Below are 243,793 nucleotides of genomic sequence, written 5' to 3' on the forward strand. Positions count from 1 at the left end.
TCTCTGCCCCCCCAGCAGTGCTCAAAACGGAGCCTCGCCTCTCCCCCAGCGCGAAGCTTCTGCCGGTTGGAGAGACCGTCCGCTTGACCCTGTTCTTCGTGGGTAACATGGGGAGATTGGGGGGGGGACACTTGTGTTTTCCAAAGCCCGATTCACCCCCGAGACACAATGTGCCACGTAGGCCAGGAAGCGGGGGTTCTCTGCAAAGAGCCCCTTCCCTTCTTGGAGGGGGTGCCGAAAACGAAAGGAAGGCACCCATGGCGTCACCTAGGGCAAGAAGGACCCGATCCTCCCGGCGCAGGACCCCCCTCCCAGGGCAGCTACAGACCCCCAGCCCCTGCCTCCCCAGTGCTTTTAAGAGCCGCGCAACAGTCAGGCATTCAACTGGTGCAGCCTCCAAAAGCCAGGAGACACACTGACGGGGAAACAGCTGCTCAGTGCCTGCCGGTCACACCCCAGCTAAAAGTTGAGGAGGCCCCACCCTGGAGCAAGAAAGAAAAGTGGCGGAAGAGGCTGCCAGGGCTTGGGCCTCTGCTTGTGAGCTGCTGGTCCTTCGCGGGCACTCCACAAGCAGGTGGCAGGGAGTCCCGCAGGCCATAACAGCAAGCCCTGAAGCCTAGAGAGGGGCAGAGGTCTTGCCACGGGGGGGGGGGGTTGAACCTGGGTCGTTCTGCATGCCAAGCAGACACTCTGCCACTCAGCTACTTCCCTCCCCTTATTTGTGGCCCTTACAAGAGCTGGTCAAGCCCAGAGGCAGGCAGAGGGCCTGTTACTGATGCAAAAGGGCTCCATGCAGCCAGGCAAAGCTGGCCCTGGGAGCAGAGGAGCCCACTCCACTGGAAGAAGGTGGCACCCACAGCTCCCCCCACCCACAGCCCCCATTGTGCTACCTACAGGCTTCCTGAAGCAGCAGCAGCAGCAGCAGGAAGAGAACGCCAGGCAGCGGCGGGTGAAGGTCGGCTGCATGTGAGCCCCCAGGATGGAGCCGGGGCCCCCAAGTGGCACTTCGTGGGCAGCGTGGGTCTTGCCGAACGCAGCAAGCGGCCCAGGCTTAAATGGCAGGGGGCGGGGGGGTGGAGGAGGAGCAGAGGAAAGGCCTCTTCCTGCCCACCACCCGCGTGGTGCCTTGTTGATCTGAAACAGAGAACAAGGCCAGGCTGTCCGGAGCCACAGCAGCCCCACCCAAGGCCCCGGGGCAGGCGCTCAGCAAGGCTTCCTGGCGGACAGAGTAGAGCTGGACGGGACCCCCGGCGGTCATCTAGTCCAGCCCCCTGCAAGACAGGAATCGCAATGGAAGCCTCCCTGATGGAGGGCCACCCAAACTCTGCTAAAAAGGAGGTTCCCCAGAGCAGGGGAACGGCAGGCAGAAGGTCCCGAGTTCAGTCCCCAACAGCCTCTCACCTACATACTTGGGGTTGGACTAGATGCCCCTCGGGTCCCTTCCACCTACGGTTCTGTGGTTCTATTGTCTCCGAGTCGGGCTGGGAATGTCCCCTGCCTCAGACCCCAGAGAGCCATTTCTGCAGACAAAACGGAGCAAGGCGGACCAATGGCAGCTTTCAGGCCCCCTGCCTGAAACCCTGGACTAGACAGACCAGTGGCCTGACTCTGTGTAAGGCACCTTCTTCCTACGCTCCAGGGACAGAGACGGAGAAGGGCAGTTGGGAAATGGCAGCACCCACAGACGAATCCATGAAAGGATGAGTCCTAAGCAGGCGTCATCCTGCGGCACTCACTGCCACAAGGTGGCTCCAGGGACTCAGCTACATTAGTAAGGAAACAACAATTCAGATGCGCTATAAACATGCAACACCAGATGTCGCCAGAGAGCAGGAAATTTTTATACACATTTTTATATAGGGGTTTGTTGTTATAACCATCTAATTTCTGACTTACTTATAGTGGGGGTTTTCCCCTGTGTGTAGATCCACATCAGGAACTGTGCACATTGACCTATAGAGTTTCACAACTGGCCAAACAGCCCCAGCCCAGAGGAAGGGGTCAAAGTGTTCAGGCTCCACTGCCAAACCCCCATGGCTTGCGCATGGGACAATTGTGTTGGGTCCGCCTGGAGAGACTCCTTAGGGAGCCGGGAGCATCGGTGCTCACCATCAGCCCCCCTCTGATAACAAGCCTCTGCATGCCTGTCTCTCAGAGGCGGGAGTGAGGTAGAAGAAGGAGCCTTTGCAGGATCTGGGCCTCTTGGGTCCCCTCTTCTCCTCCCTGGGATGCCCCGGGTCCTCAATGTGGCGCATGTGGGCACCTGGCGCCTTCAAACATCCTTCTTGGCATCTGCCAAGCCACTCTGTCCTTCCCAGGTGGGTGTTTTTTTATTATTATTATTATTATTATTATTATTATTATTATTATTATTATAGAAGGTGGCTTTCACATTCTTCACATTTATTTGTTTGGTTAGGGGGAGATGCCTGCTTCGTTTGTTTGCTTTGAGTTGTGTTTTATTCGTTAGAGAATATTAGGAGACATTTTGCCTGTTGTGCTTTTCTGGAGGGGAATTCTGAGCACCAGATTCTCTTCTTTGAAATGAGAATTTTGCAGAATCCGTGACAGTTGCGTAGCTTTCCAAATATGTCCAGAAAATTTTGGGGACCCCTCTGGTTTGCTCTGGTGCCCAGTTCTCCCCCCCCCCGGCCTCTTGCCTCTCCAGGGATCCCTGGGAGAAACGGGGTGGCCTCCCTCTACCTTGGCACAGGTTGGAAAAGTGCTGCATGCATCCTTCACCCTCCGGCCATTGATTGATTGATTGATTGATTGATTGATTGCATTTGTTTATTTTGCCCAGAAGCTCAAGGTGGCATATACATGGTTCTCGCCCTCCTCATTGAATCTGGACAACAACAACCCTGTGAGGTAGAGCAAGCCGAGAAGCAGTGACTGGTCCAGGATGGGCTTCACAGCTGAGTGGGGAGGACTTGAACCCAGGTCTCTCCCAGCCCAACATGCCAACCATCGCCCCGCCACTGGCTCTCAAACTGGGTTTTGGAAGGGCTCATCCTGCAAGCCTTTCCCATCACACGCCTCATCTTCAGAGCTTTAATATTTTGCAATAGGAAGGCCAGTGGGAGAGGCCTCTTCTGCCCCTGAGCTACTTTTGCAACCCAAACCTTTGCATCCCAAATGTTCAAAGCGGTTTGCATATAACATTCAGCAATAAGTAACATATCCACCCACAATAAGCCCTTGAGCTGGATCAACATAAAACACACCTCTTCCTTCTCCTCCTGGGAAAGAAGCAAGTCGAGGAGGAAGGAAGCTGAGCAGAAACTCTCCACCTGCCCCCCGGAGGGCCCACGGCTCCCAGGTGCCCCCCCCGAGAAGCCCCCTCAGGAGTTCATGGGGGTGGCGGCAACAGCAGCAGAGCCTCCTCAGAGTTGCCAACCAGCACCTCCCATGCCAGGTGCAAGGCGGGTGGCACGGGGTGAGGGGCAGCTGAGCTGGGCCTGAGCAGCAGGTGCAAAGCGGGGAGAGGCACCCTCTGGGCTTCCACCTAGCCGGGCACACCCTGATCTTCCTCACCTGCTGCTTTGTTGCTGCCAGGGGCACAGAGTCCGGCCCAGAGGATGTTGCCTGCTCCTTCCTCTGACTGGGTGGCGCCTTTCCCTTGGCACTCTTCTTCCGGCGCTTCTGGAGGTGGCAGACAAAAAGAGGGGGGTCTGGGGACCTGCAAGCAGCCCTGAGACACAGGCCCCCCCCGCCCTCCAGTGCCCCCAGGGGGCAGAGGCTGGAAGGGGCGCAGGGTGGCTGCGTGCCAGCCGGCCGTGGACGTCTCTCTCTTCCCTCTCCTCCTCCTCCTCCTTCCGCAACCAAGAGCCTTCTGTTCTCGCTGGCATGGTGAGGAGGCGAAGTGAGTGCCCTTGTCAAGTGCCCAGACAATGGGGGCCTTGAGGGCTCCCTGCCTGCCCCCTATCACGTGAAGGAGGACCCTCCCCTGCCCCGCCTGCAGCCCCCACAGCAGGGCAGCAGCAGGCTCCGAGATGGGAAGGTTTGGGGCTGGCAGGGAAAAGGAGAGGCCACTAGCCAACAGGGCCAGTGTTATGCTTATGCCCCCGTCCATCTGGCTGGGTAAGGTGTGGGGCCCAGGGGTCTGCATGAGAGGCGGCAAAGCCTGGGGGTCAGGGGAGCCCCTGCAGGAAGCTCTAGGGTGGGCTGGGGGAGCGAAAAACAGACCCAGGCCTGGACTCACCTCGGAGGTTGTCTGGGACTTGCTTCCTCCCAGCTGCTGACCTGGGGGGAGAGAGTGGGGGGCAGAGAGTTAGGCCAGCAGTGGAGAGAGAAGAGAACTGCCCCACTCCAAGCCAGAGGGCAGGATGGAAGCCAGAGCCGGCTGGATCAGGCCCGTGGCCCAGCAAGCCCAGCATCCTGTTCCCACAGTGGCTGTGCAGTTGCCCGTTATGGGAAGCAGGGCAAGCAGGATTGGAACCCAGACCCCGCCGTTTCCAGCAACTGAGATTCAGAAGCAATGCTTCCTCCAGATGTGAAGAAAGAGGAGGGGGCTCAGGACACTTTCAGGGGGGCCTTTCCTTGGCTCCTTGTCTTGGCTTCGTGGCTGTTGCCCTGCGCCCAGTTCCCAGGAGGCCCAAATAGCAGACACAGAAAAAGGAGAGGGACAAGGTGCTACCTGATTATCCACCGGACAAAGCAGCCTGTGGAACAGAAGGCCACAGGAAATCAGCTGCCACCTCAGGAAGGCCTCAGAAATGGGGCCAAGGCGGTTGCTCTTCTGGATTCTGCTCCAGAATGCTTTCTCCGAAACCGACACAACCTCGTTTGCTCCTGTGCTTCGCCATAAACCACCCCAGACATCTTTAATAAAGGGCAGTAGAAATTGTCTAGAGGGCCCATCTAGTCCGGCATCCTGTTCCCACAGTGGCCAACAGGCAGCGGGGGATGGTGGCACCCTCAATATTGGTGGGGTCTCAGCCCCCTGCCCCGAAATATTGAAGGGACTGAAGTCCCTTCTGCCCCCATCACCAGCACCCCGCTAGTAGCCTTCAATAGCCCTCTCCTCCATGAATTTGTCTCATAATGCTTTAGCGCAGTTAAACTATGGAACTCTCTCCCACTTGAGCGCTTGTGCTTGAATCCTGCTTGCATCTGTGAGAACAGGAGGCTGAACAAGATGGGACATTGGCCTGATCCAGCCGGCTCTTGTGATGTTCTTACAGGTCCATAGGGCTATTCCCCACGACCCCAAGGTCTCGTTCCTGGTCGATCACCCCCTTCAGAGCCCGTGAGAGTATTTGGGAAGTGAATTCTCACGTGCCTCGCTTTACACTTTCTTGCATGGACTCACATTTGCCGTTTGGACGGCCATTCTGTCTCTGTGTTGCTCTGCATCAACATCGAGTTTTGACCTTGGATGAACTAACCCCAAATTCCTTCCAAATTGCAATATTGGGGGGGGGGGGCAGGAGGCGGAGAGGAACTAAGACAAACCCTTCCTCATCCGGGCCAGAGGTCCATTGGGCGCAGCCTCGAGTTCCCACAGGGCCCTCCTCTGCCTCTCGCTCATCAGAAATCATCTTAAACCGGCTGCTTGCTTTAAGCCAGCAAATAATGGGAATAATAATAATAATAATGAGCCACAGCCCTTATTTTCCTGAAGGAGAGACACTGGCGAAAGGTCAAAGGAGGGAGAAGATCACTGCATTAGCTGGGGCATTATGGGATGGCAGCGTGGTCCAGTGAGGTGAGCTCTGTCTCACTGAAAGGCTGTGGCTTCGACACGTCTGTGAAATGGGCGCAAGAGCGATGCTACCAGTGCAGGAGTCAAGCCGCCCTTAGAAGGACTGGAGGAGAACCTTGCTGCTCACAGGAACTGCCTTGCAGGGGGAGAGGGAGTGTGCCCCATATTGCTCAGCCCCCAGTTCACTTTGAAGGGAGATAAATAAATGCATCGCATCCAAGTATTATGATAAATAATCCCCCCTCCAAAGCTGCAACAGACACCCCAAGAAATGGGCTCAAGGCCCCGCAGCCCTCTGCCTCCACCTGCCCCCTGCAAGCGAGAGGAGGGGGTCAGGCCCAGAGCATCTCCCTCCCTCCTGCAGCCCATTGGAAGGGCTCCCCTGCCTGGCAAGGATGCCCTGCTTGCCCACGGGGGCTGGATGGGCGCCCCCGGCACCTACCTGCCCAGAGGCTGGGGGGCTGGCGTCCCCGCAGGGAGCAGAGCAGGAAGAGAGCCCAGACTCCCAGGGAGCCCAGCACCAGGGAAGCTACCCAGGCCACGCGCAGCCAGGCAGGATCGCTCAGTGCCCACGGGCTCAGGGAGGCCATACTCAGCCCGCCGTGCCACGCCAGCCGCTGCCTTTGGTGCGAGAGGGAGGGAGGGAGGGAGGAGGGTGTGCCGGCAGCAGCAGCAGCAGCGGCCCCGTTAACCCTCGCCGGCCTGTCCGCGGCCCAGATGGGTTCCAGATGTGCACAGCCCCGTCCGCCGCCTCCCTCCCCACAGCTGGGCCGCTCCTGGTGAGTCAGACGGGCAGGGCGGGCTCTTAACCCTCAGTGGGAACACAGGCCCTGCCAGGGCTGACGGGGCCAGAGGAGTCCTGAGGGGGCACAGAGGACCCCCTTCTCCTCCCCACACCCCTGGAAGTGGAGGACAACAACTTCAGGGCTTTGTGCTGTCAATCAAAGGGCTTTTGAGGACGAGGAAATGGGTCTCTGGCCCCAGGCCTGGCTCATATGCAAGCGTGCCTTAGTGCCCCCTTCCCTGCCTACTCCAATGCCCCACACCCCCAGCGGGGGGGGGGCTCTGCCGAGAAGGGCCTGGGAGTGTCAGAGCCCCCTCCGGGGCAAGACTTTCAGCCTCCAGTTGAGGGCCAAGGAGGCATTTTGCGCTCCTTTTGAGGTGGAGAGGCCACCTTTCAGGGATGCTTTAGTTGCGGTTCCTGCATTGCTGCGGGTTGGGCTAGATGACCCCTGGATCCCTTCCAGCTCTACAGTTCTGTGATTCTATGATTTATTCTGCTTGTTGCCACCGTCCTCCCCCCTTTCTTTTCAGCTGCCTCTAGATTCAACTTTTTAAACTAAAGCAAGATGTATTTTTGGAGACGAAGGGTGGGCGGACTCATGTTTCCTCTGACGCTCCGTTCTGCCTTCACCCAGAAAGAGGGGCAGCCCCAGTCCTGGAAGCAAGTCCCGGAGGCAGGAGGGGCTGTGGGGCCACCCCCCAAGGGAAGGGCAGCACACACGGACACCAGAAGAGACTACTGGATCAGGCCAAATGGGCCCCACCGAGTGGCCAGCCAGAAGCACCAACGGGAACTCATGCGCAGGATCCGAGCACAAGAGCAGCCGCAGCTGGGATTCAGAAGCAGGGCTGCCTCCAGCCGTGGAAGCGGAGCAGAGCCATCAGGGCCGGCAGCCGTCCTTGGTAGCCCCCCCCCCCGACAGGAGAATGGGGCGTTTGGGGATCCTTCCTCTGCAGAGCAACACAGCCTCTCTGCAGGGAGAAAAACAGCCTGTCAAGGAAAATGCTCAGCTCAAGTTCCCTTCTGGACATTTCTGCATGCAGGATTCGCCAACCGCCTTTGGAGGGCTCCAACTTGCCAGTGCAAACTGGGCCCCTGGATTCTGGATTATTATTATTATTATTATTATTATTATTATTATTATTATTATTATTATCTTGTACCCCACCTAGCCTCTCCAAACAGGTTATATCTATTTGCTTCACAAGGAGCAGAGGGGCCCCATAGTGGGCCCAGAAGAAAAGGCTTCCCTGTTTAGGGAAGTTTTTAACGTTTGAAGTTTTATTCTGTTTTTAGTCCTCTGTTGGGAGGTGTCCAGAGTGGCTGGGGAAACCCATCCTGATGGGCGGGGTATAAATATTATTATTATTATTATTATTATTATTATTATTATTATTATTATTATTATTATTATCTCCTCCCCCACCCTTCCATGAACCACTTCCCAGTTCACCAAAGACATTGGACCCCTGAGCCAGGACTCCTGGTGGGCAACTGAGGCCGGCCAAGGTCTCTAGCTGGAGGGCAGCATCCCCTCCCCTGGCTGGAAGCAGCTGCCCTGGGGGGAAGGAGACCAGCAGCAGCAAGCAGGCAGCCCAGTTTCCCCCCAGAAGCCGCCAGTGCTACCTACCCTGCGAGAAAGAGGAGTCGAGATGCAGGGCAGTCTTCTTGGAGTGTTCTAGCACCCAGATTTGACCTGTGAGGTGCCTCACAGCAGGAGACTCGCCTGCTTGAGAGTGGGAGTCATTGTGTGCCTTCTCCTCCCTCCCCACCCCTTTTCCTTTTGTGCTGTGTCTTTTAGACTGTAGGCATAAAGGGGGGCAGGACTGCCTTTTTACCGATTTCTGGGGGCTGCTCTGGGAGCCTTTTTCTTTTGCTGAAAAGTGGGATGCAAATTGCTTCAACAAATAAGATTTCAAAAATACCTTCAGCTGAGGATGTCACAACGTGAAAAACAGCACCAGAGGCTGTTATGCAAGCTCTCTGGTGACGCAGAAGTCTTTGGGGGGAAATTAGGAAGGAGAATGGAAGAGGCCTTGCTCTGCTGAGTGCCTCTCTCTTCCGCCTGGAGAGAACCTCCAGAGCTTTGTTGGATGCAGGGATGGCCTGGCCAGGATCCAGAGTGAGCGGACAGGCTCAGGCAGCACATGCGAAGTGTGGGGAGGGCAGAGGGGCCCCCATTCCCTCTCGGCTCACCAGCCCCTGCCCTCTGCTGCAGGACAGGCAGGCCTGAGGGGGGGCACAGTTGTGTTGGTGTCTCTACATGGACTGGGGGGCGGGGCTTTGCCTCTGTTAATGGAGAAATCTGAGGGCTCCCCTGGACAAAAAACAAGGACCCCAGCCAGGAAGACCAGAGCACAACAGCAGCCAGTCGGCTTGGTCTTGATTGAAGACTGTCGCCACAGGACTCCCACCTGCCACCAGGTGGAACAAGGTGGAAGCCCCGAAGGAAAGAAGACCCCAACTTTTATTAGCTTATTAGCTGCTAATCCCCATGTTACACCCCCCCAACTACATCACTCATGCATCACGGTTACACCATGAAAGGGGAGTTCTGGGGGCAGTAATCTGAGCATCCTGGACCTGCCCCATGGTTCCCCTTGCCCTCCACCAAACACCCATCAAGTGGAACAAAAGAGATCTTTACATTTCCCTGTTTCCCAGCCAAGTTAACCCTTTTGTCTTCATCTGGGTTTATTTCTGGAAGGGCTACCTGTCTGGCACTCAGGTATCAGGATGCCAGGGATTATCGCTCAGGCAGAGGGGCTGCTGAGGAGCTGAGCTCACATGTCTATAGGAATTTCTGAAGTTTTCCCAGTGAGATACATAGATACATTGATCAGTGAATTCTTACATTTGGTATTGTGCAGCAGAGGCCCTTTGAATAGATAGGAAGAAACTGTGATGAAGTGTTTTGTGGGGACTGATTTTGGTAGTGGGCTGCATGTGCATGATATCTGCTGGAGGGGCACCCCCCCCAACCTATACATAAATTCCTGCAACAACTCCAAAGGTCTTCTTCCAAAGTGGGCCCAGCTAGCGCGGCCTCTTCTGGAAAGCTCCAAGCAGAACCTGCGTGCAACAGGTCAACCTGTCCTTGTGATTCCCAGGATCCAGTATTCATTGGCCTCCTGCAACTGCCCTTGTGGCCCTTGGCTAGGGACAGCCTCATCATCCCTTAATTTAGGACATGCTGGCACCAGCCCTGTTGGCAGCCCCATTCTGTGCTCCAAAGATGTCTGCAAAGGTGGCATGAAGGCTGGCAACGTCCACCCCACTGTGTGGGAACCCCTTCCAGATGACCACAGCGCCTCGTCAGGTCTTGCATCCACAGCAGTGACCAAAGGAGGAATGGCTGCTGGGGGGAGCGCAGAGAGAAGAAAGGTCCCCTGGTCTCTGCAGCAGCACAACTGGATGCCCTTGTCTGCCCCGGCTGCAACAGAACATGGCTCTCCTGCATCGGTCTCTACAGCCCCAGCAACGATCCAGCAGTCTGACTTCACCTCCAAAGGCGCCTCCTCCGCTGTTTCCCAAGACAGACAGATACAACCAACTTTTTAAATGCCACCCAAGTCAGTGGCCATCTCTGCCTCCTTCCTGCAGGAGCAAGAAGTCCTCTTCTTTGATCTGTCCAACAGATGTCCCCACGAAGTTCTAGCGCTGTGAGAGAGGGAGAAAAACTTGTCTCCCTCCACTTTCTCCACGCCAGGCGTAGTTTGAAACTTCTGCCCCTAAGACCTCTTTCCTCTAAACTGAAAAGCCTCAAGTGCTGCAACTTTCTTCAAGCGGAGCTGCTCCCAAACCCTGGGGCATTTTGGCTGCCCTTTGCAGAACCTTTTCCAATTCTTCAATATCCTTTTTGAGGTGAGGCGCCCAGAACGGGACGCAGTGTTCCAAATGCGCTCTAGACTTGTATAGCAGCATTACCATGCGGGCAGTTTTGTTTTCGGATCCTTGCAAAGAATTCGCCTTTCCTTTGAGGTCCGCCCACTCCTGGTGCTCAGCCCTGGCGAGCTGGGGCAGCCGGCTGCGTGGCGAGAGAAGCCCCCACCCTGCTGGGCTCCCAAGGAGGGGGGGAGAAAGGCTGGAGGGCACGGGGAGGGAGAGGCTGGGGGGCGTGCAAGATCTCCTGGTGGGCACTGCAGCTGCCTAGCAGCTTCTGAAAACAGCCGGAGTACCAAACTGAGGGAGGGGCTGATTCTATTCCCCCGTGACGCAGTGATTGGCAGGGCCGGCTGTGGGCAGGCTCCCTGCATTGCCCGGGGTTGGACTAGATGACCCGCGGGGTCCCTTCCAACCCTCCAGTCCTCCGAGTCTCGGATTCTTGGCTACTTTCCCCAAAGAGGCTCCCCCCCCCCGCCCTTCTCCCCCGGGTGGGCGGGGCTGCCGGGAAAGTGCGGGGGGGAGGGGCGCGCCCGATTCGGAAAGCGAAAGTGATCCTGGCCTCCCGCGGCGCGGCTGCTGCTGCCCCCTAGAGGCCGAGCCAGGAAGCGCAGCCGCCGCCAGGAGGAGCCGCCTCCGGCCCCGGGGTGGCCCGCCTGGCCCCCGCCTGGCTCCCAGGGCGGGGAGGGGGCAAAAGGGAGCAACTGGAGGAGGACTGGGGGGCGCTTTCTGGGGTGGGAGGGGCCTTGGGGTGCCCCGCAGCCTGGTGCCCGCTGGTGGTGCCCCAGGGCGCCCACCCTGGACGGGCAAGCCTGGGGCGACGTGGGCCGAGGAGCCTCGCAGCGGGAGGAAGGGATCGCGCGCAAGCAGCGAGGGGAGGCGGAGCGGGGCTTCGAGGGCGCCCCGGAGCTGCCTGCCAGAGCCAGGCGCTTTGGAAAGAGAGTCCAGGAGCCCCCCGCCAAACGCGGCTTTGCAGCGCAGCCCCTTCTCGCCACGGATGGGGGGCTGCCTGTCTTGGGGGGAGCGTGGACCGCGTGGGAGGTGAGAGAGACCCCCCCCCTTCATGCGTTAGAGCCCTCCCATTTTGGTCCAGTCTCTTGCACCCTTGGGGAGTGGGTGGGCTGCGCTGCCTGGGCACCTCCGTGAGTTTCTTGGGTGGAAAGTGAGATAAAGATGTACAGTACATGTAATAAAAGCATTCCTTTGTGGTAAACATGTATGTTTCCTAATTTGTAAATAATTTTTTTTAAAAAAATATAATTAAAAAAAAAGGCATCTTAAAAAGCAGAGACATCACCATCAAGAAGGCTGATCGCTGAAGAATTGGTGTTTTTGAATTCTGGTGCTGGAGGAGACTCTTGAGAGTCCCATGGACTGCAAGAAGATCAAACCTCTCCATTCTGAAGGAAATCAGCCCTGAGTGCTCACTGGAAGGACAGATCCTGAAACCTTTGGCCACCTCATGAGAAGAGAAGACTCCCTGGAGAAGACCTTGGTGTTGGGAAAGATGGAGGGCACAAGGAGAAGGGGACGACAGAGGATGAGATGGTTGGACAGTGTTCTCGAAGCTGCCAGCATGAGTTTGACCAAACTGCGGGAGGCAGCGGAAGACAGGAGGGCCTGGCGTGCTCTGGTCCAGGGGGTCACGAAGAGTCGGACACAACTAAACGACTAAACAACAACAACAACATAATAAAGCCGTCCACAAGCTTCAGCCACGGACAGGTGTGGCTTGCTGCAAAGGCATCGCCCCTCTTTGCATCTTCTCCCCGTTCGCCTCCGGTTGAGAAGCCTTCGCCCCGTCCACGACGGCTGGACTGCAAGTCCCATGACCCCAGACCATTGGGCATGCTGGCTGCGGGAGTCCAGGAACATCTGGAGGACCCCACCCCACTTGGAAGTTTTCCGGGGGTCTGGTGTCTCTGGGCTCTCTTTCTGCCCCTCCACATCCAGGGCCCCAAAACCAGCAGAGGCAAAAGGGCTTCGCTCAGGCAGCCCCTCCTGAGAAAGTCCCCTCCCCTTTTCAGAAAAAGAAAACAAAAGAGGGGTTTTTTTAATGGCAGAATGCCTTCAGCTTACTGGAATCAAATGGAGGCAATTCTTAAATTTCTTTACTGGCCCTTACACTGCAAGGCTTTGCAGATTATTGTCATTGATTTATATTTTGACTGCAGATGAAGAAGGCTGGAATTGGACGTTTCCACAGTAGCAAAGGCCTGATGTCCCTGCAGAAGAAGCTCTCCCTGGAGGGAGATGTGGAAGCCGAGAAGCAGCTGGGCATGGACTGGAAGCGTGGTCACCCAAGGGGGGGCTCTCCTCCCAAACTGTGCTGCCTCCACAGGGCTTTGTTGTGCTCCCCACCTTCTGTTCCCTCCTGCTTGGAGTAAGTTGGCAGCCACTAAGTTTGTGGGTAGCAGTGCCCCCCACTCAGAGGTGCACCCAGGGGCTGGCATGGTTTGCCAAGGGAACAAGAGAGCCGACGTACGTCTATGCCTAAGGTTGAGGCGCCTCTCCTGGACCCCGTCCTTTCAGGCTCAGAACCCGGGGGGGGGGGTTTCACAGAGACTCCTGGAGACAACCACTCACCCCCTTTTGGGTGTTCCATTGGGGGGGGGGATTTCAGAGCAGCAGAGGCGCTGGGAGCCAAGTTCATCTGGGGCGAAGAATGAGCACAGCTCCCCCTGCACCCCCCCCCCCGTTTCGGACATGCTGTGCTTGGGGGGTGGGGAGAGGCCTTTGCACCCAAGACTTGGGGCACCATCAGAGGCCAAGTTGTTAACAAGGTCCCATTGTCCTTTCTTGCTAGAAGAAGTTGGCCTGTGGAGCTGCCTGGCAAGAAAGTGAAACCACATTGGCTTAGGTGCCCCTTCCCCCCAGTGCCCAGCCGCTGCCAGTTGGCTCAGGAGGGAGCTTGGCCTCTGGGGCCCTGAGCAAGTGGCCCCCTCGTGGGCTCTGCAAGGCCGCAGCAGAACAGACCGGCCAGCCCCAAAGCCCAAGCCTGGCTGGACACTGTCCCAACTGGTTTGGTACCTTATTCTGTGTATACTCAAGGGCAAAATAGTGGTTGGCGGCATCAGGTGTCAGTTGCAAAATCCTGGGGCTGAATATTCAGCCACAGAAGTGGGCATTTTTGCAAAGCTCTGCTTTTCGCCTCCTATGAAGGCTCCCACCGCCCAGTGACCTGGCGTGAGCATGAGGCATCGGGAGCACCGTTGAGCCAGGGCCACCCCTGATCTTGCCTGGCACAACTTCTGCTACAGCACAGGGTGGGGGGCACACTCCTTGCCCCCCCCAGTAGCAGCGCCACCAGCCCTGGCTGGCTGAGGAAGGGCTGCAGCATGCAAAGGGTTAAGCGCCAGGCTCCCGGCCGCTCCCTCCTCTGCCATGGAAAAACTGCCTCAAACAAACCCTTTTCATTACATGAAAAGCAGCTTCTGCTCCCAAACCGCAGCCCTGGCACCGCCCCATAGCGGCCCCTTTGATCTGGTGGGGCTGCAGCTTCCAGGGAACAGGACCCCCCAGGGAGGGAGAAAGGGCCCTTATCCGCATCCCATGTGCATTGAATTGGAGGGAGGCAGCTGAAAGATTTTTTGCAGGGGGAGCGTTGCACCCAGGCTGAAGTGCCCCCCCAAGAGGCCTTTGGCCCACCGTCATGGGTCTCCCCCAACCCCAAAGTTTGTGATGCCCCCTGCCCGCCTGGGGTGGCCCCCTCCTCTCCCCACAGCAGTCATAAAAAGCCACAGGGGGTCTCCATAAAAGGCGGATCTACACGGATCCTCATGGATCCTCCACTTTTTAAAAAATAATTCCAACAAATGCAGTGTCAAATCACACCTAGAAGGCACGCCTACAAACTGGACTATAAAAAACGTGGATCCAACACTTTGCCGCGCTGCAGCACCACAAAAACATGGATCCGAGGCACGGATCCTCATGAATTCATATGATTTTTATATTGAAACAAAATGAAAACACCATGCTACTGTAGACCACATCTTAATCTGTAGGAGGAACCAAAGAAATCACGCATCCACTGTTTCGTGGTGCCGCAATGGTGCAAAAACATGGTTAAAAAACACGGATCCTCATGAATCCTAATGATTTTTGCACTAGATCAGCCCAAACTCACTGTCAAATTACACATCATGGCCAGGGGCACAGCATCCACCACAGAAATCACAGGTCCACGGCTTCCTGGCCATACCGTGGCCCAAAAACGTGGTTTTCAAGCACGGATCCTCATGGATCCTCACAGTTTTTGCATTGGGCAAACCCAAAGTCACTGTCAAATCACACATCATAGCCAGGGGCAGAGCCTACACCACAGAAAACTCGGATCCACTCCTGCCTGGCCATACTGTGGCCCAAAAACGTGGTTCCGAAGCACAGATCCTAATGGATCCTCATGATTTTTGCACTATATCAGCCCAAAGTCACCATCAGATCAAACATCATGGCCAGGAGCACAGCATCCACCACAAAAAACTGAGATCCACGGTTATCTGGCAACGGCATGGCCCAAAAACGTGGTTTCGAAGCATGGATCCTCATGGATCCTCATGATTTTTGCATTGGGCCAATCCAAACTCACCGTCAAATCACACATGATTTCCAGGGGCACAGCCTGCACCACAAAAATCACGGATCCACGGCTTCCTGGCCACTCCATGGCCCAAAAACGTGGTTTTCAAGCACGGATCCTCATGGATCCTCACGCTTTTTGCATTGGGGCAACCCAAACTCACTGTCAAATCACACATCATGTCCAGGGGCACAGCCTGCACCACAAAAATCACGGATCCACGGCTTCCTGACCACTCCGTGGCCCAAAAACGTGGTTTTCAAGCACGGATCCTCATGGATCCTCACGCTTTTTGCATTGGGCCAACCCAAACTCACCGTCAAATCACACATCATGTCCAGGGGCACAGCATCCACCACAAAAATCACGGATCCACGGCTTCCTGGCCACTCCATGGCCCAAAAACGTGGTTTTCAAGCACGGATCCTCATGGATCCTCACGCTTTTTGCATTGGGCCAACCCAAACTCACCGTCAAATCACACATCATGTCCAGGGGCACAGCATCCACCACAAGAATCACGGATCCACGGCTTCCTGGCCACTCCATGGCCCAAAAACGTGGTTTTCAAGCACAGATCCTCATGGATCCTCACGCTTTTTGCATTGGGCCAACCCAAACTCACCGTCAAATCACACATCATGTCCAGGGGCACAGCATCCACCACAAAAAACTCGGAGCCACGGCTTCCTGGCCACTCCATGGCCCAAAAACGTGGTTTTCAAGCACGGATCCTCATGGATCCTCACGCTTTTTGCATTGGGCCAACCCAAACTCACCGTCAAATCACACATCATGTCCAGGGGCACAGCCTGCACCACAAAAATCACGGATCCATGGCTTCCTGACCACTCCGTGGCCCAAAAACGTGGTTTTCAAGCACGGATCCTCATGGATCCTCACGCTTTTTGCATTGGGCCAACCCAAACTCACCGTCAAATCACACATCATGTCCAGGGGCACAGCATCCACCACAAAAATCACGGATCCACGGCTTCCTGACCACTCCGTGGCCCAAAAACGTGGTTTTCAAGCACGGATCCTCATGGATCCTCACGCTTTTTGCATTGGGCCAACCCAAACTCACCGTCAAATCACACATCATGTCCAGGGGCACAGCATCCACCACAAAAATCACGGATCCACGGCTTCCTGGCCACTCCATGGCCCAAAAATGTGGTTTTGAAGCACGGATCCTCATGGATCCTCACGCTTTTTGCACTAGATCAGCCCAAATTCACCGTCAAATCACACATCATGGCCAGGGGCACAGCCCGGACCACAACAACTGACATCCACGGCTTCCTGGCCATACCGTGGCCCAAAAACGTTGTTTTCAAGCACGGATCCTCATGGATCCTTACGCTTTTCGCATTGGGCCAGGCCAAACTCACTGTCAAATCACACATCATGTCCAGGGGCACAGCCTGCACCACAAAAAACTTGGATCCACGGCTTCCTGGCAACTCCATAGCCCAAAAACATGGTTTTGAAGCACGCATCCTCATGGATCCTCATGCTTTTGGAGCATCTCCACGCCCATTGTTCTGCCCAGACACTGATGTCCAGCACCAAGGGCCTTTTGGTGGTTCCCTCACTGTGAGAAGCAAAGCGACAAGGAACCAGGCAGAGGGCCTTCTTGGTAGTGGCGCCTGCCCTGTGGAATGTCCTCCCATTAGATGTCAAAGAGATAAACAACTACCTGACATTTAGAAGACATCTGACAGCAGCCCTGTTTAGGGACGTTTTTAATGTGTGACTTTTTAATGTATTTTTATTTCTTATTTCTTTTTTTTTGGGAAGCCACCCAGAGTGGCTGGGGAAACCCAGCCAGATGGGCAGGGTACAAATATATTAGTAGTAGTAGTAGTAGTACTTTGTAGGATTTGACAATCTTTATAGGTCTTTTAAATTTCTAATCTATCTATATATCTATCCCCTCCCCCTTTCTGTACTTCCCTATCCTTATAAAATTGAATATATATATATATATTTTTAAAATTTACGGCTCCACAGTTTTCTTGGTCGCCCCATATTCATTACCCGACCACCTATGCTGCTCATGGCCAGATCACTTTGGGGCACTGCCATGCTGTAAAAAGATTCTCATGAAGCACAGATCCCCATGGATCCTTAGGTTTTTTATGTTTGGTCACCCTGAAATCACTATCAAATCACACATGATGTATATGACCACAGAATGAACCACAAAAACCACAGAGCACAGCCAAGGAACAAACACTATATTAAATACTTTAATCCTCATGGATTGGCATGATTGTTAAATGGACTCCACCAAATTATATTGTAAGATCGCACCAATGTCCATGGAATGACCGAAATACAAACACTATCTGAAATGGTTCTGCATTAGCAAGAACATTGAATTAAAATGACATTCATATTCATAGCTTCCACTGTGAAGAATAGCACCTGGAAATTTTTGACGCTGCTAAACCTCAAGAATATCCAAGGCAGAGATTGTGATGATCTTACCTGTGAATGTAAATTATCAAACCAACTAGATGGAGACCACCAAAGTAACCATGAAAAACAATCACCTGTCTTGCGTCAATTCAGCTACAAATGGTTCTGGGACAAAAGTTGGTTGCTTTGTGGGGGTGGTAATTATAAATGGAGGTTTAACTGCAAGTTTTCTTGCCAACAGATTTTGTCAGTGCAAACTTTGAAATAGGGGGTTTCCAACGTGGTGCCCATGGGCATCATGGTGCCTGCTGACAGCTTTCCTGGAGTCCACCACATGTTTTTAGAAAAAGAACAGGATTAGTGGTGAATTGTGCCCAGCATGACTTCAGATTGTTCATAGTACATTTGATTGACTGCAGGGACATATGAAGGGGCAGCGGGGTGATGGTGCCCCGGGGTGCCATGCTGGGGGGAGAGTGACAGTACGGTCGCTGTACCGGCTGCCGCTTGTGTGGCATCCATGTGGGCTGCCGCTCTTGCGGCAACTGTGCAGGCAGCCCCTCTCGCAGCAACCGTATGGGCCATATGGGCAGCTGCTCTCGCGGTGACTGTACAGGCTGCTGCTCGCGTAGCGTCCATACAGGCAGCCCCTCTCACGGCGGTCGTATAGGCTGTATGGGCAGCCGCTCTCCTGGCGACTATACGGGCTGCCACACGCACAGCGGCCATACGGGCTGCCATGCATGCACAGTCCGTACAGGACATTGTGTGCGCACCCATCAGCCAGGACTTGTTACCATATTATAGCTGCCACAAAATCTATCAGCATGCCACCAGAACCAGGGAAGCCTTGCCAGTTGCAGCTCACACAGTTGAAGTGAAATAAAAGACAGAAGAGTAGATCGGGAAGAAAGTTCCCCAGGCTGCAGGAAAAGATAACAGTAGCTCCAGCAGCTGACTCAGTGCAGGCTGCTGAGGGGTTTGACTCCTTAAGATCACCAACTGACTATGAGACGCCTGGAAAGCACTCAGCCTCAGATGACCTCCACTCCAAAAAGTGGGAAAGAGGATTTAACAGTGACCAATATTGATTCTTTTGATAGCAGCCCCATATTCTCAACACAAAGTGAGAAGTGTTTGGACAAATCACTGATTTGTACATCAGTTTCCCCATGGCACAACTGTACCTTCCCCACACTCAGTCTACAAACCATGGGACTTGTGGGTTCAGTTGGCAACATCCGTGTGTATGACTATGACATAACCACACTGAAAGGATCAAACTGGATAAATGATTGCATAATAGATGCCTTTCTTGCCTCCAGGGTGATCATGGCCAAAGAGCTAGGTCATGATGGAACAATTTTCCCACTTACCATACTTGCCACTTCATGCAGATATGTCAAAGATTGCCAGTGTAAGCTCTGAAGAACTGTTTGAGATTTGGAGTGCTAAAGAAAGATGTTTTGATTATTCCAGTAAATGACAGAGAAGTCCACTGGATACTGATAGTAATCATTTTTAAAAGGAAGACCATGTTCTATCTAGATTCCAAACATGGATTGACCCACTCTGTGATTGATGCAATAACATCCAATTACAGTTCATACAAAAGGATATGGCTGCCATTAGACCCTGGATTGCAAAAGAAATAATACAGTACTGTGGGGAAACCTTTTTTTTAAAAAAGTAATATTTATTAATAATTTCAAAATTACAAAAAAAAGAAAATAGAGAACAACTACAGTACATGAAAAGATAAAAAAAGAGAGAAAAACACAAAAACATAAAAACCAATACAACAATACGGCAAAAAAGGAAATAAAACAAAAAACACAAATCCCGGGTTACATATCTCCAACTTCCATTTGCTTGTTTCATTGACCTCCTCACACCTCCCTTTTTGTATTCTAGTTTAGTTAATTATTTCAGCAAATTCTTTCCATCTTTCTCAATTTTTGATAAATAATTTATCTTATCAATTTAACCTCTTATTTAACTCAACAGATCCTTTCCATCTTTCCCCATATTCTGTTATTCAAATTACCTTAATTTATTTAACCTTGTCTTACCATAAAACGCCTTAAGGCTTAAAACTTAATGCTTAGTTATCCATAATTCCTGATATATTCTGCTAGAGTCATATAGTTTCCTTCCAACATTTTCCCTAATATTCATTCATTTTAGGCTAATTCCCCCAATAAAAAGTTTTCTTTATAAATTTTCTTCCAATCTTCATCCAGCGTCTCTTCTTCCTGGTCCCGGGTCGTGTCAGTCCTTACTGTCCATTCCATCTAGTCCATCAACCTGGAAGTCTTATGTCCGAGGCTCTTAAGTCTCTTCCATGCCCCTTCTGCAAATCTTCTTCTTTTTGTTTATACTTGCCCTTTTCCTTGTCGATTGTTGATCTCTTTCTTAATTTCTTCCCTTTCTCATTGGGGAGCAGATCTCTGGGGGATTCAAATCCAAAATTGTCTCCATCTCCCTTCATCAAAGCCGCCCATTCCCCACAGTTCCACTCTCCACAGTCATCAGTGTACTCCAAAAGATATTTAAAAGCATATTTCAAAGTCTCTCCAAAGTTAAGAACCTCCTCAGCTCCAGACTCCCCCTGGCCCACTCCAACTTCAATCTTCAATGACAGCGGTTTATGCTCCTGTAGGGCCTCGGGTCTCTCCATTTGTAATGTTTGAGATGCGGCCACATCCTCCTCCATTATCTTCTGCACTTGCCCAGTCAATACAGGTTCATAGGTTGGTCCTTGAATGGTTTCTGTCTCAATATTCCCTGCTTGTCCACAGTTATTAACCACAACAGTCACCAAGTCCATTTTCTCATTCATCAAATCCATCTTTTCATGCATCTGTTCCAGTAAGGCATTTGTCTTGCATAAAGCAAGCACCCAAACTTCCTTCCTGCTCATACTTTATCAAGGTCAAACAAGTCTGGTCCCACGATCTTAATCTGACAGTTGTTGAGTCCTCAAGTAGACTGTAGCAACAATTTAACAGGCTCCCTCTAGAGGAAGCAATTTCTATTTGTATCCATTTCTTTAAGGCAAGTCCAGCAAAGGAAAATTATTTTCATTTTTCAGATATTTTGTTTCATTACAACGCAAAAGGCAACATTGGAATCAGTTTATTTCTCTTCTTTAGTTATCTGTCAAAATATTCCATTCACAGTCAATGAACCTCTCCCATTATTTCTGTCTCTGACACCCCGTTCCTGTGGGAAAACCTATTTCGAAAGACAAGACAAATATTTTCAAGTGGAAATTGATGCTGTTCCTCCCAAAGAGACAAATCTTGAACGAGAGTTACATTACTGTGTCTTGATCATGCCCAGAGGGATGGAAGGATACACTAACCTATTGCTCAGATATTTTACCTTCCTTGTTTGAAGGCTGCTGGTCACTATGTTTCTTGAAGGAAGGGTGCAGGAGGCCCAGTGGTGACCTAACTATGGTTTACTGTGAAGGAAACTGCAAGGACTGGTACCACTGCTTTCGCATGGGCATTGATTCAAAAGATCTTCCAGAGGTTTTCGTGTGTCCAGACTGTCAATCCACTGTGGCCAAATAGATTTTGAAACTGCGAACTGTCATATTCCACAGGTTGGTATAATACAGCAAAATCCAAACATATAGTTTTCATCATCATGGCAGGGATGGTCCTTTTCCATAGAATTCTTATTTATGGAGTTAGTTTTTATATCCTGCTTTTCTCTACTTGAAGAAGTCTCAAAGTGGCTAAAAATCTCCTTTCCCTTCCACCCGCACAACAGACACCTTGTGAGGTAGGTGGGGCTGAGAGAGTTCAGAGAGAAGTGTGACTGGCCCAAGGTCACCCAGCAGCTGTATGTGGAGGAGCAGGGAAGCGAACCCAGCTCACCAGATTGGAGTCCACCCCTCTTAACCACTACACCACAGAAACGTATCTCTTAAAACTCTGGAGCAAGCTGTTCAGTTCAGCCTCGTAGTGATACTGATTTGTGGAGGGAAGGTTGGTGATGAGCAAGATCTGTTCCCATTTCCCAACACAGAGACCATAGAGCAGTTTCTTTTGGGGGCTGATCCTGCAGAGTGTTTCTGTTCAGAATTTCTGTGGCAGAAATTGGCTAAGTGCCTTTATAAACATTCAGCTTCTCAAATCGAACTCCATCATGAATCTTTCAGGTGTAGCTGTTGGAGGTGGAGGGCAGAGAAGTTGCTAGTCCTTACCTCCCTCCTCCCAGCCCCATGATCCGTTGCCCAATGGGCTGAATTTCAGGGCTTTTGCATGTAAAGGGCAAGCTTGTTCTTTACTTGTTTAGATCTTTAAACTTGGGAACAGATATTTGGCTCCATGACCACAATGACCAAAAGGGTCAGCTTCTAGAGGACTGTAAAGATCATGATTGTACTTCCCCTACCCTCAGCCCTAACTCCGTTGAGTATTTTTTGTTATGAGACTGAGTGTTTGGGGCTGATGCCGTAGCATTCTTGTCTGGGGGCTTGATGGAAAAACAGAAAAGTGACCCTCACCTAACTCTCCAATGCCCTTCAACAAGAATGCTGTAGGAAATATTGCTAAGCCCAAAGGGAGGCAATAATTTGCTTCAGCTCACCTTGTTAATGGCAGAGCAAAAGCTATGAGTGTGTCATTCTCAATCAGTCTACTTTCAGGACTGATTTTAGAACCCTCTTATATCAGGCCACAGCGGGACGCGGGTGGCACTGTGGGTAAAAGCCTCAGCGCCTAGGGCTTGCTGATTGAAAGGTCAGCGGTTCGAATCCCCGCAACGGGGTGCGCTTCCGTTGCTCGGTCCCAGCGCCTGCCAACCTAGCAGTTCGAAAGCACATCAAAGTGCAAGTAGATAAATAGGGACCGCTTACCGGCGGGAAGGTAAACGGCGTTTCCGTGTGCAGCTCTGGCTTGCCAGAGCAGCGATGTCACGCTGGCCACGTGACCCGGAAGTGTCTCCGGACAGCGCTGGCCCCCGGCCTCTTGAGTGAGATGGGCGCACAACCCTAGAGTCTGTCAAGACTGGCCCGTACGGGCAGGGGTACCTTTACCTTTTTATATCAGGCCACATGGTCACTGGAGGTGGCCCCACCATGCAAACATGACTATCCACACAGGGACCATCTATTTTTGTTTTTTTCTGATACTGGATTTTAAGTTACAGATACATCTTTTAAAACAGCTGTCAGTATATCACACTGTATTCCACTTGCCTTCCAAAGGAACATGTGGCTCTCCCCACATAGCGGGTTAGATTGAGACTGCTGATCAGTAATTTTTACGGTAATTACAATCCTGCTTTCCCTTGTACCAGCTTACCTTGACTTTGGTAAGGCCTTTGAAAAGGTCCCCCATGATATTATTGCAAAACAACTAGTAAAATGTGGGCCAGACAAAGCTACTGTTAGGTGGATTTGTAATTGGTTGACGGGCTGAACCCAAATATTGCTCATCAGTGGCTCACCTTCATCCTGGAAAAAAATGACTATTGGGGTTCCACAAGGTTCTGTCCTGGGCCTGGTGCTATTCAATATTTTTATAAATGATTTGGATGATGGAATAGAGGGCGTGCTAATCAAATTTGCAAATGACTGCAAACTGGGAGGAGTTGCTAATACACCAGAGGACAGGGTCAGAATGACCTGAATAGCCTAGAGAGCTGGGCCAAAACCAACAATATGGAGTTCAATAGGGAGAAATGTAAGGTACTACACCTGGATAGAAAAAATGAAATTCACAGGTGGGGGACACTTGGCTTGACAACAGTACCAGTGAAAGGGATCTGGGAGTCTTAGTCGACCACAAGCTGAATATGAGTCAACAGTGTGATGTGGCAGCTAAGAACGCCAATGCAATTCTGGGCTGCATCAATAGGAGTATAGTGTCTAGATCAAGTGAAGGAATGCTACCACACTATTCTGGTTGGTCAGACCACACCTGAAATACTGTGTCCAGTTGAAGAAGGATATTGTCAAGCTGGAACATGTCCAGAGGAGGGTGACCAAAATGTAAAAGGTCTGGAATCCAAGCCCTATGAGGAGAGAATTAGGGAGCTGGATTTGTTTAATCTAGAGAAGAGAAGATTAAGGAGTGACATGATAGCCATGTTTAAATATTTGAAGGGATGTCATGTTGAAGAGGGAGCAAGCTTGTTTTCTGCTGTTCTAGAGACTAGGATGCAGAATAATGGATTCAAACTATGGGAAAAGAGATTCCACCTGGGCGCGGTAATCCAGTCAGGGAAAAAGGGAGGCATACTATGTTTAGGGCACTGTTTCCAGCCCCTTCCCCTTTTCGGGGTGAGCATAGTGGATCCTAAAAGGGGCTGCTCAGTCATGGATACAGCTGCTGAGCTGCTCAACTGCCTCATTCCTTGAGTCAGAACGACTGAACGCCCATGTGTCGGTTCATGGCTAGGGGCTTCACATTCCTGCCCCCGTAGCCATTTAGTGATCGCCATGGGGGGAGGGTTTGGGGGGGTTGGGTTGGGTTTTTGGAAGATGCCTGTGCGTGAATTTGTTTTATGTGTGTAGATCAGTGCACGCTGACCAACGCACAGTCTTCGCAGTAGGGCTCTGTTCTGATGGCATGAGTAGTCACGACGAACTGGTGGATCCTATCTGCTGCAGCCTTCATCTGCCTTCACAGCCGTTGTAACACACTGCTTGTTATCACCCGTCTGTTCTGCCGTTGAGGACTTCTTGGATCATTCTTTGTCTAGCTCCTTCCCTGTTATGTACTAAGCTTGGATCCTAGAACAATAGGCAAGTAGGATCCTAGAATGCAAGAACTGATTGGCTTGCAGGAAAAGACCAATCAGGCTCCAGGAGGGAAGCAGAATCAGCCAGTCAGACGGGACTCATTGTGTAAATAATGTATATAAAAGCCTGAGGTTTTGGGGGAAATTCAGTCACTGTTTTACAAGCTGCAATAAAGAGCATGAAATCACTACAGGACTCTGAGCATATTTAATTTTCTTTGACCTTACCACCTTGGGTGACTGGGAGTACGAGATTCCCAACGGCTTCGCTCACAAGGGTCATAGGAATGTGCAAGCCCACTCACCATGACAAGTGAGAGAACTGAGATAGATTGCACTGAGCCCTGGTCTCATTAGACAAAGTGTTCCACCAAAAAGGCTCTGGCTCTGGTTGAGGACAGCTGGATATGTTTTGGGCCAGGGACCACCAGTAGGTTGTTGTTAGATGAGCGTCACACTCATGGGGGTGTATTGGAAGATAATTCCCACAGATAAGAAAGGTCACAGACTGTTTAGGGCTTTAAAGATTAGCACCAAAACATTGAACCTGATTTGATACTCCACCTGGAGCCAATCCAGCTGATGAACAACCAACTGAATGTGGGCTCTCCACAAAGTCCAAGTAAGAACTCATGCATCTGCATTTTAGACCATTTGGAGTTTCTGGAGCAGTCTCAAGGGTAGCCCTGCATCTCTATCTCTCTCTATCACACTCACTCTCTCTCTCTCTATCACATTTATACCCTGCACTCCCCGGCTCAGGTGTACAGCAAGTTAAAGTAGTCTAGTAGAGTGGTGCCTCGCAAGATGAAATTAATTTGTTCCGCGAGTTTTGTTGTCTTGCGATTTTTTTCGTCTTGCGAAGCACGGTGTCGGAAAAGTTTTGGAAAAGCTTCAAAAATCACCAAAGTCTTCAAAAACCTCAAAAAAGGCTACCACACTGCGTGCTACGAGTTGCTCCTCGAAGTCAAGTCGCAACTGTATTAACGGTGTTAAGAAAAAGGAAACAAACTTGCAAGACGTTTCCGTCTTGCGAAGCAAGCCCATAGGGAAAATTGTCTTGCGAAGCAGCTCAAAAAACCAAAAACCCTTTCGTCTTCCGAGTTTTCCGTCTTGCGAGGCATTCGTCTTGCGAGGTACCACTGTATGCAGGTGACTACTGCATGGATCACCATGGCTAGGTTGGAAAGGGACAGGTACGGTACCGATTGCCTAACCTGACATAGATTCAAAAATTCCAGTTTGGCTACATTTGTGACCAATGCCTCCATAGAGACAGAAGCATCCAGGATCACACAGGGACTCCTGATGGCAGCTACAGGTGACTATTGCGCCCCATGAAGAGCTGGGAGCTGGCAAACCAAACTGAAATTATTCTGGCCCAGCCATTGGACGCCCATCTTTAAAGGATAGAGATTCAGCCGACTATGTTTCCTCCATCCCAGCACACCCACCTAAAAATTGGCCAATATATCCAGGGTAGCATCTGGCCAGGGCCATGAAGCAGTAGATCCATGATGTTTGTGGTCAGATCTGTGGTTATGTACAAGATATGTGAATAAAGGGTGAATTTGGGGTTCCCCAATGCAAAAAGTGTGATGATCCATGAGGATCCGTGCTTCAAAACCATGTTTTTGAGCCATGGAGTGGCCAGGAAGCCATGGATCCGTGATTTTTGTGGTGCAGGCTGTGCCCTTGGCCATGATGTGTGATTTGATGGTGAGTTTGGGCTGATCTAGTGCAAAAAGCGTGAGGATCCATGAGGATCCGTGCTTCAAAACCACCTTTTTTGGTCCACGATATGGCCAGGAAGCCGTGGATCTGAGTTTTTTTTTGTGCAGGCTGTGCCCCTGGACATGATATGTCATTTGACAGTGAGTTTGGGTTGGCCCAAAGCAAAAAGCATGAGGATCCAAGAGCACCCGTGCTTCAAAACCACGTTTTTGGGCCACGGTGTGGCCAGGAAGCCGTGGATCCGTGATTTTTGTGGTGGATGTTGTGCCCCTGGCCATGATGTTTGATCTGATGGTGACTTTGGGCTGATCTAGTGCAAAAAGCATGAGGATCCATGAGGATCCGTGCTTCGAAACCATGTTTTTGGTCCATGGCGTTGCCAGATAACCGTGGATCCGAGTTTTTTGTTGTTTAGGCTGTGCCCCTGGATATGATGTATGATTTGCCGTTGAGTTTTGGTTGGCCCAATGAAAAAAGCGTTAGGATCTGTGAGGATCCGACCTTCAAAAACACGTTTTTTGGCCATGGCGTTGCCAGATAACCGTGGATCCTAGTCTTTTGTGGTGCAGACTGTACCCCTGGACATGATGTGTGATTTGATGGTGAGTTTGGGGTGGCCCAATGCAAAAAGCGTTAGGATCCATGAGGATTCGTCCTTCAAAACCATGTTTTTGGGCCCTGGTGTTGCCAGGAAGCCGTGGATCTGAGTTTTTTTGGGGTGCAGGCTGTGCCCCTGGACATGATGTGTGATCTGACGGTGAGTTTGGGTTGGCCCAATGTGAAAAGCATGAGGATCGGTCCTTCAAAACCACGTTTTTGGGCTATGGTGTTGCCAGGAAGCCGTGGATCCGAGTTTTTGTGGTGCAGGCTGTGCCCCTGGCCATGACATGTGATTTGACAGTGAGTTTGGGTTGGCCCAATGTGAAAAGTATAAGGATCCATGAGGATCCGTGCTTCAAAACCACGTTTTTGGGCCACAATATGGCCAGGAAGCCGTGGATCCGAGTTTTTCGTGGTGCAGGCTGTGCCCATGGCCATGATGTGTGATTTGACAGTGAGTTTGAGTTGTCCCAATGCAAAAAGTGTGAGGATCCGTGAGGATCCGTGCTTCTAAACCACGTTTTTGGGCCATGGTGTGGCCAGGAAGCCGTGGATCTCAGTTTTTTGTAGTGCAGGCTGTGCCCCTGGCCATGATGTGTGATTTGACAGTGAATTTGGGCTGATCTAGTGCAAAAAGCGTGAGGATCCGTGAGGATCCGTGCTTCAAAACCACGTTTTTGGTCCATGGTGTTGCCAGGAAGCGATGGATCTGAGTTTTCTGTGGTGCAGGCTGTGCCCCTGGACATGTTGTGTGATTTGACAGCGGGTTTGGGTTGGCCCAATACGAAAAGTGTGAGGATCCATGAGGATCCATGCTTCAAAACCACGTTTTTGGGCCGTGGTATGACCAGGAAGCCGTGGATCCGTGTTTTTTGTGGTGGATGTTGTGCCCCTGGCCATGATGTTTGATCTGATGGTGACTTTGGGCTGATCTAGTGCAAAAATAATGAGGATCCATGAGGATCCATGCTTCAAAACCACGTTTTTGGGCCATGCCGTTGCCAGATGACCGTGGATCTGAGTTTTCTGTGGTGCAGGCTGTGCCCCTGGACATGATGTGTGATTTGACAGTGAGTTTGGCCTGGCCCAATGCGAAAAGCGTAAGGATCCATGAGGATCCGTGCTTCAAAACCACGTTTTCGGGCCATGGATTTACCAGGAAGTCGTGGGTCCATGATTTTTGTGGTGCAGGCTGTGCTCCTGGCTATGATGTGTGATTTGACAGTGAGTTTGGGGTGGCCCAATGCAAGAACTGTGAGGATCCGTGAGGATCCATGCTTCGAAACCACGTTTTTCGGCCATGGTATGGCCAAGAAGCCATGGATCCGTGATTTTTGTGGTGGATGCTGTGCCCCTGGCCATGATGTTTGATCTGATGGTGACTTTGGGCTGGTCTTGTGCAAAAATCATGAGGATCCATGAGGATCCATACATCGGAACCACATTTTTGGGCCACGGTATGGCCAGGCAGGCGTGGATCCGTGATTTTTGTGGTGTAGGCTGTGCCCCTGGACATGATATGTGATTTGACAGTGGGTTTGGGTTGGCCCAATGCAAAAATCATGAGGATCCATGAGGATCCGTGCTTGAAAACCACGTTTTTGGGCCATGCCACTGCCAGATAACCGTGGATGTTAGTTTTTTGTGGTGGATGCTGTGCCCCTGGACATGATGTGTGATTTGACGGTGAGTTTGGGTTGGCCCAATGCAAAAAGCGTGAGGATCCATGAGGATCCGTGCTTGAAAACCACGTTTTTGAGCCATGGAGTGGCCAGGAAGCCGTGGATCCGTGATTTTTGTGGTGCAAGCTGTGCCCCTGCAAATCATGTGTCATTTGACGGTGACTTTGGGCTGATATAGTGCAAAAAGCGTGAGGATCCATGAGGATCCGTGCTTGAAAACCACATTTTTGGGCCATGGAGTGGCCAGGAAGCCGTGGATCCGTGATTTTTGTGGTGGATGATGTGCCCCTGGACATGATGTGTGATTTGACGGTGAGTTTGGGTTGGCCCAATGCAAAAAGCGTGAGGATCCATGAGGATCCGTGCTTGAAAACCACGTTTTTGGGCCATGGAGTGGCCAGGAAGCCGTGGATCCGTGATTTTTGTGGTGGATGATGTGCCCCTGGACATGATGTGTGATTTGACGGTGAGTTTGGGTTGGCCCAATGCAAAAAGCGTGAGGATCCATGAGGATCCGTGCTTGAAAACCACGTTTTTGGGCCATGGAGTGGCCAGGAAGCCGTGGATCCGTGATTCTTGTGGTGGATGCTGTGCCCCTGGACATGATGTGTGATTTGACGGTGAGTTTGGGTTGGCCCAATGCAAAAAGCGTGAGGATCCATGAGGATCCGTGCTTGAAAACCACGTTTTTGGGCCACGGAGTGGTCAGGAAGCCATGGATCCGTGATTTTTGTGGTGCAGGCTGTGCCCCTGGACATGATGTGTGATTTGACGGTGAGTTTGGGTTGGCCCAATGCAAAAAGCGTGAGGATCCCTGAGGATCCGTGCTTGAAAACCACGTTTTTGGGCCATGGAGTGGCCAGGAAGCCGTGGATCCGTGTTTTTTGTGGTGCAGGCTGTGCCTCCGGACATCATGTGTGATTTGCCGGTGAGTTTGGGTTGGCCCAATGCAAAAAGTGTGAGGATCCATGAGGATCCGTGCTTCAAAACCACGTTTTTGAGCCATGGAGTGGCCAGGAAGCCGAGGATCCGTAATTTTTGTGGTGCAGGTTGTGCCACTGGGAATGATGTGTGATTTGACGGTGAGTTTGGGTTGGCCCGATGCAAAAAGCGTGTGGATCCATGAAGATCCGTGCTTCAAAACCACGTTTTTGGGCCACGGTTTCGCCAGGAAGCCGTGGATCCGTGATTTTTGTGGTGGATGCTGTGCCCATGGCCATGATCTTTGATCTGATGGTGAGTTTGGGCTGATCTAGTGGAAAAATCATGAGGATCCATGAGGATCCGTGTTTTTTAACCATGTTTTTGCGCCCCTGCGCCCCCCCGAAACAGTGGATGCATGATTTTTTTGATGCTTTCTACAGAGTAAGACATGGTCTACAGTGGTTTTATTTAATTTGAATGAAAAAATCATATGAATTCACGAGGATCCGTGTAGATCCGCCTTTTACGTTTTTCCAGCCACAGGTCACCCTGTGAGCCCATCACTAAGCTGGGGGGGTCCCCTGCCTCATAAACAGCTGGGAAATGCTTCCTTTGCACTGGGGCCACAGGGCCCCGTCACCCCCCCCCCGGCTTTCTCCTCCCATTACCTCCAAGGCTCAGATCCATTTTCTCGTGGAGAAAAAAGACCTCAAAACATCTGATCTGTCAGAGCAAACACACACACAATACACACAGACTTTCACCACCAACACAGTTGTTTTTCTCCTGCTTGGAACATTCTGCCCCCCCCCCGCCCCGCCTTGTTCCCCAAGTAATGAGCAATCGTGGAAGAATGGGCCCCAGGGAGCTGGCGCTTCCTGAAGCAGCCACACAAAGGGCCGGAAGTGCCTCTTGTGCAGGAACTGCCAGCTTCCCTGCCGCCACCCCCCAGCCCTGCCCCAAAACAGCCAGCTTCCTCACACACACACCCCTCTCTGGCATCAACCTGCCAAGGTGGGCGCGACAAGAGCACCCCCTTGTGGTGCACGGAGGAACGGGAAACTCCTACTAGGCAGAGGGTGCTGCGTGGAAGGTGCCCAGTTCAGCTCTGCAGTGCCAGGAGGGAGAAGCCCCCAGCCCCACGGCTTAAACAAGTGCTGCCCCAGGCCCAGGAGGAAGTGCCTGCTGGATCAGGCCCACAGCCCATCCAGTCCAGCCACCTCTTCTCACAGGGGCCAAGCAGGTGCCCATGACGGGGAGCCTGCAAGCAGGATTCGAACACAGAGCCCCCTCTCATCCTGTGGCTTCCTAAATTGGCAGCCACCACTCGTCTCCTTGGAGGGAAAGTTCCCTGGTTTGAGTTCTTCTGTTCCCACTCTGTAGTAACGGAAAAAGCTTTCTCTCTGTCCGAGGCCAAGCAGAGCCAGGAGGACCCCTTCCCTGGTCAGATTATGATCCCGGAAAACCAAAACTGATGAGGAACAGCTGAGAGGGTTGGGGGTGTTTAGCCTGAAGAAGAGGAGGAGGAGGGTGAGGAGGAGATGACGGAGCCAGCTTGTTTTCTTTGGTTCTGGAGCCTTACGGAAATTACGGGGGGGGGCACATCTTTAAATTTGTTAAATGTTACAAATATTATGCATAAATGACTTGACAGCTCAGGGAAGTTACCTAGCTTTAAAAATCACAGAAAACCAACTCCTTTGCCAGTTTCCTTCATTCCACCAATTTGCTTCGTCGGCCAAGGACTTGGAAACCGCTCTGTCCCGCCATAATTCCTCAAGCGGGAGGTCACCTACTCACAGGAAGGACTCCCAGGAGGTGGCAGACTATGGAAACCCAAGTGCTATTGTCCTTTGTAGCAGGTGCTTAGAATGTACTTCCCAATCCATATCCTGTATCCCCAACACATTCCTCCTATGTTCACCATGTATGACCCTCCCCTTTTCTGATGTATCAGTGATGCTGTATGCACTGTATTCTGGGATATGGTGGGAAAGATTTACAAGTCCTTGTCACCCCATCCTCGGGGTTCAAAATTCCTCTTTGAACCCGTTACGCGATAAACTTTGCTCTGGTCGGTGGCTGGACTCCTCCTTCCTTTATTCCGCAGGGACCTGCAATGAGCTGGGTAACTGAGCAGCCTCACACCTAGATTTTTCCCTAACAGGAGGGAAGGACTCGAACCCATGGCTTCAAATTACAAGAAAGGAGATCTTGACTGAACGTTTGAAAGGACTTTTCTGAGGACAAGAGCTGTTCAGCAGTGGAGACTCTCCTTCCTTGGAGGTTTCTAAATAGAGATGGGCTGGCCATCCGTCAGCGAGAATCGAGCTGCAATTCCTGCATTGCATGGGGTTGGACTAGATGGCCCTTGGGGTCCCTTCGAGCTCCACAGTTCTCCGATTCCTCTCCCCTCCAGGCTACTCTCAGGCTGCAGGAGGGAGGGAAGCCAGAGTCAAAGGCTGGAACAAGAATCGAAGAAGAGAGACCATGCGCCAATGTGCCGAAGTTGCCTGCAGGGCGCTGGGCTCCTTGGGGGAGAGGCAGCCTGGGGCAAAGGCACAGAGGCAGCCCATCTCCCCTGCCCCCCAGCCCCACCCAACCGGCCCTTGTCTGGCCAGACTCTCCCAGCCAGGCTGGTCTCTGCTGCTCTTGCCAAGCCAAGGAGCAAAGGAAGGGGTGTGTGGAGGAGAAACCCCCCAACCCCCCCCCAAGCAAGACAGGCCCTGCTTCGACTTTTCCATGTGTGCCTTTTAATGCATGGCTTCTCCATCCTTCAAACCACCCCCAAAGTGATGCCCCAAGTAGGAGCAGCAGAATCAGCAGCCCCCCTCCCCCCCCCAAAAGAGGTAATATGTTGAAAGCAGGGTCCGTAGCAGATCCAGTCTGAACCAAGGCTGGTGCCCAGTGGCTCTGCCCCTCAGGAAGGCCCAAATCAGACAGTCTGGCCAAGGGCATCCTTGCCCACCCCCTTGCTCAGTTTCGCCTGGCAGCCCTGGGGGAGAGGGGAACAGCAGCCCCCCTTGCCCCCCTCAGGGCTGCTTGGACCAGCGGCAGGTGATGAGGTGCTGAGGATACGCCTGAGTGTCGTTGAAGATGACAAAGACGCCTGGGTTGCGGAGGTTGTCCACGGTGCTGTCGTAGCGCCACGGCACGGCGTCCCCTTCCCGCAGGGGCGGTGCCCGCATGCTCGGGTTGCCCAGCGCATAGTCCCCGGTCAGCGTCCGCGTCACAAAGATGTACTTGTTGCCGTCGCTGCTGGAGGGGGAGTACATCTCCTGCACGGAGACGACGGCCTTGACGGCAAAGTAGACCCCGTGGCCATAGCGTGTGGCTGGAGGGACAAAGAGGAAGGGAGAGGGAGCTGGGGTCAGGGCCGGCTGGGGAGGAACTTGGAGGACCCTGGCTCTTCCTGAGGTCTCCCCCAGCCCCAAAGCACCTCCTGCAAGCCTGCCTAACCCCTGCGAGGCTTGGGGAGTTCCAGAGCAGTTGGCAAAGGACCTGCAGTTCCCCATGTGTCCACCTGCGGGCTCTGCTCAGAACAGTTCTCCAAGGAGGGACAAGCCTTGCTGTCTTCCAAAGCATGGCTGGTGAAGAAACCTCACCTGATGGGTCAGTCCAAGAGTCACCAGGACAGTAGTGTTCTCACAGGGGCCCATCAGATGCCCTTTATAAGGAACCTTCCAGCAGGACCTCAGCCCAAGAGGAACTTTCCCCTCCTGCAGTTCCCAGCAAGCATTGCTGCCTCCAGCCGTGGACACAGAGCATGTCCATCCTGGCTAGCAGCCATTGCAAGCCCCTCCTCCGTGAATCTGTCAAACCCTCTTGCAATGCCAAACTTTAGAAGCTAAACCTTCCCTCTGTTTATTATATACCATATTTTTCACTCTATAAGATGCACTTTTCCCCTCCTAAAAAGTAAGGGGAAATGTGTGTGCGTCTTGTGGAGTGAATGCAGGCAGGAGGCTCCACTCAGCGCTCCCTTTAAAGAGCCGCGTGGAGCTCTTGTGGGAGCCTTAGCCGCGCGCAGGCTCTCCTGGGCAGGGATGAAGGCTCCCCTTGCCTGAGAGAGGCTGCGTGCGGCTATCCCATAAGCCAGGACAGCCAGCTGGATTTTCCCCCCTTGTTTTTCTTAGTTTATTTCTTACATTTATAGTCCATGCTTTTTTCAACCAAGGATTTGAATGTTTCCTCTTCTCCTCCCCATCTCATCCTGGGGCCCAAACCCTCAGATCTGGAAGCTGCTAGATCTGGGCTGGGGCCCTTGTGGTAGCCCTCCTGGGTGCTCCAGGCACCCCAAATACAGCCCCTTCCCACCCCATGGCTCACCGTTCTTTCCGCAGAAGCTGCGGTTGAAGCCGTGCAGGCAGATCTCCCGGCTGGACTCCTCCGTGGTGCCGTGGAAGAGGAGGCGCTCCACGTCCCGGCGCCCGCAAACGTTCAGCAGGGCCACCTTCTTCAGCTGGTACTGCTGGTAGAGAAGAGGGTGCAGCAGCTTCTCCACCTGCCGGGCATGGAAGGAAAAAGAGGGACCATGAAGGCAGCGGTGGTGCAGTGGTTAGAGTGTGGGACGAGGACCTGGCCCAGACCTCAGCCACAAAGCTCACTCTTTGTGCCAGGCTGTGGAGAAACACAGCCATTCTCGTAGCGCAGGCGCTCCCAGTTAAGCTTCCCTCCTACTCCTACCCCCCCAATTATCTCCATCACTTCCCCCTTCTTGCAGTCTGATCTTGCAACCACTGAGCCTTCTGCATAGCAGCCTTATCAGCACTCCTTGGAGAGAGAGGCTGGACACTTTCTAGCGAAGGGGAATCAGTTCTCTCTCTTCCTCTTCTGCTTCTCCTGGCTGTTCCCCACTCAGTTCTGCCCAGCTGTTGTTTTCCGAGCTATGCCCCTCTGCAAACCAGTTCTCCAAATCTATGCTGCTCCACTGTTCCTGGGCAGCGTCAGGATCCTGGTCAGGAGCAGGAAGAAGGGGAGGTTCCCACCGTTCCGCATCAGAGCTGTAATCCTCAGTTGGGTCTCCGACAATTTGTGACCCTGCACCAACTCACTGCTGCCCAGTCTGCTTGCTAGTTAAGCCATCATGAACACCCCCCAAAATATTGAAAGGTGGGTCAAACAACCGTGCCAGCCCCCACCGAGGTACCCATTTATGGGTACCGAATTTTAAGTAGGACGTTGACAAGCTGGAACATGTGCAGAGGAGGGCAACCAAGATGATCAGGGATCTGGGAACTAGGCCTGATGAGGAACGGTTGAAGGAGCTGGGGATGTTTAGCCCAGAAAAGAGGAGACTTTGAGGAGACAGGAGAGCCGTCTTCAAATGTCTCAGGGGCTGTCACAGGGAAGAGGGAACATGCTTATCTTTGCCTGCTCTGGATGGTAGGACTCGAACCCATGGCATAAATTGACAAGAGATTCCCACTAAACATACAGAAAAACTTTCTCACAGTAAGAGCTGTTCAGCAGAGGAACAGAACAAGGGATGGTGGACTCTCCTTCCTAGGAGGTTTCAAAGCAGAGGATGGACGGCCATTTATTTGTCGGGTCCAGCTTCTTGCCAGTCTAATTCCAGCAGGGGCACATGAGTGCCCACGGGCGCCACGCTGGCTCCCCTTGCTCCGCAGCATCGTGTCCCCGGCTGCCCCAGACCAGCGCCCCCCCCAATACCTTGACGATGCGGATCTTGTTGTGCATCTCCTCCAGGGTGTCGTAGAAATGGCGCACCGTCTCCCGGAACTCCTCTGTTCCCTCCACAAGCTGCACCAGCCTCGCCTCCCCGTCGTCCAGCCCCACAGGGGCAGAAGGACCTGCAGAGGGGGCACTGCCCGTCAGGAGGAGGGCGTGGGCTCAGAGGGGCTCTCCTCCCATGCCACGGCCGCTCTTGGGCCAAGAGGCGGCCCATTCAGCCCTGGAGGGGAAGACCACGCCTGAAGGGGGTGGCAGAGCCTACCTGGGAGGCGGCCAATGGGCACAGTGCGGGCACTGCCCAGGTCGTACTCTTCCATGCGCTCGAAGTCGATGGCGAAGGGGCGCCCGTCAAAGAAGACGTCCAGGCGCTTCAGCCCCCGACCCCACGCCTGCTCCAGAAGGGCGCTGGCCTGCGCCGAGTATGGGGTGGAAGACCCCTGGGGGTCCCAGTGCACCCAGCAGGCGTCGCTAGGGTCCCCCACGGCCTCCGTGCGCAGCAGCCGGGTGAGGAGCAGCGCCAGGTCCCGCGTGGCGGCCACGGGGTAGTCGGCAAAGCCTCGCACCACGGCCACCTCCCCGTCCAGCGAGATGCGCACAGCGTGCTTGCGCTCCAGGTGGGCCAGGTAGGCCAGGCAGGGCGGCGCCAGGGAGCGCAGGGCAGTGTGGGGCACCCTCTCCTCCCGCAGCTGGGCCCGCAAGGCGGCCTGCAGCTCCCACGCCAGGGGGGCTGCGTCCTCCTCCGCCCCCAGGAAGACGGCCACCTGGGCCGAGTCGGCCGCCTGCCTGGCGTCCTCCAAGGAGATGTGGAGGGCCGAGAGGAGGGTGGCGTCGGCGCTGGGCGCCTGCTCCTGCGCCCAGCTGGTGAGGGAGAGCTCCATGGCACGGCGCAGCTCCTCCTCCTCGCTCCGGGCGCTGTCCATAGACTGCTGGATGGCCAGCAGCAGCTGAGCCTCCTCTTCCTCCTCGGCCGCGCTGCTCCGCAGGGCCAGCGGTCCTTCCTCCAGCGCCCCCTCCTCCTCCTCCGCCGTGGCATCAGTGCCCTCTGCCCTGGCAGCTGCAGGGGCCGTCTCTGCCCCCTGCGAGGGCTGCTCAGGGGCCGTGTACAGGTCCTCCTGCTCTTCCTCCTCCACCTTGACGTTCTCCAAGGACCAGGACCCCCGTCCGGTGGCTGGGGAAGCCCCCCTGGGAGGCTGGAGGGCAGCCAGCAGGCCCTTGATCTCTTCTGTGGAGGGAGAGAAGGCTGTCAGGGGGCAGAACGGGGGCGGGGAGGGGGGCTCGCTGCCCTCACAGCCCCACAAGCACACCCTCATTCCTCCCCCCCCCAGCTAGAGGGGCTTCCCAAGCCGGCATCTCTGAACAGGGGCCTTCGCGGGAGGAGGCACGGAGGAGACCCCCGCCATCTTAGAATCGTAATTATAATAATAAATTTTTATTTATACCCCGCCCTTCCCGGTTCGAAAACCGGGCTCAGGGCGGCTATCAACATATCTAAAACACTTCAAAACACTTAGTTATAAAAGCAGCATAATACACAGTATAAAAACATGAATAACAATAAAATTCAAAAATTAATTAGATAATCCCCAGGGCTAGCTGGCTGAATTGGTCCTACTTGGGCCAGTGAGGAGGCCAGGGGAGAATTAGCTGTGGGATCCCAGAGCGGGTGATCTTCATAAAAGGGGGAGGGGGAGGGAAGGAAGGGGAATAAAAAATCAGGCTGAATTCAAATCAAAGGCCAGGCAGAATAGTTCTGTCTTACAGGCCCTGCGGAAGGAGGTTAAATCTTGCAGGGCCCTGGTCTCGTGGGACACAGCATTCCACCAGGTCGGAGCCATCACTGAAAAGGCCCTGGCCCTGGTGGAGGATAGTCTGCCTTCCTTAGGGCCCGGGACCTCTAAACTATGATTATTCATGGACCTTAAGGTCCTCTGCGGGGCAAGACCAGGAGAGGCGGTCCCGTAAATACGAGTTGAAAGTAGAGTTGGAATGGGTCCTCAGGGCCAGTCCAACCCCCTGCAAAGCAGGAATCCAAATAGTGATTTTATGATTTATTCCTCTGGGTCTCTGGCAAGGTGGATAAAAATCAATGATTTAAAATAAGAATAATAATTGGATTTTTAAAAATTTAAATCAGATTCTTTAAATTTAAATTGGATTTTTAAAACAAAATGCTTTCGGAGGAAAAATCTTTCTAAAGACAGTTTTCTATTTAAGTTACATTATAGTCCAAAGGCTGTTCATCAGGAAATAAGGGTTTGTTTTAAGTTTTTCATGTGTGCTAAAACTCAGTCTAAGTTTTCTGTTTAAAAAATTGTTTAACCACATCAGTTAACAAACATGGATACGTATGCTAGAACGTTATTGCTTTAGTTAAATAAATGGTTTAAATTGTTATTAAGGAAATGATTATTTTTCTCCTTCCAATAAAGTACAGCAGGCAAGTTGTCCAAATATAAACAGTTAACTTATTAAACCTCACAACGATTTCATAATTATCTGTCTTTGTATTTCTAATAGTATAACCAAATCAGAAATTTTTGATATAACTGTAAGAACTACAGTGGTGTCCCGCAAGACGAAATTAATTCGTTCCGCGAGTTTTTTCGTCTTGCGGTTTTTTCGTCTTGCGAGACACGGTTTCCGACGAAGGTTTTGAAAAGCTGCAAAAAGCAACAAAGTGCTTCAAAAACCTCAAAAAAGGCTACCGCACCGCGCGCTAAGAGTTGCTCCTCGAATTACAGTTTTGTAACGTTTTTAAGTAAAAGGAAACAAACTTGCAAGACGTTTTCGTTCCGTCTTGCAAAGCAAGCCCATAGGGAAATGCGTCTTGCGAAGCGGCTAAAAAACCGAAAAACTCTTTCGTCTAGCGAGTTTTTCGTTTTCCGAGGCGTTCGTCTTGCGAGGTACCACTGTACTCTGAAAATTTATTATTCCAAAAATGAAACCTTCATCTGGTTGTAAATATTAAGATTATACCAGCAAGAATGAGTCTTTCTGTAAAAAAGTGATTTAAATCAAGTCTTACTGGGGGGGGGGGGAATCTCCAGAGCCCCTCCCAGGGACAAGAAAGGGCAGGAAGCTCAACCTCCCTCCATCGCGCCAGCCCCACAGCGCCTCTCTCCTCTCCGTCCCCTGAAGAGCAGGCAGGCAGGAGAAGGGTGCAGGCTCTTACCCAGGTTGGCGTCACCCGGCTCACCAGCTGCGCCCACTGGGGCTCCCAGCCGCTCCTGCCCACGGGGGGCATCACGCGGGCAGCTCACCGCCAGCGGCTCCTGAGACGTCTCCAGTTCATGCTGGGGAGGAATTGGGAGAAGGAAAGTCAGAGGCATTTGCAGAGCCAAGCAAAGAGTCCAGTCTGGTTTCGGGGGGGGGGCACATGTTGAATCATAGAATCATAGAATCATAGAGTTGGAAGAGACCCCAAGGGCCATCCAGTCCAACCCCCTGCCAAGCAAGAAACACCATCAGAGCACTCCTGACATATGGTTGTCAAGCCTCTGCTTAAAGACCTCCAAAGAAGGAGACTCCACCACACTCCTTGGCAGCAAATTCCACTGTCAAACAGCTCTTACTGTCAGGAAGTTCTTCCTAATGTTTAGGTGGAATCTTCTTTCCTGCAGTTTGGAACCATTGCTCCGTGTCCGCTTCTCTGGAGCAGCAGAAAACAACCTTTCTCCCTCCTCTATGTGACATCCTTTTATATATTTGAACATGGCTATCATATCACCCCTTAACCTCCTCTTCTCCAGGCTAAACATGCCCAGCTCCCTAAGCCGTTCCTCATAAGGCATCGTTTCCAGGCCTTTGACCATTTTGGTTGCCCTCCTCTGGACAGGTTCCAGTTGGTCAGTGTCCTTCTTGAACTGTGGTGCCCAGAACTGGACACAGTACTCCAGGTGAGGTCTGACCAGAGCAGAATACAGTGGCACTATTACTTCCCTTGATCTAGATGCTATACTCCTATTGATGCAGCCCAGAATTGCATTGGCTTTTTTAGCTGCCGCGTCACACTGTTGGCTCATGTCAAGTTTGTGGTCAACCAAGACTCCTAGATCCTTTTCACATGTAGTGCTCTCAAGCCAGGTGTCACCCATCTTGTATTTGTGCCTCTCATTTTTTTTGCCCAAGTGCAATACTTTACATTTCTCCCTGTTAAAATTCATCTTGTTTGTTTTGGCCCAGTTCTCTAATCTGTCAAGGTCGTTTTGAAGTGTGATCCTGTCCTCTGGGATTCCTGCATTGCAGGGGGCTGGACGACATGATGCACAGGAACCCTTCCAACTGTACAATTCTATGATTGCATGCACCATACCAGAAAATAAAAGGCACATAGCATATAATAATAAAAATAAGAATTTTATTATTTCTACCCCAGTCATGAAAGATAATAATAATAATAATAATAATAATAATAATAATAATAATAATAAATTATTTATACCCCGCCCTCTCCAGCCAAGACCAGGCTCAGGGCGGCTAACAACCGATAATAAAAACAAGTTGTTTGAAATACAACTTAAAAAACAAGATTAAAATACAACATTAAAACATTAAAATGCAGCCTCATCACAGGCGGAGAAAGGAAAAAAGGAAGAGGGGGAGGGAATCGAATTGATTCCAAGCCAAAGGCCAGGCGGAATAGTTCTGTCTTGCAGGCCCTGCGGAAAGAAATCAGGCCCTGAGGAAAGTAAACCATGAAAGTATAAAGGGAAAAGGGAGATGTGCTGGAAACCCCCCTTCATCTGGAATATGGTTTCACCCCCAGGGAAAATTATTGTTGTTGTTTGTTAAATATATACACCACCTTATATCCAAAATTCACAAGGCGGTTTAAGACACAAGAACATAAAGTGAAGAATGTAATAATAATAATAAAAATTCTGCCCCCCCTCCCAAGGTGCGTTTAGAAGACCACAGACTGTTTTTAACAACCGAAGGCCTGGGAAAAGAGGGAGAGTTTTGTCTGGCACCTGGTGGAGGCAGCAGGTCAGCCTCCCCAGGGAGTCCCATCAAAGGGGAGCCACTGCAGAAAAGGCCCCGCCACTAAGCCGCTTGGCCCTCACATTCATGGGGGGGGGGTCTCCTTCCTGCTTTCCTCCTGAGCTCCCCTTTTCCAGGGCATCCTCCCCCCCCCAAAAAAGTGCACCTGAACCCACCTGCGTCTCTGGGGGGCTCCAGCGGACCCTCTCCAGGCCGATGGTGCACCGAAAGCGCCTCTCCAGTTCCTGCAGCGTCTCCTGGCCCCGTTTCTCCAGCAGGAAGCGGCTGACGCCCGGCAGCTCCAGCGTCACTGTCTGGGTGTGGATGGCGCTGAGCAGGCTCTGCAGGAGCTCAGCTGCCGCCTGGCAGGCTCCGGCCTCCCCACTCAGCTGCACAGCAGGAGGAGAGCAGAGGCAAATGAGACACTGGAACTCCACAAAGGTCCAGCTCAAAGCAGATTGCGAGAATCACAGCAGCGCCACAGAACAAGAAGCGTGGCAATCGCCAGGCAGTTCAGTCGCATCTTGCACAGGGCCCATGTTCCGGGAGGGGCGCACATATGGAAAAACACACACAGTGGAACCTTGGTTCTCGAACTCAATCCATTCCGGAAGTCAGTTCGACTCCCAAAACCATTCGAAAATCAAGGCGCAACTTCCGATTGGCTGCAGGAGTTCCTGCACTGAAGTGGAAGCTGTGTCAGATGTTTGGCTTCTGAAAAACGTTCGAAAACCGGAACACTTACTTCCAAGTTTTTGGCATTCGAGAACCAAGGTACAACTGTACTCAAATTGCATCCTTGGGGAAAAAACAAAAGCCATGCATGAGTTGCAAAAAAGAGCTTTAAATCTCTGTCTTGCTGGCCGCTCAACACATTGGCTCTGGAAAACTAGGGGAGCTCCTGATGCGGGAGCGCAGAAGCCCTGCCAGATCTTGCGAGGGCAGCTCAGAATGGGGGTGCCCCAGACAGCCTGGCCCCCTCCCCAAGCAAGGCAGGGAGAGCTTAGAAGCCGTTTCTGCACCAGGTTTTTCCAGTGCGAAAAGAGCTTCTAAGCTCTCTGTCTTTCTCACAGTTTACTTGCAGGATCTCAACCAGGTGCGTTTGAAATCACACAGGTTAGGATGCAATGGCACTGGAGTCTCAAAAGTCAGCAAATTTTTTTAGCAAAAACGTTAATACAATTCAGGAGGCACAGTAATTCAAAATAATTGGAAAGGGCTTCTGAGTGCCAGACGACATGGGAGGGGGTGGGAATTGAAAAAAGTGGGGGCATGGAGGCAGCATGACGTGGCAGCTGCATTTCCCTTTTGGGGGTCCCTCCCCACTCTGCCGTTCTATGGCTCTGGGGGTCCACCTGGCTGCCTTGCTGGGGACATCATCATCATCATCATCATTTTTCATCATTTTTCAATTTGTATACCGTCTTTCTATCTTACAATACTCAAGGCGGTTTACAAGCTGAAGAAACAAAAAATGTACCTCTTATAACAATCTAATGCATTACAAAAATGTGATAGTAAAACTTTAAAATAGGCAACCTACATCCAAAAAGTAACATTCAACAATCATTACAATAATATTAAATAATACTAATAATAACACATAAAACATATACCATATTTTTCACTCCATAAGATGCACCTGACCATAAGGCGCACCTAGTTTTTAAAGGGGGAATGCAAGAAAAAAGAATATTCTTTAAAGGGAGCGCTGAGCAGAGCCTGTATGCATCCCAGGCTCTGCTCAGCGCTCGCTTTAAAGAGCCACGCGGAGCGTGTGTGCGGCGCTTGCAGGCTTTTCCCCGAGGAGGGAGAAGGGCAGCAAGGGCCGCACACACGCTCCACGCGGCTCTTTAAAGGGAGCGCTGAGCAGAGCCTCCCGCCTGCATTTGCTCCACAAGAAGCACACACATTTCCCCTTACTTTTTAGGAGGGGAAAAGTGCGTCTTATTGAGCAAAAAATACGGTAATAACATATAAAAGTTAAACAGAAATCCACTCAACAGTTACAATAAATAATTTCTAAACGATAATCAATAAAACAACGGCAAGCCACACTACATAAAATAATACAATACAAACTGAGAAGCAGGAGGCCGGCAGGCCCCGGCAGCGGCAGCCCCTCTCTTACCCGCAAGCCTGTGACGTCGTCTCCTTCCAGGGGCAGGAGGGTGACGCTGCCCATGCCCGCCAGCACCTCCTGGTAGTACCTCTGCAGGTAGCGCAGGGCGCCCGGCTCCATGGCCACCAGGGCCTCGTCCGGCATGCTCTCCTGCAGGTAGGCCGCCAGCCGCACCCGGTTCTCAGCCTCCATCCCGGCCAGGGTCAGGCCCTCCAGCCGCTCCCCGCCCTCCTCCAGGCGCACCAGGCAGCAGGGGAGCGTCTCCTGCAGCTGGGCCCAGCGGGGGGAGGCCAGGGCCAGCAGCTGCCTCTCTGACAAGGGCAGGGCAAAGTGGCCCAGGGAGGCGCCCAGCAGCTCGGTGGCCAGCCGGGCCGTCTCGGGCCTCAGGGCCGCCACCAGCACCTCGTCCGCAGCGGGGAGGAAGCAGGCGCCCAGCCCCCGCTCGGCCAGCCGCTCCGCCAGGCGACGCCGCACATCCTCCTGCCGAAGGAAGTCCAGGACCCAGGCGGAGAAGGGCAGGCGCTCGGGGGTCACGTTCTGCAGGGCCCCCTGGATGTGCTCCAAGAGCCACTTTTGGCGCAGCGGGTCGCCCCCTGAGACGCGCAGGCCGGCTTCGTCCAGGGCGATCACGCATTCCGGGGCACGGGCGTTCAGCTCCCCAAGAACCAGGTCCACCTGCAGCAGCTGCCGGGGGAAGGCTTCCGGGAGGGGCAGGAGGGCAAAGGGGGTCCCTGAGTCCCCCGGAGGGGCTCCGTCCACCTCAGCCCCTTCTTGCTCTGGGGGCTCCAGGAAGTCGTAGTGGGGGGAGACAGCCAAGCTGGCGTCCTGGAGGCGGTGGGTCTTCTGCAGCACGTTCTCCACCACTGCAAGGGAAGAGGGAGAGGAGACAGAGTGAAGTGCCATCACCGCGACTCCAAATTCTGAGCCACAGAATCACCAAACGGTAGAGTTGGAAGGGGTCCGAGGGTCATCCAGCTCCACACCCTGAAATGCAGGACTCTAAAGCACCAGGCAGATGGCCGTGGAGGTTGGAAAGAAAAGGATCTGGAGATGCAAAGAGGTTAAGGATATGTTTTATCATATGTGGTGGACTTGTAAAAGGGTTTTGGGAAATGATATATAATGAATTGGGGGGGGGGACAGTATCCTTTTTGTTGGGGATAAGTCAGAGGGAAATTCCCAGTTATCAAAAAAGACTTTTTATGTACCGTATTTTTCGCCCTATAGGACGCACTTTTTCCCCTCCAAAAATGAAGGGGAAATCTGGGTGCGCCCTATGGGGCGAATGCAGGCTTTCGCTGAAGCTTGGAGAGTGAGAGGGGTCGGTGCGCACTGACCCCTCTCGCTCTCCAGGCTTTGGGAACACATCCGCAGCCTAAGCAGCCCTGCAGGATAGCAGCCTGCTTCCCGGAGCGCCGGGCGCTCTGCTTTCAGAGAACTTTTCCTTTATTTCCCCCCAAAAAAACTAGGTGCGTCCTATGGGACGAAAAATACGGTATACTACAACTGCAGCCCATATTCTGTTAGCCCAAAAATGGAAAAGGAGCAAGGTCTCAACCAAAGAAGAACAGCAACTTAAGTTGACAGAATAGGCTGGTAGCATGAAGATAAATTCAACAGTGTAAATAAGTTTTGATGGATGTAACAATGGATTACTGAATGGTTTAGTTCATGTAAAATATGCCTGGATGTGTGGTATGTAAAATGAAGCATGGAACGAGAAGGGAAGTCACTGATTTAAGATTGTTCAAATGAATATTTTAAAATGTAAATCAGAAAATTTAATAAAAATTATATATATCTGAAAAAAGAACAAAAAAGAAAGGGGTCTGGTCATTGCAAACAATGGACCAAACGGTAGCAATGTTGACGAACCCCCCTGCCGTGCGTGAAGCCTGGGGGGCAGCTGCCCCCACTGCTCTCCCTCAAAAGAGTCCGTCCCAAGAGGCACTCAAAGGCCACCCTGGACTCACTTTCTGGAGTTCAGCAAATGGGCACACATGAGGGGTGTGTGGCTCATCTCTCTGCGGCCTTAAGCCAGCCTAAGAACATCCGCAACAGGATCAGGCCAAAGGGGCCCCCCTGGGGCAGCACCCTGTTCCCCAACCAAGCGGATGTCCGCCAGCAGGACCAGAGAGATGGGGTAGCAGCTCTCCCCAGAAAGTGCCATTCAGAGGCCCAGCCAGTCGCTGAGCGTGGAGATCAGACAGAGGACCAGCCCCCACCTCTTGTGGTCAAGGTCAGCCGTCTCCTGCAGGAAGCCAGGGCAGGAGGGACACCAGAAGGACTAGGCTGACTTGACTCGGACTACTGCAGTGCGCTCTTCGTGGGGCTCCCTTTGAAGGTGACCCGGAAACTACAACTAATCCAGAATGCGGCAGCTAGACAGGGGACTGGGAGCGGCCGCTGAGACCATATAACACCTGTCCTGAAAGATCTGCACTGGCTCCCAGTATGTTTCCAAGCACAATTCAAAGTGTTAGTGCTGACCTTTAAAGCCCTAAACGGCCTTGGCCCAGTAGACCTGAAGGAGCGTCTCCACCCCCATCATTCTACCCAGATACTGAGGTCCAGCGCCGAGGGCCTTCTGGCCGTTCCATCGCTGCGAGAAGCCAAGTTACAGGGAACCAGGCACTTTCTCAGTAGTGGCACCCGCCCTGAGGAACACCCTCCCACCAGATGTCAAAGAGAAAAATAACTACCAAACTTTTAGAAGACATCTGAAAGCAGCCCTGTTTAGGGAAGCTTTTAAAGTTTGATGCATTACAGTATTTTAATATTTTGTTGGAAGCCACCCAGAGTGGCTGGGGAAATATATTATTATTATTATTATTATTATTATTATTATTATTATTATTATTATTGAGTCTCATCAGGTCTGGCAGCCTGAATTTTTAACACTGCCCCCCCTCGGGTTCACAGAGGATGCCAGCAACACCCCCTGGCCTTCCCAGAGGAAGTGAGTCTGCGGAGAGTTCCAGGCTCAGCCCTTACCTGCCGGGTTCTGGAAGGAGACGACAGCCACTGTGGCCCCCGCAAGCAGCCTGATGGCCCGCACTGGCCCCCCACCGCTGCGCTTGCTCTCAAAGTACAGCTCCAGCAGGTCCTGGCTGAGGGGGCTGGGGTGGGGGCCCTCCCCCCACTGCACCAGCACGCCGTCCGTCTGCTCCAGCCAGTCCAGCGCCAGGCGGGCTCCGTCCAGCGGCCGACTCTCCACATGCTCCGCCAAGGCCAGGAACTCTGCCAGGACGAGAGGGAGAGAGAGGAGACTGAGTGAGGAGAAAGAAGCTCAGAGGAAGGAAGAAGCCCCCCCCCCCCGAGGAAGACAGGAGGGAAGCAGGAGACACCCCCGTACTTGCGCTGCTGAGCGGACTGGGCAGCTGCACCAGGGCCTGATCCCCTCTGGGGCTGCGGAAGACGGAGCAGACGCCACTCTCGCAGTTCAACATCCTCTCCACATAAAGCTCCACCAGGTCCCGGCTGGTCTGGGGGTTCAGGCCTTGCAGGACCACCTTCCCATAATCCCGAGGAGCGGCTGGGTGCACCGTCAGGAGGGCGTCCTGCAGCTGGTGCTCCGTTCTGGAGAGGACCCTCTGGGCGTCTGGATGGAGAGAGCAGGAGGCCAGAAGGTCACCTTGCAGAAGAGAAAGCGCCAAGCCAGCAGCCCAGGAGCTCCATCCTTGGGAGGCCCAGAGGCTGGAGCGGCAGCAGCAGGCAGGTGCCACGGGACCCCCTTCACCCTAGGCAGCACGGCCAACGGTCAGGGTGGGTGGGAGTTGCATCGGCGCCTGGAGGGCACCACAGGTTGCCCACTCACTCTGGGCTACGGCAACACCAGCGCAGCAAAGCACCCCTGGATGATCTGAACTTCCAGGTGAGATGCCAAGGGCCAGGCACCCCTGCTTCCCATAAAGACATCCGCGGGGCCACCGTGGGAACAGCAGGCTGGACTAGATGGGCCTGATCCAGCTGCAGGGCTCTTCTGGTGAGTAAAGGCTCGCTTCTAGCTCCCCTTCCGGAAGGGGAGCTGCCCTCCTGCTTCCCCCTTCCCTCCCCATTGCCGCTGTGAGTCCTCCCCCGAGGGCCTTCTGGCGGTTCCCTCCCTGTGACAAGTGAGCTTACAGGGAACCAGGCAGAGGGCCTTCTCGGTGGTGGCGCCCGCCCTGTGGAATGCCCTCCCATCAGATGTCAAGGAATAATAATAATAATTTATTATTTATACCCCGCCCATCTGCTGGCTTCCCCAGCCACTCTGGGCGGCTTCCAACAAAATATTAAAATACCGTAATACATCCAACATTAAAAGCTTCCCTAAAGAGGGCTGCCTTCAGATGTCTTCTAAAAACCTGGTAGTTGCTGTTCTCTTTGACATCTGGTGGGAGGGTGTTCCACAGGACAGGTGCCACTACCGAGAAGGCCCTCTGCCTGGTTCCCTGTAACTTGGCTTCTCACAGTGAGGGAACCGCCAGGAGGCCCTTGGAGCTGGACCTCAGTGTCTGCGTAGAACAATGGGGGTGGAGGCACTCCTTCAAATATACTGGAAATAAACAACTATCTGACTTTTAGAAGACATCTGAAGGCAGCCCTCTTTAGGGAAGCTTTTAATGTTTTAATTTTAATTTTGTTTTTAGTGTTCTGTTGGGAGCCAGCCAGAGTGGCTGGGGAAACCCAGCCAGATGGGCGGGGTATAAATAATAAATTGATGATGATGATGATGAGAGTTGCATTTCTCCCACAGTAATGCTGACAACAAGCGCTCCCCCTGCCTCTTTTGTGCAATACAATTTTTATTCCCTGTTTGCAGACCAAAAGAATTTCTCTGGCATGGCTGCGGGAAACAAGCACGGTCTACCAAACGGGAGCAGCAGTCTCCAAGGAGAGGAACCGCAAAGGATGGCAGGAGTCTCCTGCCAGCCAGCCAAGCCACCGCACCCCGGGGTTCCCTTGTTAATGGAGAAATCTGAGGGCTCCCTTGGACAAAAAACAAGGACCCCAGCCAGGAAGACCAGAGCAAAACAGCAGCCAGTAGGCTTGGTCTTGATTGAAGACTGTCGCCACAGGACTCCCACCTGCCACCAGGTGGAACAAGGTGGAAGTCCTGAACAAAAGGAGACCCCAAACTTTTATTAGCTGATAATCCCCATGTTATAGGGACGCGGGTGGCGCTGTGGGTTAAACCACAGAGCCTAGGACTTGCCGATCAGAAGGTCAGCGGGTTGAATCCCCGCGACGGGGTGAGCTCCCGTTGCTCGGTCCCAGCTCCTGCCAACCTAGCAGTTCGAACGCACGTCGAACTGCAAGTAGATAAATAGGTACTGCTCCGGCGGGAAGGTAAACGGCGTTTCCGTTCGCTGCTCTGGTTCACCAGAAGCGGCTTAGTCCTGCTGGCCACATGACCCGGAAGCTGTACGCCGGCTCCCTCGGCCAGTAAAGCGAGATGAGCGCCGCAACCCCAGAGTCGGCCACGACTGGACCTAATGGTCAGGGGTCCCTTTACCTTTAATCCCCATGTTAAAAAGGTAAAGGTAGGCGACTTCCGGGTTAGCGCCATCGGCTAATGGCGGGTTCCCTCCGAGCTCCGGAGGGAATCGGCTCCGTAGGAGTTGGGTCTTGCCGCCGCGGCGACGTGGGGACCCTCAGAAATCACAGGCAGTGAAGCCTGTGAACTTGGTGACTCGGCGGGCACCATTAGCACCCCCCGACCCGCGAAGGAGCCTTTTTCAAGGCTACGGAACGGGGGACGGGGTGAGTGGCGCGGTGCGGAGAGTTGATTGCTTCTCCTGCGGAGTGAAGCCGCGCTGCCATGGCCGGAGAGCGCTGACTTTTTCTTGTGAATTGGACCTCAAAACAACAACCCGTGAGTAGTACGGAATTTGGATTTGTAAAGAAAATCTTTTTTGAATTAGGCACGATCGGGGAAGGCGTAACCAGGAAGCCCGTCTCCCCGTCCTGTAAACAACCTAAAACAAGGACCTGCTAACTAAGGTTGTGAGAATTCTTTCTCTTTTACTGGGCAAAAGACATTAATTTCACGATTTGGCACTATAAGTAATTGTACTGGAGGATAAGAGTTAATTTTGAGCTGAGGTACCACCCCCCCTCAGACCCGGGAGTGATCCGCGAGAAAGCCTGTTGGAAAGGTACTGAAGAATTTGACAGCTGTCAAACTAGCTGTCAAGACGGAAAAAGGGAACTTTGTTTCTACTGCTTCTGCTGGCTATATTTGTGACAATTTGATTATACTTTGTTGAAAATAAGGAAGAACTGATACAAACTAATTTGACTTTTGGATTTGAACTGGAAGGAACACTAAGTAACCAAAATCCCTCTAGAGGGGGTTTTGGGACATTACAAGAATGGCTGAAGGAAGGGAAATTCAAGCTAAGTTGGACAGAGTTTTTGTTCTCTTGGGAAAGCTACAAGGCCAAGTGGATGTTTTGACTACAAATGTTGCAACTCTGGACTTAACAGTAAACAAATTCATTGAATTTGATAAGGATTTGACCCAGGAAGCCTATGCAGCTGGCCAAGAAGAGAAACTCGAGAGATTTGAGAGTGAGGGGAAAGAGGTATATGTTGTTCCTGAGGAAAAGGAAGGAGGAGCTGCAATGTTGTCAAAGATAAAGGAAGGCCAGAGGCCTGACATGATGGCTACAAAGGAAAATAAGAACTTGATGAAGAAAATCTGGTTTGAATCGGAAACTGAAAAATGGAGGGATCTCCTTATGTGGAGATCTGAAGACCTAAGGATTACAAATCTGATTAAGGTGGAAGGTGGAGCTTTGGGGACATTTGGACTTGAAAGGATTAAGAAACAAGATTCAGGCTCCACTTTTAAGTATGGAGGTCTGGCTGGAAGAAACATGGACCCTATTGGACTAGAGCTTCTCCGAGATTTGGTGTTTAATATCAAGGACTATCAAAAAAACCGGCAGGGAGGAATGGAGAGAGAATTAAGAGCCTCGGACGTGAGGTCTCCAGGCTGATAGTAGATGGACTGATGGACGTTTGTTGGGGATTGAAACCGGGAAAGGGGGAGGTGGAGTTTGTGAATCCAAAGGGTGTATAATTTAACTTGTTCTGTTTTTATCTTGTTTGGATATTTGTATGAAAATTATGGAAATCGTGGAAGGGAATTTAGGCCGACTTTAGAAAAAGGTTTAAAGAATAAGCAATGATGTATGAATATGAAGTCTATAAGGCAAAATTGGTTTTTTTTTAAAAAGAACTAAATATAAAAAGGTTTAAAAATAGGGATAAGAGCTTGTTGAACCAACAATCTGACCTGGAATACAAGAGGGAGAGGTGTGGGGAAGTCAGGGAAATATGTTATAGAAAATAAGGATTGTGAACCGTATGTGTTTTTAAACTTTTTTTTGTTTTTGTTTTTTCTTCTCTTTTTTGATTTTTTTATTGTATTACGGTGGAAAATCTTAATAAATATCATTTTTTTTAAAAAAAAAAAAGGTAAAGGTACCCCTGACCACTAGGTCCAGTCACGGACGACTCTGGGGTTCTTCTGATTGGCAAGCCCTAGGCTCTGTGGTTTAACCCACAGTGCCACCCGCATCCTAATCCCCATGTTACACCCCCCCCAACTACACCACTCATACATCATGGTTACATCATGAAAGGGGAGGTCTGGGGGCAGTAATCTGAGCATCCTGGACCTGCCCCATGGTTCCCCTTGCCCTCCACCAAACCCCCATCAAGTGTAACCAAAGAGATCTTTACATTTCCCTGTTTCCCAGCCAAGTTCATCACACCCTTTTGTCTTCATCTGGGTTTGTTATTTCTGGAATGGCTACCTGTCTGGCACTCAGGTATCAGGAGGCCAGGAATTATCACTCAGGCAGAGGGGCTGCTGAGGAGCTGAGCTCACATGTCTATAGGAATTTCTGAAGTTTTCCCAGTGAGATACATAGATACATTGATCAGTGAATTCTTACATTTGGTATTGTGCAGCAGAGGCCCTTTGAATAGATAGGAAGAAACTGATGAAGTGTTTTGTGGGGACAAGTCACAAAAGTGATTGTGCTGGTTTTGGTAGTGGGCTGCATGTGCATAATATCTGCTGGAGGGTCCGTATGGTCAACCCCTCCCAACCTATACATAAATTCCTGCAACCCCTTTCCATTTCCGGGGAGCATTTGGGCAAAAGCAGGCAGCCCCGCCCCACTCTGCCAGGCCACCCCAGGGGGCGCGGGGGGCGCCCTCTCACCCCCTTGATGTGCCAGGGGCTCCTCCTTTCACGTGTAAGGGGGAGGGGCGGGGAAGCTGCAAAACAGCCCAGACCTTTTCTTTCCCGAAGTGGAAAGTTGTTTGGGTGCCCTTGGCTCTGTTTGCCCCTTGAAAAGCAGAGCTCTTCTTGCCCGCGGCTCCCCTGCCCGGCGCTGCCCCCGCCTGCCCGCCCGGCCGCCGACTCACCCTCTTCCCTCTCGAAGGTGAGCGTGGCCCGGGCGCCCCTCCGCCGGCAGCTCTGCACGGCGCCCCCGCCCGAGCGGCGCCGGTTCTCGAAGTAGAGCACCAGCAGCTCGTCCGCCACGTCGCCGGGGACCCCGCGCACCTCCACCGCCGCCGCCATCCCGCGAAGCGAAAGCGAAAGCGGCGCGGCGGGCGCAGGAAGGGGCGGGGAGAGAGAGAGAGAGAGAGAGAGCGCCAGCCCCGGAGCCCCGACGCCCCGCCGGACTCGGCGCCCGGGACCCCCGGGACCCCCGCGCAGGGCAAGAGCTTCTCCGGCCGAGCTGAGCGCCGCGGGCAGCCCGGCAGCTGTCGGGGGCGGCGGACTACAAGGCCCACAAGCCTCTGCGGCACCTTCCGCCCTCGTTGCCTCCGGGATGCCGCTTGGAGGGCGGACCCCGAAGCAGGCGGGAGGGCAGGGCGCCCCGGCTCCCCGTCTAGGCGCAAGACCCTCGCCGCGGGGCTGGAAGGGCCCTGCCCGGCTCTTCTCCGGCGCCGACGCTCAGGATCCCTCTGCGCCCCCTTGAAAGATGCTGGGGACCCACAGCCCTGCCCTAGTGCGGGGACTGAAGGCAGGGGGACTAGGCGGGGGGCGCCGTCAAGAGGGGGTCCCCTGGATTAATTTCATTTCCATACGACCTTTATCTGCCAGGGAGCTCCAGGTGGTCTGCCTGGTTCTCCTGCGGCCCACTTCATCCTCACAACCACCTGCGAGGCAGGTGAGGCCAAGAGATAGTGACTGGTCAGCCACTGAGCTGCAGGGCGGAGCCGGGTTTCGAACCCTCAACCTAGGCTGGCTGTCCAGGCGGGAAAAGCTTCCACACTAGAACTTAGAATCATAGTGAAGGGCCATTACAATATTGTTCTCTATATGATCTCAAAAACTCTTTTCCGCATTTTCTCCTCTCTCAGATGTTATCCCAAAAACCCCTTCCTCTAAAGCCTGGAGGTTTTTATAACCAGCCCAAAGAGGAAGGCCTTTTCTCCTCTCTCAGATGTTACTGTGAAAATGGGCCTCTCTCTCTGGAATGTCTGGCTTGGGCGGGTGGAGATAAGACCAAGGTCGAATGGGTGCCATTGCAATTCCAGACAGGGGGAGGCTGAAAAGGAGGAGGGTAACACAAGAAACAAAGCTATATCTTATTGCTATTAGTGTAAATCACATGTTTTACATGTGAACATGCGTCTATGCATTCTAAGGGGTATAAAAAGTGAGCTTACTGGGGCGTGCAGGTTGCGAGCGTATCGCTCTGTACCTTTGTTCTGCATATGCATTTCAAATAAAACCTTGTTAATAACCTGCAAGGACGTTTTGCCGCTTTGTGTGAATCTGTGCTCTGGGGACCCAATAGCAGAGATGGAACAGGTCCAACAACAGCATCACAGAATTGTAAGGTTGGAAAGGGACACCGACGGTCATCTAGTTCAAATGTATTGGTAAGCAACAGAAATAAAAACCAGGAGTCTGCTTTTATAAAAAGGTGGCTAGCCAAAGATGCCCCCCAATCCATCTCTCTGCCTCCCCACAACAGGCAGGTTGTACAAGCAAGCTTCCGGGGACTCCTGCTCTGCGGCACTCCCCTCTCTTTCCCCTCCGTCTCTTAGTTGTGGGTCTCCTCTCATGGCCAAAGAGGGAGTCACTCGAACTCAGGACGCAAGGGGGAAATGTGCTAAGAGGAAGGCACGCTTGGCAAACCCTCACCGGGATCAACTCCCACCCGGAAACCTGTGTCCCCACTGTGGAAGGACGTGTGGATCCAGAACTGGCCTCCACAGTCACTTAAGGACTCACTGTTAAGACCGTGTTTATGGAAGACGATCTTACTCAGCCATGAGGGATCACAGAAGAAGAAGACAAAGCTACCATTCGGCCTCTGTGGCCTGCACCTCATTCCCTGCCACCCAGATTTCATAAAGGATTTGTCTCTGTCCTGACAACATGGCGGCCCCCCTGCTTCCTTCTGGATACCAGACCAGCGGCTCCCTCTCAGGCCAGGCCTGTGGCAATGCAGTGGGAACCTCTGTGGTCCGGAGGGGATTGCTTTACCTGCGACAGGTGGGCTTCCTGCTTCCCTTGGTCTGGCCCTTGGGACTCTTCCCAGACCTTGCCCATCACAGTCCTCCTCTGCACCTCCTTGGGGTCCTGGAGCTGGGCTGCTGCTGCTGCTGCAGGAGGATGGAGAAACCTCTGGCTGTTGCAGGGCTGGGCGGCAACTGGCTGTACAAAGTCTAGCAAGGGCTGCAGCAGGCAAATGTCCAAGAGAGAGTTAAGTCCTTGAAGCAACAACGCACAGCCTGGTCAGACGTTTACTGCCTGTAGTTGTTTAGTCGTGTCTGACTCTTCCTGACCCCATGGACCAGGATCTCCCTTTTAAGGTTTGATGAATGTGCCTTTGTGAAGTCTTGAGCCAATTAGGCAAGAACAAGGGACCCCTCCCTTTCTGAAGGCAGTGCAGTTTACAGAAGTTTTTAATGACTGATGTTTTATTGCGTGTTTAATATTCTGTTGGGAGCTGCCCAGAGTGGCTGGGGAAACCCAGCCAGATGGGTGGGATATAAATAATAAATAATAATAATAATTATTATTATTATTATTATTATTATTATTATATTATTATTATTATTATTATTATTATTATTATTATTATTATTATTTTCCAAAAGTGTGCTTACGACATCCCTGAACTGGACCAGAGAGGCATCACTTGGGGTCTATGAAGGAACAAGGTGGGCCATGAGAGACTTGCCCAGTCCAGTCGGGGGGGTGTGTCCCGGAAGCTACTCCCAGGGCTACAAAATGTGGCAACGAAAGGGCCTGGGTCTCCATCCCATACGTGAATTGGAAGTGCCACCTGGCTTGGCTTTCTTTAGAAGCTCAGCCTACTCCTAGGCTTACCATAAATGATGTACAGGGTGAGTCCTTTAAAAGAGGCCCCATGGATACAGAGCACACATGTTCCACAGGGCCTCTTTTAAAAGACTCACCCTGTATAAAGGGGAGAAATTCACCTCCAGCCAGAGAAAGTGCTCTGCCAACAGGACCGTATTTTGAGGCCCCACTCGCTGGATCAACACCTTGTCATGGTGAGTGGGCTTGCATGTTCCTATGACCCTTGTGAGCGAAGCCGTTGGGAATCTCGTACTCCCAGCAGGGTCACCCAAGACGGTAAGGTCAAAGGGAAGGAGCTAGAGAAAGAATGATCCAAGAAGTCCTCAGCGGCAGAACAGGGGGATGATAACAAGCAGTACGTTACAACGGCTGTGAAGGCGGATGAAGGCTGCAGCAGATAGGAATCTACCGGTTTGTCGTGACTGCTTCATGCCATCAAAACAGAGCCCTACTGCGAAGAGTGTGCGTTGGTCAGTGTGCACTGATCTACACACATAAAACAAATTCACACACAGGTGTCCCATGGCGATCAGCAAATGGTAATGGGGGCAGGATCGTGAAATCTGGAAGCCCCTAGTCATGAACCGGCACATGGGCGGTGGATACAGATTCAGTTATTCTGACTCAAGGAACGAGGCAGTTGAGCAGCTTGGCAGCTGTATCCATGACTGAGCAGCCCTTTTTAGGATCCATTCTGCTACCCCGAAAAGGGGAAGGGACTAGAAAAGGTGCCCTAAACATAGTCTGCCTCCCTTTTTCCCTGACTGGATTACCACGCCCAGTGGGGTCACCACCTAGCGGTTGTAAAAGACAAATTAACTTTGGAACATGGAATATACAGACTTTGTCAGAAAACACAGACAGTGATTGTCCTGAACGCAGAACTGCCATCATTGCAAGAGAGCTGTGACGTTTTGTTAGCCGCCCTGAGCCCAGCTTCGGCTGGGGAGGGCGGGATATAAATAAAATTTATTATTATTATTATTATTATTAACATCAATATTGCAGCACTTCAAGAGACTCGAAGAGCAGGCAAGGGACAACTGAAGGAAGAAAAAGGAGGCTACAGATTCTTCTGGAAAGGTCTACCTGAACAAGAACATCGAATACATGGGTAGGCTTCGCTATGAAAAACGACCCTGTGAAGCTCCTGTCAGAAGTCCCTACCGGCATTAATGAGCGACTCTCAACCCTTCAAATAAAGCTCACCAAAAACCAACAGGCTACTATTAACACTGGGTGCTGATGAAGACATTAAAGAAAAATTTTACTCTCAGCTGGATACCATCCTATCAGAGACGCCTAAGGAAGAAAAAATTATCCTCCTGGGTGATTTTAATGCAAGAGTTGGGTGAGATTTCGATCTGTGGCCTGGGACTATTGGGAAAGAAGGAGTTGGCAACAGCAACCAGAATGGAATCTTACTTTTGACGATATGTGCAGCTCACAACCTTGCTATTACCAACACACTCTTTCAACAGAAAATAAATTTAAAACTTCATGGAGGCATCATCGGTCAAACCACTGGCCCCTCTTAGACTATGTTATTGTCCGTGCTAAAGATCAACGTGATGTGCTCCTTACCAGAGCTATGACAAGCGCTGATGACTGCTGAACAGATTGCCAACTTATACACCCCACGATGGCTGACAAGATTATATCTCAACGCAGGCTTCAAGGAAGGAAACCAAGGCGCAAAATGAACACTCAAGCCCTTCAAGATCCCATTAAGCGAGATTGCTTCCAAACGACTCTTAAGGACCATCTGCTTTCAGAATTCCCTGATAACATCAAGGAACACTGGACCAAGCTAAAAACATCCATTATTGCAGCCTGTGAACAAACTATTGGATACCAAACCAAGAAACACCAGGACTGGTTTGATGAGAATGACAGTGAGATTGAACGCATGATTGACAAGAAAAGGAAGGCCTTTCAGATCTGGCAAAGAGATAGAAACTGCCACTAAGGAAAAAACCTATGCCAGCACTAAGGCTGAGGTTCAAAGAAGAACCAGAGAACTAAGAAACAACTGGTGGATTAAAAAACCTCAAGAGATCCAGCACTTAGCCGGCACTCATGATGAACAGAGTTTCTTTAAAGCCACAAAGACCATCTATGGGCCAATAAATCATGGCATATGCCCCCTAAGCTCAGCAGATAGTACCACACTTCTAAAAGATAAAGAAGCTTTCGCACTGTGCTGGAAAGAACATTACCAGCATCTCCTAAACCGCAACTCCCCCATAGCTGCTGAGGTCCTCTCACAAATCCCACAAAAACAAGTTAGAGATGAGCTTGCAGTATCTCCAAGTCTGGGAGAGTTGTGCACAGCTATTAACCAAATGAAAAACAACAAAGCCAGTGGACCTGATGAGATACCTGCTGAAGTCTTCAAAGTGGGCGGAATTGAACTTACACAACAACTTCACAAGCTCATTGAAATAATATGGGAAAGAGAAGAAATCCCAGCAGGCTTTAGAGATGCCAAAATTAAGGTGACAGAACTGATTGCGGAAACTATCAAGGCATCTCTCTATTAGCTGCGGCCGGCAAAATTCTTGCAAGGATCTTAGCAAACTGTCTCGTAACAATATTCAAGGTGACCCTTCCTGAATCCCAAAATGGTTTTCGGCCTTCTAGGGGGACAGTGGACATGATTTTCACTGCTCAACAGCTTCAAAAAAAATGCAGAGCAAAACCAACCCCTGTCTATGGCGTTTATTGACCGACTAAGGCTTTCAACACTGTAAATCGTAATGCCCTGTGAAGTGTTCTTCTGAAAATTGGCTGCCCAGATAAATTTGTGAACATCATTCGGCTCCTCCATGATAATATGACAACAACAATCGCAGATAACAATGGCTCTCAAAGTGAACCATTCACTGTGGGATCAGGTGTTAAACAGGGTTGTGTTATTGCCCCAACTCTATTCATTATTTTCATTGCCATGATCCTACACTTTGTCGAAGGGAAAGTCCCCCCGGAGTAGAAATCATATATTGAACAGATGGAAAGCTCTTCCATCATAGAGCTTCAGTATGCTGATGACAACGTAGTGTGCGCACGCTCAGAGGATGACCTCCAAACCATCCTAAATTTCTTTGCAGAAGCTTACGAAAAGCTTGGCCTATCACTCAACATCCAAAAAACTAAAGTGCTGCACCAACAAGTACAAAATAACCCCTCTGCAGCGCCACAAATCCAACTCAATGGTGTAACGTTGGAAAATGTTGATCGCTTCTCATACCTAGACAGTTATCTTTCCACAAGGGCCAACATTGATGCCGAAATCCAGCATCGCCTGAGCTCTGTGAGTGCAACTTTCTCCCGATTGAAGTGTAGAGTGTTTGAGGACCAGGACATTCGCAGGGAAACCAAAATGCTTGTTTACAAAGCTATTGTACTACCAACCTTACTGTATGCTTGTGAAACATGGACCACTTATAAACACCATCTCCAGCTCCTCGAAAGATTCCATCAACAGTGTCTCCGAAAAATTTTACACATCACTTGGGAAGACAGGCGAACTAATATCAGTGTACTGGAAGAAGCAAAGATCACCAGTGTTGAAGCAATGATTCTTCAACATGAACTCTTTGGACTGGTCGTGTTGTGCAGATGCCTGATTATCGTCTTCCAAAGCAACTATTCCGAACTTAAAAATGGAAAGCATAATGCTGGTGGTCAACAAAAGAGGTTTAAAGACTGTCTCAAGGCAATTCTTAAACAATGTAGTATAAACACCAATTGGGAAACACTGGTCTGCGAGCGCTCCAGTTGGAGAACAGCCTTGACCAAAGGTGTCATGGGCTTTGAAGACACTCAAACTCAGGATGCAAGGGAGAAACGTGCTAAGAGGAAGGCAAATCCACAGCGTGATCAGCTCCCACCCAGAAACCAATGTCCCCACTGTGGAAGGACGTGTGGATCCAGAATTGGCCTCCACAGTCACTTACAGACTCAATGTTAAAACCGTGTTTAAGGAAAACAATCTTACTCAGACTATGCAGAACTTGATAAACTGACAGGGAAGATCAGATATTTACGAGATCAAAAGTTTATTGAGGACTGGGGAAAGCTAGTGGAGTATTGGGAATGTATAAGTGATAAGGAAATAACGTTAGTGGCATTTAAAGAAGCTCTGTAAAAACCTAAGAAATATTGTAAGAAAGAAAAACAGGTGTGGAAGGGTATGTTAAAAGGCAATAGCAAATTTAGGAAATGTGTAATTAAAAAGTTTAATTCGGATGATTGTCAGAGAGGCTGAAGGAAGTCCAAAAACGAGAAAATTTGTTAAAGTTGTAATGTGGTGCGATATGTATTTTTCTTGATGAAAATTAATAAAAAATATCATTAAAAAAACAATCTTACTCAGCTACGAGTGATTGCCAAAGAAGAAGAAGATTTTGAGGCCCAACCTCGGAAGTTACCAACTTCCTTTTCCGCTGCAAGTAAAGCCCCCCATTCCAGATCATCCTGTTATACAAATTGGGGTCACCTTGGTTCAGCCCTACTCAAGGGACTTGCCACCCCTCAAGATTCATTCCTCGGTCAGAGTAAAAGGAAATAATAGCCAAGTCAGATAAAGAGCAAAACGGCTAGAAAGTCTGATCCTTTATTCTGTTGTTGCAGGAGGGTTCCTGGGTTACCAGAAAATGGGGGGGAGGGGCTTTTGATGGCCCAAGTTTGTTACCAGTGCTGGATTTACGTATAAACTAAACAAGCTATAGCTTAGGGCCCCACTCTCTTGGGGGCCCCCCAAAAAATCAAAGAAAAAAACTGGATGTACATTTCCAAAATATAAGATAGAAAACAAATAAAATATGCAGCAACAGTGTTTTGTGTTGTGTGGGCTTCTGTGATGTAAGTCATGGGCCCTGCCTGCTAGCCTGCTCCCTCAAATATCCCTGGTTTGCTCCTTTCTATATATAGGGTGCCTACATTCTGCATGTGCAAATGGCTTGAGATACCTGCTACATTACCATCTAGCATATATTCAACACAAAAAATAGAGACAATTTGTTGTTGACAAAGGACAGCTGGACATAGAAGGGGCCCCATTACCTTCAGTAGCTGAGGGCCTCATCAAACCTCAATCCGGCCCTGGTCGGTACCAAAGACAAAAGGAAAAGGCAACATCATGTGCAACATCTTTTTAAAGGTCAGGTTTTGTCCAGCCCCAGAACAGAAAACCCATCCTGAAACAGAACTGACTCCTAAGAAATCTGAGTACATGTTTTTGCAACCTGTCCATCAAGATCCCTGGTCCTGTCCCTCCCGGGCCTGCCTGCTCCGTTCTTTACAAATGAGAAATACTCAGGTCCCCGATCTTCCCCGATTCCCACACACAGCTGCTCTGTTTGGCCGGCTGCTCCCCTCTTGCTCTGAAGGGCTTCAGGAATCGCATGTTTTGTTTTGGATAACCAAATTATTATTAATAATAATAATGATTTTTTAAAAAAAAAATAATACCCCGCCCACCTGGCTGGGTTTCCCCAGGGCTTCCAACAGAATATTAAAATATACAATAACCTATTAAACATTAATAGTGGCTGCGGAAACCCAGCCAGATGGGCGGGGTACAAATAATAAATTATTATTATTATTATTATTATTATTATTATTATTATTATTAATTATTATTATTCAAAGCTTCCCTAAACAGGAAAGAAATGAGAAGCTTCTCTTTGAAAGCCGGAGGTTCAGGGACTTCGAAACTGCTGGTTTTAACCTTTAAAGCCCTATACGGCCTAGGACCCTCGTACCTACGGGACCGCCTCTCCTGGTATGTCCCGCGGAGGACCTTAAGGTCCACAAATGACAATATTTTGGAGGTCCCAGGTCATAAGGTGGTTAGATTGGTCTCAACTAGGGCCAGGGCCTTTTCAGCACTGGCCCCGACTTGGTGGAATGCTCTGTCCCAAGAGACTAGGGCCCTGCGGGACTTGACATCTTTCCGCAGGGCCTGCAAGACAGAGCTGTTCCGCCAGGCCTTTGGCCAGGGCACAGCCTGACTCCCTCCCTCGGCAATCTTCGCGGAGCTCTGGCCCAATGGTGGCCAGTGGCTTGAATTTAATTAATTTTATAATGAATGATTTTAGAGTGTTGTTTGTGTTGTACTTTTGTATTGTTTTATTGTTGTTAGCTGCCCTGAGCCCGGCTTCGGCTGGGGAGGGCGGGATATAAATAAAATTTATTATTATTATTATTATTATTATTATAAATCATTACTCCAACTTGCGAGCCACCCGCGCCTTGGAACTCCAGCCCCGGCTGCGCGCGCAGCCAGCAGGCTCCCTCCGCCTCATTCACGTCGACCAGCTTTTCCCACGCATCCCTTTGCGGATTGGTGACTCTAGCTGTCAGTCCGAGCCCCAGAATCTGATTGGTCCGGCCGCCCCCCTTCTTCCCTCCCTCCCATTGGTTGCCTCCGCCGCTTCAGGCGCTCTAATCCCTCCCCAACATTGACTTTATTTCGGCCTCGTTGGGAGCGGCTGATTCGCCGGACGCCGCGTCCCTCAAACCTGCCCGGTCCAATCAGCGCCCATGTTTATTGTTCGGGACCATGTTTTTCCCACGGAGGTGATTCCGCGCTCCGAGCCGCGCGCCCCCTGGCGGCGGAAAGGGCTCCGGATGGGAAGCGGCTCGGGGCAGAGACCAGCTTGGGGGGCCGACTCCCCCCGAGGACGACGATGGGCGGGAGGGGGCTGGGACCCCCCTGGGCTTGCAATGGGGCAGGACTCCTGATCCAGCCGCCCCTCGGGCGCCGCGCAGGGAGAGCGCTGCTGCTGCGCTCGGGTCCCGCGGACGGAGGGGCGTCCCTTGGGGCGCTTGGGTGCCCCCCCTGGAGCGCAGCTTAGGCTGCCCGAGGAGCCCCCTGCGCTGCCCTGGGGCCGGATCCGGAGGCCGCCGGGCTGGTGGCGCAACCTGCCTCCAAGGTGCGCTTCTTCTTGCCCGGAATCCGGAGCTGCAGCCCGCCTCTCCGAGGGGGGGGGGGGCGGGCGGGCGCGTGGGGGTCTCTTTCTGGTCCGGCGGCGCTGCTGCGCCTCCCCCTCCCTTTGGACTCCTGGCCACGCCCCTCCTCCTGACACTCCGCCCCCGCCCGGGAGGAAAGCCCCCCGCCCCCTCCCGCGCAGCGCCGCCGCCGCCGCCGCCGCCATCCCTCGACGCCGAGCTGCGCCAGGCGAGCCGCGGAGCTGCGCCCAAGCCCGTCAGGTGAGCCCGGCGGAGGCGGAGCGGGGGGGGGCAGCGAGGGGCTCCCGGGACAGCGGCCCGGGTCCCAGCAGCGCTGCGGCGGGGGCTGCGCGGCCCTAGCGGGATCCTAAGCCCCCCCGGGGGGGGAGAGAGGGGATGCTACGCATGCAAACTGCCGCCGGGGGAGAGATGAGAGCTGCCTTGGTGCGCCACACGAGCGGGGGCCCCGTCGCGTCACCTGGCCACCCCCCCGTCCCTGCAATGGGGTCCTGGTCGTGGGGTTTCGTCGAGCTGCCCCGCGGCGTCCGGGGCTGGAAGGCGAGGCCGGAGCCGAGCCCCTCTGGCTGTCCCCGGAGGCCTGCAATGCGGTGGGGCGGGAGGGGGGTCCGGGCCGGGCGTGCCCCCCCCCCTTCCCAGCGTAGGTGACCCTGGAGGGGCTCCGTCGAAGGATGGATGGAGCCGGGGAGAAAGGAGGAAGGGGCGACGGAGATTTTATCCCCTCCTCCTATTAAAACCAATTCCAGCCTCACCTGCCTTTCCTTGAGCCCCCGAAGGCAGCCTCGGACAGGCGGGGCGGAAAAACCCAGCGCGGCTGAGCAGCATCAGAGCAGAGGCAGCGCCCCCCCCCCGAAAACACGGGATTAAATCGTAAATGAAACCTGGCCCAGATGAAATGCAGGCGGGCAGGGCAGGTTTGCTGCCTTCAGTATTGAAGACTTTCTGGCGTAGGAGCCAATTCCTGGGGGCCGGGTCCCTTGCCCCCCCCTAAAATATTTGAGAAGCTTCCCCCCAGTTGATGGGCATTGGCAGGCAAAGGGTGTGCATGAACCCTGCCTTGTGATCGATTACGTGGGCCTGGGCTTACCTGCCCCTCCCAGGTATTTTATTCAAGTTGACACCCCTGCTCTCTGGTTTTCGTTTTCCTTTCGTTTGTTCCGAGGGGAATGATTTCTCAATTTCCTTGATATCTTTGGGAAGAGGCCTTTCTAGAAGGCGGGTGGAGGGAAGGAGGGTCCTGGCACCTGGTGGGTGTTCAGGGAATAAAGCCCAGGCTGTGGGTGAGGGAGGAAGAGGCCAGGAGGAAAAAGAAGGCGTGTGGTTCCTGTTGTTGGTTCTTACCGCTATATCCTTGATTTGTGCCTCTGGGCAGCTGGCAGCTTTGAAGAAGGCAGGACGCAGGCAGGCAAGAGGGTCTGGTTCAGATGGGGTAGTGAATCTCCCCCCCCCCCGGCTGACCCCCTCCTGTGGTTTTGCACCTGGCTTGGCCTTGCGGGAGTCACACTCAGCCTTGCTGTGAGAGAGGAGAGTTGGCTGGCATGGGGGCCTTCAGGTGTGCAAGACCACAACTCCCATTTACCCCAGGGAACTTGGCCTCAGGGGGGAGGGCAGGTGTCATTCACAACATCTGCTGGAGAGCACCAGTGTGCTAGGATGTGGGTGGCGCTGTGGGTTAAACCACAGAGACTAGGACTTGCCGATCAGGTGGTCGGCGGTTCGAATCCCCGTGACGGGGTGAGCTCCCGTTGCTCGGTCCCTGCTCCTGCCAACCTAGCTGTTTGAAAGCACATCAAAGTGCAAGTAGATAAATAGGTACCGCTCTGGTGGGGAGGTAAACTGCGTTTCCATGCGCTGCTCTGGTTCGCCTGCTGGCCACATGACCCGGAAAAACTGTCTGCAAACAAATGCCGGCTCCCTCAAACAGTAAAGCAAGATGAGCGCCGCAACCCCAGAGTCGTTCGCGACTGGACCTAACAGTCAGGGCTCCCTTTACCTTTACCAGTGTGCTACGATCATGGTGGGTGATTGGACCCAGCCCAGTTCCTCCTTGGTGCAGGGCGCTGAGGTCCCACAAGTGGGCGGGCAGGATCAGAGCCCCTGTGCTCAGTGCCTGGGCCTTGGCGCATGTCCCCCCTGTTGGGGGAGCCAGATGTGTGTCCCAAATGCAGCAGCTGCCTCTGGTCAGCGCTGGCTGGGTGGGAGCAAAGGGTCTTGGCTTGCCACGTTGGCTAGTGGGGAAGTGGCGCAGAATCAGAATGCGCCGCGAGGGGCTGCAAGCCCCACGGTTCAGCAGTGAGCTGGGGGCTGCGAAATGCTTTGGCCCTTCCAGTCTCCTTTGCAGCTGGCTGAAATCAGCTCCAGCCCAGCCCAGCCCTCAACGCTGGCCCAGGGCCCAGATGACGTGGGTCCGTGTGGTGGTGGCCCCTGGGTGCCCTGGTGGGGCAGGGAGGACAGTGCTGCCCCCTCCCAGCTCCCGGGCCTTCCCCCAGGAGGAGGAAGGGGCTCCCGTGCTGCGGCTGGGGGGTGGCAGACCAGCCCACCCAGGACTGGGGTCCCTGATGGAAGCTGAGTGTGGCGCTAAGTCTGCCTTTCAAAGAGTTGGAAGGGACCCCAAGTTTCACCCAGAGCAGCTAAAGGTCCCTGGCAAGTTTGTTGGTCCCACAGAGCAAAGGACCCCGAGGGAGCGAGGCCACGTTTTAGGGGGTCCGCCTGTGTTTCTGAAGCTGGGAGGGAGGTTTCAGACCACACTGAACTCTTCAAGTGTTCAAGGCACAATTGAGGGTTGGAACTTCTACATTGGACCATTTTCTGTCTGCCTTGCATCACCCAGGTGTGCAGAGGATGGGGGGGGGGGAGAATCTCCTTGCCAGGTAGAGCAACCGTTTCAGCAATGAGAGTGCAGCATCCTACCCTTGGCTCAGACTTCTCAAGAAATGAGACAAGAGGCAGCCTTTTGCTCCAGATTCCGCTGCATTTCTGGAGTCTCTGTAAAAAGGGGGGGGCTGACCAGGATGGTGAGATAGAAAGGAGATGGGGCGGCATTGGGATCCAGATGGGCAGAGTGTCTGGTGGAAGGAGGGATTGGGGCCTTGTGCTTGGCTCCCTGAAGCCTCAGCGTCTGGGACAAAGGGAATCTTGCGGAGAAACAGGTGCCTTGGGGGGCCAATTTATTTAATGGCCCCTTGGAGCCATTTGGAGCGATTGACACTTGGAAGCTGCTTTGCGTGTGTGCTTGATTTTTAAAAAAGAAAACAAGCAGAATATGAACAGAGCACATTCCTTGCCAGCGCAATGCTCTCCGCCACAGATCAAGCGAGGGGCTGTTGCTCTCCAGATGGCAGAAGAGAATTCTGGGATGTTCTCCTGTGACGAAACTGAACATGCTGCTCGCTCAAGGGGGGGGGTATCTTCTTGTGCATGGATCACTCTGTGAGGGAAGAGCGCAGTCACACGCTCCGTGTGCTAAATGGGGCTGCTTTTCATGCACGGCGTCAATGCACAACCCCGCAAAATGCGCAGAGAGAGGCACATTGCCATATATTATAGCGCGCATAAAACGTTCCATCTCAGGGGAGGGAGGGAAGTGAGGGCCGGAGAATCTATTGTGTTGGATGCGGAGGTGCTTCTAAGGCAGGCATCCCAACCTTCGACCCTCCAGATGTTTTGGACTACAATTCCCATCATCCCTGACCACTGGTCCTGGTAGCTGGGGATCATGGGAGTTGTAGGCCAAAACATCTGGAGGGCCGCCCACCCGCCCGGCCTGTGTTCTGGTTTGGTTTCTTTCTAGGTGATTAGGCTGGATTTTGGGTTTAGGTGCTGGTCGGTGCCCTGAAGTCTCTTGGCTGGTTCCCACAATGCTGGACATCACGTAACGCATTTCTGAATTGGCTCTCGGCGTCTGTCATCTTGGTCTGCAAGCGCAGTTTCTAGAGTGCAAGACACTGAGAGTTGTCAGGTGAAATCATGGCTAGATGCACTCAGGAGAAGGGTTCTCCAGAACCCTGCACTTGAAGAGGGGCTTCTGGGGCCACAGAAAGGGGGTCTCCCCCCCCCACTGGTATGACTTGAGCCTTCAGCCGCTGTGTGCCCCTTGGAGCTTCTCTGTGTGGGTCATCCTGTCCTGCAGAAGAGCTGCTTTGGCCTTGGTCCCTCCGTGGCTCTGAGCTTGCGGGTTTTGTTGTGCGTTGCCAGGCCTCTCTCCCAGACTGGCCCTGAGTCTCCCCCGGCCAGGCTGCTGCTTTCTCAGGCTGCAGGTGGCACACCCCAAGAATTGGTCTTTCACTGCCAGTCTCTTCAATGCCCTTTAATCCCAGTCCATAATGGGAAGCAGGAGGACTGGGCTGGGCTTGGAGGCTGCTCTCGGTGGGCCCAGCAGAGGAGGCGGCCCGCTCTAGCCCCTGGCAGGGATGCCAGGCAGGACCCAAGAGCCATCGCGGGGGCGCTGGGCGGCAGGGGGACCCGGGAACTTTGCCGCTAGAGCTTCCCTTGGTGCCTTTATCCACCTTTGCGGAAAGGACCCCCGCTCCCAGAATCACCCCCCTGCCGCAAGCCTCATCTTTAAAAAGAGGGGGCAGCTGATGTTGCTTTTGCTCTTTGCAGGTGGGGGGGGGGTCCCTTGGGGTTTCTGTGGTTTTGGTGAGGCGGAAAGATCCAAGCTCCCTGGTCTTGGCTGCCCTCCGCTCCTGGTGGCTGATTCGGCCGGGGGCATCTCAGTGCCCTCTCCCCGTGGTGGTGGGCCGAGCGAAGGGATTAGGGTTGCGAGGCCAGAAATAGGCCCGGCCGGGAATTAGGGCGCCTTAAGCTCAAAGCGGATTATGAGCCGGGGGGGAGGGGACGCCGTAGCCCCCCCCCGTCCTCGGCTGGCGCTGCCACCCGTAGGGGTCTCTGTGCGCCTTGCGTGGACACGGAGACTGGTGACGCAGCGGCAGCAACGGCGACAGGTGCAGCCTTGGCCTGCTGGGATGTTGCTGGGATGCTTGGCCCTTGGGAGGGGGCGCCTCTCCCTCCACAGCCTCCCTGGAGGGGGGTCTTTGGCCAGCCTCCTTTCAGGCAACCCCCACCCTGTTGCTTCCGCTCTGCTGCCCTGTTTGGGCTTGGCGTCTCTGCTGGAGGGGCTTCTTGGCTGGCTGGCGCTGCAAGTGGCACCAGCAAGGGCTCCTTCCTCCCCCCCCCCGCAGTTCCCAGTCTGCCGTCATCCATTCTCAGTGAGCCTGGAGCAGCACCCTCTCTGGGCATGGGGAAAGGAAACCCCTTTGGGTGCCCAGGGGGCTGCTTTGGGGTCCCTCTTGGGCCAGAGAGCAGGGGCATAATTCTTTTTTTTTTTTATAATATTTTTATTAAACAATTTTTTATATTAACAGAAACAAGACGTACATAAACAAACAACAAACAATAATAGAACAAAAAACAAGTACCATTTCATGACCCAATTTCTAAACCTTACTTCCTCGACTTCCTCTTGCTTCCCGTTTCTGTATTCCAAATTCTTACAATTATTCAGCGAATCTTGCCTTGTTTTACTATAAATTTATGCTAGTCACCTTATTCTCTTTGTCTTAACCATTACTAATAGTAACCATTTATTTTAATCCAACATCATTCTAACTGTCATTAATTTTATAGTATTTCTTTAAATAGTCCTTGAACTTTTTCCATTCTTCTTCCGCCGCTTCTCTTCCCTGGTTTCGGATTCTGCTCGTCATTTCTGCCAAACTCATGTAGTCCATCACCTTCATCTGCCATTCTTCCAGTGTGGGTAGATCCTGTGTCTTCCAGTACTTTGCAATAAGTATTCTAGCTGCTGTTGTAGCATACATGAAAAAAGTTATATCTGTCTTTAACACCCCCTGGCCGACAATACCCAAGAGAAAGGCCTCTGGTTTCTTGGGGAAAGTATATTTAAATACCTTTTTCAGTTCATTATAGATCATTTCCCAGAAAGCCTTAATCTTCGGGCACGTCCACCAGAGATGAAAGAATGTACCTTCCTTTTCTTTACATTTCCAACATTTATTATCAGGCAAATGGTAGATCTTTGCAAGCTTGACTGGGGTTATGTACCACCTATAAATCATTTTCATTATATTTTCTCTTAAGGCGTTACACGCCGTAAACTTCAACCCGGTGGTCCACAACTTTTCCCAATCAGCAAACATAATGTTATGACCAATGTCCTGAGCCCATTTAATCATACTTGATTTTACCATTTCATCTTGTGTATTCCATTTCAGCAGCAGATTATACATTTTTGACAAATTCTTAGTACTGGATTCTAATAGTTCAGTCTCTAATTTTGATTTTTCCACCTGGAAGCCTATTTTACTGTCTAATTTAAACACTTCATTTATTTGATGATAATGTAACCAATCTCTCACCTTCCCTTTTAATTTTTCAAAACTCTGCAATCTCAGTTTGTCCCCCTCCTTTTCCAAAATTTCCCAATATCTTGGCCATTTCGACTCCATATTTAGCTTTTTAACTGCCTTAGCTTCCATTGGTGATAACCATCTTGGAGTCTTATTTTCCAGCAAGTCCTTATATCTAACCCAGACATTTAATAGTGCTTTCCTGACAATATGATTTTTGAAACTTTTATGCGCTTTAACCTTGTCATACCACAAATATGCATGCCACCCAAAAATATTATTAAATCCTTCCAAATCCAAAATGTCTGTGTTTTCAAGAAGCAGCCATTCTTTTAGCCAGCAGAAAGCTGCCGCTTCATAGTACAATTTAAAGTCTGGCAGGGCAAACCCCCCTCTTTCCTTTGAATCTGTTAATATCTTAAATTTTATTCTGGGCTTCTTGCCCTGCCAGACAAATTTAGATATATCTTTCTGCCACTTCTTGAAACAATCCATTTTGTCCATTATTTGTAATGCTTGGAACAAAAACAACATTCTTGGCAATACATTCATTTTTATAACTGCAATTCGACCTAACAAGGATAGCTTCAGATTTGACCAGATCTCCAGATCTTTTTTCACTTCTGTCCAAGTTTTTTCGTAATTGTCTTTGAATAGATTCACATTCTTAGCTGTCATATTCACACCCAGATATTTCACTTTTTTAACCACAATCAACCCCGTCTCATTCTGAAACCTTTCTTTTTCGATCTGTGTTAAATTTTTCTCCAATACCTTAGTCTTTGACTTATTTAACTTAAATCCTGCCAATTGGCCAAACTCTTGAATTATTTCCAAAACTCTTTTCGTGCTAGCTTCTGGCTCTTGCAATGTAAGTACTAGGTCATCTGCAAATGCTCTCAGTTTGTATTGTTTGACTCCGACCTGAATCCCTTTAACCAACTGGTCCCTCCTAATCATATTAAGCAAAACCTCCAGGACCGATATAAAAAGTAATGGGGAGATAGGGCACCCCTGTCGTGTCCCTTTTTCTATCTTGAACTCTTCTGTGACCACATTATTTACAATTAATTTTGCTTTCTGTTCAGAATATATTGCACCTATACCATTTTCAAACCCTTGGCCTACCCCCATCCCCCGGAGGTTCTTCAACATGAAGCTCCATGAGCAGGGGCATAATTCTTGGCCAGCTGCAGCCCCCCCCCAGCCTCCCCCCTCCCCCAGTGCAGCCAGCCAACCTGCACCACCCTGGCCTTGTCTCAGTTCCCTGGGAAAGTGCTGGAGCCCGAGTTTCCTTTTCTACAAACAGCTGCCTGGTCCCCTCCTGGCTGCTGACAGAAGCGAACAAGTGCTAGGAATGGGCACTAAGGAGAGGGGGCCCGGGGGGGGGGGGCGGTGTGTGCAAAATGCTGCCCTCCTTCCTCCCTTCCGTCTTGCAGCTCCTGGCAAAGTGGCACAACCAAGTTATGCCAGTAGCTGTGGGCCGCAAAAGTGGAATAACATGTCCCTTGCTGCTGGCACAGCCTGGCATCTTCTCTGTGCACCCTCACCAGCCCCCCTGCTTGGTCTGAAGGGGGGAGGGAGAAACACCCCCCCCCCAGTTTGCTATGGGGTTATCATGGACTGATGCTGCTGCGATCTGGGGTCCTTGAGCAGGAGATTCCATGCAGAATTCCTCCTTAGCTACGTTTGCCCTTCCTGCTTATTTGGGGTCTGCCGGGCCTTGCGTCTTGTTTCTGGGAAGGTGTCTCCCGCTTTCATTTCCTTAAATCCCTGCTCCAGGGCCGGCTTCCCTGCCAAGGCTCAGGCTGCTTCCTTCAGCTGCCCAATCATTGCTGCTCCATTGCCAGCTGCGAGGAGGAGGAGTGCTGCAGTGGCCTTTTCATACTGCGGGGAGTGCTGGGCTCTGTTCACACAAGCAGGCAAGCTGCGTCTGCTGCACGGGGGGGGGGGGCTTTGCACCTCAGCACACGTTCACCAGAACCCCGGTGGGGGTTCATTTTACAACCCTGTTTTAATTTTTAAAATAAAGCTTTTAATCATAATTAACGTTCCCCCCCCCGCATTTTTTTTAATGAAAGAGAGGTGTAGCACTGTTGAATCAAAAGAACAAAAATGGAATTATAGGAGGTGCCCCCCCCCAATGCTGCAATGGGCCTGTCCTGAGCTGCGGTGGGTTCAGTCCGCCGACACTTCGCTATCTGCATCAAAGCCGTGCCTTTTTTAAAAAGACAGAAGGCACTGCTATGGAACTCCTCTTTGGGGACTTCCCTGGCTTTTTTCTGGCCATGTAGGACCAGTCTGGAAAGTTAGCCTTGGTGAAGACTTGATGTTTTCATCCCCAAAAAAGTTTTTGATTTGAGTTTCCATTGAAATGAGGCTGCATTTTAATGTTGAATTTTAATCTTGTTTTTACGTTGTATTTCAATCAATTTGTTTTTATATCGGGTGTTAGCCGCCCTGAGCCCGGACTTGGCTGGGGAGAGCGGGGTATAAATAAATTTTATTATTATTATTATTATTATTATTATTATTATTATTATTATTATTGACATCTGCCCTGGCAGATCTGTGCTCCTCATCTGTTCTTCCGACATGTTCCTGTCATCTGGGAAAGTCCAAAATGGGGAAAGCACAACTTTAGCATGACAGTGTTAAGTGGATATCCCATGAAAAGTGAGCGAACAGGGTCACACTCAATGCTGGTTGTGAAAGAGCCCTTGAAGTGTCACATGGTGGGTGCAATTTGCCCTTTCATAACAGCTGTCTTGGTCTTGCAAAACAACAGTCAAGGCCCAAGAGACAATCTGGCCCCTGTCAGTCTGTCCAGGGAAACCGCCTTCTCCTCTAATCTGAACAACTTCAATTACTCAAGCACTTGATATTTACTGTTTGGGGCCAGTAAACCATTTCATCGGCTTGTTCTTGTTGTGTATACAGTAGTTCAGATTGTGCTCATCAAAGGCAGAAGAGCGCTGCCTCCTCAAAGGACACACAACCCGGACTGTGTGACACACACACCCCTTTCCCTCTTTGCACACTGTGCGCTCTCAGCCAGGCCTGGCCGTGTTTGCACATTGCAAGGAGCCAGCATGGCTGGCACAGCTGTGTCCACTTGGGAGCAAGCAGGGGGGAGTCCTTTCTGCCTGGCCACTCTTCCCCAGTGAGGGGAAGAAGCAAAGCACAAGACCACAATTTATTTAATTTATATGCCAGCTTTCCTTGCCCCTTTTATTTTCACAACCCTGTGAGGCTGAGAGACTAGACTGACTCACGTTCACCCAGTCCATCCACTTCGCGGCCGAGTGGTGATTTGAACCTTGCTCTCCCCAGTTCTTGCCATTGACACTTTTGTAAAACGACTCCTGCCATTGCACCACTACTTGGAGAACTGACTGTCTCTTCCTGTGACGCCCAAATCAGGGATCCCGGCTGGCATCTCCCTCACAATCCAGGGCTTACAAGGCAGCAACAAGACACTGCCTGAGGCCAGCTAGTGATTCAGACTTTCTGGGGAGAACGAAAGTGCAACCCTGGGTTCAGATGTCACAGGAAGCCAAGGTTCGTTGCACTTTCTGGTTTGTTGCTCAGAAGCAGGAGGGCGGCAGCAGGTGTCCCTGTGTTCTCCTCTTTCCTGGTAAGGTGGCAACCCCGGCAGCTTTTCTCATTTGCTGGAAGAAGAGGCTGAACCTGCACACGCTGCTTGCAAATTGTGCACCTTGAATCCGCGGTGTCCTTGGGATTATTTGACGTCCCCCCTTTCTCTGCAGACAGAGCACAAACCAGAGTGAGCTTTGCTTCCTGATCCTGGGCATCGTTACTAAGAGGGAAGTCCTGTTGACTGAAGGAGGACTTTGCTCCAAGGAGGTGGACATGAGGCGGAGCTCAGGGCCTGTTTCCGGGAATGGCAGATTGAGCAGCTGCTTAAAGCAGGCTCTAGACCAGTGGTGGCCAAACTCGGCCCTCCAGCTGTTTTGCGACTACAGCTCCCATCATCCCTAGCTAACAGGACCAGTGGTCAGGGATGATGGGAATTCTCAACCTGTGGGTCCCCAGATGTTGTTGGACTACAACTCCCACCATCCCTGCGCTCTGGCCTTGCTAGCTAGGGGCGATGGGAGTTGTAGTTCAACAACATCTGGGGACCCACAGGTTGAGAAAGGCTGCTCTAGACTTTGTGCCGGTTGGGCTGCCAGGGTCCTGCAAGAGCATCTGCAAGTGGCTATTTGGGCAAGGCGTTGAGGCCCAAGCACAAAGAGGGTGCCCACTCTTGGTCTGTCACTGCCAGTAAGGGATGGGGTCCTGCTGCTGCTTTGGCAAGAGGGTCACCCCCCTCCATTGCATCTTGAGGGAAGTAGATGCAGGATCCCCTGAGGAGATGGAGGTGCTGACAGCAGCAAGCCCTTCATGGCAGCAGGAGGAGAGCAGCTTCCCTGGAGAGGAGGAGGCTTTGCCGGGCTCAGCTGGGATTCTGCAGAGGACTGTTGTGGCTGTCATTGGGCCCCCCAGGGGAAAGGGAGAGGCCCATGTTGTTGATCCAGGCTGGCTGGTGAAGAAGAGAAGGACTCATGTGAGCAGCTGTGCTGAAGCACAGGGCTCCACCTTGGGCTGCGTGTGGCAGAGGCTGGTGTGGCCTCTGAGGCTGGTGGGGGGCTCAGTTTGGAGGTCCAGGGCAGGCATGTGCTGGTCCCCAGAAGCGAGAACTTCCTGGCAGGGATGTGGGAAGATGCTCCCCCCTTTCCAGCATTGCTTTCAAAGTTACAAGTGGGGAAGCAGGAGTGTTTTTGCAGCTTCTGCCCCCGCAGGAATGTCCGGCCTGCTACACACGGGGCTGGTGGTGTTGCTTGCCCTTTGAGAGTGTGGCACAACACATTTGCCAGCTGGGCAGGACAGGCAAGTCCCGGAGAAATCGAGGGAGGGAAGGGAGCAGGTGCCAGCCCAGTGGTGGGTCCAGTGGGAGGGAAAGAGGGGTCTAGTTCCGGGAATTGGAGGGGGGGGAATGCCCAGCCACCCTTTGCTCCTTGTTTTCTGCAGGTAGACAGGCTTCCCTCTGGATCTGCCTTGAGCTTCCCCCAAGGGGTGGGATGGGAACTGGGAGCAGATGGGGGTTCTTCTTCCCCAGGAGGATCATGCTGGCAGCTAAGGAGGCTGCTGTCGTGCTCCCAAGGTGAGGGCTGGTCTCAGAGGCCTCTTGTGTCACGAGGAGCCGTCCAGGCATTGAGGCTGCCAGAGGACAGTGGTCAGAGGACAGCAGTCAGATTATTAACTGGAGAGAGCTGATGGGGCTCTCACTTGTGAGCCAGTGTGGTGTAGTGGTTAAGAGCGGTAGTCTCATAATCTGGTGAACCGGGTTCGCGTCTCTGCTCCTCCACATGCAGCTGCTGGGTGACCTTGGGCCAGTCACCCTTCTCTGGAGTCTCTCAGCCCCACTCACCTAAGAGAGTGTTGGTTGTGGGGACGAAGGGAAAGGAGAATGTTAGCCGCTTTGAGACTCCTTCGGGTAGATAAAGCAGGATATCAAATCCAAACTCTTCTTCTTCTACTTGTCAGCATAAAACAAATGTGGAGCAGCTTCTGGTGCATTCGCAGGCTCAGGCTGAGAGGATGGTTTTGGCCCATGAAGCCCTCTGCAGCTTGAGAACAGGAGGACCCCTTGCACCCCCCCCAGATCCCACCCCAGTCTTTAATCTGTTCATCAGAAGGCCCTCTCCAGGCTCTTCCTACTCCCAGTCAACATCCCTTCAGAAGTGAGGAAGGCAGTGCTTGAAAATAGTGGTCCCTTGGTTCAGATATCTTAGTACGTGGGGGGGGGGGGAATAGGGGTGCCTTGGAAGGGAAGGGCCCTAATACTGCCTTGGGGGGCTCTTCCCACTGGGGCTCAGCTGGTGCCCAGACTGGACCTGAGGCACAAGGCTAACATGTTGTTTGTCCTCTTGTGAGCCTTTAATTAGCTCACTCCGTGATCTTTGCTCCTGGGCTGCTCTCTTCCAGCTGCGTTTCATGGCTTGCCTGCCTGCTTTTGCTGCTGCTTTTGCTGACTGCCTTCTCCTCTGGTTCACACATAGTGCCAAGCCACGGTTTAGCAGACCAAGAACCTGCCACTGCAAGTTGCTTCTTTCCCCCCAGTTTGTTCTGTTTACAGCTGCTCTTGGAAGAGTGTTGGGCTTGCACATGACATCAAGCCACAGTTGAGAGAAACCATGGTTGTGAGCTGACAACAAACCATGGTTAAGCCGCTGGGCAGGATTTGGGTGACCAAGCAAACCATAGGTGAAATGAACCATGGCTTGGCATCATCTGCAAGCAAGGCTTGTTTTGAATCTGTCATGGTTTGTCACCTTGAAAATTCCTTAAGAGCTGGAGGATGGGGTGCACATTTTAGCATACATTTAGGACCGTCCTCAACCTGATTGGGGGGGAATCTTCATACTAGACTGTGCGGCACTCAGGCAGCCGCCAAGACACGGTAGAGTCCTTGTTTTCTTCACTTACATAGGGACCCGGAAGTATCTGATGAAAGATTGCGTTAGGTTCCAGTTAAACAGCTCAGATTTCCTCCAATGCCCTGCCTTAGCAAGAGCTGAGTAACACACCCGGTGTGGGGAGAGGCAGGAGGACATTTGACCCCTGGGACCACCAGCAGGATTAGGCCAGCCTTGCCTGGTGGCCTTGAGCTGTTCCAGTGTCCCTCCTGGGTGTCACTGCGCCACCTGGGCCCTGGCATCCCTGTGGGCAAAAGGCCAACTCAGAGCTGAGCAGAAAGCAGCCCTGCCCTGCCCTTTGAACTGGGCACCTGGCCCTGGACTGAATCCAGGCTGTTCCCATTCCCTCCGTCTCTGATCCAAGGTGGACGAGATGTGAGCTGCCTGGCACCTGAGTCTGGAAAGTCAGAATGGGGCATAGAAAACGGGCTGGGGGCACTTAACCCTCCCTTCTGTGTCCCTGGCTGGAAATCACCTGAGGGAAGTGTTCCTTCTGACAGAGGGGGATGTAGGCATTTTCTGATAGGGAGTGGCTTTCTTTGGGAGGAAATGTTAAAGTCTAGTGGCCTCAATCCTGATTCCTTCTCTCCTGCTCCACATTATTTTAAACACCCAAACTAAGCTTGCTGATTGAATGCCAGTCCCAGCCTGGCTATCTATGTGTGTGGAGGAGCTGATCTTTCTGCCATGACTCTGATGCTCTTATGAGTCACCTGCTGCTCTGGAGTAACTAAAACTATTAGTACTAATCAGTAGCTCAGCTCTCTCTCTCTCTCTCTCTCTCTCTCTCTCTCTCTCCTTCCTTCTCTTTCCCCTCTCTTCCATTTGGCACCATGAAGAGTTTTCTGGTGGCGGCGTCAGGGAAGGAGGGGCTGGTCACTTCTGTCTCTCCCCACCCCTTAGGGTGCTGCCCTTCTGCAGTTCCTATGGGAGCCCATCTCTAGGGAGAGACAATAGCCTTGTGGGGAAGAGGGGATGGCCGAGTGACCGGGCAGCCTTGGGAGTGGCTGGTGCCCAGGCAGGCTTGCAACAGTCCAGAGGGGCCCAGAATGACAGCTTGGGGGGGGCATTGCTGCAGGATGCAGAGGACTGTCCAGACTTTATCTCTCAAGGAGGAGATGAGGAACTGCCCAGGGGATCTGTTTGGGGTACTGTGGAGGCATGAGGATAGGTCCTTCGGGACCCCTGGATTGCCACCTGGCCAAGCTCATTTTGGGAAAGCCAACAGGACTTTAATTCAGAAAGTACGTTGGGAAGAGTTTAGAACAGGGTTCAGCGACCTAAGGCCCATGGGCCACAAGCGGCCCACGGGGGTCGTTTAACCGGCCCCCGAACCGCACCTCCCGCTCGGCGAGTCCCCCCGCGCTGCGGTAAACCAGTTCAGCATGGCACGGGGACTCGCTTCCGCAACGCCGGAAAGCGTGTCTGTGCAGACGCAGATGCCGGAAATCGCGGGCGTGGGCGCAGTCTGGCCCACAGAGGGATCTCTGCTGGAGTGAACCAGCCCAGGTGAGGTAAACCTTGCCAACCCCCGGTTTAGAAGAAAAAGGGCTACAGGGGAGGAGCATCTGATAGGCTTCAGCCCCCTCTCTTCCCAGCTGGATGTTGGGGACGTTTGACTTTTAGCTGCTACCCTCTGAAACAGGATGTGTGCCGTGGTGGAACAGGAGGAGAGGGCCTCTCGTGGATCAAGGAGCAGGAATACATGGACAGGCCTCCAAATAGGGAGGTGTAGCAAGTGGAGTCTCCCAAGGATCAGTCCTGGGACCTCTGATTTTTTACTGTTCATGGACAGTTAGTGGGGAGCAGTGGGGTTGCTAGAACAAAAAGAGACGGTGGAGAAAGCACTTCAAAAGGAACCCCCTCTCCAAACGGAGTGAATGGGTGGCAAATGGCAAATACAGTCTGGTGTCAGCAAGTGTGAACTGATGCACATCAGGGCAAAAAATAAATAAATCTGAATTCCACATAAATGTCCCTGGGGTCTGAACTGGCAGGGATCGTTGAAACTGCAAGGAAAACTGCCAATATTGTAATGCCGATATACAAATCTATGGTGCAACTGCATATGGAATACTTTGTACAGTTTGGATTGCAAGGAAAACTGCCAATATTGTAATGCCTCCCGTCCGAAGGGATATCGCAGAGTCGGAAAAGGTTCAGGAAAGTCCAGTCAAAGGGGATGGAGTCCCATGGAGAAAAGCTGCAGCTTTACTATGCATGGCTTCCAGAAAGTGGGTAGAGAAATGTTCTTCCCCTCTCTCACCCAATACCAGAATTCAAGGACGTCCAATGAAACTGAATGTTGGAAAATTGAGGACCAATACAATAAAGTCCTTCTTCATGCAGAGCATAATTAAATGATGGCACTTGATCAGTGTTAGAAACTCAGATATATAAGCTAGGTGCCAAGATGGTTCTTTAAACCAAGGTTAGGGTCGCCAAAACAGAATTTTGCCATTTTGGGGCAAGACCAAAGTCTTATTTTTGAACGGATAGACTGATTCTGATTGATTCTCAGTTAAACATCTGGCTAGTTCCAATGACAACCGTGAGCTCAGTTAAGAACTTTGAGAACTTAAAGAAGAAAAGTCACTTGGCCCAGGGACAGTCAATTTATACACTGGCCGAGTACTACCTCTTTTTCTTAATGGTGACAAGGACCATACATAACATAAGAATATTATTCACAACTGTGAGCAGGGGGGTGGGGTAACTGAAGACAAATGACAATAATTAGCTATAACTTTGTTCACTGCTCCTGCTCAGGCTGCACAGAAAAAGCATTTTGATTCCTGAAATTCATTCTGATTCTGCAGATAAAATATAATGGATAGAATTCTACAGGATAGAGTATTAGTGTGTGAAAACAGTCGAGATCCAAGGATCCCCAGGCACGCACCTCCAGATGGTGGAGATGTCAGGTGCCACAACACAAAAGAAAAAATGTGGAGGGAAGAGGGAAGCAAGAAAACTCAGGACACTTCCTTCTTACTGCTAGAATGTTCTTAAGGCCTCCGCAATTCCCAGGAAAACCAATGCCCCTCCCTTGCTGGAAATGACTCATGTGGCTGTAAGCCGTTGACGTAGAATGTGGGGTCGTTGTCTTCTGTGACCAGGCTGGGCTCTCTAGGTTCACAGGCCTGCAGCTGACAGCACTGCTGAATTGAATTTGATGGGGGCCTCTTTGTGGGCCAAGAGGAGCCCCGTCCAACTGGGGAGGGGCAGCTGCTCACTATCTGCTGCCGCAGCTGCTGCTATTCCTCCAACTTAGACAAGGACATGGTCCTACCAAACTTGGAACGTGTGCAAAAAGAAAGTAAAATCTGGTCACATTTAACCTCAAAAGAAGAGACTAAAATGAGGAGATCAGTTGCAAAGAGTTATTCTTCTTCCTGCTGCCAATTATAGCAAGGTGTCTGCAAGTTATTCCAGTTCTATGGCTGTTCTCCTCCGGTCGGCCACTGCAGGCCGGGAACAGGAAGTGTGCCGGACTTCCCTTGCTTCCTTGCTCAGCCTCCCCCAACCTGCTCCCCTCCAGATGTGGGGCTGCAATTCCCGTCACCCCCCAGCCAGCATGGCTGAAGGGAGCTGGGAGTGGCCAAAGTGCTCCACGTAATACGTTTCCTCTGCAGCCTCTCCAGATGGTTCAGCGACTGCAGGCGCTTCCAGAGACAGGAGGCGTGTGAAGGCAAGACATCAGTAGCCAGCGATGTTGCTGGCCAGCCAGGTGTAGGCAAGAGATGTTGAAGTTCAGCTGTGCTGGGATGGGGTGTCCTCTGAGGAACTGCTGGGAGCCCCATGAGGTGCCTGAAGAATATGCTTGAATTGCCCATGACAACTCCTTAGAAGGCAGGTCTGCACCAGCTGCTAATCTCCAGGAACAATTACTCTGTGGTTACTTGTTCTTGTGAATGTGTGGGGAAGACAGATGGTTGTGTAAAGTCTTTGCACTGGAAGCAAGTGGGGCATTTCCCCTTGACAGCCACCTGAGGAGGCAGCGGAAGATGTTCTAAAGAGTCCAGAAGCAGCCTGCAAAAAGGAGGACAGGGTCCAACCCCACACCCCACTCCTGGAAAGAACCTTTGGGCAATCGCAGGTCCACTAGGAAGAGGCCCCAGCTTCCTTTTTCGCAAGGCATAAAGATCTGGACCCCTCACCAATTGCATGGAGTCTGGACTTGAATGAGCGAAGGAGAAGATGCCCCAGGCTGGAGAGCTTGGTGTTTGGGGATTCTTCTTTGGCGCTGAACTGCAGGCGCCAGTTGCTGTGATTCTGAGGGTCTCAGACAGGGAGAAGTGTGTGAAAGCAGAGCATCTTGGCGGAGGAGAGTCTCCAGGTGTCATAAGAGCAGAAGACACCCTGAACCCAGAGCCAAAGGAGGGCGCCTGGAGTAGTTGTGCACAGGGATGCCAAGAAAAGACAATGGAGAGATCTGGTCTCCTGTTTTATTAAAGAAAGTTTCCCAGCCTTTGCAGACGCAGGATGGACACCACAGCAAGGAGACTTCTTTGTACACAAAGCAGCATCCGTCCCTCTGCCCAGGACTCCCTCTTGCTTCACCTGCCCACCAGAGGGCAGAGGCGGCAATAGCCAAACCTTACCATCAGCTCCCCTTTCTGGGCTCAGAGCCGAGCACCGCAAAGCCCACAGATAAGGAGAACATCCAAGCCAGTCAATTAGCCTGTATCAAAGCAAGCAAATATAAGCATATATGATCTCACTGCTACAACCACTACCAGTCAATTGTGGGAACAAAAATTTTTTTTTCCTTCCAGTAGCACCTTAAAGACCAACTAAGTTAGTTCTTGGTATGAGCTTTCGTGTGCATGCACACTTCTTCAGATACACTGAAACAGAAGTTGCCAGATCCTTCTATATAGTGAGAAGGTGGGGAGGGGTATTACTCAGAAGGGTGGTGGGAATGGGTGATTGGCAGATAGCTGTGATGAGCCTGTTGATGACTCTTAATGACTGCAATAGGTCTTACAGGAAAAAGCAAGGGGTGAGAAGGTGAAAAATGGCTTTGTCATGTTGTGGGGTTATCTTGACTACCAACATGGCGTTAGGGAAGCTTTCAGACCAGCTCAGCTTTGGTTCAACACACTGGATGAGGCCCACCTTGTCCAGCCTCCTGTTCTCACACTGGCCAAACAGATGCCTGTGGGAAACGCACAGGTCAGATTCGAACACAAGCCCTCTCCCCTCTTGCGGCTTCCAGGAGCTGCTATTTGGAAGCATGTACTGTTCCCAAGTGCGGAGACAGAGCAGAGCTGTCCTGGCTAGCGGTCATTGAAAGCCATCTCACTTGGAGGCCATCCCTGCCTCCTGGGGGCGGGAGTTCCACAGGTGAACTCTGCACTGTATGAAGAAGGACTTTCTTTGGTCTGTCCAGAATCTTCCCAGATGCCACAGCTAGTTCAGGACACAGACCCTGATTTAAGGAGCCCAGAAGTGTTTCCTGCAGCCGTCTTGCGCTGATGACTTCAACACACCCTGTTTTGATGAGCTTCACATCCTCCCCTTTGTCTGCCCTTCCTGTGCTCCTTGTGAGAGTGCCCCCCCAAGGAGGCAGAGCGGGTGGTTGGTGGGGGTCCGGAGCCTGCAAGAGCGCTTTGGCCCCCAGCCACCAGGAAGGAACAAAGGGGGGTGGCTGTTGGTGGCTGCTATGGCAACAGAGGCAGGAAGAGAACCCGGCCTCCTTGGCAGCAGTTGGGTGCTGCTCCTGCCTGCAGCCGGGGAGGGTGTGGCCGCCTTGGTCCTGGCCTGCTGGGCGCTCTCTGCATGTGCCAGGCGGGCAGCAGGAGGGCCTGGCTGCCGGAGAAAGCTGCTGCCGGGTGGGGTGAGAAGGGCCTTTGTGAAGTGGGGGGTGGGCCAACGTGGCAGAAGAGCCCCTCCCTCCAATTGCCTTCCGCTTGGTGGTTAAGAGCATGGGCACAGAGCCCAAAGACCCTCTTGGCCTCAGGTTGCAAACACCCAGCTGTGGAGCTGGGCAGGGCAAGGGGGTCTTGGATGCCCCTCTCGGCCAGGTAGCCCAGAGGGAGGCAGGATGGTTATGCTGCCAAGGGTTTGTGTGTGTGCCCAGAGAGTCTCTGGTGTGGAGACCCAGCCCCTCGCGTGCTTGGCCAGGAGAAAGCTGCTCCCCAGGGAGCTGAGCAGGGCCAGGCGGGGGCAGCGCCATCTCCTGCCGCTTGGCATCTTGAGAGCCTCCTGGAGGGCAGGTGGGCACACGGGCTGAGACGGCTAGCTGGGGCTGGCCTGGGGGATCACTTTAGAGTTCACCTCTCCCCTTGGCGTCCTGCTTTTCTTCCAGGGAGCTCCAAGCAGCCTGCGTGGTCTCCCCTCCCCAAGTTCCCCTCTCAACAACCCTGCAAGGTAGGTGAGCGTGACCTGGGCCTTGCCAGCCCTGCTCCTGCGCTCTGACCCCGAGCCAGTTGCTTCACTTCAATGGGCTGCTCTCTGCTTTTCAGCAGATTCTGAGGGCTGCCTTGGGAGACCAGCCCCTCCCTGGAGACCCTCTTCCTCCTCCTCCCCTGGCAAGGAGATCTGGGAGCAGAGCAGCAGCAGCAGCAGGAGGAGGAGGAGGACCCCCGGCTCCTGCCAGGCCAGGCCTTGCTTGAACCACCACTTGCTTGTAACTTGGGGAGACCAAACTCCAGAGGGCGGATGAAGACCCAAGTGTGGGTCACACCGGCACCCGTTTTATTCTTGTCTTGGGGAAGGGTTTGTTAAAAAGAGGACAGCGGAGAAGCGGGTGGGAGCCAGGTGTGAACTGGGAGGCAGTTCTGCTGCTCATGGCTTTTCAATCTTCCTCCCATGGCAGGGTGGGGGTCCTGCAAGGTGTTCTGCTGCCTTGGGTCCCGGGGGGGGGGCTGTGTGTTTTTGTGGCTGCTGCATAGTTGCCAGTGCCACCCTCCCCATTTACTTATAAGCTACGAAGAAGGAAGAGGGAAAAGTTATTTATTTATTTATTGCATCTCACCTTTTATCCAAGGAGCTCAAGGTGGGATACACAGTTCTCTTCCTTTAATCCCCACAGCAACCCTGTGGGGCATGGTTGGGTGGAGAGGCAGAGCCTGGCCTAAGTTCACTCGGTGAGATTCATGGCTGAGTGGGAGGACTTGAACCCGGGTCTCTCCCAGGCGCTAGCCTGATGGTCTAACCCCTAAACCACACTGGGTCGACTTTGGAATGGGGCAAACCTTCCCATGCTTTTATGGAAGACATCTGAAGGCGCCACTGCACAGAGAAGTCTTAAATGTTTGAGGTTTTTACTGGGTTTTTAATATTTTGTTGGGAGCCGCCCAGAGTGGCTGGGAAAACCCAGTCAGATGTGTAGCATATAAAGAACAAAATTATCCTCATGATTATTACTCTTCTACTTCCAACTGGGAAATGGGATTGCCTCCAGCTGCCTACTCACCTGTTTTTTTCTTCCTGATAGATACTTCCACTTCCTTAATTCTCCCTTGAGTGTGTAGCGCTTGTGCTTCTCCCTCCCAGCTGGGGGGGGGCCTGGAAGGGTTGCTTCATGTTTGGCCCTTTCCCAAAGGGGTCTCTTGGACCTCCCTCTTCCCTCCCTCGGACTTCACTTTCCTGCAGCTCCCCGGAGAAGTTTCCTCCTCATCCTCCAATGATTCCCATTCAGTTTGTGAACAGTTCTTACCTGAAGCCCAGTCCCCAAATGGCCAGCTGTTTGCAGCACAGTTTGGGAATTGCTTTTCTTCTACATATTGAAACGTGTCCCCTCTGCCCCCGGCACTTTACAGCACACACACACTCCCCTCAAATAATCTATTTAAAAAGGAGCATATGAAAAAGTTAGGACAGCGGATAGAAAGTTAGCAGGGAGGCATGTAATGAAATCAAAACTGCCAGGCCAAAGGACTGCTTGAGTAAAATGGTCTAATGGATGACTCAACATCCCTGAGAAGGCTCAGCAGATTTCTTGGGGCAGGCAGTTCCCCAGGTGCAGTGCTGAAAATGCCACTGTGCGCCTTCTCGGCCAGAGCATCTCAGGTGGGCATGTGGTGGCGAAGGCGCCAGTCGTATCTCGTTGCATCGCTGAAGGCTCCCTTGGGAGGAGAGTCTGGACGCTTCAGGTAGTGCAGAATTCTGCCACCAGGATGTTGGCCTGAGCTGGGTCTGAAGAGCTGGCGACTTCCTTGCTGCTCTGTCCCCAACCGTGCCAGATTCGCCTTTGGCAGGGATGCTGGGCAGGCTTTGGAGCTGCCTCCTTCTGGCCTGCCCAGTTGACAAGCTGCTCCCTGCTCCTTCGGGGGCTTTTCCAAGGGTGCTGAGGCTGCTGGGTTGCTTCCCATCTCCCTGATCTCTGTAAGTGCTTTTTCATTGCTTTGTGATGCTTTGCAGGTTGTTTGTTAGCCATCCTGGGGAGAAGAGAGTTTGAAATAGAAACAAATCCGATCTGAGCAGACAGGATCTTGTGGGAGAGTTATGTCCCCTGCTTCTGTGCAGCCAGCACTTTGAACTGGGCCCAGAAATGAACTGGGTGCCAGTGAAGCCGATACTTGGAGAGGAAAGCGCTGCATGCTCCAAAAATCTGTATGACGTGCAAATGTAGGTTTGATGCCAGGGGTGGAGGCTTCTAGGTCCCTGAGCATCTTGCACATTTCTGGCCCTTCATTATCCCTGTTCCAAGTGCTGGTGCTGAGTGCCAGGTGATCAGAACATCTGCCTCCACACCACCCAACCCACATGCTCAGATCAGTGCTGGAAGCCCTGCTTGTCGTCCCCCCAATGACGTGCATTAGAGACAGGGCCTTCTCCGCAGTGGCCTCTCGCTTAAGATGTTGTTTTCCCCTTCAGTTGTGGTGGTTTAGGTGGGATAGAAACCCCGCCTGTGTTGTGTGGCTTTTAATGGTTGTACTTGATGAACTATGTCGTTCTGGAAATGTTCCTTATAGGGCTGGACTGTATTTCACTGGATTGATGGGCTGGTGGGGTTTTGTATTTCACAGCTGTAGTTAACCGATATTATTTCTGATGGTCAGAGCCGTTTGGCTCCAGAACAGACTCCCTGGGAAGGTGGTGGACTCTCTTTTCTTGGAGGCTTTGAGCGGAGGCTGGATGGCCACCTGCCAAGGGTGTTTTAGTTGAGATTCCTGCATGGCAGGGGGTTGGACTAGATGACCCTCGGGGTCCCATCCAGCTCTACAATTAAATGATTCTGTGATAGAGACAAAGCTTTCTTCACCTCCTTGAGAAGCCTTGATCCAGAGAGGCAGTTTTTCCGTCTATACAGTGGTTCCTCTGGATGTGAACGGGATCCGTTCCGGAGCCCCGTTTGCATCCAGAAGCGAACACAACCCGTGTCCGCACGTCTGCGGGTCGTGATTCGCCGCTTCTGCACATGACATCATTTTGACCGTCTGCACATGCGCGAGCGGCGAAACCCAGAAGTAACATGCTCTGTTACTTCCGGGTTGCTGCAGCGCAACCCGAAAATACTTATCCCAAAGCTACTTAAACCCGAGGTATGACTGTAAGTAGCAATAGCAGCCGCCTGCAGGCTTCAGAAAGGACGGGTGGTGTCTGGTCACATGTCAAAGTCCTGAGCTGGATTTTGTGGTCAGGGGCTGCATCTTGGAAGGGGGTGGGCTCTGCTCAGAACCCCTGGCTTTAATTTCCCTAGGTCTTTTCCGCCTTCTCCATTCTGCCCTCCTTCCTCTCTCACCCGCCCTTGTAAAGAAATTGCACCAAATTATGTGGAAAACTGGCTCTTCAATTGTAGGAATGTATGTGAGCGTACTGTTTGGTTTGCACAGGGTGAGACTTCTGGGCGGAAGGGGAGGGCGTTCCCCCGGACCCCCGCTCAGTCTCGGGTGGGCTGCTGAGGGTGGTCTCCCTCTGGACTGCTTGAAGTGGCCAACCTCCTCTCTCTCCCCTCTGCAGCCGCGAAGCCGTGGGAGACCCGGCCGAGATGTCGCATGAGAAGAGCTTCCTGGTGTCTGGAGACCCCTTCCCTGGGCAGCAGCCGCCGGCCCCACCTGGCTATGCCCAGCAGCCCTACCCTGTGGCCCCCTACCCGCAGCCCCAGCCCGTGGCATACGGCCAGCCCGGATACCCGCAGGGCGCCTACCCGGTGGCGGCACCCTACCCACAAGCGGCACCCTACCCGGTGGCGGCACCCTACCCCCAGGCGCCCTACCCGCAAGGACCCTACCCGCAGGCGCCCTACCCACAGGGGCCCTACCCACAGGGGCCCTATGCCCAGCCGCATCCCGGAGTCGCCGTGGACCCAGACTGTAAGTAGCCCGCTTGCCCGCCCTGCTGCAATGGTGGGGGGCAGGAAGGGGGGCTGTGGGGTCTCTGCTGGGGTGGCAGAAGAGCTGCTCCTGTGAGCCAGGGGCGAGGCCACCTGGCCCTTGCAGGCGGGGAGCACTCTCCCGCCTTGCGGCTGCCCCCGAGGAGCCTGAGCAGCATTCCCTGGGGGGCGCTGCTCTGTGGCCCCCTCCTCAGTCTCCTCTCCTCTTCTCTTGCTGCACTTGTGCCCCCCCAGCTGGAGCCAGGCGCCCTGTTTATGTGGTATGGAGAGGAGGCACCGCAGACTCTAGGATTGGTGAGCGCCCTCATCACCCCTGCCATGGGCTGGGTGAGGGGGCAGGAGGAGGAGGAGCTGCTGCTCCCCCCTCTTGAATCTGTAGGGAGAGCCGCCGGGTGGGAGCCCCTGCCTGACTGGCTGCGCTGCTTCTCGTCCCCAGCGCCCGTGCACAGCAACTACCATGAGGACGGGCCGCCCTCCTACTATGACAACCCGGATTTCCCCCCCACCAACTGGGAGGACAAGACCATCCGCCAGGCCTTCATTCGCAAGGTGAGTCGGGCTGTGGGTGTGCATGGGCTGTGGGGCTCCTGCCCTTCTCCCTCCTTCTGCCTCTGGCCCTGGCAATGGGGTGCAATCAGTGTGGTGGTTAAGAGCGGTGGACTCGTAATCTGGGGAACCGGGTTCGATTCCCCCCTCCTCCACATGCAGCTGCTGGGTGACCTTGGGCCAGTCACACTTCTCTGAAGTCTCTCAGCTCCACTCACCTCACAGAGTGTTTGTTGTGAACGAGGAAGGGAAAGAAGAGGAGGAGTTTGGATTTGATATCCCGCTTTATCACTACCTGAAGGAGTCTCAAAGCGGCTAACATCTCCTTTCCTGTTAGCCGCTTTGAGACTCCTTCGGGTAGGAATAAAGCAGGATATCAAATCCAAACTCTTCTTCTTCAGTCCAGTCCAAGTGTGGCAGGAAGCCCTAGAAGTGCTGTGGCTGCTGGTGGAGGAGGAGGAGGAAGAGAGGGGCTGGCAGGGCGCAGACCCTCGTTGGCAGGGAAGGGTCAGAGCCCCGAGAAGCTGGATGCGATAATGGTGGGGGTTTCTTTGCATGCCACTTTCCCCTAGTTAAGACTGCGATCAAGGCAGCTCACAACATGAAGAGAGTCACATAATTCCAAAAACAGAATAATAGGCAATGAATAGAAGCATATCACAACATACACAGCCAAACTAAGTCATTACTGTTGACATCCATCCGTCTCGGGAGACAATGGAGGAGCACACCTTTGGGGGTGATGTCACTCTGTTGGAGACCGATACGGGAGGGACATGTTTTGCTGCATCTGGGGCAGAGGGAGGGGTCTGGTTGTGCTGCTGCAGATGCCAGGGGGCCTGCCTTCTCTGCCCTCCCCCAGCGGCCATTCCTCCTCTGGTCACTGCTGTGGATGCAGGACCTGGCTGCCTCCAGGCACTGCGCTCGTCTGCAAAGGATTCTCACAGGGCAGAGCTGATGGTATCGCCAGCCGTCATTTAAGACACACGCTCTAAAACTAATACCAAAAATGGAAAACAACCAAAGAAGAATGGCAACTTGAGTTGACAGAATATGCACAACTTCCAGGCTTAACATATAGAATAAGAGAACAAGAAGAACACACGTTTAAAGAAGATTGGGAAACATTTGTTGAATATATGGGAAATAATTCTGTACAGCTGAAAATGCCAGCAGCATTAAGATAAATTCAACAGTGTAAATAAGTTTTGATGGATGCAATAATGGAATACTGAATGGTGTAGTTTTCGTAAAATATGCAGGGATTTATGATATGTAAAATGAACCGTGGAAAGAGAAGAAGTCATTGATATCTCAAGGGTGTAAAATTAGTATTTTAAATTGTAAAACAGAAAATTTAATTTAAAATACACACACACACACACGGCCTAGGACCCACGTACCTACAGGACCGCCTCTCCTGCTATGTCCCGTGGAGGACCTTAAGGTCCACAAATGACAACACTTTGGAGGTCCCAGGTTGCAAGGTGGTTAGATTGGTCTCAACTAGGGCCAGGGCCTTTTCAGTACTGGCCCTGACTAGGTGGAATGCTCTGTCACAAGGGACCAGGGCCCTGTAAGACTTGACATCTTTCCGCAAGGCCTGCAAGACAGCGCAGTTCCGGCTGGCCGTTGGTTTGGACTCAGTCTGACCCTTATGTTTCCCTCCCCTTATGGTCTTGATCTATGGGCTACTATTAAAATAAGGCTGCATTTTAAATTGTATTTTAACCTGTATTTTAAATTGGTTCCCCCCCAATTATGTTTTTATTGTAATTTTACTGGTGTGTGCCGCCCTGAGCCCGGCTCTGGCTGGGGAGGGCAGAGTATAAATAAAATTTTATTATTATTATTAATCTATCTAATACCAGAAATCAGTATCAATAACAGCAAAATTAGCATCTCCAATATTAAATCTCGACGCCAGCAGAAGCCCCTGAGCAATGACCGCAGGTGGTCCCTGCCTCCCGCAAGGGGCAGGAGGCATCTGAGGCAGCTGCTGCCGGGGGGGGGCACTCACCATGTTTTGTGCGCTGCCTGCTCTGCCCCCCCTGAGTGGCTCTGGCTGGCATGACGGAGGCTGCCTTTGTCCCCCTGCAGGTGTTCCTGGTGCTGACCATCCAGCTGTCCGTGACCTTTGCCTTTGTGGCCATCTTCACCTTCGTGAAGGGCGTGAAGGGCTTCGTGCGGAAGAATGTCTGGACCTACTACGTCTCCTACGTCTTCTTCTTCATCTCCCTCATCGTCCTCAGCTGCTGTGGGGAGTTCCGGCGCAAGCACCCCTGGAACCTCGTGGCCATGGTGAGCGGGGCAGCAGGCAGGGGGCGCGTGGCCTGGGGGGGCGGCGGCTGCTGCTGCCACTGATTGAATTCTGAGTTTAAAAAGTCTTAGAAGCCTGCCGTGGCCTAGCTAGGCAGGCAGGCAGCAGAGATGGCTGCCCCTGGACTCAGATATGGGGGGATGTGGGGCCTGGACTGAGGCTCACTGCTGAAGGCACCTGCCTCTCCTCCTCCTCAGTCCATCCTGACCCTGAGCCTCTCCTACATGGTGGGCATGATTGCCAGCTTCTACGACACGGACGCCGTCATCATGGCTGTGGGCATCACGACCGTCGTCTGCTTCACTGTCGTCATCTTCTCCCTGCAGGTTGGTGTGTCTGCTCTGCCCCCCTTCCCTTGGGGGGGACGACAAGAGGCACTGTTTCTCCCAGTGTGAGCACCTGGGTTGCCCAGAAGTGCACCTTGGGCTGTTGGGTTGCCATCCAGGGGGGCTGGGAAGCCAAAGAGGCCTTTGCTCTTCTGGATTGTGGGTGGGTGGGGATGGCAGAATTGGCACCCAAGAGATTCCAGGCAGCGATGGCTGCGCAGGGACGCCTTCCTGGGGCTCTGCGTTGCTCCCTACATCTTTTGTTCCAATGGCTGCTTGATGCAGAATAAGACAAAGCAGGCTGAAGTGCCACAGGTCAGGCAGCTGGTCTCTGGCAGAGTGTGCTGGTTCCCCTGCTTGCTATCCTTGCCCAGGCTGCCATGTCCTGCACTGGCCCCTTGAGGCAAAGGGGCCCATGAAGAGATGGCGTTGGGGGCCCTGGCATGTGGGGCAGGGGGCCTGGGGTGCTGCTTGACCTCTGTCCGGGGCTCCTCTCCTCGTCTGCAGACCAAGTACGACTTCACCTCGTGCCGAGGGGTGCTGATCGTCTGCCTGGTGGTCCTCTTCATCTTCGCCATCCTCTGCATCTTCATCCGGAACCGCATCCTGCAGATTGTCTATGCCTCCCTGGGCGCCCTCCTCTTCACCTGCGTGAGTTTCCCCGCGGGCGCGGGCCCCCAGATCCACCGCTGAGAATTAAGGGGAAGGAAGGTGCCTCTGAGCCCCCTCCCTGTTCAGCCCAGGGATCAATTGCCAATCTCTGTTGGCACAAAAGACAGCTCCTGGTTATCCCCCCAGATTTAGAGGAGAGCTTGTTAGCTGTTGCAGTTGTCAGGTAGCAGGTAGTCGGAGCCTGTTGTTGATCTGCTGCTGGCCACCCACCCACAGAGATCTGCCAGCAGATCCCGATCTCCCCAGCCCTCAGTTAGAGTCCCTGCGGAGCCCCTCCCTCTCCACCCACCTGTGCTGGTGGAAAGAACACCTGCCCGGCCCCCTCCTCTCTTCCGAGGACACTGAGGGTCTGAAGGCAGCTGAGACACCATCCCAGGCCCAGCAGTGGAGCGGGCAGGGGTTCCAGAAGAAGCAGGCTGGGGGGCGTGGTGGGGCGCAGGCCCCTTTGGCTCTCCTGGGGCTTCTTGTGACCCACGTGACCTGCTTTCTCCTTCCAGTTCCTGGCCATGGACACCCAGATGATAATAGGGAACAAGCAGCTGGCCATCAGCCCGGAGGAATACATCTTTGCGGCCCTCAACCTTTACACGGACATTATCAACATCTTCCTCTACATCCTGGCCATCATTGGGCGTGCCAAGGAGTAGGCCGCCCTCTGACCCCTTCAGGGGCTCGTTCCTTCCAAGCCCTGTCTTTTGTCGTGGTTCTCCCCCTTTTTATTCCCACCCCGTGGGGTCTCCCCTGCCCCTCCGCCCCGGTTTTTGTTGTGTTCCTGCCCATCCCTTGAGTTTCAGTTCTTTGCCTCTTCCCCCTCCCTGTCTTGTGCTTTTCTGGGGAAGGATACCTGAAAAGAAGGGGGAGTCCAAGGTAGCCAACGGGCCCCCCCCCGACCGGGGAGGCAGCGCTCACCTCCAGCCTGCCGTACGCTGGTGTCAGTTTTTGGAAAGGAAAGGAAGGGCTCCTCTGACCTGTGTCTCCCTTGGGCTGTGCAGAGTTCGGATGTAAATATGCTGTGCTTGTCTCTTTTGTATTTTGGTCTAGAAATGCTAATTTAATTTTGAGGAATGTCCTTGTCTTGGGCGTGCCACTCACAGCCGCTTCTTCCCGTGGGTACAGGGCTGTTCTGGGGCTCTGGACACACGCAAACCGCCCCCTGCCTCTTGCCTGGGAGCGAGGTTCCCCACCCCTCCTTGCCACCTTCCACCCCACTCCTGAATGATACTGATACGGGTGCCGCTTCCTGTCCTGCCCAGGCTGGCTTCCCACTTTGCTGGGCTCTCCTGCTCCAGCCACTGTGGGGGCTGAGTGCCTGGATGATGCCCATGTCCCGTTTTTACAAATATCGTCCAGAAAAGTAGGGGTGGTTTCTCCCCTCTAGCTTGGGGGGCAGAGACTGCTCAGCTGCCTTTTCGCAGGCTCCCCTTGGGGCATGCAGGGAAGACGCCTTCCTTGCTCCCGGCCCTCATACACTTTGCTTTTCTACAGAGCTGTGAAGTCTCCTGACCCTTTTTGCCTGGGGACCCTGTACCCCCTCCTTCCTTCCTTCTCCCCCCTCCCTGCCCCCCGCAATCTGGCTGGCTTTAGGGGGGCCCTGCACTACTGCATGCTGAGCAGCCACTACCGTGCCCCAGGGCCAGCCTCTGCACTAAACTGTAAAAATAGGATGTCCTAATAAAAGTGAGAATGTACCAGATATCGATAGTCCTCGGTTCTGTCTTTGGGGCTGGAGGGGAAAGGTTCTTTTCAGTGCTGGGGGGGGGGATGCTGCAGGGCCAACATCCCTGCAAAGAGGCTGCAAGGCAGGACGCAAAGACCAGGGGCCTCTAGAGTCCTGGGCCTGGATAGGGACTAAATCTCTGGGGCTGCAATGAGCACAGGAATGCACACATCCTGCAGCTGTTGGCATGTTGACAGGCACCGGCGGCTGCTTAGGGAAGCCAGCTCAGAGTAACTTGATTTGCCCGAGGTGTAATGTGGCGCGTCCAGGTTAATACAGCAAGTTTCGAAGCTGCAGCTCCGTAAAACAGCTGTGCTATTGCAGTACCAAAGGGCTGCAACTCCAGCGCTCCTTGGAGGAAGCAGTGGCAGTTCAAGTTGAGGCCCCTGCAAAGAGGCTGCCTTTCTCAAGTTCCCCTTCCCCATCTCAGCTTGGAATGCTTGCGCTGCCCCCACCCTGCCCATTTCCTTGGGTGGTCTATCACTGGCACCATCTGAGAAGAAGCGAAGACTGTCATCCTCAAATACCAGCAAAAGATTTCTCGGTAGTTGGGCATACAGACCTATAGTTTTACTTCAGTTTTTAACCCCTGGTCTAGTATTGGCTAAACATATATATTAAGAACATATATATTCAGGGCAATTAGGCAGGATTTATGAAAAACCACAGGTTTAACATCAAATATCCAGAAACCTTTCAAAAATAATTCTCTAAAGTTAGAAGCCAGAAAGCATTTGATAGAATGGAACAGACATACTTATTTCGAGTACTGCAAAATCTAGAACTAGTGTCAAATCTGATTACATTTGAAGGGAGGAAATGGCCATTTAACAATTAACTTGGGCGCAGGCGATATAGCATTGGTATTTTAAAAAATCCAAGTGGTTGACACAAATAAGGAACTTTGAAATTATCCAAGATTGCAAAGAGTTAATCATACACTACCATTCTAAATAATAAAATATCTGCCTAGGTTGGAAAATTAGAATTTCTTCTGGGCTGGAAGGCCAGTTATAAGAATGAACAAAATGCCACAGAACTTCCTTGTATTATTAAATATTGCACTTCGTCAGCAATTTCTTACTTAAGAAATTGTCATTTTATTTACTTTCGGGGGGGAGCATAGGGTAACCTAAAAGATCCTTTACCCTACAGTGATTAGTAGGCAGGTTTGCATTCCCAAATGTAAAGTGTTAAATTACCACTCTTTGTTAAATTACTACACATTGGGGCATTATAAGAACATAGTTTGAGAACTCTTGCTACACAAAACAAATAGGTTTATCAACTAAAATTGTCTGACATAATAGTAGGAAAGATCTTGCAATAATTAAATTCAAATCCCATTACTAGTCATTTGTAAGATTTGGAGAAAATTTAGGAACAAGTTAATCCCAGGCTACCTGCTTCTTGCAGCAATCTTTTAGAATATGGAATGTGAGGGGAAAGACCAGTTAGTTGAAATGAAATTCTGGGAAAGAGATATGACTAAATTAAGGTCTGTGATGGAAGAAGAGTTAACATATTGAAAACATATTTAGTAGATTTAAATACCGCCCTGCACCCGGAGGTCTCGGGGCGGTTCACCAGCTGAAATGTGAGTTTGATTGGAAATAACTGACTTTTTATGAAAAACTTACAGATAAGGCATAACACATCTAGATTTCAGAGATGGCATGAGTTCTTGAGTTCTTGGTCTCAAATATTTATTGATTTATCCACCCTTTCCCCTCAAGTCCTTGACTGGGTTACAACCATTTAAAATACACCAGTGAAACAGTTTTGAAAACCTTGCGGATACAAAACAAAAACAAAAAGCTGCAATCACAAAAAATTGGGTTGGTTAATTATGTGAATAATCAGAGAATTAATCCTCATTACATAATTAAAAACTAAAATGGGAAATAATCCAATTTATTGTATACCGACAGAAAAATGGAGAAATTCACTGCACAACTCTGGCAGTGAATTTGAAAGTTGTGTTGTGTTGTGTTTTTTTAAAAAACAAAGCTTTAACCCAATGGTATCTGACACGACTTGGCTTAAGTTATAGCCAATACTCCATGATCAATCGCAGAAAGGAAGGCATCTGAAACTATTTCATGTCATGTGAGACTGCCCAGTGCTTCAAGAACGTTTTTGAGAGTCTGTATCGACAGAGAAAGGGAATATTCACTGACAGAAACTACTCAGAGGTCTAGTTATTTATTTGATAGTACACATTTAATGTAAAGGTGTATATTTCTATTTTTTATAACACAAGTGTTAACCTTGAGTCCCTGTGGGCTCACCACAAACTCTATTTATTATTGATTGCTCATGTTTACTTATTCTAAAATATATTAGCTCACTGGAAATCAATATACTTCTATTTATGTCTATGTAAAATACCAAGTCACTGTAAAATACTAATAAAATTGCTGGCACACGTGTGAGTGTTGGCGAAGGATGCTGAGCGTGGTCCTGACTTGGTTGGGGTGGCAGTTGCTGTTCCCCATGGAGGCCACACGGGGGCAGCTGGTGCCACATTCCCTGGGAGTTCGGTCTGTTCAGCAAAGGGGTTGGAGCTAAACTGACCGTCCAGTTTGTATCTACATTTGGAATGTAGTGCACCCGCCATATATTGTAGAGCTGGAAATGTGCAGAAAAAGACAATGAAAATGGACAAGTGGCTTTGTTTATTTTATTTCACATTTATACACACACTGATTGCAAAAAACCCAAAAAAACCCCTCAAAGTGTTTGTTGTTGTTGTTAACTTATACCCTGCCCAAGACACTCTGGGCGGTTTTCAACAGAATATAACGAGTACGGCAAGAAGTCAAACATTAAAAGCTTCCTGAAACATAGCTGCCTTCAGATGTCTACGAAAAGTCATATGATTGTTTATCTGTTTTGACTTCATCTGGGAGGGCGTTCCACAGGGCGGGCGCCACCACCGAGAAGGCCCTCTGGCTGGTTCCCTGTAACCTCACTTCTCGCAATGAGGGAACTGCCAGAAGGCCCTCGGAGCTGGACATCAGGGTCTGGGCTGGACAATGGAGGTGACCTCCAGGTATACAGGGCCAAAGCCGGTCAACAGGGCGCAGGGAATTTCCTGGGTGATGGCGATGCCCGCCCTGCTTTTCTATTGCAGCTTGCCTGCCCGCCTCTCTTCCCCTCCCCCACAGGGCTCCTAAGAGCTCCAGCACACTCAGGGCTGCTTGCATCACAATCGCCGCCCGTGTCATCCCTAGCGCCAGGCTACCTGGGCTGCCTGCTTGTCTCCCTGGCTAGCAGTGGCAAGGAGAGGGGATCCTATGGCAGCTTGAACACCTGGATGGCACCCTGACACCCTTCTGGGGCACTCCCAGGCAGCTCACTATCCCTGCACCAAGACATCTTGCAGGGGATGGCCATCTTCGCTCGCTATGACGACTTAAAAAAGGAGATTGATGCCCTCGTGGCAGAAAATGACGAGCTGAAGCACCTCATACAGATGCTCAAGGAGAACCAAGAGCTCAAGTCTATCCTACGGAACCAGTACAATGAAACCAACTTGATCCCCAAGTTCGAATCTACCCGGATTGATTCCACAAGTAAGTGCTACAGTTGATGGGGGGGCTCCTGTGAGGCAGGCTGGTCCCCCAGGCAAGATCTTACTCTGGAGAGCAAGTGGGGGGGTGGGTTCAGGCCTTAGGGGACAAGGAGGAGCCCCAGAAGGTGGTCTGCGGAGGGGCACAATCCAAGGAGCAGGACTGTTCCTGGGATGCGGAAGAGGGGAGAGCACGAAATGTTTTCCCAAAACAAGGGTTAGCACCCCATCCCAAACAATCAGTGAAAGTTGTTAAAAACAAACAGAAGTTTATGTGGGAATATTGGCAGCTAGAGGGATTGTGAGTTTGGGGAAATGTATTTATAAATTTTATTTCTAGTCTGTTCTTCCCCCTGGGGAAAGCCAAGAAAACAATTAACAATAAAAATGTAAAGCGAAGTGAATTAATCACCACCATAAAACAATAATCAAATAAAACAGGCACTGGAAGCAAAAATGAAGTATCCATCAGGCACTCCACCCCTTCCCCAAAGGTGGAATGTAGGAGAAGGCTGCACCCCAGAAGGGAGACGACTCCACAGCCGGGGCGCTGCTGGGGAAGTTCCTGCTACACCGAACCCCCTTCCTAGGAGAGCTTCATCTGCAGATCTTAACTCACATTTCAGAAATGTGGGTCCCAAATTGCTAAGGGCTTCACAGGCTTGCGGCTGGGGACTCTGACTCATCTTAACCTGCCTGTTCAACTCCACAGATCCAATCCTCAACAACGCCTTCCAGGAAAGCCACAGCTGGGAGCAAGCCCGCTTCGCCCCCAACACCAACTTCAGGGTGACTGTACGCCGAAGGCTTCCAAGCGATAACACTCCTTCAACCATTTCTTCACCCATTTCTCCGGGGGGTGGAACGATGATAAGAAGATCCCCTCCTGGCCCACGGGTGTCCACGCCCCTCAACCTGACGGACAGAGCAGCAGGACTGCAGGTCGTCCGGTTTGCTCCTGACACCACGACAGGTGAGAGCCCGTCTCGTCTCCAGGAACATGGCTAGTGGGTGGAGGCAGGGCTGGTGGCACGGGGCGAGTTGGTGTGTGTGCCAGGATGGGCCCTCTGCATGGCACCAGCAGCTCAAGTGGCTACTTGAGGTGGGGATCTTTTTAGGGGCACCAATGAAGCAGCATGCAATGCAAGACTCTCTTGCTGGGTTGCCATTCTGGTACTGAGCAGGGTCCACGGGGTCCTGGGTCTCAGCTGTGCAGGTCATCATCAAAATAAGCTTTACTGGACTAGCCAAAGGCCACAACGAAACCATACAAATACTATGAGGAAAAGAAATATCTATATAACTATACATAGAAAGCAGAGCCACTGCCTGAACCATCAAGATCATAACATGCAGATGCTCGTTTTGATTGGGGACTCCACAAAGCATAGAAGAGTTTCCTATTTAGGCCTCTGAATCTTACAGTTCACTGCAATTTTGTCCAGGTTCTTCCTGATCTTTTTTGTCCCCAGCACAAAGAGGGCCACATTATAAGTAACTGGAGCATTAGCATCCCTGAGCAGCCAGAGACCCCTCTCTGCCAGGGAGAGACAGCTTTCCTGGACAAAGGATTTAGAAAGCGTCTCCCAGGTTCTGAGTATAGTGGGCAGTGGAATAAATCATGCTAGATGTTCTCCACCTGCGGTTGCCCAAATACAACATCTATCTGCGTATGGAACCCTATTATAACACCTGTCCAGGACAGCAGAGGACATTCCTTGGAAACGCAACTCGGTAAAGGCATATCCTCATGAATCTGGCGGACGTTTAGACAGGGAGTTGGCTCTAAAACACACTGTTTTTAAGAATGAAAACCATGGGGAGCACTGGGAAGATTCCGTTGAGATTCTGTCCAGTAACACCCGTCCCTTCAGCTGCGCAGATCAAGGGAAGCGGGTGGCCATGAAGCAACTGGGCATTTTCTTGGGCATGCCCACATCTCCGCATGAAGCAGTGTTACAAGATGTGTGTTCAGCGCTCATGTGCATTCCTACACTCACCACGAAGAGGTTTAGGACCTTTTGTAGAACTATAACGTGTGTTTGTTATGAATATGCACTCACCCTTACCCTCATGCCCGCTGACAAGAGGAATGAAGCAAGGTTGGTTTGTTACATGAAATGAGAGCTTACGAATGCTGCTTCAGGCAGCCAAGTCACCATATAAGCAGGCGCAGCTCCTACAGTACATGCACACCTTGGTCTAAGAGTGAAAGAAGGATCCCTATTCAAAGCCTAAAGAGGGCAGGGCATTTGTCACACTAGAAGTGAAGCAGGAAAGCGAAGGAAGCAACGCACAGGGTGCGGCTGGTCCCTGAGAGCACGGAGTGACAAGGGGATCCATGCTGGAGCTTGTGAGAACTAACCAAGCCTTGAAAACCTGGGGTTTAAGTATGATTTCCAGCCACGTTTAGGTTATGGAGAGGGGAGGAGGTCTTTGGGATGAGTAATTCCTACAATACCTATATTCTATTGTTCTGTTGCTCGCTTCTTATTAAGTTCCGGCCTGATTCCTAATTTGTTTACTTAATTGGGTGTAGAAGGGCTATGGCCCGAGTGAAAAATAACTAACTGGCTACCTTTGTTTCTTGAACTCTAACTTTATGTATCATTGTCTACATGGAACCTTTTCACAGGTGATGAAAATGAAATTTTTGCTGGTAACACCAGATTGCTGTGCTGATCTTTACATAAAATCTTAAGAGATCTGAAAGCCTTCCGAGGCATCAGAGATAAGAACTAGATCAGCATCAGGAAAGTTCGCTGAGGGGTATTTTCTATTAAGAATATTAAGAATCAAGTTTATGCCAACTGTGCTGGTATCATGGTCTACATGAATAAACCATAGGAGAAGTTCAGACTGGCTCACACCATTTCAGCAGCACCTGGGAGAAGGTGCAGGAGCAGATAGGAACTCCTTCTCTAGAGAAGTTAGACTGGCTCCCTCCTTGTCCTGCTGGCAAAAAACTCTTGCACCTTTGAGCTCCAACAGTTTCTGAGAACTGACTTCTTTTAACAAGAGGGATGATGCTATGCTGCTTTCATTGTGATTGTCTGTATGGTTTTTAATGGATCGTTTTGATTGTCTGTATGTTTTTAATGGGAATAATTTGGCAGGGATGTAATGACACTTGTAATGTGGAATTATTTATGGTAATTATGGTTATATAATAGATGGATAATGGTAAAAGATGCAGCAAATGAAAACTTAAACATGGAACTCATGGAGGCGGGGAAGGAGATCTGAAGGTTCAAAAGAAATTTGCATTTTAATGTTTGATATTGTTGTTTTATATGTATAAACTTATCAAAAACCCAATAAAAATAGTTACCACTATCTTGGAATAATTCCATGTTGATCTGTAAGCGTAAATAGGTTGGCAAGTGGTAATGCACACCATTCTGTATGCTTTTTCAAAATCTCAAACAGAAATCCCGCCAGAGCCGGGGACCTTGGCAAGTTTTAGTTCTGTGATTAGTTCTATAATTTCATCTGAGCTTACCAATGGCCAGTTGGGTATATTTGAAGGAACAAGCTTGTCAGCATTAGATAGAAGACAAGGTGAATCATTAAATATTTTAATTTTTTAAATAAAGGAATTCACCTAGGTTTGAGGGGGAATAGCATATACATTTAGAAGGGAATTGGTGTTCCGATGGCCAGAATTTATTTGCCAGGATTTATGATTGTTCATTTTTATTGCATTTATTAAATGTGTCCATTTATTCTGATAGTATATTTTCTTTTTCTTAGCAATAAGATCATTATATAGCTTCCTACATATAAAATAGTTTTTAAAAACTGTTATATCTCCTTTTTGGTGAAGGTCCCTAAACAAAGTTCTGAGTAATATTTTCTCTGTATAGCATTCCTAGTCAAACCAAGGAGAAGGATTAGGGAGGGCCACTGATGCAGGCTTAGCTATCGTACTGCAGTGGTCTATTAATTGAGAATAAGATTATACTGCTACCTTATTAGTGTGAATTGATAAGGGTTGCCCTCAGATGTAACATTCTATCCGAGTCCAAGAATTTGGCAATCACGCCTTCAGACTGCACTGACCACCTAATCCTTTTCAAAACGCCGTGGTCACCACCCAGTGCCGCTGCCCCCACATCTTGTTGCGGAAGGCAGATAACGGACAATCTGTGGGTGGCGCAGTGCAGCCCCCCCTACCAGGGGGGGCAGCAGGGCTAATTACCCACATGTTGTTGTTTAGTCGTTTAGTCGTGTCCGACTCTTCGTGACCCCATGGACCAGAGCACCACATATTAACCCTGAATTACTGGCATGACTGGGGGTCCGATCTCTTGGGAGGCAGCCATATCTCATAGCAGGAAACCAGAAGTCGACCACCTAATCTTTTCCAAAACACTATAGATGGTTTGTTCTGAACAACCAGGCTTTGAGATTTTGTTTGCTGGTCTGCACTGCAAAGTCGAAAGTAAATGGGAATTGCCACTTTTCTGTACGAGATCCAATAGAGATACTGGAACATAAATATAAAGAACATAGGATGCGGGTGGCCCTGTGGTCCAAACCACAGAGCCTCTTGAGCTTGCAGATAGTAAAGTTGGCGGTTTGAATCCCCGTGACGGAGTGAACTCCCGTTGCTCTGTCCCAGCTCCTGCCAACGTAACAGTTCAAAAGCATGCCAGTGCAAGTAGATGAATAGGTACTGCTGCGGAGGGAAGGTAAACAGTGTTTCATCTCATCATCTGAGGGAGGGAGGTAAACATTTATCAAAATTACCTATTTGTTACCCATATTTATTAGGAAAGTTTGGGATAGAGGAGGATGTGCCAATAAGAATTGTTTCATATGGCAGACCGAATTTGATTAATATTAAAAGGCCAGCTTGCGGCGATCTTTAGAGAATTGTCTGTGGGCAGGTAGTTTGAATAAAGAGAACCCAGCAGTGTTTACCTCAGTCACTAACCAAATTTCTTGGAATAAAATACAGTTGAAACCATTGAGATATTCAATGAGCCAATAAAGGCTGAATGCATGCATGCATGAAAGACTATTGGGAAAATTGTAATTAGCTATTGGTTATTGTTAAAGTTCTAAATGCGTGGGGAATATTAGAACAGTCTGTAATACCATATGACAACTGAGCTACTTGTCCTGTATGATGTGATATACACAGATATACGCAGATACACATACACACATACTCACACATAAGCCATGAAAGTCAGTGGATGAAATACAGTTCTTTTTCTGTAGGTGAAATCACTTTCCATGCTTCTGTGAGTACATTCTATTACTCACCTTTTATAGGACAAAGAGTGAGAATTCCACACGGGGAAACACCTACTGTGGAAGGGCCCAGAAGGTATGACAACAGCCCTCTCCTCTCACTGCAATAAGCCACTTCTACCCATTTGGACTGGTTGCAACATTAAGTGGGGTCAGGGCCGGCCCACCCATGAGGCAAGTTGAGACAACCGCCTCAGGTGGCAGGATCCACTGGGACAGCAGATCACAATCTTTCTTCCCTGTTGTTTTTGATGTAGATCTTCCCTTTCTCTCTGCTATAAAACCTTAAATGGCTCAGGACCGCAATATCTCAAGGACCGCCTCTTCCCATAGGAACCTACCCGGACCCTGAGATCATCTTCTGAGGCCCTCCATTGTGTGCCTCCTCCTCAATAGGTCAGGAGGGTGGCAACACAAGAATGGGTCTTGTGGCTCCCTGTCTATGGGATGCTCTCCCCAGGGAAGTTCGCCTGGCACCTTGATTATACACCTTTTAAAAGGTAAAGGTACCCCTGCCCGTACGGGCCAGTCTTGACAGACTGTGGGGTTGTGCGCCCATCTCACTCAAGAGGCCGGGGGCCAGCGCTGTCCGGAGACACTTCCGGGTCACGTGGCCAGCGTGACATCGCTGCTCTGGCGAGCCAGAGCCGCACACGGAAACGCCGTTTACCTTCCCGCTAGTAAGCGGTCCCTATTCATCTACTTGCACCCGGGGGTGCTTTCGAACTGCTAGGTTGGCAGGCGCTGGGACCCAACAACGGGAGCGCACCCCGCCGCGGGGATTCGAACCGCCGACCTGACGATCGGCAAGCCCTAGGCGCTGAGGCTTTTACCCACAGCGCCACCCGCGTCCCTTATACACCTTTAGGTGCCAGGCAAAAACTATAGGAGTGCAAATATCCAGAGTGTGGGGTCAGGTGGGATTACTATGAGGAATTATGAAATATGCATCAAGCCATTGTGTCCACAATGAATGCATTGTGTTGAATGGGTTTGATACATTGGCAATAATTTCTGATCAAATCCCACAACCCTCTGCATCTCTGGCCATTTCCTCTACTGTCCATTTCTCTTTCTTGACAAGTCAAGTACGCAGCCCAGTTGTCACCAGGCAGGCATCCTGGGCCATAAAGATAGTGGGCAAGTTTCTTTGATGTAGCTTTTCTGATATGTTAATCTTAGGATGTTAATCTTAGGGCCAGGAAACAGATCTCACATGAAGGTGATAATGATCGCTGTCCTCCTGGCCATCCTTCTTATCAAGTGTATTGATTGTTTACAACCTCCGGGGTTGCTGAATGCACTCCTTTGTAGTTTTCATTCATTTACCCAAATATATGCACGCTTAACTAGTGTTTGTAGTTTAACATTGTCCCCACGTGGGGTTTGTTGAAATGCTCAGAAGAAATCTGATTGGTTCTTACGAACACTCTGTAAAAAGCTCTTTTGTGAATAAAACTGTTGGGATACTGCCAGGGAGATAAAGTCCACCTGAGCCCCCAAGCTCGGTGCCGGACGATCCATCGACTTTCGTTGTCAGGCAATATCAGCAATCAGCGGCACGAAGCCTCAAGAAAAGATAGCCACATTCCTGGACTTGTGCACACTCTATCAGCAGAATTCACACAGCAAAAGATGCACAGCAGGAGAGCATATTTACAGTTTATTCAGCGTTGGTCAGAACAAAGAAATCCATGACCGTCTGCTTCGGCTGCTCAGGCAAACAGGAAAGAAAACGAAAGGAACTTAAAAACATAAACATCCTGTGAACAGGAAATACGCAGGCTGTGACACAAACATCCTGCTCCCTCTTAAGGTGGAACGGAAATATCCTAACATCCTCCCCCTTTCCGTGTAACCTGTAGTACCTGTGGTTCAACCCAATTGCAACCTTTGTACGTAAACCTTAAGTTGTTCTCTGTTAACAACCTTAGACAACAGATCAGCAGGAATTTCATTTCCTGGCATGTAGGACACCTGAATGAGTCCTTTCTGAATACACTCTCTTGCACGATGTAGCTTAATCTGCAAGTACTTGGTTCTTTGCTTGCAACTCTCCGAGTTCAGCAAAGCCAAACAAGATCTATTGTCTTGATACACTTGTATAGGACATTTCACAGAAACCCCAATGTCCTTAAACAGTTGCATCAACCATTCACAATCCATGAGTGAAAATGACAGAGCATTGAGTTCTGCTTCACAGGAACTTAGGCTAACTGTCGTCTGCTTTTTGCACAACCAGTCAAACAGGCAGTGGTTGTACATGTAGCATACTCCAGAAGTGCTTGTACCATCCGTGGTGTCACTTCCAAAACTCGCATCTGCAAAGATTTCAAGACCTCCAGTCTTCTGACTGGTGAACCTCAGCCTGTAGTGCATAGTCCCTTTCAAATACCGGGCTATGCGCTTCAGAGCTTTCTAATCCTGAACAGTAGGATTGTTAGCATGTCTGCTAAGCAGGTTAGTGCTTACAGCAATGTCAGGTCTTGAGCATCTAGCAATGAAATTCAACTTGCCTAGAATGCATCTGTACAGCGTAGTGTCAGAAAACGCTTCAGCAGTACTATCTACCTGGTAACCTGTCACCATCGGTGTGTCTGCTGGGTTTGCATCAACCAAATTCAACCTGGTTAATACATCAGCAATTTTCTGTGTTTGGTGTACCAGAAAATTACCTGCTTGGTCCCTCTCCACCTACAGAGAAAGATAGTTGGATACCTCACCAAGATCCTTCATGTCAAAGTGCTCCTTCAGCTGAGTTAGGGTGCTTTGGTAAAAAGCCTGATTCTTCCAAAACATCAGAAGATCATCAGCAAAACATAAACAATACTGTTTGTTTTGCCCCTCCTCCTTGACAAACACACACGGATCAGCTTTGCCCTGGTGAAAACCTAGAGAAAGCAACGTTTCAGTGAGTTTTGTGTTCCAACACCTGGCACTCTGCTTGAGACCATATAAGGATTTCCGCAGTTTACAGACCATTCCCTTCTGTATCTGCATCCCGTCAGGTGGAAGCATATACAGCTCCTCCCCCAAAATCCCATACAAAAAAGCTGTATTAATGTCATGATGGGAAACATGCAGTTTCTCCTCCGCAGCGATCTTGAGCATCAGCCGAATGCTCTCATATTTGACCGTGGGCGAGTAGGTCTCGTGGTAATCCTGTCCTGGTACCTGTGAAAAACCTCTGGCAACCAATCTGGCTTTGTGTCTGACAACCTGGCCATTCTGGTCTGTCTTGGCCTTGAAGACCCATTTGCTGCCAACCAGTCTCATCCCTGGGACTACCGGTACCAGCTCCCAAGTTTGGTTCCTGTTCAAGGAATCAACTTCACCCTTCATGGCTTTTAGCCAAGGCTCAGCATCTTTAGAGGTTAACTCCTGAACCTCTTTGAAGCTTGAAGGTTCCCACACCTTCTCTGAGCTACTAAGAACAGCAGTTGCCGTCTTAGCAAACTCATCAGCAAATCTCTTTGGAGGTTTGCCTTTTGTCGCCCTTTCAGACCTGCGAACCAGACGCATGTCTTCTGGACTCATCTCCTCTTTCTTAGGAGAAAAGTGACCAATGGTGAACAGTGGTTCTTCCAGTTCATTGTCAGACTCAACAGATGGTCTGACTGAGGCCTTTGCGCTCTTGTAGTCTGCTGTGTCATCACTGTCACTGACACCAGCAGCAGCGCCGCCCACTGAACTGGAATCCGAACTCTGATCATCATCATCATCCTCAGTTTCCTCAGCTTTCTCAGCATGATCTGCTTTCTTCACATCACCTTCATCCTCCTCTGGGTAACACTGGAAAATTCCCACATTTCCCCCCCACTTAGGATTGTACTCAACACTCCTTGTGAACTTAATGGATTTAGAGTTAGTCATCCATACCCTGTATGCACCTTTTTCGTACCCCATTAACAAACCATGTGCCCCATGCTTCCCAAGCTTGTTGCTTTGTGGGGTGTGTACCCACATGTCAGAACCAAAGATTCTCATGTGCTTGACGTTAGGTTTGTTACCAAACATCTTCTCGTAGGGAGTGCAACCAATAGGTGATGAGTCTCCTGTTAAAAGAATAAACAAAATTCGCCAAAGCCTCCCCCCAGAACTTCTCAGGGAGGTTGGCATCATGCAACAAGGTTTTCATTCCTTGCAGCAACGTTTGATTTGCTCTCTCCGCAAGCCCATTCATCCATGGCGATCTAGGCGTTGACATGTCATGCTGGATTCCCTTCTCAGTCAGGAAAGCTTCAAACTGCTGAGAAGTGAACTCCCCGCCTCGATCAGTAAACAGACAGCCGATACGTTTACCGTGAGCATTCTCCAACCAATCACAGAATGCCTTGAACCTAGGAAATGCTTGTGATTTCTGCTCGAGCATAAACACATGAATGTACCTGGAAAAAGAATCAATTAGAACCATGAAGTACCTTGCTCCTCCCAAAGAGGGCGCAAGAGGACCTACCAGGTCTGCGTGCACTAGCTGGTAGGGTTTGGAAGCCTGCCTGCTAGACTCCTTGCCTTTTGGAGCAACCTTCACCTTGTTCTCTGCACAAGATACACATTTCATGTGAAATTTACAGGGTTTGATGTCCAAACCTTCAACCAACCCAGGCATCTTGGCCAGCGCTTGCCAAGACAGGTGACCAAATCTTCAATGTGCATCGTGAATGCATCCTGCATGAAGAACCTTGTTAGTTTGTGCAACCTAAGAAGTATCAGCATTAGACACATTAACAGCACTGTCATCATAAGTTATACAGAATAAGCCATGCATAAACTTTGCATGCAAAATGTCCTCTTTGCCTTTCCTGATGACACAGACAGTCCTCTTGAAGGATACCTCAAAACCACGCCCAGTCAGCTGTGGGACACTAAGCAAATTGTCCGCAGCTCCTGGAACAAAGAGTACATCTCTTATGGTAGTATGCAGACTTGCAAGTTTCACAGTCCCAGCTCCTGCAATTTGCAAAGTCCTTCCATCAGCCAGGTGGATCTCACCATCTTGAGGCTTGAAGGAGATAAACAGATGGCGGTCCTTTGAAACATGGCGACTGGCTCCAGAGTCCATAACAAACCTGGCCTTGGCCTTTGGAGCAGCTTTTGCAGCAAGCAAAACCTTGTTTTCCACCGGCGTGGGCTTTTGGAGCTTGCCCCCCTGCTCCTGGCCATCAGGCGTGCCTTTTGCCTTTGGTGAAGCTGTGCCAGCAAACAAAGCCTTGTTTTCCACTCCACCCCCCTTCTGCTTCGGGCCATCTGCAGGCATCTTGCTCTGTTTACCTCTGGCCTTCCGGCGATGACCTTGGTTCTCACGAGAAACAGAGCTCTCAGCTGCCGACTCCTTGGCTCCCCCTGGAGGCTGGAATGCTGCCTGGGATGACGTTACAGTCTGCTCCCCCTGCAGCTTGCAACCGGTGCCCTCAGCATCCCTGCATTCACTCGCATTCTGGGAAACAGCCAGGACCTCTGATGCATTCAAACTCTGGGCTGGGATGATTGGCAGATGGGCAGCTTTCAAAGCATCCCACATGTCACGTGCCGTGAGATTTCCAGCAAGCGTTTTTATATCCTCCAGAGAGACGGATAAGACTATTACGTCTATGGCCCTCGAATTCTGGGCCTCCCATTTCTCTGTCCGAGGAACTGGAGTGGCTTCAGACACAGTATGCCAGACTCCAAACTGACGCAGCAAACTCTCACACCATTTTGCCCAGGTCTGATAATTGTGCCGATTTAACTTCGGGCACTCAGTGGCCTCAGAAGCTTGGAAAATCTCCATTCCAGCTTTTTACGTGAGCCTTTATGCCTTCAAAGACCTCTTATCTTGGCAGCTCATAAATCACGATGCCTCTGGCTCGGCTCCCAGGCCAATTAGACTTGCCGGACATCAAAGACCTTTTCCGCGGCATTCAGAAAAGCCTCTGCTTTCGCTTTTCCAACACATACCTCAGCAGTCTGTCGCTGTCTTACTCTCCTGTAAGTGCCGTGAATCTGGGCCCGAAACCAGTTGTTGGGATACTGCCAGGGAGATAAAGTCCACCTGAGCCCCCAAGCTCGGTGCCGGACGATCCATCGACTTTCGTAGTCAGGCAATATCAGCAATCAGCGGCACGAAGCCTCAAGAAAAGATAGCCACATTCCTGGACTTGTGCACACTCTATCAGCAGAATTCACACAGCAAAAGATGCACAGCAGGAGAGCATATTTACAGTTTATTCAGCGTTGGTCAGAACAAAGAAATCCATGACCGTCTGCTTCGGCTGCTCAGGCAAACAGGAAAGAAAACGAAAGGAACTTAAAAACATAAACATCCTGTGAACAGGAAATACGCAGGCTGTGACACAAACATCCTGCTCCCTCTTAAGGTGGAACGGAAATATCCTAACAAAAACTACCTGGGCCAGGGGCTGGAGGCACGCAGAGATTATTATACGCACCCTTCCCAGAGTCTTGCTGGTTCAAGCCTCTGTGTGTATTCTTATTAATCAGAGTTCAATCCTTCCTTTACTTTGTGAACGCCTCAAGAAAAACCCCTTCCAATCTACTCCCCATCCCAAGGGACAAGGGCAGGGCGAGCAGGGATTACCCACCTCCGTCATTAGTGCTGTGCAATGCCAGGTCCATAGGCAATAAAACCACCAACACGCGTGACTTTTTTGTATTGCAGGGGATTGACCTGGCTTGCGTGACGGAGACCTGGGTACTTTAAGGTGAAGTAGTCTCCCTACATGAGATAACATCCCCAGGTTTCTCTGTCCTCCATCAATCGCGGACTGCGGGTCGGGGGAGGAGGAATAGCGTTGTTAATCCGGGAGAATTGCTCTTTCAGAGCTCTGCCAGCACCGGCGATCTCCGGCATTGAATGTGTTGGTCTTGTGTGGGGCACCAAGGAGAGCTTGGCTGTCTGGCCAAGTGTACCGACCATCCACCGCACCGGCTGCCACCCTGTCAGACCTGCTGGAGGTGGCGGCGGGCTGGGCCTTGGAGTTCCCAAGCCTATTGGTTTTGGGAGACTTCAACATCCATGCCGATGCCACCCCCTCCTCACAGGCTCTGGACCTAATGACTTCCATGGCAACACTAGGCTCTTTCAGTTTGTTTTGGGCCCCACTCATCAAGCGGGCCACACACTAGATTTGATCTTTGGTGCTGGCATAGATGAGATCATGCTCCCCTCTGTGGAAGTGCCATGGTCTGATCACTATGCTCTGAAAGCCAAGATTGACTTCCCGCTCCTCCCCTGCTCCAGTGGCGAGCCTATTTGGGCTTGTCCAAGAAGGTTGATGGATCCTGATAGATTCCGTCAGGCCTTGCGGGACCCTGCTCCTCCTGGAGACTCATTAGATGACCTTGTCTAGAACTGGAATAACCAGCTCTTGGCAGCTATCAATGATATCACGCCTAAGCGCCGTCTGCGACCCTGTCAAAACCGGGCCCCTTGGTTTACCGAGGAGCTCCGGAAAATGAAGCAGGATCTCAGACGGCTAGAGCGAGCATGGCGACGGACTCGTGACAGAGCTTCACGAACATCTTATAGGACACTTATGAAAGCTTATGAGATGGCTATGAAAGCTGCTAAGAAATCTTACTTCACAGCTTCCATTGCATCCGCTAGCTCTCGCTCGGCACAACTTTTTAGAATAATTAGGTCGATAACGTCCTTAGAAGGACAACCAAATATAAGCACAAATTTGACTCACAGCTGTGAGGCATTCATGAGCTTTTTTGCGGAAAGTCCTGTTGCTCCGCCGTGACCTCCATGCAGATACAGTGACAGAACTGGAGGCCCCTCAATTGTGTTGGACCATTTTGATCGGATACTCCCTGCTGATGTGGACAGATTCCTCCAAGCTGGTAGGCCCACCACCTGCCTCCTCGATCTGTGCCCATCTTGGCTGATTAGGGCGTGCCCAGATGTCGTGCAGACCCCCCTGGTTGAAATTATCAATTTGTCCTTTGGCATGGGGATATTCCCAGGGGAGCTGAAGGGAGCAGTGGTGTGTCCACTCTTAAAGAAAACTTCACTAGATCCTTTAGATGTATCCAATTACCGCCCAGTTTCAAATCTTTCATATCTGGGTAAGGTAATTGAGAGAGCGGTTGCTGAACAGCTTGGTAGGTTTCTGGAGGAAACATTGGCTTTAGATTCATTTCAGTCCAGGGTCCGTCCTGGTTTCGGGACCGAGACGGCTCTAGTCGCCCTTACAGATTATCTCCGTAGACAACTGGATCTAGGCAGGCCAGGACTGCTGATTCTTTTAGATTTATCAGCAGCCTTTGACATGGTTGATCATGATCTTCTGGACCACCGCCTCGCCGATGTGGGGATACAGGGCATAGCCCGTAAATGGCTGTGCTCTTTTATCTCTGGTCAGGTACAGAGGGTGGCGCTAGGGAGGGATATGTCATCGCGCCACTCCTTGGTGTGTGGAGTGCTGCAGGGCGCAATCCTCTCCCCGATGCTTTTTAACATCTTCATGCGCTCCCTTGCCCAGATTATCCGGAGCTTTGGGCTGGGTTGTCACCAATATGCTGAGCTCTATCTGCTGATGGATGGCCACACCAACTCGACCTGGACACACTGACCAGATGCTTGGAAGCTGTGGCTGGATGGTTTTGTGGGAGCCGATTGAAACTAAATCCTTCGAAGACAGAGGTCCTCTGGCTGGGTCAAGATGGTATGGGGATGAGGGACCAACTCCCTTCTCTTGCGGGGGCCCAATTAGTGCCACTGCCTTCTGGTAAGAGTTTGGGTGTAATCCTTGACGTCTCCCTTTCCATAGAGGCTCAGGTTACAGCAACAGCCAAGGCAACATTTTTCCACTTTCGCCGTATCAAGCAGTTGGTCCCTTACCTTTCCCACCCTGACCTGGCCACAGTGATCCATGCGACGGTCACCTCCAGGTTTGACTACTGTAATTCGCTCTACGGGGGCTGCCCTTGAAGCTGTCCCAGAAACTCCAGCAGATGCAGAATGCTGCAGCGAGGCTCCTCACAAGGTTTCTGCCACGGGAGCATATTCACCCAGTGCTTTTCCAGCTGCACTGGCTCCCGGTGGAGTACAGAGTCAGATTTAAGGGCTGGTTTTGACCTTTAAAGCCCTTTACAGCCTAGGACCCTTGTACCTACGGGACAACCTCACCTGGTATGCCCCACGAAGGACCTTAAGGTCCATAAATAGCAACACCCTAGAGGTCCTGGGCCCTAAGGAAGTTAGATTAGCCTCAGGGCACTGGAGGATCTGATTTCTTTCCGCAGGGCCTGTAAGACAGTGTTGTTCCGCCTGGCCTTTGACTTGGAATCAATTTGATTCCCTCCCCCTCTTTCTTTTTTCCTTTCTCCTCCTATGATGAGGCTGCATTTTAATGTTTTAATGTTGTATTTTAAACTTGTTTTTTAAGTTGTATTTCGATCAACTTTTTATTATTGGTTGTTAGCCACCCTGAGCCCGGTCTTGGCTGGGGAGGGCGGGGTATAAATAACATTTATTTATTATTATTATTCCTTTTTAAACAGGTCTTTAGTTGACCCTTTAAAATGTGGCTTTTTGGGGAGGGGGTGTTACTGGATTATTGTTGCACATTCAGGTGATGAACAAACCCTCCATCATGGGTAGGCAAACTAAGGCCCGGGGGCCGGATCTGGCCCAATCACCTTCTAAATCCAGACCGCAGATGGTCCGGGAATCAGCATGTTTTTACATGAGTAGAATGTGTCCTTTTATTTAAAATGCATCTCTGGGTTATTTGTGGGGCATAAGAATTTGTTCATTCCCCCCAAATATATATATATATATATATATATATATATATATATATATATATATATATATATAGTCTGAGGGACAGTGGACCAGCCCCCTGCTGAAAAAGTTTGCTGACCCCTGCCAATGTTCCAGGGTGTAGCAAATATGATGCAGATCATTGGATTCCTCCCTGAAGCTGCCTTCAGTCTCAGCATTTGGCATTGACATTTTACTAAAGAGGACCATGAGCCAGACTTCCTCCACCAGGTGTCCTCCAGATGTTTTTGATTGCAATTCTCACCTGCCACTAGCCAGCATCAGTCGTGCGATGCTGGGGCAGATTGTAGAGATGGTCCACAACAGCTGGGGTACAGAGGTAACTGAAACATCTTTAACTTCAAAAAGCGCCAGAATTGCTGTCATCCAGCCACCATAAATACCTTTAAAGAGAACAAACCAAAGAGAAAACTAGAGCCAGAACCTTCCAAAAAAATGCAGACCATCTCTATGACCATAGAACTCAGGGCTTCCCTTGTTGTGATGCCACTAGTAGCTTCTGAGTGTTAGGGATGTGATGCCCTGTGAGGTCAGTGTGACCCCGACGCTCAGCGGAGCCTCTCTCTCTTCTTTGCAGCTAATGCCGCTTTATATCCAGCCCATCAGACTCTTGCCACGTCCTCCTCTCAAAGTCCCAAAGGCTATTGCTATGAGTGCTCCTCTCCGGTGCATCCACACCATCCACAGACTTCCTCCTCCCAAAGTCCCAAAGGCTATTGCTATGAGTGCTCCTCTCCGGTGCATCCACACCATCCACAGACCTCCGCAACAACTTCCTCTGACCCCAGTAACACAAATCTTGAGGGTGGCACAGTGTACCCAGTGGGAGTCCCCCCACTCTGGTCCTTGCCCAGCTCCATGTCCCCTGGGGTTGATACAGTCGTCTTACCTCCAGGCCGCCCCAAAGTTGCCAGGACACAAACAGTAGACATCACCACCCTCCAGCCCAGCTCTGGGGGCTCCTATTCTCCAAATGCCAACCAAACAAGAGAAATTGAATCATATTGGTCCTGGCCCAGCTCCATGTCCCCTGGGGATGATACAGTCTTCTTACCTCCAGGTCGCCCCAAAGTTGCCAGGACACAAACAGTAGACATCACCACTCTCCAGCCCAGCTCTGGGGGCTCCTATTCTATGAATCCGAACCAAACAAGAGAAATTGAATCATATTGGCCCTGGCCCAGCTCCATGCCCCCTGGGGATTATTCAGTCTTCCCTCCTCCAGGACGCCCCAAAGTTGCCAGGACACAAACAGTAGACATCACCACTCTCCAGCCCAGCTCTGGGGTCTCCTTTTCTCCAAATGCCAACCAAACAAGAGAACTTGAATCAACTTGGTCCTGGCCCAGCTCCATGTCCCCTGGGGATGATACAGTCTTCTTACCTCCAGGCCGCCCCAAAGTTGCCAGGACACAAACAGTAGACATCACCACTCTCCAGCCCAGCTCTGGGGGCTCCTATTCTACGAATCCGAACCAAACAAGAGAAATTGAATCATATTGGTCCTGGCCCAGCTCCATGTCCCCTGGGGATGATACAGTCTTCTTACCTCCAGGCCGCCCCAAAGTTGCCAGAACACAAACAGTAGACATCACCACTCTCCAGCCAAGCTCTGGGGTCTCCTATTCTCCAAATGCCAACCAAACAAGAGAACTTGAATCATATTGGTCCCTGCCCAGCTCCATGTCCCCTGGGGTTGATTTAGTCGTCTTACCTCCAGGCCGCCCCAAAGTTGCCAGGACACAAACAGTAGACATCACCACTCTCCAGCCCAGCTCTGGGGGCTCCTATTCTCCAAATGCCAACCAAACAAGAGAAATTGAATCATATTGGTCCTTGCCCAGCTCCATGTTCCCTGGGGATGATACAGTCTTCTTACCTCCAGGCCGCCCCAAATTTGCCAGGACACAAACAGTAGACATCACCACTCTCCAGCCCAGCTCTGGGGGCTCCTATTCTCCAAATGCCAACCAAACAAGAGAACTTGAATCAACTTGGTCCTGGCCCAGCTCCATGTCCCCTGGGGATGATACAGTCTTCTTACCTCCAGGCCGCCCCAAATTTGCCAGGACACAAACAGTAGACATCACCACTCTCCAGCCCAGCTCTGGGGGCTCCTATTCTCCAAATGCCAACCAAACAAGAGAACTTGAATCAACTTGGTCCTGGCCCAGCTCCATGTCCCCTGGGGATGATACAGTCTTCTTACCTCCAGGCCGCCCCAAAGTTGCCAGGACACAAACAGTAGACATCACCACTCTCCAGCCCAGCTCTGGGGGCTCCTATTCTACGAATCCAAACCAAACAAGAGAAATTGAATCATATTGGCCCTGGCCCAGCTCCATGCCCCCTGGGGATTATTCAGTCTTCCCTCCTCCAGGACGCCCCAAAGTTGCCAGGACACAAACAGTAGACATCACCACTCTCCAGCCCAGCTCTAGGGTCTCCTTTTCTCCAAATGCCAACCAAACAAGAGAACTTGAATCAACCTGGTCTTGGCCCAGCTCAATGTCCCCTGGGGATGATACCGTCTTTTTACCTCCAGGCCGCCCCAAAGTTGCCAGGACACAAACAGTAGACATCACCACTCTCCAGCCCAGCTCTGGGGGCTCCTATTCTACGAATCCGAACCAAACAAGAGAAATTGAATCATATTGGCCCTGGCCCAGCTCCATGTCCCCTGGGGATTATTCAATCTTCCCTCCTCCAGGACGCCCCAAAGTTGCCAGGACACAAACAGTAGACATCACCACTCTCCAGCCCAGCTCTGGGGTCTCCTTTTCTCCAAATGCCAACCAAACAAGAGAACTTGAATCAACTTGGTCTTGGCCCAGCTCCATGTCCCCTGGGGATGATACAGTCTTCTTACCTCCAGGCCGCCCCAAAGTTGCCAGGACACAAACAGTAGACATTACCACTCTGCAGCCCAGCCCTGGGGTCCCCAACTCTCAGGATACCACCCAGAATGCCTCCCTCAATGTTACCCGGGATGCTTCTCAAACTGCCTCTCCAAATGCCTCACAGAATGGTCCTGTCTCAGTGCTAAATCTCTCTGGCCCTCTAAACAGTGCTGATGTTGCTCAGCACTGGTGGGAGTCTCGGCCTTTCACCCCTCCAAGTGCAGCACTCAATGCCTATGTATGCCAAGCATGGCCTGCCATGAGCATGCCAGCACTGCAGCAGGCATTGGCGCTGGGGCAAGCAATGCAGCAGGCACAAATCCTGACTCCACGGAATGAGAAGCTATTGGGAGGGGTAAAGGAACTAAGGCACACCCAAGCAATGACACAGCGACAGGCAATGGAGCGGGAGCAGATGCAGCCTAGGGCGTGGGCGCAGGCACCCGTAGTGACCCAGGCACCAAGACTGACACAGCAGCAGGCATTCGAGAGAGCACAGGCACAGCAATGGGTGAAGACCTGGGCAGAGATGGAGCAAACAGCACGACGACAGGAAATGGAGCGGGCACACTGGGCCCAGGCCCAGGCCCAGGCCCGGGCCCAGGCCCAGGTAATGACCCAAGCACAAGCCCAGGCACTTGCACAGCCTATAATCCTGAGAAGCCCTGCCCCTTTCATACTGCAATCCCCACTTGTTGGTAGGGAAGCCATGCCACCCCCTTTCCAACTACCCTCTCCCGAAGCCATGCCACCAACCCACCTTCCTGCTAATCCACTCCAAGCCCCACAGAAATATCCCGATGTGAAGCCAAAGGAGCGCAGAGCCTCCACTAAGCAAGAGACTGACATGAAGACCAGCAGCGATGCCAAAGGAAAAGGTGAGAGGGACCAGAACGGAGCTGGGGCAGGCAGGCAGGGTGGAGTGGAGCAGAGCTATGTGGTGGGGGTATAATTCACAAGGAACTGCCACTAGCCCTAGAGCCAGCAACAAGCAGCAGCATGGGCAGCCCAGGCCAGCACCATGAGTGCTGCTATTTGCAACCCCAAAGAGCTTATGAGGACAGTGCCCTGCCCTGGAGGAGATCCAGAAGCCCAAGGGACAGGGGGAAATCCTCTGTGGTCAGAGGCAAGCCATGATCTGCCCCTAGATGGCTGAGGGATGCCCAGGAAAGTCTGGTGTAAGCTGGCTATATGTGGGCACTAGTCAGGGCCCATTTGCCAGAAGCTGAAGTTATCATGGGATCGTGAATAAATCACAGTGGGAAACTGAAGGTCAACATCAGCAACTCTTTTTCTTTGAGATTTTTTTTAAAGTTTTTCATAATAAAATAAAATAGTGTCTACAAAAAATACAAATAGAGTCCTCTCCTAAAAGTAATTCTTAGCCCTTACCACACACAGAGGATAGTAGCTCCTCCCAGCTCTCACTTCCCACTCTAGGAGACCAACAGTTCCCTGTTTCTCACCCAAGGCCCTCCATCAAGCATCTACCACTCCCATTCATATACAATCTCTGGACCTTAATAAAGGCCCCAGACATAGGACTCCAAGGAAAAAACAAAAAGAAGAAAAACAAAAAAGAGAGACAAAAAAGAAAGGAAGGAAGGAAGGAACAATAAGAGAGAAAAGAGAGAGAGATAAAAAAAGACAAAAGAAAAATAAACGCTAGAGAAAGATACAAACAAAAAAGTTCCTTCTGATTTTCCATCTGCCGATAACATAAAAAAAGGAAAAGGGATTACCATACTTTACCGTGTACAACACGCCTCCATGTATAAGACATCCCCTATTTTGGAGAAATCAAAATTAAGAAAATTGGAGGGAGAGATTGTTGAGCTTTTTTGGGATTGCCCACAGTTGTTGAGCTTTATTCGGGGGGGTGGCCCACAGTTGTTGTGCACACATCGCAAAAGTCACCTATCCTCTGTCCCATCGCCAACAAAAGCAGCAAACAGGCTGCCCAATTGCCGCATCAACAGCCAATCAACACCAGCCCTTGCCGCAGCCACCAATAACAATCTCCGACTCACAGCAGCAACAGCAACCAATCCCATGCCCCCACAATGCACTACCCATATATAAGACAACATGATTTTTGATTAAAAAAACAGTCTTATACACGGAAAAGTATGGTATTTAAGACATTTAGCCAATGCTAAAATCCATCTTCTGCACTTTCTGTTAAACAATATTTCTTTTAAGTTAAGGTGTCTCAGAAGCATTCATTTTGTTTTCCCACTAAAAGTACAAGAGGAGTTCCCTAATTGTTATTATTGGCTAATGTCAACCATATTTTTTCTTTTCTATTAACTTTACTTCCATTAATTTCCACCACAGTTACTCCATATTGAGTGACAGCAAATTCTTTCTATCCATGTCCATTTTAAAATCTCTCCATTGTTATCACATATTGGAATAATATTCCTTTTTCTTCTTATTATATATCCTTTAGTTCATGTCCATTTCCATATGATCAAATTCCACTTCCTGTTGCATTTCCATTTCCTGTTGTATTTACAGTACTATCCTGATCTCCTCTCCTCTAGAAACTTCCATTTTCATTTTTCCCAGTCTTTTCCCAGAGAGAATACCATAAATTTGGCAGCATCATTCTCTGAATTTGCTCCAAATCATATACAAAATACTTTCTCTCTGCTAGAACTGAAGAATGGCCAGGACTGAAGTTTTCCCTAAAGCTTTCCCTACCTCAACTCCATCAATGCCAAATCCAGGTAATTCCCCATTTGTGATTGTATCTCCTCCTCCTCCAAATCCTTGTATGGAATGCATTTCATTTCAGCATCTGCTTTCTTCATCCAGTCCTGCCAGCTTTTCATTGATTTGGTCCGAAGCTTCTAGGTATTCTTCATTTCCATTTTCCATTTCAGATCTCTTTGATTCATTTTCTCTCCACCTTTCTTTTCCACTGATTGATTCCAATCATTTTTAATTGTTCAGCCATCAACTGCTGAACAATGCCAACAGTCACTGGGAGATCTAAAGGTACCTTTGCCATACTGGATGCTTTTGATGATTTGAATATTATTAGCAACTCTACGTTAATATTTCCACCTTAAAACCACAGCCACAACGTGTCTTATAGGAAATTCTTTTCCACAACTGGAAATGGCCGCTTTACTTTCAGCAACAAGAAACAGAAAAAGGGTTAGATTTTTCACACAAGGGTTTCCCTTGTCTGTCTAATCTTTATTGTTAACCATAAATCAGGCTTTTAGCTTTGCCTTGAGACACTTTAACAACCAGTTTTCCTTTCTGTTCTTCATAACAACAGAAAGAGGTACTTACAATTTTTCAGATTGTAAATTTTCACCAGCAGCATAGAGAGATCTATTTCAGGTCCCCCAGATCACCCTTATTCTCCTGAGTGATTACTGTAATGGCCCGAATATAAGCCGCACCCGCAAATATATTCAATGGCTATAATTCCGCAGGCACTCACATCCAAAAATGGCAAATGTATAAGAAAATCCTACGGGTACTAGAGATTACCCGTAAGCTTGCAAATCGGCAATAAAACATTTCTTTGTTCCGTTTTACTATATGTCTGTTTCAGCAGCAAGATCATAAAAGTCTATTTTTGTAAGGTCACGTATTTAAGCTGCACTTTTTCACGGTCGGAATTTGCGGGGAAAGTGTGGCTTATTTTTGGGCCAATACGGTAATAGTCAGTCTGACTACTATCAATCACCACATAATTATCTTCTGTCAGCAGAGAGCTAACAGAGAGGCAGCCAAACTGCCATTCCTCTCCCCGGAAGTTATCAGCAGCTGGCCAGTCTTCAAATAATGGCCTGGCCACAGACAGGCTTTATACAGACCTATAAGTGCCTAGTAACAACTGTAAATATTGCACCCTATGCCTGAAAGCTGCCTTAATGACCTTCCTTTGCCACATAATGTGTGCCACTGGGGGCCAGCTGACACATCATTTTTTTTAAAAAATGCTTCAATTAGCCAGTTTGAAGAAGGAACCACCCATGCAACTCCAATCCAGAATGGACTCACACCGTGGTTGCCTGATTTCTTCCCCTCTCCTGTGTCCTGTTAGCTCCCAAAGGTGGCTGCAGACAGCCCCATGATCCTGCCTAAAATGAACAGCTGTCCTTCTGAGCACCGTTAGCTTACAGACTTCTTTTCTCTCTCACCTTTTGCATCGAATGTGCTGCACTTGGGCAAAATAATAATAATAGCAGAATGATAAAAGCTGCTCACCTTTGTATTTTATTTATTTATTTAGAAGGATGTATACAATTCTAAGCATAGTGCAGGACAAGGCCCTTAACTTATATTCACAGGAGGGGTGTCGGTGCAGAGTTTACAAAGAGACAAGACAGGCTGGCTTTAGTACATGGAGCAGTGCAAACAGGGGGGAAGGTGGGGAACTCCACTCTGGTCAGCAAAATGTGGCCTGGGCTGCTAGCTGTGAGGCAATAGGCTGGCAGGGGAGGATGGACAGCTTGACCAAGGGGAGTGGGCACTTTGTGGATGGTGGAGGGCCAGGGAGACCTCCTCTCTGACAGGAAATGTCTTTGCAGAAACCAGCAAGCAAGAGCGCATCGTGGGCGAAATTGCATTCCAACTGGACCGCAGGATTCTCTCCAGCATCTTTCCTGACCGCGCGCGCCTCTACGGTTTCACCGTCCGCAACATCCCTGAGAAAGTCGCACAGGTGAGGGGAAACTCCACTTACTGCCTCTGGCCCTAGCCCTGGCATGGCAGCTTAGAGAGAGAGAGAGAGAGAGAGAGAGAGCGTGCAAGTAGAGCCTTTCCACATGAATTTGTGGAACCCAAACTGGGGGTTTCCCCCAAGGAACTGTCAAAAGGGACCAGTCATTTCAGGCCAACTAGGAATGGATGTCAGTGGGTCAGTTCAAGCATACAGTGGTACCTTGGTTCCCAAACTTAATCCGTTCTAGAAGTCTGTTCCAAAACCAAAGCGTTCTAAAACCAAGGTGTGCTTTCCCATAGAAAGTAATGCAAAATGGATTAATCCATTCCAGACTTTTAAAAACAAGCCCTAAAACAGCAATTTAACATGAAATTTACTATCTAGTGAGACTATTGATTCATAAAATTAAGCAATAATCAATGTACTGTACTATAAAATAAATAAGACAGTATTGTAGATGATAAAAATAAAAATTACTTTTTTTTCTTACGTGTACTAATGATAGTCAATATTTGGATGGGAGGCTTTTATCCATTTCTGCAGTCACACAACCAATCAATCAGTAGCTGAACTCGGTTCCACACAGTCACAAAAACGAAGTTACAAACCAGTCACAAGGCAGTCCCATAAAATGAAGAACAAGTCACAGTCAAAAAATGAAAAAGCCACACAAACAAAAACGCAAAAAACAAAAGCTCCAAATATCACCTCTGTGTTGTGTGGGAGCTCAAGACTCAACACGAAGCCTCTGATTAGCAGCGGGGGACTCAATTTACAAACGGAACACACTCAACAGGAAGTGGAACATGTTTCGCTTCCAAGGCAAAGTTGACAAACTGGAACACCTACTTCCAGGTTTGCAGCGTTCTATTTCCAAGTTGTTCATAAACTAAGCTTGTCCCACATAGAGATTTCTCAGGAGGCAGATAAGGTGATCAGGCACTCCCATTTCTTTAAGAACTTGCCATAGTTTGCTGTGGTCGACACAGTCAAAGGCTTTTGCATAGTCAATGAAGCAGAAGTAGATGTTTTTCTGGAACTCTCTAGCTTTCTCCATAATCCAGCGCATGTTTGCAATTTGGTCTCTGGTTCCTCTGCCCCTTCGAAATCCAGCTTGCACTTCTGGGAGTTCTCGGTCCACATACTGCTTAAGCCTGCCTTGTAGAATTTTAAGCATAACCTTGCTAGTGTGAGAAATGAGTGCAATTGTGCGGTAGTTGGAGCATTCTTTGGCACTGCCCTTCTTTGGGATTGGGATGTAGACTGATCTTCTCCAATCCTTTGGCCACTGCTGAGTTTTCCAAACTTGCTGGCATAATGAGTGTAGCACCTTGACAGCATCATCTTTTAAAATTTTAAATAGTACAGCTGGAATATCATCACTTCCACTGGCCTTGTTATTAGCAGTGCTTTCTAAGGCCCATTTGACTTCACTCTCCAGGATGTCTGGCTCAAGGTCAGCAACCACACTGCCTGGGGTGTACGAGACATCCATATTTTTCTGGTATCATTTCTCTGTGTATTCTTGCCACCTCTTCTGCTTCTGTTACATCCTTACTACTTTTGTCCTTTATTATGGTAATCTTTGCATGAAATGTTCCTTTCATATCTCCAATTTTCTTGAACAGATCTCTGGTTTTTCCCATTCTATTGCTTTCCTCTATTTCTTTGCATTGCTCGTTTAAGAAGGCCTTCTTGTCTCTCCTTGCTATTCTTTGGAAATCTGCATTCAATTTCCTGTATCTTTCACTATCTCCCTCGCATTTTGCTTGCCTTCTCTCCCCTGCTATTTGTAAGGCCTCGTTGGACAGCCACTTTCCTTTCTTGCATTTCCTTTTCATTGGCATGGTTTTTGTTGCTACCTCCTGTAGCCTCCATCCATAGTTCTTCAGGCACTCTGTCCACCAAATCTAAATCCTTAAACCTGTTCCTCACTTGATTTAGATTGTATCTTATTGGCCCAGTGGTTTTTCCTACTTGCTTCAGTTTAAGCTTGAATTTTGCTATAAGAAGCTGGTGATCTGAGCCACAGTCAGTTCCAGGTCTTGTTTTTGCTGACTGTATAGAACTTCTCCATCTTTGGCTGCAGAGAATATAATCAATCTGATGTTGATGCTGCCCATCTGGTGATGTCCATGTGTAGAATTGTCTCTTGTGTTGTTGGAAAAGAGTGTTTGTGATGACCAGCTTGTTCTCTTGGCAGAACTCTATTAGCCTTTGCCCTGCTTCATTTTGAACTCCAAGGCCAAACTTGCCAGTTGTTCCTTTTATCTCTTGACTCCCTACTTTAGCATTCCAATCCCCTGTAATGAGAAGAACATCCTTCTTTGTGTCATTTCTAGAGGGTGTTGTAAGTCTTCATAGAATTGGTCAAATTCAGTTTCTTCGGCACCGGTAGTTTGTGCATAAACTTGGATTACTGTGATGTTTTTGTCCAAAACTCCATGGACAAAAACAACAGGCATATAAAAGTTTTAAAAAATAAAGTGTTAAAGTCATGTGGAGTTTGGTCCCAAGTCTGCAATGTTGATTCCTTCCTTCCTTTGGCAATCACTCGTATGCTGAGTAAGATTGTCTTCCATAAACATGGTTTTAACAATGAGTCCGTAAGTGACTGTGGAGGCCAATTCCAGAGCCACACGTCCTTCCACAGTGGCGTAGCTGGGGAGGTAGCTGCCCCCCATCAATAAAAATCAATACAAATCTGAGGTTCTGCTTCCTCCAAAGCCCTACAAAAATCTTGGTTATGCCCATGCCCTCTATATGTCAGGGGTGGGGTGGGTGGCTTGGATCCTTTCCACTTTCTCCCCCCCCCCTTCACTGCCCAGCTTTTTCTCCATTGCCTCCAGGTCCACATTACTTGTCCCTCCCTTCCCACTAAAAATGTTAACCCAAGGCTTGGTTCTTTAATATCCTTTGGGCTGCAGCCGCCTTGTCTTCCCTGCTCTTGCCTCTCACCATGGAGCCTGACTTTTCTTGCTTCTTGCTCTGACCACGTCCTCCCCACTTACCTCTCTGGCTTCCTTTTCCGTTTCCCCATAAGGTTCAGCTTCTTTCCTTTCAAACCTCCTCACAGTCAAGCCTCTTGGCAGCTCCATCCTCTTTACCATCTCCAGCTTTTCTGTCTATGGGACTCCAGCCTGCTTGTCATTAAATACGCCTCCTGCTTCTCAAATACAAACGTTCTCTCTTCCTCTGGGCTTCTGATCTTTCTTATTCTAAAAGGCATCTACCCTGCTTCTTGCCTGCTATTTCCCCCCTCAGATGAGAAAGAGCCACTTTGGGAGGGCCATGGTTGCCCACGCAACTCCACCCGTGGCAGCGTATCCAGGCAAGCCTTGCAAAGACCCTGTTCCTTTTGGCCTGACACCCTGCAGAGCCTCTGCAGGCCACAGGGAGCAAGAGGGACCCACGACACAGCTTGGCATAAAGCATTTTCGTTTATTAAGCCCTTCATATATAGTGGTACCTTGGCTCTCAAACTTATTCCGTCCCAGAAGTCCGTTCCAAAACCAAGGCATTCCGAAGCCAAGGAGCGCTTTCCCATGGAAAGTAATGCAAAATGGATTAATCGGTTCCAGACTTTTAAAAACAATCCCTAAAACAGCAATTTAACATGAATTTTACTATCTAATGAGACCATTGAGCCATAAAATGAAAGCAATAAACAATGTGCTGCAGTCACAAAATCAGTCAATCAATCAATCAGTAGCTGAACTGGCTTCCACACAGTCACAAAAACAAAACAAAAAGAGCCACAAAAACAAAAACACAAAATAAATAGCAAAACCAGACAGACCTCAGCGTAACACTCAAAATGGAAATGTGGCACTCAAATCGTCAGTGTAACACTCAAATCGTCAACGTAATACTCAAAACAGAAGTGTGGCACTCAAATTGCAAGCATAACATTCAAAACGGAGCATATTCAGCTTCCAAAAATAGTTCACAAACCAGAACACTTACTTCTGGGTTTGCAGTGTTTGGGTTCCAAATTGAGCACCAAGGCGTTTGAGAACCAAGGTACCAATAGTCTCTAAGCAGTTTACAAAGATGCAACACAAAATAAAAATCAGCTATGATAAAATCAAACTATAGTTAAAATGCCTGCTGAAATAACAAGGCCTTCTGTAGGCACTGGAAGTTCAGTGGGGAAAGGCTCGTCTGACCTCAGCTGTAATGGCGTGCCAAAAACTTCTCCTCCCTCTCTGACCCTTGACATTAACTAATTGGTGAGCCGGCAAGCAACGCCTTGCTATTATCCTGGGATGACTGGCCAGTGTCTCGTACATGCCAAGTCCTATTTCAGAAGGAAATCATAGTTGCAAAAAGCCCATTGTGGATTTAGCAGCTAGCTGTTTTAACACATAAAAAGTATATTTTAAATTTTGTATAGAATATAATGGCTGGAGTTTGAGGGGTTGTAGCCAACTACATTTTACTCAAAGCAGACTAATTTAATTAATCTGTTAATTATGTCCATTAATTTCAGTGGGCTTACTCTGTGTAGGACAAACATGGGCGACAACCCTGAGACTATTAATACCCCAACATTGCATGGGAAGAGATCCCACAACGTAGCCTCTGGCATTTCCCGTCAAACAATCTCAGGCAGCAGCTGCCGGTGGGTGGGTGGGGCTTGGAGAGCCACTGCCAGTCAGAGTAGACAGCATCAGGGCTGGACAGACCCAAAGGGTCTGCGTCAGGACAAAGTAGTTTCTTCTGGACTTCATATGGTAACGGGGTTTCTGCGGCTTCTGTCCGTTGGGATGGGTTTCTATTACTTTCACTGGGGGCACAAATAATTATCTATACAGTGGTACCTCTGTTTAATTACTTAATTCATTCCGGAGGTCTGTTCTTAACCTGAAACTGTTCATAACCTGACGTAACACTTTTGCTAATGGGGCCTCCTGCTGCTGCCACCGCACGATTTCTGTTCTCATCCTGGGGCAAAGTTCTACTTCCGGGTTAGCAGAGTCTGTAACCCAAAGTGTTTGCAATCCGAGGTACCACTGTATCACCATCAATAGTATTTACATTCTCAGTTACTTTATATAAAAAAGAAAAAAGTCTCAAACAACTTGAAAAGTGAACACAATGTGCCTTAATGCTGCTCTTCTCTCTCTCTGTTCCGCTCTCTCCGCAGAGTGGAGCTGACCCCTTCCTGCAGCTGACAACAGAGCAGGCTTCAACCATCATGGAGCGCTACAATAACATCATGGACCGCCTGAAGCAGCTGGGCTATGACCCAAGCGTCCACCCTACCCTGACGGAGCACATTGTCAACACTTTTGGCATCCTCCGGGATCGGCCAGACATGACAGGCGCAGAGGCAGCCGCCTACAATGACATAAAGTATCTGCAGGAGGTGGTCAAGAATGCCACCCCTCCAGACATGTTCAACAACTGCATGCTGCTCCTCAACTGCCTTCATCAACTGTCTCAGGATGACGGGAAGCCCTTGTTCATATGGTGAACCTCCCCCCCCCCCAGTGCACACTGTATCACTGCAAACACAATAAACCATCTGAAAATGTCTAGTGAGTCTTCTTGTGTAACCCGCAGACAATTTGTGCCACCTTGTCCAGTTTCATGATTTGGGAGAGGGCCAGTCTGGTGTCCGGCCCCCTCTTGGCCCTCAGCTGGCCTTCTTCAGAAGTGCATTAATTGCCAGCAAGCCAGAACATAAAGAGCAAGGGGTGGTCATGATTAGAAATATACTGAAATTCATTGTTACAGGAGGATATTCAAAGGGTAACAGGTTGGCATGAAGGCAGGGTTTACTTTAGGGGAAATGGTCTGCTTGAGTGATGACGGATCTGCTAAGCCATGATTGTTTCATAAGCAATAACTATTTCCATAAGCCATAATTACGACAAGACTTGCTACTGAAAAATAATCAATGTTAAGATGCTCTGTAGTGATGTATTAACTCCGTTCTGTGCTCTGTATTCTAATACTGGTATTAATAGCTGGTTAGTAAAAAAAGTAACTTTTCATCAAACTGGTCTTAGAAATGCTGGTGTTAAATAAATAATTTCTCTGTGCCTTCTGCTTCAACATTTGTCTGAAGGTGGCAGCTGGGCTTAGAAACTAAATGCCAAAAAGCAAAACAAAGTCTATTGTGATTTCAAAGGACAGGAGTGTAAATCAGTGAATTCTCAGGGAGGGCTTCACCTGTCAGAGGAGGCGACTTCTTTGCCAAACCTGCCCTCCACCAAAGTGCAGCAGCAGCAGCAGCAGCACCTTCTCCTCCCTGGCTATTCTCTCTTCCTGTTGATCTCTGGCGAGTGCTTTTGGCAAATCTTCTCACTGCACAAAGTGTGTTGTTTTTAATCTCCTCCAAGGTTAGGCCAGGAGGGTGCAGTGGCTCACACCGGCCACCACAGCAGCAAAAGGAGCCTCTCGGTGCTATGTTCATTTCTGAATTTTCTGATTGTTTGCAAAAGGTGGGGGGGGGGAGATAGTCTTTCACTCAGACACTGACATCTCTAGTGGTCAAAGTGTCCTGTCAGAGGCCTGCAGGCAGCAACAGAGTGCTGAGCTCCTAAGACCTTGGTTGCTGCACCAGGGGCAAAGAGCCCCAGTAAGAGCCTCCCCATTTACATGCTTTCTCCCGACACCATTTTCCCAATTGAAGAGCATTCAGTCTGATGGTGGAGCCCCTCAGCAAAGAAAAGCCAGGCTGCTAGTTCAAGGATATAGCAACAAGCTAAGCAATAAAGTTACACCAGACTGCATTAAAATAGTCGTGTTTCTTTTGGCCTCTTGATACTTTGTTTTTGTGTCAGTTTCTCCAATAATGCTGTTTGCCAAATTGCATTGTATCATTGGTTCATAATCAATAATTGTAATGATTTGCATGTCCAGGCAAGTTGTTTTTGCTGCAGTTAATGGAAGTGTTATGAGTTCTTGGTTTCTAATTCGCAACATATCATGACCATACAAGTTAAGTATAGGCAGTCCTGGGGTCCTGTCTGTCTTGTAATTAAATATATTTCTGTAAATACATTTTCCCATAACATTTCTATTTTTGGACACTCCTACCACAAGTGCTAATATGCCGCTGTAGCAAGACATCCTCTCCAACACATGGGAAAACTGTTCGGTTTTATATAGGCTAGGAGTTGGTCCAGTCTGTTCCATGTCTTTTCTTCAGTATTTAAGTCTCAATTCAGTTCCCGCCACCTTCTCAAAATTTTGCAGAGGAAAAAATTGAACCTCAATTATAGATTTATACAAAGATATTAATCCTTTTGTTATTATATTATATTTTACTCCACTATAATTTTTGCATGCTATTGTCTGATGACTTTGTTTTTAAACTGGGAATTTGTTAAAAATTGGTAGTCTAAAAATTGTGATATTTGAACATTTGCCTGTGCAATTTGCATCACATTAATGGTAAGCAGTCATCTATCTTTGTAAAAATATTTCAAATATTACAATTGCTTTTCTTTCAACACCTCTATATTATAGAGTCTATATTTATTTTTGAAAACTGGGTAGAAGTGTAATGGAATAATGGGTGAGAAGCCTGCAACCAGGACTTTGCCCATTTTGTCCAAATCTTGAAAGTTGTAAGTGTGAATGGATTTGTAAGCCAGGTTAAGGTATTACTTTCATAAAGACACCATCTATTTCCAAGTTCTCTAATGTGCTCTACTGAGCTCCTTTACTGCCAGGTAGGTCTATCATGTTGATGAGTGGATGTGTGTAGTAATCTTTATAAGGGCATCTTGGGAAATGGCTGAAGGGAGAAGGAGCAGCCTGTATGAGCCAAAGAGGATGGTCTTGTGATAGAAACAGGGTGTGGGATAAAGTAGTGTGAGGTAGCCTCAGAACACCAAACTTGAAATTGTTATTGCCTTGCCAGGCAAATTGTCTAAACTGGATCATGAGATGGTGACCCTGATAACAAGATCAGGGAAAAACCCAGGTCCTGCCAAATGAATGTACAGAGATTTTTCCACCTAAAGAGCAGTCTAAGTATTGTGAAAACGGCTTTTCAAGTAAGGGATGGCTTGTTGAGAATTTGGGATAAGGATATCAGTAGGATTTGTCTACCCATATCCAGCTTTCAAAAAGATTACTGTTCCTGGAGTGCTTGAAACATGCCCTCCTTGTTTCAAGATACGAATCTTATTTCCTTGGAGAGGAGCCTGGGCTTCTTTCTCTGTGGGTGGGCTTTCCCCTCCTCCAAGAATGGTTCCTTCTTTGGGACAGAGCCCACATGGGTGCCTCCAGCACCAGGCCATGGCCACCGTCAAAGATGTGCTAGGAGTGGGAGGGAAGAAGAGCTGGGCAACTTCTGAGGGATCTTGATGTGTCTCTGCAGCCAAATCAACCAACATCTCTCTCTCTCCCTCTCTCTCTCTCTCCCCTCCCCCCCCTTTCTGCACAGATGGTGGCACAAGTTCCCTCTACCTCCAGGGTGGTGCAGCTGGGCAGCCCAACCTGCCTCGGCAACGTGGATTCTGCTTTCAGTGCCCCTTTCCTTGGCACCCCCACAAGCCCCAGCTGGCCCTGCCAGCCCCTCCCACCCCTTCCTCCAGCCTCGCTCCCCTAGCTACCCAGAGTGCAACTTCCCAGGCAAACTTTGGCCTTGGCAACCAGAGCCGGTCTTTGCCCCCACCCTCTCCCATCATCGTCGTGCCCTACTACAGCCCGCCCCCTGGCCACAGCGTCACCAGTGATGCCTCCTCCTCCACCGTCACCTCTGCAGCTTCCAACAAGTCCTTCTATGCACTCAATGCCACTGAGGACACCTCCTCCGCTGCTTCCTACCAGGCACCAGGCTACCGAAGCCTGCCCTTGCCCCCCGGCCCCGGCCCCTTCCACCAACCCAACTACAGCCTGCCCCTTGGTCACAAGATCCCTTATGGCCCCCTCCCATCTTCCCCCACTATCACCTCTGGTGCCTTCTATGACTCCATCCAGGGAGAGCCACTGAGTTTCGGTTCTGGCCAACAGAGCGCACCTCCATCTCCCATCTTCTATGCGGTCAATGCCAATGACACCTCCTCCTTCCCCGCTGCTTCCTACCAGGCACGGGGCCACCAGAGCCTGCCCGTGCCCCTGCCCTCCACGCCCAGCCCCTTCCACCAGTCCAACTACAGCCTGCCCATCAGCAACAAGCTTGGCTATGAGCCCCTCCCCTCCTCTCCTCCTCCCTACCAGTCCATCCAGGGCGAGCCACTGAGCATTGGTTCTGCCTACCAGAGCCAGCCCCCATCCCCCATCTACTATGCAGTCAATGTCACTGATGATGCTTCCTACCAGTCTGCTGGGCGCCGGGCGCCAGGCCACCAGAGCCTACCCCTGCCCCCTGCCCCCTTCCACCAGCCCAACTACAGTTTGCCCCTCAGCAACAGGCCCATCTATGAACCGCTCCCCATCGCTCCCACCACTTCCTACCAGTCTGGCCAGCGTTACTCACCCGGCTCTGCTGATGGCCAGCTCTGGTGGGATTCGTACGCACCACTCCATGATGAGACAACTATGGGCAGCATCTTGTCCAGACGAGAACTCTTCACAAACACCCAGCGAACCCCACTCAGTGCAGGAACCTACTTTGACGAGAACATAGACGACTCTGCTTTCCATCGGCCTGTCAGGCCCAGGCCTCCCCCCCTCCAAATGCCCCCCCCAGGGTTCTCCCCCCCCTTTGAGTACCCACCTCCCATGATAAATCCCGATTTATCTCCCATACCTTACGTAATGTTTAACCCTAGAAGGGTGGGTACCAACTTCTATTATCCCTCCCCTCGCCGCATGCTAAAGTTCTTCCCACACCTGTATCAAAAGCTGCATGAGATTCCGTCCCCAGACATGGACCAAAGCCAACTCCATGAAAGCCCACTCAGTGAAGCCTACTTTGCCCCAAACATAGACGAGACTGCTTTCCATCGGCCTGTCAGGCCCAGGCCTCCCCCCCTCCAAATGCCCCCCCAAGAAGTGTCCCCCCTCCTTGTGTACCCACCTCCCATGATAAATCCCGATGCATCTCCCATACCTTACCCAAACTTTAACGCTAGAAGGGAGGGTACCAACTTCTATTATCCCTCCCCTTTCCGCATGCTAATGTTCTTCCCAGACCTGTATCGAAAGCTGTATGAGGTTCCGGCCACAGACATGGACCAAAGCCAACTCCATGATGAGTCAACTATGGGCAGCAACGTGTCCAGACGAGAACTCTTCACAAACTCCCAGCAAAGCCCACTCAGTGAAGCCTACTTTGCCCCAAACATAGACGAGACTGCTTTCCATCAGCCTGTCAGGCCCAGGCCTCCCCCCCTCCAAATGCCCCCCCAAGAAGTGTCCCCCCTCCTTGTGTACCCACCTCCCATGATAAATCCCGATGCATCTCCCATACCTTACCCAAACTTTAACGCTAGAAGCGAGGGTACCAACTTCTATTACCCCTCCCCTCTCCGCATGCTAATGTTCTTCCCAGACCTGTATCGAAAGCTGTATGAGGTTCCGGCCACAGACATGGACCAAAGCCAACTCACTGACCAGACCCAAAGCCATGATGAGGCACCTACGGGCAGCACCTCGTTCAGACGACAACTCTTCACAAACTCCCCGCAAACCCCACTCGTTCCAGGAACCTTCTTTCACCAGTTCATAGACGACTCTGCTTTCCTTCGGCCTGTCAGGTCTCCCCCCCCGCAACAAGTGTCCCCCCTCTTTGTGTACCAACCTGGCATGATAAATCCCGATGCATCTCCCTTGCCTTACCCAGCCTTTGACGCTAGAAGCGAGGGTACCAACTTCTATTATCCCTCCCCTTTCCACATGCTAATGTTCTTCCCAGACCTGTATCGAAGGCTGTATGAGATTCCACCCCCAGACATGGACCAAAGCCAACTCACTGACCAGAACCAAAGCCAAGCAGCCTCTTCTCAAAGCCCAGCAGTAGCATCTCAGGCCTTCAACCAGAGCCAGCCAATGGTCGTGAGGCCAAAGGAGCGCCGAGGCACCGACAGGCAAGCCACCTCCCTGAGCAGCACCAAGTCAAGCAGAGGTGGGTGAGTGTGTATATGTGTTTCTGTTGTGTAAGCAATGTGTGATGTTTCTGGGCCCTGACTGGGCATAGTGAGCTGATCTTCTCACAGATGGTCACTTTCCATTGATATAGCTCTACCACAGACAGACACTATCAACCCCAAAGAGCTGAACAGTTACAGCGCAACCGAACTCAGGCAGAGTTGGGGCATTTCCTACCATAGCTGTCAGGCATGGGGGAATCTCTCCTCCCCTAGTAGCATCAAAGAGCAAGGAAGAAACAAAGAAGTTCATATTTATGGTTTTATTTAGTCATTGTGGTACAAGGCAAAGAATCCAGTCCTTAACTCCACAGTAACGTTGCTCGCTCTGAGCTCCTCCTCTTCTTTCCCCAGCAACAGCCCTTGGCTCTATGAGGGGACTCAGGAGTCAAATGTAGCCGAGCCCTTTGCTCTTGAACTCTAAATGAGCAACAGGTACATGGGGATGGTGGCTCTTCTATGCTTTCCAAGAACATTTCTGCTGTCAGCACTACCCCTCCTTCTCCTAATGCCTCATAACTAAGCTGCTCTGAGTTCTGCTGTAATTCAATTGTGTCTCCCTCTTCAGTTTTGGTCTGCTGGGGTGACTTCTATAAAACTCCTTTTGCAAGTCCAGGGCATGAACATATTCTGCACATTCCCAGTATCTTTCTTCTGGCCCATACCCGCTCCACACAATCAAGTATTGCAACCTCTTCCTTCTCATTTGCGAGTCTAGAATTTGTTCTACTTCAAACTTTTCCTCTCCTTCTACCAGGACTGGAGGTGGAGGTGTTTGTCTAGGTGCTTGGTAAGGGTGCGCAGGCACCACTGGCAACGACCAGGATCTATGGAATACAGGGTAGATCTTCATTGATACCAGCAACCTGAGCCTGAAAGTCGCAGGATTGATCTATTCCATCACTTCAAATGGCCCCCCTCTCTGGCGGTCCAGTTTTCTATATCTATCTTTCTGAAGTAAATAATGTGTTGACAACCACATATCCCACCTTGATGTCACTACCTGGCTGTCTATGCACATCAGCTGATTTTTTATATGCCTCCTTAGAACAGTCCAAACGCTCCTTAAGCAAACTCTGGTTAGCTGTCAATACTTCTACGAAGTCATCTGCTGCCAGCACTGACAGGGTGTTGGGGATGGTATCCATGACTGGCAAAAAAGGGGGTCTGTTGCGTTGAAGCATGAAGTGCATTGTTGTATGTGAACTCCGCCAAGGGCAGTTTGGACACCCAATCATCCTGCTGGTAGTTCCCATAACTACGGAGATACTGCTGCAACATGGCATTAGTCCTTTATGCCTTTCCATTCGTCTCTGGGTGTCAAACTGAGGTGAAGCACAACTCTACCTTGAGTAGTTGCATGAGCTGCTTCCAGAACTTTGAGGTTAATTGGGCTCACCTGAGATCACTCTGAGAGCACGTGCAACTTGAACACATGGTCTACAAAGAGCTGTGCTGTTTCTTGGGCTGTCAGAAGTCCCTTACAGGGCACAAAGTGCGCAATCTTAGTGAACAGGTATACCACCAACCAGATCACTGTCTGCTGCTGCGATTCCGGCAGATCAGTGATGAAGTCCATAGCTATGGTTTGCCAAGGGCCTTGCGGGGTGGGCAACGGTTATAGCAAGCCCGCTGGCACTTCTCTGGGTCTCTTCGCCCGCTGACACATTTCGCAGGCTCTGGCATATTTCTTGACTTTCTCCCTTAACCTCGGCCACCAGAATTGCCTCATCACATGGCATAGCGTCTTGTGCTGCCCCAAGTGTCCAGCTGTAGGGTTATCATGGCATTGACGTAAGACCTTGGCTCAGAGGTCTCCCTCTGGAACATAAGAGCTTCTCCTCTATACAGGAGCCCATCCTTTTCCAGGAACCTCTCCACATCACTGGCATCCCCCCGCAGCACCACTAGCTCGCCTTTCGCGAATGCATCCTCCCTTGTCTTCTGCTGGAACTCAGAGACTTCCACAACTGACCCAGCTGCTAGCTGTAGCTGCTCTGGCTTCAAGTTGTGCCTATACACTGGAACTGGCTCATCATCCTGATATTCCGGCTTCCTGGAAAGGGCATCTACTCCTTGATTCAAACTACCGGCTACATACTGGAGTCCAAAATCAAATCTGCCAAAGAACTGCGCCCAACAAATCTGCCGTTGATTGAGACATCTCATCATCTGCCAATACTCTAGATTTGGACTTTCAGTGTGCACCTCCACCTGGCGTCACCCCCTCCACACTTCAAAGGCTTCTTTGATCACTAAAAGTTCCTTCTCCCAAATGGTGTAATTCTACTCGGAAGGAGTCAGCTTCCTGGAGTGGAAGGCACACGGGCGTAGGTTGCCATCTTGGTCTCCTTGCAGCAGCACCACCCCCACCACCCTGTCAGAGGCATCCATTTCCACAATCAGCGGCCAGTGAGGGTCTACATGTGCTAGGTATACCGTTGAGAAGAATATGGTTTTGAATTCAAATGCCTGCCGCACCTCGGCTGTCCACTGGAATGGCTTCTTGCCCCTCAAGCAATCTGTGAGGCGTAGTGAGTCTTGGCACGAACTTGAAGTAGCTGGCAAAACCCAAGAATCTCTGCAGATCTTTCTTTGCCTTGGGTTCCTGCCATGACACTATGCTCTGCGCCTTAGCAGGATCCATGTGCAACCCCTCCAGTGTGAGGCAGTGACCTAGGAAATCTACTGTTGATACACGAAACTGAGACTTTTCCAGCTTGGCACAGAGTTGATGTTTCCACAGTCTCTGCAGCACCTCTGTCACGTGACGTACATGTTGCTCTGGCTTCTCTGAGTATATCAGCACATCAAGGTAAACCACCATGAATCTATCCACTAGGCCTCTGAGGACATAGTTGATGAAGGCTTGGAACGTTGCTGTCCCTGACGGCAGTCCAAAGGGCATGACCAGGTATTCGAAGCTGCCATATCTGGTGCAGAACACTGTTTTCCACTCATCTCCCTCTCTCACACAGATTGGTTATAAGGCCCCCTCAAATCCAACTTTGTGAAGATTTTTCCTGACCTCAACCTTTCCAATAAATCCCCAATGTGTGGTAGCAGACAGCAATTGGACACCATTATGTGGTTAATCTTCCTATAGTTTGTGCACAATCTAAGTTCTGAGGTACCGTTTTCTTCACGAATAGCACAGGGGCGCCTCCTGGTGCCTTGGGCGGTCTGATGAAACCCGTTGCTAGATTCTTCCAAAAACTGTCTCAAAACCACAAGCTCTGCTTGTGACATCAAATAGATGCGACTGGTGGGCAATTGCGCACCTGACAGAAGATCTATTTTACATTCATAAGGTCTATGGGGCAGTTGGCTCTCCTCTCCAGTCAGAGGGCTTACTTGTATGCAAAGATTCCACTTAGACCTCTGAGTGTGGAAACAGATGCAACTTGACTAGTAAATCACTTAAACTACTCTTAAATTAGTTGAAAACATATTAAATATATTATATGGAAGTTTATTTAATATTTTTATTAAATCTACTACTTCCTTACATTTTAAGGCCCTCCACAGCTGCAGAGAGCCTCAGCAAAGCCCTCTACTGCTGCAGGGAAGAGCAGCACATCCTCCACAGTGGTGGGGAGGTATGGCGGGACCCTCTGCCGCTGCGGGGAGGTGCAGCAAGGCCCTCCACCACCACAGATATATATCGTGCTATATAATGATGTTTAGCTGGTGATATATTGTGATGTTGAAAACCAGATACTGGCCAGCCTTACAGGTAATATGTTTCTTGTTTCCTCGGCACCACCACCTTACCTATCTGAGCAAATTGCCCTCTATCCCCAGATGTTTTAAAAAGGAGGATTAATGGAGGATGAGAATATCTATGGTTTAAAATCATGGTGGCCATGGGGCTCTCTCCAGAATGAAGAGGCAGCGTGGCCCTGAATAAATAATAAATAAAATCATCTTTCATTTTAATAAATAAAATAAAAATGCATGTTTGTGGAGGGGGGTTATTGGTCCGTTTGATTCTTAATGTATTTTTGTCTCGTGTTTATTTTTATGTTGTGAACTGCCCTATGATCTTCGGATGAAAGGCAGAATACCAATTTAATATGCTTCTGGCATCTGTCTGTCTCAGGAGACAATGAGCAGTGCACCTTTATGGGTAAAGTCAGACTGTTGGAGAGTTATAACATCTGCTGTAGCTGTAGAAACTGATATGGGAGAGACGTGTTATGTTTCAGCTAAGGCAGATAAAGGCATCCAGTTGAGCTGATGTAGGTGTACCATGGCATTTCTTCTTTCTGCACTCCTCCCAGAGGTCTTTTCTCCTCTGGTCACTGCTGTGGATGCATGACCTGATTGATTGCCTCCAGGCACTGCAATTGTCAGCAAGAGATTCCCACACTGTGGGGTTGATGGTGCCAGCATTCATGTTATATTCACAGACAGGTCTGTTGCCTGAAGCCAGTTCTCTGTAGAGCACATCCTTAGGAATCCTGCCATCTTTTATTTTGCGGACATGATCATGCCAGTGTAGACGTCGCTGAGAGTAGAGTGAAAACATGCTGGGAATGTGGGCTTGAGAGAGCACATTTTTGCTTGAGTCTCTATCCTGCCATATGATGCCCAAAATCTTACTCATGCAGTGTGATCCAACACAGGAGCCTAGTAGGCCTTCATCTTGGTATTGGTCATTAGCATCACAACAAAAAGCTTTTATCCAAGAGAAGCCTTGCGGTTGTGGGGGGGGGGATCTCCCTGTGCTTTAAAAATCAGCTTGGTATAGGTTGTTAGCATCACATTCTGCCATTCCCTTTTGGAAAGGCAAGAAATTGGTTGTTAATAGTCACGGCAGTCACCTTTGTTTTTTTTTTGTTTTTTTTTGTTAGGCATCAACTACATTTTATTTCATTTCAATTTCACTTCTCTCCTTCCCTTTACAAGCATTTTAAATACTTCCCCCTCCCCGAGGGCGCGCACAGACAGGCGGACGGGCAAGGGAAGCGAAAGAGGGCGCGCGGAGGAGCGCGCAAGACTTCTCCTCGGCGCCCAAGCGAAAAAGCAGTCACCTTTGTTCTTGTAGAGGGTCACAATGCTGGAGTCATGCATGTCTTGCGGCATGGATCCTGCATCCCAACACAACAAGAGGAAGTAGTGGAGGTGCAGCATGAGGGAGGACTTGAGGCCAGCTTTTAGGAATTTGGTACTGTCCTGGGACTTTTCCTCATGCCTGAGAGTTGATGGCATTCTTCAGCTCATTGAGGGAGGGAGGACATCCAGCTCTCCCAAGACAGGCAGTGTCTGGATGCTGTCAACTGCTGTGTCAGCAACCATGTTTTCCCACAAGTACAGTTCTTGATAGTGCTCTGCCCACTGCTTCATCTGCTTTCTATTTCACAATATACCTATATATGATTTCATAATATCTTGGATCCATATACAAAAGGTCAGTTATGGTTTAAGAAGGGTTTTTTATTGGCGTTCATCTGTCTTAAGAGACAATGAAGTGTGTCTCCAGGGGTTTAAGGAGTGATACATAACTTTTTGGGTGCCTTTGGTTATGAATGAATTTCAAGCAGAATGTCAAATTATATTAGTGATTATATAAGTGAAAATAAAATATATGGTTGAACAGTGTCTTGGCATGTTACATTCCAATAATTAACAAACTATTTTTCAATAAATATTGTTTAGTGCACTTCATTCAATCTCTCTTTCATAATATGCAAGTTTTGTCAACAGGACTAAACCCTATATTCTTTTGTGCCATTGGAGGATGTCAACCAGCATATCTACAAACACACACACATCACGTTTCTCTATCCAGGCAAGTCAGAGGCACCTCAAGGACACATCCTGCACAGGCAAAAGCACTCAAGGAGGGCACGGAGGATGTCCAGTGAGGGTGCAGTATGGGGACAGTCCTAAGGGGGCTGCCCTGGCCCTAAGGCTTCCCTGAGCAAATGTAGCACTTCGTTGGGTGTCCCCCTCAAGGAGGAGTTGGGAGATCTGCTGCCTACTGCGGTATCCTGCTGGACTGACTGGAAATCCCCCCTTGGTCCTTACAGATCCCAAACTGGTAACCATGGAGCGAATCGTTGGAGAGATTGCCTTCCAGCTGGATCGCAGGATCCTCTCCAGCATCTTCCCTGATCGGGTCCGCCTCTACGGTTTCACCGTCAGCAGCATCCCTGAGAAAATCCAGCAGGTGAGGGGAGATTCCCCTGCCCCCCACTCCCCAGTCCTAGCCCTGCTGTGGTGTGTTGACAGGGTGCAATCGAAGAAGATGGAGGAACAGGAACCCTGAAAGCTGCAGCCCAGAGATGGGAAGACGCAGGCCTAGGGGCTAAACATGGCCCCTGAGGCCTTTCTGTTTGGCCCCCCAGGACTTTCCCCAGGCCACATTCCTCTGGCCCTGCTTTGCCCTTGTCCTGGCTCCTACCCAACACCTAGAGTAGAGGAAGACACCTTTATCCAGGCAAGTAATGGTACAGTTTCAGCAGCAGACACCGTGCTCAAGCATCGCAGTTCAGGAATTTAGGAGCAGGCCAAGGAGTTAAGGACTGGCGTGGGACGCTCACTCACAAGATTCCCTTGTCGTGCGGGAATATCAAGACTGCAAGAGTGCACACCATCAGAGCGGGCGAGTCTGCTCCATCTGCAAAGGCACTGTCAGCTTCTAGGCCACAAGGTTACACCCTCCAGCTCAGGATCCTGGTCAGTCACTGCTGCCTCCTGTCCAGCCTCCAGTGAGTGGATCAAAGCCCTCCATTGAGTCTTCCTGCTCCACAGGAATGTCAGGAAGAGAGACGACACCCCTGCTCGCCCTTCCAAAGTGACCAAAGCCAGGGTGGAAAGGAGATCCCACTTCAACCGAGGTTCCCCAGCCCTCACCCCCGTTTCTTCTGCATCCTCCATCAGAGCCTGCCAACCCCAGCCCAGTTTTGACAGAGCTGCTGGGCTCATGAGGTCACTCTCTTTGAGTGTTTTTGCCTGGATGGAATGTGTGTCTTTGATCTCTTTATAATGGCTCCGGCTTTCCTGGATGAAGAATAGAGAGTGGTACGTGAGTGACTACAGAAAGCAGCCACTCTTTTCTATAGGTAAAAACAACAATGGTTGCTCTGCCCACTCGTGCCTCTGGCTCTGCCCACCACTGACGTGCACCCCAAATAAAGTAACAGAGAAGGGGATGTGGCCCTCAAGCTAAAAAGCTTCCCTTATTGCAACTCCTGCCGTGGCCTCTTCTCCTTTCAAAGTTGTGTTTATAGGAAGAATCCGTCTATTCCCACTTCTCTCCGTTATGATGTCCAATTCACCACCTGCATCAGTCTGCAAAGTATTTTTAACGCACTCACAAAAACTCATCAGGCTCTTAAAATGCATTTATCCTGATTTATCCATTTTAATACGCATTTTTGCGTAATATATGTGTTTTTACAAACAGGTTTCTGCAGTCAATATAATGCAATTGTCTGTGTTCTTTTCATTAACACCTTTCGTACATTATTCTATCTGCATCTCTCTGCACATTTATTGGTTGGAGAATGGGTCCATAAATTCCAGCTGGCACAGAATGTTGCAGCCAGATTGCTGATGGGAGCTTCTGGCCAAGAACGTGGTTGCAGAGGATGGCAACCAAGATGATCAAGGGTCTGAAACCGATCCTTATAAGGAACGGTTGAAGGAGCTGGATATGTTTAGCCTGGAAAAGAGGAAACTGAGAGATGTGATAGCCAGCTTCACCTATCTCAAGGGCTGTCACATGGAATATGGAGCAAGCTTGTTTTCTTCTGATCTAGAGGGTAGAACTTGAACCAGTGGATTCAAGTTATAAGAAAGGAGATTTCCACTAAACACCAGGAAGAGCTTTCTGACAGTAAGAGCTGTTCGAAATTGAACGGTCTCTCTTGGGACTCTCCTTCATTGAAGGTTTATAAGCAGAGGTTGTGTGGCCACGTGTCTTGAATGTTTTAGTTGGGATTCCTGCATTGCAGGGAATTGGACTAGATGACCCTTACAGTCCCTTCCAACGCTACGATTCTGTCAGGTGTGCATGAAGCCAAGCCCTGTGACCAATAGGACTCTGCAGGACTGGGGCCTTCCTCAGTTTGTTCTGAAGAAGCAAGGCGCGGCCACACAGGTGAGGTCGATTGGTAACTCACAGCACCTGGTGGCAAGATCCGGGAAGGGATATAAGGTCAGCATTTTCCCTTCAGCTCTTTGCCACAGCAACACGTTCCCTACCTTGCTGTGTTTGACTCCTTGCTTCTTGATCCTCGGACCCTTGACTTTGTGACTCCTTGCTTCCTGACCCTCGGAACCTCGGCTTCTTGACTCCCGGCTCTCTGACCCTCGGACTCTTGGCTTTCTGACTCCTGGCTTCTGGACTCCCGTTCCTGCTCCCACCCTGCCATCTTGCCCCCGGTCCCAACGTCCCCAGCCAGGACTTCAATCGCTTGTGAACCAGACTGTGACAGATTCTATGAACATGTGACACCATTGTTAAAACAGCTGCACTGATGTCCCATCTACTATTGAGCCAAGTTCAAGGTGGTATTAATTTACAAAGCCTTGAACATCTATAGGAATGTCGTTGGTTGTTCCCCAAGTTGGTGATGCTCACTTGACAATGAGAAACCAAGTCTTTAGTGCCATAAACCCAGTCAATAAAGATTCAGCAAAAGCCTGCTGAAAACCTTTCTATTCCGCAAGGCCTATGCAGGCAGTTCAGACTGTATCTTTCCACAATGGTTACCTGATGCTTGGTTTTTTTTACACTTTTAGTGTATGGTTTTCTATATTTTTAATGTTGTAAACTGCTTTGATATATTTTTATGATTGAGTAGTGTGTAAATGTTTTTTATAAATAAATAAACTGCGTCGCAAGATCCAGAGGAGCATGAATCTCAAAGGGTAGCTGCATTTTACATCACTGTTTCAAGAAATGCAATTAAAGAACTTCATGTTAAAAGGCAAAATGAACCAAATATCTCCCCCCCCGTCCCTCATTTGTAGTGGTGTCAAGTTCACTCCTTTTTCCTTTGGTGCAAAACAATAAAGAAAAGTCAGCCTCCATATCCCTCCTGCGCCATGTATTGCTAGGGAGATTCAGGCAGCTTCTGAACAGCTCTGCTTTTTGCTATTTTCAAGTGGCAAAGAACAGAACAGGAAGCAGCCCTCATCCCACAAGGCAAGGAAGCAGCATAGCCCCAGCTACACAAACACAGGGCAAATTTTGTGGTTTCTCTGACCCCTCCCTTTCCAGCACCAACCTGTTAAATGCGAACTGTTTGGCTCCCTCCATGCTCAGAATGCAGCCTTGCCTACGTAGCTCAATCTAAAATGATTTTAGTGAATCACTTTCTAATAAATAAATAAATTGATTAATATGATAAATGTCTTTTTTCCTGTTTGATTAAGCTTAAGGGTAATTTTTGGTTTACGTAAGGCCCGAGTGATATCTGCGTTAAATGCAGTAGCCATTGTCTTCCGAGAGATGGATGCCAACAACGAAGGAAACAGAAATGTACAGTGGTACCTCTGGTTATGTACTTAATTCGTTCCGGAGGTCCGTTCTTAACCTGAAACTGTTCTTAACCTGAAGCACCACTTTAGCTAATGGGGTTTCCCGCTGCTGCCGCGCCGCCGCTGCGCGATTTCTGTTCTCATCCTGAAGCAAAGTTCTTAACCCAAGGTACTATTTCTGGGTTAGCAGAGTCTGTAACCTGAAGCGTATGTAACCTGAGGTACCACTGTAGCTGCCTATTCACAACATGTGCCTACAACTTTCTCTGACTTTGGGGTTTGAACTCTCAAACTGACTGGCTAGGGCTGATGGGGGGATAGCAGCTCCAAACCAAAGGAGGGTGCCAGCTTGAGGGTGGGGAACTGGCACTGACCATAGGGATTAATCAAAGATGCCTCTCCCCCCTCTTCTGAAGATGCCAGGAGCGGCAGGAGTTTTTCCCATTTGACCCTCCTGGCTGCATAAACCTGCAGCTCCATAAAGGCGGCTGGGGAGGCTGGGCTTCTTCTTGAGGGCTCAGAAACCCTCTTTTCTAATGCTGCTTCTCTCCCCACAGGCAGCCAATGACCCCCTGTCTCCAATGTCAGCAGAGGAGCGCCAATCCATGGTGGAGCGCTACGACACCATCATGAATATGCTGAAGCCAAAGGGCTATGACCCAAACTTCCACTCCAAGTTCACAGAGCACATCGTCAACACCTACGGGATCCTGAAGGAGCGCCCAGATGCGGCAGGGCCCGAAGGAGACGTCTACAACAACCCGAGCTACCTGCGGCAGGTGATTGAGCAGATCGTGCCTCCGGAGAAGATGACGGACTGCCTGACCCTGCTGGACTGCCTCAGTTTCATGGCGTCCACGGACGGGAAGCCCTTGTTCATCTGGTGACCATCCGCCTGTCCCCCTCCTGGCATGCCATCCCACTACAGCCACAATAAACCATCTGGAAACAGCTGGCAAAGCGTCTCGTGCAAAGTCCATCCCACCGGGGGGGGGGCCTGCCACCACCACAGTCCTTCCGTTACCTGGAAGGAAGCCATTCCGAGGGCACCTCGGGGTCTTCGACAAACGGACCCCAAACCCCACAGTCCTAGGCTGGAGGAAAGCTGCCTCAATCCCAGAACCAGAAGTCCAAAGCAACATGGCGGCTGGCTGAAAAGATGCCGTCCAGTCGGCTGCCGGTGCTATATACAGTACCGTATTTTTCTGTGTATAACACTGTGTATAAGACGATCCCTATTTTTTGAGCCCCAAATTAAGAAATAAATAATTGCAACATTCCGTGTATAAGACGACCCCCAATTTTAAACTTTGGGGGGAAATGTAGTCTTATACACGGAAAAATCCTGTAATCTTTAGAGGATGTCCAAAAGCAGCCCTGTATATGGAAGCTTTGTGTGAGGTTTTATTGTGTTTTTTTATATATGTTGGAAGCTGCCCAGAGTGGCTGGGGAAACCCAGTCCGATTGGAGGGGGGGCTACAAATAATATATAATTATCGTAGCCCCCCTGCCATCGGACTGGGTTTCCCCAGCCACTCTGGGCAGCTTCCAACATACCATATTTTTCCATGTATACAACTAGGTTTTTTCCCTTAAAAAGAATGACAAAATGTGGGGGCGTCTCATACACAGAGGCCATCTCCCCCATTTTCTTAAATCGGAGTCCCCCAAAATAGAGGGCGCCTTATAGATGGAAAAATACGGTATATAATAACACAATCAATGAGCCGATTGAAAGGTGAGGAGATCATTAATTAACTGGCTTTGTTAATGGAAAAATCCGAGGGCTCCCTTGGACAAAAACAAAGACACCAACCAGGATAACTTGGAGCAAAACAGCAGCCTGTAGGCTTGGCCTTTATTGAACTGTTGCAACAGGGTGCTCCCCTCACTTGCAGGCGAGAGGAGGGACCCAGAAAAATGGTGTGCAAGGCCTTATAAAGACTTTTGAAATTGCCACCCTGTAGATCAAGACCACCCCCAGAAACATCTTACATACATCATAGAAGAGGCGGTCCAAAATAGAAATTTTAATATTGTTTTTCTCCTGTTGTTGTTTATCTCCTGTCTGGCAGGTTACTTGATTGGATTTCCTGGGGAGCCTGGCCAGTCTTTTGTAATGATAAATACTTACCGTATTTTTCGCTCTATAACACGCACACGACCATAACACACATGTAGTTTTTAGAGGAGGAAAATCCGTAGGCATGCCACCCGTAGGCATTCCCTCCATAACACGCACAGACATTTCCCCTTACTTTCTAGGAGGAAAAAAGTGAGTGTTATGGTGCAAAAAATACGGTAGTTCCTGGGCCAGGTCACAGGCTCACACCTTATTCATATCTTAAATGTGCCCTGAAGACAGGATTTGTGAAGGAAAAGACAATGGGGAGGCTTTTCCAGTTTGACCTTGCAGAGAGTCAGTTTAGGAATCAAAATGGTTCCAGGTTGGCCTTCCTGTGCTGATCTAGGTATGTGCTTGGTTGGTACACTTAGGAACATTACCGTATATTTAAGACCATAAAATTCCTATTACAGCCTAAATCAATTTGGCAAAGTGGGGGGATGAAGAGGAAGTCTACGCCCCTTCTTGGATACCTTTCTGCATGGCGGGCATTACAAGTAAACCATTGGGAGAACCTTTTCAAGCTATAATCCAGCCGAAACGTTTTATTTCCTACTAGGAAAGTTTAACCTTGAGCTCAATCTAGAACCTGAACCTGACCTACTTTTAAACGTCAGAAAGGCCTCCTTCCTTGCGGCCTTCCCCGGACCTTTCCGGCTCCTATTTCCGGAGAGGAGCCCCGAGGCAAAGGCAGAGGCCTAGTCCTTCTGGCCGGGCTCCCCCCCACACACACTTATTTCTAGCCCCCCATTCGGAAAACGGTGAAAACACAATATACATCTCGAAAGAACCCGTCTGAAATCACAGGCAACCATAAAAAAGCCCTCCAAACTTACGCCTCCAGCGTCCCGAGAAGAACCTCGTCCGGCGGAAAGGGAGTCGCGAAGGCGCCAGGCGCACCTCTGTGGGGAGGGAGCCCCATAGCTTGGGGGGGTCCTTGTTGTGACAGGGGCATCTCGTCTCCCCCCCACAAGACGCCAGGCCAGGTTCTGGGGAGCTTCTGTGGGGGGCCCTGAACCTGTTTGGGCTGGCCCCCCATGGCCCCCTCACAGACCCACTGGGTCAGGTTCTGGAGGGGCGTCTGGGGGGAGAGACTTGGGGGGCGCAGCAGCAGAGCCAGTCCCCCCAAGAAAGCTTTTCCTTCTTCAGGCTGCCCCATCTGCCCTGGGGGGCTCTGGGGAAAGCCCGCCTGAGGGGGGGGTGTCCTGAAAGGCAAATCAGTTTAAGGATGGCGGCTGCCTCTGAGCCCCGCCATATTCAGAGGCGAGGGGGGTTTGCCCTCAGAAAGCGCCCCGCCGCCCCAGGCCGGCCTCGCTCTCCAGAGGAAACGGGAGCCCCGTCGAGAGAGATGGGGGCAGCAAGGCGGGGGGCTCCCTTCTTCAGGCGCCCCCAATCCCCCCAGGTCCCATGGCGCCGGGGCAAGGAGCTGCCCCCCAAACGCGCACCCCACACATCTCCTCAGAGAGGGGAAAAGGCGCCAAGAAGGAGGCGGGAAAAGGAGGCGCCGCTTGGACAGAGAAGCGGGCCGAGGCCGCGGGAGGAGGTCGCTCGCTCTTTCTTTCTTTCTTTCTTTCTTTCTCCTGAAGGCGGACTACAGATTAGGCGGGGGGTGAACAAAGGGGGGGAAATAAAAAGTCATTTTTTTATATACAGAGAGGGAGAGAGAACCTTCCTCCACAGAAAAAAGCAATGAAAACAGACGCGGAAAGAATTTTCTATATTTCTATATCTATATCAGGACCACCTTCGTCCATGAGGAAAAAAATAGGTTAAATATAGAATGCATATTTAAAAAAGCATAACTGTAATATAAATATTTGTTTCCAAAAATTTTATTGGTTTTTACAATATTATAAACAAACAAACACACGCAAGACAAACAAAAATCGTAGCCTTATTGAAAATTACAGTTATTAACTTTGTTAAATGACTTCCTCGCTTCCCCTTGGTTGAATTTCATTGCATGTCCTTGTAACGGTTTTCCAAATCCCTTTTTTTTTGAAATTTAACTTAAACATTAACATCCTTAAATCTTCTCCTTATAAACATATTAATTTATCACTTAACATAAACAAAATCCTGTAATATGCTGTAATATACTATACTGTAATATAAATATAAAATATAAATTTAAGAAACCACAGAAAGAGGGGGAAGGAAGTCGAGTCTTGAAATGTTAAAATGATTGTAAACTTATTGAAATGTATAAAATGGAAAATTGTAAGTAGAAGAAGAAGACCAGGGCTATGAAATGCAACCAAGAGGAGGGTTGGCATCAAGTCCCAAGAGTCACGTCTGGCCTTAAAAGAGGAAATTCCTGCCCAAAGAGGACTCCTCAGAAGCACAAGAAGCAGAGATCCTGCAGGAATCCATGTCTCTCTCTTTTTTTTTTAATAAATTTTTATTGGTTTTACAACATATAATTGACACACAAAAACTAACAACAACACACTAACAAACAAACATAAAAACACGTATAATTTCTTAACCTTTTTTTCTTAAACCTTATTTCAACGACTTCCCCATACCTCCCTTTTCTGCATCCCTATTTTAAACTTTCCCAGCAACCCCTAATTTCAATTACTAATAATTCAATTTCATTGATCCTTTTTCTTTTACCCAATTATTTGTCACTGCAATTCTGTTTTACAATACCCAAGACATTTTAGCACTCATTAATTTTACAACAGTTCTTAAGGTAAACTTTAAATTTCTTCCAATCTTCTTCCACCGTCTCTCTCCCTTGGTCACGGATTCTGCCAGTCATCTCAGCCAGTCCCATATAGTCAATCACCTTCGTCTGCCACTCTTCCAGCGTGGGTAGTTCTTGTGTCTTCCAATACTTTGCTAAGAGAACTCTTGCTGCTGTTGTAGCATACATAAAAAACGTCCTATCTTTCCTTGACACCAATTGGACCACCATGCCCAGGAGAAAGGCCTCTGGTTTCTTCATGAAAGTGCATTTAAGCACCTTTTTCATTTCATTATAGATCATTTCCCAGAAGACCTTGATCCTTGGGCACGTCCACCAAAGGTGGTAGAAAGTACCTTCAGTTTCATTACATTTCCAGCATTTGTTATTGGGCGTATGATAAATTTTTGCAAGCTTGACTGGGGTCATGTACCACCTATAGATCATTTTCATAATGTTCTCTCTTAAGGCATTACATGCCGTAAACTTTATACCGGTGGTCCATAACTGTTCCCAGTCAGCAAACATAATGTTATGACCAATGTCTTGTGCCCATTTAATCATAGCTGATTTAACCGTCTCATCCTGTGTATTCCATTTCAACAGCAAGTTATACATTCTTGACAGATTCTTAGTATTGGGTTCCAAAAGCTCTGTTTCTAATTTTGACCTCTCCACCTGGAAGCCAATTTTCCTGTCCTGTTTAAAAACTTCATTTATCTGATAATAATGAAGCCAGTCTCTTACTTTAGATTTCAATTTCTCATAACTCTGCAATTTCACTTTTCCCTCCTCATGCTCTATGATTTCCCAATATTTTGGCCAATTGGATTCCATATTTAGTTTTTTCACTTCTTTAGCTTCCATTGGTGACAACCACCTGGGGGTTTTATTTTCCAACAAATCTTTATACCGAATCCAAACATTATATAGTGCTTTCCTAACAATGTGGTTTTTAAAGCCTTGATGGATTTTAACCTTGTCATACCATATATATGCATGCCAGCCAAATCTGTTATTAAACCCTTCCAAATCCAAAATGTCTGTGTTCTCAAGAAGCAGCCAGTTTTTCAGCCAGCAAAAAGCCGCTGATTCATAATACAATTTTAAGTCCGGCAGGGCAAACCCCCCTCTTTCTTTTGCATCAGTTAGTATCTTAAATTTTATTCTGGGCTTTTTGCCCTGCCAGACAAATCTAGATATATCTTTTTGCCACCTCTTGAAACAATCCATTTTATCCACAATCTGCAATGTTTGGAACAAAAATAACATTCTTGGCAAGACATTCATCTTAATAACAGCAATCCGGCCTAACAAGGAAAGTCTCAAATTTGACCATATTTCTAGGTCTTTCTTCACTTCTGTCCAGCATTTCTCATAATTATCTTTAAATAGGTTTAGGAATCCATGTCTCAGGTCAGGAAAGGGATGGAGAGAAGGCCAGCATGGCTAATGGGCAGAGTCAAGGCAAGGAGAGCCCCCTTTGGAGAACACAAACAAGGACAAGAAGATGAACACACACGAAATGCAAATGGAGATGTATAAGAGAAGGATAAGAATTGGAGGAGTATATTGATAAATACATGAAGACCAACAATTTATAAAATTTAAGACTTACTGATAAATTTCCCTGTCAGGGAAAAACATGGGATGTCAATATAAACTCTTTATATAATCTATACAGAACATTAAACAGTATGGAATATATGAAATATGCACTCTCTGTAAAACCAAATAAACAGAAATTTTATAAATTTCTGAAAGTCACAAAATATGCACTCTTGATGGAGTCTCTTGAAAACATAAAGGTAAAGGTACCCCTGCCCGTACGGGCCAGTCGTGACTGACTCTGGGGTTGCGCGCCCATCTCGCTGAAGAGGCTGGGAGCCAGCGCTGTCCGAAGACACTTCCGGGTCACGTGGCCAGCGTGACGAAGTTGCTCTGGCGAGCCGGCACCAGCGCAGCACACGGAAACGCCGTTTACCTTCCCGCTGGAGCGGTACCTATTTATCTACTTGCACTTAGGGGTGCTTTCAAACTGCTAGGTGGGCAGGAGCTGGGACCGAAAGACGGGAGCTCACCCCGCCGCGGGGATTCGAACCGCCGACCGTGCGATCGGCAAGCCCTAGGCGCTGAGGTTTTACCCACAGCGCCACCTGCGTCCCTATCTTGAAAACATAGAACCAAATAAACATAAGTCCAAATAAACATAGAACCAAATAATATTACTGATAATTGTTTGCAACACAGGGGTTTAATTGTAGGGAAAAACATGGGGCATAAATAAATATACACAAATAATGTAGTTGTTGTAGTAGTAATAGTTAAAGCGAGATGAGCGCTGCAACCCCAGAGTCGGTCACGACTGGACCTAATGGTCAGGGGTCCCTTCTGCTTAAAAACTTCCAATGAAGAATAATATTTATTTATTTATTTGTTTGTTTATAATGAACGAAAACGAACAAATATCTGAAGGGCTGTCACATGGCAGATAGAGCAAGCTTGTTTTCTCCTGCTTTGGAGGAAAGCATGTTAATTCCTCAGATTAATTGCTCTGTCAATGTTCTATATTAGTTCATGACACCATTAATTGATGCACATTACATCCAATTGCTTTCAGTTATTTTATCTTCACATATTTCACCTTACATAAGTTGTTTTATTTAAGTTATAGAAGCTGTCCCAACACCATTTAGCTTTGAACACTGATAAACCAAATGATTTGTTCCAGTTACAATCTTGAGCAAATGCCACCCTTGACTGAGGAATCCAGTGAGCGTGGCCAGGATCTGGCCTGGGATGTGCCGGCCTTGAATGGATCTCCAAATTACCAGGCTTAGTTTAGTGTCAGGAGGAAGACAAGGGCAGGGGGCAGCTGCGGGGTTTTGTTTTGTTTTGTTGTTTTTTTTTGGAGAGCTGAAACTACAGAGCTCCTCAGAAACTTAAGGAGCTCCTTGGCCACCTTACGTTGCCTGGTCCAATCCAACTTGGAAATGCGGGGAGCTTCCCCAAATCACCCCAGTTCACACCCTTAGTAAATGGGGATCCAGTTCAGGTCTTCAGGAGCCAGGGTCATGTGACCTCTGGACATTTTGAAATAGCTGTAGCCCGTGAACCTTCTTTCAGGCCAGCCCCACATGCAATGCATTGTAGTTGAAAACAATAACTCTGCCTTGTGAGTGGATGGGAAGACAACTTTGCCCCTTCCCTTTCTGGAAACTGCCTTTCAAGCAAATACTATTTTTAATAATCCAGCTGCCTTCTCTCCAGTCAGTTCCCCCCCCCCAATAATTTTTATTGATTTTTTCCAAATATCTTAAACACAATACAGCTTAACAGTATTATTCTCCTTTAAATCTATATCTTATCCCAGGGGTCAGCCGACTTTTTCAGCAGGGGGCCAATCCACCATCCCTCAGACCTTGTGGGGGGCCGGACTATATTTGGGGGGGGAGAGGAATGCATCTCTGAATGAATTCCTATGCCCCACAAATAACCCAGAGATGCATTTTAAATAAAAGGACACCTTCTACTCATGTAAAACATGCTGATTCCCGGACCATCCGCAGGCTGGATTTAGAAGGCGATTGGGCTGGATCCAGCCCCCAGGCCTTAGTTTGCCTACCCATGTCTTATCCAAATTAACTTCCCTCCACCCCTTTTCGGGCTTCTCTACATTGCTCTTGCTTAAGCATGTTTACTATATATACATTCTATAAATGTCTATAATTCCTTAATAAATTTTTGTATTATACTTTAGACATACATTTCTTATTATATTACAGCATTACATCTTGTGGTCTAACCAAATGTTTACAATAAACGCAAGGCCAGGCGCTTCACTGGAGGTACTGCAGTTAACTGGCTTTTTCAAAGATGGCAGCAGGTGGAGCTCTTGCTTAAGGTAGGTAATTCACAGGTTTGGTTTAGCTTTTGCTTTCCTTTCGTTGAAGGTGAACCATAACTCATAAGAACATAAGGTGAGTCTGCTGGATCAAGCCAAAGGGGCCCATGTAGTCCACCATCCTGTTCTCACAGAAGCCAAACAGGCCCCATTAGCAAGCCCACAAGCAAGATTCGAGCACAAGAGCAACTCCCACCCCCCATCTGTGGTTCCCAGCCACAGCTGTGGAGGGCAGAGCATAAGCCAGGGGTCAGCAACCTTTTTCAGCCGTGGGCCAGTCCACCATCCCTCAGACCACGTGGGCTGGACTATATTTTGAAGGGAAAAAATGAACAAATTCCTATGCCCTGCAAATAACCCAGAGAAGCATTTTAAATGAAAGCACACATTCTACTCATGTAAAAACACCAGGCAGCCCCCACAAATAACCCAGAGATGCAGTTTAAATAAAAGGACACATGCTACTCATGTAAAAACACGTTGTGATTCCCGGACCATCCGTGGGCCAGATGGAGAAGGCGATTGGGCCGCATCCAGCCCCCGGGCCTCAGTTTGCCTACCCCTGGCATAAGCCATCATAGCTAGTGAACTGGAGAAGAGAGGCCTCAAAGACAGCGTCCAGGTAATTGGTCCAGCTTTCCTGCCGTGCGCCCTAGTCCTCTTGAATCCGTTCTTCTCATTGCGCAGATGAGGGCCTGAGGCTGAGAGCCACAGCTACGCGCTCCATGTCTGAAAAGGGCTGGGCTTGAACTTGAGTCTCTCCAGCCCAATTCCTCCCCACCTTCTTCCAGAGGGTCCTGGAGGTCCTGGCCACAGAGCTGCTGGGATTTTCCTGGGGTTTGGGGGAGGTTTGCCAAGGCTGTGACTCATTCCCCTCAACACCTTGACATTAACGTAACAGCCTCTTTGAAGCCAATGTTTCTGCTTCCTTTCCCCCCTCCAGGCCCAGAGCAGGGGTGGGGAACCTTTTTGGCTCCGTGGACCAGATCCTTATCAGGATCCAGCACGTGGACCCAGCACATGTTTACCAGGCTTGGGGCATGTGGCCCCCTCCTCACCACCCGCTCCCTTCCCCTTCACTGGAGTGCACCATCATTTGCCTCTTTCTCCTGGGCCCGATGGCAAGGGTGGTTTGAATGGGGAGGATTTTTATACCTGCTTTGTGGGGGTTGGACTAGATGACCCCTAGGACACCTTCCAACTCTACAGTTCTGTGAGGGCCATTGACCAGAGTGCAGTTCAGGTGAAGGACTGCTTTCAGAGCCATACAGGCTTTGGGGCCCTTCGCTGCTGCTGCTGCTGCTGTTTCAGAGTCATAGCAGAACTGGAAACCCCTTCACTGCTACACACACACTCCCAGCCCCCACATGACCTCTGCATTCTCCATGGTCCACCCCCTCCCTGCCCCCACCATGAGAAGCGGAGGGGCAGAAGCCACCAATTCATGCACACCTGTTTGGTGGAGAGCACCCTTGGATTAGTGGGGCTTCCTTTAAACATGCGCAGGATCAAGTGATCAGTATCTGAGGGGGAGACTACTGTGGGTGTCCAGACAGAGATCTTGTCCCCTTTCCATTCCGAGACCACAAACAGATCTTGCCTGGAGGGGAAGGGAGAAGAAGTAGGAGGAGCTGGGGAAGATGCCGCTATCCAGCCATCAGTGTCTCCCTCCCACAGCTGCCACCAAAAGGGCTTCTTGTCCTGAGGGGAGAAGGGGCAAGTGTCCTTCTCATTGTGCATTCATTGTGCTTTATGCTCACAGTACAATTGTACCATACCATAGGCACCAAAAACAGTTTGGGGGCAGTTGTACTCCTTCAGCTGCAAGCTGTGCATCTCCCATAGTTGCTGGCTAAACCCCCTAACTTTTTGTACTGCAAATGTTCTGGTTCTGGGCTTACGTCTGAGTATGCACAGGATTGTACTGTCTGTGCTCTTGGTTAGATTACTGCAATGCATTATACATGGTGCTGCCTCTGAAGACAGTTCAGAAATTCAGTGGCCAGGTTGCTCACTGGGGCAAGACAGTTTGAGCATGTTACACCGATCCTGGCCTGGCTGCACTGGCTGCCATTTAGTTTCCACGCCCAATTCAACATGCTGGTTTTGACCTATAAAGCCTTAAATGACTCAAGGACTGCCTCTCCCCATATGAACCAACCCAGACCCTGCGATCATCCTCTGAGGCCCTTCATGTGCCCCATCCACAAAATATTTGTCCAGAGGGTGACAACATGAGAAAAGGCCTCTTCTGCCGTGGCTCCCCATTTGTGAAATGTTCTCCACATCTCCACAGGGGGGCTCAACTGGCGGCCTCACTAGGTTTAGACACCAAGCAAAACACACACACACACATTCCCTGTGATCCTCAGATAAAGGTATAGAAATGCAGTAGCAACAATAACAATAATGAAACAAAGCCCTCAGAACAACTAATAGGGTGGCACCAAGTAGTTTTTGAAATCCTCAAAGAATCTTCAAGCTCTTCTTCAGGTATGGACATTCAAAGCAACCCTTAAAAAGAAAACTCAATAATATGATGCCACGTTGGCACTTTGAACATTGATACCTGAGGGAGCGCCCAGGAAAGCTTATGCCATAAAAGTTTCTTCCCATTGTCAAGGTGCTACAAAGCTATTTGTTGCTTTTGATGCAGCGGACTAACATGGCTGCCCTTCCTCCAGAAGTTGTTCAAGTTATTGCCTCACTTTTCTGCTATGCCTTCCTGTTAGACTTTAACCCCTTTCTGGGCATGTTGCCTCAGTCCACCACACAAATCTAATGCAAAGGCTGTGCTTACTTCAAAAGCCCCTGAAACATCTTAATCTGGTTCAGAATCTATAAGGAAGTCAAGAGCACACTCTGGCCAAGATCCACAGGGAAGCTCTCCTGTGCAAGGGAGCCCAGCTGACAGAATCATAGAATTGTAGACTTGGAAGGGACCGTGAGGTCATCTAGCCCAACCCCTACAATGCAGGAATATTTTCCCCAATGTGGGGCTTGAGACAGGACTTGCCCTCACAGAAGCCATGCTGGTTCCACTTTAGTAAGGCATGTTCTTCTCCACGTTTGGTAATTCTGTTGATAATAATTTTATTATCATTCCTGGAGAGATGTTACTAGCCTGCAATTTTCTGGATATCCTCTGGATCCAATTTTAAAACCTGGCATTCCATTGGTGACTTTACAATTTTTAAGTACAGAGGCTGATCTAGGGACAAGGTACATGTTGTCGTTAGAGGATTATTTTCAGCTTGCGCAGTGGAATGTCCCACTGGACTGGCCCTCTGTATTTTCATTCCTTATGCAAGAAGGATCTTCCTGAGACCTTTGGAGTCAGTGTTTCAAACCAACAGGAGCCCTGAGTTAAAATCCAACAAAGGTGACTGGTCTTCTTGCGCAGGAGGTCACTGGTTTTTGGCTGCAAATGACTTTTTGTGGGGTACAGATTTCTTAGGAATTTGCAGAGGTGGCCTGGTTGTTGGCTCACCTTCCCTTCTACTTTTTTTCTTTTTAAAAGCCCAGTCATGTTCACTCCCCAAGGCTTTCCACATGGTCCAGAGAATGGCTGGAAACATGCTGCCGAGTGAGAGCAGAGTGTGTGCCCTGCACCCCCTTCAGCCAGCCCTCAGGCGCAGTGCAGGATGCTGCCACACCGATGAGGATGAAGAAGTCAAGATTCCATTTGCCAGCCCAGCCATCTAGTCATAGGGCGCACGCCCCTCTTGCCCTCCTCCCCAGGGTCGGCCTTGCCAACAGGGCTCTTAATGAATTAGTCGGCGGGTACGGAAGCTGATCCAAGGCAACTTGGTAGTCAGAGGAAGGTGCTGAGTGGCCAGAAGGCACACCAGGATTCTGGCATCCACAACCTGACCCTAAAGCATGTTGACCAAGCAAGGTGGATGCCACACATTCAACATGGAGAGAACTGTGTCACCTTTGTCACAGTAATTGAGGAAGATGTTAAATAATTACCATTCATTAGTAGAGTCAGTCATGAAGGGAAAGAGATTCCAATGCGGGTAACCAAGAGTGCATGTCAGGTGATATTTAGCTTTTTAAAAATGAACCTGGACTTGATAGAAATTGCTTCTGAGACCCTCCTAGCCCTCTGTGGAGCTGTGCCTGGGGGGGTCAGCAAGCCACCCAGTGCCCACATTGGCAAAGAAGACTGGATTCCCAGAACCACATCCAAGCAGACCCCGCTGGCTCAGCAGAAAAGGGCCCTGGGCCAAATCCTGTTTCATAACTCCCCATTAAATACCAGGTGTGAGATAAACGTGACAAGAACAGGCAGAGTGCCTGAAAATAACCTCAGCTCATATCTCATCAATCTTTTTTGGCAGCAAGCAACTTGGGAGATGAATTCCTCATCCACAGATCAATAAAACCACCTACACTCTCTTCTGGAAAGGGAGGTTACCTGGCAGAGAAAGGGGCTGGAAGTCTTGCCAGAAAAGGGTGAGGGTGAGACTAGGTGCTGGACATGAGCCACTGTGCAAGTGACACCAAAAAGAATGGGAGTTGTGCAAAAGCATGGAAGGTGGATGCAGAAGCCCAGACCCAGAGTTCATGGACACCTGAAGCCCACCTGGAGCTCCTGGGGAAGCAGGGGCTTCCTTGCTCTGTGTGCCCACTCTGTCCTGATGCCATTCTCCTCAGAGCTGGAGTGAGGCTCAAGCATCACAGCACCTATGTGCACACTAGGGATGGGACTGTCTGTGGAGTCATCATCTAGCTTTGAGGGAGGGCTGCCTCTGAGCAGCCTGCATGGCCTCTCAGCTGTTGAACCCCACGGCCCATCAGTGATGCACAACAATATCATCTCAGAAACACAGGGAGATAAGATCTCCTTAAAGCGTTTGCAGCAAGAGGCGCTTGTGCAACATCTGGGCAGATGCAATAAACATCTGCATTTATATTGCCACATGTGGGAAAACATGCTGCTCCTGGAACCATCCCAACTCTCAGGTGAGCAGGTGGGGGCCTGCCTCTCCTCCTCAGCCTTGGGGGCAGCATGGCAGACAGCCAAGTCTTCGGTTCTGTGTGTGTGTGTGTGTGTGTGTGTGTGTGTGTGTGTGTGTGACTGTGATGCAGCTTGTACTTGCAAGGGCCTATGGAAGGCTGGGGGGGGGTATTTGCAGGCCTTTCTGCTTATGCCTTCATAATAATAATAATAATAATTTTTTTTATTTGTACCCTACCCATCTGGCTGGGTTTCCCCAGCCACTCTGGGCGGCTTCCACAAAGACCAAAAACACACTAAGGTGTCACACATTAAAAACTTCCCTGAACAGGGCTGCCTTAAGATGTCTTCTGAATGTCAGATAGTTTACTGTATCTCATTTTACCAGACATCTGATGGGAGGGCGTTCCACAGGGCGGGCACCACTACCGAGAAAGCCCTCTGCTTGGTTCCCTGTAGCTTGGCTTCTCGCAACGAGGGAACCGCCAGAAGGCCCTCAGTGCTGGACCTCAGCGTCCGGGCAAAACGATGGGGGTGGAGACGCTCCTTCAGGTCTACTGGGCCGAGGCCGTTTAGGGCTTTAAAGGTCATAGAATCATAGAATCATAGAGTTGGAAGAGACCACAAGGGCCATCGAGTCCAACCCCCTGCCAAGCAGGAAACACCATCAGAGCACTCCTGACATATGGTTGTCAAGCCTCTGCTTAAAGACCTCCAAAGAAGGAGACTCCACCACACTCCTTGGCAGCAAATTCCACTGTCGAACAGCTCTTACTGTCAGGAAGTTCTTCCTAATGTTTAGGTGGAATCTTCTTTCTTGTAGTTTGGATCCATTGCTCCGTGTCCGCTTCTCTGGAGCAGCAGAAAACAACCTTTCTCCTTCCTCTATGTGACATCCTTTTATATATTTGAACATGGCTATCATATCACCCCTTAACTTCCTCTTCTCCAGGCTAAACATGCCCAGCTCCCTTAGCCGTTCCTCATAAGGCATCGTTTCCAGGCCTTTGACCATTTTGGTTGCCCTCCTCTGGACACGTTCCAGTTTGTCAGTGTCCTTCTTGAACTGTGGTGCCCAGAACTGGACACAGTACTCCAGGTGAGGTCTGACCAGAGCAGAATACAGTGGCACTATTACTTCCCTTGATCTAGATGCTATACTCCTATTGATGCAGCCCAGAATTGCATTGGCTTTTTTAGCTGCCGCGTCACACTGTTGGCTCATGTCAAGTTTGTGGTCAACCAAGACTCCTAGATCCTTTTCACATGTACTGCTCTCAAGCCAGGTGTCACCCATCTTGTATTTGTGCCTCTCATTTTTTTGCCCAAGTGCAATACTTTACATTTCTCCCTGTTAAAATTCATCTTGTTTGTTTTGGCCCAGTTCTCTAATCTGTCAAGGTCATTTTGAAGTGTGATCCTGTCCTCTGGGGTGTTAGCCACCCCTCCCAGTTTGGTGTCATCTGCAAATTTGATCAGGATGCCCTTGAGTCCATCATCCAAGTCGTTGATAAAGATGTTGAATAAGACCGGGCCCAAGACAGAACCCTGTGGCACCCCACTAGTCACTCTTCTCCAGGATGAAGAGGAACCATTGATGAGCACCCTTTGGGTTCGGTCAGTCAGCCAGTTACAAATCCACTGAGTGGTAGCATAGTCAAGACCAACACTTTGAATTGTGCTCGGAAACATGCTGGGAGCCAATGTAGGTCTTTCAAGACCGGTGTTAAAAGCAGATGCATCCTCCAAGTCAACTCAGAATTCACCAGGAATGGGGGAAAGGTGGTGGTAGCTCTTGGTTGAATAGGTCACACGACTGCTGGTTTTCTAACAAAAATATGTAACTTATAACCTTCTATACCCAAGGACTGGAAAGTAGCCAATTTTTAAAAGGGGATGCAGGGTGGATTGTGGAAATTACAGGCCAGTTAGCTTAATGTCTGTCCCTGGAAAACTAGTGGAAAGCATGGTTAAAGATAAGATAATCAAACATATAGAAGAACCATTAGCTGGCTGCAGCCACACACAGAACGTGCAACATCTGGAAGGTGTCACCTCATCATGGGAGTAATCCTGAGCAGCCTGTTTCTCCTTCCACCTTCAGCTCCTAATATGAAGCTTCACAAATTTGAAGCACCTTTTTGGCAAACTCTAAAATGCCCACCCCAGAGGCAGAGTCTCACTGGCAACATTTCAGCTCCAGTTTGGTGCTTTGAATTCAGTCTAGAAAATGCTGAAAGGTCCCAAAGACAGTAAGCAAAACATGGCATACTTTGGGGGCCTGAATGCTGCATGACCCGGCAGGTGGAGGTGTGTGTCAGCTATTCTGCCAGCTACAAACACCAAGCTTGGCATCAGAAGTGGAGTGTGGTGGCAAGGAGTTCTGCTAACATACGTTTGATGCTGATGACTTTCTCAGTGCCATGCCAGGAAAGAGGAAGAGGGAAATCTGCTTCCAGGCAAATGTGTTTATGACTGGGATGTGCTCACTCCTAAATAATCTGCATCTCATTATCTGAAGCTTGGCAGGACACTGTTTGCCTGGAGAGAACGCCCTCTTTCCCTGGAGTGTAAAACCCTCCCCTGCACTCGCCTGCCACTGCACTCCGGCTGCAGCACATGAGCTGCCTTATCACCACTGCCATCATCACGTCCTCACGTGAGACCATAATTAGACCTTTTACCTCTGGGCAGGCTCCTGCGAATTTGTAGCTCTGCAGCATTTAATCTGCAATCAAACCAGGAAGTTGAAGGAAGTCCGGGTGCAAGACCTGTTAGTCAGCCACTAGGTCTGAGCTGGATTGCCCAAAGCGCCTGCCCTTCAGGAGCTCTCTGGCGAAGCAGCTGGATCACAATGAGCCATGACTGAGTGCCCGGCTATTTAGAACACATGACAGGACACCTAGAGTGGCTGCCTAGATCCCAGCTGTGCCTCACTTCCCCACCAGGCCTTCTCCTCTCAGGTGCTCTTGGGAGGATCTCAGCTGGACACAGCCAGCAGCAGCCAGCCGGTTACCTCTGGACCGCTTTGGAGAAGCACCCAGAGAGGTGAGTGCTTTGGGTTGGGGCTGTTCCCTTTGGGCAGAGGAGGTCTGTCCATGCCCAGGAGGGCACGGGGGAAAAGGCTCGTTCCTCCAGCCTCATCCGAACCTGGGCCCCCTTCTGGCTTCAGATCCCTAAGGAACTTGCTCTCATAGAATTGTGGAGTTGGAAGGGACTGCCAAGGGTCATCTAGTCCAACCCGCTGAAATGCAGGAATCACAGCTGGAGAGTTCCTGGCAAATGGCCACCCAACCTCTGTTTAATATCCTCCAATGAAGAAGAGTCCACTGCTTCTCAAACATGGCTCAAAAGCAGAGGGGTTTGGTCATAGCTTGCAGGTGGAGGTGTTGTGTAATGTGACTCCTCCTCTGTTCAGCCCTTGGCCCTTGCTGGTGCTAGTTTACTCCTAAGCAGCCCCTGCAGCAGGAGGGGCCCAAACGGCTCTCCCTGCACTGGTTCTCTGTGAAGGCCAGGGATGGGGGAGGCTGGCTGCTGGGGCTGCTGGGAGTTGGAGTCCCATAGTCACTTTGGTGGGACACCTGTCAATGGCCTTGAGCAGTGTTTTTTTCTGGGGGGACACATGGGTACATTTTGTGCATCTAAGTCTGGCCTCATTGAGGGGCAGTATTTCAATATAAGTAGGAAATTGAGAGTATCCCTAAACATTCTTTAAAGGAAAAAAGCACTGGACTTGAGACATAGGTAAAAAGCAGTTTGCAAATAATTATAAACACGCACACCTCGTGACCTGTGGTAATTCTGTTAATCCTCTAGCAACCACGTCCTCTTCCTTGAATACAAAAACAGTTCAGTGTGCTCTGTGTATCTTTATATCTCATCTTCTCTGCTGATAAACAGACCTAATTATTATTCTCTTCCTCTTCCTTTTGACACACTAGGAAAGCATTTATCTTATCTTGTTTGCTGCTCTACCTCAATGGTGCATTTTTACTTCCATGAGCAACATTTTCTTTGGAGCCCTTAGCTGTCATCCCTGCATTGCAGGGGGGTGGACTGGATGGCCTCTTGGGTCCCTTCCAGGGATACCATTCTATGGTCGTCATGCGCTTCTCTTTCATAGAACTGTAGCATTGGAAGGGTTCCTGGGGGTCATCTATTCAGACTCCTGCAATGGTGGTTTCCCTCAGTGGGGAGTCTGGTAGGCCATTGTGGAAAACAGGATGTGCTGAACTAGGTGGGTCACACACACCCCCTTGGACTGATCCAGCTGTAACCAGCCTCTTATGAGGAGGCTCTTGGCATGGGAAAAGGATGGCCTGCGCTGCTCACCTGACCTCCCTCCAGCTGAGCCGCTGCTGCATCTTGGGATGGAGGGACGAGGATGGCGCAGTGCAAATGCTTCAGCAAGATTGGCTCTGCTGGCACATTTGCACCTCGCCCCTCCCCTCCTCCATGCCAGAATCCAACAGCCACTCAGCTGGCAGCCCCACCAATGTGGTATGTCAGTGAAAAAGTGCTGCCATTACACCAGCTCATGAATGTGAAAAAAGAGCGGATGTTCTGGCCTCTGCCCACCAGCACAGGCTCAGGTGTGCTTGCTCTCGAAGGCACTCAGCAGGCCTGTCTGTGCCTTGGAATTGTGGTAATTAGGATGATTAGGAGAATTCTAATGACAAGGATGTTGATGTCATTGTGCTCGTGGCGTCCAAATTGCTTTGCTCACTCAAACCCACAACCTGGTCAAACGGGTCCCTGTTGTTTCTGCGGCACAGCACAGAAGGGATCTGAACCCAGGTCCACCAGCATTGCCCACTCTCTTAGGGGTGCCCCACGGGAGGCTTATATGGGGGGAGGGGGATAGAGACACCTAGAGGGAGGTAGTGTTTCACCCTACATCAGCACCCCCTAACTCGCCCTCAAAAACTCCAGGCAGCTGGTGCGTCTGTGGCAGAGGTTGTGAGGGCTCCTGAGGAGCAGGGTGGTCCCAGGGCAGGTTTGCTGCACAGCCTCCAAGTAGCGGCCTTAGATCCAGGCTCTTGGTCCCTCTCCCTCAGCGCTGTCCACTTTTCTCTTTTTATTTACTGAATTTCTGTGCCACCTCTTTCTCCCAGGTGGCACACGTGGTTCTCCCCCCCCCCCACTGTTAATCCCCCACAACAACCCTGTCAGGTAGGTTAGGCTGGGAGCAGCGTTGGACTTTGGGATCTCAAATTTCAGCAGCGTCATTCGTGATGCCAACATCTGATGCCCCTCCACCTCTTGCCTTCCATTCTGCCCCATAGCTGTGGTGCCCCTGAGGCTCTGCACCCACTGCAGCTGAAGCGACACACACTCCCCTAAATCTGCCTCTGCTGAGAGGTGGTGACTGGCCCACGCTCACCCCGGGAGCCCCATGGCCGAGTGGGGACTAGAACCCCAGTAAGGTAAAGGTTAATAATAATAATAATAATAATAATAATAATATTCCTCTTCAACCAGGCCTTGGAAGTATTCCCCTTCAATTTAAGGACTTTTAGATGTTATACTGTTAATATAATAAATAGAATATAATTAATACAATGAAACATTAATAGGAGGGGCAGTGGCTGCAAAGGGGTGTCCAGTAGAACTGGGGTAGATGGGGGTCGTGGCAGTGGTCCTTGGGGAGGGAAACGTCCTCTCCTGAAAAAGCCATTTAGGCTGCTTTGTTCAGAGCAGGTTGGTTGGAAGAGCAGAGGGGGTTATAGGAACTGCCCCGATGTGGGGCAAGTGGGGTGGCGGCAGGCCCTTTGCCCTTGGGGGCCGGGCCCCCTCCCTTCCCTGCCGCGCTCCTCCGTTCTCTCTCCCGCCCGCGGCAACGGGAAGGAGGCGGGCGGGCGCCTCCGCCCGGGGTGGCGCCCGCAGAGTCCAGGCGCCCCAGGCAGTAAGTGGGGATTTCCCTGGGGGCTCCTCTTCCCCGCCTGGACCAAGGGGGCTGTCGGGGCGACTATGATAATGATCCCGGGCGGCACAGGGTCCCCCTTCCTTTCCTCTGCCCGCCCTCGTCGCGCGTCCTGGCGCTCCGCGGGTGCCAACTGCTGGGCTCGCCCTCAACCGCCACGAAGTGCCCGGGATGCTTGCGCTGCGCGCCCGGCATGGCGCAAGGTTGGACGGGACGAGCCGGAGCGTCCCTTCCATGCCCCGCAGGGAGAAGCGAGCTGCCCGAGGGAGGCTGGCTAACCATTAACTCGCCCGCCAGGTGCGAGGGCGCGCCAGCCAGCGCCGGGCAAGCAGGGAGGCCGGGCGGACGGGGCGAGGCGGGTCCTGGAGGGGGCGGACGGCCCTGGCTCAGAGTCCTCACCTGCCGGGCGAGAGGCAAGGCGCGCCCAGAGGGAGGCGGCCGGGCGCGCTGACTACTCCGCTTCTGGACGCGCGAGGTGGCTGGGTGGAGAGGCGGGTGAGGCATCGGCGGGAAGGAGCAGGGAGACCCCCTTTCCGGGGAGGGGGCAGCTATCCCGTCTGCCCGAGGTGGGGGTGAGTGTGGAGGCTGTACAGCAGCAGCACCTTCAGCCCAGCCCCCCCCCCACGTGGGCACCTTCTCCCCCTGGGACGCCCCCTCTTTGCATCTGCTTAAAAGAGCATTTATTTAGCCCCATAAACTGGAGAGCCGTCTCTGCAAGGCGCACCTGAAGAGCGACCCCTCTTCGCCCTTCCGGCATTTTATCTATTTTGATCTTTCCCCCTCAATGTTCCTTGTGTTCCAACTGCCAAGAAAGAGCTGATGTTGAGAAGGCATTTTTCAAACGTAGGGTCGAAAAAACGGTGACTGAGCGTGAACAGCAGAGCCAGTTTGGTTTCCTCACTCCAGCACCAATTCTGCCCTGCTCAAAGTCCTAGTTGGACCCTCTCCCCTCAAAAAACTACTCACTCTGCTCCCTTTAGAGAGAAGGGAGGAGGCACAATCTACCTGCCAGACCACATCACTGAGCCCAAGACCCCCGCCTCCCTTAACCAGAGTAGCCTCTCACTTTTACCGCTTCTCTTCCACAGGGTCCGGCCCCCCAGAGCCAAGAGGCCTGGTGACCAAGAGGCCAGCCACCCAGGATCCATTTGGGGCCCGGAGCAGCCCCCTTCGGAAGGCCCCCTTGTTGCTGCTGCTGCTGCTGCTACTGCAGCCCTAGGATGGGTCTGCGCGAGTCGCCCTACTCCAACTGTGTCCTGGGGGCCATGGACTCTGTGCTGCGGCACATCCTCTTCCCCAGCTATTGGCTGGTGAACCAGCTGCTGGCCTTGCAGCAAACCACCCAGGAAAAGCAAGAACACCAGCACGGGCTGCCCTATGCCCTGGAGGCGGCGGGGAAGGGGGTCGTCTTGGTGCCCCTGCTGCTCCTCTCTGCCCCTTTCTCGCTGCTGGCCTTCCTGCTGTGGCTGCCCCTGCAGGCCGCCCGCCGCCCCTTTGCCTACCAACACACGCCGAACCAGGCCCCGCCAGAGGCGTGGGTGCTCCCCGGCCCAGCAAAGACCTTCAGTGTGGTCAGCGGCAACCTCTGCCTGCTTCCCGTTGGCTTGGCCAAGTTCAGCAACCTGTCGCGGACGCAGTGGCGTGCCAAGCACATCGGCCATGCGCTGGCGCGGGCGGCCTCCAGCTCCCCACCATCTCACGAGCCAGGCCCCCGGGGGGACTTCCAGATTGGCTTCAGCCCCTCAGGCGTGAGGAAGTATGGGTCCATGGAGGCCAGCCCCCCACGGTCCGGCCAGGGCTCCCCTCAGCTCAGCGGGGATGTGATACTTGAGGTGCCCCTCGAAGAGGAAGGAGCGGCTGCCGGGTCGCCCGGGGAGATCACGACCCACTTCCCCCCCTACGCGGACGTTGTGTGCCTGCAGGAGGTCTTTGACCGGCGGGCCTCGGGGCAGGTGCGCCATTTCCTCGCCCCCTGCTATGAGCACATCATCTACGACGTGGGCACCCTCGGGGTGGTGGGCTGCTCAGCCTTGAAGCTCCTGAACAGCGGGCTCTTCCTGGCCAGCCGCTACCCAGTCCTGGCCGTGCAGTACCACTGCTACCCCAACGGCACTGGCGAGGATGCCTTCAGCGCCAAAGGGCTGCTCTGTGTGCAGGTGAGAGGCGGGGGAGGGGAGGCTCCTTGGCTTGCTTGTTTATTTACAACAATATTTCCATACCGCTATGTCATAGAAATATATCATAAACATAAAAACAAGTTGAAAGCAAAAGAATTAAAAACAAACATCAGCAGACCATTGTGGGGGATGTTCTCTCAACTGCCTACATAGGCCTGGCGGAATAGAAAATTTTTCGGCAGGTATTTAAAAGTTGAAACAGAAGGTGCCTGCTGAATCTCTAGTGGCAGGTAGTTCCACAGGACACTAAAGGCTCAGTATCTTCTTGTCAAACAACAACTCCCCCAATGACGCTGCAGATGATCTCAGTAACCAAGCTGGGATATGAGGGTTCAGACAAGACCCTAGTTGTTCAGGGATTTGTAAATTAATACAATAAGCTTGATTTCTGGGGTTGGACTAGATGACCCTTGGGGGTTCCTTCCCACTCTACACTAGACAGACCTACATTTGGCAGCCCCCCATGTTGCTCTCTTGTGGGGTGTTTCTGTGACCAAAGCAGGGAAGCCCTTCGCCTGCCTGCCTGCCTCTTCTCCCCTCTCTCCTAAAAGCAGGACTCCTGCTTCTCGTTTATGGGACCCACAACTAATGCTGAACCCTAGCAATGCCCCCCTCAAAGTCGCTGGCACAGAAGGAAATGACGTGGGGGGGCCATTTCACTTCCGGAGGGCTGAACTGGGTGCTGAAGGGCTGCTGCTGCTGCTGCCCCCAGGCAGTCCTGGGAGGACCAGGCAGCATTGAGGGTGCTGTTGCGTTGGCAGGAGTCTTTGCTAAGGAAGGTTGGCAGTGCTGTGCCCTTGCTGCTGCTCCTGTGCTTCCTGTGCCAGCAGGGACGTGGCTGGATTAGGTGCAGCCACGTCCAAAGAGAGCTTGTCACTTTGCTGCCATTTTCTGATCAGCATGGGAACCCAGAACTGGGAGGGGGGGCGAGGGAGCAAAGAGATTGCCTGGGGAGCAGCCCTCCCTCCCTCCCCCTCAGAGAGCTACAGATCTCAGCACCCTTAACAGATTACGGCTGTGAAGCCATACGCTTCAAACATACGTTGTGCGTGCAGCCGAAGAGTAGAGAGTCCTTGAGCGTGGGTGGAGGGTGCTTTCTCTTGCAGCTGGGCAACCACAATGAGGTCTCCTGATTTCATGGCAACCCTCCTCCCTGCCTGGAAATGGAGGCGCACTGCTGGGGCCCAGCAGCAGATTGGGTCTCCTAGCCGAGCACCAAGAACTGGTCTCATCCCACACCCGGCCTCACACCCGAAAGACCCATTCCAGGAAAAAAATTCTCCACTGGTCCGAGGATTTCCTAGCCCTGCCCTCCACATGCCTCCCTGCCCGAAATCAAAATCACTCTTGTTTGTCCAAGATTTGCACTTTCTCCAGCCCTTGGCAAACATTAACTGGAAGACCAAGCTGAACCTGATCAGAAAGTTGCTCCAGTGTGCGAGTGCGAGTGTGCGGGTGCACGCTTGCAGGTGTGGAAGTTGCAAAAGTGGTTCTGTTTCCTGCCTTTGGGGTGTGTTTGGGGTTCCCTTACAGCAGCCCCAGAGTTAGCAAAAGGCGCATTTGAGTGAGGGTCCTCAGAAGCATGGCAGGGGGCGGGGGACGATGACGACAACTGCCTGTGCCTTCTGCAGATTCTGCCCTCATTTAGAGGCGGGAGTTGTTTTCCAGGAGGTCTGTAAGGGGGTCTCCTGGGGGCTGGAGAATGGACCAAGATGGTCTCGGGGCTGCTTGCTGGAATCTGTTTTCTCCCTGGAGTGCCTCCCCTTAGAAGGTTTCCCTTGGTGATGCTTGACCTGCCATGTTTCCTGTGTGTCTCAGGTGCAACTGGGAGTTTCTCAAGGGCAAAGGATTGTGGGGTACCTGAACTGCACCCACATGCACGCTCCAGAAGGTAAGTGAAGGATGGAGAGAGGGTGTCTTCTTCTCCCTCTCTCACATGACACTATATATAACATACCTTGTGGACATCCAACGAAGCTGCATGAATCTACCCAGACCTTGAGATCATCTTCTGAGGCCCTCCTTTGTGTGCCCCCTCCTCGAGAGGCTCGGAGGGTGGCAACACAAAAACAAGGCCTTCTCTGCAGTGGCTCCCCATCTGTGAGGTGCTCTCCCCAGGGAAGTTTTCCTGGCACCTTCATTATATATCTTTAGGCGCCTGGCAAAAACGTTCCTCTTTAACCAGGCTTTTGGTTGATTTGATTGACATCCTATGCCCTTTTAAAATGTGTTGGGGGTTATTGGGTGGTTGTTGTTTTTATTTTGATTATGTACTTTTTGAATTTTATATTCTGGTTTTATCCTGTGAACTGCCCTGAGACCTGCGGGTGTAGGGCGGTATATAAATTAAATTAATAATTATAATAATAATTATTATATTAATTCAGGTTGGATAAAAGAAAGTCCTCCTTCATGCAGAGTTCAACTATGGCACTCGCTTCCCCAGGAGGCAGCAAGAGCCACCAACTTGGACCATAGGCCTGACCCAGCAGGCTCTGAGGGTCTTGTGTGCCTGCCCCTCCCTGACTCTCCCCTGGCCGCCTCCTCCTCCTGCCCTCTTGCTCTGCTCTCCCCACATCCCTGGCAGGAGAGGGAGGGTCCCTCAGGCCTCTCCAGGGGAGCTCTGGCCTCTCCACCCCCCCCCCGCTTGCTGTGCCCTCTTGGGCTGACGTCTCCTCCCACTTTCTCCCAGCTGACAGCCAGGTCCGGTACGACCAGCTGACTCTGAGTCTGCTTTGGGCCCAGCAATTCCAGGATGCAAATGCGCAGCCCGGGGACATTGTGGCCTTCGACATCTACTGTGGGGACCTCAACTTTGACAACTGCTCAACAGGTACGCAGGTGGGGTTCCTGGAGGGGGCTGGCAAGGGGTGTGTGTCTGAGGATTCCCCCTCACCTGCCGTCCTCCCTCCCTGCTCCTTTCTCCACAGGGGATGCGTTGGAGCAAGTGCATGAGATCTTCAACGTCTACACAGATCCGTGCCGCATCGGACCCCGGAAGGACAAGCCTTGGGCTATCGGTGGGTCTCTGCCCCCCCCACAGCATGCCTGCCCCACCTTGGCCTTGCCTCTGCTTCTAGACCTTCCTGCACTGCCCTGTGGCGCAAGGATGGGTTTTTCTCTCTGTGCTCTGCTGTTGGGCAGAGGCTAGGTGCTTTTGCGGGGGGGGGGGAGGTAGAGGGGCATCATGGCAAGTCAGATGGCGGTGGGCTGTGCTGCTGGCCTGACTGCAGAAAGACCACCTCTTCTCTTCCCAACTCTCCAGCTAGTCTTGGAGGGCAGCCCCCGAAGCATGAACAGGTGGGGGGAGAGTGCAAAAGTGCCACACCTTGAACTGACAACTGTCTCTCCCCCCCCCACACAGGCACCCTGATGAATTACCTGAAGATCTATAGCAAGGCTGTGTCGACCCCAAAGCGCATGCAGAGGTGAGGGGCTGAACTGGGCTGGGGGGTTCCTTCCATGGCAGGATTGCTGGACTTGGCAGAGCTGGGGGTGGCGGCTGCTTTCTTCCTTTGCTGGGGGGCGGGCAACGGCAAAATTGACAGGATAAAAATTGGGTTTTGCAGGGCGGGACTTTGCACATGGTCTTTTCCATGTTGAACTGGGCCACCTCCCAATAAGAAGGGGGGAAAGCCCTCCTCTGAAGAAGAACAAGGTGCTGGGTGGACTTTTCTGGGGGCGTTTGCAGTGGACTATCAACATGAGGTGTCCCAGTGCGGGACCCCAAATGAGGGGCTGCCCTGAGACCCACAGCCCCTTCCTGCTGGACACGTCTTTCCGTTGCCTCTCAGAACCCTCACAGAGCCCAAGGGGCGGCGGAAGTACCTGGCCGGCCCCATCACGGAGGACGGGACCCCCGACCCCTCGGTGACCTCGATCGAGGGGCGGCGCATTGACTACATCCTTTACCGGGAACACCTCAACCCCCTGGAGCTGAAAACGGTGAGTCAGAGGCTGCAAGTGCGCAGTGCCCTGGGGGGGCCCTTAAATGCTCTCTTGCTCATGAACTGAGGAGGTGGGTGTTGCAGGGGTGCCCAAGGGGCTCCTGCCTCTGGGCTCACCTCCCTGCCCTCATGGTCCTTCTCCGCCCCCCTCCCTTGCTTGCAGGCTGTGGAGAAGTTCTTCTTCATCACTCGCCTGGCCACCTTCTCAGACCACCTGCCGGTGGGCCTGCAGCTTCGCCTGACAACACAGCCGGAAGCGTGAACTCTTCCCATGCCAAGCCAGGGAGGCGTCTGTGAGCCGGAAGACACACGCCCTCCTCACAGCTCAGCAGTAGCAGCAGGATCAGGCCCTGGGCCCAGTTTGAGTGGCGAGGAGGAGCCGTGCTTCTGTGCAGGGTTTCCTGGGGCAGAGGAGGCCTCAGGCCAAGCTGGAGTGCGGGAGGGGGCTGCACTGGCAGGCCGCTTTGTGGGCGAGGCACCCCCTCCACCTGCCAATCTGAGAACGACCTTCAGGAACCCCAGTTGCTGCCCCAGGGCCAAAGGGCAGGCCTGCAATGGCCATCACCCCCACACCCCCAGCACTTGCAAGCTATCGAGGGTTTTACCAAACTGAGGCTTAAAAACAAATGTCCTGCGTGGCGTGATTGTGACTTGTCCCTCGAAGGCCCTGTGGGGCGTGGAATTGGAGGGGTGACCCTCATTTGTCAACTCAAGGTGCCCCCCCAAGCGTGAGGGATGGTGCCTGGGGGGTGGCAGCACCACTCAGCTTGGCGGAAATAGGGGAGCACGGCTGGCGTGGCCTACCCTCTAGGACTGCCATGATGGCCATCGCCTGCTTCAGGGCTGAAGTTTCCCCACCCAAATGCTTGTGTTTTCACCCAACAGTTTGTGAACTGCAGAAGGACTTCTTAGCCCCTCTGTGCCGAAGGTGAGTGCCTACCTGCTCACCTTCATACCTTTCAATAAACTTCTGCTCGTTTTTGTGCAAGACCTGTGGCTTTGGAGTGGCACCTGGCCAGAGTCCCAGCAGCTCACCTTCTTGAGATCCGTGGAGCCCTGAGGCTGGGCTGCACTCACTGCCATCCCAAATAAGCGCAGTTCCCTTTGACGTCCGCTCTGAGCACTGCAGGTTTAACTGTTTGTAAAAAAGCAGGTTAAGACGGCTTCTGCTGAGATAGTTCTGACTGCTGCCAAGATCGCCGGCCCATCCTCCGTTCGCGTCTTGAGCAGAGCTGCCCCGGTGGCTGCACATGGTCGTGTGGAAGGAGACGTCTGTGTCTCATGGCGTGAGCAGTTGACCCAGGCAGGGCAGGAGACCCTTGGCTGGAGGCTGCCTGCAGGGAGAGGTTCCTCTGCCTTCTCTGGCATGGATTCCGGCATTGCAGGGGGCAGGACAGAGAACCCTGGAGTATCCTTCCTCTCTACACTGCTATCATTCTTAGGAGGAAGCGGTCTGTCTACAGTGGTACCTCGGGTTACATACGCTTCAGCTTACAGACTCCGCTAACCCAGAAATAGTGCTTCAGGTTAAGAACTTTGCTTCAGGATGAGAACAGAAATCGTGCAGTGGAGGCGCAGTGGCAGCAGGAGGCCCCATTAGCTAAAGTGGTGCTTCAGGTTAAGAACAGTTTCAGGTTAAGTACAGACCTCCAGAACGAATTAAGTACTTAACCCGAGGTACCACTGTACTTCCTGACAAGTCTGGCCCTTTGGTCTTGCTGAGGGAGGGGAGCCAGCTTCAAGAAGTTTCTGGGAGGTCCATTTTGGGCACAGGGTACCATTGAGCCCCTCGTCCCATCGCCTCCCACTTCTTCAAAACCATCCTCCTCCTCCTCCACACTGGGCCCTGTCCCTTCCCCTCTGCTTCTTTACTTTCTCGAATATTTCTATTCTTCCCCCACCCCTCTTTCTCTCGCTGTCTGGCCTTGCCTTCCTGCCTCCGCCATGCCTGCCTGGCATCACCTTCTCTGCCACTTGCCCAAAATCAAAATGAACCAGGATTTCTGGAGAAGGTCCATCACCTGCAGCAGAGGCATGCCTAGGAGTTGAGTCTGGTGACTCCGCCAGGAGTGCAGGTCAGGGCAGGAAGGGATGCAGCAATCCCACTGCTGCTTGGCACCTCTGGGCTGCCGGCTGCTGGAAGGAGGACAGGGGGGAGAGCTGGGGGCGGGTGCAGCATTTTGCCCTCTCACAAGCATCTCTCAGGAGATGTACGTGCATTGTGGGACTGAGCACACAGTATCTGGGGACGTCCTTCTCAGACCTTTCAGGTTTCCCCCATGGAATCATTGCAGAGAGAAAAACTTGCCTTCCTTCGGCTCAAACTCCTGGTGTGAAACTGTCTTGGTTGGTGGTCTGCTTCCTTTCATATAAGAGCTCCGATAACATCCTGAGGAATCTTCTGCAAAAAGGATGGCTGGAGGGGTTTGTTCTGAGCAGACAGGTGCGGGATTGCAGTGTGAGCTACCTGCCAAACAGGTAGTTGCTGAATCCCCGGAGCAGGGCATCACCCACAGACTAGAGCAGGTAGGAAAGAGAGAAAAGTTGCATGAAGCACTTGTAAGGAAAGGGAGATAAAAAAGATGAACAAATAGCAGCCATGACAGTGCTGATATCATTCCTGTGGCCTAGGTGGGGGCCAACCGTTTTCAGGACCCCCAGGTACATTTGGAAACCAGAACAAAATGTGGGCACCCCCTGCCAGGTGGGCACTGATCTCTGGCTGGGCAGAATTCTGAGTCGCTTCAGCAAGAAACCAACTGAACCTGAGCCTTGTGTGGCAGAGGCAGCTGCTGCATCCTAACTGACTCCCAGCCCAGGCTGTCGGGCTGCTATGAGAAGCAGTTCCCCACAGCGACAGAGCAGCCTCAGGTCTCTGCTCTGGAATTCCCCAGGGAAGACAGCGCAGTCACAGCTGGAAAACTTCATGCACCCTTTGAAGTGCCAGGAGGACGGAAATCCTGTTTGCCATGTTTGCAGAAGGAGACCAATCTCCTGTGACAACAGAGGAAACATGGGGATTTTTAACTTTCTCTGGGTTGACTCTTCTTATTCACTTAGAACTGAGAAGCCCCTGCCCAGGGTCTTATACTGTTGTTTCTGGTTATCTTATGAATACTGCAGGATTAATTATATTCCAATTATTTAATCACTAAATAATAAAATAATAGTTTAGTCACTGAATAATTAAGACAGCGAACCCAATATTATATACAGAGTGGGCCCTTCCATTGGGCGATGTTTGAATAAACCCAGATTCTCACACACTGAAGAAACATATTTCCCTAATGAAAAGGGTTTTGTAGTTTTCAAAGTCTTGCCATTTTACAATTTAATTTTTAAAGGCCACTGAGCCGGTTTCATTCCGCATCAGTGCTGTGATTACACTCCTATGCACCCAGTCAAAAGATCGGCCTTCCTTCTGAGTAGGCTTGAAAGGATTTGCTTATTAAATTGAGTTGCGGTTTAATTTAATTTAATTTAGTTGAGGTGTCCCAAAGGGTCTTGCCTCGTCCTGCAGGGGAGCCTGGCCAGGGGATCCGCAGGCATCTTGCCCTGTCTGGGCTGTTGGCCGGGACCAACCAGGAGCCCCCTAGTGCCAAACTTGGAGGGGAGGCTGGCCACCCAATCTCTGGCTGAGCCACCATTTCCAAGGCAGAGAGAACAGGGCCGCCCACTGCACTTGGCAAGATGAGGACTGTGGACTGTCAGGAGGAGGCGTCTTGTTCCAGAAGCTTCCTCTTCCATGCCTTTCCCTTTCTCCTAATAATAATAATTATAGTAATAATTTATTATTTATACGCCGCCCATCTGGCTGGGTTTCCCCAGCCACTTTGGGCGGCTTCCAACAAAACACTAAAATACAATAACCTATTAAACATTAAAAGCTTCCCTAACCAGGGCTGCCTTCAGATGTCTTCTAAAAGTTTGGTAGTTGTTGTTTTCTTTGACATCTGGTGGGAGGCCGTTCCACAGGGCAGGCGCCACCACCAAGAAGGCCCTCTGCCTAGTTCCCTGTAACTTGGCTTCTCGTAGTGAGGGAACCACCAGAAGACCCTCGGAGCTTGACCTCCATGTCCGGGCAGAACGATGGGGGTGGAGACGCTCCTTCAGATACCCTAGGCTTGCGGATAGCAGCCTGTTCTGGGGGCTGGGGTCGGGGGAAGCTTTTTTTCTTTATTTCCCCCCCCAAAAAACTAGGTGCGCCCTATGGGCCGGTGTGCCCTATAGGGCAAAAAATACGATATACTGGACCGAGGCTGTTTAGGGCTTTAAAGGTCAGCACCAACACTTTGAATTGTGCTCGGAAACGTACTGGGAGCCAGTGTAGGTCTTTCAAGACCAGTGTTATATGGTCTCGGCAGCCGCTCCCAGTCACCAGTCTAGCTGCCACATTTTTATCAACTGCTGCCTCTCTCCTACCACTTCCATCCCTCCTCCTCCTGCACAGCCAGTCCTGCTCCAGGTTTGCAGCCAGGGAGCTGGGTCTTCAGCGTGGGCAGGAGGACTGTTAACAGAGAAATCCGAGGGCTCCCTTGGACAAAAAACAAGGACACCAGCCAGGAATCCCAGAGCAAAACAGCAGCCAGTAGGCTTGGTCTTGATTGAAGACTGTCGCGACAGGACTCCCACCTGCCTCAAGGTGGAACAAGATGGAAGCCCCACACAAAAGAGAACCCAAACTTTTATTAGCTGCTAATCCCCATGTTACACCCCCCCACTACATCACTAATACATCACAGTTACATCCTGAAAGGGGAGGTCTGGTGGCAGGAATCTGAGCATCCTGGACCCTGCCCCATGGTTCCCCTTGCCCTCCACCAAACACCTATCAAGTGTAGCAAAAAAGATATTTACATTTCCCTGTTTCCCAGCCAAGCTAATCCCACCCTTTTGCTTTCATCTGGGTTTGTTATTTCTGGAATGGCTACCTGCCTGGCACTCGGGTATCAGGATGCCAGGGATTATCCCTCAGGCAGAGGGGCTGCTGAGCAGCTGAGCTCACATGTCTAGATGAATTTCTGAAGTTTCCCCAGTGAGCCAGTACAGAGATACATTGATCATTTGGTATTGTGCAGCAGAGACCCTTTGAATAGATAGGAAGAAAGTGTGATAAAGTGTTTTGTGGGGACAAATCACAAAAGTCACAAAAGTGATTGTGCTGATTTTGGTAGTGGGCTGCATGTGCATGAGGGGCAACCCCCCCCCCAACCAATACATAAATTCCTGCAACAGGACCAACCCCAGACAAGGTGATTCCCTCCCAGGAGCACCTTCTTGACAATATCCGCCCTCCCTTCCCCACAAGTGGGCGGGGTTTGCAGCATAGCAGGGCTCACCTGGGCGGGTGCCACCCACCTGCTTGAGCTGGCCTTTGACCCGCCCTCGGCCAGGGAGGACAATGGATGGCCGGCCGGGGGTGGGCCCAAGGCCAAAAGAAAAGAGGCTGACTCCTGTTGTCCAAGCCTCTTTTGCTCTTCTTCCTTCCAGGATCACCTTCCTGACAAAGTGCCATCCTTAGTCTGGGGCTAAAACTGAGCTGATCCCGGCAGAGCCACTGCTGCAGTCAACCCCCCTGGCAATGGGGCGGGGAGCCTCCATGGGAGCAGAGCCAGCCCCCACCTACCAGCCAGTCATAAGAACATCAGAAGAGCCATGATGAGGCCGAAGGAGGGCTCGTCTAGTCCGGCATCCTTTTCTCAGTGCCGCCAAGCAGGTGCCCCAAAGGGAAGCCAGCAGGCAGGATCCGGGCACAAGAGCAGCACTCTCCCCTCCGTTGTTTTCCAGAAGCATTGCTGTCTCCAGCTGTGGAGGGCAGGGCCCAGCCGTTGTGGCTGGCAGCCATTAATAGCCCCCTCCTCCAGAAGGGCCAGCTTGGCCCTGGGGCCCTGGGTGCCATGCCGTGAAATTTGTGGGTGACCGGCCCCTTCCTGGGGAATTTTGTGGGTGCTGGGGCACCCAGGGAGTTGGCACCTATGTTCTCCTCCATGCCTGTAGGCGTGCTTCACCTTAGACCACCCGAGTAGCTCCTCCCTGGCATCTTGCAAGGCAAGTTTCTGCCTCTGGGGTGCACCCATCCCAGTTGATTTATTGTGCGTCGGGGATTTTGCAAACTTTCTCACTGACAAAGCATTTGCAGCTCTAGATACACCTTTGCCCTGAAGGCTGATGCAAACTTAACTGCGCGTTGGCCAAAGGCAGGAGTGAACCAGCCGCATCAGAGTTGATTTAGGTGTTGGCAATGCCCACGGGAGCCTCTTTGCCTCAATCTGGGGCAGGGGGCCCATCCAGCTCAGGGAGGCCTGTGCCAACAGTTCCCACCCAACCCTACAATTGGACCACTTGAAACTGCGGAGGGTCCAGGAAAACCACACAATAGTTTGCCTGTTGTGGCCAATGGAGTGTGCCAGGCAAGGCACTTCAACCCAGTGATTCCCAAACTTTGAGGGGGGCACTGCTCCCTTGCTCACCCCCCAGTGCCCACGCACCTATAGAAAGCAGTATTCAGAATAGAGGTTTGCACGGCCCACTAAGGAAGATAATAACACAATAGAATTCAATACAGTAACAGGGACCTCATTGTGGGAGTTTACTATAGATCCCCAAGCCAAACGGAGGACATAGATGATGCCTTCCTGGAACAGATGGCCAAGCATGCAAAAGGAAGGGAGATAGTAGTAATGGGGGACTTCAATTACCCAGATATTTGTTGGATGTCAAACTCAGCCAAGAGCATAAGGTCAAACAGATTCCTCACTGGCCTTGCAGACAACTTCATTGTCCAGAAAGTGGGAGAAGCAACAAGAGGAACAGCCATTTTAGATCTGGTCCTAACCAATGTTGATGACCTGGTTAGTGGAAGGATCATTAGGCGCGAGTGATCATGCTCTTCTGAAGTTTACTATACAGCGGAAAGGAGCAGCCAAGCATACTAGGACTCAATTTCTCGACTTTAAGAAAGCCGACTTCATAAAACTTAGGGAAGTGCTGGGTGAGATCCCATGGACAGTAGTACTAAAAGGAAAGGGAGTTCATGATGGCTGGGAGTTTGTTAAGAGGGAGATAGTAAAAGCACAACTTCAGGCAATACCAATGAGACGGAAAGATGGAAGGTGCCTAAAGAAGCCGGGTGGCTATCTAAAGAACTTTTAACTGAGTTAAGATTAAAAAAGGATGTGTACAAAAAATGGAAAAGGGGGGAAACCACCAAAGAGGAATTCAAACAAATAGCCAGCACGTGTAGACACAAAGTCAGAAAAGCTAAAGCACAGAATGAACTCAGGCTTGCTAGAGAGGTTAAAAGCAACAAAAAAGGCTTTTATGGGAATGTTCGTAGCAAAATGAAGAACAAAGAAACAGTGGGGTCACTCAGAGGAGAAGATGGTGAAATGCAAACAGGGGACACAGAAAGGGCTGAACTCCTCAATGCCTTCTTTGCCTCAGTCTTCTCCGATAAAGAAAACAATGCCCGACCTGAAGAATTTGGAGCAAATGATTCAGCAGAGGAAACACAGCCCAGAATAACTAAGGAGATAGTACAAGAATACTTGGCTAGTCTAGATGTATTCAAGTCTCCAGGGCCAGATGAACTGCATCCAAGAGTATTAAAAGAACTGGCAGATGTGATTTCAGAACCACTGGCAGTCATCTTTGAGAATTCCTGGAGAACAGGCAAAGTCCCGGCAGACTGGAGGAGGGCAAATGTTGTCCCTATTTTCAAAAAGGGGAAAAGAGAGGACCCAAATAATTACCGCCCAGTCAGTCTGACATCAATACCAGGGAAGATTCTGGAGCAGATCATTAAGCAAACAGTCTGTGAGCACCTAGAAAGGAATGCTGTGATCACCAATAGTCAGCATGGATTTCTGAAAAATAAGTCAAGTCAGACTAACCTGATCTCATTTTTTGACAGAATTACAAGCCTGGTAGATGAAGGGAACACAGTGGATGTAGCCTACCTTGATTTCAGCAAGGCATTCGACAAGGTGCCCCATGATATTCTTGTAAAGAAGCTGGTAAAATGTGGTCTTGACTATGCTACCACTCAGTGGATTTGTAACTGGCTGACTGACCGGACCCAAAGGGTGCTCATCAATGGTTCCTCTTCATCCTGGAGAAGAGTGACTAGTGGGGTGCCACAGGATTCTGTCTTGGGCCCGGTCTTATTCAACATCTTTATCAACGACTTGGATGATGGACTCAAGGGCATCCTGATCAAATTTGCAGATGACACCAAACTGGGAGGGGTGGCTAACACCCCAGAGGACAGGATCACACTTCAAAACGACCTTGACAGATTAGAGAACTGGGCCAAAACAAACAAGATGAATTTTAACAGGGAGAAATGTAAAGTATGGCACTTGGGCAAAAAAAATGAGAGGCACAAATACAAGATGGGTGACACCTGGCTTGAGAGCACTACATGTGAAAAGGATCTAGGAGTCTTGGTTGACCACAAACTTGACATGAGCCAACAGTGTGACGTGGCAGCTAAAAAAGCCAATGCAATTCTGGGCTGCATCAATAGGAGTATAGCATCTAGATCAAGGGAAGTAATAGTGCCACTGTATTCTGCTCTGGTCAGACCTCACCTGGAGTCCTGTGTCCAGTTCTGGGCACCACAGTTCAAGAAGGACACTGACAAACTGGAACGTGTCCAGAGGAGGGCAACCAAAATGGTCAAAGGCCTGGAAACGATGCCTTATGAGGAACGGCTAAGGGAGCTGGGCATGTTTAGCCTGGAGAAGAGGAGGCTAAGGGGTGATATGATAGCCATGTTCAAATATATAAAAGGATGTCACATAGAGGAGGGAGAAAGGTTGTTTTCTGCTGCTCCAGAGAAGCGGACACGGAGCAATGGATCCAAACTACAAGAAAGAAGATTCCACCTAAACATTAGGAAGAACTTCCTGACAGTCAGAGCTGTTCGACAGTGGAATTTGCTGCCAAGGAGTGTGGTGGAGTCTCCTTCTTTGGAGGTCTTTAAGCAGAGGCTTGACAACCATATGTCAGGAGTGCTCTGATGGTGTTTCCTGCTTGGCAGGGGGTTGGACTCGATGGCCCTTGTGGTCTCTTCCAACTCTATGATTCTATGATTCTATGAATTAATTGCAAATTTATTCAAAATGAAATGAAAACTAATTAGTTTAATCACTTCAAGAAAACTGATGAAGTTGACCCAGTGGCATCAGCTTTTCAAAGTCTGATAGGCAATCCCATTTTTTACCACCCATTTCAGGAACTAATAATAATAATAATAATAATAATAATAATAATAATAATAATAATATTCTTAATACCACACTGATCTGGCTGGGTTTCCCCAGCCACTCTGGCTGACTTACAGTACATAAAGAAACATACTAAAACTTCAAATATTAAAAACCTCCTGATACAGGGCTTCCTTCAGTTACGTAGTTCTTTATCTCCTTGACATCTGATGGGAGGGTGTTCCACAGGGTGGGCACCACTACCAAGAAGGCCCTCTGCCTGGTTCCCTGTAACGTCACATATTGCAGTGAGGGAACCAGCAAAGACCCTCAGAGGTGGACCTCGGTGGGCTGAATACTGGGGGTGCAGATGCTCCTTCAGGTGTACTGGGCCAAGTATACTGCTTTAAGCCACTGCTTTAAACAGTATTGCGAGAGAAATACCGTGGACCACCTGAATGAAACTGGTGGAGCAGTGGTGGTCCTCAGGCCACTGCTTGGTGTTCTGGGCTCCCAACAGCCTCAGCTGGAGGAAGGCTGGTCTTTGCCAACTGTTGGTGCCTCTCAGGTGCTTCCCAGTCTTGCCTGGCAATCCTGGGGGATACCTTTCGCATGCAGCGCATCTGCCCCACCCTCAGCTGTGGCCCTTTCCCAAAGCAAGGAAAGGCTTGAGGAGCCCCCAGGAGAGGCTGGAGGTGACCGTTGTTGCTGAGCATAGTGAGACTCCTCCCAGCTTCATAGACTCGCTCCAGGCAAGGCCAAGTCAGGCTCTCACTTCTGCAAAGCGGGAAATTAACTTGCCAATGTGCAACTGCTCATGAAACGGCTACACCGGAATCCAGCGGTCCATGCAAATCCTCCCCAGGCCGCAGAACCTGTTTGGGTGAAGTGAGGCACGTCTTGCTCCCTTATCGCTGAGTAACTGGAGATAGTCAAGGCCCAGTCGGCTGCAGAGGTCAGCGTGTCCAGGCAGACTTCATTCCTGTCAGGAGGCCTGGAACGCAGCCTCCTCTGCTCGGCCGGGTGCCCCACGGGGACTCAACGCTTGCAGGCAGGGAGAGAGCCAGTGCTTGCAGTCAAGAGCTGCCATCAGGCTCCCCTGAAATGCAGGGTCCTTCCAGCTAGGAGCCACCGAGAGCCCTCTTTCCCACGGAAAGGAGAAAGGCCTATTCATCCAAACGCCTGTTGCTCACAAGTGGGAAGAGCTCTGCCATGCTCTGAGGCTTCCCATGAGCATGTGAGAAGAGGATGCTGCGCTGCAATGGGTCCCCCTTGGCCTGATCCAGCTGCAGCAGACTCTTCTCACGCTCCTTCAGCAGCGTCCTCCATGATCCAGCAGAGCTCTTGGCAGCAGCAGGAGCTACTATCCCACAAACGCAGAAGGAAGCCTGTTGAGGCACAATGCAGCCACCGTGACTGCCGCCTCGCAAACCCCATCATTACCTCCCCACACGCTGCCTGCCAGACTCCGGAAGCAGGCAGGGGAGGCAGCCCTCGTGCTCCCCAGGCCCCACAAAATGACCCATAGGAAAATGGCAGGCCCTGTCAGCCTGCCTCTCTCTCCGGGTAGATTTGTATCTCGATCACAGAACAGGTCACCTTGCATTTCTCGCTATAGAGAGGCAGGACGTGTTAGGATTTTTCTCTCACCAGCTGCTCAGTAGTAGCTCTGTGGTTGTTTACATCATGTGAGTGTCTGAGAGTGTGAGACAGGAAGTCTCAGGACTGTTGGAGGTTTATTGCTGGAGAAGTTAGTTTCACTTCTGTGTGTTGCTTTTCTGTGCTGGTGCTCAGATTGCACAGACATGCTGACGGATTCTTTGTATATAGGCTGTAAATAAAGTAGTTTTAGAGCCACTCATTGACTCTTTCTTCTGCTATGAGATGCCAGAAGAGGAGCGTGCGCCTCTCAGGAGGGAGGGGTCGCTTATCACCCGTCTCTCTGGACTGAGGGAGATTTCCAGCCAGAGAGTGACTCCTTCCCGGGAGTTTTTCCAACACCAGGCAAATCCTGACAAACCACCGATAGACTTCTGATCTGAGGCTCCCGTCTGGCGCTGCCTTCTCAGCCGTGTGGGGCTGCTTCTGGAAGATGAAGATGCAGCCCTTTGCTGTGGCTTTCTGACCGTTGGGGGGTACATTTTAGGACGCCCCTTATTTTTGTGACTGTCTGTTGTTTTAAACTCTTCTTAATATTGTATTTTAAAGCTGTAACCTGCCCTGGGACCTTGGGGTGAAGGGTGGGGTGTAATACATAAAATCTACAACCAAGGATTTGGGAACAAGAAGGTGGTTGTGACACAATAAAACAAAACAAAAAGTTATACTGCAGTGACATCCGAAGGTGAAAAGAGGCGAAAGGAAGGACATGTCTTTTGAAAGTTAACTTTTCCAAGATTTGCTGGCCAGGCATGAAAGCAAAGCCCCGGAATGGGCGGCTCTGCTCAGAAACTGCCCTTGCAAATCCCACCTGCAAGGAAGGAATGCTGCCCCCCCCAGCCCCTTTGAACCTCACAAAGGAGCACCTGGCAAAGGATGCGGAGAAATGACTGATTGCTGGACAAAGATCTCTGTCTTGGAGAATGCCTGCGCAAGCCTCTAAAGTAAACACCCCCCCCCTTGTGAAGAGGCCCCTTTACAAGGCAGCTGGGGAATGCGAACCAGAGGAACTGGAAGGCCTCACAGCCACCTCCAGCCTCTGAACCAGCTCCCCTGGGCAGCGGAAGAGCATGTGCCCACACTGCCCAGGGCAGGCGCACTCCCGAGGGAGGCGGGGTGCAGAGGGTGCCCTCCCAGGGGCAGGATAGCTGCTCGGGTGCCCGGCAGTGGAGCAAGCCACCCAGGGCGGACATTTGGCGTGCCGCCCGCCCGCCCGCGACTCCCAAGCCTCCCCCAAGCCGTCAAAACGAAGGGGGAAGGATGCCGTCAGCAAAGAGGCGCAGCTCCCCCCTTCCCCTGACACCTCGGGGTAGGCTTGGGAGTCATGGGTGGGCGGTGAGCCAAATGTCACCCCCACCGCACCCCCTTCCTCTGCCCCCACCCCTGGGTGGTGTGCACAGGCCTGGTCTGGATGCTGCCCTTAAGATCCAGCCCACAGCCTGGGTGGGGCCAGTTTTAAGGAGTCTGCATGTCCTTGAGGATGTGTCTAGAAGGGAGCCTGAAAAACCCACCCCCTGCTCCCATAGGTGGGGGAGCTTTGTATTTTCAGCAGGAAACTGTTGGAGGAGGGGCTGGAGCCCCTGGTTCTCCTTCAAAATAAACCTGGTCAGTTCCAAGTGTGGTGGCTGAAAGCACAAACGATGCCTCATGCAGGAAAACCACCCAGAGCCCAGAGGGGCTTCTTTCTGGCCATCCTTAGCTGGACTGAGCAAATCTGAAGAGTCATGAATTGTGCAGGCTGTTTACGTTAGCCAGATTTAATATGTTTCTCTCAATGACAGCGAGAGGAAGCTATTTAGCTCTCCCAGAATCAGAGCGTCTCTGCAAATGTAGTAAACAGGAACCTGATACTTTGGAGCATATTTTCTTTTCTTGTGATTTTGGCATTTATGCCAGAAGACAATTATTAGAAGCCTTGCAACTCAATAGGCTGATTTCTATGCTACCAACTGTTCAGGACCTGCTTTCGGACAGGAATGATCAAATTACTTTAATAGTGGCTGAATTTTTGAGTGCTGTCCATGTAGAAAGACAGAAAGACTGGGTCATTATAAAGAAAACTAGTGGTTCTTAATTGACCGGGGATTCGGTAGTGCTGTATTGTATTATTTAGGCAAATTGATTTTCTCTGGAGTTAAAGATCTGACTGGGACAAACCTTGTTTTGTTGAGCTCATATTTTGCACAATTTGTATACGGTGTCTGATAATGTGTGGTTTGCAAGGCCTAATAAAGGATTATATTATATTAACTGTCCTGAGCTCTGCATCTTCTGCCCCAGGAGGGGCAAGGGGCAGCTCCACTAGAGGGAGGGTCTCTCTAGCAGGACCCCCCCCCCGACAGACAGCAAATCTTCCAAGGCTCCTCTGCACACACACAGAGTATGCGCAACACAAGCAGCTCTGAGAGGAGAGGTCAAGGTGAATCTCTACACACCCACCCAGCCACCCCTTGAGTTTTCCCCATGAGGGAGCAATCCAGCAGCTGCTCTCGATGGAGCTTCAGTTCAGGCAGGACCCAGAAACCCTCGAAAAGGCAGGTAGCTCCCTCCCCCACTGGGTCCCCTGGATGGTGCAAAAGCGCAGAGTGCACACTTGGGTGTGCAAGAAATCACGCAAGGGCCATAACGGGAATCCACATGAGGCAAACATCCCCCAATTTCTGCTCAAAAAGGTGATGCTCTGATTTAGAAGTGCTGTTTTGTCGGGAGGTTGGGGGTCAGCTGGGGTGATGCAGAGCCCCTCCCAATTCTTGGGGTCCTGTATCCAGGGAGGAGGGCTAGAATGATAGAGAGGTTGCTGTACTAGTCAGGCATTGTGAGACGTGGCCGTACCTGCCCAGGTGTCCTCAGCAGCATCACAAAAGGATGAGCTGGGATGCAAGAGCTTCCACTAAGTGAAGGGGCCCTCCAGGCTAAAGGGGGGGGGCTTTTCCTCCCCTGCCTCCCATCTGCTAGGCAGGAGAACAAGAGCCAGAGAGAGAGAGAGAGAGAGCGCTGAGCTGGAAGCTGGAGACCCTGAGCTCTGTTCGCTCTGTGCTGGATCCAAAGCTGTGACTGATGGACACACAAAATCCATGGGGGGTTAGTGCTGGGAGCCCCTCTGTCCCCGGGATCAGGCTGTGTAGATGAGTAAATGAACCATATATCCGTGGGCCTCCGATGATCTTCGTTCCCAAGAAGCTGAGTCCTTTGTAAGCAGCTGGAACCCCTGGCATCTCTCATCGCCTGGAGACTTGGGGTGGTGAGCAACTGGATTATCCGACACAACCAGCTTCTTCCTGCAGGATTCTGGCCACCAGGATCTTGTGGGCTTTGCAGAGAGAGCCGTTTGGGGCAGAAGGGGCCAAGAGCCTCCTCTGGCGCTGCCTCCACGCTGGGCCTGAGGCCGGGAGGCAGGCCGGCTCCAGGCCATTCGGGTGCATTGTGGTCCCTTTTTTTGGGAAGAGCAATGCTAGCCCTGACCTCCTCCCCTCCTTCCAAGGGTGAAACCCCTGAGAGAGCCTGGCCCCCGTCTGGGGGGGGTCAAGAGCAGGAATGAAAGACCCTCCCAGCACAACATGTGGGAAGGGGACGAGGATCCTTCTGCAGCACCCACTCAACCCAACACCTGGTCTGCCCCAGCTGCAAAAACGACACAAACGGGGGAACTTGCTGGTTGCAGCTTTATTCAGCCCAAGGCTTGGAAGTGAAGCTCAGAATCATCCCAGCCGAAAACCCCTCCTTCCCAGGGGAGATCCGAGGGGCTCCAACTGCAGGACCCACTCTGCCCGAGGCCTTGGGGGGCCACAAAGCCCCACAGCTGGCCTCTGGAGTGGTTTTGGGGGTGGGGGTGGTGGGGTTTGAGGGAGGAGCCCGGCTTGGGACCAGGAAGAGAGTGGAGGGTCTCCCAGAAGCCTAGAGGGGAGGGCATATAAAGGCCTTGGCCAGGGAAGTATTGCTGGGACCCCCAGACAAAGTGGGGCTGGCCCTCCTGGTGCGGGGGGGGGGGGCTGGAGGAGGAAAGGCCGAGTAGTGAGCAAGCCCAGCCAGGCCAGAAAACCCCCAGACCCCCTCTTTCCAAAGCCGGAAGAGAGGAATTTGTGGGGGCAACTGCAGGGTTCTTCCCCCTTCATCCCAGCTCACGTTGCCCAGTGGCAAACCTCAGGCCTTGCTGCCCCCTGGTGGGAGGAAGGGGAGCGGCAGGTGCAGCTATTCTCCCCTCACATGGGGCGTGGGGGCTCCCTGGAGCGCATGGCATGGCTGACCTAGGTTCATTCAGTTCGGTGGGTCTACCCTGAGCAGGAGGAGCGCTGAATGCCGCTTGCGTGCAACGCCTGCTCCCCACGGAGGGAGCCTTTCAACTCCCCCTCTTGCCCCACGGCTGACAGAGACTGCGCCCCTGCAGACCCCCTGGTGAGGAGGGGCCCATCACGCTCTCTCCTGGGCCAGGCGGTAGTCATAGAGGCTCCCTCGCTCCAGGAAGGGCCAGCCTCTGGGGGGGGCTGCCTGCCCTTTGGGGGGTCCCGGGGGCGCGGCAGGTAGTCCGAAGCCCCCTCCTCCCGGGGTCTGCAGGCAGAAGACGTCCTGAAGGGAAGGAGAAGGGAGACGTTTGGGGTGGGGCAGAGGAGGAACTCTGTGCTGGGGTGAAGGTCCCCTTGGGGGGCAGGCAGGCGAGGAAACCAAGATGGGTCTGGGGGTTCAGAGCCAGGAGCAGGGGAAGGGGGTGCGCATGTGCAGACCGGATCCTTACCCCAGGCCCCACTTTCACAGACGTCTTGCCGCCCAGGTTGATGGTGTGGCCGTCCTGTCGAATCAGCAGGTTGAGGCCTGGGGAGCCAGACTCACCCCCTGGAATCAGTGGGGTGGGGGAAGAAAGTCATTACAGGGGGGGGGCCTCCCAAGGAGCCAAACTGAGAGGGCAGGAAGAGTTTGGGGGGTCTTCTCTGCCCATGACACAACCCTCCCCCCAGATTCAGCCAACCTCCAAGGCTCCCCTTCCCCACAAAGTACCCCTCTCTGCCCCCCACCCACAAAGCAGCCTGGGCGGGAGGTGGGGGGCGAGCGGTGGGAGCCGGGAGCCCCCTCACCTTGCAGGCCGTAGGGGCGGAAGGCCCGCCTCTCGCTCAGCACCGACAGCACCATCTCCTCCCGGAACTGCAGTTCCCGGCGCACCCCGTCCCCACCGCGGAAGCGCCCGGCGCCCCCGGTGCCCGGGGCCAGCTCAAAGCACCTCAGGACCACTGGATACCTTGCGGGAGGGAGGGAAAGCGGGGGGGGGGGGTCATTCAGGACATGCCACAAAATCTCACCCCCTAAAAAAGGGTGGGGGGCTGCAGAGATGGGGGCTGAGAGGGACACACAGCGGACCCTACAAAGGTTTCGAAGAAGAACTCCCACAGCTCACAGGAATTGAGGGTCCTGTGGGGCTGGGGGCACAGCAACAGCCCAGGTCTTTGCTGTGGCTCTTGCCTTTCAGGGGTCAGACTAGAGAACCCTTGGGGGTCCCTTCCAACTCTGCAGTTCTGTGATCCACACTGCCCAGCCCCAGCCCCTCCCAGGGGGCTCAGCTCGATGCTCGGGAAAGGAGACGGAGCCCCCACTGCCCCCCCTCCCAGAAAGCACCCACCGCTTCTCCAAGATCTCGGGGTCCGTGATGCGGGTGTTGGTCATGTGGCTGTGCACCCCACTGCGGCCGTGCCAATGGGGCCCTGCCCCACACCCGCCAGCCACCGTCTCGTAGTAGCCGATGTGCTCGTTGCCAAAGGTGACGTTGTTCATGCAGCCCTGGGGAGAGGGAGGGGCCGTGAGGAAGAAGCCCCCAGACTCCCAGGGCCAAGGCCCCCAGCAGCCCCCAACCGCCTCCCTCCCCATCTAGACTCTTCCCAGGGGAGGATGGGAAACGGGAGCCATGCTCGGCCCCACCCTTCGCACCCACATCAGCCAAGGGGAAGCTCTGGGGGGCAGGCAGGGCAAGGACCCCCCCCCTTATGAGGGGCAGGGAAGGTCGTGGGGTGGAGGATAAAATTGTGATATGGAATTATAAAAACATCGATGAGAGATGAGAGGCGGAAATGCTTCGGAATTCAGATTGTGGGAAGTCTCAAAATTAAGATTATAATTTGGATGACAATTGGATTTTTTTTATTGGATTGTGATTGGATATGTTAATTGGATGTTTTTTATTGGAAAATTAATAAACGCTCTAAAAAAAAAAGTGGGGCTTTTCCTTTAACTGTGATGTTTAGCTTATTTTCCAGTTGTTGCTTTCTTAACAATTGTTTCGCTGATAGCTTCTTAATGATTCAATATGATTTATGTTGTATTTGTGGTGTTCTACTACATCCTATAATTTTATTTAATATTTGCAAGCCGCTGTGGCCTTCATTTCCATGAGAAGCGGCCTGGAACTATAATCCATCCAGCAAACCAAATCCGAGAGAGCGGCTTGTGACGTTGCTGTGGGCGGCCTCAACCCATTGCTGCACCCACAGCCAGGTTGGGGTGAGGAAACGACCCCCCCAACCTCCCCCTGCCACAACAGGAGGGGCCCTGCAGAGCGAAGGGCCCCAGAAGTCTCAAGGCCCCCAGCCCAGCCGGGGGAGAGGAGAGAAGCTCATTGTTGCTGCATCTGAAGAGCCCCCCTTCACACAGGTGGATCAGGGATGCTGTGACTCCTGCATTACAAGGGGTTGGGCTGGATGACCTTTGGGATCCCTTCCAAGTCTATGAGTCTATGATTCCACGATCCCACCCACCCCCACCTCCCTGACCGTCTGCCAGGCTGGCTCAGGAGCTGCTGGGAGCCAGAGGCCTCTATCTCCATTGAGATAGAGGCCACGGGTTTCCGGCTGCCGGCTGAAGGCTGGGCCAGTCCATGGCAGTCCCCTTCCCGCCTTCAGCTAGAGAGCCCCCACCTCGCCCTCTTAGGACCACCCCAGCTCGGCCCCCCCTCGCCTGCCCCCCCTCACCTGAGAAGCTGCGCAGGCCTCAAAGGCCCGGAAGATGACGTCGACCACCCTCTGGGAGGTCAGGACGTTGCCCCCAACCACGGCTGCGTCTGGGGAGGGGTCCAGCAGGGAGCCTTTGGGAATGAGGATCTGCACGGGCGCCAGGCAACCCTGCGGGGAGGGAGGGATGCCAAGGACCAGCCTGACCGAGAGGGCAAACCCCAAGGAGACCGGGGGGCACACTATGGGGGCCCCAGGCAGGGATGGACTCCAACTCCCAGCAGCCAGCAGGGCCAGTGGGAGGGAGGGGAAGCTCCCTTTGGACCCAGTCCAGCACTCTAACCACTACGCCACACTGCCTCCCCCCAAGGGGGTAAGGATCCCTGTCTTTTGAGTGCGGCCATCCCTCTCCTGGGGCTGGAAGGCTCCTCTGAGGGCAGGGCTCCTCCCCACTCCTTTCCGCTGGGGGGAGGCAGGACCCCCCAGGGGCCGCTCTCCTCCCCCCGCCCTACCTGGTTGAGGGGGATCTCCTGGCCCACCATGCAGCGCAGGCAGTAGATGAGGGCCGAGAGGGTGATGGCGCGAGGGGCGTTGCAGTTGCCGTAGACCTCGTGGCCGGAGCCCCGGAAGTCAAAGACAGCCGTGCCCTGCGGGGGAGAAGAGAGGAGGGTGGGGGAGGCATGGGGGAGAGGCAGGGCTCCCGCCCCCCGCCCCACTGCCTCTTGTGGGAGGGAGTTCCACAGATGAACTCTGTGCTACACAAAGCACTTTCTCTTCTCTGTCTTGAATTTCCCAACAGTCATCTCCCCGGATGTCCGAGCATTACGAGAAAGCGAGAAAAGCTTTCCTTTCTCCATCATTTGACAAACTTTTTTCCTGCCTCTTATTGCTCCTCTTCTCTATAAACTAAAAGGTAAAGGTAAAGGGACCCCTGCCCCTGACCATTAGGTCCAGTCGTGGAGACTCTGGGGTTGCAGCGCTCATCTTGCTTTATTGGCTGAGGGAGCCGGCGTACAGCTTCCGGGTCATGTGGCCAGCAGGACTAAGCCGCTTCTGGAAAACCAGAGCAGCGCATGGAAATGCCGTTTACCTTCCCGCCGGAGCAGTACCTATTTATCTACTTGCACTTTGTGCTTTCAAACTGCTAGGTTGGCAGGAGCAGGGACCGAGCAACGGGAGCTCGCCCCGTCATTGCGGGGATTCGAACCGCCAACCTTCTGATCGGCAAGTCCTAGGCTCTGTGGTTTAACCCACAGCGCCACCCGCGTCCCCTACAAGGTCCCAAAGGCTGCCGCCTTTCTTCCATCCATCCCCTGCTTGATCCTTCTGGCTCCCTCCCCCGAACCTTTTCCAGCTCCCCCATCTCCTTCTGGAGGTGAGGAGACGCAGCATCCCCCCTGAGCCACCTGCGCTCACCTGCTGGGGATCCACCGTCACCTTCAGGCGAATGGGGGAGCCATCGTCCAGGAAGTCCTCCGCCTCCACCTGCAGGGGGCGTCCCGGCTCCCCCTGGCGGGCGGCAAAGTCCTTCAGCATGTCTTGCACGGCCACTTCTGCATTGGCCTGGAGGGGGGGCAGGGGCATTGCGGGGGGGGGGGACACAAACGACAGCAGAGACTTGGGGGTGGCCCTGCAGGTCTCTCTCCCCCTGCCCACCCGAGTCCAGCAGACTCCTCCACCCACCACACTCTCCAACCTGCGCCCACATTGGAACTGGGGAGGCGTTTGGGTGCTTTGTGACAACCGTCCAGTGGCATCTGTAACATTGCTCTGGCTTTCCATTTTATGCTGAGGGCTGCTCTGGAAAGGTTTGGGTTGAAATACGTGAAATTCTGTACACATATAACCCCATGGATTAAGGAAGGCCTTGAGGGTGTTATTGCACACTTCTAATAGGATCCCAAGTTGGGGGTTTGGGGTGCAGACCAACATGCAAGGATGTCGGGATTCACAGAATGCTGTGTGAGAAAGCAAGTCTGCAGGCTTGAGTTTGCTAGCTGGTGCAACTGGCTGATGCAATCAGCCTGCAATACTTCCTATGCAAGTGCTGAGTCAAAAAGACTTGCAGTAATGTGTTGGCTGTCATCGGTTTAAAAGGAAACCTGTCCAGCAGTAAGGGGTGGTGTAGAAGAGTGTGGTCAGAGAGATAGAGAGAGATAGAAAGGTCTTCCTATTTGCCTTAAGACTAGGGGCCTGCGGGACTTGACATCTTTCTGCAGAGCCTGCAAGATGGAGCTGTTCCACCAGGCCGTTGGCCAAGTCACAGCCTGACCCCCTCTTTTGGTAATCCTCACAGAACTCTAGCCCCATGGTTGCCATGAATTTGACTCTGAATTAATTTTAGAATGAATTGATTTTAGAATGCTGTTACTTTTATTGTTGTTAGCCGCTCTGAGCCCGGCTTCGGCTGGGGAGGGCGGGATATAATTTTTCAAAAATTATTATTATTATTATTATTATTATTATTATTATTATTATTATGCAGCCAGGTACTCTGTTTGACTGTATGAACTGCTCATGTATAATAGCCCGTAGATTATTGTATATATTTGCATATATATAGCTCACAATAAATATACTGCACTACACTGAAGAACCTAGAACTCTGAGCTAAAGTGCCGTGGAGAATTGGTGACAGAGAATCATGTTTTTTGGGGGGGGGGGAGAGAGACCCTGGCTGGCCCAGGGCGGCAGCTCCTTCCAGCCCTGGATCTGCAAAGGAAAAGGATGGCTCCGTCCCGTCAGTTTACAATAATATCCACATACGAAAACACGCTGCAAAATCTCGGAAGGAGGTTGTTCAGCCATCCCTTGGGGATTCTTTAGTCGCAATTCCTGCCTTGCAGAGGGTGGGGCTGGATGACCCTCGGGGTCCCTCCCAGCAACGATCAGAGGCTGTCCACTCCTAAAAGCCTCTCTCATTTTCAAGGGCTGATTTAAAGCCCCCCCGGCCCCCCATGCGGTCTTCCTGCTCACCTGGATGTGAGCCATGTAGGCCTGCACCACTTCTAAGCCGTACTGACCAATCAGCTCGTTCACCAGCTGGATCCCCTTCTGATTGGCTGCCACCTGAGCGCGAAGGTCAGAGAGGTTGTCCTGCAGGTTGCGTGTGCCGCTGCTGCCGGGGAGGCAGGCGGGAGCCATCAGGGCCTCTGTGACGGCTGCGGGGGGAGGGGGGGAGGCAGGTGAGCCCCCAGCATGGCTGGCAGGGAAGGTCAAAGGCCCCCGGTGGGCAGAGAGACCCCTTGATTCTCTCCCTCCTTGGCGCATCCAGAAGCCCCCACATACCCTCCTCCTGGAAGACGCCGCCCTTGACCAGCTTGAAGGAAATGAAGACGGCCCCCTCCTCCTGGAGGGAGCGGGAGTGGGGGGGCATGGAGCCCGGCGTGATCCCCCCAATGTCCGCATGGTGTCCTCGGCTGGCCACAAAGAAGACCGGCCTGGCCTCTCCTGGCCAGAAGACCTGCGAGGGGCAGAAGAGCGGAGCAGGCTTGGTCCAGAGAGAGCGGGCATGGGGCAGGGCCGTGGGGCAGGGAGGGCAGGAGCCACAATGGGGGGAGCTCCTGGGACTGCCACCCCCCAGCTCCAAGGGCACTGGGCATCCAACCCTCCCCAGTCCTGAAGGGGCTCAAGCCACACACCCGGGCACAGCTGTCGGTCTGCCAGGGCAGAGATGCCTGGCCAGGCTGCGCCCCTGGGACCCCAACTCACAGGGGTGATGACGGTCAGGTCCGGCAGGTGGCTGCCCCCCGCGCACGGGTGGTTGCTGAGGAGAACGTCCCCCTGGTGGAGGTCGGAGCCCAGGTTCCGGATCTGGAAGGGCAGCAGGAAAGAGAACGGGCAGGGGGAGGGAAGCAGGGGCTCCCCAGGGCCAGAAGGGGCAGTTCCTCCGGCCCCTGAGTCCTGAAGTCCCAAGACGGCTGAGCTGGAGGAGGGAGCTCTGGCCGCCAGCAGAGTGCAGCCGCTCCATCCAGGCAGTGTGGCCTAGTGGTCAGAGTGCTGGGCTAGGGACTGGGTTCAAATCCCCACCCGACCGTCATGGCCTTGGGGAACCAGCGGCTCTACTTGGAGCTCCTTGGAGGAAAGGCAGGAGTCAAAAGGGATAAAGACTAAGAGAGAGAAGGCCACTTTCCATTTTTGCATTCTTCTTTCCAAAGGAAGAATGGAATATGCAGAAACGGCAAAACTCACCGGAAGAATAAGAAATCAAGATAACAAACATTTTATAAAAGAATGGAAATGGTTTATTGAATATTTGCAGATAAGTTATAAACACATAAAAGCAATGTCAGCTGCAGCTATATAAGAGCAGCTATATAAGAGTATATATATAAAGAAAATTAATAAATGATCAATTAGGATGTGCAGAAGATATTAAAAATAACTCTAAGGAACCGCAGAAAGAGCGGGAAGGAAGTCAAGTTTTAAAATGTCAAAATGAATGTAAAATAAGTGAAATGTAGATATCTGAAAAGTATAATTTTTTAAAAAAGAATACTAAGAGAGGCTGCACTGGGGCCCAAAGCCCATGGCAACTCAAGACCATAGATGAAAATACACATAGGGTTACGGCCAGAAAGGGGGGAGCTGGGCACCTTGGCCCCCTCCCTGGCTTGGGTGCAGCTTTGCAGAGTCACCTTGTGGTGGGGGCAGCTTACCTGAAACTGCACCGTCTCCTGCATGGCGCCCAGGTGGACCGGGATGTGGGGCGCGTTGGAGACCAGCCCCCCATCGGGGCCAAAGAGGGCGCAGGAGAAATCCAGCCTCTCCTTGATGTTGGTGGAGATGGCCGTGCGCTGCAGGATGCGTCCCATCTGCTCTGTTGGTGTGGAGGGGAGAGGGTCAGGGCTTTTAATATTCTGTTGGGAGCCGCAAAGAGCGGCTGGGAAAACCCAGCCAGATGGGCAGGGTATAATAATAATAATAATAATAATAATAATAATAATAATAATAATAATAATAATAATTTATACCCCACCCATCTGGCTGAGTTTCCCCAGCCACTCTGGGCAGCTCCCAATCGAGTGTTAAAGCAATACAGCATTAAATATTAAAAGCTTCCCTGAACAGGGCTGCTTTCAGATGTCTTCTAAAAGTCAGGTAGTTATTTTTCTCTTTGACCTCTGATGGGAGGGCGTTCCACAGGGCGGGCGCCACCCCCGAGAAGGCCCTCTGCCTGGTTCCCTGTAACTTGGCTTCTCACAATGGGGGAACCGCCAATAATTATTATTATTATTATTACAGTATTATTATTATTCCCCCCCTGACAGGAATCTTCTCCAAGGACACACTCTCCTAGCCCCCCCTGGCCCCCCCGGGCAGAGCATGCCCCTCGCTCACCTGCAATGCTCATGAAGCGATGGGAGAAGATGGAGAGCTGGATGGGGTCTATCTGGGGGCCGACGGGGCGCTCCGTCCCGGCCCCCACAGCGATGCAGATGTCTCCGAGTCGGGTCACGGAGGCCGTGCAGGCGGGCTCCACGAGGATGGTGCTGGGCGGGGGGCACAGAAGTTGCAGCTCAGCTCCTTCTTCCCCAACCCCCCTCCCCTGCTGCCTCTTTGCTCTCCTTGGAAACAACCCTCACTCCGGGTGCCCCACAGCCAGCCAGGGCCAAAGGGCAGGGATGAAGGCCCCCCCTCACCTGTTCTTGTCAATGATGATGCTGGGACCAGGGATGGAGTGGCCCCAGGTGAGCTCCTCCAGCAGGTAGACGCTGGTGTCCAGGTAGCCGCCCTCAAAATAGCAGCGGGACACCTGGGGGGCAGACAGTGGGGCTGGATGGTTAATACAAAGGACTGCTGGTTTAACTGTTGCAGTTGAGCTTCCTGCACTGCAGGGGGTCTGTCCCAACTCTGCAATTCTCTTATTCTAATTCATCCCCCCCCTCAACTCCGGATCCCAGGGTGAGCTGCACCACCAAAAGCAACTTTCAGCCTTGGAAATGAGGAGTAAGGAAGCCTAGGAATTTAAGCTGCTTTCCGGAAGCAAAGAGAGGTGCAGCAGAAAACATTCCTTTTCTATTTCTGACCCACCCAGAGAGGAAGAAGGAAAGAGCCAGTAGAGTCCAAGGCAAGAGCCCCAGGCTGATGGCAGCTGGGTCTGGGGGGACCAGGCCCCTCTCCCCAAGCCCCAGCACAGGATCTGGGGGTCCCTGCCTGCTCCCCCAGGCGGGCATTTTCTATTTGCAAACAATTGGATCCAGTCGTACCTGGGCTCCCAAACACCTTGGGAGCCGAATGTTCCGGCTCCCGAACGATCGGAAACCGGAAGTGAGTGTTCCGGTTTTCGAATGTTTTTTTGGGAAGCCGAACATAAGCTGCAGACACCGCTATTGTTTCCGCCACACCTGCGCAATCAGGAACCAGTCGGAAGCCGCCCCTTGGTTTTCTAACTTTTCGGAAGTTGAACAGACTTCCGGAACGGATTCCGTTCGACTTCTGAGGTACGTCTATATTGCAAAAAGGTCACCCACGTCTCCAGGACCTAATCCTGCCAGAGAATCGGCGCCTTGCGCTCCCCACCTTCCTGCCCCACAGCTCTGCGATGGTCCACCGGGATATATATTGTATCAGGAAATGTGTGACCTTGAAAATAAAAGTGTCCCCTTCCGACGAAAGAGAGCGTTTGAAATTGGGAAGGGCCTGTTCTCAGAGTGCAGGTTCCAAAAGCACCTGAGCACCCAGCAGTCGGGGGAGACCAGCTCCCTCCCCCAAGTCGGGGGCCCTTGGAGGCTTTGGACTCCAGCTCCCATCAGCCCCTGGGCCAGCCAGGAGGGGAGGAGCCAGAGCGCAGAGTTAAACTGTGGAACTCCCTCCCACAGGGACGGCTTTCAAACAGGATTGCCCAAATGCACGGAGGGGGGGGCTCTCAAGGGCAACCAGCCAGGAGGGGGCAGGGGGGTTCTCACCCTTTCCCGGCGGGGGGGCTGCTCACTGGCTGGCACCGGCTCTTCCTGGCCCAGCCCGGAGCTGGCTGTGCCCCTCACACGCACGTCGTCCACCAGGACAGCTCGGCCGGGGATGGTGAAGCCAAACTCCTGCAGGTACCTGGGGGGCCAAGTGCAGGCTCAGGGGGGCGACTGCAAAGCATCTCCCGGCCCCCACTGCAGAAAAGGGGCAGCCGGGCGCTTCCGAGCCGCGGTGCCAGGGGGGAGGGGGAGCCCACTGACCTGGTGGCAAAGGCAGCACCAAAGTCCCCGCTGCGGCAGGACTGGGCAGTGGCCGGGTAGCCCTTGGCGGAGCACATGAGGGCGCAGTCCGTGCGCTCGTAGCGAAGGTGCAGGAAGGGCTCCGTGCTGATCTGGGATCTGGCGAAGGCCAAGGGGAGGGCAGTGAGCAAGTGGCTGGCTGGGGGCTGTTTTGCCCAGCTCCCCCCAAATGTAACGCCAGCTTCCCCCCCCCCTCAAGTGCAGCCCCCAGGACTCTGCCTTGCCCAGACAGCGAGCCAGGTTGCCCACAGCGGCTTGCAGGGCCTTCTCCCCCCAGGACCCTGCCCCGCCCTGCAGGGGTGGTGCTCACCTGGCGAAGCCCTGGGCCTCCAGAGCCTGCACGCACTTGGCCTCCAGGGCGGCGACTCTCTCGTCCAGCTGGGCGTAAGCCTCAGGGCCGTAGGCCAGGGAGCAGGGCTGCTGCGTCTCGTGAACCACGTCCGCCAGAGCCAGGCCAAAGGCGGACAGGATCCCGCTGTGCCTGCCGGGAAGAGGAAGGGAGCAAGTGAGTGAGTGAGTGAGCGCAAGGGGGGGGTCTTCCTCGCCAGGTCAAGTGAGGGGTCCTGGGGCCGGAGACCCCCCTCCCCTCCCTTCCCTGCCCTGGGCACCTACTTGTGGATGAAGACCTTGCTCATGCCCAAGGCCCGGGCGATGGCACAGGCGTGCTGCCCACCAGCTCCCCCAAAGCAGGCCAGGATGTGGCGGGACGTGTCGTGGCCCCGAGCCTGGAAGGACAGAGCGGCCGTTGGAGCCCAGAGAGAGAGAAACAGCTGGCACTCTCCCCCCACCCCACAGGGGGGCCAGGGAAAGGGTCCCCAGGCAGCAGGATTCGGGAAAGGGAAGCTCTGACCCCCTTCTTCAAATATCTCAAGGGCCGTCCCATGGAAGGTGCTGTCAGTTTCTGTTTGCAACTGTGCAGCTGCTTAGAGTCACAAGACTCTGTTCACATTCCAGAGACATTCCAGACTGTTGGAAGTCTCACGGGAGACGGATGTGACGTTACTGGTTTCCTGTTCCTTTGTTCTTCAGCTGCTCTCTGCTCTCACAGAGAGAGGGTGATTTCTTTTCTGTCTGCGCAGCTAGAAAATAAAGCACAGCGATGTAGCCATGAATCTCATCCCTTCCGCGTGCTGCTTTGATTCTCTGCTGAAGGGGAATGTGCCTGGAGCCTCATCAAAGGCTCGGGTCATTAATCGCGTCGGAGGAGCTTTATCACCTCAGGTTCTGACAGGTGCAGCAATCTCCTGGAGGGTAGGACATGAAACCATGCCTTCAAGTGACAAGGAAGGAGATTCCGACTAAATGTCAGGGAGAGATTTCTGGCGGCAGTAAGGGCTGTCGGACGGTGGAAAGGACTCCTTTGGACGGTGCTGGGCTCCTCCTTCGCCGGAGGTTTTAAAGCAGAAACTGAATCAGATTCTTCCGCTACAATTCCTGCATTGCAGGACTAGATGAGCCCTGGGTGTCCCTTCCAACTCTACAGTTCTGTGATTCTATGAAGCTGCTGCTGCTGTTTGTGTGTAGGACTGCTCCACCTCCAACAGCCTGGCCCCACAGCTCACCCCCTCCTCCCTCAGAGCCCCCCATGGCAGCCCCTGCCCTCCCTTCCCCAGGCTGGAGGGAATCCTTTGGAGCTCCTTAAAGCAGCCCAGAAGTTGCAGCCCCAGAGAGCAGAGGCGCCTCCCCAGCCAACCCCCTGGGACACCCAGAGTCATCTAGTCCACCCCCCTGCAATGCAGTGCCCAACATGGGGCTCGAACCACCCAGTCGACTGCCCTTAGTGACACAAGACCCCCAGAAAAGTTTTGGTCTAAAATTGTGCACCAAAAATCCCTCTCCTGTGGACTTCACCCACATCAGCTTCTCACAATTGGCTTTATTAAAGCAAAAAGGCTAACTGGACAGCGTCTGAAGGACTTAGAGCAACAGAACAATCTGGCCATTATAAAGAAACTCTGTCCTTGGTATGCCTTTTGCCCCCCCCCTCAGTTTGATTCCCTGGCACCATATTTGTATAAATTAACCATCCCAAAATCCAGATGTGCCTTCCCACTGGCCAGATTGGATGCGATGCCCTCTGCCGTACTTGAGGGCAGATACCAAAATATTCCAACTGAGAAACGACTCTGCCCCTGTGGAGATGGCAGTCTGGAAACAGTGGCTCATATTCTCCTGTCCTGTCCCCTTTATAAAGATCTGAGGAATGAGATCATTACCCCACACCTACTCACCATCCCAGGCCGCCCATCTGAGGCCACATTGTTCTTTCTTTTATCAGATCAAAAGGATCAGACAACAGCAAAGGTTGCTAGGTTTGTCAAGGGCGCAATGAGATTAAGGGCCACTATCTGAACGATAATCTTGGTCATTTGACTGTCCTTTTTACCTGTTCTTGTCTTTTTAATTGTATATATTGCTTGTTTTATGTTGCTATGGCCGTTGGCTAACGCGAATAAAGTTTATCTATCTTTCTGATCCCTGGAAGCAGGCTGAGGCTGCTGCCCCGATCCGCGAGTGGCCTGCTCTCCCCCCGGCCTCTGGGGCCACTCTGCTCCCCCTTCAGGGGCTCCCAGAGCAAGCCAGGAGAAAGCCCCTCTCCCCCCCCTCCAGTGCAGAGAAGGGGGTTCTGCCCTGTGAGCCTTGGCGCAGCCCCTACCTGCGTCAGGGCGCGGATGGGTCTGCACATGGCCTCGTTGGCCACGCGGATGAAGCCCATGGCCACCTCCTCCACGCTGAGCGGGGGGCTGGCCCCACGGAAGGCGTTGACCCTGGCAGCCAGCTCCTCAAAGGCCTGCAGGGTGGCCTCCGGCGAGAGGGGAAGGTTCTCCGTGGGCCCAAAGATGTGGGGGAAGTAGCTGGGCAGCAGGCGGCCCAGGCACAGGTTGGCGTCCGTCACCGTCAGGGGACCCCCTGGGGGCACAGAGGGAGGGGCACAGTCAGGCACCCACCGCCAGCACCCTCTTCCCCACCACACACACACCGCCACTCCCTGCCCCACACGGCAGCCTCACCCTTCCGGTAGCAAGCAGGGCCAGGGTGCGCCCCAGCAGACTCGGGGCCAACGACAAAGAGCCCAGACCTGGAGGGGAGGAAAAAGAGAGAGGAGATTAATTGACCACTGTGGCAAATGGGGGGGGGCCGCAAGGAGCTGCCAGGCCAGAGGAGGAGGAGTGCCCGCTGGATCAGGCCAAAGGGGTCCATCCAGTCCAGCAGCCCAAGGGAAAACTGCAAGCAGGATTGGAGCCAAGAGCATCCCTCTTCTCCTGCGGAGGCCGCCCAGAGCCCTCCTGGCTAGGAACTATCTGTGGCCCCCTCCTCTTCCACAAAATTGTCCAATTCTCTTTCCTCCCGGTTTGTGGCCCTCCTGTGGCAGGGAGTTCCACAGGTGAACTCGGGGCCTTGAACTGAAGGCAGGGAAAGCGGGAGAGAAAGCTTGGCAGCAGGAATAAGTGAGGCAGGGCGTGGGCCCCAAGGAAGTGGCCCTTAAAGGAGGCGGGGGCCGTGGGGTCACAAGGATGCCCACCCCTCCCAGCAGCACCCCACAGATCCCAGGGGCTGTGAGCCCCACCTGAAGAAGAGCCGCGAGCCCCCTCCGGCCGCCACGGTGTTGATGTCCAGCTGCGGGGCCTGGATGCTGACCCCGGCCGTCGTGGCCTCAAAGACGTGCTCATACTCCCCAGCGTAGCGGCTCACGTCGGTGGAGGTGCCTGGGAGAGAGACCACGGGTGAAGGACCCCCAGAACAGCCCCACGCTATTTCTTATTTTATTTATTTACTTAATTTATATACCACCCTATACCGGGAGCTCTCAGGTCTCACAGAAAAGACCGCAGTACAGTGAACGCTCAGGTTGTGAACGTGATCTGTGCGGAAAGCATGTTCGCAACCCGCAGCAGCATGTCTTCGCACGCCCAGGTTGCAATTTGGCGCTTCTGCACATGCACAAAGTGTAATTTAGCGCTTCTGAGAATGCGCGGCCACGGAAACCCAGAAGTAACAGGTTCTGATAATTCTGGGTTTTGGCGGTCCGCAACCGGAAAACACGCAACCTGAAGTGGCTGTAACCCGAGGTATGACTGTATATAGTCAAAATGAAAACAACAGCCCCTCAAAGAGAGCCACATTTTAAAAGGGTGCTGTATGTCCTCCCCACGCCCCCTGGTCCCTCTTACCTCCCATGTCAAAGCCAATGACGGGCTGTCCGTCTTCCCGGCAGTAGGTGGTGACGGCATAGCCCACGACGCCCCCTGCTGGGCCAGAGAGGATGGCGCGGGAGCCGCTGAAGGCCTCCATGGGGGTCAGGCCCCCGTCGGAGCGCATGAACATGACCGGGACGCCCTGCGGAGAGAGGCCAGGGGGCAGGGTAGGCCAAGCTGAGGGGGGGGTCCCATCTGGCGGTGCCCTAAGGGTGCCCCCCCTGTTGTGATGCCCCCAAGGAGACTGGGTGCAAAGCAGACCACCCCTCTCCAGTTTCCAGAGAGAGAGAGCCTGCCAGAGGCGGGACTCGAACCCAGGTCTCCCCGGACAAGTCCTCCCCCGGTTCCCACCTGGAGCTGCTGAGCGAAGCCGTCCCGGAAGCTGCTCAGGTAGCGGTGGATGCAGGGCGTGAGGTAGGCGTCTGCGCAGGCTGTGTAGCCCCGGGGCACTGCCCGCACCATGGGCATCACCTGGGAGGAGAGGGAGACCTGCTGGAAGCCCAGCTCCTTCGCCAGGCACCCCACCTGACGCTCGTGCTCCGGCCACCTGCGGGGGAGGAGATGCTCAGCGCTGCTCACCCTCCGCCCTGGGCGCCAACGAAGGACCTGACATCTTGCCGCAGGGCCTGCAAGACAGAGCTGTTCCGCCTGGCCTTCGGTTTGGACTCAGTCTGACCCTTATGTTTCCCTCCCCTTATGGTCTTGATCTATGGCCTTCTTTAAAAATGAGGCTGCGTTTTAAATTGCATTTTAATCTGTATTCTAAATTGTTTTTTCCCCTATTATGTTTTTACTGTAATTTTACTGGTGTTAGCTGCCCTGAGCCCGACTTTGGCCGGGGAGGGCGGGGTATAAAAATTATTATTATTATTATTATTATTATTATTATTATTGTTGTTGTTGTTGTTATTTGTTACAGAGCAGCCCTTGCTTTTCTTCTGAAGCTGCCTCACTGTCTTGGCCGCCGCTTCCTCGGGGGCTCTGGTCTGGATCAGGCCAAAGGGGGCCCATCCAGCCCAGCCTCCTCCTCTCCCAGTGGCCAGCCAGATGCCCCACAGGGAAACCAGCAAGCGGAATTCGAGCCCAAGAGCAGCTCTTGGCTCCCTGGTTTCCCGCAACTGGGATTCAGAAGCACGCCAGCCTCCGGCCAGGGGGCAGAGCATCACCATCCCGGCCGGGCGCTCTGCAAGGCCTCCTCCTCCTCCATGAATCGGGCCCATCCTCCTCTCATCCCTCCTGCAGGACCAAGTTCCAGAGTCGGACTCTGCGCTGCATGAAGACGGGCTGTCTTCCTCTGCCCTGAATCTTCCAGCTTTTCTGCTGTTTGCCAATGTAAACACAGCTCAGCACAAGACTCCTAATCTCTGGATTATGGGTTCGAGCCCCACGTAAAGGATTCCTGCCTTGCAGGGGGTTGGGTGATCCTTGGGATCCCTTCCAGCTCTGCAGTTCCACGACGGCACTTCCTTTTCTGCTGAGGATGCCTAACTGGCTTGCCTGCCGGTTTCTGCTGGCAAAGGGCTGGATGTGGGTTGCGAATAAAGGCTCTGGGGTTGGAGAGGAACTAGGCTATGTCCAGGGCAGCTGTCTGCCAGCTCCATCTGGTATGCAGGATGAGACCCTCCCTGCCCACAGACTGTCTCAACTGGTTATCTTCTGTTGGATTACTGCAATGCGCTCTACATGGGGCTACCTTTGAAGGTGACTTGGAAACTACAACTAATCCAGAATGCGGCAGCTAGACTGGTGACTGGGAGTGGCCACCGAGACCATATAACACCGGTTCTGAGAGATCTGCATTGGCTCCCAGTACATTTCCAAGCACAATTCAAAATGTTTGTGTTGACCTTTAAAGCCCTAAACGGCCTCAAAGGCCCAGTATACCTGAAGGAGCATCTCCACCCCCATCGTCCAGCCCAGACACAGAGGTCCAGCTCCGAGGGCCTTCTGGTGGTTCCCTCCCTGTGAGAAGTGAGGTTACGGGGAACCAGGCAGAGGGCCTTCTTGGTAGTGGCACCTGCCTTGTGGAACGCCCCCCCCATCAGAAGTCAAGGAAATAAACAACAATCTGACTTTTAGAAGACATCTGAAGGCAGCTCCGTTTAGGGAAGTTTTTAAGGTCTGATGTTTTATTCTGTTTTCAATCTGTTGGGAGCCGCCCAGAGTGGCTGGGGAAACCCAGCCAGATGGGTGGGGTATAAATAATAAAATTATGATATTATTATAGGTTGCCCCCAGGCTCAGGCTAGCAACAGTGCACTGCCCTCCCCTCCATGCCTGGGGGCAGCCCCACAGCCTCAACCCACAGTGCAAGACTTCCTCCCACCTCAGGAGGAGAACTCACATGTAGGAGTGCAGAAGGACCACTGCCAGGCTGCGGATGCCCTGGGCCAACAACCCCTCCAGCTGCCCTCGCAGGGCATCCAGGTCCAACGGCCGGTGCACCACCAGGGACTCCCCTGTCAAACCTGGGGGGGGGTGAAGAGGAAGAGAACCGCCAGGTGAACCCCCGCCTGGGAGACCCTCCCTGCATCATCCTCACACAGCCCCACGGAGCCAGCGCCAGCCCTCTGGGGCAGATGGAGGCAGCAGTGCCCCTGCCTGGGCGGGAGCTCCCACCTGTGACTTTGGGGGCAGAGCCGTAGAGCTGGCATTCCTCGCGATGGAGCACCAGGCGCTCGTCCACCTCCAGCACGGCCTCGTACAGCAGGTCTGGCATGGAGACTGCCTGGGGAGAAGGAGGGGGTGGTGGGGGGGGGTCACAGGCAGATCACTGTACGTTTCCGAGCACAATTCAAAGTGTTGGTGCTGACCTTGAAAGCCCTAAACGGCCTCAAAGGCCCAGTAGACCTGAAGGAGCGTCTCCACCCCCATTGTTCAGGGAACCAGCCAGAGGGCCTTCTCGGTGGTGGCGCCCGCCCTGTGGAACGCCCTCCCACCAGATGTCAAGGAAATAAACAACTATCTGACTTTTAGAAGACATCTGAAGGCAGCTCTATTTAGGGAAACTTTCAATGACTGATGATTTAATGTATTTTTAATCTTTTGTTGGAAGCCTCCCAGAGTGGCTGGAGAAACCCAGCCAGATGGGCTGGGTATAAATATTATTATCATTATTGTCATTATCAACATCATCATTATCGGAGATGGACATCTTCACTCGCAGGCGGGGAGAGGGACCTGCACCCCTTTCACAGAACCACAGAAACGCGGGTTCAGAAGGGGTCCCCTGTGTCATCTAGTCCAACCCCTGGGATCACAACCACTGGCTCCTCCTCCATCTGCTGGGGGGGGGGACTCCACCGTGTTGGGTTTGGTGCCACAAATGGCCGCCGCCGCTCCCTGCAACATGTTCCTGTGGGTGTAACCAGAATGCCAAGCGCAGGTCAGCCTCCTCGCTGGAGCCACATCGGGCGGTGCTTGCAGGAGGCCTGGCTCCCCAGGGCAAAGCTGCCAGGTGGGCAAGGCAGCCCCCCAAGCGCAAAATGGCCTCGTGAATGAAAAGCAAAACCTTGAACTTGGCTCAGGAGCAAATCAGCAGCCAGAGCAGAACTCTGAGCAGAGCTGTCATGCGCTGGAATCGTCCCCCTCCTGTCAGAGAGGAAGCTGAGAGCATGGGAAACGGTGTCAGGCTGTTGGTCCATCTAGTTCAGTGTTGCCTACTCTGGCCGGCAGCCCCTCTCCAGAGGTCTCTCCCAGCCCCCCCGGAGACGCCAGGGATCAAACCTTCTGCATGCAGCACAGATGCTCTGCTACTGCGCTATGGCTCTTCCCCTATGGCTATGGCCCTCTGTCAGAGATTCTTCCTGCAACTCTGCAAGTTCTTGATTCTATCCTGTTTCCTTGCCCCCCCCCCTTGGCACAAGAAGAATTTAGGGCATTTGAGGGCAAGCCCAGCCATGAAAAATGTGCTGCTCCACTTGCCCTCCGGAGAAGGAGGGCCCAGACCAGAGCGAGCAGCAGTTATTGGCACGGCAGGAAGGGAGGGAGATGCTCAAGGCAGGCAGGGGTGGGGGCACCAGCACATGGCAGCCGTCTCTGCTCCCCGCCCCCCAGCCTGCCAGGAAAGCACCTTCTCCAGCCTCTATGGAAACCAGCAGCAAAGCCCCCCCCCCCAAGCTGGCTGGCTGCCCAGTCGGCTCTGCCGAGGGACCTCTAGCCTGTTCCCACATGCCCCCCCTCCATGCCCAGCCAGCAGGAATGCTCCAGCGCTGCCAGCCAATCCCAAGAGTGGCACAGCACCCGCCCACCCCTCCAGGCTGCCCAGGAAGGTGGCACAGGCTGGCACAGGCTGGAGTCCAGACCGCTGCCTCTTGAGGGCAGAAGGGGACGGCCGAGCCCCCTCTCCCGTTGGGCAGAGAGGAAGGGGGGGAGTCCCGGCACTGACCAGGTCAAAGATGTGCGGCCGCGCCTGGTTGCCAATGTGTAGCAGGTCCCTGAAGCCTTTGGTGATGAGCAGCGCCAGGCGCTCCCCCTTGCGCTCCAGAAGGGCGTTGGTGGCCACCGTGGTGCCCATGCGGATCCACTCGATGCGCGAGGTGTCCAGGGGCTGGTCTTTGGGGAAGGGGACGCCACATTCCTGGGGGGGGGAGCAAAGGGTCCGTCATGGCCTGCCAGGCTTAACACACACATGCACACACAACAGGAAAAGCTCCTGCACACCTTGCACATCATGATTTGGAAGGTGCTCCTGTCGTCTTCTGGACCAAGCTCCTAAGGGACACTCCTGCTCTGCGAAGCAAAGAACCAGCCCCCTCCAGCCCCCCAGGAGGACCATAGCAGCCAGGGGAGGACACCCACCTGCCCACCAGGGCACTGTTGTCCAGACCCATGGCTCCAACTCCCCACACAGGGAACACACAGCTGGGGCACCAATGCCTGACACTGACTGGCAGCAGGTGGCTCTCCAGGGGGCCTGGCAAGGGACCCTCCCAGCCCCACGGGGCCCCCTGTTCTCCAGCTCCATCCAAGGGCTGCCTTTAAAGCCCCTCTTTGAGACCCCCGTCCAGCTGCTGAGTTGGTCTTCAGGGGCTTCTTCCAGGTGCCCTCAGGGGGCAGGGCCTTTTCTGGGATGGCACCCCAACTGCTGGAAGAGCTGCTGCGCATCCTGGTGGCCCTCTGTGAAGCCCCTCCCCTTTACCTGGGGCTGGGGGGCTTCAACTAGCCTCACACTAGGACTGGGGGGCTCTCCAGGGCCGCCTCGCCTTGCAGAAGGGCTTGCAAGAGCTCCTGCTTCTTCCGGGCCAGAATCCTTTCCTGCTGCTGCCGCTTTCTGGGCAGAGGCAACCCGAAGGCGCGTCCCTGCCAGGCGCCCGCGCCCCGAGGCCGCCTCACCTCCTCCAGGACGCGGCGGATGCCCTCGGTGGGCGCGTCGCGGTAGTTGGCCGGGTCCTCGGAGAGCAGCTTCAGCAGGCGCGCCTTCCCTCCGGGGCAGCGGGCGAAGACGTCGGTGAAGGTGCCGCCGCGATCGATGGCGAACTGGAACTTGCCGGGCGCAGCCATGGCCCGACGGAGCGCCCGCCGGACGGGGATGGAAGGGACGGCCGAGGGAGGCGTGCAGAAACCCCGGGGTCCCCGCAGCCCGGCTTAAGCGCCTCACGGGGAGGAGACTCGGCGGCAGCGGACTGGCTCGACGGCGCGCCCCTGGCCGAGCCCTCTGCTCGGGAAGCTCCTCCTGCCGCCGGAGGGGCCGGCGCGGCGCCCCGCCTGACTTGCTGGACGGGTTCGGGAAGGGAAGGGGGCGCTGGCGAGGCGAGGGGGGGCGCCTCACCCCCAGCCGAACAGTCGTGCAACTGCCGCCCCGGGACGCGGGATCATGGGAATCGCGGCCCCCTCCTGCGAACCCGAGCGGGACCAGGAGGCTCCAGGCGCCCCTTCAAGGCTCCCCCCGACGGGCCGAGAGAGCTGATGCCCTGAAAGGCGGTTCGTGCCCCCGCCCCGCCGGCGCCCACCCGCTTTCCTGGCCGGGTCAATCCCCGATCCCCTTCCCGGCTAGGCTGCGGGGCCGCAACACTCGGGAGCCGTTTGGGCGCCGCGTGGAGGGGGCGCGGCCGGCGGCGAGGGGGCGGAGCGGGGCCCGGCTTCCTCCTTCTCCTCCGGCCGCCTCCTCCTCCTCATGGCGGGGCTGGAGCTGCTGTCGGAGCAGGGCTACCGCGTGGACGGGCGGCGCGCCGGGGAGCTGCGCCAGATCCGCGCCCGGCTGGGCGTCTTCGCGCAGGCCGACGGCTCCGCCTACCTGGAGCAGGGCAACACCAAGGCGCTGGCCGTGGTCTACGGGCCCCACGAGGTAGGCCGGGCGGGCGGGGACCGGGGAGGGATGCCGGGGGACCGGGGAGGGATGGCGGGCGAGGGGTCTCCCTCATCTCCTCTCCTCTCCTCCGTCTCCGCCCCGCAGATGCGCGGCTCCCGCGGCAAAGCGCTGCCCGACCAGGCGCTGCTCAACTGCCAGTTCAGCCTGGCCACCTTCAGCACCGGCGAGCGCAAGCGGCGGCCCCACGGCGACCGGCAGGCGGGCGAGATGAGCCTGCAGCTCAAGCAGACCTTCGACGCCGCCATCCTCACGCAGCTCTACCCGCGATCCCAGATCGACATCTACGTGCAGGTGGGGCGGGGGGGCGGGGAGGGGGCAGCGGGGCTGGAAGGCCCCCCTCCGGGGAGACTGGGGGGATGGTGCAGCCCCCCACCCCATTATCCTCGGAGAGAGCAGCAAACTTGGGGGGGTGCTTTGGTCCCACAAATCCATCCCAGTGCCCCCCACCCTAATTAATTAAGACTCATCGTTCCCATTTGGAAGCCCCCCAGAGTGGCTGGGGCAACCCAGTCAGATGAGTGGCATATAAGTAATAGAATAATAATAACAATCTAATAATATAATATCAACCCTGTCAGATGAGTGGCATATAATAAATAAATTATTAAAATTCCTTCCAGTAGCACCTTAGAGACCAACTAAGTTTGCTACTGGTATGAGCTTTCGTGTGCATGCACACTTCGTGGTCTCTAAGGTGCTACTGGAAGGATTTTTTTATTTTGTTTCTACTACGGCAGACCAACATGGCTACCTCCCTGTAAATAATTTATTATCATCACCATCACTCTATAAAAAGCATAATTCAGAATAGCAGTTTGCACAACCCGCTAAGGAAAATAACATCATAAAATTCAAAAGTTACAATTAATTGCACTTTGATTCAAAATCCAATGAAAATTACTCAGTTTAATTAATTCAAGAAGAGGGGCAAGCTTGATCCAGTGATCCCAGCTTTGCAAAGTCCAACAGCCCTTGACGCCTCCTTGCCTCTTTCCTCGCTCCCCCCACAAGACATAGCTGTGCGCAGTGGGTGCCCTTGCCCCGGTGTGCTGGGTGCTTGAGGGTCCGGCTCTGGCCAGGGGCCATGGGTGGGGAGGGGCTCTTTCCGCCGGGTCCTGAGGAATCCTTTCCTGCGCCTTCCAGATCCTGCAGGCGGACGGCGGCAACTACTGCGCCTCGGTGAACGCGGCCACCCTGGCGGTCATTGACGCCGGCATCCCCATGCGGGACTACGTCTGCGCCATCTCGGCCGGCTTCCTGGAGGACACGCCCCTGGCCGACCTGAACTACGTGGAGGAGGCGGCCGGCGGCCCCCAGATGGCCCTGGCGCTGATGCCCAAGTCAGAGCAGATTGCGCTGCTGGAGATGAACGCCCGGCTGCACGAGGACCACCTGGAGCGCATCATGGAAGCCGCCAGCAAGGCCTGCAAGGACGTCTACGCCGTGCTGGACCAAGTGGTGCGGGAGCATCTGCGTGAGGTCACCGCTCTGCTGGGCAAGTGAGCCCCCTCCCGGCTGCACTGGGGGTGGGGGGCACAGAGCGGCGGAAGACGCCTCCTCCTCCTCTGCCATTTGCTCAGGTGGGGCCAGCTGGATGCGACCAAGAATCTCCCCCTTCCTCCCTGAACTGATTCCTGAGAGGAATGCGCAGCTAGATGCAGGCCTGTGTCGCACGGCCTGCGGTGCTTTGCACTAAGCCTTTTTGTACAGGGTTGCTTCTTTTTTACATGCCAGAGAATTAAATATTCTTCCAAAGAAAGTAAGGAGCGTGGATCACTTGGGCACGTGGCTTCCCTCTCTGGCCTCAGGACTGGTTGAGATTTAAGAGCAGGTGAGCCTCGCCCCCCCCTGACCCGGGGTTCTGTGCGAGTGTCTTCAGTAAACACACCGTTGTGACGCTTGACTTGGCCAGAACAACTCTGGCCGCTGGGGGGCCACAGAAGTGGAGTCCAAAGGCCTGTAACTTTGCACAGCTTAGATGGAGCCATTCCTTCATCTTAGCTGTACATGTGCATAGAAATTAAGTTGTACTCTCAGAGGAAAAGCATGCCTGCATTATCAGAGCTAACCGGTGTTAGAAACTCAAGATATATAATCGAATTGCCCAAATGACACCTTAAACCTAGGTTACAGTTGCCACAATGAAATACCCAGGCACTGTCCCCCTTCCCCCAACCAGTGGTATGCAGGAGCTGGGACCGAGCAACGGGAGCGTAACCTGTCGTGGGGATTTGAACCGCCGACCTTCTGATCGGCAAGCCCAAGAGGCTCAGTGGTTTAGACCACAGCGCCACCCGCATCCCTAGCTTATATACTACTTTATATTTTAAATAACAAATCTCAAAGCAGTTTACAACACATTAAGAATCAAATAAAACAATCCAGAATAAAACAGATTCAAGCTTCAAGGAAAATATTTCGGATCCTTCTCTAAGTGACATCTGGCTTTCCCCATTCACCAACCCGGCATCCAGAGATTTCCACATGGTCACTGCAGTTGGACCTGCACCAGTTGCAAAACATGCCTGGTGCCTGGTTAGTTTCTAACACTGGATAGGAGATCTAGCAAAGCACATACTAAAACTTCTACTACAGTTCTCTCCAGAGACAGCCCATACACACTGAGCGCCCACCAAGGTTGGCAAGTGCTTATACCACGTGCTCTTTGCACAGGATGGTGCCTGCAGCATGGCACATGCACCCCGGCTTCTCTCTGCAGGTCATTTTGGCTCTTGGCTGGCATGGTGGGTGACTGGTTCTGCCCTGGGCAGGTGGGGGGAGTTGGAGTGGGTGACTTCTTGGGTCCTTCCAACCTCATGCTTTGCTTGCAGCCCCCATTCTGGAAGAATGCAAGTGAAGAGGGGGCACTAGCCTGGGCAGGAGCTTCTTCAGTAGCCCTGGCGAGGGGCACATGCCAGTCTCAAGCTTCGGGGGAAAGGGGTTAACCTCAAGGAGGGGCACCAGCACAACCCCATCCCACGTGGTCTGAGAACTGTTGCCGTGCCACGGAGGTACCAAAGTCAGCAGATAATAAATGCAAGAGCCGTGGCCAGGCCTGAGTGAGCAAAGACCTTGGAGGCAACGTGTCCTCGCAGGAGCAGGTGGCAGGAGCAAAAAGTGGGCATGTGGGAAACTGCCTTATACCAAGGGATTGGGTCCCCTAGCTCAGTGGATCTCTGGGGTGTCAGGCAGGAGTTTTCTGAGCCCCACCTGGAGATGGCAGCAGGGACTGAGCCTGGCATGCACCGTGGAGGCTGTGGGCTCGTTCCCAGGCTAGGAATACAGAGCTGCCCATGGATGTTCAGGTGATCCCTGTTGGTGGCAGGTGGTCCTTGGAGAGACGCAGGAGGGCCTGTCCTTGAGAGGCGGCCGCAGGAGCTGCTCTTGTGCAGAAGACCTGTCTGCTGCGCCACCACAGTGGCGGGGGGCGCCAGGGGGGCTTCCTGGACTTGCCCTTGAGCAAGTCACCCTCTCCGACCTGCCAGACTCGGCCCAGGACACAGCCAAGACACGGAGGCCCCAGGGATTCTGGGGCGCAGGGAGGGCGCCAGGCGGAGCAGAGGGGGCCTTTCCCAGGCGACCCCGTTTTGCCCCAGGGAGGGGGCCCCACAGCTGGTCTGGGGCCAGGATCCGGCCTCCAGCTGGCCTTGTGAGGTTCACAGCTGCCTCTGCTGCCTGCCTCCAGCTCCAGGGAGAAATGCAAAATTAAATGAAATGACAACCCCCCAGGCGGAGTTGGAAGCGGGTCTCTGCAGTGCAAGAGCCGCAGCTTCCCTTGGCGAGAGAGGCCCCGAGTGCACTCTGCCCATGCTCAGAGGGCCTCTTGCGTCCTCCCCCCTCGAGAGTGACCTTCTTGGGCCCGGAAGCGCCGCCAGACCATAGACTCGGCCGTGGGCTGGAGCAGCCGTTCCGGAGGCGGGACTTCCGCCGGGCCCCTCGCCGAGCTCGCTCTTCCGCTTCCCCTCCGCCAGGGCCGGGAGCCGCTCTGGCCGGCTCCTCTCGCTGCTCCCGTGCGCTCGGCCGCCCCGGAAGGAGCCCCCGTGGACGGTGGGTGCGGGGCCCGGTTTTCCTCGCCCCGCCCCTCGCGGTGGGGGGGGGTCCTCGTTCGGCCTGCCTGGCCCCCCCAGGGCCCTGCGGGGGGGGCGGGTGAGAGGGAGCGGGACTCGCACCCAGGTCCCTGTCCGGTCTGAGCCCGAGGAGAGAGCAGCGCCATTGAAACGGGGACGGGGGGGTTGAGTCTTGTTGCTCTTGTTGTTGTTATTGTTAATGGCGTTGCCCCCCTTCTCTGCCCCCCAGGCCCTGAGAGCTCTGCGCGGCCATGGGGCTGCTCTCGGACCCCTACCGCCGGCGGGCCCTCTCCCGCCTCCTGCTGCGCCTCAACACCCCGCTCTGGTGAGTAGCATCGGGGCGAGACCGGGGGGGGGGCTCCCTCGGGGCACAGCCCCACTGCCCCCCCCCGCAGGTTCCTGCCCCCCAACGGCCTCCCTCTCCTTCTCTGCAGCATCATCAGCTTCCTGGTGGGGCTGGGCTGGTTCCTGGGCTTGGCCTTCCACCCTTTCACGCTGCGCATCTACATGTCGGAGAACGCCATGGGCTCCACCATGGTGGAGGAGCACTTCGTCCACGGGGAGCGCGCCCTCTCCTACGCCAGGGAGTTTGCCGGCCACAAGAAGAAGGCGGGGTGAGTGAGGGGCTTGGGAGCCCCGTGGGGCGCAGAGGACCTCCTGGGCTGCACCCCGAGTGCGTCCGGGGCTGTGCGGGGGGCTGGCACTCTCGGGCCTCTGCAGTCCCCCCCCATATGAACCCAGTGGCTCAGAGCGGGCATTTTGGTGCCGCCCCCAACATTGCTGACCCAGAGTCTTGCCCTTTAGGCTCAGAGAAACCCCAACACTCCCTGACTCTACAAGAAGGAAAGTCTTCCATTCTGCCAGGAGTGGGATATTGAAGGGAAGAAGCAGTTTTGCCCCCAGTGCAGTTTAGGGCCTTTCTGGACCCGGTGGGTTGGCCTTGGCCCACCTTGGCAACTGTCTTCCAATCTCTTAACTATGGCAATAGAAAGTGAGCATTCTGCGTGTACTTTTCTGAGGCGTGGAAAAGCCTTGCCTCCCCTTTAGCCTCTGATATAGTGAAGAATAAATTGTGAGTGTTGAGTTTCCCCTTCCATTGGAGGTCTACCCAAATCCAAGCCAGGATTTCTTCTGGAGATGGTGCACGATTTATCCTTTATAAAAGCAGAAATTTCGGAGGTTGAGAACAGGGTTCTTCAAACGTGCACAAGATGTAAAGTACGCAGGTGCTTAAATGGAGCAGGCAGAGGGCCTTCTCGGTGGTGGCACCCTCCCTGCCGAACGCCCTCCCATCAGATGTCAAGGAAATAAACAATTATCTGACTTTCAGAAGACATCTGAAGGCAGCCCTGTATAAAGGTAAAGGGACCCCTGACCGTTAGGTCGAGTCACGGACGACTCTGGGGTTGCGGCGCTCATCTCGCTTTACTGGCCGAGGGAGCTGGCGTACAGCTTCTGGGTCATGTGGCCAGCATGACTAAGTTCTGTGGCCAGCATGACTGGTTCTGGCGAACCAGAGCAGCGCACGGAAACGCCGTTTACTTTCCCGCTGGAGCAGTAACTATTTATCTACTTGCACTTTGACATGCTTTCGAACTGTTAGGTGGGCAGGAGCAGGGACTGAGCAACGGGAGCTCACCCCGTCGCGAGGATTCAAACCGCCGACCTTCTGATCAGCAAGCCCTAGGCCAAGGGTCATCAAACGTTTTCAGCAGGGGGCCGGTCCACTGTCCCTCAGACCTTGTGGGGGATTCAGACTATATTTGGGGGGGGGGGATGAACGAATTCCTATGTCCCACAAATAACCCAGAGATGTATTTTAAATAAAAGGACACATTCTACTCATGTCAAAACATGGTGATTCCCGGAACATCCATGGGCTGGATTTAGAAGGCGAATGGGCTGCATCCGGACCCCAGGCCTTAGTTTGCCTACCAATGTTCTAGGCTCTGTGGTTTAGATGACAGCGCCACTTGCGTCCCCCTGCAGTCCTGTATAGGGAAGCTTTGAAGGAATGCTGTTTGAGTATGTTCTGATATGTGCCGTGAGCCACCCAGAGTGGCTGGGGAAACCCAGCTAGATGGGTGGGGTATAAATATTATTATTATTATTATTATTATTATTAAAGTGCAATGCAGATGATTTCATTGTATCTCTCTTCATACTGTGGTGACACAGTGTAGGATAGCTCAGCCAGCCTAAGTGGCCCTTCTGCCCCCTGGTCAAGACCCCCTCCCTCCTCAAGGAGGGCATGGCTTTAAAAGCTGGTGGAGCAGAAGAGGAGAGCTGGGCCCTCACCCGCCCCTGGTGCCCTTTCCTCTCTTCCCAGGGGCATGCCCGTGGCCTGGCTGGAGAAGACCATGTGGAACCTGGGCCTGGAGGTGTACAAGCAATCCTTCTCCCGCACGCTGCCTTTCCCCGACGAGATGCGAGAGAGATACGTAGGTGCTGGCTTCCAGGCTCCTCCGTGGGCGGACGGGTGGGCGGCGGTGCAGCTGTTCCGCTGCTGGGGAGATGAACCCTCAGGGCTGCCCTTCTCTTTGCAGATGGTCAAGGGCACCAACGTCTATGGGATCCTGCGGGCTCCCCGGGCAGCCAGTACGGAGTCCTTGGTGCTGAGTGTCCCCTGCAGTGAGGGGCAGCAGAACAACCAGGCCGTGGGGCTGATGCTGGCGCTGGCCTCCCACTTCCGAGGTGAGCTGGGAGGGGTGGGTTTTAGAGAACCTTCAGCTGATCGCGGCTGAGCTAGAGATGTGAAGGCCAGGGGCAGGGGGTGTTGTCCCCTGTTCCCCTCTATTTGTTTCCCCAAAAATGGAGGAGTGGAATCCAGGCCAAATAGGCTCATTTGCATTTGTGCAAGTTTAAATCTGGGTTTTCCGTATCTCAACCTGCCCAGAACTATAATGCATGAAATTTCTTAGCAAGAGACGGGGGTAGGATCCAGCTTCCTTCCTGGTTTCCCTTCCCCTGGCTGGGAGGGAAGAGCCGGCTCTGCCTGTTGCTTCCTTTGGGGGGGGGTGATGTGTGCCAGTGCTGGGCCTGCCCAGGGGCTTCACGGGGGCTGCTGAGCTTCCCCTCTGTCCTAGGTCAGATCTATTGGGCCAAAGACATCGTCTTCCTGGTGAACGAGCACGACCTGATTGGGATGGAGGCCTGGCTGGAGGCTTATCATGACGTCAACGTCACAGGTGAGAGGGCGCCGCCTGGGGGAGTCTGCCTGGGGGAGTCTGCCTTGGAGCTGCTGGGGGGGAGGGAGGTTGCTTCCTCCCTCCTCTTGTTTCTCCAGAGCGGCCCCCAAGTGTCTCCCTGCCACTTCTTTCGCTGTCTCCTCCGCCTGCATTCCCCAGGCCTGGCCCAGCTCTTCCAGAGTCCTGTTATGCAGCCACAAAGGCTCATCTCCTAACCCCCCCCCCGGGCTTCTGCCCTGCCCTGTTGCAGAACGATGGCTCCCGTCCTCTGGGAATGAAGGGCAGCGCCCCCGGCCCCGTGAGGCAAACGGCCGTCACCCTCATCGGCTTTTATTTTAGCAACCTGGGGCCATCCTTTCTCTCCCCCCGCCCCTCGCAGAGGTGCACTCGTCAGGGATGTTGGGTCGGGCAGGAGCCATCCAGGCCGCCATTTCCCTGGAGCTGAGCAGCGACGTCGTCACCAGCTTTGACGTGGCCGTGGAGGGGCTGAACGGGCAGCTGCCCAACCTGGACCTCGTCAACCTCTTCTACTCCTTTTGCCAGAAGAACGGGCTGCTCTGCACCATTCAGGGCAAGGTAGGTGGGGGGGGGACCCAGGACAGCTGCTGGAGGGGGAGGCCATTTGGGCCCTGCCCAGAGCCCCCTAGGCAAAGGCCTGCAAGGGAAGCAGCCTGCCCAGCTGGCTGGAGGGGAGGCTCCGGCCTTGCCTCTTTCCCCGACCTGTCCGTGGGGTGGATTTCTCAGCTCCTGGCTTGTGAGGGCAGGGAGCTGCTTTGGGCCGAGTGTCCTGAGCCCCCTCTCCGCTCCGCTCCAGCTGCAGCGCTCCGACTGGGACTCCCTGCCGGCCTTCGTCCACTCTCTGCAGACGATGCTTCTGATGGTGCTCAAGCAGGGCTCCGGCCGGCCGCAGGGGGACCACGGGCTCTTCCTGCGCTACCATATCGAGGCCATCACCCTGCGCGGCATCAACAGCTTCCGCCAGTACAAGTTTGACATGGGCATGGTTGGCACGTGAGTAGGCGGCCTTGGCAGGGCGTGGGTGCGAAGGACCCTGTTAGGGGAGCAGACTTTGGCCTGTGTGGAAGCTGAGAAGGGTTGGGATACGCCCACACCGGCCTCAGGAGGGGGAGGCGGTCATCTGAAGAGTATGGGTACTGGATCAGGCCAAAGAAGAGCCCCTCTAGTCCAGCCTCCTGTTCTCGCAGTGGCCAACCAGATGCCCCAAGGGGAAGAAGGCCACTAGCAGGATTCAAACCCCGGATCTGCTCTCTCCCTTCCTGTGGCTTCCGGCAACTGGTTCTCCGAAGCCCTGCTGCCTCCGATTGTGGATGCAGAGCAGAGCCATCCTGGCCAGTAGCCTTCCACAGTCCTCTCCTCCTCCATGATCCCATCCTCTTTCAAAGCCAAGAATTCTGCCTCTCACCCCGTCGCTTGCCTTCCCCAGGACCCTGGAGGGAATGTTCCGGAAGCTGAACAACCTGCTGGAGCGCCTCCACCAGTCTTACTTCTTCTACCTGCTCCCGTCTCTCTCCCGCTTCGTCTCCATCGGGCTCTACATGCCGGCCTTCGGGTTCCTCATCCTCATCCTGGTCCTCAAGATATCCTCCTCCTCTGTGTGGGGAGCAGGAAGGGGGTCTGTGGTCTGGGGGTATTGCTGTCTTTTGCTGAGCTGGGATCCAGGGCTGGGTAAGAGGAGAAATTCCCACTTGAGGAGCCCAGCTGTGGGGCCACATAGTGGAGGACTCCCCAGGAAGCAGGCGGACTGATGGTCTCAGCCGAGGCAGCTGCGTCCGTCTCCAGGAGAGGCTCCCTCTGACCACCAAGCTTTGGGGCCATGCAGGGAGGCACTTGGGAGCCCAACTCGAGGGTCCTCTGGCCTGAGGGTGGCTTTTTCTGTACCTCTTGGGAACCAGAGGACAGGACAGGCTCTGGAGCTTCTGCCTCGATGAACAGAAGCTGATAGGGCCTGGGCCATCCTCTGTTGGGAAGGTGGCCTGAGCAGATCAGTGGTGCCAGGCTGCCAGCCCTACCCTTCAGCCGGACAGCGTCCTTGTGCGATGTTGTTCCTGTGCCAGAAGGATGAATTTCAGCAAACGCAGCTTCTCCTGTCACTGGCTGCGTCCCTCCGGACTCCTCTCTTCCATGCAGCAGCTGCAGCCCATAAGCCTGGCAGCCAAGCCCTTCAGGAGCAGCCCTGGTTTGCCGCAGCCCCAGCCAGCGGGCGAGAGGCCTCCCTTGGGTGCCCCCTGTGGCTGGCTGCCAGGCTCAGCCTTGCCCTGTGTGTCATTCATCTCAGCAGAGCTCTGGCAAATGTCAGAGGTGTTCCCACAAGAGGTTGAGGGGTCTTAGCTAGACCCTGGAAGCCCACCCCCCTTGGTGCTCCTCTGGATACTTTGGGAGGGGATGTCTGCTTGGTGTCCCCTAGGATTTGAGTGAGGGGAGTTCCTGGCTTGGCTCAATGCGTCCTCTGAGGTCCTGCCTTTCCCTTGACTCCTCCTTCCTCTTCACGCCCTGGACCTGTGGATGAAGCTCAGCCGCTACAACGTGGACCCAGATGACCGGCTCTGCGATGGAGACCAAGGTCCTAGTCCTGTTGCTCTGGAGGTGAGATGATGTGGCGGGGAGTGTCCATGGCCCTGGGGACGGGGTGGAGAAGGGACTCAGTAGGGGAAGGGACCTGCATGGGCATTGCTCGCCTCTTGCGGTCACCCTGGAGCCCTGCACAGCCCATTCCTGTAATCCTGCCCCACTCCGAAAAAACATGGGTGCTGCTTATCTGCTTCTGGAGCGGCCAGTCCTCTCACACTGGCTGCTTCCAATGGCATTGTAGCATTCCCAAAGCAAGGAAGGATTGGACTCTGATTAACAGAAGACACACAGAGGCTTGACCAGCAAGACTCTGAGAGGAGTGCCAATAATAATAATCCTTTCCACCCCTCGGCCCAGGTTGTTTTATTCGCAAAAGAACTTTTTACACAGTGTTCGTAAGAACCAAACAGATTTCCTCTGAGCATTTCAAAAAACCCCACATGGGACAAAGTCAGATCAGAAGAAATTCTTTTAACTACAAAGAAACTATTTCCTACTTGAGCACGCATATGTAGTTCAGAGTAAATAGAATAAGAATCAAAGGAGGAATGCATTCAGCAAAACCCCGGAGGTCGTAAACGGGAGAGACAGGATGGCAGGAATTACTATCTCCTTGTGAACTTTCTTCCTGGCCCTTAAGATCTACATCAAAGTAACCTTCTATCTTTATGACCCAGGATGCCTGGACTGTGTTTCAGAATGCTTATACGTGCCTGTCAGGCGTAGAGAAAGCAAATGGCAGAGGTGCAGAGACTTGTGGGATTCGATCAGAAATTATTGTCAACGAACGCAATGCTTTCATGGCGGGGACAATGGTTTGCTCCATATTTCATAATTCCTCATAGCAACCCCACCTGACCCCCACGCTCTGGATATTTGCACCCTACATGGCATGGCCGACAAAGAGAGAGCACCCCAAAAAGACATGGCTGGTTGAGGAAGAGAATGGCTTGGAAATGTGATGCTCCCTGGACACACTGAGACTAAAATGCGCTTGAAGATCCTCCTGAGTCTGCAGACCCTGAAGAGCCAGGCTTTGCCAGCCCCCTCCCCTCTTCTACCCTGGGCCAGGCCTGCTGTGGGGGTCAAAGTGGTCCTGCTTTTCGGTGCAGTAGCTGCACTTGTTCCAGCAGAGATCCCCAAATGCACAATGAGTTCTTCTTTGGAGGAAAGGGGGGGTTGTTTCTCCCCCCCCTTCTAACATTCCCATCCTGGGTGGGGGCCCTCCTCCTGACCCCTCTGCCCTCCTCTCTCACCCAGGAGCCCAAGCCCAGCCTGCTGACGCTGGTGCCCCCGCTGCTGATCTGCCACGCCACAGGGCTCGCCCTCTACTTCGTGCCCATCCTGGGGCAGCAGGTGGCCACGCAGCACTTCCCTGTCTCGGAGTCGGAGGCTGTGGTGCTGACGGTCATTGCCATCTACGTGGCGGGGCTGGCGTTGCCCCACAACACGCACAGGTGACGGGGAGGGAAGGGAGGAGGAGGCCCAGCCAGGTGTGGGCCCTGTGCGACTTGTGTGCCCCGGCACAAGGCAGGGAGAGGGCGAGACATGTAGGGCTTAAAGGGGTGCCTGATTGCCCAGCACTCTCTGGGGCAAGCGCCAGGCTGCTGTTGCTCTTCTTTCCAAGGGGCTGTGGTTGTGCCGCCTGCGGACTGGCTCTGTCTCTCTGCCCCACAGGGTCCTGACGGGCTCGGGAAGCGACTGTGGCTGGATGACGCTGAAGCTGGTCTCGCTCCTCTACCTGGCCATGCAGCTGGGCTGCATCGCCCTCATCAACTTCTCCCTGGGCTTCCTGCTGGCCGTCACCATGGTGCCTGTCGCTGCCCTAGTCCAGCCTACGGGGCCCAAGTACGTACGCCCTGGGGCTGCTTCCTCCTTCCCTCTCTGCCCCCACCCCACAAGAACTGGGCTGCAAAGGACAGGGATCACCAGAAGTGCCCAGGGCAGAGGACAGGGTGTCTCCTTGCCGCTCCTCCCCCTGAGCTCTGTCCTCCAGCTACAAAGGGAGACAGAGGACTTTCAGTGTTGCTGAAAGCCAGTACGTCAGCGGCAGCCAATACGTCAGGGAGGGTGGCAGTTGTAGCCTAAGGGCATCAGTTGGGCACTTGCAGCCTCCCCATCCCTGGCCTAATGAAGTGGCCGTGTTCCCCCTCTTCGGGGCCAGTTACTTGCGGGGAAAGCCAAGGGCCTGTCCAGAGGAAGAAGCAAGAAGGCAAACGCTTGACAGAGCCAGATTTGTTTCTGTCTGTTGGGCTTCCTCGGGACATGCAAAGCAGAGCTGACGACATCAGGACGATGTGTTTGGCCTTAGTTTCAAAATGGAGCTACAAATAGGACTCTTGTCCAAAAGGTGCTTTGCAGGAATTGAGTCCTCCCCGTTATCCTTCTGGGGGGTGTTGCAGGGAGTGTGGCGTGTGTCCCCCAGGCAAGCTTCTCGGCTTTTCAAATTTGTGGCCCTGGCCCCTTGGTCCTGTCCTTCAGGGCGGTGGGTGGTGCAACCCTGTCCATGGCTGAAGAAGGAACGGCTGCTTTAGGAAGGTGGGGGGGTCTCGGTTTGCTTTTGTTCCTCAGTATCGGTATCAATCTTTATTTTGGTCACAGACCTGCATAAGATAAAAAATACTGATAAATAGAATGTGTGAGACTTAAATCAGGTAAGGGATCAAAACTAGTAGTTAATAATAATATAATAACAATAATTTATTATTTATACCCCGCCCATCTGGCTGGGCCTCCCCAGCCACTCTGGGCGGCTTCCATAAAAACCAAAAATACAGTAAAATATCACACGTTAAAAACTTCCCTGAACAGGGCTGCCTTAAGATGTCTTCTGAATGTCAGGTAGTTGTTTATCGCTTTGACATCTGCTGGAAGGGCGTTCCACAGGGCGGGCGCCACTACCGAGAAGGCCCTCGGCGCTGGACTTCAGCGTCCGGGCAGAATGATGGGGGTGGAGACGCTCCTTCAGGTATACTGGACCGAGGCCGTTTAGGGCTTTAAAGGTCAGCACCAACACTTTGAATTGTGCTCGGAAACGTATCATACATAACTTAAAGAGATAGAAAAAAGAACAAACAGTTAAAAATGACTGTAAGAGAGGAAGTGTGAAGGAGCACAGGTCTTGCATTTGGGGCTAGTTTCAGGCGCAAACCACCCTTTGACGAATATCCATCATGGCTGTGCAAAATGTAGCAACTGAGTATGTAACATCTGGGTTTTCATCTTGAAGAAGCAGAGAGGTATGAAGTTGTTCTGTGGGACTTGAAAATGGTTTTCTACTGGTTTTTATTGTGTATTCTTTTTTTATCTTGTATTTTTGTGTTGTGAACTGCCCTGTGATCTACAGATTTTAATAACAAAACCCACAATACATCCTGCCCTTTTGGGGCGGCCTGCCCCTGCCCGTGTGCCCGCAGGAGCCCAGAGCTTTCTTTCCCTGTTTCGTCCCTGCAGGTACCTCTACGCTGTGCTGCTGGTCCTGGTCACGCCGGCGGCCACACTTCTCTTCTGCATCTTCCTGTACCAGGAGCTCATTGAGTACCCCATCTCCCTGCTGGAGGGCTGGCAGCGCTTCCTGCAGGCAATTGCTGAAGGGCTGTTGGACCACCACCTCTACGGCTCCATCGTCTTCCCCTTCATCGCCATCTTCGTCTACCCCTGCTGGCTTCTACTCTGGAATGTGCTTTTCTGGAAGTAGCCCCGACGCTGCCCCTGTGCTTGAACTGGCCTGCCCCAATCCACTTTGGACGGGACTTCCCTGGGGACTTCCGTCCTGCTGGGTGCCACTGTGATTTCAGAAATGTGAAACTCTGGGGCAGGCGGGTGAGGCCTCCTGAAGCCATCGGCTGGACTCTGTAGGGGATGCCTGCTTGGGGAGTATCCTGGTCTTGTGGGATTTGACGTCTGCGGCAGCTGCAGCCACGGTTCATAGTTCTGGGTGTGGGGCTGGCTGGGCAGCTGCTCAGAGCTTGCAAGAGAGGGGGAGCTTGGGCTGGGGTAACTGGATCCTGGTTCTTTTGTGGTGGTCCTGCTTTAAGTCATGAGTGTGACTCTCAGGGGCAGGAGGCCAGCCTGGGGTGTGGCTGGCCCCTTTCCCGGTGGCTTCATCTTGCACGTGGACCACGTGGGGCCAAGAACCAGCTCTGATGTTAGCAATGAGAGATGATACGGGGGGGGGGGGAGTGGCTGTGTACAATCTTTAAATAAAAATAAAGACAAAAGGTTTTGATACAGTGCTTGCACTTATTTTCATCCTGACTCCTCACCAGAAATACAGCTCTTGGGGCGTCTGCTAACAATTCAGAATATCAACCATAACCTTGCACTTAAGATGTACTAAGAGTAAAGCAAAGCAGCAGATGGTCCTGTTATAACGGAGGTGGGGCACATCTTTGGCCCTGCAGATGTGGCTGGACTGCAGCTCCCATCAGCCCCAGATGACAGGGCATGTGTTTATACTGCTGCAGTTTCACTGGTTTCATGTTGTCTTTTTGTTGTAATGCTACTGGGTTTTGTTCTAACGATACTGGTTGGTTTTATGTTGTACACAGCTTAGAGATTTTTATTTATTTATTTATTTATTAAAGTTGTATACTGCTCTTCATCCGTAGATTTCAGGGTGGTTCACAACAGAAAAATACAATATTCTCTCACACTATAAAAAAATAGCAAAACAAACTAATCCCCCCCCCACATTTAAAAGGGTATTGGATGTTATTCAGCCCAAGACCTAGTGGAAGAACGTTTTTGCCTAGCGTCTAAAGGCATTTAATGAAGGTGTCAGGCGAAGCTCCCTGGGGGAAGAGCATTTCACAGACAGGAAGCCACTACACACTTTGACTTGGGCCAGGAATGTGCACCTTCCCTTCAGCCTAAGGTCCCTTGGGCAAGAGCCTCAGCTGCTCCTGGGCAGATTTCTCCCTGTGCCTCTGTCAGCCTGAGATGAGGGAGCAGAGGGTTGGGGCTGCAAGGCAAGGCTTAGCACATACTGACCCCACTGACCCCCTTTACAGGTACAACAAAAGGAGGCACTGGGGAAGGTGAGAGGCTCCCCGCCTGAAGCCCTGGAGAGCCATTGCTGCCGGTCAGTGTCAGCAGTACTGAGGTGGATGGGCAGCTGGCTGGGCTCCTTTTCCACCCCTTGTTGAGTCGTTTAGTCGTGTCTGCCTCTTCGTGACCCCCTGGACCAGAGCACGCCAGGCACTCCTGCTTCCACTGCCTCCCGCAGTGTGGTCAGACTCATGCTGGTAGCTTCAAGAACACTGTCCCACCATCTCGTCCTCCGTCGTCCGCTTCTCCTTGTGCCCTCCATCTTTCCCAACATCAGGGTCTTTTCCAGGGAGTCTTCTCTTCTTATGAGGTGGCCAAAGTATTGGAGCCTCAACTTCACAATCTGTCCTTCCAGTGAGCACTCAGGGCTGATTTCCTTAAGAATGGAGAGGTTGGATCTTCTTGCAGTCCATGGGACTCTCAAGATTCTCCTCCAGCACCAGAATTCAAAAGCGTCAATTCTTCGGCGATCAGCCTTCTTGATGGTCCAGCTCTCACTTCCATACATCACTGCTGGGAAAACCATGGCTTTAACTATACAGTCCTTTGTTGGCAAGGTGATGTCTCTGCTTTTTAAGATGCTGTCTAGGTTTGTCATTGCTTTTCTCCCAAAAAGCAGGTGTCTTTTAATTTCGCGGCTACTGTCACCATCTGCCATGATCATGGAGCCCAAGAAAGTAAAGTCTCTCACTGCCTCCATTTCTTCCCCTTCTGTTTGCCAGGAGGTGATGAGCCCACCCATACGAGGGTCATTAAGGGGTTAGGGTGACGGAGCAGGCCGTTCCTAGAGGGGACATAGAAAGCGCAACGAGATGACACTCTAGAGCAGTTCCTCTCCGACTGGCATTTCCCGCTTGAGGCCTGAGCTGGGCGAGACTCCAAGCGGGCTGCCCTGCAGGGCTGGCGTTGGGCGGCCCCCTCCCGCTTCCAGCTGAGGAAAAGACTCCGCGGCGCCTCTCCAGCTCAACGCGGAAGTGTCCCATCCGCAGGAGGAGAAGGCCCTCTCTTGCCTTTTTATAGCTCTATGGGGATTCTTTCGCCAGCCCCATAGAGCTACAAATACGAAGAGTGACACGCAGCCTGAACTTCCGGGAACAATAGAAAAGCCGGCCTGGCATAGGAACCATCGAGTCCGGCCTCCCGGGGGCCCCGAGGGAAAACCCGCCAGAGCAGCACTCTCCTCCTCCTCCATGACTTTGCCTGGTCCCCTCTGAATGCGCCTGAGTTGGTGGCCGTGGGGCTTCTTCCTCGCGCGGGAGGGAGTTCCACAGCTGAGCTCTGCCGGGCGCGGAGAAGGGCTTCCTTCCCCCCGCTATGGCTCTCCCAGCAGGCAGAGGAGGGGTCTGGGAGCCTGATGAGGAGCGGCTGGAGGAGATGCGAGGAGAGCCGCCTGCCAGACTCTCCAGGGCAGGACTCGAACCCGGGGCTTCAAGGGGCAAGAAAGGAGACTCCGCCTCAACACCCAGAAGAGCTTTTCCGCTCCTGGGAGGCCTTCAAGGAGAGCCTGGGCGCCCGCTTGTCCCGGGGCTGGACTAGATGCCCCTGGGTGTCCCTTCCCTCCCTGTCTCCGCCTCTTTCCTCCCGGGGGAGGAGCCTCATGCCTGGAAGCCCCTCCCCTCCCGGACGTGACGTCCGACCGCACCGCCTCTTCCGTCGCGCGGTGCCTTGTGGTCGGCTGGGCTGGCCGGCTCCTGGTCAAGATGGCGGCGGCGGCGGCGGCGGCGCGGAGCCTGGCGCGATCCCGGGGGGGCCTCCTGCTGCCTCCCCTGCCCGGGGGGCCCCGCCCGCGGGTAAGAGCCGCCCCGCCCCGCCGCCCCCCCGGCCCCGCCCCGCACGGACGGGGGCGGCCCAAGGTCACCGCGTCCCCCGAGGGGTCACCCCGCGCCCGGGGGCCTGGCGGGTCCGGCAGGGGCGGCGGGCGGGCAGAGGGCCGCTCTCCTTCCCGTGGCGGGGAGTTCCGCAGGTCGCGCTGAGGCGGCGGCGGGGGGGGGGGAGCCTGGCGACCGGGGAGGCGGAGGAGGCCGCGTTCCTCTCCCTCCCCCTGCCCGCCGAGGGGGCTCTGAAGGGCTGCGGCTGCGGCAGGGCGGCCCTGCCAGGCTGGAGCGGGGCAGCCGGAGCGAAGGGTCTTCCTGGCTCTCAGGATCAGGGCCGGATGGACGTAGAAACTAAGCAAGCTCTAGCTAAGGGCCCCCCCCCAAAAAATTAAAAGGGGACTAAACTGGATGTGCATTTCCAAAATATAAGAGTAAAAACACATAAAATGAAACCTGCACACAGCAGCAGTGTTTCGTGTTGTGTAAGCTCCTCTGATGCAAGTCCTGGCCCCGCCTGCCAGCCTGCTCATGTCTTCTATAGGGTGCCTACATTCTGCATGTGCAAGTGGCTTTAGGTACCTAGTAGGTCCAGAAACCTAAATCTGGCCCTGCTCAGGATGCGCCTGGAGAGGGGCAGAGGGAGGGAGCTGGGCAGCCAGGCGTGGGGACAGGGACCACGCCAAGCAGGGCAAGAAGGGGGTCCCGGTCTCTGGTCTGCTGGGTCCCAAGAGCCAGAGGGAGTGGAAGCTTCTCTGGGATTCTTGTCGTGAGCACCTGAAGTGCAGCTTGTGTGCTTCAGAGGTGGCAATTTGGGGCACCTGCAGAGGCTGCAGGATTAGAGGTCGACCGCAGCTTATTGTCACCTCTGGGTTTTGCATGAAGAACGCATCGGGTCTGGCCGCAAAGCCTAGATGGTGTGCTTGGGGTTCACTTGCTGTTCTTGTTCACGGTCTCTTCTCGGGCATCCCTCTGCATGTGCCGGATGCAGCACGATGACTTTGCCAAGGGACCCCCTCCCCACGAACATTGAGGCATCTCCTAATGGTTGTAGCGTTGCTCATCCTCTAGTCTTATCTATTTTACCTATAAAAATATATAGTGCTGTATCATAGAAATATATCACAACAGTTTACAGCAGTGTAAAAGTATAAAACCATACAGTAATAACATTTTCAGGCTGTTATTCATGCCCCCTTTCCTCCACCCCCACAAGGCATGTTCTTGGCTTGTAGAGGATTGCCTGCTTTCCATGCAGAAAGCCCCAATTTCTGGTCTCCCAGTATCTCCCAGCTAAAAGGAGCAGACGTCTTCGGCTGGGAAGCTGCTGCAATCCATTCATTCATTCATTTAGGTAGTTTAGACCCTGATTAACAATTCCCCCCCCCCCCCTCACAGAATAGATGAGATTAGATGAATGGATCGTCTGACGTGGTGTTTGGGAGGCTGCTTGTTTATTATTATTATTATTATTATTATTATTATTATTACAGTCATACCTTGGTTGCTGAACGCCTTGGAACTCGTATGTTTTGACTCCTGAACGATTGAAAACCAGAAGTGGATGTTCCAGTTTTCAAATGATTTTTGGAAGCTGAACATCTGGCGCGGCTTCTGTGGCTTCTGATTGCAGCCAATCAGAAGCCGCACTCTGGTTTCCAAACATTTTGGAAGTTGAACAGACTTCCGGAACTGATTCCATTCAATTTCCAAGATATGACTATTGTTATTATTAGAAATTATATAATGCTCTATACCTGGAGGTCTCAGGGCGGTTCACAGAACAATACTAGGCAAAGGTCCTTGACAGGAGCCTAAGTCTTGCCATTGTAAGGCCTCAGTGAAGCCGCTCCTGTTGTCGCCGCGACTTCTCTCCCGCCAGGTCTGCCCACAAGTTCACTCTGTTGTCCTTTCTCCCCAGGCCAACCTGGCCTCCTTGGCAGGTCTCTCCCGAGGCAAGAAGGTGGCGCTGACCACGCTGGGGGTGCTGACGGCAGGCGGAGCAGGCCTGGCCCTGGCCCTCCACACCGCAGTGAATGCCGGCGAGCTGGAGCTGCACCCCCCCAACTACCCTTGGAGTCACAACGGCATGCTGTCGTCCCTGGATCACAGCAGGTGCGGACGGGGCAGAGGTGGCGAGGGAGGCAGAGCAGCGGGGCGGGGGAGAGATTTATGGGAACTGGCGCATCCCTTCCCCTTTGCAGCCTGCTAGGGAGCCGCTGGAGGCGTGTGATGTTGGCTGTGCCAGTGGCTGCCCTGTGTCCTTGTCCCTGTTTCTCGGTCGGATGACTCACATCAAGTACAAGCTCCTCCCCTCCCCCCGCCCCCATGCTCTGCTTCCTCTTCCCAGCCCTAGAGATGTACAGATCAGAACTAAAGCTCACCTCTGTCAGCACCCTCCCCACAGCTGGCAGTTGCCAGGACCTTCCACCTCCTTGGCCTTCCTTGACCACCAAGGCCTGGACAGTGGTACCTCAGTGAGGACGCCGGAGTCTCCCACCCTCTCGCCAAGCAGGAAGCAAAGGCTGCTTTATTCCCTGTCACTGTGAAACCGTTGTCCCTCTCCTCAGGTCCACGCGGTCATGCCCTGACTTGCTTTGTGCTCTCACCTTTCTTCACCAACCCGGGCACTGACTGTACCCTTTTTTTCAGCAGTGGGTGCAACACTCCCCATTCCCTTGCATCGGTGCCTTTGCCTTTACTCCCAGAAGATGCTTCCTGCCTGCCTGCTAGGGAAGTTGCCCCAGAGCCCCAGAGCCAGCGAGGTTTATCTTGGCTGGGCTGGATCGGTCCCATGATTTTCAGTGTCTGTGTTTACGCAGATGCGATTTTCTGCGCCACGGAAGCGAGTTGCCACGCCAGTTTAGTGCAGCGCAAGAGCAGGCACTTCATTCAGGGGCGGTTCATGGGTCGGTCAAATGACCTCCGCAGGCTGATTCCAGCCCATGGGCCTTAGGTTGCTGACGCCTGCCCCAGTGTCCCATCCGCCACCCAATCCTCTAAGAAGGAAGGAAAACTCTTGCCTACGTTCATCCTCCCTATTGGCTGCTGCTATCTTTAATTATTTGACTTAGAGGTTTGGTTTTTCTTCCTTTTTTAAGAGAGATTGGTTTATATATTGTATTAGTTGTAAGCTGTCACAGGAGGGTTATAACTGGAAGGGGGGCTACAAACACACCAGAACCTTCTTTGGCTTATCTCCAGCGTCCGGCGTGGCTACCAGGTGTACAAGCAGGTGTGTTCCGCTTGCCACAGCATGGAGTACCTGGCCTTTCGCAACCTGGTTGGTGTCAGCCACACTGAAGCGGAAGCCAAGGCCCTGGCTGAAGAGGTAGGCTTTGAGTAGGGGAGGCACTGGGGTTGCTGTGGCTGGCAAAGCTATGTCCTGGAGCCCCTTGCACATCTGGTCCCTGACTCAGGGACTCTCCTGCGCTGGCTGGCTTTATGGAAGGCTTGGTTGGCGGTATTGGTGAGACCAAATCATACTGGGAGGGGGAGGGGGAGGGGGGAAGCCTGGCTCCCGGGGGCGGCTTGGGACTCTGGCACTCAAGTCTGGCCTGTCCCACATTAGGCTGAGGTGCTGGATGGACCCAACGAGGATGGCGAGATGTTCACACGGCCTGGAAAGCTCTCGGATTACTTTCCGAAGCCCTACCCAAATCCCGAAGCAGCGCGGGCTGCAAACAACGGGGCGCTGCCCCCCGACCTCAGCTACATCGTCAATGCCAGGTAACGCTGCCCCAACCAGGACTGGACTAAGGCGGGTGGCCTCTGGCACGGTGTTGTGCTATTCCCGGCGGAGGAGCCGAGTCGCCTTTGGTGGTTTTGAGCCTCCCTTCCCTTCCAGGCACGGAGGTGAGGACTACGTGTTTTCCCTCCTCACTGGCTACTGTGATCCACCCGGCGGTGTGAGCTTGCGAGAAGGGCTTCATTACAACCCCTTCTTCCCTGGGGAGGCGATTGGCATGGCACCCCCGATCTACAACGAGATCCTGGAGTATGAGGATGGTGAGTGGGGCTGGGAAGGACTTCCCTTGGGCCGGTTGTGGAGCCTTGCAGCGGAATAAAAATAAAGGAATGCAACCTCTGCCCTCTCCTGCGCAGGCACCCTGGCCACCATGTCGCAGATTGCCAAGGACGTCTGCACCTTCTTGCGGTGGGCGGCGGAGCCGGAGCATGACCACCGCAAGCGGATGGGCCTGAAGGTGGGTCTGCCTCTCTCCGTGGGGCAGGGAGCCCTCCAGGCGGCAGGAGCTTGGCTGCCCCCAGAGAGCGAGGTCTGGGAACAGGCCTGCTGAAACGGCCCCCTTCTGCCTGTGGGCTGCTCTCCTAGGAATGCCAGGGGGTGGGGACTCCAGTGATTCCTGTCCTGAAATCTTTCTGTAGAAAAGTGACTTTATGCCTCCCCCCCCCCCCCGGCTGTCTCCCTTTCCACCCCCAGATGATGCTGATTATGGGTATGCTCTTGCCCCTCATCTACTACCTGAAGCGGCACAGGTGGTCCGTTCTAAAGAGCAGGAAGATTGCCTACCGGCCCCCCAAGTGACCCATGCTGCCGGTGGGGCGGACCTCTCTCTGATGCCTGAGCTGCGCTGCCTCTACTGCCCTGGGAATGTATGCACAGACTGGCAGGCGGACAGGCGCTCGTCTCCATGCATTTGCTGTTATTTAACGTCTCCATCCGTTCGGTCACCCACAAAGCCTTGGGAAGAGGACCCTGGGTGGGCACCCAATAAAACGCGTTTCTTCAACCAGAAATAAGCGGCTGGTGTCTGTGTTGAAATCCAGGTAGTACATCGTATGGATTGTCGAGTGACTGTTTTATACACACACACACACACACCCCGGGGAAAAATCTGTGCATGCCCTGCATTTATACTTTTTCTTTTTTATTGAAGGGGTTTTTGACCCCTCCTGTGCAGCAGCATACATCCTGGGCACCTTCCCCCTTCCTTGGTGCTGATATTGCCCCCCCAAAGCTTAGCACCCCGCGCCGGGGGCTGTCAGTTGAGGCGAGGGTGCTTCCAGGAGTGGAACCCCTTTGGGGAGCCCCATCTCCTTGGCCAGGGGGTCGCGGAGTGAGATTCTGGTAGTGCAAAAGGGGTGAGGGGTGGGGCTCAAAGGCACAGTGGGGCGGAGGCAGGGCAGGGCCAAAGCAGCCCCTTCTTCCCTCAAGCAGGGGAGGGTGGCCGCCCCTCAGAGGTCAGTGCAGGGAGTGGGGGGCAGAGCATCTGCTGCAGCCGCAGTGGGTGGGGCGGGTGGGTCTTGCACCTGCTGCATCCTCTAAAGTCTGGGGAGGGAGCAGCCAGCCTTGCTGAGGCCTCTCCCCAGGGCCGGCTTCCAATGGCCGCTTCTCATCTCCGGGTGCAGAGGCTCCTTCCTTGCCAATGGGAGTCTGGCAGCGTCTGATGCCCCTTTGGCAGGCACTCAGTGGCAGTTCTGGCATTGGGGGTGGCACCTTTCCCCATCCACGTTGCACCGGCAGCCTCCACTGGTGTCACCAGGACCCTGCCAGGGAGGAGGACAAAGCGCATCAGGGGGAGGCCGGCCGGAAGAGAGTTCCGCGGAGTGGAGCTTCCTAAGGATCTGGAGCCCCCTTCCCAAGGAGCCTGTCTCCCAAAGTCCGCAAGGCAGGGCATTGCTGGCCTCAGTCCATCTGCCTCTGAGAAAGCCCTTAAAACTTCCTCTGGCCGCCCTCTCCCCCTCCTTATATCTCTCTACTGCGACACCCTCTGCACACTGCAAAGCATTCTGGGCCACGTCACCTGTTGGACAGTTTGAAGATTGGGAGTAGCTCACCAGCCAACCCCCCTTTTCGTCCAAGCCCCCCGTTAGTCTCTTCTGGAGGCAAAGCCTGGCTCTTGCCCCTCCTCCTGCCTGGTGTGCCAGCCCCTGAGCCCCCCCCCGCCCCCGCGCTTACCCCAGGCCCCCAGCGCGGCCCCTTGGTCACCCAGCAGATCTCCGTCTGGCAGACAGGGCAGCGGAGCCAGTCGCAGCCCCCCTTCTTCTGCACCACGATGCGGCAGACGGGACAGTGCATGGCCTCTCCTAGCTGCACCAGCGTCTGGCGGAGACAGAAAGAGGGTGGCCATAGAGCCATGGAGGGGAAGGGCTCCCATGCGTCATCTAGTCCAACCCCGTCATGCCCTATGTGGAGACCGTCAGCCAAGAGAAAAATGCACCCATGGGAGTTTGGGGATGGGGGGGAGAACAGGCCCTTGTCCAGTCCCCATCTCCCCCCCCCCCGGCATTGATCCCCTCAAGGTATCCCAAGGGTCAGCTCTGCCAGTGCCCACAGCCCAGGTGATAGGGCTGCATACCGTGCCAAGAAACTTGGGCTTTGAACGTTTCATTGGGGTGGGAAGAAGTGTGGCAGGACCCAGCCCCTGCCGTGAAATACAGCCCCCTCCCCGTCCCAGCCAGCTCACCTTCAGCATGTTGCTGGTCTCGCGGGCAGCAGCGTCCTGGTGAGCCTGTAACTGCAGCTTGTCCTGGTACTGCTTGCAGTTCATGCCCTCGTGGATGGCCTGCGGGGGGAGGGCAGAGAATCAAACCCCTGGCGTCCCTGAAAAGGGTTCCTTCCTGCTGCTCAAACTGGCGGGGGTGGGGTGGGCAGCAGCCCCAGGACCCTCCCTGAGTGGCCGAGGCGTCTAAAGCCAAGCCGACACACACAGACGGCAGAACAGGCATCGCCTCACACCAATTTTAACTGTCGCTCTTGGAAAGTCAGAAGCTGCCACAACCTGGAGACAGAGAGCTTGGCAGCGCCTAGTTAAGCTGTGGAACTCCCACGCCCAGGAGGCAGGGACGGCCACCAAGATGGATGAAAATTCATGGAGGGCAGGACTGTTGATGGTGCCCAGCCAGGAGGGCTCTGCTCAGCCGCCGGAGTCAGAGGCAGTGATGCTTCTGAAGACCAGTTTCTGGAAACCGCTGGATGGGAAAGTTGCTCTTCTACTCAGATCCTGCTCCCTTTGGAGCATCTGCTTGTCCGCTCTGGAGAGCAGGAGGCTGGACTAGGTGGGCCACTGGCCTGATCCAGCAGATTCTCTTTATGTTCTTACACCTCCTTGCAGGGCCTTTTTATGTGGTGAAACATCCCCAAGGGGCCTTGCCCTTCCCCTGCAAACTGGCTCTTTGCATGTGTCGACCCAGGCTGACCCCTACCGTGACCACCTCCTTTGCTCTCCGAGGGCACAGTGCTGCCCCTGCCTGGGCTCACCTTGCAGACGAGGCAGTTGAGGGCCCAGCAGATGGGGCAGCGGAACTCGTTGACGTCGTCCTCGTAGATGCACCAGCCCAGGCAGTCGGCCGTCTGGCAGTGGTAGCTGTTCTGGGCCCGGCTCTCGGCCACGGCCAGCCGCCGCTCCAGGAAGCGCTCGTACTCGTCCCACGACACCAGCTGCGGAGACCAGGGAGCCGGCTCAGAGCCCCTGAGAGAGGGAGGGCAGGGCATGGGCTGGCCAGGGGCACCCCTTGGCTTCCGTGGCCGGAAGGGGGTGGAAATCAAAGGAGCGCCTGGCCATGGCAGCTTCCTCCACTCCTGTCTGCAGGAGGACCGAGCTCTGCAAAGAAGACCTACAGAGCTGGCCTGCTCAAAATGCCACTCTGAATCTCCAACCACTCTTGATGACCGTGGCAGGACAAGGGGGAGCTGAGCTGCCCCGCCAGCCTGCCCAAGGGACCCAGCCGGAGGGATCCTTGAGCCTTGCGGACTCACCGCCCGGATCTCCCTGTCCTGGAGGTGGCTGCTGCAGGCATAGGAGTCGTCCCGGAAGGGACAGGCCACCTGGGGCTCCTCGCTGCAGTTGATCAGCTGGCGCAGGCAGTCCCTGGAGAGGGAGAAGGGGGGACGGCAGTGGGGTCAGGCCACAGCACACTCCCTTCCTTCCTCCACCCCCCCCAGTCCCTCCTGCCCCAGGCAGGCCAGGTTACCTGCAGAAGCTGTGCAGGCACTCCCGAAGCAGGACGCCCTCGCCAGGCTCCACGTTCAGGTAGCAGATGCGGCACTCAATCTCCTCCCGGTTGGGCACCAGCGCCGCCTCGTCCAGCTGCTGCAACTGCTGGAAGTTCTGCAGCCGCTCTTGCTCCAGGGCCTGGGGGGGACAAAGAGGGGCAGGTGGTGGTTGCCCAGCAGGCAGGCCACAGTCCCCTGGTTAAAGGTGGGTAGGGGGCTCAGCCTGGGCACACTCACCGCCCAGGCTGGTGAGATTCGGAGGGTCAGCTGTAACCCGTTGGAGAGCCTCCTAACTCTGCAAAAAGGGGCAGAAGCCCCATTACTATTATTATTACTACTACTATTATTATTATTATTACTATTATTATTATACTACCTTTTCTCCAAAGATCAGAGGGTGGTTTACAACATAAAAATGCAAAATGCGTAACATAATAAGAAAAAAACACAACCCGCCCACCCCCAGGCACATTTAAAAGGCTGCTGATTGTTTTAACAGTGAAAGAGGAACATTTTTGCCTGGTGCCTAAAGATATTATCACGAGCCGGAGTCGGGTGAAGGTCAGCAATTAAAAAAAAAACACCAGTATTGTTAAAGTTAACTCTTTATTCAAAGGAACCAAAACAGCTCAGGTCCAGTGATCCCAGCAACTGTTCCCAGTAGGTCTTGGCCCAATAAGGCAGTTGCAAGGACTGAAGACCCCCGCCTTCCCACAGCTGCCGGAGTCCCCTCCTCTCCAGGGTTTGTGGCAGCTCTCCTCCTCCTCTGCCCTTTCCGTTTCTCTGCCTGTTCTGGGAGACCAGTGGGGAGGGGAGCTGGTCACAGCAGGAGGGAGAGACCCCCTGGACTCTTCAGCAGCCGGTCTCCCCTCCTCTCCTGCCTCTGAGTCTGGACTGCCCTCTGCCACAGCCTCTTCCTGCTCACTAAGCCCTGTTGCCTCTTCAGCTTCCAGCGCCTCCTGCTCCCAGTCTGCTCCCTCTGACCAGGCATCCTTGTCCCACCACCAGTTCACGGGCTCTGAGTCTTCTTCCCCTGGGGGTTCCCCGGCTGGCGCCTCACACCACTCCTCCGCACCCAGCCGGTCCACGACAGAAATGGAGTGAACGTGCCAGTCCCCATCCCCCCCAGAAAAGCCTGATGGGAAAAGTAGGATACAAGACTTTGGAACAAACGCTCTGGGAAGAGGTATAAAACGAAGGTGGTGTCCCAAAGCATCAGCTTCTGAAGAGCAGCAAGAATGTTGGAAGATAATGCACACTTTGGGTGCCGGATCTCTGGAGCCCTTTTGCAACACCCCCTCTAAGGCAGTACAGCAACTGCATGCATGTTTTGGGAGGGGGCAAGGCGGAGAGTGAGACTTGGTAAAGGGGGCGACCTCACCACCTGCGGAAGACCCTCCCCTGACCAGGGCAACTGGCATCCGCAGGATCTTGCCAAGACTCAGCCAAGACGGATCTGCTCGCTCAGGCCTCTGAAAGCCTTTGCTGCTGACCCAACCCAATGGGTGTGCTTTATTCTTCTGCGATTTTATTATAGGGCTTGTTTACATTCCAAGTGGCTCTCTGCTCTAGAAAGGACAGAGGGGAAGGACAGCTTCTTCCTGCTTTCAGTCTCCAACTCTCGGGGAATCGGGATCCTGAGATGTCTGGCAAGCACATCACAGCAGTATTCACAGAATTATGGAACTGAGCGAGTTGGAACCCAGGGGTCATCTAGTCCAACCCCCGGCAATGGAAGGAGCTTTTTGCTGGCTCCCTCCTCCTCTATGCTTGTTTAATTGTGCCTCACTTTTCGCAAAATGTCTCAAAGCAATTCATAAAATATTTAATATGCAGATCTTAGCAAAATTTTAAAAGCTGCAACAGAATAAAACACTGGGTGGAATCCAGTGTAGTGCTAGGTGTGGGGGGGTCTGCTTGCACAACAGGACTTCTCCCCTCACGCCTCTGGGGGGCTGCTGAACCCATTCTGGGGTATCCCCCAAACTTTCAGAGATTTAGCGGATGAGGGATGTGAAGGGATGGAAAAAACTCCCATGTGCAAGCAGACCTCATTGTCCATGCAACAACTTAATTCCTGCCCCTTCCGTGTAGTGGGCCTGAACCTGTGGAACTCCCTGCTAGTTGAAATTAGGCACATGACTAAGACTTCCTTGTTCCAGCAAACAATTTAAGGCAGTGCTCAGTTTTATGATACGTTTTTATACTTTTGCTGTCCCATTTTTGGTGGCTTGTTTTTATGTACCCCACTAAAGCAAGGATTGCAAACCTGCTGCAGTTCCCCAGACATGAGACGCCCATGAAATCAGCAAGGGGGGGCGAGGCAGTGAGGCTGCTCTGACCCTTGAAGTGGCTGTAGCAACTCCTTCACAGGCAAAAGGGCCGCCTGTGGCAAAGACAGCCTCACCAAAATTCTCTCAAGGGGAAGCTCACAGCAGAGACCCCTCAGTCCCCACTTTGTGGCTCAGAGAGCACAGTGGGGAGACTAATTTGGACCAGGATGACCCCCCTCTCTCATCCCCCCACCCACCCACATGCCTCCTGAACAGCCCCTGCCCCCTTTCCCCATCAATGACGCTACAGAGAAGTACCAGGATGGACCGTCAAGCCCAAATGAATCATTTAATAGAACAAAGGATTTGCTCTCCAATTCATTTTTTAAAAAATCAAATTTACAAACACGTTATGCAGAAATCAAGCCATTTCAAAACAGGTCCCGAAACTTCTGCTGCTGAATAATCAGTGTTCAGTACAGAGAGGAAGAGAAGGGCGTTTGCTGCCCCATCAGGGGCCAGGGCAGCAGCGACTGCCCCACGGCGAGGGGAGCCACCTGCTCCAAGATCTGCTGGCTGGGACGAGCAGGAGCTGGGGCAGACCCCCAACGCTCAGGCGGCAGCACCCCCTGACCCACTGAGAAACAGCCACCTTCAGGGGAGGGGGTTACAGCATTTCTCTTTCAAAGTGCTATCACGGCAGAGGGTCTCTCTTTCTAGTCCAGCTTCAGCATAAGCAAGACCCCAAGGCAGAGACTGGCCTTGCGGTTCAAACGCTGCCTGGCCTGTGGGGCTGGGCAGGCCATGGCTTCTCTCGGTCAAAGGCACACGGGGAGAGCAGCCTCCATGGGGGGCGGAGGGGGGAGAGACCTTCAACGCAGCCCCCAACGGAGCGAGGAGCACAAAGCCAGCAAGCGGGAGGCTCCCGGCAAGCAGCAACGACGCCCTGGCTGTGCAGGCCTGAGGACAGAGCGGAGGAGAGCCAGAGGCAACTGAGGCAGGAAGGCACTGCGGGGCAAAAAGGAAGGAAGCTCTCCCAGGGCAACGGGCTCCGTGGGTTGGGCAGGCAGCCCACAGATCCGATGCACAGCGTCAAAGACAGCAGATCGACTGCCTCCGCTGGGCAAACAGTGCACACACACGAACATTTTCATGGTGGGGGTCACAACCTATGAACAGCTCATGGTATTCAGTTGGCAGCCCCACTGCAGGGGCTCTTGTGGCCCAGGAGACCGACCTGGCTCCAGCCTCTGAGGCTCACACAGCTCCACTCTTCCATGAGCGAGAGGCAGGGAGGCTGGGCAGCTGCCAGTTGAGCTGGGAAATGGGTTAGCTCCAAGACCCAGGTGGAGTGGAGGGGCAAGGGGGGAGCCTAGGCAAACCCACAAGCGTTGCATGGCTGCGCCCCAAAAGCGGCTCAGGTGGAGCGCAGCTCTTGCTGCTGTCACAGGGGGCTCTCAAAGCACAACCCCCAATATGGCTTTGCACCCCCCGCCTTGCTCAAAGGCCGGCCAGCCAGTGAAGCCGCCAAGCGCCAGCAGGGACTCTCGGCTGCTTGCTCTCAGAGGGGAAGGTGGGGAGCAGCCACAGAAGCCCACCCCTGCCCTGCCCCTTGGGCTTCACTGTCCGCTTGGCTCATCTTGGCAGCCCTTGGTGCTGCAGCCGGGACTAACACACGTCCCCACTGCAAGGCTGGGAGGGGCAGTGGTGGCGACGGCGGCCCCGGCTCTGAGGAGGGCTATGAGAACTCCGAGGAGAGGTGGATAAAGTCGTCCGGGGTTCCCAGGCTGTGGGCACAGGGCACAGCAGAACCATCTTCTCTCCTTCCTTTTTCCTGCCACAAGAGAAAGAAGAAAGAAGAGAAGAGAGTCGTCAGGTGCTGCCGCCACCACTGCTACTGCTGCCGCCAGAGAGTGCTGCCTGGAGCCTGACGCACCTTCACCACGACCACCAACACACACCCCAGAATGGACTGCAGCCCCCCTCCTTGAGAGCCCCCCCTCCTTGGAAAGCACAGAAGGAGAATGACAGAGCCCAAGAGATTTTGAAATTCTATTCTTTTTCTGGTGCACTCGACAACAACATTTTTTCGTATTTACAGGAAATGTGATGAAAACAATACACTAAAAATAAATCACCGACAAAACATTAAAAGGGACAACCAAAGCATAATTAGTATCTCATTATTTAAGAAAATGAATCAAGCAAGAACTAAACATCACCTACATAGTTGGGGAGAAGGATTTGGCCAGTATGTTAGACCCTTAGCTCCCCATCCGTCAACCATCTGACATCACCATGACGTTGGGAGACAACTTCATGAGAAAGGTACAGGGCTCTTTCCTCCCTCCCTTCCTTTGCAGGCAGAGATTGTGCCCAAAGATGTTTAAACTCAGAGGTGTGACGTCGGCCATGACAGAGGGGAAGGGCGAGCCTGACCTCGCTCTCAGGACTCCAGGCACCTGCAGCCTCGGAAGCAGGACATGTTCATTTCCACCCCATTCAGCAGTTTTGTTCCTTAATTTATACTCCACTCATAGACCACAACGGCTTCTGGGCAGGCAGCCACTCACCCCAGTGCAGAGCTTAAGTGATTTGGGATGAACACTTTTTTAGCACATTTCTTATTATGTAAATTTATAGCACTTCTCTTGTAAATAGCTTTGGGATTCCTTTTGGTGAAGTGATCAATCAATTTAATAAGCTGAACTTACCATCATCATCTAACTAGAAATGCCAGAATTAAGAAGAATCTGCATGGAGACTCTACCAGCAAATTTGAAACAGCAAGTGCCTCTCAAATGGGGAATACTTTTGAAAGCCTCCAGAGCACAGTTGGGGAGCTGGCTTCTTGGACTGCTACCAGCCGCAATGACGATGTTTCCTGCCTACTTTTGTAGGAAGCAAAGGCCTCTGAATAACACCAGGTGCTGAGATGAATCGCAAGTGGGGAGAGTGCTGCTGCTGCCGCCTTTAGGTCCTGCCTGTGGGCTTCCCAGAAGAGGCAGCTGGTTGTGCACTGGGACGACAGCCGGCTGGGCTGGACAGGCTCCCCTTGGCCTCATCCAGCTGCTGCAGGACACTTCTGGGGTTCTTAAGTGTAGGAGTGCAAATATCCAGTGTGGGGGTCAGGTGGGATTGCCATGAGGAATTATGAAATATGGAGCAAGCCATTGTGTCCGCCATGAAAGCATTGCGTTGACTGGGTTTGATACATTGACAATAATTTCTGATCCAATCCCACAAGCTTCTACATCTAAGACATTTTCCCTCTACTGCCCATTTCTCTCTGCCTGACAGGCACGTATAAGCATTCTAGGACACAGACCAGTTGCCGGCTGCTGCATCAGGCATCCTGGGTTGTAAGGCTAGAAGGTAGCTTTGACGTAGTTTGTTAATCATTCACAAGGAGATGGTAAATACTACCTATCCTTCCTCTCCTGTTTACTGCTGGACCTCTGGAGTTTCCTAAAAGCATTCCTCCTTGCTTCCTCCTTTTACTCTGAATTACGTATGCATGCTCAAGTAGGAAATTAGCTCTTTGTAGTTTTAACTTTAACTTTGTCCCACGTGGGGTTTTTAGAAACGCTCAGAGGAAATCTGATTGGTTCTTAGGAACACTGTGCAAAAAGTTCTTTTGTGAATAAAACGACCTGGGCCGGAGGGTGGACAGGAATTATTATATGGACTCCTCCCAGAGTCTTGCTGGTCAAGCCTAGTGAGTATTCTATTAATCAGAGTGTAATCCTTCCTTTGCTTTGGGAACGCCACATTAAGGAGCTGTCTAAGGAGAGAGAGCTCAAGAAAAGAGCCAAGAGAACTGGGAGCAGCACACAAAGCTTCAGACCCCTGCAGGGAGCTTCTCCAGCAGACTGTGAGGCACAGGAAGGGAGCTACCCGGACTTACCTTCTGGTACTGTAAGATGCCCTCCTTCTCCTGCTGCATCCGCCACAGCTCCACCTCATCCGGCCTGTAGCTCCCAGGAACCACATAGTTGGCAGGCCGGTCTGTGCTGCACATCTCGCAGCCGGGCCGGGTGGGCTTGTTGATGAAGGTGCAGGTGGGGCAAGACCAGCCAGTCTGCAATGGGAGATGAGGAGGAGGAAGAGGCCGCTAGACGGGGCGCCTGCAAGGACAGCCCCTGTCCAAGAGGCCGTGGGCCAGGATGCAGCCACGTGCCCCAGGACCACCCCTCTCCCACTTGTGCTTCCTGCTGGGCAATGAGACCCACCCCAGAAGGCGCTCTGGCCCCTTTCTTGAGCAGACTATGGAGTGAGGGGAGACAAGGCCACAGGGAGCCCAGGGACTGGGAAAGAGAGACAGGGCATATATATGGGGAGACGGCTGCCTTGAGTTTCGCCACTTAGCAGAGGGAGTACATACCGGCACAGGAGAGGGAGGAGGGGCAGCAGCCGGGGGCGGAGGGGCTCGCGAGTGGCCAGGGAGGAATTTCCCCAGGAAGTGGCTGCTCTCACCAACATCCCTCTTCCTGTTAGAATTTTTCGCACCTGCAACGGAAGAAGGCAGCTTAGAAGAAGAAGGTCTAAGAACTTCGCAATTGCAAAGTTTCTCTTAAACAAAAGCTAGGTTAATATCGATCAGTCTGAATATAAGCATGTTAACTATTGGAGAGATTTTAATGACTGTCCACAAGCTTTGTTTAAATAAAGGTAAACAAATAAATGTTGTCCCTATGGTTAATCTCTAAACCCTTCCAGATACATTAAAGGAGGCTTTTCTATGAACATGAAAAACTGGTTGGATCATTTCTCAGGTATGCAGATTTGCACTCTAACAAAAATCAGATACGTTTCCTTTTCAGGAAATACAAGTCCTCCTGACTCCAAGAGGCCATCAGGCCTGACTGCCACCTACAGTCGGACCTCAGGTTGAAGTAGCTTCGGGATGAATATTTTCGGGTTGCGCTCCGCAGCGACCCAGAAGTAACGGAGCGCGTTACTTCTGGGTTTCGCTGCTTGCGCATGTGCAGACGCTCAAAATGACGTCACATGCATGCGCAGAAGCGGTAAAATGCGACCCGCGCAAACGCGCCTTATGTTTACTTCAGGATGCGAACGGGGCTCTGGAATGGACCCCGTTCGTATCCAGAGGTACCACTGTACTGGTCATGGGCAGGTCATTTTTGTTGCTGTTGGTTTCCTCTTTTGGGGGTGGGGGGTGCTTCAAGGCAGAGCAAAGCAAGAAGGAGCAACAGGGACAAGAAGAGGGAGGAGCTAAGAGTGCTCAGCATGCAAGTTCCTATGTCCCCCCCTCCCTCAGCCAAACCTAAGCGCCCGCCCCCCCCCCAGCACAAAGGGACAGATTCTTATTAGTATAATTTGTGAATTTATACCCTGTTTTAGGATTGGACGTTTAACCACACACTGTCACAAGCTGTGTATCCAGATGTAAGAAAGAGATGCAAAGCTTGGCTGTAAGGATGCAACAACGTTAACAATATGCCATATGGTTGTAAATTAGTGGTCAGATTTGCACCACAAAGTAGGAAAGATATGAATAAATGAGAAACTGGACTTTAGTAACTGAATTTGGCCTTTTGTCTTCCTGATTTAAATTGCCTTGACTTGCAAGCAGAAAAGCCGTTGGGGAGCGGTGTAACCTGTTCTGAGGGTTCTGAAATGAACCGCCTGCTTCTCGCCAGATGCAACCTCTTCCCCTTTTTTCCTGACTAAGGAGCCCCCGCCATCCCCAAAGGGCTCCCTGCCTGCTCACTTTTCTTGGGCAGACAGGTGGGCAAGGTGCTGAATTTGTTCCTGGCATCCGTGTTGTCCGCCAGGGGCGAGGGGGGCGGCTGCAGCACCACCCAGTCCCTGTCCTCCTTGAAGCGCTGCTCAGAGAGGTGGGCGCCCTTTGCCGAGAGCAGGTAGAGGAAGGCCGTGTCGCCATCCTTCCGAATCCCGTAAGAGCCAACGGTTCGGTCATCCACACAGAGACACTGGCCAATAATCCAGCGCTGGACGCTGGGGTGGAATCCGTAATCCTGAAAGACCTGGGGGAAACAGAGACAGGGTCACTGGGAGTCTGAAGGCCTCTGCAGCAGGCCAAGCAGCCAGGCAGTCATTGGCACTTTCCCCCAGAAGCTGCCCCAGAAGGGAGCCAGAAGACAGCATCCCCGCCTCTGAAAAGCTGTGCCCGGGTTACCTTCTGCCTGAGCCCTGCAATGGTGGTGTACGTGTGGACGCGGGTGGTGATGCTCGTTGAGCAAGTGGCGTCTTCCACCTGCACCTTCATGCTAAAAGGAAGGGAATCGGCCAGTGAGACGAGCACAGCGTGTCCCGCAACCGGCCATCTTCAGAAGAGGAGGCGTGCAGTGGATCGGCCCCAAATCACCCAGCCTAACCCACCCAACCTCCTCCAGAGACACCGGCTCCCTGCCCAGCCCTCCACTCCCACCTGATCTCGCTTGTGGGGTAGCAGGACTCCTTCAGCAGGATCCGCAGAGCAGCGTGTTGCTGGGCAAGCAGCGTGGCACAGCGCATGGCCTCCTCCTCGTCCCCGAGCTCAATAGCAGTGGACAGGTGGAGCGCCAGGTCCTCTGAGGAGACAAAGCCACGCATGAGCCGGCCAGGTTAAGTTGTGCGCCCCCCCATCTCAGGCAAGCCTCCCATCTACCCCCCTTCTCCAAGGTCGCGATGGAAAACCTCCTAGGGAGCCACCCACTGCTGAGCAAGAGCTCTCAGAAGCAGCCCCACCCCCTGCCCCACACTTGGCTTGCTGCTGCAGGTGGTCAGGCCCAAGACTTCCTTCCAAGTGAGTTGTAAAAACTTTCTTGTCTTATTCTGATTTTGAGCATTTGTCTGCTCTTTTCTTAAGTCACACAGAGGCCTCATGCAGCTATTGGATTGGTTTTAGTTGTCTTCAGTTGCAGCAGAACTCGGGCAAGGACCTGGGAGGCAAGGGTTCGAATCCCCAGTCAGCCACAAAGCTCACCGGGTGTGGACCTGGGCCAGTCATTCACCCTCAGACTAACCCACCTCAAAGGGTTCCTGCGAGGATAAAATGGGGAGGAGGGGACCGGCGTCAACCACCTTGAGCTCCTTGAAAAAAGGTGGAATATGAATGCAGTAAATGACACTCTTCTCTTCAATTCTGTTGACTGGTTGGTTTTTTACTTTTTTTTAAAAAAAAGAAAAAAGTTGGGGCAGTTGGAGGGGCTCACAATATGGGTGGCAAGGGCAGCCCCCTCTTCCTCATCCAGCTCAAGCAGCCGCTCTTTCAGGACATTTATGCTGCTCTGGTGTGCTATACAGGGCAAACCGCAAAGCACGGCTGGCGAGCCTCCAACCCAAGCCCTGGGTGCGGCCTCCTACTTAACTGCATCTGGCCCCTGGGTATTTCCTCCTCACCACTGAGGTGGTGGATCAAGCAGGCGCTCAGGGAAGAGGTCAACATAAAAGGAAATAAAACCAACCAAGTGCTTTTAATGCAATCAATCACTGAATACTTGCATGGGCACCAAATGAAACCCCCATCCCAGTGGATTAGCATCAATGGGAAAGAAAGGTTCAACAGGAAGTGTAAACATGGCTTGCTTTTTAAGTAGATATTATTTATTCATCTGTTTACCTCTTGCTTGCCAAAATGGCTTCTAAGCCATAGAAATATGGGGGAGATTTTGGGCAATTACTGAAACCAAGTTCCCTCTCAATTCACCTTCTCAGCAATACTTCACGAAATGCACCCACTCCGCATTACCACTGTGCAACAAAACCAGCTGCCTAACCTGATACAGGCAGTAGGAAATTTCAAATATGCAAACATCACATTTCCTGGCAGCTAAGTAGCGTTTATGATGTGTCTTCAAGGGCACACTGCCAGAGGACAAGTGTCCTGTGCCATCAGCCACCCACCTTTCCTGGCAAGCTCCAAGGGCAGGGAGACATCGATGTCAGACAGAGAGTTGAAAAGTGCCAAGGGAAGGGGAGAAGGCCGTCCTGTCAGCAAACCGCTTCCCTCAGTAGCTGGGGAGAGAAAAAACTTTAGAAAAAGTACTCCAGCAGGCAGACACAGAAGATAAGACTAGCCCGCTGGATCAGGCTGATGGCCCACCTAGTCCAGTATCCTGTTCTCACAGTGGCCATCAAATGCCTGTGGGAAACCCGGAAGCAGGATTCGAGCACCAGAGCCTATTCAGAGACTACTCCATTAACACAGGAAATGATTATGCTTCAGAATAATAAGCAGGAGGGTTTACCAAAGAATAAAGATGCAGAATTAACCAGTTTCCCTCAGGGGTTTTCCGGAGGGCAGAGCAAGTCTGTCTCCACCTTCCTACCCCACCAGGTTTCATCACTGCTGGCTCTTGGTCAGCATTGCAAATGCACCTGACATGCAGCTAGACATCAGGTGGCTATAGCAAAGCTTACGACCTGCAGTCTCCTGAGCTTAGGAGCAGAAGCAGCCCTGGAAAAGGAGTCTATGGTACAGCTCAGGTATATAGCTGGATGCAAGAGCCTGGGGCGGCGCAGAGGTACATTGTTTCCCCCACCCCAGAGCTGTTCAGCCACAACAACCCATTTTCTCAACCTTCTTGCTATACTAACTGCCCTACAGATCAAGGCAGGTGCATCTGATTGCACTGAGAGGGCAGGCCTCTCCTCTGCTGACCCCCTCCTTCAGAACTGACAAGCCATGCCCTCTCTCACTACCAGAAGCCGGACCCTGGCCTTGTAAGTGCCTTCCGGGGCAGGAGCTGACCTTTCTGGAGCTCCTGGAGGGAGCTGCTGACGACTGTCCACCACTTCTGTGCCTCATGCTCATCCTCAAAGTGGAAAACAAGGGGGTCGTCTGGGCGGGCTAAGAACTTCAGCTCATGACACGTGGCAGTCTTCACCTCATAGGAAATGTCTCTGAGGTTGTACTCAACAAGGCCCTGGGGGCAGAAAAGCATTAGTGGGCGAGTGCAAAGTCAAACAGCCCCAACCAGCTCTTGTTGAGGCCTCTTTACCTCAAGCAACACGGGGGTCAAAGCACCCATTCTGTTCTTCAGCCAAGTCTCATCAGGCTGCTCCCACTGCTGAAGAGCTCAGAGGATGTACCTCTCCTTGCACAATAGGACTTGCCCCCTTCCTCTCCTCCCTCTGTGCAAAACTGCTTGAGAGGTTCTCCCATCCCCCCAGATCTGATTTTGAGGGTGCATGGCGGACTGCGGGGAAGAGAGAGAAGAGGGGAAAGTTCCATTCGGCAAGTGGAACTCCTAAGGACAGAAGGAGAACCTGCTGAATCAGGCCAATGCCCCATCTAGTCCAGAATCCTGTTCTAACAGTGACCAACTAGATGCCTCCTGGAAAGCCAGAAGCAGGATTTAATCCCAAGAGCCCTCTCCCCTCTTGTGGTTTCCAGCAACTGCTATTCAGAAGCATTACTGCCTCTGACTGCAAAGGCAGAGCTTAGCCATTATGACTAGCAGCCATCAATAGCCCTCTCCTTTGTGAATGTGTCCAGTCCTCTTTCAAAAACACCCAAGTCTCTTGCAGGAACACTGGATACTACCTCAGGGTGAGGGTGTCTTTAGAACTCCACTGGCAGAAACAAGAGGAGCCTGCATGCCCTTTCCTGTTCTGCCCTATTTGTTTACAGCCCCTCAGGATGCGTGCGAGGCCTGTATATGGTAGGCAGGGTGTTATAGGGGTAACGAGAAAGTATAAGAGGCACAGTCCACAAACGCCACTAACCAAAGCAGTTTCAGTGCTGCACCCAGGCCTGAAGCTGGACTTAAATGGGTCCAGATAATCAGTTTCCTCCAAGCATGCCTTGAGCTGGACCACCAATACCGTCTCAAGGACTCTTAAACTGTTGTTAAACATGTTGACTGCAAGCCATTTTGGGTACCGCAGTATGCGATGAAAAGGTGGGGATGTAATTGTTTTTAATGAATAGTACATTATGAGCAGGCATACTCAAAGCACACAATGGACTAAGGCATGTCGAGGAACGGACCTGGCCTTTCTACTTGATCCAAGAAATCAGTGCATTTAACAAAATGGAAGTGCAAGGGAAACGGAAACAGGTCGCTACCATGATCCTTGCTTGGATAGCTGAGCTGGATATCCTATGATCAAATCCCTGGATGTTGTTTGTTGTTGTTGTTAATTAATAAACACTTAGGAAGCACCTAGTTCTTTTTCTAAGCATTGTTCATACATTGAGACATCCTGTAAAATGTGGGGTGGGTGGGGAGAAACAGATCCTGTAAAGGAAGGGATGACTTTGCTGGCCTCTTGGGCACCTCTTGTGAAAGAGACAAGCCTTCAGCACCACTCAGAGAAGAGGGACATTTTCCAGCAAAGGCTGGCAGTGGCTAGAAGGCCCCAAACAGCCTGGGCTTTGCCCCTGGCGCTGCTTCCCCACGGCGGGGCAGCCCCCTCCAGCAGCTGAAATGCACCCACTCCGGTCTGACGGGTTGGGGCAGCTGCCGGCCCAAGAGCTTGAACGGCCTGTGAGGAAGAAAGGCAGGAAGGAGAAGGAGGAGGCAGCCTCCAGTAAGCGGGCGAGACAAGCCTGTGGGGCAGGGCCAGAGGGGCGGACCAGGACCTGGGTTCAAATTCACGTTGGGCCACGGAGCCCAGTGGGCGTGACGTTGGGGGGGGCAGTCAGCCTCGCCCTACCTGGCAGGGTTGTTGTTGGGGGGCGTGACCTTGGGGCCCGGCCTGGGGGGGTTGTTGTCGGGGGGGGGTGAGAGGAGGAGGAGGAGGAGGAGGAGCATATACCCCCGTTGAGCTCCCTGGAGAAGGAAGGCGCGAGGCCAAGCCAAGGGCGGCCCCGGGAAGGGGTCTTGCTGGGGCGCCCTCCCTTCCCTCCCTTCCCGTCCCTTCTCACCGCTTCGCCCCCCGACTCCGCCGCGCCCCTCAAGCCGAATCGGAAGCGCTCGGGTCCGGACGCCGCGCTCAGCTGGAGCCGGAAGAGGCGCTGCGTTTCCCGGCCGGCCGGCGAGGCGGCGGCGGAGGAGGCCGAGGGCGCGTCCGGCGAGCGCGGCACCCAGGCCTTGGCCGAGGCCAGCAGCACCAGGCCCGACGGGGACGGCGAGCAGCCCGGCGCCGCCGCCATCGAGTCGCCGCCCGGAACCGGAAGCCGAGCGCGGCTCCCGCGGGGCACTTCCGGCTCGCCTCCGTCCACTCCCCGCCGCCGCCGGGGGGAAACCGCCGCCCGACTCCGAGGTTCCGGGCCAGGAGGGGACCCCTCTCAGCGCTCAGCCTATAGATATATTTGAACGGCATGTTGGATGCGGCCAGGGCCGGAATTACCTATAAGCTAAACAAGCTCTAGCTTAGTTAGGGCCCCACTCTCTTGGGGGCACCCCAAAAAAATTAAAGGAAAAAAAACCTGGATGTACATTTCCAAAATATAAGATAAAAAAGAAATAAAATAAAACCTTCATACAGCAACAGTGTTTTGTATGGACCTATTAGGTCCATAAATTACCATATAGCATATATTCAACACAAAAAACAGCAACAATTTGTTGCTGACAAAGGAGATATAAAAGGCCCCATTACCTTCAGGAGCTTAGGGCCTCATCAAACCTAAATCCGGCCCTGGCCCTCTTATATACAGTATATACTGTATTTGGATGGCATGTTTGATGCGGCACTTGGGCTTCTTAAAAGATGGTTGCGGCCACCCCCTGGAAAGAACTTGCCTGCCTTTTGCATTTCAACACCCAGCCCTCCTGGCCCCATTGGCTGGGGCTGATGGGAGTTGTAGTTCAAGGCTACCTACCTGCATCGTAGGGGGTTGGACTAGATGACCCTTGGAATCCCTTCCAACTCTACAATGCTATGATGGCACCTTGTGAGAGAAGTCTGCCACCCCTTGGAGCTTGGTGGGAAGGGCAGGCCTTGTGCCAGCTCTCAGGCTGATGTGGAACAGCGCTGTCAACAGGGAGCATGGGCTGTGCCCCCTCTGCTCTACAGTGGGCTCCTTCCACCAGCACATTTTTTCCCAATGGCAAAGGAGCGTGTTTGGGGAGTTACACTTCTGTCCCCTCCGAGAACCCTTCTGCAGCTGGGCTTTCTGCTTAGGACAGCCCTCTGAAAGAACTTAACATCTGCATTTGTTTGCAATCCAAATTGCCACAGGAGATCTAGTGTCCTGTCATGTTTATTAATATTAATTAGTGACTGACGGCTATGTCTTCTATGAAAGAGGGCAACCAAAACTGATTGCAATATGTTTGCCCACAATAGACGCATCTCGCAGGCTTGAAGGACGGCCTTCTACCAGGGGAGCCAACTTCCATGCTAAATCCTTCCTCAGAGGCTTGCTGCCACATACTCACCCCTGACAAGACCCATGGGCTTGTCAGTGGTGGCGCCAATTTTGTGGAACTCCCTCCTCAGGGACGCAAACCTAATGTTCCTTCCCTGGTATTCCAATACAGAGGCTAGGGCTGTGTCACTCTATAATGCTTTTGGACTAGTGAGCCATCTGGAGCAGAATTGTGCCTTATTATTCCTTTCGACATCACCTTACCAACAAAGGTCCGTATAGTTAAAGCTCTGGTTTTCCCAGTAGTGATGTATGGAAGTGAGAGCTGGACCATAAAGAAGGCTGATCACCGAAGAATGGATGCTTTTGAATTCTGGTGCTGGAGGAGACTCTTGAGAGTCCCATGGACTGCAAGAAGATCAAACCTCTCCATTCTGAAGGAAATCAGCCCTGAGTGCTCCCTGGAAGGACAGATCCTGAAGATGAGGCTCCAGTACTTTGGCCACCTCATGAGAAGAGAAGACTCCCTGGAAAAGACCCTGATGTTGGGAAAGATGGAGAGCGCAAGGAGAAGGGGACGACAGAGGACGAGATGGCGGGACAGTGTTCTGGAAGCTACCAGCATGAGTTTGACCCAACTGCGGGAGGTAGTGGAAGACAGGAGGGCCTGGCGTGCTCTGGTCCAGGGGGTCACGAAGAGGCGGACATGACTAAACAACAAGAACAACATTCCTTTCGATGAATTTGCACTGTGGAGATATCCTAGGTTGGTTTTAAATTATTATCATCTTTCTTGTGGCTGCTTCATATGGAAAAAGCAGCGAGCAATTTTTAAAATGAAATGAACTGAATAATCCTGGTCCTTTAAAAGCTTGCCTGAAATGCTGGGCGTTCCCAGAAGGAAAAGAATTGCGGCTGCATTGGCGAAGCAGGTCCTGATTCCGCAGCTGGACAGGCGCGGAACCTCTCAGCCGGCGCCCTCCCCCGCCCTCTGGGAAAGGGGCGTGGCCCTCCCCGTTGAGTGACAGCTGCCCCGCCCCTTCTTTGTTCCCCGCTCGGCTCGACAGCGCCTTGAGGCGGCCGCCAATGAGAGCCCGGCTCTATCCCAACGGGCGGGGCTGGACACATGCCGTTGATTAGCGTGCAGAGGAGCCACTGGGATGCGTCAGCCCGAGTGATGGGCGCCCGTTTCCTCCAATGGAGATGGCGGATCTGGCTGGCGCCCAATGGCTGCCCGCGCGGGGCGGAGCCGCTCGCTCTTGTTGTCGTCCTCTGCTCGAAGCCCGAAGAGTCAAGTCGGTCGCTTCGCCTGACAGGAAAGAAGGACGGGAGGGAGGCCGGGAAAGCGACTCCGCGTCGGGCGCTCGAGCAAGCGGGGCCATGGCCGGGTCTGCGGGGCCCCTGAGGGCCGCCGGGCGGAGACGGGCCCAGGCGGCGGCTGAGGCGACGGCGGCTGAGGCGGCCACGCCCGCTTCGAGTTTCCCCCGCGGCCTGCGCTGCTCGACGGCGCGCAGCCCCTGAAGGAGGAGGCGGCGGCAGGTGGGTAACGGGGCCCCGGGGTCTGGCCGGGCCGCGAGGGGCGGGACTGCGCTTCCCGGCATGCCTCGCGCGGGGGCCGCCTCGGCGGGCGCCGTCCTTGGTGCCGCGGGGCATCGTGGGAAGCCGAGTCTTTCGGAGGCCCGGCCTGGGGAAGGGAGGGCGGGAGTGGAGATGGCGGCCCGTCTCCTTCGAGGGGCGGGTGGGTCTTTGGCGCTGGCGAGCCGCGTTCCGCCCCCGAGGCTGAAGCAGCCGAAGCTCATGGGGGGCCTGGCCGGTCTTCTGAGTCCTGCACCGCGCGGGGTTGGACTAGATGACTCGGGGGGTCCCTTCCAACTCCCCCCTCCTTCCGCGCATCCTCTTTCCCATCCCAGCCAGACGTGACTTCAGGACTCGGGTTTGCCTCTCACCCAGGCTATGCATGAGCGTCCACGGGGAGAGCAAAGTCCATGCTCGCTAGCACCCGAGAACGGTTCTCGTAAGCCGCATTTCCCTTAGAAGATCAAAACAGGAAGGACCCCACAAAATCTCCAGGAGGATTCTTTGGGCACATTCCTAGGATCACCATTTGATCATGTAACTTTTCTCTCTCCTCTTCTAGTGCTGTCACATCCCCCTGCACCACATCCGCTTTCTTCTTAACCTCACGGTTTTCAGATAATTTTCCTGCTGCCTCCTCCACAAAGACTGTTATTTTAGTTAATGTAGATCTAGAGGCCAAGTGCAACTGAGTGCAGGGAATGATGGTGAGCTCAGAGTTGGGTGGCATTTTGGGAGTTGAGGTCAAGACGGGAAAAGTCAGGGCTTGGGTATCACAAAACTCACCTTTTCCACTGAACTATTTCACAGGTGCTGACTAGAGCTGGGGGGGGAGGGGGGGTCAGCTGCATCCCTGTATGAGTCACTGCCTTGCTGGTCTTCCAGAGCCAGTGCCGGCCTCCTTCCCTGTCTGCCTTTTTTGATATGCTTTGAGTATAGTGTCCCCTTGTGGGTGGGCAGCAGTAGAGCCCAACGTCTTCTGAGGTGTCAATTAACAGGCCCTTCTCTCTCTGTCACTGCCAGGAAGTTCCAACCTAGAAGCGGTAATACTGAGAATTTAGTCCAGCGCCAGGAGGTACAAAAAATGAAGCTGTTGGAAAACTCAAGTTTTGAAGCCCTAAACTCCCAGCTGACGGTGGAAACGGGAGATGCACACATCATTGGCAGGTGAGTGGCAAGGCAGCTCCTGAACTGGGTCACCTTGCCATGTGGCCCCCAGGGGTGCTTTTCTGCAGCTCAGAGGCCTCTCCAAACTGAGAGACACCCCCACCTTCCCTCCAGCTGAGTCTTGCCTGTCTTCCCTCAGGATTGAGAGCTACTCTTGCAAGATGGCCGGGGACGACAAGCACCTCTTCAAGCAGTTCTGCCAGGAAGGGCAGCCCCACGTGCTTGAGGCCCTGTCTCCACCTCAAACCACCGGGATCAGCCCCAGCAGGTATGTGCTGTCCCTTCCTCACCCCACATGGAGGAGGCAGAGCTGGCTCATCATCACCAGCTTCATTTAGCCTTGCAGGTCAGTGGGCTGGATCAGAGTTCTGTAAGCCAGGAGAGTCTCACCATATAATAATTATTATTATTATTGTTGTTGTTGTTGTTGTTGTTGTTGTTGTTGGTTTATATCCCACCCATCTGGCTGGGTTTCCCCAGCCACTCTGGGCGGCTTCCAAAAAAATATTAAAAATATTGCCGGGGGAACTCAGAACTTCCTGTTCCCGGCTTGCTGGGGCCGATGGGAGTTGGGAGTCCAGTAACACTGGAGTCCCCCATTCTTGGTTTAATGCTCCATGAAATGCTGCTTCTGTTCTCTGGAGCATCCCTGGCCCTGCCCTTTCTCAGCTGGTGCTTTGAGGCTGTTGTGTCAAGATCATTCTGCACAGCCCAGATCTTCCTGCTCCTTAGCAGTGGGAAAAGTGCATGGCAGATTCCAAGGCCACAGCCTGATGCCCACGGCTTCCTCCAGGAGGAGGTAACTGACCACATCCTGTCCCTTGTGTGCTAGGCTCAGCAAGAGCCAGAGTGGCGATGAGGAGGGCCCCCTCAGCGACAAATGCAGCCGCAAGACCCTCTTCTACCTGATAGCCACCCTCAACGAGTCCTTCCGTCCTGACTACGACTTCAGCGCTGCCAAGAGCCACGAATTCAGCCGGGAGCCGAGTCTCAACTGGGTAAGCCCCCCCCCTGCTATGATAATCTGGCCTTCAGGCCCCACACAAGTCAGCAGATCTCTTGGCCCTCCTTGTCATCCCCGGTCTCATAGCCCCACATGTGATAGCAGTTCTCCAGCGCTGCTTTTTGCGTGGATGCCTGCCAGTTATTCTCCCCCCCCCCACTCCATTGAAAAGTGCCAGGGTCCCAGGGAGTGGCTTCTAAAGAAGGTGGGGCAGGATTTCCTTCACGTTGACCCAAAGGCTCCATCTCCCTCCCATTTTTTGCCCTCTTCCCACAGAGAAAGGGGCATCGTTTGCCCCTGAGATGCTTGGGGTGGGGAAACATCCGCCTGGCATGAAGCCCCTCCCTGCGGTTGGTGGTGCTCCCGAGAACCTGCTTCCTACCTCCTAGGATTTTTGCAAACTGATGAAAAGGTGGGATGGATCAGGCGGTCCCTTTTCCAGCTTGGATGCCCCTGGATCCCATCCAGCTCTCCCGCTGGAACCTGCACCTGCTGTCCTAGACAGGCCCCACCTGTCCATCACTTGGAGGATGCCCCCCTTCATCCAGCTCAAGGCTGGGGCTTCCCTGGCCCCTTCACCTGGTCCAGGACTGGGAGGAGCTGCATCCTTTCTGTCTACCTGAAGCCTCCCACGCTTGAGCTGCTGCAGGGCCACGCTGTAGCCGCCTAGGGACAGTGCACGGATGGTGGGGGGCAAGCGTACCCATGCTCCCCCTCCCTCTTTGCAGCACCAGGCCCTCACCAAGCTCCCCTCTGGGTCTCTTTCAGGTGGTGAACGCTGTGAACTGCAGCCTCTTTTCTGCTGTGCGGGAGGATTTCAGCGCCCTGAAGCCCCACCTGTGGGATGCTGTCGACCAGGAGATCTGCCTCTCGGAGTGCGACATCTACAGGTGGGCTCCCAGTGCTGCTCTCGGGCACCAAGGGGTGGGTGGGGGCTGCTTTGCTAGCAGCCCACCCTGTGGAACACCCTCACATCAGGTGTCAAGGAAATAAACAACTATCTGTCTTTTAGAAGGCATCAGAAGGCAGCCCTGTTTAAGGAAGTTTTTAACATTTCATGCTTTATTGCCTTTTTAATATTCTGTTGGGAGCTGCCCAGGGTGGCTAGGGAAACCCGCCAGATGGGCGGGGTATAATGATAAATAATAATAAATTTTATTTATATCCCGCCCTCCCCAGCCGAAGCCAGGCTCAGAGCGGCTAACAACAATTATTATTATTATTATTATTATTATTATTATTATTATTATTATTATTATTATTCTGCTTTTTCTGCCAATGTAGCTACAACCCGGACCTGGACTCGGACCCCTTCGGAGAGGAGGGCAGCCTGTGGTCCTTCAACTACTTCTTCTACAACAAGCGATTGAAGCGGATTGTCTTTTTCACCTGCCGTTCCATCAGGTCAGGGTCCCTGCCAGGTTTTGAGGCCTCCCCACCCCCCTGATCCCTGGGTCCCCTTCCTGGTCCAAAGGGGAGCTTGAGGCCTTGGGAGACGTAATGTGGTGGGCTTCTCTTTCTGCAGTGGCTCCACGTACCCTCACCCCGAAGCGGGAAATGAGCTCAACATGGATCTGAGCGAGGACGATGCGGAGGAGGAGGAGGCAGCCGGCCCCCGCGACGAGGACGGGGCCAGCCTTGAGGAGGATAGGTGAGGGGGCTTGGTGTAAGAAGCCTCTGTGTGCCCCCTGCCCCCACTGGAGTTTGCCAGAGCTGTAAAGGCCTAGGGATCTCAGCTGGGGGTAGCAGCAACCTCTTTGTGGCCTGCAGCTCAGGTGGTGCCCCTCCTGGGAGCGAGGTGCTGGGTGGGCTTTGCTTCTCCCTGTGGCTGGAGACAAAGGCTGTGGGGTGCTGAGGACCTCCTTTCCTGTCTGCAGGAGACAAGTGATCTGCATGTGACTTCTTGGGCTCTTTTGTGCCCCCTCTGAAGACAGCTCCTCCAGTGTGTTACCCCAGACTAGCCCGGCCTCGTCGTGTTGCTCTGCCTATTGGCCCTGTGGATGCTGCCTGACCAGCTGGTGCCTCCAGACTCCCAAGGATGCTGCCAGCCAGTCCCTTTGCCCACCTGCAGGCTTTGGCACCCCTGCAGCACTGGAAACTTTGTCCGGCCCCCAAGAAGCACTTTTCTGTTGCAAGTGGCATCAGAGCAAATGCCCTCCATTCATCTGCAGTAGCAGCCACCATGGTGGAGAGGCTGCCCCTGTCTGGGTTTGGGGCTGTGCCTCTCTATCCTCAGGACGCTGGACCCTCTCAGACTGATCCTCCCTGGAGATTTGTCCGTCAGTTTCAAGTGTCTGTGGCCCCTTTCTGCTGACTTCCAGATGCTACAACCTGCTAAAGACTGCACAACATGCAGAAGCTGGCATTTCCTGAGGATGGCATTCCCCCTCCCTTGTTTCTGACCACAAAAGACATTGGTGCCGAGTATCCTGGACTGGCAGAAGTCAGGGTTTGGGCACCTTGGTGGTTTGGCTGCTTTGCTTTCCCCCAAGGGCTCATAGAGTTTTATTTTTATATTCCGGCCCAACCCTTTGTGCTCGTGTCTCCCCCGTCCACCCTCCCTGCACCCTTTCCAATGCCAGCCTCCTTCCACCTGATGCCCACCTCTTCCTCCTTTCAGGCTCCACTCCATAGCCCAACGAACTCATTTTTGGGCTGGTAGGAGGGAGCGCCTGGTACCTCCTCTGCTCAAGAGCTGAAGGAACATTGGTGCTGGCAGAGCAGGAGGGGGCTGCTCTCGTGCCCTTGCCATCATACTATGGGGCTGTGAAAGTGCCCCCCTTTCTCTTGCACTGACTTGGATTCCCTCCGGGGGGGTGGGCAGGGTTTCTTGCCGTCTTTTCTGCAGTCTTGTGATCTGATTCCAGAGGGCTATGGCTGTAGGGGCCTCTATCCCTTGGCTTCTCATCTGGGCAAAATCACTCCAGGCCCACCATTTGGAGCAACCTGCCAAGAACAACAGGCTTGGTCCCCCGTTTGCCGCCCCCCCCAAAGGTTGGATTGAGAAGTAGCCTGCCTTTGGTCCCCTTGAGGCTTCCCCGCTGCTGCTTCCCGCTGCTTCCCTTGCCCCTGTGCTAGGCAGCAAGTGATTTTGGAGCACCCCTTGGCCTCTTTCCCTTTAGATCCACTGGCTTGTTTGCCACCTCCTGTTTAATTCTGTTGCCTAGTAATTTTATTGTTGCAGTTATAAACGTTTTTCTCCCTGCGACTTGACATCGTTCTGTTTCCTCGAAGGAGCATCCGGATAGGGGGAGAGGGTGCCAGAGGGAAGGGTCTGCTCTGTGACTGCCCCCCACAGCCCTCTCAGAACTTATTTGTTCACGGGAAGCTGTAGCTGTGAGCGCAACGGGTGGGGTGTTGTGCGCTTCTGTGGGTCAGCCTCATGCTTCAGGATTGCTCTTGCATTTCTGGCCCTTTTTGGGGCAGGCAAAGAACAACAGAGCAAAATGATTTCTAGAATTCTCTCCCTGTCCCTGGTAAGTCTGCCTTGATATCCCAGTGGTGAATTGTATGTGTGGACAGACAGAGGGTAGTTTTGGAGGGTTGGGAAATAGCACTCTTGCCCCTGAACTGGCACAACTTCCGGGGTCTGGGTCTGGACCACAGTGTGGCTCACATGTTGGGGTGTTGTGACATCATCCAGATGCGCCAGTACTCTGAGGCCTCTTCCTCCACCCTGCCCACAACATGCAAAGGTCAGCCAGTCCTGGCTCACACCTTGGTAGAGGGACATGGGGCAGTTGTATCTTCACTGAGCCTAGACAGTCAAGCCTTCAGTCTAACTGGTTTGTTTGTGTGTTTGTGTTATTTATTTAAGACAGTTATATACCATTTAATCAGTAGCATTTCTAAGTGGTGTCTCAAAACCATATAGACATTGAAATAATAAAAGTATCATAAACCAGAACACTTCCTTAAAATGCCTGCTGGGACAAGAAAGTCTCAACAAGCAG

At 52.4% G+C, this 243,793-nt stretch overlaps 10 protein-coding genes and 1 long non-coding RNA gene across 26 annotated transcripts; 7 read left to right on the plus strand and 4 right to left on the minus strand.

Annotated features, from left to right (window-relative positions):
• Positions 1–32,016: 32,016 nt before the first annotated feature.
• PARP10 (poly(ADP-ribose) polymerase family member 10) lies at positions 32,017–50,497 on the minus strand. Its single transcript, XM_053395010.1, has 10 exons — positions 50,308–50,497; positions 45,236–45,481; positions 44,875–45,120; positions 41,890–42,743; positions 39,935–40,147; positions 37,951–38,071; positions 35,041–36,000; positions 34,758–34,897; positions 33,414–33,588; positions 32,017–32,418 (listed from the first exon to the last, which is right to left on the minus strand). Exons 1-10 carry the CDS (start codon positions 50,462–50,464, stop codon positions 32,117–32,119), a joined length of 3,414 nt encoding a protein of 1,137 aa, XP_053250985.1. The 5' UTR covers positions 50,465–50,497; the 3' UTR covers positions 32,017–32,116.
• A 9,846-nt stretch (positions 50,498–60,343) lies between these two features.
• Positions 60,344–88,897, plus strand: GRINA (glutamate ionotropic receptor NMDA type subunit associated protein 1). Of its 4 annotated transcripts, none has more exons than XM_053395019.1 (8): positions 60,344–60,448; positions 82,968–83,320; positions 83,575–83,634; positions 83,777–83,889; positions 85,987–86,187; positions 86,404–86,532; positions 87,040–87,183; positions 87,702–88,897. In XM_053395019.1, the coding sequence occupies exons 2-8, from the start codon at positions 82,996–82,998 to the stop codon at positions 87,849–87,851; spliced, it is 1,122 nt and encodes a 373-aa protein (XP_053250994.1). In that variant the 5' UTR covers positions 60,344–60,448; positions 82,968–82,995; the 3' UTR covers positions 87,852–88,897. The 4 variants fall into 4 exon arrangements, with proteins under 4 accessions (XP_053250994.1, XP_053250991.1, XP_053250992.1 ...); XM_053395016.1 differs by lacking the exon at positions 60,344–60,448 and adding an exon at positions 78,758–78,897; XM_053395018.1 differs by lacking the exon at positions 60,344–60,448 and adding an exon at positions 79,506–79,735.
• Positions 88,898–92,076: 3,179 nt separating this feature from the next.
• On the plus strand, positions 92,077–136,649 carry SPATC1 (spermatogenesis and centriole associated 1). Of its 9 annotated transcripts, XM_053395005.1 has the most exons (6): positions 92,099–92,499; positions 93,208–93,468; positions 123,548–125,303; positions 125,361–126,172; positions 132,230–132,369; positions 136,247–136,649. In XM_053395005.1, exons 1-6 carry the CDS (start codon positions 92,313–92,315, stop codon positions 136,574–136,576), a joined length of 3,486 nt encoding a protein of 1,161 aa, XP_053250980.1. In that variant the 5' UTR covers positions 92,099–92,312; the 3' UTR covers positions 136,577–136,649. The 9 variants fall into 9 exon arrangements, 6 of the variants coding, with proteins under 6 accessions (XP_053250978.1, XP_053250980.1, XP_053250981.1 ...); XR_008331359.1 differs by lacking the exons at positions 123,548–125,303; positions 125,361–126,172; positions 132,230–132,369; positions 136,247–136,649 and adding exons at positions 108,128–111,328; positions 113,110–113,182; positions 115,007–115,094 and having other exon boundaries at positions 92,077–92,499; XM_053395003.1 differs by lacking the exons at positions 123,548–125,303; positions 125,361–126,172; positions 132,230–132,369; positions 136,247–136,649 and adding exons at positions 108,128–111,328; positions 115,007–115,140; positions 120,290–120,679 and having other exon boundaries at positions 92,077–92,499.
• LOC128416933 (uncharacterized) lies at positions 126,760–136,147 on the minus strand. Its single transcript, XR_008331363.1, has 3 exons — positions 134,447–136,147; positions 131,231–134,331; positions 126,760–131,020 (listed from the first exon to the last, which is right to left on the minus strand). It is a non-coding gene; the product is annotated as an uncharacterized LOC128416933 (long non-coding RNA).
• A 7,637-nt stretch (positions 136,650–144,286) lies between the features above and the next one.
• LOC128416930 (sphingomyelin phosphodiesterase 5-like) lies at positions 144,287–162,412 on the plus strand. 4 transcript variants are annotated; one of them, XR_008331362.1, is made up of 9 exons: positions 155,789–155,872; positions 156,389–157,456; positions 159,296–159,368; positions 160,170–160,310; positions 160,408–160,497; positions 160,842–160,905; positions 161,272–161,422; positions 161,588–161,805; positions 161,853–162,412. XR_008331362.1 is itself a non-coding variant. In XM_053395015.1 (8 exons), the coding sequence occupies exons 2-8, from the start codon at positions 156,521–156,523 to the stop codon at positions 161,684–161,686; spliced, it is 1,554 nt and encodes a 517-aa protein (XP_053250990.1). In that variant the 5' UTR covers positions 144,287–144,411; positions 156,389–156,520; the 3' UTR covers positions 161,687–162,412. The 4 variants fall into 4 exon arrangements, 3 of the variants coding, with proteins under 3 accessions (XP_053250990.1, XP_053250989.1, XP_053250988.1); XM_053395015.1 differs by lacking the exon at positions 155,789–155,872 and adding an exon at positions 144,287–144,411 and having other exon boundaries at positions 161,588–162,412; XM_053395014.1 differs by lacking the exon at positions 155,789–155,872 and adding an exon at positions 151,988–152,425 and having other exon boundaries at positions 161,588–162,412.
• Positions 162,413–175,936: 13,524 nt separating this feature from the next.
• OPLAH (5-oxoprolinase, ATP-hydrolysing) lies at positions 175,937–196,166 on the minus strand. Its single transcript, XM_053395011.1, has 26 exons — positions 195,957–196,166; positions 195,010–195,201; positions 193,242–193,350; positions 192,967–193,090; positions 190,974–191,169; positions 190,599–190,764; positions 189,995–190,133; positions 189,438–189,505; positions 189,083–189,336; positions 187,039–187,151; positions 186,737–186,907; positions 186,388–186,525; positions 186,127–186,265; positions 184,861–184,973; positions 184,559–184,710; positions 183,877–184,037; positions 182,930–183,031; positions 182,507–182,681; positions 182,195–182,379; positions 180,635–180,781; positions 179,731–179,865; positions 179,240–179,389; positions 177,898–178,055; positions 177,359–177,519; positions 177,022–177,119; positions 175,937–176,855 (listed from the first exon to the last, which is right to left on the minus strand). The coding sequence occupies exons 1-26, from the start codon at positions 196,122–196,124 to the stop codon at positions 176,700–176,702; spliced, it is 3,870 nt and encodes a 1,289-aa protein (XP_053250986.1). The 5' UTR covers positions 196,125–196,166; the 3' UTR covers positions 175,937–176,699.
• Positions 196,167–196,707: 541 nt separating this feature from the next.
• On the plus strand, positions 196,708–198,557 carry EXOSC4 (exosome component 4). The gene is made up of 3 exons (XM_053395020.1): positions 196,708–196,908; positions 197,017–197,223; positions 198,076–198,557. Exons 1-3 carry the CDS (start codon positions 196,738–196,740, stop codon positions 198,433–198,435), a joined length of 738 nt encoding a protein of 245 aa, XP_053250995.1. The 5' UTR covers positions 196,708–196,737; the 3' UTR covers positions 198,436–198,557.
• A 2,640-nt stretch (positions 198,558–201,197) lies between these two features.
• GPAA1 (glycosylphosphatidylinositol anchor attachment 1) lies at positions 201,198–210,533 on the plus strand. The gene is made up of 12 exons (XM_053395022.1): positions 201,198–201,324; positions 201,434–201,613; positions 203,329–203,440; positions 203,546–203,693; positions 204,086–204,187; positions 204,567–204,763; positions 205,002–205,198; positions 205,632–205,785; positions 206,696–206,791; positions 208,037–208,233; positions 208,454–208,624; positions 210,230–210,533. The coding sequence occupies exons 1-12, from the start codon at positions 201,251–201,253 to the stop codon at positions 210,471–210,473; spliced, it is 1,872 nt and encodes a 623-aa protein (XP_053250997.1). The 5' UTR covers positions 201,198–201,250; the 3' UTR covers positions 210,474–210,533.
• Positions 210,534–213,496: 2,963 nt separating this feature from the next.
• LOC128416936 (cytochrome c1, heme protein, mitochondrial) lies at positions 213,497–218,397 on the plus strand. Its single transcript, XM_053395023.1, has 7 exons — positions 213,497–213,615; positions 215,558–215,751; positions 216,841–216,967; positions 217,208–217,365; positions 217,484–217,644; positions 217,741–217,841; positions 218,078–218,397. The coding sequence occupies exons 1-7, from the start codon at positions 213,526–213,528 to the stop codon at positions 218,180–218,182; spliced, it is 936 nt and encodes a 311-aa protein (XP_053250998.1). The 5' UTR covers positions 213,497–213,525; the 3' UTR covers positions 218,183–218,397.
• Positions 218,398–218,508: 111 nt separating this feature from the next.
• Positions 218,509–234,962, minus strand: SHARPIN (SHANK associated RH domain interactor). Of its 2 annotated transcripts, none has more exons than XM_053395024.1 (14): positions 234,707–234,962; positions 232,586–232,760; positions 231,739–231,849; positions 230,282–230,423; positions 230,030–230,120; positions 229,601–229,877; positions 228,251–228,375; positions 227,774–227,947; positions 221,572–221,732; positions 221,357–221,468; positions 220,859–221,038; positions 220,065–220,163; positions 219,557–219,700; positions 218,509–219,144 (listed from the first exon to the last, which is right to left on the minus strand). In XM_053395024.1, exons 1-14 carry the CDS (start codon positions 234,932–234,934, stop codon positions 219,064–219,066), a joined length of 2,100 nt encoding a protein of 699 aa, XP_053250999.1. In that variant the 5' UTR covers positions 234,935–234,962; the 3' UTR covers positions 218,509–219,063. The 2 variants fall into 2 exon arrangements, with proteins under 2 accessions (XP_053250999.1, XP_053251000.1); XM_053395025.1 differs by lacking the exon at positions 234,707–234,962 and adding an exon at positions 232,836–232,893.
• A 3,708-nt stretch (positions 234,963–238,670) lies between these two features.
• On the plus strand, positions 238,671–243,048 carry MAF1 (MAF1 homolog, negative regulator of RNA polymerase III). Its single transcript, XM_053395026.1, has 7 exons — positions 238,671–238,837; positions 238,977–239,105; positions 239,670–239,835; positions 240,609–240,730; positions 241,125–241,244; positions 241,366–241,491; positions 241,718–243,048. The coding sequence occupies exons 1-7, from the start codon at positions 238,755–238,757 to the stop codon at positions 241,737–241,739; spliced, it is 768 nt and encodes a 255-aa protein (XP_053251001.1). The 5' UTR covers positions 238,671–238,754; the 3' UTR covers positions 241,740–243,048.
• The last annotated feature ends 745 nt before the right edge of the window (positions 243,049–243,793 follow it).

This window comes from Podarcis raffonei, chromosome 7 (assembly GCF_027172205.1).
Source record: "Podarcis raffonei isolate rPodRaf1 chromosome 7, rPodRaf1.pri, whole genome shotgun sequence".
Classification (NCBI taxonomy): Eukaryota; Metazoa; Chordata; class Lepidosauria; order Squamata; family Lacertidae; genus Podarcis; species Podarcis raffonei.

Excerpts from the sequence above, each read along its gene's own strand:
- PARP10 (XM_053395010.1), bottom strand. The coding sequence starts at position 50,464 with ATGGCGGCGGCGGTGGAGGTGCGCGGGGTCCCCGGCGACGTGGCGGAC. Across the intron at positions 42,744-44,874 it reads CTCCTTCCAGAACCCGGCAG|TGGTGGAGAACGTGCTGCAG; the intron begins GTAAGGGCTGAG and ends CTTCCCTTGCAG. Across the intron at positions 40,148-41,889 it reads ACGACGTCACAGGCTTGCGG|CTGAGTGGGGAGGCCGGAGC; the intron begins GTAAGAGAGGGG and ends CCTGCTGTGCAG.
- GRINA (XM_053395018.1), top strand. Across the intron at positions 83,321-83,574 it reads AGTCGCCGTGGACCCAGACT|CTGGAGCCAGGCGCCCTGTT; the intron begins GTAAGTAGCCCG and ends GTGCCCCCCCAG. Across the intron at positions 87,184-87,701 it reads GCGCCCTCCTCTTCACCTGC|TTCCTGGCCATGGACACCCA; the intron begins GTGAGTTTCCCC and ends TTCTCCTTCCAG.
- SPATC1 (XM_053395003.1), top strand. The coding sequence starts at position 92,313 with ATGGCCATCTTCGCTCGCTATGACGACTTAAAAAAGGAGATTGATGCC. Across the intron at positions 92,500-93,207 it reads TACCCGGATTGATTCCACAA|ATCCAATCCTCAACAACGCC; the intron begins GTAAGTGCTACA and ends TCAACTCCACAG. Across the intron at positions 93,469-108,127 it reads TGCTCCTGACACCACGACAG|CTAATGCCGCTTTATATCCA; the intron begins GTGAGAGCCCGT and ends TCTTCTTTGCAG.
- LOC128416930 (XM_053395015.1), top strand. The coding sequence starts at position 156,521 with ATGGGTCTGCGCGAGTCGCCCTACTCCAACTGTGTCCTGGGGGCCATG. Across the intron at positions 159,369-160,169 it reads CCACATGCACGCTCCAGAAG|CTGACAGCCAGGTCCGGTAC; the intron begins GTAAGTGAAGGA and ends ACTTTCTCCCAG. Across the intron at positions 160,906-161,271 it reads ACCCCAAAGCGCATGCAGAG|AACCCTCACAGAGCCCAAGG; the intron begins GTGAGGGGCTGA and ends GTTGCCTCTCAG.
- OPLAH (XM_053395011.1), bottom strand. The coding sequence starts at position 196,124 with ATGGCTGCGCCCGGCAAGTTCCAGTTCGCCATCGATCGCGGCGGCACC. Across the intron at positions 195,202-195,956 it reads TCCGCCGCGTCCTGGAGGAG|GAATGTGGCGTCCCCTTCCC; the intron begins GTGAGGCGGCCT and ends TCCCCCCCCCAG. Across the intron at positions 182,682-182,929 it reads ACCTGACCGTCATCACCCCT|GTCTTCTGGCCAGGAGAGGC; the intron begins GTGAGTTGGGGT and ends TGCCCCTCGCAG.
- EXOSC4 (XM_053395020.1), top strand. The coding sequence starts at position 196,738 with ATGGCGGGGCTGGAGCTGCTGTCGGAGCAGGGCTACCGCGTGGACGGG. Across the intron at positions 196,909-197,016 it reads TGGTCTACGGGCCCCACGAG|ATGCGCGGCTCCCGCGGCAA; the intron begins GTAGGCCGGGCG and ends TCCGCCCCGCAG. Across the intron at positions 197,224-198,075 it reads AGATCGACATCTACGTGCAG|ATCCTGCAGGCGGACGGCGG; the intron begins GTGGGGCGGGGG and ends TGCGCCTTCCAG.
- GPAA1 (XM_053395022.1), top strand. The coding sequence starts at position 201,251 with ATGGGGCTGCTCTCGGACCCCTACCGCCGGCGGGCCCTCTCCCGCCTC. Across the intron at positions 204,764-205,001 it reads TCTGCACCATTCAGGGCAAG|CTGCAGCGCTCCGACTGGGA; the intron begins GTAGGTGGGGGG and ends GCTCCGCTCCAG. Across the intron at positions 206,792-208,036 it reads CTAGTCCTGTTGCTCTGGAG|GAGCCCAAGCCCAGCCTGCT; the intron begins GTGAGATGATGT and ends TCTCTCACCCAG.
- LOC128416936 (XM_053395023.1), top strand. The coding sequence starts at position 213,526 with ATGGCGGCGGCGGCGGCGGCGGCGCGGAGCCTGGCGCGATCCCGGGGG. Across the intron at positions 217,366-217,483 it reads AGCTACATCGTCAATGCCAG|GCACGGAGGTGAGGACTACG; the intron begins GTAACGCTGCCC and ends CTTCCCTTCCAG. Across the intron at positions 217,842-218,077 it reads GCAAGCGGATGGGCCTGAAG|ATGATGCTGATTATGGGTAT; the intron begins GTGGGTCTGCCT and ends TTCCACCCCCAG.
- SHARPIN (XM_053395024.1), bottom strand. The coding sequence starts at position 234,934 with ATGGCGGCGGCGCCGGGCTGCTCGCCGTCCCCGTCGGGCCTGGTGCTG. Across the intron at positions 232,761-234,706 it reads CGGAGTCGGGGGGCGAAGCG|GGCCTTGTTGAGTACAACCT; the intron begins GTGAGAAGGGAC and ends TTCTGCCCCCAG. Across the intron at positions 221,039-221,356 it reads AGGACAGGGAGATCCGGGCG|CTGGTGTCGTGGGACGAGTA; the intron begins GTGAGTCCGCAA and ends TGGTCTCCGCAG.
- MAF1 (XM_053395026.1), top strand. The coding sequence starts at position 238,755 with ATGAAGCTGTTGGAAAACTCAAGTTTTGAAGCCCTAAACTCCCAGCTG. Across the intron at positions 239,836-240,608 it reads GGGAGCCGAGTCTCAACTGG|GTGGTGAACGCTGTGAACTG; the intron begins GTAAGCCCCCCC and ends GGTCTCTTTCAG. Across the intron at positions 241,245-241,365 it reads TTCACCTGCCGTTCCATCAG|TGGCTCCACGTACCCTCACC; the intron begins GTCAGGGTCCCT and ends CTCTTTCTGCAG.